This window comes from Molossus molossus, unplaced genomic scaffold (assembly GCF_014108415.1).
Source record: "Molossus molossus isolate mMolMol1 unplaced genomic scaffold, mMolMol1.p scaffold_m16_p_1, whole genome shotgun sequence".
NCBI classification, from domain to species: domain Eukaryota; kingdom Metazoa; phylum Chordata; class Mammalia; order Chiroptera; family Molossidae; genus Molossus; species Molossus molossus.
This window is the reverse complement of record NW_023425344.1, coordinates 54,716,994-55,005,351: the sequence shown is the minus strand read 5'-3', so window position 1 is coordinate 55,005,351 and position 288,358 is coordinate 54,716,994. Positions and strand designations below refer to the sequence as shown.

Here is a 288,358-nt window from a genome sequence, read left to right as displayed (position 1 = left end):
TAACAGAAAGTAACCTCACAGAATGATTTGATCATAGGTTTCTAACTGGGCAAGTCATGGTGGGTAGTCAGCCTCAGGCATATAACTTCTTTAGTAAAAGGTTTATCTTTGCCTTAGGCAAACCCTATTGTTCTTGTGCATCTAGGTTAACACACCTTTGAAATGCCTCTTTTTCAGAACCCTGGGAAACATAACCACCCTCTCAAGAGAGCACAGATTGTAACTGTCCTGTAATCCAATCCCCTACCTTGTTTTCTTGCACCTTCATATAGTCTTCCTTGTGTTCCCTTCTTAATTCCAGATTTATACAAGAAACTACAAAACTGTCATTCTCTGGTGCACCTGAGATTTTGCTTTCTGGCAATTGTTGTCAGTTTGGCTCACATAAACTCTTATAAAAATTATTTACAGGTCTGGATGTTTCTTCAACAAGACATAGTAGATCAATCAGAGAAAGCAGAAATCTCACTTGATGTTTCAACAGAGAGGATTTAACATAAGAAATTGGTTAAATAACTGTTAGAAAACTGAAAAAAGGAAAAAAGGGGACATGAGGATTTCATAGAGATTGTAATTGCAGGAAGCATTGACATCCCCACTCTGTCACAGGGCCTTGAACATAATGGGCACAAAAATTAATCCACGGATTAATTAGTTCACGGATGACTTATATCTATACTAAGCATTCTGCTGCTACCCAGGCACCCTTCTAGTTAACAAACTGTAAATTGATTCATTTTCTAAAGGAATCCTGAATAAAATTTCTTTGATAATGGAAGTGTACTCCTCCATCGTGAAAAATCACCCTGAATTTCTCTGTTTTCTAGGGTTTAAATTTTAGTATAATGGCTTTACATTCAATTGAACTATTGTTGTGCACAAAGCACTGTTTTAAATTTCTTTATAGATTAGGTAATTTTATTTTCACAACCCTAAGAGAAAATGTTTTCCTTAATTTCCATTTTGCAGTTAAGAACACTTACACAGAGAATGATTAAGCAACATTTCCAAGGTCATGCAACTGGCACGTGGCAGTATGGCCTGAGAGCTCACAGTCTTTCTACTGTGTCACACTACCTTATGGGGCCACCAAGTTCACTTACATAGCATGTTTTATCTTACTTATATAATTGTTACCAAGGAGACTGCTGCACTAAAGGACAATTATACTGCTGGCAAAATATACCAGATACTCCTGGAGAAATGTTCTATGCGTCTGTGTTTCAGAACATACTGTTATTCTCTAAGGTTATTCTTATATATCCAAGAAGGAAGGGGAGGAAGAACAAATGGATCAATTGGGCACCTTCCATGTAAGCAAGTCTGTGTTAGGCATTTTTTTCATATTCTATAAGTTAGATATTAATAGACCTATTTTCAGATAAGAAAATTGGAGGCTCAGAGACATTAAGTAACAAGGCCAAATCATTGAACTAATAAATAATGGAGCTAATATTTGAGTCTACAGATCTTGAACACTGTTCTAGCCACTGTTAATACTTTGAGTTTCTTTCAAGAATTAGTTAAACCTTTGACAATTCTTATACTTCAGATAATAAAGATCTTAGGGAATAAGCAAAGGAGGAATACTTTGTTTATACTCAACTTCTAATTTTGTTTCCTATTTATGACATGAGTCATGCCTACCACCCATAGCTATAGTCTGAGCCCCAGCTCTCCTCCTTGATATGCTTATTCTAATTGGACTCCACAGAGGTCATTCATTCTTTTGCAGTACCTATTAACTTAGGTCTCATTTACAACATTGCCCTATTAGAATTGAGGAGGTTATTAACTTGGACTTCCAAATCAGATTTTTTGCAGCTCTGCCCAAGGCAACCTTATTTTCCCAGTAGAACAATCATGTATTTTCAGTGAGTGGTCATAAATATTGAAGAGTTAGTTCCTAGCTAATTTAAAAGACTAAAGGATGGAACATCCTTCAGATTTCAGTCTGATCTAATTTTGGTTGAGTAAGCTGTTTTCAAAGGTCACATCTGAAAACAATGTCATAAAGAGCTCTAAGGGGAGTATTTATAGGTTTGGCTTTGTGTATGTGTGTGTGTGCACGTACTTGTATTTGTATATTTGTAAAAGAAATGATAAAGGATGAAGGCATTAAAATAACCAGAGAGAATAACATGCCCAATTATTTTTCATAGTTCTATGGTAACTGCAGATATTCCCACTAATCACCTGAACCTCTGCAAGCTTCTGAGAGTTTTTGAATGATCAGAGAAGGAATATAGCTCTCTTCACTTGGTTTTATGGTCAGTTATGTTTCTGATTGTCATAAGCTCTGCAAATTAGAGATTATACAAGTTTTATAGATTTAGTAATGTTATTAACAATGTATTTTCAAATCTAGATGATCTCATCTTAAAATTATTTTGAATTAAATGAGGTTTATTAAACCATAAGTGAAATAGTATTATCTAACTTATATTTTGATATTCTAACTCTTATGTATTTGCCATATTGTTGGGGGGGAGTTGGTGTTATTAAAGCCAATTTAAGCATTTCTCTCATTTAGCTCCCCCCTCCCCCATTCTACTGCTACCTGCTTGGTGCAAACACATCTCTCTCTGTTTTCATTGTAAACAGGCTTCTTGCTAACACAAGCAGTTCTTTTGCTGGAATTAGGAAAAGGCGTCCTCTCTGGGTGGACAAATGAGAAAAAGTTGCTTTCCCTTCACTTCCTCTGTCAACTAAGTCCCTTTCTGCAAAACCTGTGTAGGTGTATGCATTTGATTATAAATTGTGAAATATTCTTTAATCCTTAATACTTATGCCTGATTTAGTAAATGACCTCATGGTCTCCTGGCCTTCAACCCTTTGCCACCTCAACATATTTCATAGATGCTTTGTTATTCGTCATCTTCAAATAGCTCTGCCATCCACATCCTCCTGCAGTGCCTTCAGTGTCTCCTGACTGCTGCAGGGAAGGGCCAGCATTCAGCTGAGGACGTGTTTGTTGATCACGTCCACGCTATGGAATGAAGAAAGTCCTGGTGGACTTTTCTGGGAATTCAAATATAAGGGGATTTTAGTTCTCAAGTATAAGATTCACTCTGGTACTACTTTCTAAAAAAGTTTAAAAATCTCAAATGATTTGATAGATTTTTTTGTACCTGATGGCAACCACTGCAGCTTGTTGATCAGAACATATAAAATGCTGTTATTACCTCTCTTGCTCTTTGTGTATTTCATTCCACTTCCTGCCTCAGGCCGAGCTTGACAGAATTGATGAGGCCAGGGCATGGTGGGGGACTCCAGTGTCCTCAGCTCTGTGGGCTACTGACCTACTGAAGGCCTGGTGAGTCCTCAGGCAGGGAGTTGGCCCCTTCCCTCCTTCTAGGTCCTAGAATCTAGGACATAAGGCACATGGCATCACCACAGTTTCCTGGCAGCATCTAGAAAAATCTGATTAGAAACCCATTTGAGGCAGGTATTTTTCCACTGCATTTCAAGTCCATCTCTTTAGTCACAGCAGAGATTTGACTAGAAGAGGCGCAGGGAGAACAAGAGGTTCACTCCCCAGTTTAGAATGCAGAAGCACACAGTCCTGAGGAAGATAGAATCTGCCTTGGAGCTATTCCAGTTTGTTCTCTTATGACTATAGATCTTCAGGGCGATTTTAAACTTTGCTTTTACTTACCTTGCATTTCTTTCATGAATGTTGGGAAGGGAGTGAAATACGTAAAGTCTTGTTATTACTCCTTAGCTAAAACAGTGCCTAGTGGCTCAGTGAGGCTTCCTGAGATAATGTAATGATGCACGTTTAGTTTTATTTACTTATTTATTTGTTTATTTTATTTTTAATTAATTTATTTTTTATTAATTAATTTTTGTTACAGATGTTTCTCCTTCTCCCTCCCTCCCTGCCCTGTCCCCAGTTTGTTGTCCATGCCCACTGTTCATGCATACATGCATATAAGTTCAGTGGTTTATCTCTCCCCCACAACCCCCTCTTCTAGGGATTGTCAGTCTGTACCCCATTTCCACGTCTCTGGGACTACCCCATTCCTCAGACTGTTATGTTCATTATATTCCACAAATAAGTGAGATCATATGATACTTGTCTTTCTCTGTTTGGCTTGTTTCACTTAGGATGATACTTTCCAGGTCCCTCCATGTTGTCTCAAAGGATAAGAGATCTTTCTTTCTTACAGCTGCACAGTACTCCATTGTGTATATGTACCACAGCTTTCTTATCCATTCGTCTACTTATGGACACTTGAGCTGTTTCCAGATCTTAGCTATTGTAAATAGTGCTGCTACAATCATAGGGGTACACATATTCTTTCTGATTGGTGTTTCAGGCTAGTTAGGGTATATTTCTAGAAGTGGGATCACTGGGTCAAATGGAAGTTCAATTTTTAATTTTTTGAGGTAACACCATATTGTTTTCCATAGCGGCTGCACCAGTCTGCATTCCCACCAGCAGTGTACTAGAGTCCCCTTTTCTCCACACCCTCGCCAACACTTGTTGTTTGATGATTTGTTGATGGCGGCCATTCTGACAGGTGTGAGGTGATACCTCATAGTTGTTTTAATTTGCATCTCTCTGATAATGGGTGATGTTGAGCATTTCTTTATATGTCTCTTGGCCATTTGTATGTCCTGTTTGGAGAGGTGTCTATTCTGCCCATTTCTTAATTGGGTTCTTTTTCTTTTGTTGAGTTGTATGAGTACTCTATATATTTTGGAAATTAACCCCTTATCATCAATTCTGTCAAGCTCTGCCTGAGGCAGGAAGTGGAATGAAATACACAAAGAGCAAGAGAGGTAATAACAGCATTTTATATGTTCTGATCAACAAGCTGCAGTGGTTGCTATCAGGTATAAAAAAATCTATCAAATCATTTGAGATTTTTAAACTTTCTTAGAAAGTAGTACCAGAGTGAATCTTATACTTGAGAACTAAAATCCCCTTATATTTGAATTCCCAGAAAAGTCCACCAGGACTTTCTTCATTCCATAGCGTGGATGTGATCAACAAACACGTCCTCATCTGAATGCTGGCCCTTCCCTGCAGCAGTCAGGAGACACTGAAGGCACTGCAGGAGGATGTGGATGGCAGAGCTATTTGAAGATGACGAATAACAAAGCATCTATGAAATATGTTGAGGTGGCAAAGGGTTGAAGGCCAGGAGACCATGAGGTCATTTACTAAATCAGGCATAAGTATTAAGGATTAAAGAATATTTCACAATTTATAATCAAATGCATATACCTACACAGGTTTTACAGAAAGGGACTTAGTTGACAGAGGAAGTGAAGAAAAAGCAACTTTTTCTCGTTTGTCCACCCAGAGAGGACACCTTTTCCTAATTAAATTTAGTAGATTTTTGATGGAGTCTTTGGGGTTTTTTACATATAGTATCATGTCATCTGCGAATCATGACAGTTTTACTTCCTTTTTTCCAATTTGGATCCCTTTCATTTTTTCTTCCTGTCTGCTGTGGCTAAAACTTCCAGTACTATGTTAAATAAGAGTGACGAAAGTGGGCATTCTTGCCTTGTTCCTGTTCTTAAGGGAAATGCTTTTAGTTTTTGCCCATTGAATATGATGTTGGCTGTAGGTCTTTCATATATGGCCTTTATTATGTCTAGATATGATCCCTCTATTTCCACATTGCTGAGCGTTTTTATCACAAATGGATGCTGAATTTTGTCGAAGGCTTTTTCGGCATCTATTGATATGATCATGTGGTTTTTATTTTTCATTTTATTTATGTGGTGTATCATGTTTATTGATTTGCAAATATTGTACCAGCCTTGCATCCCTGGGATGAATCCCACTTGGTCATCATGGATAATTTTTTTGGTGTATTGCTGGAGGCGATTTGCTACTATTTTGTTCAGGATTTTGGTGTCTATGTTCATCAGGGATATTGGCCTGTAGTTTTCTTTCTTTGTTGTGTCTTTTTCTGGTTTTGGAATTCGAATTATGCTGGCTTCATAAAACGAGTTTGGAAGTCTTCCTTTTTCTTAATTTTTTTGAAATAGTTTGAGGAGAATGGGTATTAGTACTTCTTTGAATGTCCGGTAAAACTCCCCTGTGAAGCCATCCGGGCCTGGGCTTTTGTTTGCTGGGAGAGCCTTGATTACATCTTCAGTTTCTTCTGTTGATATTGGTCTGTTCAAGTTTTCTATCTCTTCCTGGTCCAGGTTTGGGAGACTATGTGTTTCTAGAAATTTGTCCATTTCACTTAGATTGTTGAATTTGTTGCCATATAATTGTTCATAGTCATTGTTAATGATCTTTTGTATTTCTGTGGTGTCAGTTGTTACTTCTCCTCTTTAATTTCTGATTTTGTGTATTTGCGTTCTCTCTCTTTGTTTCTTTCTGAGTCTAGCTAAGGTCCCATCAATCTTGTTTATCTTTTCAAAAAACCAGCTCTTTGTTTCATTTGTCCTTTGAATTGTTTTTTTGGACTCTATGTTGTTTATTTCTGCTCTGATCTTTACTATTTCCTTCCTTTTACTCACTCTGGGGTTTTCTTTTTGTTTGCTCTCTAGTTCTTTAAGTTGTGAGGTTAGATAGTCTATTAGAGATTTTTCTTGTTTTTTGAGGTAGGCCTGTAGTGCTATGAACTTCCTTCTCAGAACTGCTTTCGCTGCATCCCATAGATTTTGTGTTGTTGTGTCTTCATTTTCATTGATTTCCATGAAGTTTTTGATTTCTTCTTTGATCTCCTCAGTGACCCATTTATTGTTTAATGACATGCTATTTAGCTTCCATGTGTTCAAATGTCTTTGTATGTTCTTGTTGCAGTTGATTTCTAGTTTCATGCCATTGTGATTTGAGAAGATGCTTGATATGATTTCAGTCTTCTTGACCTTGTAGAGACTTAGTTTGTGCCCTAACATGTGGTCTATCTTTGAGAATGTCCCATGTGCACTTGAGAAGAATGTGAATTCTGTAGTTTGGGTTGTAATTCTCTGTAGATATTTATTAAATCCATTTGGTCTAGTGCTTCATTTAGAGTCTCTGTTTCCTTGCTAATTTTTTTTCTAGAGGATCTATCCAGTGATGTGAGCAGGGTGTTGAAGTCCCCTGCTATGATTGTATTGCTATCGATTTCTTCTTTGAAGTCCTCTAGAAGATTTTTAATATATTTTGGTGCTCCTATATTGGGTGCATATATGTTTATTAAGGTTATATCTTCCTGTTGGATAGATCCTTTCATTATTATGTAGTGGCCTTCCTTGTCTCTAATTATGGCCTTCATTCTGAAATCTATTTTATCAGATATGAGTATTGCTACCCCAGCTTTTTTTTCTTTTCCGTTTGATTGGAAGATTTTTTTCCATCCCTTCACTTTCTTTCTTTTTTCTTTTTCTTTTTTTTTAACCTCACCCGAGGACATTTTTCCATTTTTTGTTCAGGTAGAGTGGGAGGGAGAGAGAGGAACAGAGAGAGAGAGAGAAACATTGATGTGAAGGGACACATCGAGTGGCTGCTACCCGCACGACTGACCAGAGCCGGGACAAACTGCAACCAAGGTACATGCCCTTAGCGGGAACCGAACCCAGGTCTCTCAGGACCGCAGGCTTGCGCTCTAACTGCTGAGCCAAACCGGCCAGGGCCCATCCCTTCACTTTCAATCTATGTGAGTCTTTTGTTGTGAGGTGGGTCTCTTGTTAACAACATATAGATGAGTCATGCTTTCTTATCCAATCAGCTACTCTGTGTCTTTTTATGGGAGCATTCAGTCCATTTACATTTAAGGTGATTATTGATATGTACTTATTTATTGCCATTTTTGATTAGTGTAGTTCTATTTTTTTTCCTATTTCGTCTACTAATTACAGCAGTCCTTTTAACATTTCTTGCAGTGCTGATTTGGTCCTAATGTATTCCCTTAGCCTTTTTTTTTTTTTTGGTCTGGGAAGCTCTTTATTTGACATTCCATTTTGAATGATAGCTTTGTTGGGTAGACTAGTCTTGGATTCAGATCCTTGTTTTTCATGACCTTGATTACTTCATGCCATTCCCTTCTGGCCTGTAGTGTTTCTTGTGAGAAGTCAGCTGAGAGCTTTATGGGGTTTCCTTTGTAGGTAACCTGTTGCTTATCTCTTGCTGCCTTTAGGATTCTCTCTTTGTCTTTAATTTTTGGCAGTTTGATTACTATGTGTCTTGGTGTGGGCCTGTTTGGGTTCTTCTTCCTTGGGGCCCTCTGTGCTTCTTGAACTTGAATGCCTTCTTCCTTCACTAAATTAGGGAAGTTTTCTGTCACTATTTCTTTGGATGTATTCTCCAACCCTTCCTCATTTTCTTCTTCGGAGACTCCTATGATGCGAATATTATTACATTTCCAGTTGTCCCACAGTTCTCTTAAGCTGTCTTCCTGTTTTTTAATTGTTTTTTCTTTTTGGTTTTCTGATTGGTTGATTTTTTTCTACCCTGTCTTCTAATTCACTGATCCAGTCCTCAGCTTCCTCTACTCTGCTTTTTAGACCTTCCAATGTGTTTTTCATTTCTGATATGTCATTTTTAATTTCCAAGTGGTTGATTTTCCACATTTCTATGTCTTTACTCATGGTGCTCATGTCCTTACACATGCTGTTGAGCTTCCTCAAGATCATGGCTCTGAATTCTAGTTCTGTTAACTTGCTTAACTGCACCTTATTTATCTCATCTTCGGTAGAGGTCTCTTGTTCTTTCATTTGGCTTTTGTTTCTGTTTTTCAGCATTTTGGCTGTCACAGTGGGCTTTGGAGTCTGCCAAATTTTCCCTGTGGGTGTTGGTGTTCTGCTGTTTGTGACTCCCTCTCCTGGGTTTGGATGAGGCAGGGAGGACCCACTTTAACCACCACTGTCAAGTCTTAACTTTCCTCTAGCTTTTTTTTTTTTTTTGCCTGGAGGCTATTAGTAGAGGTCACCTGAAGAACCTTGGTTTCTGAGTTGCCTGAAAAACTTCATCAGGTGCTCAGTGTAAGAGGATTTCCCGAAGGTGGGGCAGATGCTGGTTGTTAATGGGCCTCAATTAGCATTTCAATGGCTACCAGGTGGGGTTGAATCTCTGAGGGAGGGGCTGCTGCCTCTGCCCAGGGCCCTGGGAAGGAGTAAAATGACCACAGTCCTGCCTGGTTGCACTCTGCAAAAGCTCTGAGCCCCCTTCAAATCCCGAGTGTCCCCACGCAGTTTCAGTCCAGTCTGCCTTCCCTCTGCCGGACCCAAGGTGAGTGGCTGCTGCCAATTTAGCCTCTGACCAGACTCTGTGTCATGGAGCCGCCTGGGACTTTTAACCCGAGGGCGCTGCTCCCAGCTAAGGGCGGCTGAGTCTGTGGGGGCGTAGCACTCAGCCAAGTTTGCAGGACTCAGCCGCGGTCGTGGACGCAGCTGAGGTGGCAGCAGCTTCCAGCCGAGTCCCCTGGTCCCAGCCGTGTTCGCTGGGCTGGCGCTGGTCCTAGCCCAGGCCGCTGTGGACCGTGGGCTCCAGGCCCCCTCTCACGTCCTCGCAAGCCTACCAGAATTGAGTCAGTGTCCCTGGTTATGTGGTCCTCCAGGCTGCCTTTCGGTTGCCCCTTCCTGATGATTTGTCTTTATTTTTGTTGTAAATTCAGTTTGGTCCTGGGAGATGGTCTGTGTAGCTCCATTCACTCCGCCGCCATTTTTTTTTCTCCCACGTTTAGTTTTAAATCTTGCCTTTTAGTTATTCCTGGGTGCATTACAGCATCATGTGGTCATCCTACCAAATTTAGTGAGCTGACTGATCAGAGTTCTCAAATGTGACACTGTACACAGAACAATGTTCACTTGATTAGGTATTTTCATTTTTTCCCCTCTTCTCACTTTTTTTTTTTTTTAAGTGATTTTTTCTCTATTGATTTTAGAAAGAGAGGAAGGGAAAGTGAGAGAGAGATAGAAACATCAATGAGAAAGAACATTGATTGACCAGGAATCGAACCAGTGACCTCTTGTTGCATTGGTCGACTCTCAGCCAGTGAGCCACACCAGCTGGGCTTGCCTCCTTTGTTTTTCCTTCCCTCCCCCTACCTTTTCTTTTAAGGATTAGCTTCTTTTACAGGAGGGTTGACATCTTACAGGAGTAAAACTTGAATTGTTGGTCATTAATGTTGGTTAAATTCTTTCAAGTATCATCACAACAGTATCTAGCACATAGTTGGCTCTCAATAAACACTGTTGTATAAATTAATCACTTCAGGCCCTGGCTGGTTTGGCTCAGTGGTTAGAGCATTGGCTGGTGGACCAGAGAGTCCCGGGTTTGGTTCTTGCTAAGGGCACGTACGTCGGTTTCAGTTTGTCCCTGGCCCCAGTTGGGGTTGTAAAGGTGGTGGCCGGTCAATGTGACTCTCCCACATCGATGTTTCGCTCTCTCTCTTCCTCCTGTTCTATCTGAAGATAAATGCAAAAATGTCTTTGGGTGAAAATTAAAAAAAAAAAATTAATCACTTCAGGAATGAATCCTGGCACCCAAGTGTAAGAGAAATACCTACATTTATTAAGTCTGCCTTCCATGCCCGCCTATCTTTTGGAGGCTATAACACTACGATTGCATTTATCAGCAAAGATTGAGAAGGTTCCATTTGAATTGGGAAAGCCAAGACTTCATATCTGAGGCTATGATCAGATGTGAAAGACCCAGAACAACTGTTTGCTTTCAGATATGCCCTAAAAAAAGATTGTACATTAGACACAGGTCAGGAAAGCTGTGTTCTCGTCCTGGTTCTGTGACCACTGCTTATGCTCCGGGACCCTATTTGTAAAATGAGAAAACTAGCATCAGCCATCTGTCCTGATTTCCATTGAAGAATCATTGACTTTGTAAGCTTCAGTAAAGAACAAGAAGAGACAGGCTTTTAAAAAATTTTTCTTTATGAAAAATATGTAGCTTTCTGTCAACAAAAAGGAAGTTACTAACACACTGTGACCAGGATTGTTCTTCCCCTTGACATATATGTCTTTCCAGGAACCTGCAATAGAAGAATGTGGTTTCTATCCTTGTACTGTTTGCTAATTATATTGAAAAACTGAGGTGGAGAGAAGAGCAGAAATCCTGTTTCCTGAAACAGGTCTTAAGGGGAAAGAGGAAATTAATTTGTTCTGCTGTTTTGTTGTCAGGAAAACATTTACTTAATCCTTTCATCACACAGTCCCATCACTCTTACTTTTTGTAGCTTCGTAGTTCTGCTTCAAAAACTCAGATGGGATTTCCAGATGGCTGCCTTCTCTAAGGTATGAAGCCTCTTCCCATTAGCAATCTTTACCTCGTTCCCTCCCACATACAATATGTTTCCTACATACTTGGCCTTTAAATTTTTTTTTTAAGTTTTAAAAATAGTAGATGATGGTTTTTATTTGTTCTTTAATTAATACTTGACACTTATGAGAGGTGTTTTATTTCTATATCCCAAGTGCCACCACCTTCTCAGTAGAAAGCTACTTCTAGAGGTTGATATTCGCCAGTTAGTGCTAGGGCAGTGGTGACAAACCCACCGTACTTGTCCTTAATTTTGATCTGGTTAAGGCTCCACAGCAACCCTTGGTCCCTCAGTTTTTGTATAACTTGAGTTAGAGGGAGGAGAGACAACTGTGGTTCTGCTCCAGGCCAGAAAATGGACATATTTTATTCCATTTACTGATGCTGCCCACAGCTCTGAAATCAGCACATTCCATCTTTCCTTAAAGGATTCAATGAAGGAATTTGCTAAATATGTGGGTGATGTTTATCATAGTCCTTCAAAGGACACCTGCCACGGCAGTGAAGGTAGAAAAATGGAGCTATGTAAACCTGGCCTTGCACTGTGCGTTTGTTTCCTGGCAAGGTTTATGCTCTCAGACCTTGATTTTATTTTTATTTTTCCAATTTTTATTAATTTATTTTTGTTACAGATGTTTCTCCTTCCCCTCCCCCCAGGCCCCCTCTTCTCATCCCGCCCCCCCACTCCCCCAGCATTGTTGTCTATGTCCACTGGTTATGCATGCACGCGTATAAGTTCTTCGGTATCTCATTCATTCCCCCTCCCCCGTACTCTGAGGTTTGTCAGTCTGAACCATATACTTCTTTCTACGTCTCTGGGTCTATTTCGTGCATCAGCCCACCTTGTTTAAAACCCACTGGCTCTTCAGTGGACTCACAGTCCACCACCATCCCACTCATAGCCACCCTAACCAGCAGCAGAACTTCCACCATTTTCAACCTGACAACCATCACCTTTGGCCATGGCATCATTACCATCCCCTCTTCACCTGATAGCACATTAATTCAATTTTTTTCAGAGCTCTATGACCAACATTTTATTATGAAAGTCTAAAATAACATCTATCATGTGCTTTTGATGTGTCCATACTGCTTGACATGTTGATTCATTTAATCTTCACAACAACTTTATGAACTAAGTAATATTATTAACTGCGTTTTTTCAGATGTGGATACTGAGGCTCGTGGAGTTATGTAACCCACCCAAAGTCGGACAACTAGTGGCAGAGCCTGGGTTCTGACCTGGGCTTCATTCACTGGGAATGCTTGTGTTTGAAGTTGAAATGAGTTTGTCACACACAGACGTGCAAAAGCACTGCTTGGGACAGTAACTAGTAAACTTGTAAAATGTACTTCCCTTTGAATTAGTCAAGTTAGGGTAAACTAAGTATCGGAACAAATGAGCCCTGGACTGTCAGTGGCTAAACACTGCAGAAGTTTGAGTCTCGCTCACACAAAGTGCAGTGCAGACTCCCTGGTGCTCCAGGGCCTCGTCCCACCCTCCTGTGACTCAGGAATCCCAGCCCTCTATAGGGTTGCTGATGCAAAGGGAGGGAGACTATGGAAAAATTACCTACTTTTAAGTACCTCAGATGGAGAGGGACACATTTCACATCTTTTCACAGGCATTTGGAGGACGAGGCACAGAGCCCCATGCTGACTGGGAAGTGTGGGGAGGGAGAACAGTGGCATCCTGACAGCGCTCCCATCTCTGTTGTATTGCTGGAAAAACACCGTCCATTCAAGCAAATAACTCCATCATAAATTACTATATCCATAATTGGAATGCTGGAAGATGCTGGACAGTCCTGCTTCAGGAATTAAAGTCTCTTATTGACTTGTGACAATTTTTCTTTCATCTGAAAATCCTATGGACTTGATAAACTCTCATGGGATCTCATAGTACCCCCAAGGCGAGGGCTGTTGCACTCCTAAGCTACAATCTGTATAACTGACAATAGAGGAAGGAAAAAAAGCATGACATCTTCACAATCTTTATATCTTTCTCCATGTCATGTCACTTGCTACTTCTTAATATTTGTAGATATGGAGGAATTACTAGATATAGAGGAAGTCTCACCTCTTAGCACTCAAATGAGAAGGGTTATAATGGGGTCTCATCACTGTCACTTATATTTGGTGTACAAGAGGGAGACATGTCATTTAGCGTATTGGGAAAAGAAACCACTTCGTCCAACAGTCCTGATATGCTGGTCTTCATAATTACACTTTAAAAAATAACTCCAGAAAAGAAGTTTCATGAGCAGAGGGCTGAAAAACTAGAAATAGAGATATTTCATTATTATTTGGTATTATTTTGAATAGAGAATAAAAAATACTGTGCTGTAAACCTCTCTAATATCTGTATCACAGAGTTCTAAGTCTTCACTGCCTTAGTGGGAACCGAACCCGGGTCTCTCCAGACCGCAGGCCAATGCTCTAACCGCTGAGCCAAACTGGCCAGCGCTAAGTCTTCATTGCCTTAAATGAGAGACTGGCAAAGAGAAAGGAGCTGACTCATGTCTTTGGGTAAATAAAAGGCACTGGAACTTCTCGGGGTGTATTCTCAGATGTGTGGAAGGTAGAGCTACTGAGCTTACACTCGAGCTGTCTCAGGGCCCGGCTGCCGGGATCACTGAACTGGCCCTCTAAGAAATTTGCCTTTGATGTCCTACACCTCAGTCATAGGTACTCTGCTAAGTGAAGAAGGCATGTGCCTCCAAGCTTTGCCCTAGAGCTAGAGACACATCTCTTGCTTTAAAATCAACAACTTGGAATACTGGCCTCCCTCAAAAAATGATTTAGCATGATCCCAGACTGAATGTGCCCTGTCTGCTAAATAGAAAGGCCCCAAGTCCACTGCTTGTAGATTTTTTCGCTATAGTTGCGCCCTCCCTAAGTTTCTTTCCCAGAGACAGAAATTTTGAAAATGCACAGTTCCTCATTATCCCAGTTCCTTGTGATGTTTCCCATGTGGTTACCTGGATAGATCACAAGACCGCTTTCCCTACTGTGAAAGCATCTCACGGTACAAGCTGTTTCTAGGAAGAGATGTTCTATGTGTGTGGTCCTGCAGTCTAACCAGCTTGCTGTCTTCATCTTAAGGCTGTTCTTTGTAGGTATCACACTGCATGTGCCTTTTCCAGTTACTCCATACTAGCTGTGTTTTCCCTTTCACCACCAATCCTTCTTCCAGAACCGCACAAGAGTCCTCAGTCCTGTCTTGTTTACTCCTAACCTACCAAGTCAGGTTTATTCTTGAGAGACATGCTCCGACTACATCACACTCCTTTTCACAGTGCTGGTCACACAAGAATGCACACACATACACACACACACATTTATTTATACTATGTAAACATTATAGACATTATATTGCTACAACATTTCACCAGTCTTTGTTGTGTGTCAGTCTTAGGTTGTTTCTGCACATATGGTAGAACCACTTGCAAGCTTTAACACTGTGAAAGGAGCCAGGGAGAACAGGGCCATGCCATGTAGCTGGAGGAAGTGCCTGTAAATGGGAAACAGATTAATGTTACTACCTAGAGATACATGGCCCAAACTTGAAAGTAAGGCCCAAAAACTGGGGCAGAGCAAACAATCTTCCTTAATGTCCAATGAAGTTGAAAGAGAAATTTTTCCCCCCTCCAGATTTATTGCTGTATATGGACAAATAAAATAGTAAGATAGTTAATATGTAGAATGTGATGAATTGATATTAAACTCTTAGATTGTGGAAAATTGGTTGTCAGGTCTGAGAATAAAATCTGAGAATCTAATGTATAACAATACACTATAGTTGATTATACTTGGTTGTATGACAGAAATAATTTTAATTCAGTTTTAGAATAAAAGCATGGAAAAAATTTGTGATGGAAATTTGGGGTATCTAAGGAGCTGAGGTGAAAAAAAAACCCGTTAAGATTGAGAAATAAAACAATAAACTAGTAAAGCCTGATTTAAAAGTTTAGCTGCATCAAACTTGTTTAAGTAATAAGACTGGATACTTAATAGATTTTTATTTTTACTCTGGTTGCCGTTTCTGATATTCAGAATTTGCCTAAACTGAAGCCCAAGGATCAAATCAAAAGAAAGCCTCTCAGTATAAACTTCTAAGTGGGCATAAGGAGAAGTATGCTTGTCTCTCACACATGACCAGGGCCAGCCAGGGGCAGACAGAGCCATGGCCATGTGCACAGTCATCTTATGAACCAGCAACTCTATGGTGTGATTGGGGCCACTGATTGTCCTGGGTCTCGACAAGTTATAAAGCCAAGTAGTTAAACAGTAGCTGATTGGTTTGTGAGAAAGTCCCATTCAGAGGAATTCTTTAGTGACCACTTTGCCACTGTGTATGCAGATATATCATAAGTACTGTCAAATACGTTTATTTCATCATAATCATTATTATTTTATGGTAGGCCTTATCTCTGGATCTGGTTTTGCATTCCTGTTGGTTCAGGGGTAGCTCTAAGCTTCAAAAATTACTCTGGAAGAGAAGAAAAATGCTCCTTTTGCCTTTGTCATTTTATTTCCCTAACCTGGGTTCTTTTAATTTACCAACTAGGGATTCTTTTTCTGTAATAGGAAGATTAGTTAACTGACTCAGTCATATTTTCCCATAAATGGCAACATGAGCTGTCCTGAGATATATTTTTAGATATCAGATCCGTCTTAAAATGTGAGTTTTACACTGTGGGAAAGAATGACATGACCCTGCTAATATTTGAACTCTGCTTACTGTCACCATAGTTACCATTTGATACTATCTCACATACTTGGAATCCAAGGAGCAAATCTAAATAACATCCTCTACAGAAGACAGGAATCAAAATATAAAACATGTCTTTTATATGAACAAATATGAACCATGTATGGCCCGCAGGACAAAAATGCCTGCAGACAAAAAGGAACAGAAAAATGTTTTGCCAGAAAATTCAAAATTTGGATTGGTCTTTATAGTTTATTGTTTAGAAAATGTAAGTTGCAGAGCTGCTTAGCAAAAGTAAAAATATGATGATAAATGCAGTGGTCTAACTGTTTCATGGAGTGGGCCATATGGAGCATGTTTTACCTTTATCATGTTACATTTTAAAAATCTTCTATAACATGTAGTCCAATAATTTGTTATCTGAATGACTGTCTGCACAGACATTCTATTTTCTTAACATTCTTTATTTAAAAAATCAACCTGAAAATGGAATAAATTATTAAAAGTTGTAAACTTGATCTTAAAATATACTAATTCTAAAACATCTAAAACATGATTACCATTTCATAAGCAATTATCTAGTCCCTACCTTTTGTGAGCATGAGTCTATGGCATCAATGGCAAGATTCTTACTCTTGCAAAACTACTTTTCAGTCATTAAATTTTAGAAAAAGGAAAAAAATCATTTTAGTACACCTCCAACAAGTAACTACTTACAAAGAAGCAGTCAACTTTGTACCCACACAATTGTTAGTGTTAAATAATTCCTGGCAATCATCACCTAACATTCTTATATTACAGAGCAGACCTTACAGACATAGTGATAATCATAACAACTTGCATAGTTGAGCAGTTTTTTTAGGTTCTTCTTTGAACCTAATGAGCAGGCAAGAAGACTCTTGGAGAGTATGATTTCTGCTGTCTTGAAAAGATAAGCTTTTATTTTTTCCTTTTTTTTTTTTAATCCTCACCTGAGGACATTTTTCCATTTTTTGTTCAGATAGAGTGAGAGGAAGAGAGAGGAAGAGAAAGAAACATCGATGTGAAAGGGACACATCGAGTGGCTGCCGCCCACATGACCAACCAGGGCCAGGGACAAACTGCAACTGAGGTATGTGCCCTTAGCGGAAACCAAACCCGGGTCTCTCTGGATCGCAGGCCGATGCTCTAACTGCTGAGCCAAACTGGCCAGGGCAAAAGATAGGCTTTTAAATTCTCCTATGTTTCAGGGGTTATGGAAATTATAGTTGGCAAACAGGTTGAGTAGACTGACCTCATTCTACATCATTTGTTGAATGTGGCACTAGCACACATTCATGTTTGAGGGTCTGTGGTTCATTGTGGAGTTTAGATGAGTGAGGGCCTTGACTTCTCTCTAAGGGAGAAGTTCAGTCAGTCCTAGAACACATGTTGGAGGCTGAGGCAGGATTTCCTCCACTGAGTTTAATGGCTCTCATTCAGGAAGCAGTGATGCTGGACAGTTCCTTCCTAAACCACCAATGAGTGGCCAAGAGCAGGCCCAGAATTCAGGGGTCAGAATAATACAAAAGATCATATGCATGTATGCATGACCAATGGACATAGACAACAAAGCTGGGGATGGGGTGGGGGAAATGGGGAGTTGGGTGTCAATGGGGGAAAAGGAGAAACATCAGTAACAAAAACAAAGTAATAAAACAAACAAAAACAAAAAAGATGTTATTGTGGTCTTGAATAATAACTTTCTCCTCTCATGCATCATCATTTCAAGTTGAAATAATATGTTTTTCATTTCTATCTGATTCTAATTTATTTTTGGAATGCTGTTCAATAATATAAAATTTGAATTTTGGTACTAGAACTTTTGAAACAGTGCCAGTGGTTTCTGGAGCGATCAGGCATTGATTTCTCAATCTGTGCTCAGGTTTCCCTAATACAGAGGGCACTCAACACACTCAACACATGTATACTTCCGACCTCCAAGGCCTGTGATCCCACCATTCCTTTGGGTTTGATATAGTTGCTCTAGGACCATTGTGTGTGTGTGTGTAGAAATATAAATTTTAATAAGCATATCAAGTGTTTCCCATGCAGGCAGTAACTGAGAAACAATGACATCTAAAGAAAGAGTTTCTATTTTGCATTTTTGTATTCTGTCAAGGAGATTGTTCCAGTTACTATTGCTGAACAACAAACTACCCCAAAATGTAGTAGTATAAACAGCCTTTTTATTATGCTCATGGATCCTATAGTTCAGAAATTCAAACAGGGCATAGTAGGGGCAATTTTCTCTGTTCCATGATGTTGGGGCCTTAGTTAGTAAGATTTGAAGGCTGACAGCAACTCTACTGCTTTGGGCTAGAATCACTTGGAGGCTTCATTGCTTATATGCCTGATGGTTGATAAAGGTTGCTGGCTAAGACCTCAACTGGACTGTTGACTATAATACATTTATATGGCCTCTCCATATATCTTTTTGCATGGAATAATTTTGGCTTCCTCACAGAATGGCATTTAAGTTCCAAGAGGAATGTTTCATGAGAGCAAGAAGGGAGTATGTATTGTTTTAATAACCCAACTTGGAAGTCACACAATATCACTTCTATCACACTCTATCAGTTTGAGGGAATTACAAAGATCTATCCAGGTTGGTGAACTGTCAAGGTCACATTATGCATAAAGGATGTGGGATGGAAGCATTGTGGCTCTCTTTAGAAATAAAATCTGCCATAGAGACCAATCATTTAATTGAAAACAGTCAAAAATAATACAGATAACTAGAAGCCCAATATAGTTGAAAACAGTATAATAGAACACTTTTCTTGTGGAAGAGGGCATGGAGGGAAAAAATGGTGATGGAAAAAACTTAAAAGATAAGTTAAAAAAAGCATTATAATTAAGTGAAAATCTCCTCATCCAGATGAATTACATCCCACAGTACTAAGAAAACTCATGAATCACACCACTGAAATATTTCACCAATCTTGAAGAAATATGAAAAATCATAGACATTGGCACAATGGGAAATTGGTATATATCATTCTGTGTACAGGAGGAAAAAAATGGACTCTGTAAATGGCAGGCCAGATACAATTTTAGAATCTAGTAAATTAAGGGCTAGATTTTCAAAATCCAGGCCAAGGATGATATATAAATATGTTACAGGAGTGCTACCACTTTCTTATCTTGTATATCTGTGGAAGACATTACTAAATAATCAGTCATGGCATTCTTGACTACTATGTATAGATAGGATCTAGAATCATTGTCAAAGCTGTGCTCCAGGCACCAACTACCAATTAATTGTTTTTTGGCACATGAGTTAAAACCTACTTCTTACTTAGAAACAAAAATTGGAGTTTCTGAATCCCAGTATTATTTTAATAAAAGAAATCATGTAATACAGATGGCCAATAGGCATATGAAAAGATGCTCAAATCACAAATTATCAGAGAAATGCAAATTAAAGCCACAATGAGATGCCACCTCCCATCTGTCAGAATGGCTGTCATCTATAAATCAACAAACAATGAGTGTTGGTGAAGATGTGGAGAAAAGGGAATCCTCGTGCACTATTGGTGGAAATGCAAATTGGTGCATACATTATGGAAAATAGTATGAATATTCCTCAAAAAAATTAAAAATGGAACTGCTTTTTGACCCAGCAATTTTACTTCTGGGTATATAGCCAAAGAAACCCAAATCACTAATTCAAAAAGATATTTGCACCTCTATGTTCATTGCAGTGTTATTTAAAATAGCCAAGATATGGAACCAACTCAAGTGCTCATCAATAGATGAGTGGATAAAAATGTTGTCGTACATATATAAAATAAAATATTACTTGGCCATAAAAAAGAATGAAATCTTACCATGTACAACAGCATGGAAAGGCCTAGAGGGTATTATACTAAGTGAAATAAGTCAGACAGAGAAAGACAAATACCATGTTATTTTACTTATATGCAGTATCTAAAGAACAAAATAAACAAACAAACAAACAAAACAGAAATAGGCTTATCTATAGATACAGAGAACAAACTGATGGTTGCCAGAGGGAGAGGAGTTGAGGGACTGGGTAAAAAAGGTGAAGCAATTAAGAAGTACAAATTGGTAGTTACCAAATAGTCACAGGGTTGTAAGTATAGCATATACTTACATATAGCATATACATATAAGGAATATAGTCAATACTATTATAATAACTATGTATGGTGCCAGGTTGGTACTTGAAATAATGGGGGATCACTTTGTAAATTTTGTAATTGTCTAACCACTATGCTGCACACCTGAAACCAATATAAAATAATATTAAATGTCAACTGGAATTGAAAATATAAAGGTAAAAAAATTCATGTGATACTAATTTTACTTTCATTCTCTGTGAAAATTAATAGTCTGATAGAGCAAGATACTATAATAGGCATAGTATTCTTTGGCCTGTGTCAAGGAATTTGACACATTCTTGCTCATGGGAAAATGGGAAACTACTGGTTGAATGCAACAACTATGGAAGAGACCAGTCTCTGGTGTAACCCCTCACAAAGGGTAATGACTTCAACTTGGTTGGTACGTTCTGGTATGTCCAACATTTTGTAAAATCAAAGACTTGAAATTTTTAAAGATTATATGAGGTTGGAGGAGAGTAGATAGATTACACGACAGAATAAGAATTCAAATATATCTTGATTTGCTGTATTCAACAAGATGCAATTCAACAGGTTATGTAATCTTACAACAGACTACCTCCCCCCAAAGTTCAGAACATATAAATTTGACTTTGCAGCAACACATGTAAAGAATACTTCTGTATTATTATTAAGAGCAAATCAATCATGTGCTGTGATCTCCAAAAAAATTTGCTCTGAGTTTAGCATTTGTAGAAGTTCTTCCTAGAACAATGACTACTACAGTCCTGTTATAAAAGTCCCTGCTCCAATAACAACAAAGACAGCTTATTCAGGATGGAGACTCTGATTTCAAGGGATATAGAAAAAGCAGATCACTACCCAGGGCAATCTGGAGAAGAGAAAACTAAATGTATTTCATATAAATTTAAATTATGATAGGTACAAAGCGCTGTGCCAAAAAACTTTCCTTGTATAGCCTAAATGAACTCTTACACTGATCCTGTAAGCTAGGTATTATTATGACCATGTTATAGACAAGGAAATGGAATCACAGTGTTTAAATAATTTTCCAAAGATGCATAGCTATAAAATGGAAGAGCCAGGATTCTAACAGAGGACTGTTTCACTCAGAGCCCCTATAACATCTGTGATAGTGGTTCACAAAAGTCTAGTGTGCGTAGGTATCATACAGGCATTTGTATAAAAATGCAGATTTTCAGGCTCAGATATTCTGAGTCAGCAGGTCTTAGGATTTTCTTTAAAGTACTTCAGCAGAGACTTTGTGATATGAACATGTGTGTCCATGTCAGTTTGAATCTCTACTCTTGTTGTGGTTAGTTGCCTTGGTTAGAAATATACACTTCAAGGGAAGAGAGGTTAGCTAGCATTTAATCAAAAGGCCACAACCCAGAGACATTCCAATATAGTTATCTTCAAATAACACCGGGAATTTTGATAATTTGACTAATTAGAACTGGGCCAATTTCTTGATGAAATAGTTTTCATTATATGTGGATTTTCTGGAAATATTGTAGAGACCCTTGCTGCTCTTGCCCACAAAGGGTATAAACATGCAGCAGGCCCAGTAGGCTGCATCCTCAGACATGATACCCAGAGCTTGATTCCTCAGTGGCCTGTTTCATCTGCTGATTTGGAGACTTCTTGATGTCCTGACTCTGATTAGATAGCTGAAGCCTGCTGTCAGAATCCTGCTCGCTCTGCCTCCAGCGAACTGTCCATGGAAGGTTCGATCAGCACACCTAGAGGGAATGAGAGCTGGAACTCCATTGGATTTTGCCAAACTGATGGTACAATTGTTGCATGTTTGCTGAGAAGTGCTGGTGTGTGTCCTAGGATTCAGACTGAGATTTACTTTCAGAGGGGTTTTGGGGAGGAAACCTATAACTTTCACCTGTGACTAACTGTTGGAGGTGCCCAAAGTTTACCAAAATCCCCTGAAAATTGTGCCTAACCAAGCTGGATTTGGTCAGAATCTGAAATATTAGAAGCACCTTAGGTGATTCTGATTTGAGACACACTGAATTAACTTCCCTCTCCTTCCCTGTTGAAAGGAAGGGCAGTGGGATGCGGAAGTGTTTCCAGCATGGGATGAGTGGCCAGATTTTCCTCAGGGAAAAAAAAAAAAAAGAAGTCCTTTATAATTTTAAGATTTAATCAATTTAGAGAAGAGATTTAATAAAATGTATCTATTCTGGCTAATATAAAGTAATAAAGCTTTGTGATCCTTAGCATCTGCTTAAAACCCTACAGCCAAGTGTAGTTTTCCGTTAGTGCTTCAAAGTGAACCACTGCAAAGATCTCTCATTTATGATCCAGTGATCTTTGCAAAGTCACAGTAATTTTAAAAGTAAACACAATTAAGTGAGTCATATGTTCTTAAAAAAAATTACTTTCCTATCTTAAAGTGGTATTGGGAAGCTAGATACATCTGGTAGAAAATAATAGGTTTCATTAATATGCTGTGCTTATAATTCCATTGCTGTTGTTTATACCTGAAATGATGTTAAATGTGACATTTCAAGACTAGTCGAGAAAAAAATCATGGCCTAATCTTATTTTTGCAAAATTTCTCATGATATAAAAGCATAGAAAAAAATTTTTTTAGGATAAATCTTGTAGGAATAGATACATATCAATTCTTGAAATATTTAAGTCTGTTCCTTTATACTCAGATAATAAATGCAGTGAAATAAAATGTACTTTACACACAATGGGAAATATATAAATGTTTATTTTCAAAATTCTTGATTGACATAGAAGAAATATAAAATGTGGCCAAAAGCTGAATAGGCACATAACAATGGGCATTACAAAACTAGTGTACAAACTTTTGAAAACAATATAGAAGCTTCTGAATCTTAAAAAATTAATGACAGTGAAAAGATTTTAGTGTAGAAGACAAATCATTAGGGGAAAATACTCCAGATGGAAAAATGATAGTTGCTGAAAGCCAGGGAGACCATTTTCTGACTAAGAGAGAAATGGATTCATTAAGTTGATAGTGGGGATTTTTAAAAAATTTAAAGTGGCACCCATTGTGTTTCACAAGATCACAAGAGGTTCCACCGAATCTACTAAGACCATTAGCAGACTATCTCAAGCACTTGTACCTCAGCACTGTTCCATAGCAAATGAGGTCATGCCTATCCTTACCTGAGACTGAGCAACATTTTATGGTGGCTGCTGAGTCGTCAAATGTGGATAAATTATAACGTGTATAAGTTTAGAAGATAGAATGATGATACACTTGAGTTATTTGGATAGTGCAGTTCAAGACTGAATTGAGTTCTGTCATGAAAGATGAGCCTGAGCACCCTCTGAATTTCTCAAACACAGACGGTGGTGACTGCATTTTGTTTTGTGATTGTTCCTTCTATGTGGCTTTCTTTAACAATGCTTATTGCTCCTAGAAATAATGTGCATTGAGAAAGACCCCTTTTCAGAAAATAGTAAAGGTTGATGATTTGAGATAATAGACTACTCACTTGGCTGACTTTAAAATTTGTTGTGGTTGTTGTTAATCCTCACCTGAGGATATTTTTTTTCCATTGATTTTTAGAAAGAATGGAAGGGAGAGAGGAGAGAAAGAGAGAGACACATTGATTGGTTGCTTTCTGCCTGTACCCCAACCAGGCCGGGGATCGAACCTGAAACCCAGGTACATGTTCCTTGACCTGGAATCAAACCCGAGACCCTTTGGTGCACAAGCCAATGCTCTAAGCACCGAGCCAAGTTTGCCAGGGCTTGGTTGATATTTTAATATTGATTATATGTCTGATGTTAAATAAAATATTACATGATGAATAAAAGCATGCTGGTTATTTGGTGACATGAAAACCAAACAATTTAACTGAATTTTTCATTACATAATCAGTTGCTTGGGTTTTTTTCCTTCTAAAATGGCAAGTTATATTAAAGAACTTCCTGTTTTGTATTTGTGGTTCCCTAGAGAGTAAAGCATTAAGAACAAGAATAGTTTAACAATGTAAAGAGACCAGGAAATGAAGGGGTGATGTGGGTGTATTATGTCAAGAAAATGGCAGAAATGCTGGTTATCGTTCTTGGCGTATAGGAAACAAAATACACTGCTTAATCACACTATTGCATAAAATATTTCTCTTTTTAAACAAGTCACTGTAATAATGAGAATAGCACTCACTTTCAGTTTTTTTCTGTGTCAAATTATTTCCAAAAATAGTATTTATAGAGACTATGTATGCTCCCTACTCTGCTACGGTAGCCTGATAATTCAGATGGCCCTGCTGTTTCAGAGTATTGTGGACTGAGATAACTCAGAAATCACTTAGCTGTTGAACTTGTAGGGACTTTGGAGGTGATCTTGTCCAATCCCTTTCCACAGATGATGAAACTGAAGACAAAAGAGGCTGAGTGACTTGGCTTGTGTTTTTTATTGCAGACCCTGAGCTACAGCCTGATCTTGTCTGTTCCAATTCAATGATATTTTAAAATTAAACTTGCATTTAGACATTGTTGTATATTCACATAAAGTTGTAAGAAATAATACAGAGGTCCCTTTACCCAGTTTCCTCTAATGGTAACATCTTGCCAAACTATAGCACAATATCACAACCGGATATTGGCATTGATACCATCAAGATACTGAATAGTTTAATCATCACAAGGATCCCTCATGCTTCTCTGTTATGCTACACCCACTCTCTTCCTGCCCAACCCACTCTTTAACCATTGACAACTACCATAATCTGTTTTCCATTTCTGAAATTTTGTTATTTTAAGAATTTTGTGTAAATGAATCACACAGTATGATTTTTTTTTTGAGATTGGGTTTTTGTTTTTTAACTCAGCATAATGCACTGGGAATTTATCTAGATTATTGCATGCATTCGTTTGTTTCTTTTTATTGCTGAGCAGTAGGGATGTACCACATCAATGCTTTTCTTCACAGACAATTTCTCTTCCAATCTTGGGAAGTCAAAGCCATTTCCACTATTAAGGTTAAGGAACATAACCATGAAGAAACAGTCAGATTTCGGCAATCCTCCTTGGTGTTGGAAGAGACAGGAAAGGTACTTGTCAAGGCAGCGGAGATCCATGCAGTATACGGGGTGTTTTTTGGTGCCTCAGCTTCCTTTGTTTTGTGCTGAGACTGAGAAGGGGGGCTTCCATGCTTCAGAAAACGTTTTCTGAGAGCTGTGATTCGAAGGGGGTTCTACTAAACACCACGTCCACGTGAGGCAGCTTCCTCGGGCCAACATCTCAGCTATTAAACAGGGCAAAACAATTGCAGATCTCATCTCCGTGTCACAGAAGGGATTTTGCAGGTGCCAACTGTCATTACTGAAAATGGAATGTGGCCAGAAGACACGATTTAGCACCTGTCCACACTCTACATGTGCTGTGGGTTTTAATGACCTGATCGTTGAGATTTGGCTCCTGCATTAAGCCCTAAAGATAGATTCATTAGAAAAGCAAAATGCTTGTAGGTGAAGAATGTGTTTCAATTCTTGAACTAAATTTTAGTTCAAGTCACTGTGGACTACGTGGTATATTTGTGGGTACACTCAGTGGTAAAAAAAAACCCCAAAAAACTACTGGAATTTCAGAACTGTCAACCAGGAGATGGGAAATCACAAAGCCACACCCTGCCTCCCTCAGTGTGGTTATGTGTAGACTCTAGTAGGAGGGGGAAGAAATAGCTTGGAGAATATTAGAATTAAAGTATGGGGTGAGGGCAGAACAGTCACTTGATGAATTATTAGATAAAAAGATAAAGACTTTGGAAACACAAACAAACAAAGAGGGAGGGAATATGATATATCTTCCACAGCTTGGCACACGATTTTGAAGAAATGTTCCTTAACGTTAAGTGAGGTACGCGTGCAGGTGAACCCTGGAGTGCTCGAGAGTGAGAGGGTGGGGATGGCAGGGGAGGGGGTTTGGCAGGAGCCTGAGGGCCTCATCAGACTCATTTGGATAGATCTCAGGCACTGGAAGGGACTAGAAGAAACTAGAAGGAAAGTACTGATTCATTTGGGTTTTTATTTTCACATCAGTAGTTTTAATTTGAAGTTGCCTGTCTGAGACTCAGTAATTTAATGTCTTTTTAACGCTGATAGATTTTCCTGCCAGTGCTGTGAAATCCGTGTGCAGGAGTAATCAGACTGGTATTAAAATGAACAGTCTGGAGTCATTTCTGTCGCTCCTGAGGAAAATACATGATTGTTCTGCAGAAAGCCAGGCTGCTGTCCCTCTGCCTGCTCTCCTTTCATCTGGCCGTCCCTGCGGTGCCGGCTGGCTTTGAATTTTGTCCACAAACACTTAGACATGATTTTTCTATGAAACTTGTTCCTTAATCTAGTGTCCCTCACCCCACAAAGCCTGTTCTCACATAGGCAGCTCCAGTCTTTCTGAAGTACCAAGTCGCAGCTTCAGAAATCATCACATTAGAGCGCTGATTCGTGGGGGGCATCAGGTGTGAGGTTTCAGGTGATATTATTACAAATTCCTGGCACTTTTCACATGGTATGGTAAATATGACTGTTGGATTCGACTCCTCTCTGAGGGTCATACCCAAATCACTTTACCCTCCACCCCGATAAGTCCAGGGGCCACGTCAGGCTCCCAGCTGGCTACTGTGGAATTGCTGCTGAATGTCAACACAATTCCTGTCTTCAGGCTTCAGATTTAGCAAAAAAAAAGACTGTTGGTTTGTTAAAGCACCCTAGAGAATTGATGTTATCCAGAGGGGCATTCTGTGGTGAAGTGGAGGGGGGCATAACTCTTCAGGTAAAGGAGACGAGGCAGGGGAGAAGTGAAGTGAAAGGCTTCCCTGGCATTGCAGGCGCACAGTGGGGTGGGTGCCAGTTTCCCAAAGAGGTTGGTACTTACCCAGGCTCCCTGGTAGGGACATAACTCACAGGTAAAGGCAGTTTTGAATTGATGGATACTACCTCCTTGAAAGTGGATCCTCTTCCCCTTTAGCACTGATTTTTCACTTTTTTGTTTGCTCTCAGTGTCTTTTTATAGGGGAGAGGATCTCAGTGTCTTTTTATAGGGGAGAGGAGCATAAAAGAAGCAGCATGGAATATAGCTTAAGAACATGAGCTTTAATAAACCAGACTGCTTGAGTTTTAAACCAAGCTTTGTCACTTACCTGGGCAAATTACTTAACTTTTCAATGCCTTAGTTTGCCCTCATCTAGTAGGAATAATAATACCTATTACACTTGGTTCCTATAAACTCAAATAAATTAAAAAATATATTCCAATAATTTATTACCACATAATAACTCCAAACAGTGTGCTAAAACTACTATTATTTTACTATTACTATTCATGGTTGTAGTAGTTGATTAAGTTCAGCTGGGCCTTTCTTATTTAGGGTCTATCATGTACTTGCTTGGGTGGCTGGGGCTGGTGTCATCTTGGCATCAGCTAGGGCTGTTGATCGAAATACCTCCATCTGAACTCTCCATGTGGCTTGGGCTTTCTTACAGCATGAAGACAAGTGTTCCAATAGAACTATGTGGAATGTGTACCACCTTTTATGAACTTGCCTTAATAATCATAGGTTTACTTTCTTCATATGCTATTGGATGAAGGAGTTGTAAGGTCCATTGTGGTTCAAGGGGAAAGGTCACAGATCCTATCACTTTCTAGGAGACATGTCAACATCATTCTGTGAGAAGAGCATACGGGATAGATGGGGTAGGTTGTGGGAACGCCAATGTGCCACAGAGTGTAGGACAGTGTCTGGTTCATGGTGAATGCTCAATAAGTATTAGTTATCATTTATTGGGTTCTAAGCCCACTGATCTCCAACATGGGACACCTAACCACTTCTTAATCCAGCCTTGTTTCTGCAGTAAGTTTGGGCAAAGTTGCTTTTAGCCTGTGGTTTTAATGATGCTACTATATACCTGTGTCTAAGTCTCTGTGAAAAGGACGTCCTGGGTCTGAGGATATTGTTTCCTTTGGAAGTAAAACTTCAGGTGAAGGATAAGGAAGAAAAATTCAAACCAGCCTGGAAAATGTGCCTGGGTAATTTGGTCATAGAATGGTCACAGTGATGTTGGAATCCAAGTACACTTCACTCCTGCACAATTCATTCTTAGACTCTGCAAGTGATCAACATATTCAGTCTCTAGGAGGAACTGACCCACCCTCGTGTTCACTGAGGTTTTGTATAAAATTGAGTAAATTTTTTGTTGGCATTGGGCAGGGTCCCTCTGAGGTTGAATGCCCCCGAGGCCAATCATTTCATGGATATCTTGGGTAGTGTTTGTTTGACTTTGGGATGACCCTCATTTGAACTTAAATTTAAAAGGCAAGTGGATTAGATAACTTAGTCATGGGAACACCAGTCAAAGCCAGAGATTTAGGGCTTCTGTTGTAAGTAAGTGAAACATAGGAGAAGGCTTCTTGTGTGCCATCTGCTTCTTTGTAAATGAAATAGCAACAGCAGCAAGTCTTGGGCCGTGGGCAGTATAGATTGGAACAGTTTTCTCCAGATATGTCTGGGTCCTCTATGATTCCCTTTATGCTTTCCTAATATAGTATCTCCCAACTTACAAAAAGTAAACAGTAGTCTTGTTCCTCTTCTTTAGAGAGTAAATAATCAAAATGACTCTGAAACAAAGTGAAAACTTTACAGTGGCCCTAAAAATATTCAAATGTGGAAATCACTCAAGGGAGGCTTTCAACTGCCTCTGCACATACCATTCAGCTATGTGTACACTTACCTAGGGTTTTTGTCACGTATTATGTATGATTCTTCTAAAGCTTTTAATGGAGATTTTGCAACTAGAGTAAGCTCCCAGATAAGTTTTATGGTAACTCCGTAGTTCATTGTTGTTACGTCTCTGAGGATAGATTATATTGCATTGATATTAATATTTTAGTACAAACTATCTCATTGGCTTGTTGCGTCTGCTGATCGTATGGAAAGACATCCTAGGAAGAACTGTCTTTCTCCAGACTGGCTGAGGGAGAAATGAGAGAATCAGAGGAGGTCATGGGTATGTGAATCACTCTAATCAACTCAGGTTCATCCAGCAGAGGCCAACAAAGGATGAAGGGGAAATAAGGAACAGGAATTAAAAAATATAACAGAGCCCATTGCCATCTGAAGACTAATAATATATTATTGTCCTAGCTGAAATCTCAGGCTAAATTCTTAACCCAAACCAAAGCAAATATTAATTATGTAAAATTTTTATTAAAACTGTGTCTTGGTTGGGATTCATCCAAAAGCAATACTGAGATAAGGACTTGAGCGCAAGTAGTTTATTTGAGAGGCTGTGAACACAGGTGAGAGACTAAGGAAAAACCGATCAAGAGTGTGTTAATGAGCTGTGAGCATCTAGATCTCAGTCCTGCTGGGGACCCTTTGAAGAGCCATGTATAGATCTCAGAAGTATCCCACAAAGGCATAGGGGATCTGGGACTTAAATCTTTGGTTCCAGTCCCTGTTGGCTGAGGTTTGCCCCTGAGGATATTAATTTCCAAAATTTTCCCTTCTTTTCCTCCCTCCCTCCCTCCCTCCCTCCCTCCCTCCTTTCCTTCCTTCCTTCCTTCCTTCCTTCCTTCCTTCCTTCCTTCCTTCCTTCCTTCCTCTCCTCCTTCTTTCCCTTACCTTCCTCTCTTCCTCCCTTTCTTCTTTTCTTTCTTGCTGTCTTTCCATCCATCCATCCATCCATCCATCCATCCATCCATCCATCCATCCATCCATCATCCATCCATACCCCTACTCTCAGCTTCTTTTAATTATTTTTATTAATTTGTTTTTGTTACAGATGTTTCTCCTTTTTCCACCATTGACACCTTCCTCCCCATCCCCTCCACCCCTTCCCCAGCTTTATTGTCTATGTCCCTTGGTTATGCATACGTGCATATAAGTTCTGTGCTTTATCTCTCCCCCTCCAACACCCCTCTTCTAGGGTTTGTCAGTCTATACCCTACCTCTATGTCTCTGGGTCAGTTTTGTTCATCAGTTTGTTTAGTTCATTAGATTCCACAAATAAGTGATATCATGTGATATTTGTCTTTCTCTGCTTGGCTTATTTTGCTTAGCATAATACTCTCCAGGTCCCTCCATGCCATCTCAAAGGATAAGAGATATTCCTTTCTTACTCCATTGTGTACCACAGCTTTTTTTTCCACTCATCTCTGATGGACACTTGGGCTGTTTCCAGATCTTACCTATTGTAAATAGTGCTGCTATGAATATAGGGGTACATATATTTTTTCTGATTGGTCTTTCAGGCTTCTTAGGTTATATTCCTAGAAAGTGGGATCACTGGGTCAAATGGAAGTTCAATTTTTAACTTTCTGAGGTAACACCATAGTGTTTTCCATAGTGGCTGTACCAGTCTGTATTCCCACCAGCAGGGACTAGAGTCCCACACCCTTGCCAACAATTGTTGTTTGATGATTTGTTGATGGTGGCCATTCTGACAGGTGTGAAGTGATACCTCATAGTTGTTTTAATTTGCATCTCTCTGATGATTAGTGACATTGAGCATTTTTTCTTATGTCTATTGGCCATTTGTATGTCCTATTTGGAGAGGTGTCTATTTAGGTCCTCTGCACATTTTTTGATTGGGTTCTTTGTCTTTCTTTTGTTAAGTTGTATGAATACTCTGTATATTTTGTTTTTGTTTTTTTTTGAAAAATTTTAATACATTTATTTACCTAAATATATATTTTCTGTGCTTATTCTGTATATAAGAGGGCAAATGAATGTAAGATTAGCCCAAATACAGCTGTAGGGCTTTGGAAAACCTGCTTTGTATGCAAGCCTGTTTTTTTAATTTAATTTAATTTAATATAATAACTTAATTTATTTTATTTTTGTTACAGATGTTTCTTCTTTTTTCCCCCTTTGACACCCTCCTCCCCACCTGCCCACCTTGTCCCTGGCTTTGTTGTCCATGTCCATTGGTTATGCGTATATGCATATAAGTTCTGTGGTTTATCTCTTTCCTTCCACCCCATTCCCTCCTCTGAGGGTTGTCAGTCTGTACCCTACTTCCATGTCTCTGGGTCTACTCTACTCCTCAGACTGTTATGTTCATTATATTTCACAAATAAGTGAGATCATGTGGTATCTGTCTTTTTTCTGCTTGTCTTGTTTCTCTTAGGATAATACTTTCTAGGTCCCTCCATGTCGTCTCAAAGGATAAGAGATCTTTATTTCTTACAGCTGCATAATACTCCATTGTGTATGTACCACTGCTTTTTTATCCGTTCATCTACTGATGGACACTTGGGCTATTTCCAGATCTTAGCTATTGTAAATTGTGCTGCTATGAACATGGGGGTACATATATTCTTTCTGATTGGTGTTTCAGGCTTCTTAGGGTATATTCCTAGAAGTGGGATCACTGGGTCAAATGGAAGTTCAATTTTTAATTTTTTGAGGTAACACCATATTGTTGTCCATAGTGGCTGCACCAGTCTGCATTCCCACCAGCAGTGCACTAGAGTCCCCTTTTCTCCACACCCTCGCCAACACTTGTTGTTTGATGATTTGTTGATGGCGGCCATTCTGACAGGTGTGAGGTGATACCTCATAGTTGTTTTAATTTGCATCTCTCTGATAATGGGTGATGTTGAGCATTTCTTCATATGTTTCTTAGTCATTTGTATGTCCTGTTTGGAGAGGTGTCTATTCTGCCCATTTCTTAATTGGGTTCTTTGTCTTCCTTTTGTTGAGTTGTATGAGTACTCTATATATTTTGGAAATTAACCCCTTATCTGATGTATCATTGGCAATGATGCTCTCCCGTACAGTGGGTTGCCTTTCCATTTTGATGGATGTTTCTTTTGCTGTGCAGAAGCTTTTTAGTTTGATGTAGTCCCATATGTTCATTTTTTCCTTTGTTTCTCTTGCCTTAGGTGTGGTATCAGTGAAAATTCTGCTGCATATGATGTCTGAAATTTTGTTGCCTACATTTTTTTCTAGGATTTTTATGAATTCACAAGTTACATTTAAGTCTGTTATTCTTTCCAATATGGATTCCTTTTATTTTTATTTTATTTTTTTATGTCTGATTGCTGTGGCTAAGGCTTCCAGTACTGTTGAATAAGAATGGTGAAAGTGGACATTCCTGTGTTGTTCATGTTCTTAAGGAAAATGCTTTTAGTTTTTGCACATTGAGTATAATCTTGGCTGTAGGTTTTTCATGTATGGCTTTTATTATGTTGAGATATGATCCCACTATTTCCACATTGCTGATCATTTTTATCAGAAATGGGTGCTGTACAATCTTGAAAACGAAGAACAAAGTTGGAGGGATCACAATACCAGATTTCAGGTTATACTACAAAGCCACTATAATCAAAACAGCCTGGTACTGGCACAAGAACAGGTATATAGACCAGTGGAACAGAATAGAGAACCCAGAAATGGACCCAAGGCAATATGCTCAATTAATATTTGACAAAGGTGGCAAAAGCATACAGTGGAGTAAGGACAGCCTCTTTAATAAATGGTGCCGGGAAAATTGGACAGCTACTTGCAGAAAAATGAAACTACACCATCAACTTATACCCTACACCAGAATAAACTCAAAATGGATAAAAGACTTAAATGTAACTCATGAATCCATAAAAATCCTAGAAGAGACTGTGGGTAACAAAATTTCAGACATCATACGCAGCAGAATTTTTACTGACACATCACCTAAGGCAATAGAAACAAAGGAGAAAATGCACACATGGGACTACATCAAACCCAAAAGCTTCTGCACAGCGAAAGATACAATCATCAAAAAGGAAAGGCTACCCACTGTATTGGAGAGCATAATTGCCAATGATATATCAGATAAGGGGTTAATTTCCAATACATATAGAGTGCTCATACAACTCCACAAAAGGAAGACAAAGAATCCAATTAAAAAATGGGCAGAGGAACTAAATAGACACCTCTCCAAACAGGACATACAAATGACTAAGAAACACATGAAGAAATGCTCATCATCACTAATCATCAGAGAGATGCAAATCAAAACAACAATGAGGTATCACCTCACACCTGTCAGAATGGCCGCCATCAACAAATCATCAAACAATAAGTGTTGGCGAGGGTGCGGAGAAAAGGGGACTCTAGTGCACTGCTGGTGGGAATGCAGACTGGTGCAGCCACTATGGAAAACAATATGGTGTTACCTCAAAAAATTAAAAATTGAACTTCCGTTTGACCCAGTGATCCCACTTCTAGGAATATACCCTAAGAAGCCTGAAACACCAATCAGAAAGAATATATGTACCCCCATCTTTGTAGCAGCACTATTTATAATTGCTAAGATTTGGAAACAGCCCAAGTGTCCATCAATAGACGAATGGATCAAAAAGCTGTGGTACATATACACAATGGAGTTCTACGCAGCGGTAAGAAAGAAAGATCTCTTATCCTTTGAGACTACATGGAGGGACCTTGAAAGTATCATCCTAAGTGAAACAAGCCAAACAGAGAAAGACAAGTTTCATATGATCTCACTTATTTGTAGAATATAATGAACATAACAGTTTGAGGAATGGGGTAGTCCCAGAGACGCGGAAGCGGGGTACAGACTGACAGTCCCCTAAGGAGTGGGGTTGTGGGGGAGGGATGAACCACAGAACTTATATGCATGTATGCATGAACAGTGGACATGGACAACAATCTGAGGGAGGGGCAGGGAGGGAGGAAGAGGGGGAATCAGTGGGGGAAAAAGGAGAAACATCTGTAACAAAAATTAATCAATAAAAAAAAAAAGGGAAAAAAAAAGAAAGAAAGAAATGGGTGCTGTATTTTGTCAAATGCTTTTTTAGCATCTATTGATATAATCATACAATTTTTATCTTCCATTTTATTTATGTGGTGTATCACATTTATTTATTTGTGAATATTGTACCATCTTTGCATTACTGGGATGAATCCCACTTTGTCATGATGAATCTTTTTTTTTTGATGTATTGCTGGATCTGATTTGCTAATATTTTGTTAAGGATTTTGGCATGTGTGTTCTTCAGGAATATTGGCCTGTAGTTTTCTTTCTTCATAGTGTCTTTATCCGGTTTTTGAATGAGGATAATGCTGGCCTCATAACATGAGTTTGGAAGTGTTTGTCTTCTTGGATTTTTTATAATCGTTTGAGCGGAATGGGTATTAGATCTTCTTTGAATGTTTGTAAAACTCTCCCACGAAGCCATCTGGGCCTGGGCTTTTGTTCGCTGGGAGTTTCTTAATTACATCTTCAATTTCCTTTGTTTTTATTGGTCTGTTCAAGTTTTCTCTTTCTTCTTGGTTCAGTTTTGGGAGACTGTGTGTTTTCTGAAATTTGTCCATATCTCCTAGATTGTCCAACTTGTTGGCATGTAATTGTTCATAATATGTTTTGATGATCCTTTGTATTTTTGTGGTGTCAGTTGTTATTTCTCCTCTTTTGTTTCTGATTTTGTTTATTTGGTTTCTCTTTTTTTTGTTACTTGTTGAGTCTGGCTAAAGGTCCATTGATCTTGTTTATCTTTTCAAAGAACCAGCTTTTTGTTTCATTGGTCTTTTGAATTGTTTTTTTGGTCTCTATGTCATTTATTTCTGGTCTGACCTTTACTATTTTATTCCTCCTACTAGCTCTGGGTTTTTCTTTTTGTTTACATTCTAGTTCTTTAAGTTGTAGGGTTTGAAAGTCAATTAGGAATGTTTCTTGTTTCTTGAGGTAGGCCTGTATTGCTATGAACTTCCCTCTCAGGACTGCTTTTGCTGCATCCCATAGATTTTGTGTTGTTGTGTGTTCATTTTCATTGGTTTCCAGGAAGTTTTTAATTTTTTCCTTCATCTTGTCAGTAACCCATTCATTGTTTAATAACATGCTATTTAGCCTCCAAGTGTTTGAATGGTTTTGCTTTTATTGTAATTTAGTTCTAGTTTCATGTCACTGTAATCTGAGAAGATGCTTGATATAATTTCAATCTTCTTGAATTTGTAGAGACTTGCTTTGCGTCCTAACATGTGGTCTATCTTTGAGAATGTCCCATGTGCACTTGAGAAGAATGTATATTGTGCAGCTTTGGGGTGAAATATTTTATAAATATCATGGAAGTTCAACTGATGTAGTTTGTCTTCTAAGGACTCTATGTCCTTGTTAATTTTTTGTCTAGAAGATTTATCCAGTAGTGTCAGTGGCATGTTAAAGTCACCTACTGTGATTGTATTGCTATTGATCTCTCCCTTTAAGTTTTAAAATATATTTTGGTGCTCTTGTATTCGGTGCGGATATGTTTACCAGGGTTATATCCTCTTGTTGGATTGATCCTTTTAATATTATGTAGTGACCTTCTCTGTCTGTTATTATGGCCCTCATTTTGAAGTTTTATCTTGACAGATATGAGTATTGCTACAGCACGTTTTTTTTTTATTATTTCTATTTGCTTGGATAATTTTTTTCATCCTTTTATCCTGTGTGAGTCTTTTGTTGTAAGGTGGGTCTCTTGTAGACAGCATATATATGGGTCATGTTTTCTTAATCAATCAGCTACCCTATGTTTTTTGATTGAAGCATTTAAGCCATTTACATTTAAAGTTATTATTGATAGATAGTTATTAGTTGCATTTTAATTCTCTCTCTCTCTCTCTCTCTTTCTCTCTCTCTCTCTTGCTGTGTTTCTTCTTCTTCTTCTTCTTCTTCTTCTTCTTCTTCTTCTTCTTCTTCTTCTTCTTCTTCTTCTTCTTCTTCTTCTTCTTCTTCTTCTTCTTCTTCTAACAGTCCCTTCAGCATCTCTTGCAGTGCTGGTTTGGTGGTGGTAAATTTCTTTAGCTTTTTTTTGTTTTTAAATCCGTGAAGCTCTTTATTTATCCTTCTATTTTGAATGATAGCCTTGCTGGATAGAGTAGTCTTGGATTCAGACCCTTGCCTTGCATTACTTTGTATACTTCATGCCACTCCCTTCTGGCCTGCAGTGGTTCTATTGAGAAATCAGCTGACAGTCTAATGGGTAGCTGCTTGTAGGTAACTTTCTGTCTCTCTCTTGCTTTCTTTAAGATTCTTTCTTTGCCTTTAATGTTTGTCATTTATATTATGATGTGTCCAGCTGTGGGTCTTTAGGGGTTCATTTTGCTTGGAACTCTTTGTGTTTCCTGGACTTGTGTGACTTTTTTCTTTACCAGTTTAGGGAAGTTTTCTGTCATAATTTCTTCAAACAGGTTCTCTATTCCTTTCTCTGATTCTTCTTCTTCTTGTATCCCTATAATGCAAATGTTGTTAAATTTTGTATTGCTCCACAGCTCCCTTAAACTCTCCTCCTGCTTTTTAAACTTTTTTTTTTTTTATTTGCTGCTGTATTTCGGGTGTTTTTCTCTACCTTGTCTTTTAAGTTGCTAATTTGGTCTTCAGCTTCTTCTAATCTACTATTAAACTCTTTTAAGGTAATTTTCATATCAGCTATGCCATTCTTTATTTCCTCTTTTTTTTTTTTATCCTCACCTGAGGACATTTTTTTTTTCTTTTATCTTCAGATAGAGCAGGAGGGAGAGAGGGAGGAAGAGAGAGAGAAACATCAACATGAGAGAGACACATCGAGTGGCTGCCACCCACACGACCCCAACCAGGGACAAGGACAAACTGCAACCAAGGTATGTGCCCTTAGCAGGAAACGAACCCAGGAGTCTCTGGTCCGCAGGCCGACGCTCTAACTGCAGCGCCAAACCAGCCAAGGCTCCTCTTGATGTTTATGCTTAGCTTCTACCTTTTTTTTTTAAGCTGAAATATTTCCCAGTGAGCTCTTCATAATTCTTATTAACTTGCTTGTAGTTCTCACAAATTGTTTGAGAATCCTAAAATCATTTGAATTCTTTATCTGACAGGTTGCTTTCTTCTATTTCCTATAGTTCCTTTTCTAGTGATTCCTCTTTTCCTTTCCTTTCAGTGTTGTTTCTTGTCTCCCCATTTTAGTCGTCTGGTAGGTCTAGACCTGGTGAGGGAAGTTTGGATATGTAGGCAGCTCACTGTATATCAAATAACGCTACTGTGCCTCCCAGACTGTTTTGTTGCGTGTCACCTCTTGCCTGCTGTGGATCCTAAAGGATTGACTACTGGGGGCTGGTGTTGGTGTGTCCTGGTAGATGCTGTTGCTGGATTGTGTGGGCCCCTCTGAAGCTGTGTTTCCCTCTGGTCACTGGTGCCACCTGTAGCTGTATTGCTCAGGCCCTGCTGGAGCCGCACTTCCTGCCCATACCTTGGGCGGCTGGGTCACACAGGCCTGTCTGGTGCCCTGGCTCTGCACCGCTCTTATGGGCTGCTGGGTCGCACAGGTCCTCTGGATCCCCGTTTCTGCACTATTCTTGTGGGTTGCTGGGTCACACAGGCCCCTATGGATCCCTGGCTCGCCAATGCTCTTGTGGGCAGCTGTGTTGCACAGGCCCTGATGGAGCCCCAGGTCCCACTGCTGGTGGCTGGGGAGTGCTGCTGCCCAGTGGGGCTCAGCTCCTGCTCAGCCTTTGCTGTAGTTTTTGGGGATGGTTCTCTGCTGCTGGTCTGTGCTTCTGTTGCCTGGGAATAAGTGTCTGCTCCCCAGCCTCTGTTGCTGGGGGTATATCTCGACTCTGATCAGGCTACTGTGGGGGATGGTGCTGAGCTCCCGGCCATTTGCGTTTTCCCAAACCAGCACCTTAACAGCTCTGCTATTGCACTGGTCTGTGTTGACACAGGGTGTCCAGTGGTCCAGAAGATCTGCTTACCATGGTAGCCGGCTGCTCCCCACCCACAGCTCCACGTCTCTGCACTGCACGAGTTTGGTCATCCACCTTCATGTCCACTCACATACTAGTTCGGCTTCTTCTTCTTTTCTTTTTTCTTTTGATACGTGCCCCTAGCGGGAACCGAACCCGGGACTCTCTGGTCCGCAGGCTGAGGCTCCAACTGCTGAGCCAAACTGGCCAAGGCTCTCAGCTTCTTTTTAAACTGACACAACTTTAGTGATAATATGGAAACCATGTTTAGTTGAACTTTGATCAAATATATCTAAGTGATGGATGGATGGATGGATGGATGGATGGATAGATAGATAGATAAATAGATAGATAGATAGATACTATCTGTATATACATACATACATGTCAATGGATCTGTATTTAGGAAAGCATAGATGATCTGTCTACATTTAATCTTACAAAATGGTATTATTTTATTTATCTGAAAGAACAGAAGAAGATGTTATTACTTTCTAGTCCCTGGACAAAAGCTCCAGTTTGTTAAGAAAGATAACTGGCCCTGGTCGGTGTGGTTCAGTTGGTTTGGCATCATCCCCTGTACCCAGAGGTTGCCAGTTCGATTGCTAGTTCAATTTCCAGTCAAGGGCACATGCCCAGATTGTGAGCTTCATCCCCATAGAGGGTGTGTAGGAGGCAGCCGATTGATGTGCTCTCACATTGATGTTTCTCTCTTTCTCTCTCTCTCCTTTGTAAAAATCAATAAAAACTCTTAAATAATAATAATAAAAATATTAAAAAAGATAACTGGCCCTGGCCAGTTTGGCTCAGCAGTTAGAGTATTAACCATAAGCCAGAGTTGCAGGTTCGACTCGGGTCAAGGAAACATTCCTCGATTGTGGTTCAGTGCTGGCCCTGGTGAGGGTCAACGAGTTGATGCGTCTCTCTCACATTGATGTTTCTCTCTCTCTTTCTCTCTCTCCCCAACTCTGTCTGAAAACAAATGGAAAAATAACGTTGGGTGAGGATTTAAACAAAATATACATAAAAAGAAAACTGGCTATTCATTCCTGTATTTCATGAATTTTACTTTTGAAAGACCCAATGTGCTATGTCTTTGCAAACTTTCAGAATCTAAAATTCCTAGAAAAGAACAAAGCAGGATGCATTATGGGACTGAGAGAGTGCTTTGAATCTGGAGAAATTTGGTTCTCTCAAATAAGACTAGAGAACTAGGGAGAGAGACCAGGCAGCATTATATCCTGGGTATTTTTATTTTTTAACATACTATAGTAATTCAGAGTATCAGTGAATCAAACAGTGGGATTAGAGGATAATTCTAATTCAGAAGAGTAAAGTTGCATATAATGAAGGCCTGTCCTACACAAGAAATGAAGGAAGGGGCTTTGCTTACTGAGCTGTTTTTCAGGTGTACATCTAAGAACTAGCATTCAGGAGGACAGGTATTCTGGCAAACATGACTCTTTCCTCATTCAATTTTGAATACAGAAAGAGAAAAACAAGGGCAACAATATAGACTATGGAAAGGTGAGTGAAGAAAAACATTCTCAAGTGTCATTGAAAGTGTACAGTTCTGAGAATGGGGAGAGTATGTATCTAAAGATATTTAAAAATAAGAAAGCAAAAGTTTTTTTTTTTTTTTTTAAATAATGTGAATTTTTAATATCATTCCAGAAGACTCAAACTCTATGAAATAGAAACAGAAACTCATAAGGAAATATAAGACTGAGCTAGAAAAAAAATATGTGTGTGAAAAAAATAATATAAGCCTCCCTTTACAAAGGGAAAAATATGAAATCAGAAATATGTGTCTTCTTTTAAAAAGAGAATTAACTTTAAGAAAGGCTAAAAGAAAAAATTTTCAAACCTAACAATACGAAGTTTATTTAGAAACTGGGCTGTCAATTCCTTGCTCTGTTTTATAAGGACACTGAGTTTATAAATGAGCAAACTATAAAGGAGCCTTGTTAGCTAACTTGTTAGCTAGAGGTAATGTTCTCTACTAAGACTCAGTATGATTAGTCTCTCCTTTTTATCATTAGGTACAAAATCCTCTATTATGTTTTCTTGTCACTTAAGCCCTAGCAGTGTGGCTTAGTTGGATGGAGTGTCATCCTGTGCATCAAGGGTTGCAGGTTCGATTCCCGGTCAGGAGATATGTCCAGGTTGCAGGTTTGATCCTCTGGTCGGCGTGTGTATGGGTGGCAGCCTATTGATATTTCTAGTTCACATCAATGTTTCTCTCTCTCCCTCTCCCTTCCTCTCTCTCTAAAACCAATACAAAAATAAAATAATAAATCAAAGAGGGTGCCCTTGTCAAATTATTTTATTAGAATGCTTAAGTTTATCAGTCTGAAATTTAAACATTACCATTTTTATTAGTACAGGGGTGGGCAAAAGGAGGTGTACAGTTGTGAGTATGTAAAACACAAAGTTTATTCTTGTATTGTTATTTATTAATAATTGTATTGTTCTCCATATGAACAACTGTAAACCTACGTTTGCCCATCCCTGTATTAAAATTGGTAAGATAAGTTTTAGATACTTGTAAAAAGATGTGGAACTTGGTTAGTATAGGAGATAATAACAGTTCATTCATGATGACTGTAATCCATTTCACATGTAAGAAACTTATACTGAACTTACTGGATTTTCAACCTTTCTCCTTTGTGCTTCTTTTGGGGTTTGTGTTCCTCAATATAGTTATACAGTGTAACTTCTGGAGACAACAGACCACTCTTTTAAACCACAATGGTTTAAAAACAAAAGTGCTTCTGGAGAAGTCTAAATCAAAAGTATAATGATAAGATGCTAGAAGTTAACAAAAATCTCAGAATGCAAGAGCAGTAGAAAGCAGAATTGATATTACAGAAACCTGATTCAAACCATTAGAGATTTTTCTCAGGCTCACTGGGAAAAAGGTAAATCAAACAAATAAACATAAAAGTGAGGATTATTGGCATAAAAATAGAGAATCAATGATTTACTTTCAGAATCATATGTGTTTCTTGGGGGCAGAAACAAAAATAACTAGAACAAAAAACATGATCAAAGAACTATTGGGAAATTGAGTGAGAATGGGAGAGAGAGACAGAGAAGTGAGAGGAGAGAGAGAGAGAGAGAGAGAGAGAGAGAGAGAGAGAGAGAGAGAGAGATCTAGCTCTCCACATTCCAGGCTAAATCAACACTGCAAGCCCAGCATAGGGCCAGCTCCAGAGAGCTGAATTTTCTTTCTTATCCCCACCTGAGGATATGTTAGAGAGAGAGGAAGGGAGAGAGAGAAACATTGATGTGTGAGGGAAACATTGATCGGTTGCCTTCTGTATGCGCCTGACCAGAAATCAAACCCATGATCTTTTTTGGTGTATAGGAAGATGCTCCAAGCAACTAAAACACCCAGCCAGAGCAAGAGCTGATTTAAAAAATTATCAGAAATTCTGTGCACTTGTCATTATTAAAAATGAAAACTTATAAACTTGCAATTCAGTAACTTTTATTTTAAAAGGCCATAAATACTCAAAATGTCACTCCCTAATTATTTTACTACATTTTACTATCATATGTGCTCTTGAGGTTACTCACAGCTTTGCATCTCTATGGAGGAAACACAATACTGAGGTGAGCTGCTGCATACCTTCCCAACTCTGTGCTCCATGATGTCATAGTGATCATTTGAAATTAGCCATGGCAGGAGTATTTACACCACTGAAATCAACAAATGCTATAATCAGGGCTTGGTTTGTTTTGTCGATTGTCTGGATTGCAGAAAGTAGATGGAGAAAACGTGAATCATGGAGATTAAATGTAAAAGTGTGCTATGTCTATAGCCATTATATTGAGAATAGCACAATAAATTGAAGAAATACTCTTCTAGAATTTAAAGATTACATACTGAGAAAAGACGTCAGTCAGGTCATTGACAGACAGTGAAGTTCTAATATAAGTCTTTCTTTTGTTTTGTTAATCCTAACTTGAGGATATTTTTCCATTGAGTTTTAGATAGAGTGTGTGTGTGTGTGTGTGTGTGTGTGTGTGTGTGTGTGTTGTGTGTGTGTATGGGGGGGGTGAGAGAGAGAGAAACCTTGATGTGAGAGAGACACATCAATTGGCTGCCTCCTGAATGACCATGACTGAGGCCAGGGATCAAACTGCAACCCAGGTATGTGCCCTTCACCAGAATCCTACCTGAGATCCTTCAGTCTTAGGGCCAATGCTCTAAATGTTGAGTCAAACTGGCCAGGGCAAGTTTGTCTGATTTTGCTTTCTTTTTGTAAATGTAAAAGAAACTATCAACCAATTTTCATGTTGGAACCACACTCATTTTTTGGTTGTCATCATAGTATGTCTGTGTAATAAGAGTTCAGTAAAAATCAAGGATATTATTCAGTGAAGATTAATTATCTATATTGGATTTAGGATAAAGAAAATAATATATTTTATTATATTTATAATTTCTGTGCTACACATCCATTTATCAGTAAAATTTATAATAAACATACATAGGTATAAATACATTCTTTTTTGGGAAGCTTTTTAAAACCACTATGTACAACTGCCACGTTCTCTCAATTTTCATGGATCACATGGCAAGGAAAAAAATCCTCAAGCTAAAAGGAATGCAAAACATAACACTAATAAAGGAAACAAAAATGATGCTTTTTCTCAGATGATTTTCTTTGGAGACACCAAATCTAAGAGATGATAAAGGCAGCAACAGAGTTTTGAGAGAAAATACTGTGTTCCAAGAAGAAACATCCAGTCAGGGTGCTGTTGCCTATTAGGCCACAGAATGACATTCTATGATATTCAGGGACGTCAAAACGATTTCACCAGCGTCTTCCTCATCAAAAACTTTCTTGACTACATCCTCTGTCTGGCCAAGAAAGAAATCAAAATGAGGTCAAGAATTAAAAAAACCTGCCTGGCCTGTGTGGCTCAGTGGTTGAGTGTCGACCCATGCCCCTAGAGGTCACTGGTTTGATTCCTGGTCAGTGCATATGCCCAGGTTGTGGGCCGATCCCCAGAGGGGGCATGCAGGAAGTAGCTGATTGATGTTCTCTCTCTTCTTCGATATTTCTTTCTCCCTCACCTTTCCTTTCTCTCTAAAATTAATAAAGAAAAACATTTAACAAAATGAAAAAAATCTTAAAGAAGCAGTACCAAAACAAGCTAACTACAGAAAAGATAATTGCTATAAATTTGGCTACAAGCCAAATGCAACTAAAATATTTGAAAAATTCTTGAATTAGAGTATATAATAAAGTAACTTTTATTTTCTTTTATAACAATTAAAGAGAAAGGAATAGAATAATGATCATAATTAGTTAGTGGCTATACTGATTTCCTGACTCAAGACGTTTAAGCTATAGAAAGAACCAGAGTATCTAAACTATGTAATATTAATTTTTTGTTTGTTTGTTTTTTTAATCTTCACCCGAGGATATTTTTCCATTTTTTGTACAGATAGAGTGGGAGGGAGAGAGAGGAAGGGAGAGAGAGAGAGGAACGTCGACGTGAAGGGACACATCGAGTGGCTGCCACCCGCACGACCAACCAGGGCCGGGGACAAACTGCAACCGAGGTACGTGCCCTTAGCGGGAACCGAACCCGGGTCTCTCCGGACCGCAGGTCGACGCTCCAACCGCTGAGCCAAACCGGCCAGGGCTAAAATAATTTTTGAATGTTTTAAAAAAGAATATACTTATTTCATCAGTTTCCTGAGAAATATCAATTTGTTTATCTTGTGCTGTTTGCATTTTTTTTGTCTTGGGTTGTTGGTAAATTAAGATAGTACTCCTGCATTTTGTGACACTTTGTTAAATCACTTCATTCCCTTCGATTTAGCACCGTGTTGTACTCCTATCCTCTTCTGTTTCCAAATATATCTATTTTATAGATTATGTTCATTAGCTTTTAGTAATCTTATTTAGTTATTCTTTTAAAACGTTTTATTAAGACATGTTTATAGAGTAGCTTTAGGTTCACAACAACATTGAGCAGAAGGTACAGAGATTTCCCTACACATTCATAGCCTCCCCTAAATCCCTCACCAGTTGGGTAGATTTATTACAGTTGATGAACCAACATTGACACATCATCATCACCCAAAGTCCATGATTTACATTATGATTTTCTCTTGGTGTTGTACGTTCTATGGGTTTGGACAAATGTACAATGACATGTACCCATCATTGTGGTATCATACAGAGTAGTTTTACTGCCCTAAACATCCTCTGTGTCCCACTTATTTGACTCCACCCTCTCAACTCCTGGTAACCACTGATCTTTTTACTCTCTCCATAGTTTTACTTTTCCAGAATCTCATATAGTTGGAATTATAAAATATGTAGCCTTTCAGATTGGCTTATTTCACTTACTAATATACATTTAATATTCCTCCATGTTTTTTCATGGCTTGATAGCTAATTTCCTTTTTGTCTGGCTATACCGGAGTATAGTTATACATTTACCTGCTGAAGAAAACCTTGGATGCTTCCAAATTATGACAATTATGTATAAAGCTGCTATAAAAATCCATGTGCAGGTTTTTGTGTGGACATGTTTTCAAGTCCTTTGGGTAAATATCAAGGAGTAATATTGCTGCATTGTGTGGTAAAGTATGTTAATTTTTGTAGGAAATCACTAAACTGTCTTCCAAAGTGGCTCTAGCATTTTGCATTTCAACTAGCAATGAATGAATGTTCCTGTTGCTCTACATCATTGCTAGCATTTGGTGTCATAAGGGTTCCAGATTTTGGCCATTATAATAGGTATAGAGTGATATGTCATTGTTATTTTTATTGTTTTTTTTGTTGTTGTTTTGTTTTTGTTTTGAGAGAGAGAGAGAAACATCGATATGAGAGAGAAACATCGATCAGCTGCCTCCTGCATGTCCCTACTGGGGATCGAGCCCACAACCTGGGCATGTGCTCTGACCGGAATCCAAGTGGAACCTCTCAGTCTATGGGACAATGCTCAATCTATGGAACCACACCGGCAGGACTCATTGTTATTTCAATTTGCATTTCTTTGATGACATATGATGTGGAACATCTTTTCATATGCTTATTTGCCATCTGTGCATCTCTGGTGAGGTTTCTGTTAAAGTCTGTAGCCCATTATTTAAAAAAAATTGGGTTATTTGTTTTCTTATTGTTGGGTTTTAAGAGTTCTTTGTACATAGAATAGTTATACTTATTTTTTCTCTTGTTCCCTCTTCATCATGTTATCTATAAGGTATAATATTATTATTTCTCAAATTTTATTTTTTCTCAATGCCTAAAACCCTGGCAACACCTAATAGACTCATCATCCCCCAGATGTAATTTCAAGATCTTTTTTCCATGAAGTGTCAGGTAGCATGTTACATAGGATGAAGAGATGAGGCAGAGAACCAAATATCACAACTAACTTTGCTGATATCCTTCATTCTGCCAATCAGTGGCTATAAATGCAGGAAGAGACCCTAGACCCCAGGTTGTCCTCCTCTTGCTTTACAGATGAGGAAATGGAGAGAGTTTTAAGGGGAACTGTTGTTTAATCACAGTCCAAAGAATCTAAGGCTCTGGACTCTCAATTTACTGGTTAAAAATTATGCCTTGGCTTTTTCTTATAAATGAGAACTATAAATGATGAAGCATTGGGTGGAAAAAAGGAAGAAGATAGTAAGGTTTGAAGGGGCCTCCTGATGAGGCCTCTGTGTGCTCCCATCTAAACAGTAGTCAAATTACCTCAGGTGTGTCTCTCCATCTTGTTCATTATTCTTCCATTAAACCTACCATCCTCTACTCTATTTTACTGTCAAGGCTTTTCTTTTATATAAGTGACTTTCTTGGTATGTGATTTTTAAAAATTCTTTGTAAGAGAGCTCTTTGTTTCTCCTGACAATTTCCATCACCCATTGCTCAGTCAAAGCTTCCTTATGTTCCTCTTATTCTTTTTAATTTTTATGAATTTGTTTTTGTTATAGATGTTTCTCTCCCCCCCCAGACACCCTCCTCCCCATCCCACCCTGCTAGCCCCCCAGAATTGTTGTCTATGTCCATTGGTTATGCATAAATGCATATAATTTCTTTGGTTTACCTCATCCATCCCCCCTGCCCCCTCCTCTGAGGTCTGTCAGAACCATACTCCTTTCTATGTCTCTGGGTCTATTTTGTTCCTCAGCTTATTTTGTTCATTATATTCTACAAATAAGTGAGATCATGTGGTATTTCGCTTAGCATGTGCTCTCCAGGTCCCTCCATGTCGTTTCAAAAGATAAGAGATCTTTCTTTCTTACAGCTGCATAGTATTCCATTGTGAATATGTACCACAGTTTTTTTATGTGCTCGTCTACTGATGGACACCTGGGCTGTTTCCAGATCTTAGCAACTGTAAATAGTGCTGCTATGAACATAGGGGTACATGTATTCTTTCTGATTGGTGTTTCAAGCTTCTTAGGATATATTCCTACAAGTGGGATCACTAGGTCAAATGGCAGATCAATTTTTAATTTTTTGAGGAAACACCTTATTGTTTTCCATAGTGGCTGCATCAGTCTGCATTCCCAGAAGCAGTGTACTAGAGTCCCCCTTTCTCCACACCCTCACCAGCACTTGTTTGATGATTTGTTGATGGCAGCCATTCTAGCAGTTGTCAGGTGATACCTCATAGTTGCTTTAATTTGCATCTTTCTGATGATTAGTGATGTTGAGCATTTTTTCATATGTCTCTTGTCCATTTATATGTCCTTTTTTGAGAGGTATCTATTTGGGTCCTCTGCCCATTTTTTAATTGGGTTCTTTGTCTTTCTTTTGTTGAGTTGTATGAGCACTCTATATATTTTGGAAATTAAACCCTTATCTGATATATCATTGGCAATTATGCTCTCCCATATAGTGGGTTCCCTTTCTCTTCCGATGGTTGTTTCTTTTACCGTGCAGAAGCTTTTTAGTTTGATAAGTCCCATGTGTTCATTTTTTTCTTTGTTTCTCTTGCCTTAGGCATTGTATCATTGAAAATTCTGCTGTGTATGATGTCCGAAATTTGGTTGCCTACATTTTCTTCTAGGGTTTTATGAATTCATGAGTCACATTTAAGTCTTTTATTTATTTTGAGTTTATTCTTGTGCATGATGTAAGTTGGTGGTCTAGTTTCATTTTTTTTGCATGTAGTTGTCAAATTTTCCCAACACCATTTATTAAAGAGGCTGTCTTTACTCCATTATATGCTTTTGCCACCTTTGTCAAATATTAATTGAGCATATTGTCTTGGGTCAATTTCTGGATTCTCTGTTCTGTTCCACTGATCTATATGCCTGTTCTTGTGCCAGAACCAAGCTGTTTTGATTACAATGGCTTTGTAGTATAACCTGATATCCGGTATTGTGATCTCTCCTACTTTGTCCTTCTATTTCAAGATTGCTGTGGCTATTCAGGGTCTTTTTTGGTTCCACTTAAACTTTTGAAGTATTTGTTCTAGTTCTGTGAAATATGTCATTGGTATTTTTATGGAGATTGCACTGAATCTATAGATTGCTTTGGGTAGTATGGACCTTTTAATGATGTTAATTATTCCAATTCATGAACAAGGTATGTGCTTTCACTTTTTATATCTTTCTTTAGCTTTTTTCAATGTCCTGTAGTTTTTTTTTTGCAAATAGGTCCTTTACTTCTTTGGTTAAGTTTATTTCTAGATATCTTAATTTTTTTTGCTACAATGGTAAATGGGATTTTTTTTAGTTTCTCTTTCTATGAGTTCATTATTTGTGTATAAAAATGCTGTTGATCTTAATGTTAATTTTATGTCCTGCTACCTTGCCAAATTTGTTTATTAAATCAAGTAGATTTTTGATGGAGTATTTGGGTTTTCTATATACAATAGCATGTCATGTGCAAATAATGACAGTTTCGCTTCCTACTTTCCAGTTTGGATCCCTTTTATTTTTTCTTTATGTCTAATTGCTGTGGCTAAGACTTCCAGTACTATGTTAAATAAGAGTGGTGAAGTGAGGATCCCTGTCTTATTCCTGTTCTTAAGGGAAATTCTTTCAGTTTTTGCCCATTGAGTGTGATATTGGCTGTAGGTCTTTCATATATGGCCTTTATTATGTTGAGATATGACCCACCTATTTCCACATTGCTGAGCGTTTTTATCAGAAATAGGCGCCGGATTTTGTTGAATGCTTTTTGAGAGTCTATTGATGTGATCAAAAGTTTGAAAAATTTTTTATCCTCACCTGAGGACATTTTTCTCATTTTTGTTTAGATAGAGTGGAAGGGAGAGAGAGGAAGACAGAGATAGAGAGAAAGAGAACCATCAACATAAAAAGGATATACTGACTGGCTGCCTCCCCCACAACCCGAACACAGGGCTGGGGATGAATCACATATGAGGTACATGCCCTTGACTGAAATTGAACCTGCAACTCATTGGTCCCTGGGCCAACCCTCTAACCACTGAGCAAAACAAGCCAGGGCTGATCATATGGTTTTTATCTTTCAATTTATTTATGTGTTGTATCACATTTATTGATTTTTGAATATTGTACCAGTCTTGCATCCCTGGGATGAATCCCACTTGGTCATGGTGAATAATTTTTTTAATGTATTGCTGGATCTGATTTGCTAATATTTTGTTAAGGATTTAGGCATCTATGTTCACAGGGATATTGGCCTGTAGTTTTCTTTCTTTGTAGTGTCTTTATTTGGTTTCAGATTTGTAATTATGCTGGCCTCATAAAACGAATTTGGAAGACTTCCTTCTTGCATTTTTTGCAATAGTTTGAAGAGAATGGGTGTTAGTTCTTCTTTGAATGTTTGGTTAAACTCCCCCGTGAAGCCGTTGGTGCCTGGGCTTTTGTTTGCTGGGAGAGTCTTGATTACATCTTCAATTTCCTTAGTTGTTAATTGGTCTGTTAAAGTTTTGGGAGTCTATGTGTTTCTAGAAATTTGTCCATTTTGCTTAGATTGTCCAATGTGTTGGCATGTAATTGTTCATAGAATTTGTTAGTGATCCTTTGTATTTCTGTGGTGTCAGTTATTTCTGTTTCATTTCTGATTTTGTGTATTTGTAACCTCTCTCTTTGTTTCTTGGTTAGTCTAGCTAAGGGTTTATCAATCTTGTTTATCTCTTCAAAGAACCAGTTCTTTGTTTAATTGATTTTTTGAATTGTTTGTTGGTCTCTAAGTTGCTTATTTCTGCTCTGATCTTTATTATTATTTTTCTTTCTACTTGCTCTGGGGTTTTCTTTCTGTTTGCTCTCTAGTTCTTTAAGTTGTGAGGTTAGATAGCCAATTAGAAATGTTTCTTGTTTCTTGAGGTTGACCTGTAGTGCTATGAACTTCCCCCTCAGGACTGCTTTCACTGTGTCTCATAAATATTGTGTTGTTGTGTGTTCATTTTCATTGGTTTTCAGGACATTTTTAATTTCTTCCTTGATCTCCATGGTAACCCATTCATTGTTCAATAACATGCTATTTAGAGTCCATGTCTTTGCATATTTTTGTTGTAATTGATATCTAGTTTCATGCCATTATGATCTGAGAAGATGCTTGATATGATTTCAATCTTCTTCAACTTGTAGAGACTCAGTTTGTGTCCTACCATGTGGTCTATCTTTGAGAATGTCCCATATGTACTTGAGAAGAAATGTGAATTCTGCAGTTTTGGGGTGTAATTCTCTGTAGATATCTATTAAATCCATTTGGTCTAGTGCTTCATTTAGAGTCTCTGTTTCCTTGTTAATTTTTGTCTAGAGAATGTATCCAGTGATGTCAGCAGGGTGTTGAAGTCCCCTGTTGTAATTGTATTGCTGTCAATTTCTCCTTTGAAGTCCTCCAGAAGGATTTTAATACATTTTTGTGCTCCTATATTGGGTGCATATATGTTTACCATGGTTATATCTTCCTGTTGGATAGATCCTTTCAATATTATGTAGTGGCCTTCTTTGTCTCTAGTTATGGCCTTTATTTTGAAATCTATTTTATCAGATATGAGTATTGCTACCCCAGCTTTTTTTTCCTTTCCGTTTGCTTGAAAGATTTTTTTCCATCCCTTCACTTTCAACCTATGTGAGTCTTTTGTTGTGAGGTGGGTCTCTTGTAAACAGCATATAAATGAATCATGCTTTCTTATTCAATAAGCTACTCTGTGTCTTTTGATTGGGGTGTTCAATCCATTTACATTGAAGGTTATTATTAGTATGTACTTACTTATTGCTACTTTTGTTCAGTGTGGTTCCATTTTTCTTCGTATTTCTTCTGCTAATTACAGCAGTCCTTTTAACATTTCTTGCAATGTTGGTTTGGTGTTTTTTTTTTTTTTCTTGTCTGGGAAGCTCTTTATTTGGCCTTCTAATTTGAATGATAGCGTTGCTAGATAGTGTAGTCTTGGATTCAGATCCTTGTTTTTCATGACCTTGATTCCTTCATGCCATTCTCTTCTGGCCTGTAGTGTTTTTGTTGAGAAATCAGCTGATAGCCTTATGGAGGTTCCCTTGTAGTAACCGGTTGCTTATCTCTTGCTGCCTTTAGGATTCTCTCTTTGTCTTTAAATTTTTGACATTTTAATTACTATGTGTCTTGGTGTGGGCCTGTTTGGGTTCTTACTTGGGGCTCTCTGTGCTTCTTGAACTTGAATGCCTTTTTTCTTCACCAGATTAGGGAAGTTTTCTGTTGCTATTTCTTCAAATATATTCTCTAACCCTTGCTCATTTTCTTTTTCTTCTGGCACTTTTATAATGCAAATGTTGTTATGTTTTCAGTTATCCCACAGTTCTCTTAAGCTGTCTTCCTGTTTTTTAATTGTGTTTTTCTTTTTGGTTTTCTGATTGGGTGATTTTTTCTACCCTGTCTTCTGATTTAATGATCCAGTTCTCAGCTTCCTCTACTCTGTTGGTTATTCCTTCCAGTGTTTTCTTTATTTCTGTTATGTCATTTTTCATTACCAATTTGTTGGTTTTCAATGTTTCTATATCTTTACTCATGGTGCTGAGCTCTTTACTCATGCTGTTGAGCTTCCTCATTATCATTTCTCTGAACTCTACCTCTGATAACTTGCTTAACTGCATTTCATTTATCTTGTCTTCAATAGAGTTCTCTTGTTCTGTCATTTGGGACCTGTTTCTTTGTTTTATCATTTTGTGTATCTCAGTGGGTTTTGGAGCCTGCCCAATTTTTCCTGTGGGTATTGATGTTCTGCTGTTTGTGGCTTCCTCTACTGCATTTGGATGTGTGTGGGAGGACTCATGTTAAACACCACTGTCAAGTCTTACTTCCCTGGGTAGATTTGCCAGTAAGGAAAGGTTGTTATCCTCTAGCTTTTTGCCTGGAGGCTATTAATCTCAGTTACTTGATAAGCCTTGGGTTGTAGCCCTCAGCTGAATGAAAAAATCCCTCAGGTGTTCCAGTTAAGAGGATTTCCAGAGGGTGGGGCAGAAGCTGGTCATTAATAAGGCTCAATTTGCATTTCTCTGGCTTAGCTGGGTGGTGTTAAATTTCTGAGGGAGGGGTTGTTGCTTCTCCCTGGGGCTGTGGGAAGGGGCTCTTTGAGTAATATGCCTACTGTCCTGTGAGGGAGTGTTTCAGCACAAAACTCCCTGTCCCCTCCCAGCTCTCCAGGCTCCTGAGTCTCCACACAATTCCAGTCTAGTCTATCCTTCCTCTTCCAGAGCCCAAGGTGAGTGGCTGTAGCTAATTTAGTGCTCGGTCCCAGCCCTCTGCTCTGTGGAGCCAGCTTCGGGTTTTAACCCCAAGAGAGCTGCTCATAGCTAAAACAGCTGCTGTCTGTGGGCTCCCAGCCCACCCTCTTGCACCTCCACAGATTCTCCCAGGCTCGATTCAGTGTCCTTTTTTCCTTTCCCTGGTTATATGGGTCCTCTCCAGTGGCTTTTCTGTTGCTTTTTCCTGATGATTTGTCTGTCTTTATTAGTTGTAATTCCAGTTTGGTCCTGGGAGGTGGTCTGTGTAGCTTAAACTCACTCTGCTGCCATTTTGGAATCTTCTGCCTTATGTTCCTCTTAATGGGCTTACCTCCAGAGGGCATCAGCTGGATGCATCTTTAAATGTATGGCACATGCTTTTTATTTCACTTTCTTATTTTGCTTTTTCAATGTTTATTTTAATCCAAGATTATTGGAGGCTCTTCAGACTTAATATCCAATGCTTCCTAGTGTAGGTTTGAATTTTTTCTAGTGTATAGTTTGGTAGTGTGACATATATTCTCATTGTTGTGCAACATATCTCTAGAACATTTTCATTTTGCAAAACTGAAACTCTAAACCCATTAAACAACAACTCCTTCTTTCCCCCTTAGATTTGATTTTGCCTTATGGATAACAACAAATAACCAGGAATTCTCTGGACTGCTATCAAAGAAGGAAAGAGCTGCCGAATCCTAGGACTTAATTTTGTGTTCATATGAGGATGTTAGGGTGGTTATATTAAAATTAAGGGTGGGAAACTCATCCAGAAGAAACTTTCATCTCTTTGAGTATAATAGTCATCTATCTATCTATCTATCTATCTATCTATCTATCTATCTATCTATCTATCTATTATCTATCTATCTATCTATCTATCTATCATCTATCTATCATCTATCAAGTTGAATGATACTTGGTCTCTGAAACATCAATATTTAAAAAAAGATCCTCTCCCAAAGATATTTTTCCATTTATATTCAGATAGAGTGGGAGGGAGGGAGAGAGAAAGAGAGAGGAACATCGATGTGAGAGAGACACAATGACTGGTTGCCTCACGCACAACCCTGACCAGGGCTGGGAACCAAATCACAACCAAGGTATGTGCCCTTGACTGGAATTGAACCATGACTCTTTGGTCCATGAGCTGATGCTCCAACCACTTAGCTAAACTGGCCAGGGCAGGAACATTAATATTTTAAATACAAAAACCATAGCCATGAGTCATGTGCAGCATATAGGACCCTTTTTCTATTGCAATTCTGAAATGCATTTGTAGTTATGACACACACTTCTGATGTTCTAACTTTATGCAATTTCTATCTATGGGACAGCCCTAAATCTTTCCATTCCCTGAGGAAGTCTGCCATCTGTTCATCTAACTTGGAGTAGTTATAGGGAGCAGCTGCTGTTTCTATCTGAATCTGAATGTGTATGTGCTAGTCATTAAGAAAAAAAATTATGCTCATTTATGTTTTGAGTCATAACTATGCCATTAGTTGGTGCCAACAAAACTGTCAATGCCAAGAGAGCAAGATCTGAATTCTGTTCTTAGTGATACTCTCCCGGTATATTCATATAATTCCTGGTATAGTCAATTCATATAATACCCATTTTCTTTGTCGTCATCAAAAATAAAAAATGTTTTTTTAAAAATTACTGTTCCCTTATTGAGAATTAAGAAACAGCTTTTTTTTTTTTTATCCTCACCTGAGGACATTTTTCCATTTTATTTTGTTCAGGTAGAGTGGGAGGGAGAGAGAGGAACAGAGAGAGAGAGAGAAACATCAATGCGAAAGGAACACATCGAGTGGCTGCCACCCGCACAACCGACCAGGGCCAGGGACAAACTGCAACCGAGGTACGCGCCCTTAGCGGAAACCGAACCTGGGTCTCTCAGGACCGCAGGCCGATGCTCTAACCGCTGAGCCAAACCGGCCAGGGCAAGAAACAGCTTTTTGATCTACCTTATTGTTTCTGAGAGAGCAGTTCATGTTCAGCACTGGGAGCAAATATTTTTATTTTTAAATTAATTAATTAATTTTTGTTACAGACGTTTCTCCTTTTCTCCCTCAGACACCCTCCTCCCTATCTTGCCCTCCCCACCAGAAAGTATGAGATCAAAGTTCTTCATGAGACTCTAAAAAACAATCTGAGGGCTGGGGAAGGCTTTGGAAATAGTTGGTCCTGTTTTCCTCAATCTTTGAATTTGCATGTGAGCTTGCTAATTTTTACAGTATCTTTATATAGCCTATTATTTACTTAATATATAGAGTTGAAATTGATTCACTTTTAACATTTATATTTATGCTATGTAAAAATATCTAAATTATAGGTATGCCTTATATATTAATCTTGTTATAAATTTTAAAATATAGAATTTATAAATATGTTTTTTCTCCATATCAAACTATTGAGTGAAAAAGTTGCATATGTGAATATTACCCAAATGCCTGATTTTTGTGTGCAATTGGGGTAGGAGGTGGGGCAAAGGAGGAAGAGGAAAAGGTCATAAAATGAAGGACTTCTGTAGCATTTTAGAACAGGTTATTTTGCAACTGACAGGGGCACATAGGAGAGGATGTTTTCTGTTACTTTTACTTGAGGGTTAATCACTTTAAAACAACCATTGCCACTCACCTCCCTGAGAGTGTTGTAGTGCCCCAAGGGTGAGAAAGATTTTTAATAAAGCACTCCCATGAGTCATACAAATGGTTATTGAGCATCTATTATGTCTGTGGTACCAGTGGGCACTAGGGCCATGGAGAAGGAGAAGTCATAGTTATTATCTTTAAGAAGCTCACAATCTATTTGAAATAGGAAAACAAATTAATGCATTTATCTATATACATACATGGAAACATTGTATAGCAAGTTAAATTAAGAAATAAAAATAATCATATACCTGCTGATTAATTATATATCACCTTTTGATAGCTTTTCTATGCTGGTGATTTTCTCCCCCACAGAGATCATTATCTTAACTTTTCATTGCAGTTTTACTGAAAACCTGAAAAATTGTGATGATAGAGAAGGGTGAATATAGAAGGAGACCATCATTTGTTAATTAATGACATAGCCTTCACTTTGAATAAATAGCTTTGCATCTAGTTCAGATTGCTACCAATGGATAGCCACCATAATTATTATTTAATACTTTGAAGATAACATATATATTCAAGAGACTGCTTCATAAACAATAGGCTCCCATAAACAATAAAGACCTGGTCTGCTTCAGAAAATTGCAATTGATTGTCATAAATGGCTCAGGAAGAGAAAATAAAAGATGAGAGCTATTGGTGGGTAGGCTGGCTAAACTTGGGTAGCACTGATGGAGCAGATAGTAGGTCACAGTGGACACAGAAAGCTAAGATTGAGACTGGAGAAACTAATGCAAAAACTCAGGCTGAAAATATCAGCAGTAGATTTTCTCCTCCTTATACATAAGGTCAAATATCCCTATGAGCCTGTTTGACTTCTCAGCAATACCTTTAATAACTTTCTCAAAAATGGCATTTGTAGCTGATCTTTGTTACTACCTTCATAACTGTAAAAAACAAGACTTTTTCATAAAAGTAACATAAATAATGTCAAGCTCAATCTATTGATAGCATGTGCATCAATTAGCTATTGCTGCAAAATAATCCCCAAACTCAGTGGCTAGCAATGGGAATCATTTAATATTATAGCTCTTACATATACAGATATGCTCTGGGTTGGGTGGGAGGCTAGGCTTGGCTGAGGTGGCATCTTTTTTTCTTTTTTCTATTCTGTGTATATGGCAATATGCTTGCTACCATCAAATTCTTGTAATGATGCCCATATATACTCTTTTATGGTGCTTGGGGCTGCCTCTATCACATTTCAAAGATGTATTACTGACAAAAAGAAAAGAAAAAAACCCAAGAAGGTAGATTTTTTTCTCCAGTGATATAGTGTCTAAAAATCCAATCTGGATAGGTGAGGGCATTCTCTCTCGGCCTTCAGCATGACTGTCAATACCATATTGATTTTCTTTCTGGCTCATGTTCCTACACAGAAATCTGAAAGATTTATTTTACCTGAATAGCTAAAATATTTCCAATATATCCTCCAATTATTAATATCAGAACACTATTTGATATCAGCAATGACAATAACATAAGCCCTACCTCCTTGCCCAGTCCAGTGTGAGGTCACCAAGGAAATGTATTACTTCTGCATAGAGCATCATTTTATGAGAGGATCATTTTATGAGGGTGATCTGGGAAGGCAGTAAAATGCAGTGATTAGGAACATAAATTAAGTATCTGAGTATGTCATATCCTTTATCTCTTTTAATCCTCAGAATTAAATCCTCTGTGAGGTGCATACCCATTTTACAGATGCAGACTTTAGGGCTTAGAGAGACTGGGTAACTGGCTCAAGGTGATATAATTAGCAAGTTGTAGAAGCTAATCTCAAGCACAGATATAATTCCGAAGTCTGTATTATTAACCACTTTTTAAAAAGAGCAATAATATTATACTCTGGAGTTCCTGATTTAGAATGAAATAAACCATAGATATAATTTTTGATGTCAAAAGAAAAAATACAACAACAAAGACATCTAAAATAATTGAAGATATCTTTTATTGAGTGTTACAAAATGTATGTAAATATTGTACATATAAGTCTCCAACACATTATTAATTATACATGTTTTACATAATAATGTAACTCTTCAATATAGTTGACCTGTCACTAACACACTATCTACAATTAGTGTCACTTAAACATTCAGGTCACAGTGATTTTGCTTGCCTTAGATAAAATTTCAGTCTTTTTGAAAATGATTTGAATGGTCCAGTTCTCTTTTTAAAACAGGAGGAATGCTGAACTGATAACTTTTACTTTTTTCTTTGTAAATTTCTCATAGCAAGTGGAGGCATTCTAAATTATTTGGTTGACCTTAATTTGCATGCCAAATTGAGATCATTCTTTTTTAAAACAGGCGTTGCCGCATCTAAAGATTTGAAGCCTAGCTAAATGTTTTAAAGATAAGAGTCTAACAGAAGAGACTTTCCTCTAGTAATTCCTGCACACCCACCCTCCTCCTGTCTTTTTTTCTTTGTTTTCCAACCTCCCTCTTACTTAGTCCCTCCCCTGCGCCATCTCCTCCATTATGGAAGTTACAAAGTTCATTCTGGAGTGTAGGTGTGGAAGTTATTTGAAGGCCGATTTTATAGCTGCACACTCGCTCTTAGACTTCCTTTGCTTTCCTGAGTAAACTCAGCGAAACTCTTGTTGCCTGAAACACAACCAGGGGATGAACAGGCCGAGGTAGTGAAATGTTTCGATTTACAGGTAGCAGGGAAATATTAGTACCCCAAATATGCCTAATGTGGGGTGAATTAACTGCCACAACTGAGAACCAGATAAATTTCCTAAATGCAAATAGGGAGAAGATTTAAAAAATATTTTTTATTTCCTGACACATTGGTCCTGTTTTGTATCTCTCGCTGACCACTATTCCTCAGTGTCTTTTGCATACTCTCTCCTGACTCTGCTTCTAAATATGGGAGTGCTTAGGATTCAGTCCTGGGCTATCTTTTCAGTTCACTTTACACTTAAAAAAAAAAATCTTATCCTCTAACAAGGTTTTCCATATAATTTATATTCCAAAAATTTTAACTTGTTTTCTATCTCTAGCTTGGATCTTTCTTCTAAACTTTGGATCCATAGTACCGCTATAACCTGATGGCCCCACCCCGTATTTTAGGCATCTCGAACTCAGCATGAAACCTGTGTGTTCCATCATCAGCCCCCTCTGGTCCATGCTGTCTTAACAAATGTCAACTCCATCTACTTGGTTGCTCATGTCAGAAGCCCAGGAGTCATTATTATTATTTTTAAATTTTTTCTCTTTTAAAACAGTAAAGTTTATTCCAGCTCTAACGTGGTTTCTCTGGCATGCTTCAGAACCCATTACCAAGACATTCTGTTGTACTTGTCTGTCTGATTTAGGGATCTGTGCAATTTCTGGCACCAGCATATCATCTAAGTTTGGGCTAGATAAGAGTGATAAAAATGGGTGGAATAACTTTAGAAATAGTTAAAGCAAGAGACCATGTGTTTCTAACACAAATGCTTTCACTATTATTTAATGTTTGGGTGATAAGTTAGAATCATTAGCATTTAATTTTAAATATTATTTAAAATGTAAAATTTTGTTAATATTTGGATGATGAATTCTTGTTAAAAATGTAATTGTCAGAAAGAATATACATTGAGAAGGGCTGTTATTGTGACATTGATAAAGACCGATAATTGTAGCTTACCAGTCTGTCTCAGGCCAAATGGTTAAGTTCCTTATTTGTAGTTTTAATGCTGTGGTCTGTGCTGTTTTCTTTAGTTCTCCAGTCTCTCAGCCTGAATGTCTGGCCATTGCTTACACTACAGCCAAAGTGATCATTTTATAAACACAAATCAAACTATGTCTTTTTCCTTTTTAAAACCCTTTAATGGATTCCCACTGAATTTATGATAAAATCTACTGTTGGTGGGAATACAGACTGGTGCAGCCACTATGGAAAACAGTATGGAGTTTCCTCACAAAATTAAAAATGAAACTGTCTTTTGATCCAGTGATCCCAATTCTTGGAATATATCCTAAGAAGCCTGAAACACCAATCAGAAAGAATATATGCACCCCTATGTTCACAGCAGCACTATTTACAATAGCCAAGATCTGGAAACAGCCCAAGTGCCCATCACTAGATAAGTGGATAATAAACCTGTGGTACATTTACACAATGGAACATTATGCAGCTACAAAAAAAAAGAAATCTTACCTTTTTCGACAGCATGGTTGGAACTGGAAATTATTATGCTAAGTGAAATAAGCCAGTTCAGTTGGTGAAAGACAAATGCCATATGATCTTACTTATATGTGGAATCTAATGAGCAAAAATAAACTGATGAACAAAATAGAAACAGAGGCATAGAGATATACAACAGATTGACAGATGTCAGAGGGGAGGAGGAGGGAGAGCTGGATGAAACGAAGTGAAGGATTAGCCCAAGAACATATGCATAATCCATAGACACAGACAACAGTGTGGTGATAGCCACAGGGAAAGTGGGAGGGCAGGAAGGGTGGGGTGGGCAAAGGTGGGGGTAGGGGGAACTGAGACATCTGTAATAGTGTAAACAATTAAAATAAAGTTTTAAAAAAATCCAATATTCTTAATGTGTTCTACACAAATACACATTACACATACACAGGTGGAACCCTGCATGCTCTCCTTCCCCCCTTTTATGAGCACCCTCCCTGTCACTCTTGACACTGCAGCCAGTTTTCTTCAATTCACCAGGGCCTTGCCCATTTCTTGGGGGTGTGGGAGGGGCACGCTGTTCTCTCTGTGGATGCTCTTCTCCTATTTTCTGCTGAGCTAATTGCCTCCTGCTATTCCTTCAGGTCTAGGCCTAAATGTCACTTTCTCAGAGAATAGTTTCAAAACTTCTTGATCTATGTTGCCATTCTCTGTTACATTCTCAACAACACTTTTCCTTATAATGATTATCAAAATTTTAAATTTTAAATTTATTTATGTGATAACTGCCCCCCCATCCAGCCACTGGCTCTGGGTGGCAAAAGCAGTGTCCACTTTGTTATCATTAGCATACATCTAACTTGTAGTAGGTTGGCAAAAATATTTTTTATAATAGAGGTAATATAACTTCTATTACAAATTTAAAAATATACTTTTTTTTCTGGAAAATTTAACTTTTTGGGGCCAGAGGCCTCATATAAAAGACATTATTAGGTGGTACAACAGATAATGTAGTCAATTAAGATTTATAAGACCTTCCTTCCTTCCTTCCTTCCTTCCTTCCTTCCTTCCTTCCTTCCTTCCTTCCTTCCTTCCTCTCTTTTTTTCTTGCTCTATTTTTCTTTCTTTCACTGAAAAAAAAGAAAAAAAGATTTATAAGAGATATAAAAATATTCATTAAGTTGATATTTTAAATTTAATATTGGCTTTTTCAATCATAAAATATACTTGTGTAACTAGTACCTTGAATAGGCAAGACTCTTGGGATATGTTCAAAAGCATATTTATTTTTTATTTCTCACTGTTTAAAATATAGTCAGTGGAAGAAGTGTTTCCCTGCCATGGTTTACCTTTACGTAATAACAATAAAAAATGTGCAATCATAACCTCAGGTTTATTTATTTATTTATTTGAGAGAGAAAGGAAGGGAGAAACATCGATTTGTTGTTCCACTTATTTATGCATTCATTGGTTGATTCTTGTATGTGCCCTGACTGGGGATTAAACCCGAAATTGGGTGGATCTGGACAAACCTCTAACCAACTGAACTACCTGGCCAGGGCAATCACGGCCTCAGTTTTAATTCAGAAATTAAGATATCCAGTCCCATGTAATTATCTAAATTCTGAACTTGATTTAAAGTTGAAGTGTTTCCACTCCCCTGGCTGATAGTTTTCTTTAGGCAGGAAGGTAGGGAAGAGGAAGTGTCCCCTTGTTTTCTCCTTTCCCAAGTTGGACTTCCAGCCCTCCTTCTTTATCTTGCTAATCGTGGTTTCTTATCCTAACCTGGCCAGGGAAGGCATGATAGAGGGAGAAAAATGAGAAGGACAGAAAAGTTTTTCCCCCATGGATATTGTCATTAGATGGCTGTGCATTCTTTGTCCTTGGTAGCTGTTGAATAGTCTCCTCTCTCTCTTCCCCTTTGGAGGCCCGGTCTTTGAATTCTTGAATGCATGTTCTGTAAGGTGGGCACTGTATATATATGTGGGGGTGTGGAGAGGTAGAGGGAGGGAGGGAGGAAAGGAGGGGGTGGGGGACAGGGAAAGAGAGAGAGAAAGAGAGAGAGAGAGTAAATTCGGGGAAGAGCTGTGTTAGTCTTGAGTCTGAAACTCAGGCAGGGTTTCTATGTTGCAGTATTGAGGATAATTTTTTTCTTCTTTGGGAAATCTCAGTCTTTGCTCTTAAGGCCTTTAACCGATTGGATGAGACCCATCCACATTATGGAAAGTAATCTGCTTCTACCGACGTGAATGTTAATCATATCTAAAAAATGCCTTCACAGCAACATCTAGACTAGTGCTTGACAAAATAGTGGGCACCATAGCCAAGCCAGGTTGACACATAAAATTAACCATAACATAGATTATTTTGGGTAAGTCCATATTACCTACAGGTACTGTCTTGAGCAATGTTTATAAAGGGCTTCATCTTGGCTTTCTCTCATCTGCCATTTTAAATGTAAAAGAAACAGTCATACAAACTTTTCTTAACAATTTTTGTGTGCTTATTTTAGTAATTTGCTGTATTTTCTTTCTTTTTTTTTCAAGTATCACACTGTTTATTGATAGATACAAGTATATAAAATCAGGGCATGAACATGACTTGATAAATTAAGTAGACTTAATTTTAATACTATAATAAGAGGGACCAATTCAAATTCTCACCATTTTTTTCACACCCACAAAAATCACTTCAAGGGCATTAACGATCTCTCAAAACTGATCAGTTTTGTGCAAGTAAACCATGTTTCTTTTAAAAAGACTTGTGCACTTGCCCAGGCTCAAGGGTATTAAAATCTAGCACATAAAGCCCATGACTAGAGGTAGAAATACAGGCAATATACTATGACGGCAACAACCATCAATTACAGTTAAGAATTTTTCTGTAACAACCAAATGGATAATCAAATATTGCAACAACTCAAGTATTACTGAGCTAAGTGCATTTCTACAGTATTCAGTGTGGCTATTTAGTTTTCTAACTTAAAACAGCCTATAATAACTGGCAGAAAAGAAGATCCTTGCAATAGACTGCCTTCTGCTTGAGAACTTATGATGAAAGTATTGCATGCTGCTAATATACTATCTAAACATTAAAGATACTCCTAAAATATTTGATGGTAGACTATGAGTAAGACATTACACTACAAAAAAACCTTATGCAGAAGGAAAACCTAGCCTTAATTATATAATAGTATTATCCACTATACTTACCATTAACCTCAGATCTTATCCATCCTATAGCTGAAAGTTTATACCCTTTTATAAATCTCTATTTCTTTCACCCTCAGCCTATGGCAACTAATTTTCTACTCCCTGTTTTAAGGAGTTTGACTTAAAAAAAATTCCACATATAAGTGATACCATTTGGTATTTTTCTTTCTCTGTCTGACATATTTCACTTTGTCTAATGCCCTCAAGATCCATCCATATTATTGCAAATGGCAAGATTTCCTTCTTTCTAAGAGCTGAATAATATTCCATTATATACATATATGCTATATATATGCACACAGTACATAATACTCCATTGTACACACACATGTCGCATAGTCTTTATTTATAGATCCATTGATGGACACTTAGGTTGTTTCTATATCTTTTATATATTTTTCATCCTCACCTGAGGACATTTTCCCATTGATTTTTAGATAGAGTGGGAGAGAAGGAGGAAGAGAGAGGGAGAGAAAGAGAGAATCATTGATTAGTTTCCTCCCACATGACCCTGACCAGGGTCAGGGATTGAACCTGCAACTGAGGTATGTGCCCTTGACCGGGAATCAAACCAGAGACTCTGTGGTCTGTGGGCCAACACTAAGTGCTGACCCAAACCGCCCAGGGCTGTTTTCATATCTTGGCTACTGTGAATAATGCTGCAGTGAATATGGGAGTGCACATATCTCTTCGATACTCTGTTTTTATTTCTTTTTGAGTGAGATTGCTGAATCATATAATGGATGTATTTTTCAGTTTTTTAAGGAAACTCCGTACTGTTTTCCATAGTGGAGACACCAATTTATATTTGCACTAACAGTACAAAGGATTGCTTTTTGTCCATATTCTTACCAACACTTGTTATCTCTTGTATTTTGGTGATAGTCATTCTGATAGGTGTGAGATGAGATCTGATCGTGGTTTCAATTTGCATTTCCGTAATGATTAGTGATGTTGAGCACCTTTTTATGTACCTGTTGACCATTTTTATGTCTTCTTTGAAAAAATGTCTCTTCAGATCCTCTAATTACCTTTTGAAAACTCTTTATTGTTGAGAGTATTTTTTTCCTCCAATTGCTCCCCTCTTCCCGGTTTCTGTCTCACCCCAGGCCTTTGACACCCTTTGGTCTGTGTCCATGGTTAATGCACATATGCATGTAACTTTTTTGGTTAATCTCTTTCTGCCCCCATTTCCCCCTTTCTTCTGAGGTTTACCATTGGATTGTTTGTTTTTCCCTATTGAGCTGTATGTGTTCTTTATATATTTTGGATTTTAAGCCCATATCAGATATATGATTTGTAAATATTTTCTCCCATTTTATAGGTTGCCTTTTCATTTCATTGATTATTTCCTTTGCTGTGCAGAAATTTTTAGTTTGATGTAGTCCCACTTGTTTATTTTTGCTTTGGTTTTCCTTTGTTAAATCATTAAAAGACTAATGTTAAGGAGCTGACCCCCATGTCTTCTTCTAGGAGTCTTACAGTTTCAAGCCTTATGTTCAGGTCTTTAATCCATTTGGAGTTTATTTTTGTGTGTGGTGTAAGATAGCCCAGTTTTATTCCTTTGCATATGAATATCCAGTTTTCCCAATATGATTATTGAAGAGACTATACTTTTCTTATTGTATATTCTAGACTCCTTTGTTGTAAATTAATTGACCATATATGCATGGATTTATTTCTGGGATCTCTATTCTGTTTAATTGAGCTATGTGTTTGTTTTTATTCCAATATCACGTTGTTTTGATTACTATAGCTTTGTAATATCGTTTGAAATCAGGAAGTGTGATGCCTCCAGGATTGCTCTTCTTTCTCAAGATTGCTGTGACTATTCAGGGTCTTTTGTGATTCCATACAAATTTTAGGATTGTTTATCCTAAATTGTATTGAATCTGTGGATAGCATGGACATTTTAACAATATTTATTCTTTCATTTATTTATGGTTTTTTCAATTTCTTGCATTTATGTCATAGTTTTCAGTGCACAGGTGTTTCACCTCCTTGGTTAAATTTATTCCTAAGTATTTTATTTTTTTTTTGATGTAGTTGTAAGTGGAATTGTTTTCTTAATTTAGTTTTCTCTTTTTTTTAATTTACTTAATTTATTTTTTTTAATCCTCACCCGAGGGCATTTTTTTCCATTTTTGTTCAGATAAAGTGGGAGGGAGAGAGAGAGAGAGACAGAGACATCAACGTGAAAGGGATACATAGAGTGGTCACCACCTGCACGACCCAACCAGGGCCGGGGACAAACTGTAACCAAAGTACGTGCCCTTAGGGGGAACCAAACCCGGTCTCTCTGGACTGCAGGCTGACTCTCTAATCGCTGAGCCAAACTGGCCAGGGCTTAATTTAGTTTTCTGATAGCTGGTTATTATTTACATATCTCAAAATCCAATCAAAGGTTGGAGTCATCTGGATGGGGGTTATAGACACTAAGGTAACTTAGGAATTACTAATAATATGAGCAAGTCTAAGAGATGTAGGTTATGTGGCTGTCTTCTTTAAATTTTGGTGCCATTGATACAGTGACCAAAATGTAATATGCTTTCTATCAGTGTAATAGATAAGGATTTAATTCTATACAAGACTGATGTTTTCTGGTCATTAAGAGACTTTGGCAAACTAAGAAGATAATGCTTATTTCCCCCAGTTATTTGGAATGAAACATTTGCTTCCTTATAGAGTATGCTGGATATTCTCTGTTTACTCCTTAAGGTTTACTCTTCTCTTTTCTCCCCTCCGCTCCCCTCCGCTCCCCTCCGCTCCCCTCCCCTCCCCTCCCCTCCCCTCCTCTCCCCTCCCCTCCCCTCCCCTCCTCATCTCTTCACCTTCCCATGTGCCCCAGGAAGTTGACACATCAACTGGGGCAATCAGGCTCTCTTGCTTCCAGAAATCCAGGGGGTGCCAGAAGAAATAGAGGCAAAGTATTTATTTCCATGTCCCCCTCCCTGCCAAGCTTTAGGTTGGTAGTGGCAGAGTTCCTCTACCAAGGCCATAGCTCCTTTTAGGTGACTGTTCAATAACTACAGGTCTTCCTGCATTCTGATAACCACTCCATCTCTTCAGATCTAAGTGTGGTATTCAATCTCTTGTTGCTAGACTGTGGTTTTTCACCATTCTTGGTGGTTTCTACCACATTTTTGTCATAGTGTCTTAACTAAACTCTTCTCTACTTCCCTGTTTGAATATGCTATCTGTATCATGCCAGTGCCCTAATGGATTACAGGAATGGTACCATGAGGGACCACAGAAATAAAACTTTACAATGAGTTCTGACTTATATGATGAATATATCAATGATCTCTCTCTTTCTCTCTTTTGCTGTGGGAAATAAGACATTGATAATCCATAGTACGTGGTGCTGTCATGATTACTTAAAGTATCACTTATCCAATTTTCCCAACACCACTTAGTAAATAACCCAATCTTTTTTTTTTACTGATTAAAAAAGTATCATTTACTGTAAATTAAATTCTTACATATACTGAGGTCTTTTCCTGGGCTATCTATTTTGTTTCATTTATTTGGATAAGTGTCACATAATCACTTTACTTTATTGACTATCTATGTGAGTCAAGGACATAACACTGATTCATAATAATAATAGCCTTCACTTCAATAATGCTTACTCTGTACTAAGCACTATTGTAAGTCCTTTATATATATACACACTAATTTCATGTTCATAACATCTCTGTGAATAAAAGCTGTTATTATCTGTGTTTTGCAGATGAAAAATAGGGCACAAAGAAGTTAAGTGACTGGAACCAGTTCCCACAGCCAGAAAGCAGAGAATCTGAGATTTGAACCTAGGAAGTTTAGATTCAGAGTCAATGCTACTAATTCTGTGCTACACCACCTCTAACCCTGAGGTGGTGAGGACATTTATTTCGGGAACTAGAAAGATGTAGATCAGGTGCACTGATGATCTAAATTAGTCAAATAGAACTTAGATAACCTAGAAAAACTAATAGTTACTATATATCCTAGACTGTCTCTTTCAATTAGCTGTTTTCAAGTAAATTTCTAGTTACTGTCGGACTTTATCTGCATCAGGCTGGCAAGTCAAGTCCAAAACATTTTATACCTGCCTATATTCCCTGCTGTTCATATGGTTGAGTTAGCCAAATAAATTCAGTTTTTATTTTCTGCTGCTGATTTCCTACAGATTGTGCCTGGCATCTATATATTTATAAAGATTCTATAGTGTTATTAGATTCTCACTATATAATTATAACAGGTCACAGATTGTATTGATGAATGCCATAGTGAGATATCATAAACACAGTCCATTTTGACTGGGTAAAGTTCTCTTCAATTTTCTGGTCTATAAAACAGGGGTTAAGAACAACTGAGTCATAGTGTTGAGGTGAATATTATAATAAGATCATGTATGTGAGAGCAATTAATAGTGCATGGCATATGTTAGGCATTCACATAATGTTGGTAGGATCTGAATCATTATAGGCTATGGTTGTATATGGCTAAAATAAAGAAAGAAAGGAGATGGGAGTGGTACACACACACACACACACACACACGGAACATTTTCCTTAGTCCATGCACTATGCTCGGTCATTTATGTGAGTATAGCTTGATATTATGGAATTAATAAGTATTTTTATAAGATAGCTCTCCTCTGTGGTATAAAGCCTAAAATTAAGGTCCAATATTACATGCTGCCTGGTAAAATCATGTAATATATCTGGTAAAATCAAGGGGGCTGAGTAAAGGCTCTTAAATGTCCTAACAACAAGCTTCTCTCTAACTCTACTCCTGCAGATAAGGTCCCCAAGCTAAAAAACCCTTCTTTATCATCAAATGGACAAGGTACAGTTCCCACTTACTGCTCAGTAGCAGGTTTCCATTCTTTGCCAGCCCACAGAATTTTTTGTACAAGCCAATCACATCCTTCTAGGGGACTTAGGGAGGTCCTCACCCTCTTGATAACACAATTCCTACCTGCCATGGGCCCTGGTTGTTCATCTGTTTCTTAGTACAACCCCTGTGTGGCTGTGAGGTGTGTGTTGTCCTCTTTGCCTCCAGGCAGTGAGTACCCGTGACTAATAACTGCTGTAATCTTATCTGCGCAGTGTCAGGCGTTGTCGGCCATCCCCATAGCCCTCTTTCACCAAACAGGTGAATAGGAGGTGAGCGAATACTCTAGAATAAACTGAGTGAATTCCCACTAAATGTCCTAAGATTGCTGCTTCTCAATTTTAATATGGAAACGAATTACCTGGAGGTCTCGTTCAAGCGTCCATTCTGATTTAGTATATCTGGAGTAGGTCTTGAGTGGGCCTGATATGTTGGATTTCTAACAAGCTTTCTGCTGATGCAGCTGCTTCTCAGACCACACATAGACTAACAAGGCCCTAAGGCACACAGAATTCAGGCTAGGGAGACCTGGAACATTTACTGTATTACTCATCAATGACCTTTTAATCATCTAGAAATCTGGTATATCCAAGCATGACTGACTGATAGTACCTTCCTGGAACTGGGACATTCAATCTATGGGATTGGAAAACCGCCAGGATCTGTATAAGAAGCTAAGATGGAACAAACCACTCATATCAGAAGAAATAAAACCCTTAGAAGTCACAAGACCAGGAGACCCACCTGTAGCTTGGAGAAAAGGTACTTACCAATCTCTGCCTTTCTCTAGCCATTCTGTGATCAAAGAATATTGCTATTTGAAGAAGGAAATATTGGTTTCCATAAATCTTATCATTGGACTTCTTAGGCTTAAAGAACTGTGCTTATTTCTATTAGTTTTTTTTTAGTTAGGTTCATTGGGAAAATATCTGACTCAAGGGAAGGGGGAAAAGAGAGGATTTGTTGCAGAGTGCTTTAATAACAAGCAAAGCAGATAGTTCTCATTGAGAAGGACAAATGGAAAAGGAGAAAAGAAGGAGAAGGGCTGTATGAAATCAAATTATGGTTTCTCCAGGAAGCCTGACCTTTGTGCAAATCCCAAAGCAGAAGCCCTAAAGGAGTCCTCTGTTCCCAGGAGAGTGCATATTAGATTGGTCTAATGCTTAGCAGACTGGCCTTGATGTTAAATTCACTTGTCCTTCTCATGTGATTCTTGTCAGCCTGGCCTCCATTTGTTAAACTTGCTTTCATTATGTGCATAATGGCTCATTATTTTTTATAAAGGAAACAATTATGCAAATGAATGAAATTCGTTATTTGCTGAGGAGCTGTGGGCTAATTGTACACTGGTACAAAAACACCATTGCCAACTAAGATAAACTTAATGCCTAAGAACAAAGATAAAAGGCCAGAAGAACTCACCTAAAGGTTTTTATCCTTCAATTTTTATAAATAAATTTATTAATTTATTTTACTTATGAATAAGATCAATATATGATTTTAAAAACAAATGTCTAATTCTAAAAGAGCTCTTTTAATAAGTTCAAAATAAGTATTGTGTTGCTGTTTAAATTCAATATTTTTTCAAAACTTATTTTTGTTGTTGAATGTATTACAGATGTCCCCCCCCCCCCCCCGCATTGATCCCTTCTACACCACTCCCACCCCACCTCATGCCTTCACTGAACTATTGTCTGTGTCCATTGGTTATGCATATATGCATATAAATTCTTTGGTTAATCTCTTCCCACCCTCCCCTTCCCTCTTCCCTCTGAGATTCATCAGTATGTTCCCTCCTTGCATGTCTCTAGCTCTGTTTTGTTCATCAGTTTATTTTGTTCATTAGAGTCCACATGTGAGATCATGTCATACTCATTTTTCTCTGACTGGCTTATTTTGCTTAGCATAATACTCTCCAGGTCCCTCCCTTCTGTTTCAAAGGGTAAGAGATCCTTATTTCTTTTTTTACAGCTGCACAGTATTCCATTGTGTAAATGTACCACAACAATTTTATCCATTTATCTACCAAAGTGCACTTGAGCTGTTTCCAGATCTTAGCTATTGTGAATAGTGCTGCTATGAACATAGGAGTGCATATATTTTTTTTCTGATTGGTGTTTCAGGCTTCTTAGAATATATTCCTAGAAGTGAGATCACTGGGTCAAGTGACAGTTCCATTTTAAATTTTGTGAGGAGCCCTGGCCAGTTGGCTCAGCAGTTGAGTGTCGGCCTGCAGACCAGAGAGTCCTGAGTTCGGTTCCCGCTAGGGGCACGTACCACAAAAAAAAAAAAAAAAGATTTAAATTTTGTGAGGAAACTCCATACTGTTTTTCATAGTGGTTGTATCAGTCTGGATTCCCACCAACTACATTAAACTGAAAAACTTCTGCACAGCAAAAGAAACAAGCATTAAAATGAAAAGGGAACTCATCATATGGGAGAACATATTTCCCAATGATACATCATAAGGGGTTAATTTCCAAAATATATAGAGTACTATTACAACTTAATAAAGGAAAACAAACAATCCAATTAAAAAATGGGCAGGGGACCTGAATAGACACTTCTCCAAAGAGGACATACAAATGGCCAAGAGACATATGAAAAAATTTTCAATGTTGCTAATCATCAGATAGATGCAGATTAAAATGACAATGAGGTTTACCTCATACCTGCCAGAATGGCTACCATCAACAAATCAACAAACAACAAGTCCTGGAGAAGACGTGGAGAGGACGTGGAGAGGACGTGGAGAGGACATGGAGAAAAGGGAATCCTAGTTTACCTAAAAGGTTTTGATCAGACTAACAAATCTTCCTTGTTAAGGTTGGAGGCTTCTCTCAGTTGTCCAAGATCAAGGTTCTCCAAGTAACATCTCCTTTTTAGTTTGGTCTTCAGTTGTCAAATAGAAAGAATTTTTTTTTTTAGATTTTTTTAATGAATGAATTTATTTTTGTTACAGATGTTTCTCCTTTTCCCCCATTGACACCCTCCTCCCGATCCCACCCCCAGCATTGTTGTCTATGTCCATTGGTTATGCATATAAGTTCTTTGGTTTATCTCTTTATTCCCCACTGCCCACCTTCTCTGAAGTTCGTCAGTCTGAACCCCACTTCTATGTCTCTGGGTCTATATTTTTTTTATCCTCACCTGAAGACATTTTTGCATTTATCTTCAGATGGAGCAGAGGGAGAGAGAGGAGAAGAGAGAGAGAGAAATGTCGATGTGAGAAAGGCACATCAACTGGTTGCCACCCACATGACCCCAATGGGGGCTGGGAACAAACTGCAACTGAGGTACAAGCCCTTAGTGGGAACTGAACCTGGGACTTTCTGGTCCATGGGCCCACACTCTAACCACTGAGCAAAACTGGCCAGGGCTCTGGGTCTATTTTGTTCATCAGCTAATTTTGTCTATTATATTCCACGAATAAGTGAGATCATGTGATATTTGCCTTTCTCTGATTGGCTTATTTCACTTAGCGTAATGCTCTCCACGTCCCTCCATGTTGTCTCAAAGGGTAAGAGATTGTTCTTTCTTACACCTGCATAGTACTCCATTGTGTATATATACCACAGCTTTTTTATCCACTCATCTACTGATGGACACTTGGGCTGTTTCCATCTCTTAGCAATTGTAAATAGTGCTGCTATGAATATATGGGTACTTATATTCTTTCTTATTGGTGTTTCAGACTTCTTAGGATATATTCCAAGAAGTGGGATCACTGGGTGAAATGGCAGTTCAATTTTTAATTTTTTGAGGAAACACCACATTGTTTTCCATAGTGGCTGTAGTAGTCTGCATTCTCACAGGCAGTGTACTGGAATCCTCTTTTCTCTACACCCTCTCCAGCGCTTGTTGTTTGATGAATTGTTGATGGCTGCCATTCTGGCAGGTGTGAGGTGATACCTCATTGTTGTTTTAATTTGCATCTCTCTGATGATTAGTGATGTTGAGCATTTTTTCATATGTTTCTTGGCCCCTTGTATGTCCTATTTGGAGAGGTATCTATTTAGGTCCTCTGCTCATTTTTCAATTGGATTCTTAGTCTTCCTTTTGTTGAGTAATCTATATATTTTGGAAATTAACTCCTTATCTGGTGTGTTATTGGCAATTATGCTCCCCCAAGTAATGGGTTCCCTTTCCATTCTGATGGCTGTTTCTTTTGCTGTGCATAAGCTTTTTGGTTTGATGTAGTCTCATTTATTAATTTATTTTTTATTTTTTAAAAATCTTTATTGTTGAATGACCCCCTCCTCCCCATTACTGCCCCCCTCCCACCTTTTCTCACACTATTGTCTGGGTCCATTGGTTATGCATATGAGTTCTTTGGTTTATTTCTTCCCACCCCCAACCCCTTTCCCTTTGAGGTTTGTTAGTCTAGCAATGAATTTGTACTTCTTAATCCCTTCACCTTTTCGACCCATTCCCCCAACCCCCTCCCCTCTGGCAACCAACAAAATTTTCTCTGTATTATGAGAATGTTTCTGTTCTGCTTGTTCATTTTGTTTGTAGATTCCATTGTTGATAGATACGTATTCATTGCCATTTTGTTTGTTCATATATTTTATCTTTTTCTTCAAAAAGACCCTTCATCATTTCATATAATAATGGTTTGGTGGTGATGAACTCCTTTAACTTTTTCTTGTCTGGGAAACTCTTTATATGACCATTGATTCTAAATGCCAGCGTTGCAGGATAGAGTAATCTTGGTTGTAGGTTCTTGCTTTTCATCACTCTGAATATTTCTTGCCACTCCCTTCTGGCCTGCAAAGTTTCTTTTGAGAAATCAGCTGACAGCCTTATGAGAACTCCCTTGTAGGTAACTAGCTGCATTTCTCTTGCTGCTTTTAAGATCCTCTCTTTGTCTTGAAATTTTCGCCTTTTGATGATGATATGTCTTGGTGTGGGTCTCTTGGGGTTCATCTTGTTTGGGACTCTCTGTGCTTCCTGGACTTGTATGTCCGTTTCCTTCACCAAATTAGGGAAGTTTTCTGCCATTATTGTTTCAAACAGGTTTTCGATTTCTTGTTCTCGCTCTTCTCCTTCTGGCACCCCCAAGATGCGAATGTTAGCATGCTAGAAGTTGTCCCAGAGGCTCCTTACACTATCCTCATTTTTTTGGATTCTTTTTTCTTTTTGCTGTTCTGGTTGGGCGTTTTTTGCTTCCTTATATTCCAAATCAATGGTTTGCTTCTTGAATTTACGTACCCTAGTATTGCATCTGTGCAAATTATTCTTTATTTTAGTTAATGCCTCCTGCATTTCTGACTGTGTATCCATAATTTCTGATTGGTCCTTTTTTATGCTTTTGAGGCCCTCACTAAGTTCACTGAGGTTCTCACTGAGTTCATTGAGCATCCTTATAAGCAGTATTTTGAACTCAGCATCTGTTAGGTTGCTTGACTCCATTTCGCTTAGCTCTTTTCTTGGGGCTTTGTTCTGTTCTTTCATTTGGGACCTGTTTCTTTGTCTCCTCATTTTGGCTGCCTCCCTGTGTTTGTTTCTGTGTATTACTTAATGAGCGGTATGGGGCTAGCTGAGACCAGATGCTGCTTGTTTGAAAGAATTTAGGAAAAACCTGAAGCAGGATCCAAGACAGGCCAATTCTATGGTTAAGCAACTGGCAACAGCTTGGGTGGGCCTGAAAGGTGGGTGGGGCGGGGCCTCAGGGAGTCACCAGGGCGGGGCTACCAGTGTGAGCCAGGTTGCTAGAGTCCCAGATATGGCGACTGTCTGCCGCCCCAGGGAAGGGCTCACCAAAGGAACAAAGGCCTCAGTTCATGTCTGTCCCGGAGAAAGCCCCCTCTCCAGCCCTCGCTCCAGTGCCAAAGAGTTCAGTTCTTCCCTGTATGTCTCTGATGCCTCTCGAGCTGCCTTCTCTCCAAGCTTAGAGGGAGTGAGTCCGATAAGTCCTTGGGTGGGTCCTTTAAGGAGCTGCTTGGGGCTCCAGCCGTGTCAGCCTCCATGAGCCTCAGTTCCCACTGGTTTTACAGCCAGAAGTTATGGGGACTTCTCTTCCTGGCACTGGAAACCTGAGCTGGGTGCCTGGTGTGGTACAGGGACCCCTCAGTCCTCAGGGAGAACCTTTCCAGCTGAGGTATCCTCCTGATTTTTATCTGCCACACATGTGGGTGTGGGACCAGCCCGTTGTGCCTCCGCCCCTCCTACCAGTCTGGATGTGGCTGCTACTTTAATTCCGTAGTTGTAGGACTTCCATTCAGCTTGATTTCAGGTGGTTTTGAATGATGGTTGTTCTGTAGTTTAGTTGTAACTTTGATGTGGTTTCGGGAGGACGTGATACTGCATTACCTACGCCGCCATCTTGCCCAGAAGTCCCTCATTTATTAATTTTAAATGGAAAGAATTCATGTGTTCAGATGTAGTATTCGCTCCTCTGGTTTTTCTTTTGAAACATCTCATTCATTTATTCAGCCTGTTTTAATTTCATCTAGTTAAAATCTTTGCCAACATGCCCTGAATGATTTGGCCTCATTTTTATTTAACCAATATCACCTCTTCCTGAATCAGCTTATCACAGGTGGCTTTTTTTGAGCCTTAAATAGTCTAACCTTCTTTGATCTTTTACCTACAAGGCATTCACAACCCCCCAGTGTACCCCTAACTCTGATTTATTAGATCAGATCAGGAAGAGATGTCATATGCTTCCATGCAACCCTATATTTCTCCCTTAGGGCATTTAAAACATTTAAAATTAATTGCTGTTGTAAAATGACCTAAGCTAACTTGGTAATTTATAATTATTACATCTCCAGAACTCACAACCAGCAGTGTATTCACTGAAGGCAAGTCTCAAAATGGATTCTGCACTACAAGTATCATCAAGCAGACACAAAAGCTCTCACACAGCCTATTCTGTAAGCTCAGTGAAATCCTAGCTCTCTTTTTATACATCCAGATGAGCTTATAATTAAAGGGTTCATTTGAGGCAAACGTGAAAATATTCTAGCAGAAAGATTCAGCTAAATTTTTAATCAGTATCAAATACTATCTAAATGGTAGGATATGGTACCAGAAAAAATACCAAAGCCTTGAGCATCATTTTAAAAGATACAGGGCTGAGTGTAGTGGGTGGAGGTATAAGACAGTATGGGGGTATAAACGATGATAGAAAAAAAATAGATACAAGGCTCTTAGCTTTACTAGATTCCTATATTTATTTAGGAAAGGGTGGCTGTGATTATCCAATGCTTTTAGACATTCCATATAGTTGCAAGATCATTTACTTCATCGAAAAAAATAATAATAATTTTCAACATTTATTAAACTAAGTGACAAACTTCCTCCTGTTGATTAGATAATAAAATAACTAAAGTCTTGTGGTAGCTGTTCCTAGAATGTGGATTTTGATTAGAGTCTTTCAAATGCAAAGTAACCATCCTGGAGTGTGTATTTCTGATAGGGCAATTCAGGTATTAACCAACTTACTCCTGCTATCGGTAGGGAGATCTCATCTTTATCGGTTGTTGGTGGGAATGGGGTTCTTGGGGTGCTTCTGGAATAATAATTTCTGGAGGCTCCTGTGGGAGGATGAGGTATTATAGAAAGCTACACTTCTGTGGTATTACACCCCTGAGTTTCCAAGGTCCCATTTCCCTCAGTCACGCCACAGAAAAAGTGTAGCTGTGGCTTCAACAGAGCTAGGATCAAAGCCAGTGTCCAGAGTTTTTGCTCCATGTTGGAACAGTGTCCAGTCCAGCATCAAGTTAGCTTAGTTTGTGTTCCCTGATGTAGTCCATTAGTCCATTGTGTGTGGGGTCCACAGGGCCACACGACTATGGAGGGAACATAGGCTGGAGTAAAGCCAAAGGAACCACAGAGCAAAGAGCCAAGAGAGAAAGAATTCCTTTGTTTGGAAGATTATGTATTCCAAATTTTCACGGGCTTGTAGTGGCCCTGCCCGCTCTGACCAATGATTTCTGTTGCCAGGATTTACTGACATGCAGCTTCCCTGTGTCATCCGACTTTACTGCACATGTGTCTATCTCCTCTTTGTTGGACCCCTTCCCCCAGTGAACTGTGGGGAACAGGCCTGTGGTTCCCTAGGGAGTGTGAAATTGTAGGTTCCTGGTGAAGCTGTCCCAATGATATGGCTATAATGTCTGGCCTTCCCTTTTCTATTAATAACTAGCTACTTACAACAGTATTAGTCTTAGACTATAGATTAAAGTGCCCACCTCTATATCACAAATTATTGTGAAGAAATTTAAAGTAAATTGCAAATGATACAGCAATGGTTAAATTTACAGGTTAATGTATGGTTTACTTAGTAAAATGTAGGTTTCATGGAGTGGGAGGTGATTTATTCATATTATATACCCAGAGTCTATACAATTCCAGACCTAGAGTAAGTGACCTAGAAATGTGTTTTTTTTTTTTTTTAAATATGTTTTTATTGATTATTTTATTTTTAATTTTTAGAGAGAGAGGAAGGGAGAAAGAGAAAGAAACATCGATATAAGAGAGAAACATTAATCAACCGCCACCTGCACACCCCCTACTGGGGATCGAGCCCACCACCCAGGCATGTGCCCTGACTGGAAATCAAACTGGGATCTCTCAGTCCATGGGACAATGCTCAATCCACTGAGCCACAGAGGCTGGGCGAAATGTTCTTATAATAAATAGAGAGATCATCTGCCAACCTCCCTTGCTTCATTCCCAATTTTGTCTTTTTGTTTCTCATTTTCTTCTATCACTCTCATTTTTAGTTCTTTTTTGTTCTTTCTTTCTCTAGTCATCATTTCCCCCTCCCTTTCTCTTCTTATTTATTTGAGAAAGTCAAGTGGCTGAATTCTGGCTGAATATTCTGCTATTAAAGAACTGGAGTGTTTGAAGACTTGCTTTATGTTGATTTAGTTGCCTTGAGGCTTTATACTTTCTTTGTTCCCTAATCTGTAAAAAGTAGTCTACTTTAGAGTGCAGTTGTGGGAATTTGTGGAGTGTTCCCAGCATGCTTCATTCTTCCCACCCCACCTGCTTCTTGATTAGCCTTAGACCCCATTTCACTCTTCCTATTTATTGGAGAAAGTCAAGTGGCTTTTCCAGAATTCTGGCTGAATGTTCTGCTATTAAAGAACTGGAGTGTTTGAAGATTTGCTTTATGTTGATTTAGTTGCCTTGAAGTGTTATACTTTCTTTGATCCCTAATCTGTAAACAGTAGTCTACTTTAGAGTGCAGTTGTGAGAATTTGTGGTGTTCCCAGCATGCCTCATTCTTCCCACCCCATCTGCTTCTTGTTTAGCCTTAGACCCCATTTCACTAATTACTTGATTACTTAATTTCTTTAGCCATAAAGTCATTCATGTCTTTTTCCAACTGGTCTTGGAAATGTTCTGGGTGTGTTTAAGCGTGTGTGAGATGGGTGGGGCAGGGAATGGCAAACTAAGGAGAAATGCTTTGCTTTCCTCATCTTTCTCTTCTAGCTGGGTTATCTAAGACAAGCCAGTAAATCATTTGCAGCATTTGTTTTCTTATCTGTAGGGTTGGGTTATGATGTCAACCTCACATAGATGTCATGATGATAAAATGAGATTAGTGTAAGTGAGGACAGTCAGTCCAAGATATATGCTCAACAAATATTTATGGAATTGAATGATCTTTTCTAACTAATTGTAACACAAGGGTTCATTTAGGAAGTTGACCTTTCTGAGCTAAGGGTATAGGATTTATCACAGGAATTAGACCCTATACAGGTATGGGAGGCTGGGGAATTGAAAGTCTGAAGGATGAGCTGGAGAATCATAGAAGGTACCAACCAATTTGAAAGACAAGCTGCCAAAGTGAGAGCAAAAGGGAAGCCGATGGAGAGGTCTCTGGGAAACTATTGCCTGTCTGGATCCACAGCCACATATCTGTTGATGAACCTGGGATCTCTGTTAAATAGCAGGGTGAGCAGTCAGGACGAAGAGCTTGACTTTTAATGAAAGAGAGAAACAACAGTATGGAACCCACTGTCACCTGCAAATATGTCTGTCACTTAAATCTAAGCTTGATGACCTTCAGAGAATAATGGCTGCTGCTCCATTTCCACCTTCCAAATTCCATGCAAATTCCAATTTTGATGAATTTTAATTCTGCATAATATAAGGCTTAAGAATTCTGGAAAATGTAGTTTTAGCTTTACCAAGTTGACCTGGAAAAACCACCATACCAATATTTCCCATTTTATAGCTAACTCCTTTTAGCTTTAAGTTATTATTTTCCCCCCAAGGAATGCCAAAGATTACTCTTTAACCATGCTCTTAAATTTATGGAGTTATACAAATTAATATCTAAAGGGGTCAGGCCTCCTACTTCACACTTGAAATACATTGTTACAAAAGAGAAGGATTTTAATGTCATCATGCATTAGTTTCCTTACAAACTGGCAAGGGGGAGATTTTATTGATTATAATTTGGATTTAAATTTAAATATTCACTAGTAATTAAAATATCCAGAGATTTTACAGTATATTCATTGGTTTTTTATGTGTCTCCTCCCACTAGAATTTAAGTTTCATTGTCTACCTTGCACCTCTGCTTGGAGCCCCTGTGACACTGGCTCACAACTTTGTTGTGAGAAGGCTGGACTCTTTCAGACCTGTGCTTCTATACTGCCAGTGCACCCAGAACATGCGTAATAAGTGTCATCTCCAATTTGTTGAGGAGAGATATGTGTTAAGATTCTTTAGTACTTAAGGTTAGGTTTCTTAAATTTTTTCTTAATACAATGTACACCCTACCCCCTTACTCAAGGCTGCTGATATAACCGTGAGACCGCTCGCTTGAGGAGTTCACTGTAGTTTAAAGCACGACTCATCTTCCTTGTTAGGCATCAGGGAATGGAAAGAAGGATGAAATGCTGGCACTGTCTCAAGGGATTTAAAATCTAGAGAGTTGGGGGAAGGGGGAAGAAAAATGATGAGATAACCTTATGAACAAGGTACACTGGTGGAAAACATGGTCATTGGGGCGGAGGGGGCAGAAATCCGGGGAGCAAACTGGAGAAGGTGCCTTCATTTGTCAGCCCTATTAAGATTTCATTAAGAGAATAAAGTGGGTAGGGTGTTTATTCCCAGCGGAGGAAACTCAAGGAGATCTGAACATGTAATAAATCTTTTAACAGCTCTGGTGAGTGAACTAAGTTTAGTTATTTTAACAAATTGAAATCTGATAGGAATGGGTATTGGGGAAGATAGAGAGTGAGGAAAATAGAATGAGATTGTGATTACAAAAGATAAATTGTTAAGGAGATGCAGTTTATTTTTGGCAATTCCATTTATTCTCTGGAGCCTCTCTAACCCCCCACATGGGATATTGCAGTGAACTTATTGTTTCTATGGTCACTGCCCCTACTCTAATGCCATGTCTTGGCTAACCATGACTCTTTCTCCCTTTAAACCTTACTTGTCTTCATCTGGCTTTGTGCTTTGTTGTTTATTAGACTATAATGCTTTTTTTTTGCCCAGACACTCACTATTATCATTCAAATACCTTACATTGCAGCATTCCTTAAAATTTGCTAAGGGCTTTTAAATATATCATGTCAACTTATTAGAATGGATTAATATGTTAATAAGTTAGTACCTCTAGATAACACAATGTATGTTAACAAGGGGCTACTGGGAACAATACCACACTCCTTAATATACATTAGATCTGCATAGTTCTTTATCCTTTGTAAAATGTTTTCACATCTGATTTTGAAGAATAGTAGGAATTAGGCACTAGAGTAGACTGGAGGAGATGATAACTTAAGGCAGAGGACCTCTAGGGCCAGGGTCACCACACTGTACAACCTGAGGGGTCCCATTGACAATGTAGAGCCTAGAAGTGTACCCGTGTCACTGTGCAGGGCACCATCTATGAGCAGCCAGATGCAGTGACTCTGTTTGTGGTCTTCAGTTCATCCCTCTGGCTCCTATGACCATGCCCAAGAAGATGGCTTACGTCTGCTAGCCAGAAGGATGATGGTGGGGTGGGGGGGCTGGGAGGGGAGCTGGGTAGAGAGAATCCTAACTGAATAGTTCCCAGGATAGAATAACTAAAGCCACAATACACCCTTCTTCCCCCAGCCCAGGGGCAGTCATAATATATGCTTGGCATGGAATGGTAAAATCTTGATGGAGTTAAAAACAACAACAACTATACTTGGCCGATAAATTTTTCTCTCAGTGCTCAGAGTAAACCTGCTTGGAGTTATGATTAGTATAATGCACAACATGATTTTTTTCCCTTTTAGTATACAACCCCCTCTCCTAGGCAGCTGCCATGTATAGCCAGCTCAGCGAGTAGACTGACGTTGCCAAGGACCTGCAGACAGGCTGCTATGATTTTCAGTTTTCCTGAGGAATTCAGAAGGTACTCAGTTTTCGAAATAGTTTGTTTCAGTGCTGTGCACTGGGTGTAGAGCCCCTTCTTATTAGTCTTTTGCATCAAAGTGATATTTTGGAGGCTCCTGGTTCTTCTGCTCTCATTGTGACATTTCTGCTTCAGAGATCCAGGAGGTCTGAATGGGTTCCTGAGACTATCCCAGTAGTTTATCAGGAAGTCCTCAGAAAGAGTGGCAATTTAACGGGGGGGGGGGGGGGGGGGGGGGGGGGGACGGACAATGTGCACTTGTTTATGTATATATTTACATATTTGTTATGCAAAATTAATTACAGGCTTCAGAAAATACTGTTTCATTCCTAACAAACCAAAATATTCTAAAAGTATTGCTTGTGTCCAATGACACGTAGTAGGTGAGCTGTCCTTGTTAACATTCAGTTCATCTTCATTACTGTTTTTGTTGGGTGTGAATTTTAAAAAGTTCTCAATCACTTTTCTAGACATAGAGAGATTTTTGTCTCAGACTGCAGGGACCAATAATAAATGGCAGAAGCAAGATTGCTTTACACATTTAGGCATTCCTTCCTTCCCCATTTCTCTTGGCTCAGGTAAGGGATGCAGAGGAATGTGACCTTTTCTTATTCTTGACTGGAAGGGTAGAGATCCACAGAGATAATATGATAGGTGTGAGCAGCCATGTCTGGCTTAAAACAAATGAATGTACAAGGAGCAGATGCTCTCCACAAATATGTGGAAGCTGTCCAGAATGCCACTTTATTTGAGGGAGGTTTTAAAGGTAGAAGTGAGTAGGATCTGTGGGTTGCAGGAGCCTAACCTGCAATCCCAGCTGCCATACACTAGGCAGGTATGGTGGCTCTGTCCTCCTCTATTTGTCCACAACCACTTTCTTTGATCTGTACTCTTATATTCAGTTTCTGCCAAAACTTAATGAGTAGTTTTGACTTAATCTTACAGATTTTAAAATATGTAGATGCTACCTTAGCCTCGAATTTATGTCCAACATCTTAATTAATGTCATTCTTTGACATCATTTTAGGTAGTTTACAGAAGTGAGCTTATATGACAGGCATGTGCATTCATTTGTGCTCTCACACCAATAATGTTTACTTTATAATTGTCACACTCACAGGTCCTCTGTCCCTCTCACACTGAAACTGAAGGTGAGGCCATTACAAATTTTGTACATAGAAATTCTGGCAAGTTGAATATTTTCCCCCAGCCCTTCTCTACCATTTTGTTTTATTTGGTGTTATTGTTTATGTTTGTTATTTTTACATTTTGATTGTTGCATGATATTTTGATTTTATCAAAATGATGCAAAGGCTTAATAGCATTTATCAAAGTAAAAGTATAATGATAACAATAGTCACATAAATACTATAACTCACAGTGTATGAAAAGAACTTCTCAATATAGAATGTGAATATAATGAACATATACTGAATTTTTATCAGCTGGAACTAGAAAATCATGGAAATGATTTTACATAAGAAAAAAAGTATTATTAGAAAGCATAATAATAAATATATGAAATTTGAATATTACTGGACTGACAACTTAATTTTCCCTAATATGTAGTATATTGTCTGTTGAAAAATATTGTCTAAGAGAAGCATGAAATCATTACGGCTTTTAAATATTTTAAAAATAAAGTATAATAGGAATACTTTCAACTGCATGTAAGAAATTAACACTAAAATAACAGTGACTTGAAATGAGTATAGTTTAAGGAGCCTCTGAGACAATATCAAGTGTACCATCATTCATATCATGGGGGAGCTGAAAGGAGAAGGAAGGGAGTGAGGAATTAAAAACCTATTTTGAAAAAATAATGATGGAAACTTCCCTAACCTGGCAAAGGGAATAGGCATTCAAGTCCAGGAAGTGCAGATAGTCCCAAACAAGATGAACCCAAAGAGACCCACACCAAGACACATCATAATTGAAATGCAAAAATTTAAAGGCAGCCCTGGCTAGTTTTGCTCAGTGGTTAGAGAGTCAGCCCATGGACTGGAGAGTCCCAGGCTTGGTTCCCACTAAGGGCATATACCTCGGTTGCAATTTGTTCCTGGCCCCAGTTGGGGTTATGAGGGTGGCAACCAGGCGAAGTCTCTCTCTCATGTTGATGTTTTGCTCCCCCCCACTCTATCTGAAGATAAGTGCAAAGTGTCCTCGAGTAAGCATTAAAAAATAAAGTTTACCTGTGGGGTGCTGAAGCACGAGAGTGGTCTGTGTGACCCAGCAGGACATTACGTAGTCATAGAGCCAGATCCCCAGAGGGACTGTGTGATCCAGTTACCCGCAAGACCTGCAGGTTGCAGGGACACCAGAAAGGCCTGTGTGACCCAGCTGCACACAAGATAGGCTTAGAGGATATGAAAAAAGAGGCAGAGTTAATAGAAGTCACACAGATGATCTTCGAGGACCAAACGGGAATTACAACTAAAATAAAGACAAATCCTCAGAAAAAAGCAACAGAAGAGCAGCAGGACAAGACCATATAACCAGGGACACTGGCAGAACACCAGGGCTACATTCCAAGGCACTGGGTAACGGAGACTACTAGCTCAAGGAGAAAGCTAGAGGATAACTGAACATTTCCTGGGCTTGCAAATCTACCCAGGAAAGTAAGACTTGACAGTGGTTTTTAACATGGGCCCACCCAGGCTCATCTGAACCCAGTAGAGGGAGCCACAAACAGCAGAACACCAACACCCAAAGGGAAAATTTGGCAGGTTCCAAAGCCCACTGTAATAGCCAAAATGGTGAAACACAGAAACAAAAGCCAAATGAAAGAACAAGAGACCTCTACCAAAGATGAGATAAATGTGGAGCAGTTAAGCAAGTTAACAGAAATAGAGTTCAGAGCCATGATCTTGAGGAAACTCAACAGCATGTGTAAGGACATGAGCACCATGAGTAAAGACATAGAAATGTTGAAAATTAACCAGTTGGAAATTAAAAACCACCAAGTAGAAATTAAGAATGACATATCAGAAATAAAGAACACATTGGAAGAACTAAACAGCAGAGTAGAGGAAGCTGAGGAACGGATCAGTGAATTAGAAGACAGGGTAGAAAAAATCAACTCATCAAAAAACCAAAAGGAAAAAATGATTAAAAAACAGGAAGATAGCCTAAGAGAACTGTGGGACAACTGAAAATGTAATAACATTTGCATCATAGGAGTCCCCGAAGAGGAAGAAAATGGGCAATGATTGGAGAACATATTTGAAAAAATAATGAGAGAAAACTTTCCTAATTTCCTGAACAAAGAAGGCATTGAAGTTCAAGAAGCACAGAGAGCCCCAAGTAAGAACCCAAACACACCCACACCAAGACACATAGTAATTAAAATGCCAAAAATTAAAGGCAAAGAGAGAATCCTAAAGGCAATGAAGCATAAGCAACAGATGACCTACAAAGGAAACCCCATGAGGCTCTCAGTTGACTTCTCAACAGAAAAACTACATGCCAGAAGAAAGTGGCATGAAGTAATCAAGGTCAAGAAAAACAAGGATCTGAATCCAAGACTACTCTATCCAGCAAGGCTATCATTTAAAATAGAAGGTCAAGCCCTGGCAGGTTTGGCTCAGCGGTTAGAGCCTCGACCTGCGGTCCAGAGAGACCCGGGTTCGGTTCCCGCTACGGGCACGTACCTTGGTTGCAGTTTGTCCCCGGCCCTGGTTGGTCATGCGGGTGGCAACCACTCGATGTGTCCCTTTCACATCGATGTTTCTCTCTCTCTCTCTCCCACTGTATCTGAACAAAAAATGAAAAATGTCCTTGGGTGAGGATAAAAAAAAATAATAAAATAAAATAGAAGGTCAAATAAAGAGCTTTCCAGACAAAAAAAGGCTAAGGGAATATATTAACACCAAACCAGCACTGCAAGATATGCAAAAAGGACAGCTGTAATTAGAAGAAATAGGAAGAAAAATAGAATCACACCAAACAAAAATGGTGGTAAATAAGTACAGATCAATGATCACCTTAAATGTGAATGGTTTGAATGCTCTGATAAAGAGACACAGAGTGCTGACTGGATAAGAAAGTATGACTCACATATATGTTGTTTACAAGTGACCCACCTCACAACAAAAGACTCACATAGGTTGAAAGTGAAGGGATGGAAAAAAATCTTTCAAGCAAATGGAGAGCAAAAAAAAAAAGCTGGAGTAGCAATACTCATATCTGACAGAGTAGATTTCAAAATGAAGGCCATAACTAGAGACAAAGAAGGCCATTACATAATATTGAAAGGATCTATCCAACAGGAAGATATAACCTTGGTAAACATATATGCACCCAATATTGGAACACCAGAATATATTAGAAATCTTTTGGAGAACTTCAAAGGAGAAATCAACAGCCATACAATCATAGTAGAGAACTTCCACACCCCACTGACATCACTGGGTAGATGTTCTAGACAAAAAATTAACAAGGAAACACAGACTCTAAATGAAGCACTAGATCAAATGGATTTAATAGATATCTACAGAGAATTATACCCCAAAACAGCAGAATTCACATTCTTCTCAAGTGCACATGGGACATTCTCAAAGATAGACCATATGTTAGGACAAAAACTAAGTCTCTACACGTTCAAGAAGATTGAAATCATATCAAACATCATCTCAGATCACAATGGCATGCAACTAGAAGTCAATTGCAACAAGGACATGCAAAGACATTTGAAAACATTGAGGCTAAATAGCATATTATTGAACAATGAATGGGTTACCATGGAGATCAAGGAAAAAATTAAAAACGTCCTGGAAACCAATAAAAATGAGCACACAACAACATAAAATCTATGGGATGCAGCAAAAGCAGTTCTGAGAGGGAAGTTCATAGCACTACAGGCCTACCTCAAGAAGCAAGAAAAATATCTAATATATCTAACTTTGCAACTTAAAGAACTAGAAAGGAAACAAAAAGAAAATCCCAAAACAAGTAGAAGGAAGGAAATAGTAAAAATCAGAGCAGAATTAAATGACATGGAGACCAGAAAAACAATTCAAAGAGCGGTTCTTAGAAAAGATAAACAAGAGTGATGGACCCTTAGCTAGACACCAAGAAACAAAAAGAGAACCCAAATACACAAAATCAGAAATGAAAGAGGAGAAATACTAACTGACACCACAGAAATACAATAGATTGTTAAATGTTATGAACAATTATACAACAACAAATTCGACAATCTAAGCGAAATGGAATAATTTCTAGAAACACATCGTCTCCCAAAACTGAACTGGAAACAGATAGAAAACTTAAGCAGACCTATAACAACAAAAGAAATTGAAGATGTAATCAAGACTCTCCCAGCAAACAAAAGCCCAGGCCCAGATGGCTTCATGGGGAAATTTACCGAACATTCAAAGAAGAACTAATACCTATTCTCCTCAAACTATTTAAAAAAATTCAAGAAGAAGGAAGACTTTCAAACTCATTTTATGAGGCCAGCATAATTCTAATTCCAAAACCTAAAAAAGACACTACAAAGAAAGAAAACTACAGACCAATATCCCTGATGAACATAGATGCCAAAATCCTGAACAAAATACTAGCAAATTGGATTCAGCAATACATCAAAAAAATTATTCACCATGACCAAGTGGGATTCATCCCAGGGATGCAAGGCTGGTACAATATTCACAAATTAATAAATGTGATACACCACATAATCTAAATGAAAGATAAAAATCATATGATCATATCAATAGACACTGACAAAGCATTTGACAAAATCCAGCACCTATTTCTTTTTTGATAAAAACGCTCAGCAACCTGGGAATAGAGGGATCATATCTCGACATAATAAAGGCCATATATGAAAGACCTACATCCAACATCATACTCAATGGGCAAAAACTAAAAGCATTTCCCTTAAGAACAGGAACAAGGCATGGATGCCTACTTCTGCCACTCTTATTTAACATAGTACTGAAAGTCTTAGCCACAGCAATCAGACAGGAAGAAAAAATTAAAGGGATCCAAATTGGAAAGGAGGAAGTGAAACGGTCATTATTCGCAGATGACATGATGCTATATGTAGAAAACCCTAAAGACTCCATCAAAAATCTACTAGACTTAATAAATAAATTTGGCAATGTAGCAGGATACAAAATTAACATGAAGAAATCGATGGCATTCTTATACACCAATGATGAACTCACAGAAAGAGAAACTAAAAAAACAATTCCATTTACCATTGCAGCAAAAAATTAAGATACCTAGGAATAAACGTAACCAAAGAAATAAAGGACTTATTTGCAGAAAACTACAGGTCATTGAAAAAAGAAATAGAGGAAGATATAAAAAAGTGGAAGCACATACCTTGTTCATGAATTGGAAGAGTCAGCATCATTAAAATGTCCATACTCCCCAAAGCAATCTATAGATTCAATGTAATCCCCTTCAAAATACCAACGGCATACTTCACAGAATTAGAACAAATACTTCAAAAGTTCATATGGAACCAAAAAAGACCTCAAATAGCCACAGCAATCTTGAAAACGAAGAACAAAGTTGGAGGGATCACATTACCAGATTTCAGGTGATACTATAAAGCCACTGTAATCAAAACAGCTTGGTATTGGCACAAGAACAGGCATATAGATCAGTGGATCAGAACAGAGAACCCAGAAATGGACCTGAGGCAATATGCTCAATTAATATTTGACAAAGGTGGCAAGAGCATACAGTGGAGTAAAGACAGCCTTTTTAATAAATGGTGTTGGGAAAATAGGACAGCTCCATGCAAAAAAATGAAACTAGACCATCAACTTACACCATACACAGGAATAAACTCAAAATGGACAAAAGACTGAAATGTGACTCATGAATCCATAAAAAATCCTAGAAGAAAATGTAGGCAAACAAAATTTCAGACATTATATGCAGCAGAATTTTCACTGATACATCACCTAATGCAACAGAAACAAAGGAGAAAATGAACACTTGGGACTACATCAAACTCAAAAGCTTCTGCACAGCAAAAGATACAATCATCAAAATGGAAAGGCTATCCACTGTATAGGAGAGCATAATTGCCAATGATATATCAGATAAGGGGTCAATTTCCAATATATATTAAGTTCTCATACAACTCAACAAAAGGAAGACATAGAACCCAATTTATAAATGGGCAGAGGAACTAAATAGACACCTCTCCAAACAGGACATACAAATGGCTAGGAGACATATGAAGAAATGATCAACATCACTAATCATCAGAGAAACGAAATTAAATCAACAATGAGGTATCACCTCACACCTGTCAGAATGGCTGCCATCAACAAATCATTAAACAACAGTTTTGGTGAGGGTGTGGAGAAAAGGGGACTCTAGTACACTGCTGGTGGGAATGCAGACTGGTGCAGCCACTATGGACAACAATATGGTGTTACCTCAAAAAATTAAAAATTGAACTTCCATTTGACCCAGTGATCCCACTTCTAGGAATATACCCTAAGAAGCCTGAAACACTAATCAGAAAGAATATATGTACCCCCATGTTCATTGCAACACTATTTACAATAGCTACAATCTGGAAACAGCCCAAGTGCCCATCAGTAGACAAATGGATAAAAAAGCAGTGGTACATATACACAATGGAGTACTATGCAGCTGTAAGAAAGAAAGATCTCTTATCCTTTGAGATGACATGGAGGGACCTGGAAAATATTATCCTAAGTGAAACAAGCCAAGCAGAGTAAGACAAATATCACATGATCTCACTTATTTGTGAAATATAACGAACTTAACAGTCTGAGGAATGGGGTAGTCCTAGAGACGTGGAAGTGGTGTACAGACTGACAATCCCCTGAAGAGGGGCTGTTGGGGAGAGATAAACCATAGAACTTATATGAATGTATGTATGAACAATGTACATGGACAACAAAAGTGGTGACAGGGTTTGGAGGGAGGGGTATGGGGAAATCAGTGGGTGAAAAAGGGGAAACATCTGTATAAAAATTAATTTTAAGAAAAAGAAAGGAAAAAATAGTTTAGTGGCAAAGAGAGAATCTTAAAAGCAGCAACAGAAAAGCAGTTAGTTACCTGCAAGGTAGCTCCCATAAGACTGTCCTTTGATTTCTTAACAGACACTGTGCAGGCTAGAAGGAACTGGCATATAATCCTAAACGTAATGAAAAGCAAGGATCTACAACCAAAGTTGCTGTACCCAGCAAAGCTATCATTTAGAATAGAAGAACAAATGAAGAGCTTCCCAAACAAGAAAAAGCTAAAGAAGGTTATTACTACCAAACCAGTATTATACAAAATGTTAAATGGACTTTTTTAAGAAGAAGAAGAAGAAAAAAAGATTAAAAAAAATAAAATGGCAACAAATATATATCTATCAACAATTATTTTAAATGCACATGGATTAAATGCTCTAATCACGACATAGGGTGACTGAAAACAAGACCCTTATATATGCTGACTATAAGAGAGTCACTTCAGATCTAGATACACACAGACTAAAAGTAGAGAGATGGAAAAAGATACTTCATGAAAATGGAAATGATAAAAAAAAAAGCTGGGGTAGCAATACTTATACCAGACAAAACAGACTTTAAAACAAAAGCTATACATAATAAGAAACAAAGAAGGACTCACAAATTCCATTTCTGAGTATTTATCTAAAGAAACCCCCAACACTAAGTGGAAAATATATATATATATATATTCACCTATATTTTCATTACAGCATTGTTTACGATAGCCAAGATATGAAAGTAACCTAAATGTCCATCAGTAGATGGATGAATAAAGAAGAAGTGGTACAGATATACAATAGAATATGACTCATCCATAAAAATAAATGAAAACTCCTCCTGGCCAATTTGGCTCAGTGGTTGAGCATCGGCCTGTGGACCAGAGAATCCCGGGTTCAGTTCCCGCTAGGGGCACTTCCACAAAAAAAGAAAGAAATCTTGCCATCTGCAACAATATGAATGGACATATGACATAGAAGGCATTGTGCTGAATGAAATAAGTCAAACAGAGAAATACAAATGCCATAGGATTTCACCTATATGTGGAATCTAAAAAGTAAAATAAACAAGCAGAACAGAAACAGACTCATCGATACAGTGAACATTTTGATGGTTGCTGATAAGATGGGGGTTTTGGGAGGGGTGAAAAAAGGTAAAGGCATTAAGAAGTACAAATTGGTAGTTATAGAATAGTCATGTGGATGTAGAGCACAGCATAGGGAATATAATCAATAATGTTGTAATAACTATGTATAGTGTTGAATGGGTGCTGGATTTATCACAATAATTACTTTGTAGTATATATAAATGTCTAATTACTGAGTTGTACACCTGAAAGAATATAATATTGTATGTCAACTGTGACTGAAAAAAAATTATTTTAAAATAAAGTAACAGTGACTTGAATAGGGAGAGATTAAGTACTCTTTCTCAAAGAAGTCTTGGGTTGATATAGTAGGCCCATGCTGTCATCTAAGTCCCAGGCTCTTACCTCTCCATTCTACCATTTTGCTCTTACAGTTATTTCATGGTCAAAGATGGTGGCTAGAGTTCCAGATATCACAATCCCGCTCTCTCCAGCAGGAAGAAGTAAGGATTGGTACACTTATTCCCTTTCAAGGATATTTCCCAAGAGTCCTTCCCAAACACATCTATTTATATCTCAACTTGGTCTCATGACCATCCTAACTGCAAGGGAGGTGGGTAGGTAGTTCTCCATCTGAGCAACATAGTGTCCATCTATAATTTGAGGTTCTGATACTAAGGGAAGAGGAGAATGGACATTGATTGTATAGCAGTTTCTTCCACAAATGACCTCTGAAGCAAACTAATCAATTTTCCCAGAATAAGCCCCAAATTATGCTTCCTAGTACAATACTAAAACATTTTGTTGCTAAAGGAAATTAATAGATTAAAATGGAAGACAAATCATTTAAAGTTGCACAACGGATGACAAAAATGAGTACTTATCACACAGATAATAAAAAACTTGTAAAATTATTCACAGAGTTAATGATAAACATGATGTTTGAGGATTATCGGTAAAATTTCTTCATGAGATGGCTCTGTTGTGTATTGCTCAATATCAATGAAATAAAATGTGAAGGACCAATTACTATTATAAGTACATAATAACAGTAAATATTTTGCTTTGCAGTTCTATAAAACCACAATTTCAGAGTTTCAAATAGCTGCTGACATTTGTCTCATTATATCTGAGGGGTAATGGCTTCACAATTTTTTGTTCTATTTCTTCCTGAAAACCCATGATATAGGAGATTTTGTTCATTTAGTTAATAATAACATTGTAAGTCATGATGTAGATAGGAAAACATACATTGAAAATTAGTTCTAAAGGAGGACCAGCAAGTAAAAGAGATTTCATATTTGCAGCAAGTAAAAGTGATTTCATTGAAATGTGAAATTACTCACTGTTTTATTCACATGGAATGGTTGGTGGTAAAGTAGGCCACAGGCTTTAATTTCAGAGAGAATAGTGAAAGTTATAAATACAAATAGTGGTTACTTAGTGCATTACGTTCAGCGTATTATGAAAAATATTAGGCAGCAAGTGCAATCTGCTGATGGTAGGTAGAACACAGATAGCCTGTGGCACGCAAATGTTAAACATCTTAACAGTGGTGAACTAAGATAGTATGTAGTCAACACCTTGACTTTGGCCTTCTGAAACCCTAAGCAGGGAATCCAGTTGAGACTACCTGGTCTTCTGATCTGTACAACTGTGAGGTAATACCTGTCTGTTGTTTTAAGCTGTTGTCTGTGGTAACCTTTTTTTCTTTTTTTTTTTTAAACTCATCTTTATTGTTGAATGTATTACAGATGTCCCCCCTTTTTTCCCCATTAACCCTCTCCTCCCCAATCCCACCCCCCTCTAGCCTTCTCCACACTATTGTTGGTGTCCATTGTTTATGCATATATGCATAGAAGTTTTTTGGTTTATCTCATCCCATCCTCTCTCCCTCCTTCCCTTTGAGGTTCATCAGTCTAACAACCAATTTGTACTTCTTAATTCCTTCATCTTTTTCACACAACCACCCAGACCCCCCCATCTGGCAAGCAACTAAAAGTTCTCAGTATCTATGAGTCTGTTTCTGCTCTGCTTGCTTATTTTGTTTGTAGATTCAATTGTTGATAGATATGTATTAATTGCCATTTTATTGTTTATATTTTTGTTCTTCTCCTTCAAGAAGACCCTTCAACATTTCATATAATATTAGTTTGGAGGTGATGAACTCCTTTAGCTTTTTCTTGCCTGGGAAACTCTTGATATGTCCATCGATTCTAAATGATAGCTTTGAGGGATAGAGTAATTTTGGTTGTAGATTACTGCTTTTCATCACCTTGAATATCTCTTGCCATTCCTTTCTGGTCTGCAAAGTTTCTTTTGGGAAATCAGCTGACAGTCTTATGGGAGCTCCTTAGAAGGTTACAGACTGCTTTTCTCTTGCTGCTTTTAAGATTCTCTCTTTGTATTTAATCTTTGGCATTTTGATGATGATGTGTCTTGGTGTGGTCCTCTTTGGGTTCATCTTGTTTGGGACTCTCTGTTTTCCCTGGTCTTATATGTCTGTGTCCTTCACCAAGTTTGGGAAGTTTTTTGTCATTATTGTTTCAGATAGGTTTTCAGTTTCTCATTTTTTCTCTTTTTCTTCTGGCACCCCTATGATGTGAATATTAGCATGCCTAAAGTTGTCCCAGAGGCTTCTTACACTATCTTCATTTTTTTTTTAATTCTTTTTTCTTTTTGCTGTTATAATGGGATGTTTTTTGCTTCTTTATATTCCAAATCGATGGTTTGCTTCTTGGCTTTATGTACTCTACTATTGATTCTCTGTAAATTATTCTTTATTTCAGTTAGTGCATCCTTCATTTCTGACTGGTTCTTTTTTATGTTGTTGATGCTCTCACTAAGTTCCTTGAATGTCTCACCAAATTTCTTGAGCAACCTTATAACCTGTTTTCAGAACTTTGCATATGATTGCTTATCTCCATTTTGTTTAATTCTTTTCCTGGAGTTTTGTTCTTTTCTTTCATTTGGGACATGTTTTTTTGTCCCCTCATTTTGGCTGCTTCCTTGTGATTGTTTCTATGTATTAGATAGAGTTGGTATGTCTCCTAGGCTTCATAGGGTGGCCTATTGTTGTAGGTGTCCTATAGGGTCCAGTGGCACAGTCTCCCTGATTGCCCCAGCTGGTCCCTCGAGGTGCACCCCAAGTGTGGACTGTACACCCTTCTATTGTAATTGATTCTTGATTACTGTTGGCACGTCAATGGGAGGGATTTACTCAGGCAAGGACTGGCTGTGCCCACTGACCTCTGGCCTCTGACTACCTTGGAGGATCAGCTGTGTAGGGGCCCACCACACAGAGCAAGATTTACTTCATCAGGGCTCTGGTATCCACTGATTCCACTCATTGAGTATGTCACTTCTGGAGGTGGTTGGGTGGTGGTGTTTCAATGTGGTCTGAAGTAGTCCGCTGGGTGTGCTGGCTCTGGGGCAAGGTCAACCACCGCCTGTGTTCTATCCGGGGCCACCCAGCATAAGATACAAAGTGATCTGCTGATGGCTGCTTCCTGTGCTGGGCTTGGAGGTGCCCGGGAAAAGCCAAGTTGTGAACCAAGGCTGGCTGCTTCTAGTGCCAGGCCTCGGGCCACTTAATGAGAAGTATGGGGTTCACTGAGACCAGATGCTGCTTGTTTGAGAGATTTTAGGAAACTCTGAAGCAGGATCCAAGACAGGCTAATCCTATTGTAAAGCCTTTGGAAACAGCTTGGGTGGGCCCGAAAGTTGGGTGAGGCAGGGCTTCAGGGAATCACCAGGGCGGGGCAAACAGTATGAGCCAGGTTGCTGGAGTCCCAGCTATGGTGGCCATCTGCTGTCCCGGGGAAGGGCTCACCAAAGAAACATCAGCCTATGCCAGTACCTCTGCTCAGGAGAAAGCTGCCTCTCTATTCCTCATCCCGAGGCCAAACAGCTCAGTTCTTCCCCGTATATGTCTGGTGCCCCTCATGCTGCCTCCCCTGCAAGCTTATAAGGAGCACATCTGAGTAAATCCTTGCACTGGCTTTTTAAGAGGAACTGCCTGGGGCTCTAGCAGCTGCAGCCTCCCTCTGTCTGAGTTCCTGCTGGGTTTTCCAGCCCAAAGTTATGGTGGACTTCTCTTTCTGGCACTGAAACCCTAAGCTTGGCAACTGGTGTGGGACGGGGACCCCTCACTCCTCAGAGAGGACCTTCCCAGCTGAGGTGTCCTCCTGATTTTTATCTGTCACACATGGGTGAGGAACCAGCCTGTCTGCGCCTCCGCCCCTCCAACCAGTCTTGAGGTGGCTGCTCCTGCTTCTTTAGTTTTATAGTTGTAAGACTTCCATTCAGCTCGATGTCAGGCCATTCTGAATGATGGTTGTGTTGTAGGTTAGCTGTAATTTTGATGTGGTTGTGGAGGAGGCGAAACCGCGTTTACCTACACTACCATCCTGACTGGAAGTTGTGGTAACTTTTTTAACGCAACAACAGAAATTCAATACAGTATGTTCCAAAAAATGGGTAATAAGCCCTAAGAAGAAGTGTAATGGCCTGAGTTAGTGGCAGAGTTTTGCATCTTTCCTGTTACCAGGAAGGAACACAATTACCGATAGGTATCTTCAGTTTCTGAAGGCAGCATATTTATTGCACATTTGGGAATATTGACTCAATTCATTTCCTGGGTGACAATTACATTGACAGCTTTGTGTGTTTCCCAACCTGTGACAGAAAGTTTGTGCCAAATTATATCCCTTTAGAAATATATGAATTAACAGTTTTATCACAGAATTTCTGGCATTAGATACCTAGGCTTTTATTTCCTCTTTATATTTTTTTCCATCACCATTTATCTTCTCTATACCCTCTTCCACCTCCACCTATACCCCCCCTTGGCTTTTAAAGCTGGAGATTTATTTTCTGTTGTATAAATGTATTACACAAAATAGTGCATTAGTTTTATTTAGAATTTTAAAAATTGCTAGCAAGGTTGAAAATATTCTTACATGTTCATTTGTAAAATGTCTGTAGGCACGACTATTGTTGGACCTGGTCTTTATATGTCGTCCAGACCAACGGCCATTTCTTTTTCACTTTTCCTACTTCTTTTACATGCTGTACAGCAGAAGACTTTGAAGTATGCTAGTCTTGCTTTCCAAAAATAAGACTATTCTGTTCTCCAATCTCCCACATTCCTAGAAGGGTCAATTAATGCTGGTGGAGAATTGGGTTGGAAATATGCTAAATATAAATAGGTTTTTTATTAAAACACTATAAACATCTTTCACGACTTCTCTTTGTTTGTTTAAGCTTTTCAAGCTCGTGACTTCAATTTTTCCAAGGCTGGGCTATTTTTTCTGGATGAAGGGCTACATACTTTAGGACGAAATGTGCAGACATAGCTCTCAGCATCCAGGCCCTGCATTGGAATCCCCTTCAGACTGACAAAAACTTCAGCTTTTATCTGACTTCATTAGGCTAGTTCAACAAACTTTAGGATATTTGGAAGCTTTCTCAAAAGTTAGAAATACTTTAATGCCTTCCAAACTGCTACTGACATTTTAAAACTTGATTATGCAAAGAACTTTGTCTCTGTAACATGGAATTACCTACTGCCAAAAATAACTCAGTTGAGACCTGGAATCTTTTTCTAGCTCTGAGAGAATTGATGTTAGTAGGATTAGTTAACAGACCAGAATCCTCATTTTGAGCAAAGACATCATATGTGATTAATGGAATATTTGGAAATAGGCACCACCTGACTTAAGATGGCTTAACTTGAAGAAGTCCAGTCTTAAGTGCTATCATAAGTAGCACTTTGACCATAATGAAGAAACTTGTATTTATGATTAACTAAAAACTGAATCAATGTGCTCTTAGAATAAAGTCAATGCAAATAATTAGTGATAAGACAATGTAGTGTGTTGATTTGAGAGGTGAAAAAAACTTGACATGTATTCAGGATTGGTGAGGGGCTTGCTCCTTTCTGGCAAAGGCACATTGATTGTCACTTGTTATGAACAGAGCTTGAGAAACAATCAAATGCAGGTGATACATGCTATAAAGAATGGTTTAATCCTTCAGAAGGAGAACTAGCTAGAAAATTCTCAGATTTCAGGGGAAGCTAAAACGGCTGATGTATAGACATGAACAGATATTCGGACAAACTGACTGAAGTCTTCAAAGATGAAGGCGACTGTTCAAAATAGACATTTCATATTTTTGAAAAGGGAGCTGGAGATCAATAAGAGCAGTCACCTTCCTCCCTTAGAGTTGACTATTCATACTCATTAACTGATCAATGAAAAATTTTGTCCCCAGTGAGTCAAATATTGAACATTTCCAGTGCCTCTAGAATAGTGAAAACTGTGGATTCTAACTACAAAAAAATCTAGCAGGAAGAGAAGGCATTTTGCAGTCCACATTTCACTGGTTTTATATATTTTAGGAACCAATTAGCCTATGACCAACTCACCCCCTCCAGATACTTTCAAATGTAGATTTATATTACATGTTTGGTTTTACATATTAAGTATATGTTTTTCAGTATGAATCCAAAGCTTGGGGTTTTTCGTTTCCATGATTACTTAACATTTTAATGATATGATATGGATTTTCAGGAACAGAACTCCAATTCAAGAGTCAACTGAGACGCTTTTAGCTATCTTCCAGAAACTTTATTGTAAATCATGTGTCAACAATATCTGCATTTCTAATTCCAGTTTGTCATTTCTTCTGAGGTATAGAGAAAGGAAAAGAAGGAATGGGATTAACAGTTACTAAGTACTATGCATAAAGGATCTTCTTTAGTTTTTAGAAATGCCATTGTTAAGTAAGTATTGTCACCTACATTTTTTTAGATATCTGAGGTATAGAGAGATTAAGTAATGTGCCCAGAGTCATAAAGTTAGTAATTAGCAGAACTGAGACTGAACTGCAGGTTTATTTTCATATGCTGCTTTGCCAATAAGCTATCCTACAAGAAGATAAAGATATGGCGTGAAATTATTAACTTGACAGTAACCATTGTGATTTTTACTTCCTCTTACTCCAAAATATGCCTAACTCGGTGCTGGGCACACAGGAGATGACCAACAGGGGAGGGTGGGGAAATGGATAAGGCATGAAAATGTGAACTGTATCACCCAGTCTCCAGAGCCATCCCACCCTACCTCCCAGTCTCAGTTCCTGGATTTGCCACTGGCCAAATACGTACCCTCAGGCAATTCAGTCTTCTCATTTGGTAAAAGGGGAATAATAAGCCCTATCTTTTGGGGTGGTTGTGAGGAGTAATAGAATTGATGCTAGGAAATCACTTAGAATAATGTCTGGTATATAATGAGTTCTGAGTGAATATTAGTTTTTATTGTGGTTAATCAGACACATTCCACCACATTGTAGCTGTGTAAACTTGGGTAAGCCTCAGTTTCCTCATCTGTAAAATATGGGAAAATAATTTATCTTGTGTGGTTATTTTATTTAGCAAGCATGGTCTGTGTTAGATACTGTTCTGTGCATTCTACAGGTATTAACTTGCTTAACTTTCATAGCAGCCTAATGAGGCAGGTACCATTTTGATCCCCATTTGATAGACAAAAAAACTAAGTAGCTGAGAGGTTAAATATTATTTTCAAGGTAATACAACTAGTCATTACCTGAAGTGAATTCAAATATGCTAGCTCCAAAATTGGAGTTTGTAATGACTACCCCATGCTATGGAAGTGGTGAAATAATGTTTGCAAAGTGTCTATCCAGTTCCTGACACCTAGAAGGAGCTTAGTGATGTCAGCTCCTCTGTCATCTTCTCAATAAATACCTTTTGAATTCTCGTGGAATGCAAAATGATGTGAATTTGTCAACTGGTCTACATGCTTCTCTAAATATCCAAATGTGTGTAATAGAGCATCCCTGTGCTCTTTGGGGTCACCCAGAAATATGTGACCTCTGATTAGACCCATCTTGGATCATCTTTTCTGTTGACACATTGGAGTTCAGGAAGCAAGACATTAGCATGCCCTCCTGTGAGCAGCGATATTCTGCAGAGCAGCTGTCAGTGATGACAGTTTGGAGCAGAACAGCTGGAAGGCAGAGCTGGTGTTTCTAATGAATGGCAACAAGTAATGGAGACAAGGCAGTGGAAGGGATCACTCTGACAGCTGTGTGCACCACCACGCTGCTGTTCAGGGTTCCTTCATGAGAAGGCTGTAGAATGTTAGGTGGGACAACTCTGTTTTGTAGGACTGTCCCGAGAAAATCAACCCCAGGTTATCATACGTTGAAGGATTTCTAACATTCTTCACTCCTAGATACTAAATGTTCGTAACTCTATCAGTCATAGTGACAACTAAAAATCAAACTCAAACCATGCTGCCCTGCGGTAAGAGATGGTACTATCACTCCTGTTGAAAACTGCTCCCTGTCAGGCCTTGGGTTTATGTGGGATTATGAGAAGGCTGCGTCTTATATTGCCTTGCTGCTCAAAATCGGGGCAGCCAGTAAGTAACCTCTAGCCTCAGCACCATATGGACAATGATCACAAAAGAACACTCTTGGGCTTCACCTTAGACCTATAAATCCAAATCTTTATTAAAAAAAAAAAGATTTTTTATTGATTTTTAGAGAGAAAGGATAGGAGAGGGAGAGAGAAAAAAATTGATGTGAGATTGGCTGCCTCCTGCACCCTCTCCTACTGGGAATGGGGCCCCATAACCAGGGCATGTGCCCTTATTAGGAATCAAACCACCAGCCTTTCAGTGCATGGGATGGTGTCCAACCAACTGAGCCACACCAGCCAGGGCAGAACCTGCATATATTTTTTTAAATTCTTACCCGAGGATATTTTTCTATTTATCTTTAAATGTGGAGGAAGAGAGAGAGAAACATCAACATGAGAGGGACACATCGACTGGTTGCCTCCCGCAAGACCCCAACCAGGGCCAGGGATGAACTGCAACTGAGGTATGTGCCCTTGTCTGGAAGCGAACCCAAGACTCATTGATCTGAAGGCTGGTGCTCTACCGCTGAGCCAAACCACCCAGGGCAGAATCTGTATTTTAATAAGATCCCCAGTGGTTTACATGCACATTAATGTTTGAGAAGAACTGCTATACTAGATAGAATATAGGCTTGGAGTAAAAAGTTCCACAGTTGAAATAGAAACTCTTAGTAGCTATGTGACCATGCAAAGGTCACTTAGCCTTTCTGATGCTCAGTTTCCTGGTCTCTAAAAGATCTTAATACGATCCTCATAGTGTAGACACATAACAGGCATTCAATAAATGTTATTTCCCTTCTCCCTTCCATCAGAGGACACAGTCAGGAAAACCAATTTGGTTCTATGTTAATCATTAAGAAATTGTGGCAAGATGAAGAAAAGATTATTTTTTTCTCTTTCCCCCTCCCCTCTCTCCTCATTCTTTTGTTTTCTTTCTGCAACTGGAGACAATATTTGTCAGGTTCTAGCTGGGACATCGCTGGGGCATGATAAACACTAGAAGAGAGGGCTGATCTGAGTGTGATCAGGGTTGGGAGAGGCCAATCCTCCTAGTTCCAAAGGGTCAGTTAGGAGGAAAAAATTAAATTTCCAAGATAAAATCTCTGACCAATGGAAAATGATGGAGCTTCAAAGGAAGAGCTCAGGGGACTAGTTCAAGTCCAGGAGCTTGATGAGGTAGACAGTGGGAAAATGACATGCAGGGAAACATTTGGAGTAAGGGAGATGAATACAAACTTGTCCAAACAATTTTAGATCCTCTCAAAACGTCCTTTTCTGTCCTCCCAGTGTACCCTGTGCATTCCTCCACCTGGTACCCATCACTTTGTATAGAAGCACAGCTTTTTTTAGTATTGAAAGAATTTTGAGGATGAATATTATCTTGGGGATTGTGTTTTGTTTCATTTGTTTATATATCTAGAATGCATAATGAACACTGTTTTTTGAATGCTGAGTGAGTGAATGTAAGTTTTGCTTTCAATACTAAAATTCCATCACAGTCTACTTCTTAAGAGGAGAATTCATGGGGCCTTTAATAGAGCAAACACTGAGGCTCTTCCTGAGCAAATGAATCCATGTTGGTCTCAAATCTCACAAGCCTCCATCAATCAGGCAGCAGCCTGGGTTTCCCACTGCCCCTCTCTTCTTACAGCTAGTGTCCTAAACATAGAGAAGGAGTCAAGGAAAAGGAAGAAAGTTGGCAGAATCTCTAGCCCACTAGTTCTCCTTTGCTTATGATTTTGACTGTGGTTAGACTGAGAACCTGTTACTTTGCAGGGAACCAGCTGCCTCAGTTTTCAGGTTCTCAGGGAGGGTAGGAAAGAATGATTGTGCCTTTCTTTATTGGGGAGCCACATGTCGGTGCCCTGGATAACTCAGGAGATCAGCCCCCAAGAAGCTAGCTCAGGGATTTACCTGAATTCATGGGAACATTAAAACTGGTCCGTGGGAGACAGACATAAATCCAGCCTCTCCGCTCTAGAGGTTATGCTGGGAACTCTTGGAAGGGGACAGGCAAAGGCCTCAAGGTCATGCCCCCTTGAGTAGGGCTGCTTAGTGAGTTTGGCTGCTTTCCAGAAATGGCTATTCAGGAGGAGAGGCCATAACCCCTCCAACAGCCCATGGGCCTAAGGTCCTGAGAGTAATTACCCTTGGGGGTTACTTATCCTGTTTCATTTTATTGCATTTGAGCTGAAGAGCTTGCTCTCATGGCTCAGCAAACCATCTGCAGCCTCGAGTCTCCTCAAAAAGGGAGAGGAGGGAGATCGGGAGGAATGGTCTGTGTAACTGCTATGTTGAAAGTAAATAAATTAAAGAAAACTAAGCTCTTACTCTGCCTCACTTGTCCTAGTAGGTCTTTTATCAAGTTCTGGCTTTCTGAAGAAAGTATCATTCTCCTGAGGAGACCCCAAGCAGATATGGGGGAGCTGGGAGGACCTGATGGGTGGATAGAGGTGTGGAATGACCCAGGGTTCTGCATGCAGCATGCTACGTGCTGAGAATGATTTGAACCCCTTCTCTATTTTCTCCCTCCTACCTTTTTCCCTATTTGTTGGGAATGGATGAGGTGGGCTTGAGGGATGGGAATGGAGAGAGGAGAGAGCAATGAAAGTCGGGAGGGGAAAGTATTTGGTACATAATATGCAATGTGAGTCCCTCCCTCTTTTAAAATTTTGAAATAGTGGAGTATCCAGTTCAGTAGCTCTCTTTCTCTTTTTTAATCCCTATTTTTTACATTTCTACAGCAGGTTAAGTTATGGGACACATAAAGAGCCATGACCAGATGAGATGTTGACTCAGGACAAAAGAAACATGTAATGGCTAGTAGAAGGAGAAAGTTATAAATACCAACATGGTCACATGACTAATTTTAGAAAGAAAGTCTTTTGTAACTGCTTATTCTCATTCTTGCTTTTATGTGCATATAGGAGTGTGTGTGTGTGTGTGTGTGTGAGTTCTTTTTCTCTCTTTTCTCTTCCCCCCTCAATTCCAATGTAAAGTGGTTAACCTTATAATTTTGCATTTAAATCATAGAATATCAAAGGAAGATTACATCTGAACCAGGAGAGGATATTCCCAGAGCAGCATATGGGACACTTCTTTTTTAGGGGGCAGGGAAGTGAACCCTCAGTTGTGTAAGAGACAGTTGCATCATATCAGGGAGAACATGATGTCCTTATTATCCTTTCTGGGAAGTTCTCATCTCAGGTAGGACTGTGCTCATTTGCCTATTTTTAGTTCAGCATCTCTGCCACACTTTTCTAAGATCTCCTTTGCAATGCAGAGGAGGAGCCAGGAACCACATTTCTTACATTCCCCTTTCGTGTGTGGTTCTGGCTAGAGCTTGTCTGCAAGAGCTTCTCCTGTGAGATATGGAAAAGGCAGAGCCATTTTCCAGAAACTGCTGCCCTCAGGTGCGGAGGCCACTGCGACTTCCCGGTGAGCTGAGGACCACCTGCCTCACTGCTGAGAAGGTGGCAGCTTCCCAGAGAACAAAGAATTCCGGCAGGTGCCAGCTAGTGGCTTCCCTCACCTTTTCTTTTTCTGCTCTTGCAAAGTTTCTGTGAGACTCTAATTTTTATATAAAATCCTTGACTTTGGAGTAAACCTTTAATACCTAACCAGGAACCCATGGAGGAATGAGTTTGTCTGTTTTTCGTGATGAAACACCCTTACAGAGCTGAACGTCCTGGCACAGGGGCTGGGTTGGGCATGTGTCTCTCACACCACACGATAACACCTGGCTTCTGACTGACTCTAACTTTTCAACACTCTTCCCAGCAGTGTTTGTTGCAGTGGATTTTGTCTAGGTGCCAAGGGAGAAGTGGCTAGTGGGAGAACAAGACAGTGGTCTGGACAGTCTCACCACAGCTGCTGTGTGGATCTGATGACAAGGGAAGGGTCATCCTGGAGGCCACTTCTTTTGAGTTGGGGGATGTCATGTGGGTAACTTTGGCTGGAAGTGCCAGACTCTAGATAGAGGCAGCTCAGAGTCTGCCAGGCCAGGTGCCCCAAGAGCACCCTCCCCTCCTTCTGGCCACTCTAGAAGCATTTCTTCAAGTGGAACCTTGCTTCTGGTGGGTTCCCAGCCATGGCCTCAGGTTGTCCCACACGGGGTTCAGACACGGATGGGCCTGTTTGATGGCTGGCGAGTGTGTGTGTCAGGAACTTCCGGCGTAAAGTGAGGGCTTTGTGGAAGTGGTCAAGACCATGGACTCTGGTGGCCAACCATCGGCATTTGAATTCTGCCCCATCACTTACTAGCTGTGTAACCTTGGGCAAGTTTTTAGACATTTTTGGCCCTTAGTTTTCTCATCTGTATAGTGGGGATATTAATAACATCTGCCTCATAGGGAGGATAATTCATGTAAAGTTCTTAGAACAGTGTCTGGCTCATAGTAAGTGCCATGGGAGGGTAAGCTATCATTATTGTTATGACCGAGGACAGACAGGTTGGCACAATGATGGAGTCTTCGGGGAGGAGGTCAAGCGATTCCAAGGGCAGCATCCTTACACCAGGCTGCTGTGGACTCACACCTAACTCCTGTAGAAAGCAGGGAGGACACAAGTGGAAACTAAGACAAAAGTGTTCACTAAAACTCTGGGAGACAGAGGGGCCCTGTGTTGGTGCCCTAACAGAATGGGTGGGGGCAGTCTGCCCATCTTGGCAGAGAACACAGCCTAGCAGGAGTCAGCAGACATGTGCTTGGGAGATGATTGGGCTTGCTGTGGGCTCAATGCCAGACACCTTCAAGACTGCCCAAAATAGCTTAGGAGGACTTTGCAAAAGGTAGAAGGTCCCTTTTTAGCAAGAGGTTTGAGAGTCTTAAGAACTGGTTGTACTTACATCAGATACCAATTCCTAGGGTAGAAAAAGACCAAGGCCTCTGGTGATAGAAGAACCTAGTTTGAATCCCAACTCTGACTCCTACTAAACTGTAAATGTGTGGAGAGCAGGAGCCATCTGATTCACTGTGGAGCACATAGGATTCATTACAGGCATGAATGAGTTTAATATACTGGAACCTCAGTTTCCTCATCTGTAATATGGAAAAAGGGTAATGGCCACTACAGCTAATGCAAAGTTACTTTAGACCATGCCACAGTCATCTAAAGTCCATAATAAATATTAATGAGAAGCCTTCTTTTTAAAAAAATAGTACATATTCAATGTCTTGCTTAAAATAGAAACACAATACATTTTGTTAACTCAGATTGATTAATGCCATGTTAGTGTAGTAAATGCAGTCCATTCTACTTTTGCCAAAGGCTAGATCCTTTAAGAGAAGAGATCATACCTCTCACAGATTCCCCCCCCCCCCCATTTAATCAGTGCTTTTTAAGTGTCATTTATGACTCAGTGTTTTCTGATAACAGTCAAAATATAGCTAGCAATTGGTTATTACTGTTTCATTTCAGGAGAGTAAAAGATTGTAGATAGGTTACTAAATAATCAAAACAGATTATGATCTGACTTGATAAAGCTGTAATACTGGGAAAAATGTTGATTTGGACCCAAGAACTCACATTATATAAACACTACATATTATTATTAAGTCTTTCCTTTCTGTGTGCATTTAAAGTGCTTTCTGACTATTTCTGTTCAGGCATGCTTCAAATAATGGAGTCTTACTTGTTTTCATGCCCATATAAGTCTTCAAGAAATACCAAATAATCATTGGGAAAGGACCTGTTCCTTGCTTTCTTCCCATTCCCTGTCTCGACTCTTTGCATGCTGTGCTCCTGGAAGCCAGGTACCTAAATGTATTAAATGTGGCCTGAAGTTTACATGCATTGTGACACCAATGAGGTCTAGTTTGCATGTGGATCCATTCCTCTCCTAGGTTTCAAAATGCACAGGCTTTGGTGTTGTTCTTTTCTTCAGAACCAGAATGGTCTTTGGTTAGCTTTTGGGTGTTGAAATCATGTTTTATATAATTGATATTCTTTGCCATATAACTGTCCAATAAAGATGGGTATGTCAAATGTAATGTCTTGGAAGAGAATGAACCAAGTACTATAGAATGTACTACTAATGCCAATATGCTTTTATGTGATTTGATTATGCATCACCATCTGTTCATTGAATCAAATTATTTTTTAATATTTATTTTATAAGGGATGGTATATTGTTATATAGTTTATAGTTTCTTCACTTCTGATATCCTTCAATTCTTTTTCAAGATCAGAGAGACCTCCCTGCTCTGCAGAAAATATTATTTATTAATGTGGGACAAATTTTCTATAGGAACAAGCCAGGGCTACTTAATATAAGCAATATTGGGCATATCAACTTAATGGCTTGAGTAATAAAACATATCAAAACATGAATCATCACTGTCAGACACAAGCTTTTAACACCTTTAATTGATATAATTGGTATACAATAAGTCTTACAACAAATGTAGATACAATTACATCAAATATCAAAAAAGTTGCAGGTCTTTCCATCTTTAAATGATGTGGCTAACTCACCCCAAGAAAGCAATCTGGCATTGGTCTCTTGGTTAGCACTATTACCAATACCAACTAGCACTTTAAAATCAAAGTTGAAATGGTACATTCATTTGCCAAGAAGAGGTTAAAGGCAAAGAAGGTGAATCAACGTGCAAATTAGCATCTGGCCCAGTTGCAAAATTCATTTCCCAAATGCAAGGAATTGAACTATGCAACCTTGTAAGCAAGATGGAGGGCAAACAGATGATATCAAACCAAAATCAACTCCACAAAGAATCCAGAAGACCCCAGGATGGTAAAAGCCAGAGGTCTATTACTGTTAGTGCTCAGGTATCCATACTGTCCTACCCTAACCTTCTGGATCCTAACTCAATAGTCTGTGAGACCTATGCCTCAAGCCATCTTTCATTTGCAGATGGAAACTAACCTTTGTAGTTCCAGGCATGGTTAACCCTCAGTCAGTCAGCTGTACTGGGGGTAGCCTGGAGCTGGAATAGCCATCTGATGTGGCTACAACACAGCTGTCATTTTATAGATTTAAGTAAAAACAACACACCAGTATAACAACAAACAAGAAACTGAGATCACTTATATATCTATGTAATACTTAAAATACTTAAAATGTCTATAAATATTCTTTTGCAGAAACTGAAAACACTGTAGACATGATTTCATTAGTCCTCACAACGTATTTGTGAGGTAGCATGGGTGAGGTCACTGTGAAAACATCACCCCCATTTAAGAAATGAAGACACAGACATCCAAACAGAGCAGGGGACTTCACTGGGGCCATGGGAAATGAAAACAAAGTTGAATTTTATCATTTCATCATTTGCAAGCTATAGTTTAGAAGAGGCTGTTCACCTCCCCCCTGCTCTGTCATTCCTCTAATGCTTTGAATAGTCCTGTCCCTGGATGGCATGTGGCTGTTTAAATTCACTGGAGCTATTTCCCTTGGGTAGAGCTGGACAGACTCTCCCTGAGGTAAAGGTCATCAATTATCTATATATATTGTGTGTGTGTAGCAAGTTGAATTCAGTTGCTAAAATCCTTTGGCCAACTCAAAAATAGAAAAGAAAATGCATTTGGCAAAATAAAGTTCATCCCATTGGTATTTTATACTAACATAACAAAGAGTGTGAGAGTTTGATAGAAAGCTGTCGCCTTGGAGGAAGGTGTATATCTGCCTGCTGATTGAGACCTGCTTTGGGTTCAGATCTCTCCCTTTTCCATAAGGACTTGAAAATTCATAAGAACAACAAACCATCAGCTGCTCTTGCACAGTTGCAGCCTTTGGTAAGGAAACATGCTGGCTGAGTCCGTGGCTTATGTAGGTCAGAATTCCTTGGCAAGAGGCTGGTTCCTCTGATCCAGTGATTATGACGGAAGCAATGTCCAGAGGTGCACCTCTACAAGGTGTTTCACGGACACTTTGTCAAAATGCTTTTGACTGAGGGAGAAGAAAAATATGGGATATTCTGTTTTTATTGAATCATCCTTTGCCGAACTTAGAGCCTATGCAGGGAGTGAGGGTAGGGAAGAGGGACAATTATTCAGGCCAAGTGTTGCTGGCGAGGGCACCATTTGTCGTTCCTGGCCATCTTTCTGAGCATGTCCACGTAAACAATTTTTTTTGTTGGTTTTAAACAATCAGAGATATCAGCATTCCACTCCTCATTGCCCACTCCTTTTGTGAAATTCCTCTGGAGGTTGCTCATGTTCCTGTGGTGCCTATGTGTTTAGGAATAAATTCTTGCAGAGTGTGCGATGGCAGGCTTGTGGACATGGCCTGGACCCTGGTGTCTTTGGCACCACAGGGGTTTAGGACAGCACAGCAATGGTGGTTTGCATGCCAGCACTTTGCTGGTCACAAGGAGTGACAGGATGAGCTGCGGGTCAAGTTTCTGGAAACTAACAGAGTTGTGGCAGCAGGTCCAAGTTTAGAAATAAAAACTGACCAGTGCCAAGTTCTTTATGACACTGTTAGACAACAGAACACCGTTTGGAAGGGGATCTGATGTATATTTTCTCCTCCATGAAATCAGGACATCAGACACTGGTTACTAATATCAGGTGTTGTAGGAGGACAGAGTTATACCATGACACAGAGCCATCTTGAACACACAAATTTAAGGCACCTGGCGTGCTCAAAACAATCCATCAGCTAGCAAATTAAACACTTTTGAGATTAAAAAACGAATACATTTTATTTAATTAAAAATCTGGGAGTGTCCTGTTCTGTCATGATGGGCATTGAAATACATTAGGGATTCTCCAGCTGAGCACTATTGACACTTTGGGCCAGATAATTCTTTTTGTGGGCTCTTCTGTGCAATGTAGAATGTTTAGGGAAGCCATGGTCTCTACTCACTAGTAGAAGCCCCAAGATGTGACAGTCAAAAATGTCACCAGATGTCTTTGTATGTCCCTCCCACCCCTGAGTGGGGTGCAAAACTGCCTGGTGGATGAGAACCACTGGAATCAGTGGATACCTGCAAAAATGATCAGTTATTTCTCAAAATCTGTTGTGCGTGATTTAAAGACTCTCCACCCAGGGGTTTTGATTTATTAGAGGGCAGAATTAATAAGGTATGTGGGTGGGAAAAATAAATGGATTAACCACCATGTCTGTTTGCTATGGAAATGCCTCGCTGAGCAATTGTAGATAGTTTAAAATTTTTTTTTAGAAAACAGTTTACGGCCATTATCCAACAGACAGTTGGCAGTGAACCAGTTGTTTTGTGGGCATAAAGCAAGGAATCTATGGGCTCCTCCAACCAGTGGATGCCTCTGACAGTTAATGAGACTGATTCCCACTTTACCTAGTGAGGTACTCAGTGCATGTCAGCTCCTCCCTCCTCCATTCCCCTCATTGTACACTCCCTCTACATGCCTCCCGCTTTCTCATCTCTAACTAAGTTCATCTTCTAGCCTTCTCCCGAGGAACCGCAACTCCACTGAAAGCTCGTGGGCTGGGATCCCAGCTGGTGTTGACTAGGGCAGGCATCCTTAGCAGAGACAGGTGGCCTGGCGGGGAGAACAGGTAGAAGGTATGCTGAGATATGAGGCAACCTGCAACTGTGCCCCTCTGCCTGCTGGCCTCCTCAGGGGCACTTTCCAGTTCCTCTTTCATTAACTAGGCAGCTAAGAGGCTGGGATACAGCTTGTAGAGCCCAGCAAGGGTCCTGTCAGACACAGCCAGATAAATAGATATTAAAAAGGAATCTGAGAAATCCCTGCTTCCTCACCTGCAGGGTGAGATCCTCCCAGAACTCATTTCCTCCCCACTGATTGAGATTTAATGTAATTTTCTAAATAAAAGTCTAAGATATACCACAAACAAAAAGTTTCCCTAAAAGTAACCCCTATCAAAACAACTGGATTCCTCTTCCTCTGTCCTCACAGTGGGTCCTGTGGTGGGTACAGAAGCCTCCATCATGGTGGTCTGGCACAGCGCTCAAGGTTGGCCCATTTTAGCTGCAAGTCAGTCTCCACATACCTTTAAATAATGGTTCTTTTTGTACCAGAAAGGGGAAGTTATAGCAGCCAAAGGAGAGGGAGGAAAATGAAGCAACCAAACCAATAAAACAGGGCTTAAGATTGTCGCTCAATGCACATCAGGTACTTGTTATTAATTCTACTGGATAAGCACTTATAAATAAAGAGCAGTTATCCCTCATCCCAGGCCATGTTCCTTTGTTAGGAGTCGTCATACAGAGGATTGTTGTAGTTTCCCCAGGACCCGTAGTCATGATCATCCAGAAGTCTTCCATAGGAGGAATGCCTGGTGGGAAGGAGAAGACACTTGTGGTTACTTGGGAAAGTTGCCCATCGTTGGACAGCCTAATGCCCTGCAGCCTGAACTGGGGAGAATCACAGGGCCCACAAGAGGGAAGCCGTGATTCGTCACTATGACCACCCCTTGGCAACAGACTTATCAACAATGGAGGCCCCAGTCCACAAACACCCTGTAAGTTGCAGTTGATCAGAAGGGAGCCCAGATAGCACCTTCTGTTGGGATCCTGTTTTTCTCCTTGACCTTCAGTGCTGGAGAAGGAGAGGGCCATTTCCATGATTATTTAAAAGGAAGTAATGGGAGCCTGGCCGGTGTGGCTCAGTGGTTGAGTATCAACCCATGCACCAAGAGGTCACAGGTTTGATTCCAGGTCAGGGCACGTGCCCAGGTTGTGGGCCCGATCCCCAGTGGGGGATGTGCAGGAGGCGACCAGTCAATGTTCTCTCTTATCAATGTTCCTATCGCTCTCTCCCTCTCAAAAAAAAAAAAAAAAAAAAAAAAAGAAGTAATGGGAAACAGGGAAGGTTGCATTCCTGGCATTTTGACTTAGGTCCTGGACTTAAATTTTCCCTGAAATAAGAATGTTCCCACCCCTTCTGATATTCATATAGCCTTTTACAGTCTACAAATGCATCTATGTTTTGTTTTAATTGATCCTCAGAATAAAGCCATGGGGTAGATATTGCTTATCCTTATTTCTCCAATGAGGAAAATGGGGCTCAGAGATGTTAATTGATATGCCCAGTCAACCAACTGAGCTATGAGTCAAACCTCTACCTCCTGGATCTAAGTCCAGTGCTCTGAGCTCAGCTTCCCAGAGTCTGATTAGCATCTAGTTCAATGGCAGTATGGGTTTCACAAGCTTTGGTGGGTCATTCTGGGAACTTGTCCCACAATATAATATTATTTCTATGAGAAACTGAAGTCAGCCAAAGTCATTACAAAGGTTTGCAAAGTTCTTGTTACTTTTCTGAGCACATCAGCAACCACTCCAGTTTCTCTTGCTCCCTCTGCTCCAACATGCTGGTCTCCTTGCTCTTCCCACTCATGACTGGCATACTTTTGCCTCAGGGCCTTTGCACTTACTGGTTCCCTCAGCTTGGAGCAGTTGTCCTCCAGATCTCCACATGGCTCATTACCTCATCTTCTTCAAGTCTTTGTACAAAAGTCACCTTCTCAGTAAGGCCTTCCTTAAGAACTCCATTTAAACTTGCAGCTCCCACCCCACCCCAGCCCACCACCCAGGCACTCCCTGCTTTATTTTTCTCATAATTCTCATCACCTTCTAACATACTATATCATTTACTTACCTATTTTGTTATTGCCTTTCTCCTCTAACTGTACTGTAACTAGGGATTACAGTGATACCTCGGTTCTCGAACGCCTCGGTTTTCGACCAAATGGAGATTCGAGAAACTTTTGTCTCGGAATCCGAACAAATATTTGGAACTCGAACTTCCGAGATGAGCCGAATGGCGTTCATTCGGCCCAGCGTGCCTTGCTTGCGTCATCAGTGTGAGTGCAGAGAGAGAGAGTCACGCTTTGTGGAGTCACGCTTTCCTATTGGTTTCATTGCTTCGGTTCTCGAACAATTCGGTTCTCGACCGTCCTCCTGGAACGAATTATGTTCGAGAACCGAGGTATCACTGTATTTGCCTGTTTTCTTTGTTCTTAGCTCTATCCCCTTAAGAATATCTGGCACATAGGGCACATAGTAAGTCTTCAGTAAATGTTGGTGGAAGAAACAGTGATTAGAAAAACATGCATCCTGAAAGGCCAGTCTGTTCACAAATTGGGAGCTTCCTGGAAAGGACTATGGCCATTTGAAGACAGAAAGTAAAGACAGGATAGGGACAACATCACAAAATGAGCATGCGCTGTCTCTGAGGCTCATGCTAACGTGTGAATAATGACAGCTTGCCACTGAAAATCAGCTGTGCTATATATAGTACAGATAGACATGCCCAGTCCCCCTAATGTTTGCCTTAACTAGATAGAAAAATTAAACAAAATGAAAATATAACCTGAGAAGCACAGAAAGAATTTACTATACTTATATTTGTTGCTAAAATAATTGTTATTACTCTGTGAAGCTTAGTTCCAGGTATTTGACAAGAGATGATCTGTTGGAAAAAAACAGACTTTTGATGTGCTGGTTTCAAACTCTTAGCCTTCAAAATCCTGATTTCTGTCCTGAAGGCTGGCTCAGCTGACTGTCTATACATCTGGAAACTTGAAGCTGTTCCACAATACGTTTTATTTTATTTATGGGTCCACATTCATTGCTGTGGGTGTGAGGACGAAAAAGATCACAAATAACACACCACTGATCTTCTGAGTGACTGAATGGAGAGGCCAGTTTTGGTAAATGAGGTCACTAGCTATCCATCAGCAACATTCCTCCCACATTTAAAACCTCCAATTGTAATCAAACCCTTTAACAGGAGGGTTGAGAAAGTGGAAGCTGTAGAATGGACAAGTGAAAACCTGGGGATTATAAGACTGGAAGTGAGCCTAAATTTCAGCATGACATAGTGTTGCAAGTCTGGCCAACATCTACCCAATAAACATGTTCCTTTATTGACAGGGCATTCCTGTCTCACCTTTGTATGGCAAATTAACTTCTCACACCATTTTTATTTCTATCATATAATTTTATTCCCTTAAGATGTCAGTAGGGTCAATAGATGTATGTTCTTGAATGTGTTTTTAACCCCCTGTTTCTCCATCTATAAAATGGAGAAACTTAAAAAAAATTGTGTTAGGGTTGTTGGGAGGATTAAATGAGGTAATGCATATAAAAGGCCTGGCACATAGTAAATACACAATAAATGTTGGCCAATATTGCTTTATAATTTTATTATAATGAAACTTACAAGCACAAGGCAAATCTGTAAATAGTAAAAAAAAAAAAAAAAAAAAAAAAAAGACACAGAGTGAAAAGTGAGTCTCCCTCCAACCAGGAACTCCTGCAACTATGCCCCAAGCCAAGTTATAAAACCAGCTTCTTATATTATTGTTATTTGAATTATTAAAAATTATTGTCATGCTGGAGTGAAGTTAGAGGCTTAAAAATCTACTGGTCATCAGGTTTTACTGATAATGGTTATTTTAGGTAAGACTATTTGATCAGAGCTGTACCTGAATCCGCTTTATTAGAAGAAGCATCTACTGTACAAGCAGTAGTAAAATAAAGAAAAAAGATGGGTCTTTCATTTTTCTTAGCCTTCTCATTTCATTGAACAGCGAGTTGAGCAAAATACTGATAACAGGATAGCAAAGCAAGAGATGTAGATAAACTATATTTGGGAATGTACTGAACTCACAGGGCTTGTTTAATATATTAATGAGGAAAAACAAGAAGAATTGAGTGTGCTGTGATTCATGCCAGGTTTGTTTAAATCCTACCATATTTAGAAAGCGTATATGTGTGCGTGTAAGTGTATATGTGATAAGGGGAGAATAATTAATGATCACTTTAAACTCTCTCTCTAGGTCGCAACTTCTTAAATCATGGCATGCTTTAGATAAAAATGGGGGAGGTTTTCAGACTGGCATTTGTAGAGTCCCATTGTAGGAAGGTGGGGCTCAAGGAATCTAGATGACTCTGTCCACGTGATTCAATGATAGAGCTGGTAGTAAAACCTAGGCCTCCCTGTTCTATAGCACAGCGCTGCCTCGTCTAATGGCATCTTGGGTCAAAGCAGTTTTGTTTACTCAATCTCTTAGTGAAGACTGGCACCCATTCAGCATCGCTCTGTTTCTACTGGCTGTGCCTTGGCTCCCTTTAAATGGCAAACCTCTTGGGGGCAGACGTTTCTTCTCATTTTCTGAACATCTAATAGGCTGCTCTTGATGCAGTCGTTCTTTTATAAATATTTGATGATAGCTGCATACATTTAGTAGCACATAAACAGTATATATGGAGTTTGCTTGGTCATTGCCAGCAGGGAGTTACGACCGCTGGCAATTCATTGTGCAATAAGGCCATGGCAAAGTGAAACATCTTATTAAAGAACACAAAGGGTCAAAGCCACCATTTTGACCTTAAATATAGGAAGAGGAAACGGCTAAATTTCTCCCATGTGATGATGTGGCTTTAAAGTACTGGGCACAATGCTCCCAGTCCCTGCTAATCAGTGCTGTGCTTACTGTCAATGTTTTTTGCTTTGCATGGCTTAGTTAGCTAAGAGCAGAGCCCGAGGAGTCAAAACAGGGAATGATTTATGTTCAGTCCTTGCCTCATTGCTTCCTTCTCAAGGGGTGTGGCTCTAACAGGAAGCAGTCCTCCCCATTTGCCCCCTCCCAGCTGCTGAATCCTTGTTGGTGACAACTGGTACATGTGATGGTGACACTGTAGTTTAAGGCCTTCTCCACAACTACAAAATGGTATCTTTTTTTTTAATCCTCACCCGAGGATGTTTTTCCATTTATCTTCAGATAGAATGTGTGTGTGTGTGGAGGGGGGCGCGCAGAGAAGAAGAGAGAGAGAGAGAAACATTGACATGAGAGGGTCACATTGATTGGTTGCCTGACCAGGGTTGGGGACAAATGGCAACCAAGGTACGTGCCACAGCTGAACCCATGACTCATGAGTCTGCAGCCCAATGCTCTACCATTGAGCTAAACCAGCCAGGACCAAAATGGTATCTTTTATTTTTTTAATCTTCACCCGAGGACATTTTTTTCCATTTTTTGTTCAGATAGAGTGGGAGGGAGAGAGAAGAAGAGAGAAACATTGACATGAAAGGGACACATTGAGTGGCTGCCACCCGCACCACCAATCAGGGCCAGGGACAAACTGTAACCAAGGTATGTGCCTTTAGTGGGAACCAAACCCGGGTCTCTCTGGACCACAGGTCGATGCTCTAACCACTGAGCAAAACTGGCCAGGGCCCAAAATGGTATCTTTTAAGATAACTGTAGCATCAGTACGTAATGGAACTCAATTGTCTTTGAAAATGAATGAGGTTTTACTTTCCGTGTGTTAAAACAAACGTATTTTAGAAAACACTCTCTTCTTTATAAGGGTCAACACCAGTTCCCCATCAAGGGTCCAACTTGATTACTTTTCCTCTCTTCTTTAGTCAAGTGAGTCATGTCTTTCATTCATTAGTGTTTGTTATGTGCTGAAAAGGAGGGATATAAAGATGAAGAAGATATGGCTTAGTGTTGTGAAAACACAGCTGAACGTGTATTTCATTAGTCATTAATAATTCAGCCATAGACTCTTATCATCCATTAGCAAAGCTAGATTGGCAGCTGCACTCTCTCCTTCTTCTGTGTCCATTGGTGGCTTTCTTTCTCTGATTGTCATTTTCCTGCATGGCTCCTTTCATTGACCTATTCATTGAAAACTTACCATCTATTAGGCTCTATTCTGGGGCCTGGGGGATACTTCAGTGAATTAACAGACCACAATCTCTGTCCTAAGGGAGCTTACATTCTAGCGGGGGCAGACGCAATAAATAAGACATAAAAAATAATATGGCAGATGGTAATAAATGCAATGCAGGAAAATAAAGTAGAGAAGAGGAAGTGAAGAACTCCAAAGGGGAAGTGGGGATTATAATTTTGAAGATGGTGATCAGGGAAAGTCTCACTAAGATGACATTTGAGCAGACACATGAAGAAGATGTGGTTGAGCCACATGGATGCCTGAGATCTAACCTACAGACAGCAAGAATAGCAAGTGCAAAGGCTCTAGGGCAGATAACACATCTGTGTGGCAGCTATTGAACTATAATTTAAAAACTCAAACTGCTTATATTGGAATGATTTTAGATTTACAGGAAAATTGCAAAGATAAATTCCCATATACCCTTTACCCAACTTCTCTTGAGGTTAACATAGTACATAACCATGGCACATTTGTCAAAACTAAGAAATGTGAGCTACAATTTTGAAGCCAAGAAAACTGTGACCATTAAGGGTGATTTTATTTGACCACAGTTATCATAGCAAGTTAGTGGCAGAATGAATATAACAGTTCAGGAATTCTATTAGTTTCATTATCTTATTACCAAAATCCTAATGATGGGAACATTTCTAAATATAATTTTCAAAATACTCTTTACATAGTCTAGGTTTTTTTGTAAAAAGCAGTTACTTGCAAACTAATTTTTAAATAACCATATTTACTTTGAAGGGACAGATAAAAAGTTTATTTATTTTTTTAATCCTCACCCGAGGACATTTTTCTATTTATCTTCAGGTAGGGTAAGGGGGAGGGAGAGAAAGGGAGAGAGATAGAGAAACCTTGACATGAGAGAGACATATCAACTGGTTGCCTTCTGCATGACCCTGACCAGGGCCAGCCATGAACTGCAACCGAGGTACATGCCCTTGACCAGAATCAAACCCAAGACTCTTTGGTCTGCATGCTGACACTTTAACCACTGAGCCAAACCAGCCAGGACAGGACCGATGACATTTTATGTTTAATTTTAAAAAATCATCTGCTAGATATCATACTGGCAGACACTCATTACAAAAGGGCCTGCACATTGGAACACCTGTCTATCTGTAAACAAGTTCAGAGTCACGAGGTAACTGGTGCGAGTGTGTGGTTGAACAGATTCCCATGACTTCCCCTTCACTAAACCTAGTTTGTCCTGATTTGGAGAACATAAATACTGCTTCCCTTAAACTTTCCTATCCAGAATCATTCACTCAAGGAATAATGTTTATAAAGCAACTATTATATGCCAGGTACTCCCGGGGACTTTATATCCTTCTGGTGGAGGAGACTGGCAGAGAACACGACTCCAGTACAGAGAAGTGAGTGGTACAAAGGAGGTAACGTGGTAGAGAAAGGGTGGGGACGAGATTTCCGGAGCAGGTCCCTTTTGAGCTAGACAAGTTGTAATCAGCCAGATATAAAAGAGTGGCCCAAATACCTCCAGCAGAAGGCTCAGCATGTTGTAAGTAACAGAGGTATGGAAGAGCAGGGCCATCTATCTGGGAAACTCTAGAGCTAAGTGTGTGCTTGGAGTGTTAGGAGATGAAGGAAGAGTAGACTCACTTGAAGTCTAGTCATCAGACCAGCAGCCTGGCACCACCTGAGAGCTGGTGAGAAATTCCGATGCATGGGCCCCACACCGACCTACTGAAGTAGACCCCATGGGGCTGAGACCCAGGAAACTGTGTTTTTAATAAACTCTCTCATTGATTCCTATGCACATTAAAGGTTGAGGTAGAGAATCAAGTTGCCTAGACCTTCAGAATGCCAAAGCTGATTTGAAAAAGGCAACCTGTAGATCACAAAGTCTAGAAGATCTTAGCATTTATGACTGGCTGGGCCTACTATTGAAACCTAATAACAACCAGAAAGAATCCAGTTGTATAAAATATAATCACCAGAAGACTTAAAGCAAAACAGGTGACTTCTAACATAATGCTTTCAGAGCCAGGCCCTGTTGTGTCTATAACTCAACATCACATTTATTTTTGTGAAGGGAACGGCCCCTTCTTGTCTAGGTTAACCCGCACACCTAATTATAGCAGCATCCACGTTGCTGGTGATAGCAGATATGGTCTCCTATGCAGGGGATTATCTCGTGGCTGAATGGTTTTGAGCCAATTTAAACAAAACCAAACCGACTTACTTCATTCTTCAATCATCACTAATTAAAGACACTCTTCTGCAAGAGGTAGGCAAGGCCTTTGCTTTCTTTTAAAGTTGCAAACATGCCCTGGAATAAAGACTGCTCAGAGATGGTTTCTATTTATGAACATAAGATACAGCTGCAACTTTGCAGGCATTTCGGAAAAGCTCAGTTGAAACTGCTGAAAAGGAACATCAGAAACAGAGCCGCTGTGCCATCTTCCCCCTGCTCCTAGGACTCCTCTCTCCTCTGATTCCCTGGTGCCCACTCAAAGGGCTGTTGGCAGTTACCATTTTACTAAGCACCTGAAGAGTCAGCATTGTTTTAACAATAATTACAACAACAGTAGTTAGCCCTTCCATGGCTCTCATCTCACACCTGGCACTGTACTTTATCTGTATCATGATTTCATCATTTTAACAATCCCCATTGAGGTATTTGTACAGTCCCATTTTACAAAGGAAGAAACCGCACACAGACTGATGAATAAACCTGTTCCGGGGTGTATGTTCTTAACCACCATGTTGTCTGGCTCTATCTCCACTTACTACTTCATCTTCAAAACAAGCTTGAAAGAGAGGTTTTATTAGCTCTATTTTTGCAGATGAAAATATTAAAGGTCAGGGAGATTATAATTTGTCTACATGGGAAGTAGAACCTGACCACAAAGCCCATGTTTCTCCCTCCAAATATACCACACTGCTGCTGGCTAAAACAGGGGTGGGGGTGGGGGAGGGTTCAACAGATAATAGAGAAGAGCCCTGGAAGGTTCAGGGAGGTTCATTTCTAAAAGCTGCATCCCAAAGTGGCTTAGGTCTCAGACTTATGTAGCTCTCTAGCAGGGGACACTGTGACAAAACTAGGGATCATGATCCCCCAAGAATAGGAGTATGAGAACAGATGGTTAATGAGTTTACTGATGCCTTTAGAGCAGCAGTTCTCAACCTGTGGGTCACAACCCCTTTGGGGGTCGAACGACCCTTTCACAAGGGTCCCCTAAGACCATCGGAAAACACATATTTCTGATGGTGATTCATAACAGTAGCAAAATTACAGTTATGAAGTAGCAATGAAAATACTTTTATGGTTGGAGGTCACCACAACATGAGGAACTGCATTAAAGGGTCGTGGCATTAGGAAGGGTGAGAACCACTGCTTTAGAGGGAAGCAGAACTTGGGAAACAATGAAACTACCACAATACTATTAGCAGAGATTGCAGGGTGCTCCCTTTTCCCAGTTGTGAGGCTGCTCTCTCAAGTGGACTCTTCTTTTGCATTTGCAGGGACATAGCCCATGTTTCAGGCCAGAAGCTAATGGTTCCCTCATGGGTTGTGATTTCAGTTATTTGCTACTCCAGCCAAGTGAGCTAAACAACCACAGACAACAGACTTCTTGCCATGTAATTGTTCTCAGAAATGTGGGATGAGAGAAATGAAATAAATTTCCAGCCAAAGGAAAACCTAGCCTTAGGTAGACACACGCACACACACACGTGTGCATGCATACGCACACATTTGTCAGTTGAGCCAAATATATTTTTGATGAATGATTAGCAGGGCTTTCCAAGAATCTGGCAACACAACACTTGAAGGGGTTTTAGTGCAGCCTTAAGATTCATGATTATTATTAACCTCCTTATGTTATTTTGTCCAAATGGGGTTTTCCTTAGGGGGTTTCTAAATAGAGATATGATCACTTTATTCATCCTTAAGTTTGTAGTGCCAAAGATGAAAGCATCCTTATACCACTGGGGGCCTTTCTACATGTCAGAGGGAGAACCTGTTTAGGGGAGAGAACCATGACTAATTCGACTTAATTGCTCACCGCACATATCTAGTGTTGGGAATGCCTTGAGAAAATATATTTTAAATTTAAAAAATAAAATGTTATACAATTTTAATTAGCACTCATTAGAACATATTTAAATGGCCTGCTAACAAAATTTTTCAAACACAGTAAATCCTGTGATGTCAGGACTGTGTCTCATCACTGATGTGATCTCTCTGTCCCCATGCTCAGCAGGATGCCTGGCACATGACTAACACTCAGAATCATCATCAAACAACTACCCTATTATTGGGGTCCCTTCCAGTTGACCACCTTGATGACAACGATGATGACGGCAGGGCTATGTACTTGGGAATCAGTATTCAGTAATCCTCCCAGCAATGCTATCAAGGAGGTATTTTACAGTTGAGGGAAGTGAGGGTGAGTGAAACTCTATAACATGCTTGGTTCACACTAGAACCTGCTCTAAAACATGGTAGAGCTGGGATTCAACTCGAGGTCTCCTTGCTCTGGAATCTGAATTATTAATCACTGTTCCAGACTGCCTGTCTGTATTCGGTGGGAGCTTTGAGATGGTCAACTTGGATTCTTGACTGATGTCAAGAAGAAGAGTTCTTAGGCTATTTCAGCATCATTTTTGGTAGGTGTGTGGCAAGAGGGAAGACTTTCTATTTTAAGCCACACTCTAGTGGAGGTCATATTCTTGGTGACAGAGCCCTGCGGACACTCACCAGTGGTGACTCCAGAATGACTCTAAATTAATCCACAGGTGCCTTTAGTGAGCACTCCCCCAATACAAAGAGAAGCTTTGTTATAAAGTGGGCCTGAGGTTCCTGGACTAGTTCGTAAAAGCCAACTTCACTCATAATTAAAATACAGTGTATCTGTAGCAATAAACTAGTAATTAAACCAGATGAAAAAGAGTACCATTCAATAAGATATAATTCATAAAATTAAGTATGCTGCTCCAGGAAATATAGACTTAATGAAAAGAAAGTTGTTTTTCTTTTTTTAAATGTGAAGGAGACTTTAAAGACACTTTTATAAAGGCTTTTAAACACAGGTAATGCTGGCCCTTTAATTCAAATTTCTCTTTCAAACCTGGCTTTCCTGTTCTTTGTACCTTAGATACAGGTGCTATTACAGGGCACTTTTATACTTGACACCATCACTAGATTGATTTGGTACACATTTAGAACAAAAAGTGGAGGGAGATAAAAGGGAAGGAGGAGGGGGAAGTTTCCTAGTGGGTGTTGGTCTGGACAAGGTGACTAGAGGTGATGAGAGAGGGCCAGGAGAGAGTGCAACAGAGGTGATGTTTGCATAGGGATAAGAAATTAAGTACGTGAGTGCCACATGGGGAACCAGGGCAGGAGGGAAGGACTGGTTGTACACACATCTTGAGGAAGAAGCACAGTTGTGGAGAAGTCAGTCAGGAGTGTACGTGTGTGCACACAACAGTGCCCGAGTAACTGAATTCTATTTGTTCACTTATTCAATTTTTTTTGAGCATCTTCTTTGTGCCCAGCACTTGCTTAAAATAATGCTGGGTCCTCATGGAGCTTACATTGTTGTTGGGAAAAGAGACAAAGAAATAAATATATAAAAAGCAAATGAAATTATAAACAGTGATTAACAGCAGAATAAAAATAAGAGAATTAATAGCAGGAAACAAAGTGGAAGAGAAGTGTCCTGAAGGATGGGATCTGAAAGCCACGCATGAGGAACAGTTAGAGGAAAAGGATTTCAGGGAGAGAGACCAAGAGCCTGGAGGGAAGAAGGAACCTGGCACATTGCGAGCATTGGACAGAAAGCCGGTGTAACTGCAGTTCAGTGGTCAAAAAGGAGAGACAGGTGATGAGTGAGAAGAGGTGGGCAGGGATGGGGCCCTGAATGAGCTCCATGGCCAATGTGATGGGTTAGGATTTAATTCTAAGTGCCTGAGGAAGCCCCTCGTGACTTTTAAGGAAGGCAGTGACAGGGTCACAGGAGCTTCTGTGAAGATGGCTCTGGCTGTTTCTAAGGAGTGGCTGTGTTCACCATGGTGGCATGTGTTCTTCTGTCCCTTTTTACGGGCACTGCACAGACTGGCAAGTAAGACTGTCACTTGCCATTTGGCATTTTACAGCTGGAAGGACATTTGTTGTGAGTAATGGGTTTCGAGACTTTGGGACTTCACAGAGCAGTAGACAATACAAGTGGGGCTCAGAGTTTTGCAACTTTCTATTTGGCTAAAAAGAGTAAAAAACTCAGCTACCATCTGTGATCATTTCATAACAAAAGATATTTTAAAACCAAAAACATAAGGACATAATCTCAGGGGCGGGGGAAAGAATTTTATAGAAAATGCTACACTTTCCTTATATGGTCAGCATTTTGCTTTAGGACCCGTGAAAAAGTCCTTACAGACTGGGTACACATCCACACACCAGTGTTCAGAACTTCAGTATTTAGGAACCACTGACCCCACCCCTGTGCCCCATTTCTAGATGAGACAACTGGAGGGTCAGGCGTCAGGTGGCTCCTCCCTCAGGGTGAGGAGGTGAGTTAAGGGCAGAGAGGTGAGGCCTCTATCCTCTGACGCTGGTTCCTTCTCGTCCCGTTACATCATCATGCTGGGTATTTAGCTAATTTCTTCTGCTTTGCCAAAGTTCAGATACTGGACCATCTATTCCTGTCCACTGTGGAGTACGCTGGATATTTTCCCTTCCCTGCCAACACATCTGAGAGCTAAGATACTTAATAAAAAACAATCATTCAGCAAAACAACTCTCTGCCTGGAGCCCAACAACATGGAATCCTTTTCTCCATGAAGAAGAGCAAGGTGCCTCTCACCTGATCTTCAGATACGCTGCGACTCCAAACACCAGCAACACCACGGCGATGACGGTCACTGTGATGGCGGCGATGCTGCCTGCGAAGGAGGAAAGCCACGGGAAAGAAGATGAGGAAGGGCATTCACTTCAGATCCTTTTGAGTAGAGTCAGAGCTGGAACACAACCCAGGGTCTTATTCTATGATACAAATGCTTTTCATGCTAGGTGAGGTTTTGGTAAATGGCCAGTATTTATTAAGACCTTTTGGCTGGCTGGGAGATCAGAGAAGAGTCCACAGTAATATTTGACTGTCTTCAGAGTGACACCAATCTGTTGCTGCTGCTGCTGTTATTTACAGGGGTGGGGGATTAAAAATTGCCTAAAACCCCATTTTCTTCTTTTATAGGCTCTGGCTCCTCTTTCTATCACTTGCAAAAGATTGGGAGACTTAGGATGTTTTATTGAAGGGTTACTACAAAGTAATGAGGATGGTTTTTAAATAAACCAGAATCGCACAGCTATATCAGTAGTGTCCACTTCAAAAGAGTCATCTTGGTAGGAGGCACTAATTTTAATGTTGCCCTCAAATCTAAGCATTTAAAAAAAATTCCTCTCTGGCAAATGTGTCCCGTTTTCATCCTTGAAAGGTGAATTTGATTTTATAGAGAATAAAGTCAAGTTTGGTATAAAAACAGGGCCAAGTCTGGAAGGAACAGTACTTTTTGTTTGTAGAATTAACCTGATGCAATTACAAGTAACATAAATGTTTTATTTTGTAGTTTGAAATCTGGTTTCAAAGGCAACTATTAATGAGCAGTTAAAAAAAAAACAAAAAACAACAAAAAACAAAACCCAAACCTTTGAGCATGTAGCCTTGGAAGAATAACCACATTGCTTCCAAAGATTACTGCTTTGAAGCACAACACTCTTTTTGTGTGAGCTTTGGACTATTAACGTACATACTTCAGTTTCATTTCACCTTAGACATGCCAAGAATCAATTGAGCTCTTGTCCCCTATAGTTAAAGTGAGTTTTTGGCTCTCATGCTGGTGTTAGGGACCCCATTTACTCTTTCAGGCCACTGGGAAATTATTTACCACTTCAACAAATGAATAGGGCCCTGAGACACATTGCAAAGAGCATCAGAGTTCTGGGGTCTGAATATGTGAATTCAAGTGTGGTCCCTCCAGGATTAGCTGTGTGATCACAAGCGATTTAACCCTGTCCACTGGTACACCACTCACTTGCAGCAACCGAGAAAGAGCCGCTCTGCTCTCACTCACAGTTTTCAGAGGATTGAATGAGATGCCATGGGCATCAAGCTAAAGTCCTCTCCAAATGCATCATGCTGGACTGGTGCCATCTTCCCTGGACTAGGTCTCAAAGGTGATGGGTCTGCCCCACATCTTTGGAGATTTATTATTTGTAGATTATTTTGCCATTTCTCCTTTTATTTTCCCATCTTTTGTGTATTGTTCTTATTAGCCCTTCCCTCAAAGGAATTAGAGTAGAGCTAAGAAGCATATCAGTCTACTAATCAACTTTTTAGTAACTCCCCAAAAGTTTTGGGCGAAAGAAGGCTATGTCAGACATCCATACCTCTGCTGGTTGTAATTTCTAAAAGACAGCCAAGGAGGTTCATTGCGAATGTAGAGACTAAGGCCAGAGCTCAGTGTGTCCACGCAGATGGACTGTATCACACCCTTTCAGAGCTTCCACACTTTGGACACTCACATGCCCATCTCTTTGCTCCTGGAATCCTTTACAGCCTGATGAGTCATCAATCCACTTCTCTTCCCTTTCTTGCTATTGGAAAGGTAGAATTATAGCACCAAGTGCTCAAATGTGCAGACCTGAACAGTAGAGAAAGTTCAAGGCCAGAGCGCCTATGAAAAGTTTGCACTCCTACTTTCAAAGGCAGTACTTAGCATCTTGGCCTCCAAACTGTGCTGAAATTGAACAATTCCAAGTTCGCAGAAGCCTATTGACAGCTCTTTTAGGAGCTTGTGAGAGGAGGTATTACTGCAAGGTAAGGTGTTGGGAGTATTTCAGGTTTCAAAAGGATACAGTGATTGCAATTAGGAGTAATTAGAAAAACGGACTTTTTAATTTAATTCCCCCCTTTTAAAAAAATGGGATACAGTTGATTTCTCTATAACACTTCTTTCTTGCCCTAGGGACAGTTTAATGGAGGGAATTGTAGGTTTGACCTTTTTTCAAAGTTTCTTCTCTAACTCTGAACAGTTGGATCTCCTCCAATTCTGTGATTTATTGAATTTATTTATATACCACCTGTTTCTAAAGATAAATCAGGCAGTTCCCCAATTCAAGTGCTGTTCTTTCTTTTAAAAAATAGCAAGTGATAGATAGAGTGACTTGCTTCTCCTCGATGTGACTGGTGGCTTGAAGACAGTGTAACCCCAGTCTTCAAATGGGGTTCTTTAAGGCCACCTTTCCTTGTTCATAAATAGCCCACGTGACCAGAGCTGAAATTAGCAGGTGATTTTTCACTTGATGGGTCCTTGAGGGCAACTAAGCAATGGGGCACGTCTGAGGGTTGGTATCACCTAAAATGAGGCTGAAACATTATCAGGTAAAATAGATTGTACTTTGGACCCGCCTGGGTAGCAGGGTCCTCTGGAACTAGAAGACCTGAATCAGTCCCTTGCCAAAGAGGTCTTGTATCCTGAACTCCCTGTCTTTTCCACAGCAGCTGCTACTTTCAGAAGCAGCTGGGAACCTCCCCCTGGGAAGTTCCACACCTTAGGGCATTACAGATTGAACATATGAAGGGGTGGCTGAGTCAACATTAGCACAATTTAAGTGGTAACAGAAAAGGCTTAATTTCCTTCTTTTAAAAACAAATGTCATTTCCTATTGAGTTCTGTTTAAGCTTAACTGGAATTCCCCTTTTCCTCCTCTTTCTTTTTTCAAGGTGGGGCAGGGGAAGAGAACATGAGGAAGGAATAGCTGGGCAGGGGCAGTGGTGCCCTATAAAGGAAGGTGTGGACACTTGGTGGGCAGGACAGTGGGAGAGGGGGTGGGATGGTGCCTGACGTTACAGTTCTTCCTCATTGGGATTTGAAGTTACAGACTAGGTGTGACTCACACTGTAAATAAAGCCCAGGAGCCAGAAGAATTAAGAGAGAATTGAAGTTAACTTACCTGTATATGTCATAAGCCAAGATACAAGAATATTCCACTGCACTAGCACATTTCACCAGGCCAACATGTTCTGCCTGACCAGAGGGCTGCTGCAGATCCATGAGCAGGAGCTATCTTTAATTTTGGGTCTTTCTGAAGGCTGGGTGCCATTTTACCACTTTCATAACAACCCAGAACAAAAATCCAGAATAGGCTGATGAATAACCTATTCTACATTTGCAGATGGTTACTTTGGGCTGGCATTGTGCCAAGAACTTTACAGCCATCATCTCATTTCATTCTCTTTATGAGCTGAATACAATTATTTCCATTTTATGGATGAGAAAGTGAAGACTTGATTCAGGTTTTATAATCTGGTAAATGATTAAGCTAACGTTTGAACCAGGACTATTTCATTCCAGGGTTTGCCTTTTTTTTTTTTTTTTTTTTTTATCCTCACCCGAGGACATTTTTCCATTTTTTGTTCAGATAGAGTGGGAGGGAGAGAGAGAAACAGAGAGAGAGAGAGAAACATCGATGTGAAAGGAACACATCGAGTGGCTGCCACCCTCATGACCAACCAGGACCGGGGACAAACTGCAACCGAGGTACGTGCCCTTAGCGGAAACCGAACCCGGGTCTCTCAGGACCGCAGGCCGACGCTCTAACCACTGAGCCAAACCGGCCAGGGCGGGTTTGCCTTTTTAATCAATGGTGTACTAGTTGCTTCCCTGGCCCCTTTCTCAGCTTGGCCAACTCCCACTCTTCCTTCTTGACAATCAAATATCAACCCCTCTGAGGAGTGTTCCTGGCAGCCCCAAGGAAACTGCAGTGTTGTTGTGTGTTAGCTCTTCCAGTCTGCTTCTTTCAAACACTGGTGAGCTTCCCCAGGCAGATTCTAATCATATTCATCTTGCAGCTCTTTCCCCTTCTTACCACCCTCTTAGCCCTACCTACAGTCTCTAGCTCATAGTGAGTACTTAATTCATTCATTTAATGTCGGATGGATAAAAAAAAAGAGAAAATATAACTGCAACTTTTGCGATTAGTTATTTAAGGAATAACTATCTGAATACAGTCAGGTAATGCCCTTGAAGTAGCCAGGGCAAACTCTCAGAAGACCATGCTTCTGGTCGGACCTGCTCAGACTTCTTGAAGACGGAGGCTGCCCTGGAGATCATCACTTGACCTGCTTTGACTCTGTTCTGTGCCCTGTGCAGTCCTGGAAAAAACTGTGGCATCATTTTAAGGGGTCTTTCTCCCTACATTTGTATCTCTTGCCACAGACACCCCCCACTCTCTGCCATACTAACAGGAAGTCTTCCGCACTCAGAAGGGGTTCACTCTTCTGTCCAAACTTTCTCTCCCTAAGGTGCCCTCCTGTCTTCCTGGGTTTAGCGATATTCCCAATTCTTCAAATGTTCCTCTAGGGACTCTTCTCATTGAGACATTTTATTTTTCCCTCATTTTAAACACTCAAAAAATGTTTTATCTGACCTCTTTGTCAGGATACTTGTCAATCATGTTCAAAATGACAATATTAGGTTGTGATGGGGGTGAACCCGAACAACCTCCGAGAGAAAGAGCTTTCCTAGGCTCTTTTAGGCTATTCACTAATTTACTTTTAACAGTAGGGTGTATTTTATTTTTAAAATCTGTGAACTAGTTAGTGGTCAGTATTTTAATAATCTGATATATTAAATATTAAATTTCAAATGTTAACATTTAGCAAAATTTTGCTTCACAAATTCACTCTTTTAGTAAAAGGCCGAGTGACAGGAAATATGTACAACTTAAACTCCATATTCAGACAAATTCCCTGTTCCCTTCCTCAAAATAAAAGCTTTAAAAAGTGCAGCATAAAAGTTTTAGATGTAAAGGCTCTGCACAGCTCTGTATCACATGGTTGATGTCTTGCTTTAGTAAGAGCAATGAGAATATCCTACACTTCATTTAATGGAGCATAAGAAACTTTTTGAGGAAGGACTTAGCTCTCCTCAAAGAAAAAGAACTTTTTGGCTCATTTAGTTAATGAATTCCTTTCCAAGATTGCTTTTAAAAGGCTTATCTGAAAAAGCTATCTAGAATGTGTCTACTGCAAATATGTCTAATCTTATTCTGCATGAGTGTTGGGGGATATGAAGAAGAGCACTTCATGTGTGGAAGAAATATATATTTCCAAAATAGTAACTTATCTGTTATGATAAAGCTAAATATACCTTCCCCAATCCACTGTTTTTATATAAATGCTGCCAACAGATGATCTATGAAAACAATTTTAAAGAGTTAAGTTTATAGTATTTTTTAAATTAATCTAATGAACAGTTCTAAGTCATTATATTCTCCTATTCCTAAACTCTGGGAATTTGTATCTGCTCTTGACATGTTGAATTCACTGGGTACTAATGATGTGTGATTCAGGGTGTTCTGATATCCTAATCTGTCATAAAAACAAAAGCCATAGCCAGAGGACTTTATAAACAATTAACCATACTTGTTATTATCTTAGAAACCAAACCGAATGCTGTCTAACATTATGTGAGCTGTCATAGTAGCCATGGCAGGCTTCCAGATGGCCTGGAAAATCAGATCCTGAAGTTCTTGGTAGCCTATAGTTGGCTTCGAATGCCTTTTCTAAGGACATGCCAAAAAATAATGGATATTCACCCCTTAAATTAAACCAAACTATATGTTATTGGAAGAAACATTTTAGTTGAAGTGAACTTTGTTCTTTTGAAGGCCAGTAAAATAGTAGTCCAAAGATTATTGTCCAGGAGGCTAAGATATCCTTAAAACTTGGTCTAATGATCTCTTTACAAGAGCTTTCATTACATATAGAGAAGAAAGTAATATGCATGTGGTTTATCAGATTAGTTTCAGAACAAACAAAAGAGCACATTAGAGAAAAAAATGACTTAAAAATAGTTGTACTTATATTCCACAATTTGCTCAAATACTGGTTTTCCTATAAACTTTCTACAGGATTTTTTAAAAATAAAATTTTCACCTTGTGTCTTAGTAACTATGATTTAGGGAATTTCAGAGAAATAGCTCTGTGTGTTTTTATAGCTTAATTTGTATTAAAGGGATAGTAGGTTGTCACGTGCAGTCCGTGTGATATTCAAACATGACACTTAGTGAGTTTTCTGATGTGGACCATTCCTTTGATGCTGGAGGTAATGCATCTGCTGACAGATGGGATTGTAGATTTGGATTGCTGTTCCCTGCATCTTCCAGTTTTTCTTTGTTATCTTCCCAACTAATGTGGGATCTTGTGACTCTGGGATTAGATGCCAAATGTTCCTTTGAAGCTTAAAATGTCTGGTTTTACTGGTGGATTTCCCCTTAATTCTGTCTCAGTATATTCATTATTCACATAATAGGCAACTCTAAAAACTTCTTGACTTTGATAGGTGCATGTGATGAGTACAACTATTACACCTACTGCATCTGCACCTGGAATGAGTCCTGGATGAGGTGCACCGGCCTGAAACAAACGCCTGCCTTCCTGCAGGCACAGGGCCACCAAAAGAGTCCAAGACTCGATATTCTTCATTTTCTGCTGAGCCCACATAGATAATTTCCCACTCCAAGACTTCAGACAGGTCCTCAATGCCTGATCTCAAACTGGAATGGGCTGTAGAAAGGAGAAGGGTTACCCCACACTGCTACTTTGCTATATTGTGGGGGGTAGGAAGGACATAAACAGTGGGAATGGGGGTGAGAGGGTAGGAGGTGCTTGTGGCCCCACAGTGAAGCCCCGCCCACGGGCACTGGGAGAGTGCAGACCCAACCTGCAGGTCCTAGCCCTTTAAAAAGTTGTTATTCCTCTGAGAGAACTGGGGGCAGAAGACTGATGGCGGGAAGTTTCCAGGGGTGATGAAAAGGTAAGTGTCTTGCTCTGATCTGTACATGAGCCCTGAAGCACACTCTCCTTGGGAAGTCAACAGTCAGCTTATTTAGAATGCCCTGTCAGTACTTTGAGCAAGTCCCTGGGTCTGTGCGTGTCTGATCTATTTTGAGAAGCATCTTTACAACCCTCTTGACTGTTTTTCAATATGCTTGCTCTTTTTTTCCTTTTCCTGGTCCAGGGAGTAGGTGAGAAATGGAGAATAGAAGCAGGTGGCCATTTTAGAGTGTGTGGCGGCTCCCCAGTCAAGGTCACCCAGAGGAAAGGAACCTTTTGTCCCAGAGGAATTCTTTCTCTTTAACAGCGAGTGTCTGTGTATGTGCTGGAGGAGGCACAGAGACTGCTGAGGAAAGGGGCGGAAGCTGCCCTGGCCACGGTGCCCCACTGTCTCTATTTCACTAGGAAAAGGCTCCTTCTTCACTGCAATAGTCTCATACCGCAACTCCTTTCTCCAAATAGCAATGACGATAGAAGTAACAGACAATGACAAAAATGGTAGCCACGCACACTTTCCCATTACTCTGCGCCAGGGGCTGTTCTATGAGCTTCAGTTATTTCAAGTCAAGTAATTCTTGATAAAGTAGGTATTCTTCTTATGTCCATTTTACAAATGAGAAAACTGAGGCACAGAGACACCAAGGGCCTGGAACCACATGGTTCGCAATTAGAAGGACCAGGACACGGGCAGGCTCCAGAGTCCATGCTGGTACCCACGAGGCTCTCCTGCCCCACCGGGCACTAGCAATTGCTCTGTGTCGACTTGTGGGTAAAACCTGCCACTCTGGTACATCCTCTGTCTGCTTTTTGTTGGCTTCCAGTAATCAGGCCAAACCTGGGGCTGGGTGATGGTTTGGGTCCTCTTGCATGTGCTAGTGAAGGTGGGTTGAAGCTCAATACTTTAGCTTAATTGGGGGGAGGACTATTTAGAAGCAGGTAACAGTCACACAGCAGTGGCCTAAGATGGTCCATGTCATTGATTTCTAGCTTGTATTGTGGTCCAAATTGCTGCCAAATGCTGTGTATTGCAGTGTTGTAAATAACCCAGGGTATACTTTTTTTTTTTTTTTTGCTTTGGATTATGTATGCATGCATGTGTATGCATGTTGTGAAATGGGGAGAAAAAGTGAAAAAAAAAATCTTCCGTTTTGGATACATCCACCTAACTGGATCCTACTTTCACCATTATTGAAGGTTGCTTTGACTTCTGGCCTTGAATTCTGCTTAAATTTCACTCCTGCTTTCCTTCCACTCTACCCCACACCAGGGGAAGCTAAGCTTACCTCTCTGTAACCCCACATCAATGCCACAGCTTCTCCTGAATGAGCTCCAATGGCTCCCCTGGAGCTAGGACAGTGCAGGGTGCAGGGGGGCAACAGGCCAGGGTGTTGAGGTTTTACTACCCAGCTGCAGAGACCAGCGTCAGCCGCTGGGAACCATAAAGGGGAGTGGATGCATGGATGAACAGATAGGCAGACAGGTAAGGTGGGAGGTGGGTGGTACCCAACTCTGTATTTTTGCCTCCAACTAGGGTGTGTGTGTGTGTGTTTGTGTATAAAAGCTGGAACAGTCTTGGAAAGAGGTGGGGATGAAGCTGTTCCCTGAAGGATAGGCAGGACTTGAACAGAGAGCAATGAAGGTTTGAGGTGGCAACCAGCTAGATGGGGCACAGTTTCCAAGACTGAAGGGTTAGCAATAAACTTGGAGACAGAGCACCTCAGCTGGTGACCTTATCTAAAAATAAAATTATCCCTGTCCTCTCCACTTCATAGGACTGTGGGGTAGATCCAGTGAAATGAAGTGCTTTGTAAATTCGCATAAATGAAGGGGATTGTTGGGATCTATGAACAGCCCAGCCCCTTCACTGTAACGATAAGGAGCTGTGATACTGAGGGATTCACTGAGTGACTCACCCAAGGTCACACAATTTACAGAGAGGACAAAACTAAGGCCCCAGGCTACTTAAGAGGGTATAATGAAAATTAATAGGGACCATGAAATGGTTGGGTACTTAGGACCAAATCATGGAGAATTCTGAAAGCCAAAGGTGGTATTTGGGCTTAACATTCTGGGGACCAGGAACCCTAGAAGTGTTTGGGCAGAGGGATGATTTGCAAGAACCTTCTTAAGTCCAGTTTCCTCTTGAAAATCATTCCAATCACATCTGCTTATTTGGAGCACTTTTTTTCCTAGATGTTTGCCCTTTTACTTTGTATGGCAGAATTTAGTTAACTTACTCTAGTATATAACTAATACCGACATGTGTGGCTGTGAGTAATTATGCATGTGCATACAAAATGATAAAGATGTATGAGGTATACTATATACATCTAATGGTTTTATGTAGCATGTTCTGCCTGCCCTCTAGACTAAAAGTCAAGGCCTAAAGACAAAGATACCAAGTATACTTCTTTGTCTTGGCACAAAGTAAGAAATCCATAAAATAACTGATTTCTGCTGAAAGTACAGCTACTTTTTTAAATTGAGCTTTTTTTCAGTCAAGATACAAAAATAAAACTCCTTTATAAGGCATACAGCTTGCATGCAAATATGCTACAGAGTGTTTCTAATTAAGACAACCTAAGTTGGTCTCAGTAAATTGGAACTTCTCCCCATTGCCCATCCCCCCAAATCTTTAAACATTGAAGTATTGCTTAGTCATTTCACACAGAGTGGCAGAGGTAAACTCTATCAAAATGAGTCAAATGTTATTATAACTGGAATTTTTTACCTCATGTTTATGCTCTTACTTAAAAACTAGTTAGTGGGCAGACTTGGTCAATGAGCAGATTTGGGATTGAAACTTTGGGGCAGGATCCCCAATATCTATATTTTTCCACTTCCTGTAATCAGGAGACCTGGTTTGAGGGCTGGCTTTACTTTTGTCTGAAAGCATCTGACCTACGTAGATAGCACACAGTTAATAGTGTATACAAAAATACAAACCTCTGTGGAGACAATAATAGATTTGCCCTTGCCCAACCACGTGGGTGTTTCCACTCCCTGCATTTCTCTCTCATGTGGGAACATCGGCTGGGCTTGAAGGACGCAGGGAGCTCAGGTTTGCAATTAATGCATAGTTCCTGGTTATCATGGTTTTAGAGTTTCTTCACATCGTGTACAAGTACAATCTTTCCCAATACAAATGAGGCTTCTTTCCCACAGGGAATTTATTGTAACTACCTGTTTAAGTCTCCAGATCCCAGCTCTCCTTTGACATCTGTAATGTGTGAACTAGACTGGATTTCTAAGAATAGCAAAGGGGACACCTCTTCCCTTTTCCCCCAGCATTAGGACAAGCCCATGACTACACAGCCGTCCCAGATCAATGTCAGGGAGCATTCCTCTCATTCAATTGGTCTAAAGTCATGGCCCAGACCAAAGCAAGCCTGCAGGGAATGAGCATTTCTCCTGAAATATATGTGGCCATCCATCTGAATTCTATTAAAAGACTCTCCTCAAAGACTGCTCCAAATTCAGTCTTGGCTTAACAACAGTTCTCAGGGGACATTTGTAGTATTTTGCCAAGAATAGTAATGGAAACATTAAGAAAAACAATCCTGGTCATAAAAGTCATAGAAACCATCATTACTGTGGCTACCCTGTGCCAAGCATTGAGCTAGGCAGAGCTGTTTGGGTATCTCCATTTTGGAGTTGAGGAAATAAAGCAGTTTTAAAAAATCTGCTCACCTGGTTAGCAGGCAGAGACAGGATTCAACCATGGAGGCTGGATTCCCCAAACCTGTGTTTCCCCACTTTCTGTGATTAGCAGACCTGGCATGGAGACTGGCTTAGTACACATATGAACTAGAGAGTCTTGGGCAAGTCACTTTATACCTTCCGGCTTCCAGGGCCTCCTTTGGGTCCCTATCTCTACCTGTAAATGGGGATCCATTCAATCATTCACACAGCTGATGTTTCCTGTAAGCTGAACTTGATGGTACACTTGCTTCCTGTAGAGTGCTTTTATAATTTAGCATATTTAAAATGCTTTGTCCCCTGTGAATGCAATACAAAGGTCCCGATTAACCTCAGGGCACCTCTTACCCACAAAACTCTGGATCCAGGCAAGAACCTTGAATCCAGAGGAAATTTGAGCCAACTTGGGTATTAGAAATGAGTGAGGATCTCAAGTTCAAATTTTGTTTTCAGCACAGTATCAGGACCAATGGAATAATGCAATTTTATTGTTGAAAGAAAATTCTAAGATGGTTCATTGAATCCAACCTCTTCATTTTACAGATGATAAAATGAAGTCTATAGAAATGAAGAAATTTGGTTGAGATCAGAATCCATTAGTGCCAGAGTTGGGATTAGAACTCAGACCTTTTGATACCTGGTTTGCATCCTTTCAAATTCTCTACCCCTTGGTTTCATCTCGAGTAAAAGCCTTAAAGCACTTGTAGCTGAGGCAACAAACAAGGACAAGATACCAGCCTCAACTTCAGGGCAGTGCTTCTAAAATTCCAGCATCTCCATATCACTCTCATGGATTTTGCCCTGTCCACACCACCTATACTATTATTTTCTTAATGTCTGTCTTTAAACCAAGTCATTGTTTTTCTTTAGATACTTGCTACACATAGCCTCACCCTAAGCAATGACAGCTATGCAATCATGATTCAATGTGTTGTTTTATTCTTTTATCAAATTCACATTAAATAAAAAATAGTTTTTATTGGAATAAACAAGGTTCATTCTCTTGCATACTACCCATGGAGGGATTTCAACCATATTTCTGAGAATATTGCTCCCAGGGAAACCAGATTCACAAAGAGGCTGGGGTGGTGAGAAGCAGGAGTGGGGTAGATCAGCTGCCCCCAGAGCACCTGGGAGAGGCCAGGAAAACAGGGCAGGAGCTGGGACCAGCAGCACCAGTGGCGACACCTGCCACTGCTCCAGGGAACGTGGCAGTTTCATGAATACTGCTTCTTGGTGGAGGAAATATGACTCAGCCACTCCCAGGAGCTGCAGTGCAGACATGAACAAGGACTTCACTTCCAGGTGCACGATGTTAAAAGTCTGTCCCTTAACACGCACCATGTCAGTTTCTGCCCTTCGCATCTCTCTCTTGTAGGACAAATTCGCAGTGCCTGGCATTATAAGCCTATTATAACTATTTTAAAGCTACTTTACTTAATAAATATAATTCAGCCTGTGCTGGATTATAACTTCTATTGGGCTAAGAGAAGCACACCTTGACAAGCGTGGGAATCTCAAGTCTGTATCAGCCTCATTCCAGATCTCCTGGGGATGGAGAGGAGGGCTGGGTTGAATAGAAAACCCCCTCTTTGTTTTTCCTGGATAAGGAGAACTCTCCTGCTCTTCTAAAAATTCTTATCTATGGCGTGAGTGGGTCAGCTGTCAAGTTAGGTCATCTAAATTCTTCAATTGGAGGACATAGATATTTCTTTTGTTTTTAAATCCTCACCTGACTATATTTTTCCATTTATAATCAGGTAGAGTGGGAAGGAGAGAGAGAGAAACATCAATGTGAGAGATACACATCAACTGGTTGCCTCCCACACAACCCAACAAGTCCGGGATGAACAGCAACGGAGGTACGTGTCCTTGACCGAACCTGAGACTCACTGGTTTGAGGGCCGACACTCTAACCGCTGAGCCACACCAGCCAGAGCAGAGACATAGATATTACTATTCAGGAGTCAAGTCAGAAAGAAGGAAAAAGATCCCTACATCTCTCTGCTATCTGAGTATCCTTGATTCAATTAGTACTGACATTATATTTTAAATTTCCTGGGGTATTTTCAATTCAGAACAAGTGGCTGCATGGCAATGGACTGGAGAGAGTGTGTGTAGGCTGAGGAGCTGGCCTTTTGTAGCCTCTGGCTTTCAGCATTAAGGGAAGATTGGGGATCTCAACTCTGAAGTCATCTCTTTGTGACTGACACTTTGAGGGGCAACTGTGACAGGAAGCGTGCCGCTGTCTTGCTTAAGAGCAGCCATTCATCTTCATGAACACTGAAAGAGGGTTTGGCTTTTGCTGTTACTTCCTCCTCTGGCTCTTCAGAGTTTCAAAGATGAAAATGAGGCATGGCCATGGATCGAACAATACTGAGGGGAAAAGCTGGCATATGTCCTTTGTGAGACTTGTCTAGTTTGCAGGTGGAGGCTCAGAGTTCTTCAGTGTTCACCAGTCTTAGCAAGTAAGACCTTCCACACTGGAATTTTTCTTGCTTCCAAGGACATAAGTGAGAAGGAAGGGGGTACTTGTCAGAGCTCGAGACAGAGTCCTAATGCTGTTTGCTAAGCAGTATGCAAATTTATCATTTTAATTATGGAATACATGCATGGAGCAAAGAGTCACAGTTTCAGATCACCTGTCCCAACACCTTGGCCAAGGCCAGTGGCATCAGTATAATTACTGCAGCCCAAGGATGCAGGAGTTTGCAGGAGCCATCAGTCCATTTAGCTTTGCCTACATGTAATTAATCACCAAGGCCAGGCAGGAACCTGCTTTTGGATACTGTATTTTACCAAGTTTTAATCTTCTCTAGATTCAGGCCCCATGGTTTTAGAGTAAAAACCCTGGAAAGAAAATAATTTCCAAATACCAGATCAGGGAAGAAGGCAACCTCTAGCTCTTAACTGGCACTCCCAGGGGCCAGTGGGGCCTCAGCAAAGTCCTGTAGCTCAGCCTTTGTCTCCTCCCTCCCTTGAGACTTCTTTTCCCCCAGAGAAAAATCTCTAGTCATTTGCACTCTTACACCCTTTGCTTTGTATTTCCCAAGTTTCGTGAAAGTATTACTATTCCACATGTGAACATAGTTATTTTTCTCTTTCATAACTTTTTGGATTATCCTTTTGTGTATTGTGTTCTAGGCATGTGCTTAAATGGATCTTTATTATTGAATACTTAGAGTAATAATCCCTTTGGTAGTCTTAAAGTGTTTTACAAAGATTCTTTTTCTTTTCAAGTTAAGAAAATCAGAGTCTAGAAGAGCCAAATGTTGTTGGTTTCCACAATGAGAAGTAAGGGCCCAACTTTAATAACAACAGCTAGCATTTATTTAGTACTATGTGAGACACTTCATGTACTTGACTCATTTGACCCTCATAAGAATCCTGAACAAGCACAGTACTACTACTAACCACATATTATGGATGAGGACAATGGGACACCCAGTGTTGAACAAAATGGCCCAAGTCTCCCATCTAGCAAATGGCTTCGGTGTGGTCTGAACCAGGCAGTCCAATGCCCAAGTGTGTACTATTAGCAACATTCTTGCTTTCCTAGAGCCTGGCTTTGAAATGACCCCATAATTTCTCCAAACAGAAATAAGAAAAAGTGTTTTTGATGACCCACTTCCATGGACTTATTGAGATGATATAATTTTAATCTAAATTCATCTTCGCTTTTGAACCTGCAGTCCACCCCTGAAGGCCATGAGTCTAATGATAAAAGCAAGATACTGTTAAATAAAATCTTCTCTTATTGGCCAATATTTTTCTTTCCTGAGAACCGAGAAACAAGTTGTGCTGAGGAAATAGCAATATGGTGGTATCCATTACGTGTCCTCTGAATATAGCGTTCCTGACTGGGGTGGGATTTTTAGATCCTTTTTTGATGGAGATGATGGGCTGGTGCTGATCCATTCTTACTCTCCTGTTATTCTTTTGTAACTGAAAAGACATGCTCTTGAGTCAGAAGATTTCAGTAAGGATTCAGTCTGAATATGGAATCAGGCATTTTCCAATTAGTTTTCTCAATGAGCCAACAAGCCATAGATTCATTAATGATAGCAGCTGTGCTTATAGGTGAACTCTCGCTTTCTCGGTGAAGCATTCCCAAAGCCATTTTAGTCATATATAACTGGTGAGAGCATTTGAAGCAGGAAAAAAATTATTCCACAAAGACAGAAACTCTCCAAATGTAATGAAAGGTGACATTGAAACAATGAAACCACATCATATTTATGTTGTAAATATGTGGTAGGGAGTTGTATTCTAGTAGATGACAGAAATGGTAATGAGCTGATTTTATTACCTTGACATATATTTTTCAAAGGATATTTTGGAACTATTTCAAAACCAGATTAATATTTAAGTAGTAAAAGTAAATCAAAGGAGAAATAAAAGAAGTGGAGAAAAAAATTCAGAATAATTTTTATCTAAAATAAAATCTGACCCTTGGAGCTACTTATGGGAGTTTACTTGGCATTGGCAAGCTATGGGGTGTAGTCAAGTTTAAAGACTTGAGCACAAAAGAAAAAAAAAAAAACTGAGTGAGAGTTTACAATTTTTAACTTGCCAGCCCTTAAGTCCCTGGAGATCAAAGGTAAGAGTCAGCGTAGTGGGAAAAAAGAAGTATGGTGGAACTGGGGTGGGCAGAGCCCTGAACAGCAGCAGAACCCTTTCCATAGCCTGTAATGAGGATGGAGTACGAGAGGAGTGTCTTTGTGTACACAGGCATTTTTATGGACCCAATGTTCGCGTCCTCCCAAATTCATGTGTTAAAATTCTAACCCCCAATGTGAAAGTATGAGGAGATGGGGCCTTTGGGAGGTGATTAGATTATGAGGGTGGAGCCCCAGTGAGTGGGATTAATGCCCTTAGAGAAAAGACCTCAGAGAACTCATTTCCCCTCTCACCACGTGAGGACACAGAGAGAATATGGCTCACCAGGAAGTGAGCCCTCAACAAACACTGAACCTGCCAGTGCCTTCACCTTAGACTCCCCAGCCTCCAGAACTGTGAGAAACAAATTTCTGTTGTTTAAGTCACCCCATCTATGATATTTTTGTTTTTACTGTGTGAACAGGTGAAGACAACAGGTAAAGATCTTTAATTTTTCTTAATTCTCAATTCAGAGGTCAGGATTTATGAAGCTAAGAAAGCATGTGAATTTATAGTCTAAAGCTTGATACTTAGTGATTCAAAGTCATTCATTTACAAATTCATCAAACATTTATTGAGCACCTATGCTGAGTCAGACACTGTTAGTTACTGGGAATCTATTTGTAAGCCCAAACAGACAAGGTCCTACTTCAGATACTTGGAAAGGCAGTGTAAACCATGAACAACACTGTCACACAGGCACGTGAATAATCACACACTGGAAGGAAGAGATACACTTGACTTGTGATGGTTTGTAACTGGGAAACCAGAGCTGGACTGGGGGCCCCAGCAGAGACTTCCTGAACAGACGATGTTTGGGCTGAGACCCAAGCAATGAGTTGGAATGAACCAGGTTAAGTGACGTGATGTGGGCTCTACGTAGAAGCATCTGAATGAGGAAATGCCCTGTGTCAAGAGGGAGCTCAGCAGGTTCATGGAACTGAGAGACAGTCGGCATGTGGGGTACAGGGATAAGATGAGTCAGGGATGGCAGGCAGAGGTTTGACCCTGTGGGCTTGTGGATTTCATCCTAGGAGCAGCGGGATGCCCCATAGGGGCTGGGATGCTGGTGGTAGTGAGGTTGTGCATGACCCAATCAGAGGTGGGTTTAATTGTTGTTCTGGCTGCTACATGAAGAAAAGGCAAGATGTGAAATGAGTACAGGGGAGAAATGATGGACTAGTTAGGAAACTATATGGTGGGATTATGGGATTATGGGAATTTTGACATGAGGGTAAAGGTGAAGAGAAGTAAATGAATCAAGAGCTACTAAGAGTTCAAAATCAATAGTACTCAGTGATGGAGAGGACCCAGGGAGTGAAGGACAGTGAACTGAAAAGATAATGGCACCCTTTACTGTAAGATGCTGGGCCTGAGCACATGCAATGATAAAATATTTGTAAAACTGAGCCTAACATAGATATAATACACTTTAGGATTATTGCTTCCTGATATATTCTGGACATTACAAAAGAATCTAATCAGTAAATGTTTATCAACATTATATTTTTTTGGTTAATCCTTACCAGAACATATTTTTTCCATTGGTTTTTAGATAGAGCGAAAGGGAGTGAGGAAGAGAGGGAAGAGAGAGAGAGAGAGAGAGAGAGAGAGAGAGAGAGAGAGAGAGAGAAACATTGATGTGAAAGAGACACATCGCACATCTACTACTTGCCTCCTGCATGACCCAGATCGGGGCTGGGGATAGAACCTGCAATTTAGGTACATGCCCTTGACCAGAAATCAAGCCCACGGCCTTTTGGTCCATGGGCTGATGCTCTAATCACTGAATCAAACTGGCCAGGGCTTTATTAACATTCTTTTACATGGTCTTCTCACCTATGATTTAAAAAAAAATTAAATGGTCATTTTCACTTTTAACATACTTTTTAAATGTCATCTAAATATGATGGTCATTAATTTACTATAATACACATTTTTTACTCCTAAGATTTTTCTATGTCTACTTTAAAAGTTATTTTCAGCCTGCCCAGTGTGGCTCAGTGGTTGAGATTCGACCCATGCATCAACAGGTTGTCAGTTCGATTCCTGGTCAGGTCACATGCCCAGGTTGTGGGCCCAATCCCAGTGGGGGGCATGTGGGAGGCGGCCAGTCGATGTTCTTGTTCATTGATGTTTCCATCTCTCTCTCCCTCTCTCTTCGTCTCTCTCTAAAAATCAATTAAGAAAAAAAATTTAAAAAAATTATTTTCACCTTTTTCAAGAGTTAATTTTTTTCCAATTTGTATTAATTTTAAGAGTTAATCTGGAATAAAGAGATGTCATGTGGAGCTGAAAATCCCTTGCAGGTACGGACACAGAGATGTCTAGATGTCTGTGCTTGCTTAATGCCCTTTATTTAAGGGTACTGATTAGAACAGTTCATGCTGAATAAATACTGGGGTTCAGACTAGCAATTTAAAGTTCAAAGGCCTTCACCAATTTTCACAAGTATGTGTCCTCCTTTTTGTAATGCTAAGTACAGGCTAGCACAGCACCAACGGACAAGTGGATTTTACAGACGAAAGAGAATATTCACTTTGCAACAAGTGGCATGACTCTGATTTTAAAGCTTGCATATGTAAGAATTGATGATGTTTTGAATATAACCTGTGCAACACCAGTTAACCCCTGAAGCATTTGCTGAGCACCTAACTGTGCACAGCACCTAACTGTGCACAGCACCTTTCTGTTTAGTTAAGGAGCCAGAAACAGTCCGTAGTCATAGTTTCCACCCTGGAAGAGCTCTGATTTAATAACACAAGATGACCCAAATTTAACACATCACAGTACTCTCTCTTCTTTTAAAAGCAAAACAAAAACTGAAAAGTGAAAATCAAAACTCGTTTTTCTGGACAGTCGCATGGAATGACTGCTACTACCACCTGCTTCTCCTCCCATAGTGCGGCCCCTCCCGAGACCCAGCTGGCAGCACTCGGCACGGGACACCATCCCCTGTCCCTCATCTCCACCGAAGTTCTGGCGGCCACTGGTCCTCCCCCTGCTTTTCACGTCTACAAATTCAGGTAGGATGGGTGTAGTGAAAGGAACACTTGACTCAAGGTCAGTCAGGAGAACTGAATTTGAGTTCTGGCCCAGTCACTCAAGTGTGAATTTGAGTAAAGTCACTTAATCTTCCTGGGCTTATTTCTTCACCTGTAGAACAGATAGCTGCCAGCTCACCTCAGTCACTAGTTCCATCCTTAGAACATGTATATGCTCAGTAAACCTCATGTGAATATGAATCTCATTTCTTTTACACAGGATAATTGAAATAAATAATATGCATGGTAAAATAAGCCAAAAGGACCCTGAAAGATTACCTCTCTTGTACTTAGTGTATAGCTAAGAGCTCTTAAAGTCAGAGTAGTTAAGTGACATGGTCTGTCAGTGACAATGGCAAGCCACGGACCAAGTATAAATTGGTCTACACGTTTCCAAACCTGAACTCCCTGAAACTTACCACACACATTTCTGCCAGTTGAATCCTCTTACAATATAATTCTCAGCATTTCCTTCTCCTGGTCAAAAGCTTTTGGTGACTATTGGTGGCCAGGTAACTATTCAGGGTCCTCTAACACTTATCCTGAAATCTTCCTTCCTGCTTTTCTGCAGTGTTCCCCTCCACACAAGTCTGGGATCCACCAAGCTAGGTTATTTGCCATGTGGTGTACAATTTAACATTGTAAACTCCATGAGGAAGTGACTGTTTTATTCATTGCTGAATCTACCTAGCCAGGTGCCTGACTCATTGTAAAAGCTCAATAAAAGTTTTTGAAGATGGTAGGCATCCTTCATTATGATAACGTAACAACAACACGAAGAAGAAGAGCAATAGCAAGATAGTAACAATAATGATAAATCATAAAACAGTAAATCATAGTAAAATAATAATCATAGGTATCGACTGAGCCATTGCTCAATAGCTACTATACTGCAAATGTATTATTTCAATTAAACCTGACAATAACACCGTCATGTGGATACTGTTCTTTTCCCATCTTACTGATGAAAAGGCTGAGGCTCAGAAAGATTAAATATCTTTCCTGGAACTGGTTGTTGACTCTCATTCATCTATTAACCAAATGTTATTGGTGCTCAGTTCTAGGGGTTGGATGTAACATACATCTTCCTCTTTGTAAACAAGGTCCTTGCTTTCATGGAGTCTCATGGCAGAAAACAGACACCTACCCACCAAATAAATGAGATAAAATCAGAGAGCAGTAAGTGATCCAAAGGCAAATGAAGCAGGGTAAAGGGATCGACAGTGATGGGATTACTATTTCAGACAAGAGTGCATGTAAAGGCTCCCTTTCACCAGTCAAGACTTCGGTTAGCTGTCATCTCTGACAAGGAGTAGGCCCTGAAAGACCTGGTGGGAGAATGTTTTAGGCACAGGAAATGGTAAGTACAAAGCTCCTGAGGCAAAAGCATCCTTGGTCTGTTCAAGACACAGTAAGATCGCCAGTGTGTCTGCAGGTAAAAGAGAAAGGGAGTGAGAGGAAGGAGGTTGTGTGGGTTCAGGTCACGCTGAACACGGCGGGCATGACAGACTTGGGCTTTGCCCTGACCCAGTGGAAGGAGTCGGAGTGTTAGAGCTGAGGACAGATCTCTCCTGGGTTTGAAAGAGGATCTCTCTGGCACGGGTGGGGTGAATAGTGAGACCAGTTGTGAGAATATTGAAGTTGCACGTGTGAGCGATGACAGAGAGGTGAGGGGAGATTGGGTTCTGATGGACTGGATGCGGAATATGTGAAAAAGAAAGGAATCTAGAATTAGTCCAAGGTTTTTGGGTGAGGAATTGAAAGAAGAGAGAGAAAGGCTTAGGGAGGAGCAGACCAAGGGGCGAGGAAAACAGAAATTCATCTTATACATATTAAGTGTGTAGTGCCTATGAGCCTCCACGTGGGGAGTCTGAGTTAGACAGCTGGATATGCATGTCTCTAGTTTAGTGAAACAAAACAGGCATGGAATTTTACATGTCAGGGTTATCAGCATATGGATGGCATGTTAAGTCATGGGACAGGATGAGATCATCTCTGGGGTGAGTGTGGAGAGGAGAGGGTGTGAGTATAGAGAGGTCAGGGGGAGAGGAGGGCAGTACTGGTCCTGGGCTGCACCAGTGCAGGAAGATGAGGGTGAAGTAAGGAAACAGAGGCTAAGGGAGCAGTCATGGGGTGGGTGAAGAGAATGTGTCCTGGGGGTCAAGGGGAGACAGTGATTTAACGATGAGGGCAGTGACCGTCTGCGTCAGACACTGCTGATAGTTCAGGTCAAGCCAGGCCTAAGAATTAACCTCAGACTTGGAAAAGGAGAAGGCACTGGATATCTTGACAAGGGCAGTTTTGGTGCTTACAACTGAGGTGTGTGCAGCATTAACTACTATTGCTACTGGTTCCCTACCTTGGCACTCAAATGTCCCAATTGACTCCTTAGGCCTAAATTCCCTTCATCTCCTACAACTCAGCACCAGCATGAAATCTTCCCTAATTCCTCTGGTCAAATTTAACTCCATTAGCATTAACCTTCTTTTAGAATTACTCATTAGTGATGACGAATGGATGAATTCTTGGATTAATAGAAATATGCTGTGTGAACCTGCACAGAATAAGACAACATGCGAAATAACTGTGATGTTATTACTGCCACTATTAAGGCAGCACAAAGATCTCTAGGCAAAACCATCCTCAAATAGTAACCTGTGAGCACAGTCTCAAGGTGCCACTTGGCATGTGGGGCTGAGAGGGGGCAGTGCAGCAGTGATGGGTGTTGAAAGAAGACTTGATTGTGGTTTAAGGATCTGGGCTCTGGGCCCAGCTCTTCCACAGTTGTGGTGTGACCTTGGGTGAGGTGCTCCAAACTACTGAGACATAATTTCTTCACCCTTGAAATGAGCAGATTGTATCACATCTGCCCAAAGATCCCTCCACTTACCTCGGTTCATTCTCATTCATATTATGAGTGACGTGGGCCCTTTCTCTCTACTTAAACTATGAAATATCAAAGGACATGTCTTATACTCCTTATGCTTCTGTGCATCAATCACAGGGTCCTGGGAGATGCACAATACACATTTTTTGATTTAATAGATCATAGGGGATAAATCCTCTGTTCTTTGAAACAGAGTCTGGCCCGTGTTCAGCAATCTCCCTTTAACCTGCCACATTTATCTTTTTTCCAGTCATTCAATCGTTCCTTCATTCATTTACTCTGGAGCTCCTACTGGCTGCATCTTCCCTAGATCTATAAAGGATCATGACCCAGCTCTGACACTAATTTTTTGCCTCTTGACCCTGCTGGCTTAGAGTTAAGGGAATCAAGATACATGATCTAAAACACAAGCCAGAATATTAGAACAGGAGTATTTCAGATACTCTAGCCCATGAAAGTAGGGCACTTGTGGAAAGTAGTAACATTGATCAAATTATAGAGATTCTTTTTCTTTTTTTTCTTTTTCTTTATTGATTTTAGAGAGAGAGACAGGGAGAGGGAGAGAGAGATAGAAACATGAAAGAGAGAGAACATCAGTTGGCCGCCTCCTACATGCCCCCCACTGGGGATCGGGCCCACAACCTGGGCATGTGCCCTGACCTGAAATTGGACCAGTGACCTCTTGGTGCATGGGTTGACGCTCAACCACTGAGCCACCCAGCCAGGCAGATTATGGACATCTTGCATGCTAGGTTCCGAATCTGGATCCACCGTGCCTAGAGTGCACTGGAGTGAGTAGACAACAGCGAAAGGAAGCTCAGTTAGAAAACTGAAGAAGCAGTGCACAGAGGTGGGGTTGAGGGCAGAACCAGGAAAGAGAAAAGAGATGGGACCACTGCCTGCAAGCCTGTCCTTTGGCAGCATCTTTGTTAGGGACAGTCCTTCGGATACTGAGTCAAGTCAACACCCACTCTGCTCCAGGTCCATGGACTATGCTAGAGATGTTCTCTCATGTTGGGAGCATGGAAAACATCAAGCACAAGGGGATATGGGGGTTGAGACAGAGACAGAAACTGCACATCTAAATGCAGTGTGACAAGTGCTGGCTGGAAGTATGAAAGGTGCTGATGGGATGGGGACTGCACAGAGGAATCCACATTTGGATCTGTTGTGCCAGATTTCTCCCTTTTGCCTCTCCAGATCCACTCCCACACTTCCCCACTTTGCTCTCTGACCAGGCCTCCAGGAGGCTGACCTGTATGGACCACATCAATGGGTTTCCCTGTCCTTGGATTCGGGCTGTATATCAAAGGGAAGGGGGAGAGTGAGGGCAGAGCACTGATTCCCTTAACTCTCAGGAGGTTAACCTTGGGTTAGTTGTGTCTCTCAACCAAGAGTCACTGCTCCTCTGAAGGCTGTCTATTCTACAAGACTTTCTCCTCTGGGTTCTGGTTACACTTCTGTCTTCCTAGGTCTGATTCATACAGCTCTGCCATTATGGTCTCCCGTGGTTCCCCTGTACCCCAACCAAACCTTTGTAATTAATTCCTTTATGCCAGTTGGATTACACCTCACTTTCTTGTTGGGATTTTCACTGATATACTGGGTCTTTGAAATAAGTATTCGCAATTATTTGGGACTTTATTCCCTAGTAGACTGTGAGCTCTTCCATAAGGAGTTATGTCCTGTTAATCTTAGCTCTATCTTTCCCCACCTCCACAGTCTAACAGTTCTATTCATAGTGATTACTTATCATTTGTTCAGAGATGTTAATTTCTTCTTACAGCCATTCCTTTGACCCCAGGTGGTCTGTACAGAATATTCCCCTCTCACTCCATGTTTCCCCTTCACCTTCTGGCTGTTCTCACCTCACTGTTTCGCAACCAAGATTCCAAATGTTCCCACTAAATCCTTTTCCTGTTTACTGCCCTAAAGTTTACAGTTTCCATGCCAATGCCAGATTCATGAGACCTCAGAAAAGACCCTAAATCTCTCTCCAGCATAATTTCTAAGATTGCAAAATCAAGATAAAAATAATACTAACTTCACAGCGTTGCTGGGAAAATAAAAGCAAATATTACATCCTGTAAAATTAATCATGTTTCTCATGAAATATATAAATGACTATAAAAAATAAACAAGTTCTCTACACCTCCACCTTACTTTTTTTTGACTATGTTTTATAATACTTTGTTAGTACACTGAGCAAAATTACAACAGCTGACATCTCCAGAGCACTTACTCCCCATTAGGAACTGTTCTAAGCACTTTCTATATCATCTCATTTAATCTCCACAAGAACCGTATGCCGTAGAACCTCTTTTATTCCCATTTTATAGATGAGGATGGATAAGGGCACCAAGAGATGAAGTAGCTTGCCCGAGGTCAAGAGCCAGAATTGAAACCTGGGAAGCTTGACCAAAAGCCATACTATTAATCCTTTTACTCTTTAGTCTCTTTCATTTACATTCCCTGTGACATATGTAAAGACAAATCATGAAACTGCAATTGGCCACAATTAATGAGATATCATGTGGAAATTACTCAGTGACTATGAAGTTTGCACTCTTGTGGAAATTCTTGGGAATTATACTTCAGCTCAGGTGTTACACTCCAAAACTCAAAGTTGATCAATTGTGTTTGGTTAACTGAACTGCTTTCTTAATATCACAATGCTAGTAGTGTTCTCGATTGAGACTCACCTGAACTTAGTGCGTGCTCCATGGTCATCTTCGGGGAGGCGGTGATATCTACCAGAATACATTTGTCTGGCACAGTTGTTTGGGGCGTTGTCTCCATAGGCACCAGCTCCGACGTGGCGTGGGGAGTGGGCGTGTGGCCAGAACTGTGTTCCTGTGCTGGGGACTCTGGTGTGGTTGGGACTCCTGTGGTCTTGATACTGGTCTCAGTGGAGCTGTGGTTGGCGTTGTCAGAGACAGAAGAAACCTCTGGTAGTGAGGTTGATAGGGTTGGGGGTGGTGAGGTTGATAGGGTCGGGGCTGGTGAGGTTGATAGGGTCGGGGGTGGTGAGGTTGATAGGGTTGGGGGTGGTAAGGTTGATAAGGTTGGAAGTGATGAGGCTGGAGCCTGAGGGGAGGGGAGTGCAGGAGACTCAGGGGGGGACTTCGACCCTGTGGCTGGCACACTTGCCTCTGGAATGCCTGAGCTGTGTTTGGTGGGTATGGATGTTAAGTGGACCCCACTGCTTGTTGATAAGTTGTCTGTGTTTGTGCCTTCCCAAGTCAAGGTGGTTTCCTGTTCTGTGGACTCTGTTAAAACATTCTTGGGGGGTAGAGATGTCTGCACTGAAGAGGCTGTAACTGAGCTGCTGGGCATGCCACTGGTGGGAGAGGCAAGAGGGCTTTGTGGGGAGCTTGTCCAGAAGGTCGCTGGTGAGATACTCTTTTCCGGAAAAGAAACAGACAAGAGGGCTGATGTAGGCATGCTCTGTACCCTCAGTCCTGTGGAAGAGCCAGTACAAAATCAGTTAATGGGTGGAAACCTGAGAGGCAAGGCTGTTTTGCAGCATTTTCACAGGTCTTTCTCATTTTGCATTGTGCAGCCTCAATTGTGAAGGTGACTTTGACATATTTTATTCCCACTCATTGCTCTCCCCTTCCTTTGCATCTATCAGTAGAAACCAGACTGGAGGCTCAGTAAGAGCAGTTAGTGGGTCAAAGCAAGTCTAGCTAATTCATGGAACAAGCTACTCTTGTCTCCTGCTTGCTTCAAACGGAGCCCTTAAAAATTGAGACTCTCTGGGGGACTGACTCTGTGGGAATTGGTCTGGACTGCTGAGGGCCCAGCTCCACAAGCCTGTTGGGATGCCTAGGGTGTGTGTTGGGTTGGGGAAGGCATGGTTGGTGAATGGAAATTTGGAGGAGCTTACTGATTGGCTGTTTCCTGTCCAGGGTTGTGAGCTCTGTGTTTACACAGAGGGATGCAAGGGCTATGGGCTTACTGGCTGGGATGAATAAATGTGTGAGCACATTCCCTGCAAAGGAGGAAAGATAGGAGGTTCCGGAATAAAAGCTGAGAAGAGGATCTGAGGTTTAGATATACTCTCTGAAACTGGAACTCAGTACTTCTGAATTTTAGCCTGAAGTCTTTAGGATCATGTCTTTTGGCAAGATAGTCTTCATACTTTGTAAAATTTAGAATTGGTTTTCTTCCTTCCTCCTTCCCCCCACTTACTTGTAATTTAATCAATTCATTCATTGTTTCATTCATTCACGTATTTAAGAAATGGCTTATACGTGCTAGCACTCTGCTAGCATCTGGGTTTATGATTTAATTTTTACATAGAACATCATTTAATTGCCTCCCATGCCCCTTACCATTCCTCAACAAGCTTTGCTACAGCCATTTTCATCTCAGTGGATGGTACCCCCTTTCACTCTGTTGCTCAGTTAAAAATTGAGACATCACCCCTCACACCCCACATCAAATCCATCAGCAAGTCATGATGACTCTACCTTGAAAATATATCCTAATTCAACCACTTTTCATCACTTGCCCCATTATCTCAACATCATCTGAGCCACCAGTCACTCGTCTAGACAATTGCCATAGTTTCCTAGTTGGTTTTGTGGCTTCCAAGTCTCCTCCCTTTCAATCTACTTTTCACATAGCAGCCAGTATGGTCTTTCAAACTGGTAAATAGGATCATGTTCTTGAACTGATTAAACTCCTTCAAAGGTATTCTATTGTAATCAGAACAGAATTCCAAAGTTATCTCCTATGTTGTCCCATGTTAAAATATACATAGTATAACATTTACCATTTTAACCATTTTTAAGTGTATAGTTCAGTGGCATAAGTACATTCATATTATTGTTCAACCATCATCACCATCCATTTCTAGAACCTCTTCATCTTCCCAAACATATCTGTACCCATTAAACAAAAACTCTCCATTCTTCCTTCTCCACAGCCCCTGGAAATCACTGTTCTACTTTCTGTCTCTATGACTTTAACTGCTCTAAGAACCCCATGGAAATAGAATCATACAGTATTTTTCCTTTAGTGACTAACTTATTTCACTTAGCCTAAAGTCTTCAAGATTCATCCATGTTATAGCATGTGTCAGAATTGCTTTCCTTTTTAAGTTGAATAATATTCCATTATATGTATAGACCACATTTTGTCCATTAATTCATCATTGGGCTTTGATGGGTTGCTTCCACCTTTGGGCTGTTATAAACAATGCTGTTATGAATCCGAGTGTACAAACATCTGTTTGAGACCATGCTTTCAATTCTTTTGGGTATATACGCACTCAGAAGTGGAAGTGGTGGATCGTATGGTAATTCTATGTTTAATTCCTTTTTAAAAATTACCATACTCTTTGTTCATTTTTCTTTTTCATAAAATAGTTTATTCCTGAAATTAAAAATTATTTATTTACTTATCTTTTATTTCTTCTACCAGAGTGTAAGCTCTATAGGGCACAGAGGCCTGGTCTTATTCACTGCTGTTTCCCCCCAAGCCTCTGTCATACTAAATATTCAATTAAGTACTTGTGGAAGGAGAAGAAGGAAGGAAGGAAGGAAGGAGGGAAGGAAGGAAGGAAGGAAAGGAGGGAGGGAGGTAGGAAAAATAAATTAATTTAAGAACTTCATTTAAAAAACACTCCAGAATCTCTTTAGTCTCTTATACATACTACTTATTATGGCCATATCCATCATAGCTGACTCAGAGATGGCTGCCTCCCTAGCGTTATATGAGACCAAGAACCTTGCTTAAAAAGTTACTCTCACTCTATGTCATTCTACCATAACATATCCCTTTGCCTGCAGTCTTGTTAGGTTTTTGACAGTTTAACCCCCCATGCTCCGAGGAGATTTCCTTGGGGGTAGCATGTAGGACATGGTCAACCGTGATCAACATTCATAAGAAGTAAAACATGGGCAGGATTCCAGCATAAAAGAAGAGAAAAAAGATGTATGAGGGGCATGCAGCCACTTGGGATAAAACTGCTTCCTTCTTCATTCTGCCACACAATGGAATCAGTAGCAGATGGAAAGTTCTGCTTCAGAATCTATCTTGAAAACATAGTCTGCTCATTATTTAACTAAGTTTAACATTTGGATTGTTATAAAGGTAACTGGTTTTATTTTATTTAAAAAGAGTTGGTCAGTGCCCTCGCCAGTTTGGCTCAATGGTTAGAGCGTCGGTCTGTGGTCCAGGGAGACCCAGGTTTGGTTCCCGCTAAGGGCACGTACCTCGGTTGCAGTTTGTCCTTGGCCCTGGTTGAGTCGTGCAGGAGGCAGCCACTCGATATGGCCCTTTCACATTGATGTTTCTCTCTCTCTCTCCCTCCCACTCTATCTGAACAAAATATGGAAAAATGTCCTTGGTTGAGGATAATATGGACAAAACAACAGTTGGGACAGATATTTTTAAAGTAATAAGGTCACATACATCTTTATATGTGGCCTTTAGAGCCTACTGGCTCTGCATAGGTCTTATGGCTTATTAAAGATTCTGAGGTCAGAAAAACAAAAATGACAATGTTTACTATTGTTCACAGTATCATATAATAGATGGGCAGATGGAGGCAGAGAGAGCTTCAGTCAGGTGGCTGAGTCAGAGTCTTTGGAAGTGTGAGGTAAATGAGAAATGAGTCATATATAAAGGAGCATTCACTCATTCATTCATTCTTCATTCAAGCTTTTATTGAGTAGCTTCTATGTCCATGGCCTTTCCCTCAGAGAGTTCACTATCTAGCAGGACAGAAAGGACACCGTTTCCTATAATATGATATGATAAATGCCTTGCGGAGGTGAAAGCAAGTTGCAATGGAAGCCCTGAGGAAAGATGAATGCATTCTATGTGGGATCATGGAATGTAAAAATCTACGAATGTCATTTAGAAAAGTCACAGAAGAGAAGACATTTGAGTTGGTCTGAAAGGATGAGAACACACAATATGCCACTTATGATATATGATGTTTAGAGTGACACTTGCATTGTCATTTCCAGTGGAGCTAAAAGCTGTACCATGGACATCATTATAGTGCTAAAAATGACATGCTTCAGGAATTGCTTTTATTGCAGGAGGCACTTATTTTCTTGTTTAATTATAATATATTTTTTCATTCTTTTTTTGTTAATCCTCACCCGAGGATATTTTTTCCATTGATTTTTAAAGAGAGTGGAAGGGAGGGAGGGAGGGGAAGAGAGAAGAGGGGAGAAACATTGGTATGAGAGAGACATATCCATCGGTTGCCTTCTGCATGTACCCTGAGTGTGGTCCCAGATCAAACCTGCAACCCAGGTACATGCCCTTGACTGGGAATTGAACAAGTTACCCTTTGGTGTGTGGGACAACACTGTAATCACTAAGTCGCCCTGGCCAGTGCTAATATACTTTAACAAAATGTTTTTATTTATTGATTAGAGAGAGAGAGAGAGAGAGAGAGAGAGAAACATCTATTTGTTGTTCTTCTTACTTATGCATTTGTTGGTTGATTCTTTTATGTGCCCTGACTGGGAATCAAACCCACAATCTTGGTGTATTAAGATGATGCTCTAACCAACTGAGCTACTTGACCAGGGCCTGACTAATACACTTTTATAACTCCTACCCTCCAAAGAAGACTGGAGGTGGTCATTCATTTCCCACGGCTACCTACTGAGTACTTAAAGTACTTTACAGTCTAGTTCAGACAATTCCTACTCCTAACAAAACAACCATGCATGAGATCATGTAACAATACTGGTTCTCTTCACTTGAACAATTAACATTAAACCTTAATGTTTAATTAAACATTGAAAACATAAAAGCCTCTGCTTCTCCTTTTTGATGGCACATTCCATATTGCTCTGACTGCATAAGAGTGGTCTTCTTTCAGAATGAAAATATCCAAGGCTCAGGCACCATGACTAGTCTAGAGAATTCTTGCTGTTCACTCAGGCCGCCAGAACAAAATACCATCGACTGGGTGGCTTTAGTAACATACATTTACTTCTCACAGTTTGGAGGCTAGACGTCCAAGCAATGTGGGCCAATTCAGTTTCTGGTGAGAGTTCTCTTCCTCCCTTGTAAGTGGTTGCCTCCTGGCTGTGTTCTGGAGTGGCCTTTCCTTGTGTGTGCCAGGGGAGGGAGGGAGGAAAGGAAAGAGGGAAAGAGAGAGTGTGTAAGCTCTCTGGTGTCTTCTTTTAATTTTTCAAAAAATTTTTATTGATTTTTTTGGAGAGAGAAAGGGAGAGGGAGAGAGAAATAGAAACATGAATGAGAGAAGCATCAACATCCAGTGGCTGCCTCCTCCTACTGGGGATCGAGCCCACAACTCAGGCATGTGTCCTGACCAGGAATCGAACCAGTGACCTCTTGGTGCATGGGTTGACGCTCAGCCACTGAGCCACACCAGCCAGGCTCTGGTGTCTTCTCATAAGGATACTAATCTCCTCATGAGGGACCCACCCTTGTGACCACACCTAACCCTAATTCCCCAAAGCCCCATCTCCAAATGCTATCGCAGTGGGGATTAGGGCTTCAACATTAAAAATCACTGAGAAAATATAATTTCTGCCTTCTCACATGCAGGGCTTGTGTTTCTACAGGAATACCAAACTGAATACGTCAAACAGCCAAGAATGTATATATTTCTTCAGGATTTAGAAGAAAAAAAAATAGACCTAAAGAGGGCCTAAGTGATGAGTGAGTACAGCCTCTCACCGGATGAGTGAGGGAACAGACATGGAGAGGGGAGACGATGTGATGAAACTCATGCATCTAAGAGGAAGAAGTGGGCAGTGTTGTTTGGAAAAAACTGTGTAGGGACAAAGTCAGAACTAGAACTCCCACCTCCTGACCCCCACCACCACGCTGTGCCCTGCCTGAGTAAAGGATGGTAGAAAATACTGTAGCAATTCTCATCACAGAGTAAGCAAGGGGGAGCCCACGTGAGACTGGGCACTGAAGAAGTTAGAATAATGTAGCACCCCATCCGCCTCCCCACCCAAAATAGAGTCACTTTCCCATGAAGAAAAGAATTGGTTCTAATATTTCCTTGGGAAAATGGTAGAAGAAATCGAACCCATTAATCTCTAAATTAGAGGTGAATGAGCACTGTTCCAAAACAGAGAGACTGCCACATACCGTGTGCTCTGCCGGGGCGGCGACAGACCCACGCGCCGGAAGCAGACTGACTCAGGGAGGGAAATCTCTTCGACGTGGCCCAAATGGGAGGTCAAAAGGTATGGTGGCCAACTAGAGCTGAAATTCCTCTCTGTTTACAAATAACTGTTTTCCTGAAGTTGGATCAGTTTTCGTGTTGCAAGAATAGCTGACAGATTGTTGTTCAGAAGAAAAGCAGATTTGTAGTTGTATAGAAAACTATTCATTTCCATGTATGTTGTCCTTCATGGGGGAGACCAATATCACAGTTTACATCTGTTTGGTGTAGGAAAGAACTGTATCTGGCTTGATCCCTGCTCTCTTGCCTGGCTAGGAGGAAGGATTTGGGGCCTCATGGCTGAGACAGATAGGTGAGTTCTCCCAGTGCTGAGAGGAGTTACAGGACATTCTCAGGGAGCGAGTCTGCATTGTGCAAACGTGTTTTTGGCTCAACTGGTTGTCAGGAATATGAGTCTGTAACACTGACAGCAGGTGGACAGTAAGTGTCCTGCACTGTCACCTTTTACTGAGTTTCATGAACAGCAACCTGGGCCAGCCCCAGAGTCCCAGGCAGCCTGATTACCTGTGTTGCTCTCATCTGTTCTCTCTCTCCCCAGCCCCCACCCCCAACATGTCCTTTCCTGTCCTTGGCTTGTCCAGTACCTGAGAAAACATGTGACGAAGCTTTGGCAAATTCAGTGAAACGCGATCAAAACGCAGTCAAGGCCTCTCTTGTTGCTGCCAAGTCAGCCCGAGTGTAGCCTATGGTCTCAGTGGATCGTGCCAGGCCAGCCTGGCAGAGGCCCTGCGGCTGCTGAAGGTCTGTGCGCTAAGTAATTACTAACAGTTACCACACAGCCAACCGTTAGCTTCCTGAAAGGCCAGCTGGACCATGTCCCCCTGTGGGGGTTGAGGGGAGGAAAAGACGCTGCACTTGTTTCTCCCGGTATTCGGTATAAAACTGCAAATCCTCAGTGAGTCCCGGAGGGCTCTCTGTGATCCAGCCCGGCTCTGCCTCTCCAGCCTTGCTCCCCACCAGGTCCTCGAACACACCAGGCTCTTTACTTTATTCCTTCTACCTAAACAACTCCCCCTCTTCTCTCTGCCTGAGTTATTCCTATTTATCCTTCCAGTGTTAGCTTAAGGGCCTTTGCTGATTCAGTCCACCTTCCCCTCCCCAACTACTTATGTGCTCAAAGCATGTTGTATAACTTCATAGCACTGACATTGGCATGTAACTATGTAATTGCTTATGAGAAGCTTTGTTTAATGCCTGCCTCCCCCGATAGACTCTACGATTCATGTGGAATAGGGACTGTAGGGATTTGCTCACCCTGTATCCTCATTGACTGGCCCATGGTAGGAGTTTAAATGTGTGTGTGTATGTGAGCTAAGTGCTCTATGCAGGACACTGTGCTAAACACTTTACATGCATCATCTCTTTTAATCATAATAACCATTATTATCTTGGTTTCCCAGATGTTGAAATAGTCTCAGGAAAGTTAGGTAACTTCCCCAAGGTCATACAGCTACTGTATGACACAGCTGAAGATTGAACCTGAAACGGTCTGGCTCTAGGCTAACCTTTTAACCACTCTACTGTATTGTACTAGAAAATGCAAGGGTGTTTTTGATATCTGGGCCCCATGCTTCTAAGACAATCACCAGTCTTCTCGATCTCCCCTAATAAATTCTCTAGTTGTGGACCGCTAGAGTGATCTTTAAAAAAGTCATCTGACCATATTGAACCATTCTACCTCTCTTTAATCCTACAACACGATTTTCCTATGGATAAATCCTGAGCTCCCTGGCAGAGTACAGAACACCTTTCATGACCCTACCCCCTCACGAGCCCTGCAATCTGATCTGAGTTACCGTGTGTTCCTGACTATCTATATTTTAATATGCCGATTGCCTGCCTCCCTGCCTTTGCACCTGCTGTTCTTTTCACCCTAACTCCTGTCTCACCACTCCAGTTATGAGAACTCTCGAGCCTTAACTCCTCTGTGAACATTCTCCAACCTGACAGAGAACTCTGTGCAGTCACTGCACTCCATACAAACTTTAATTGTAGCGCACACTATACTGAGCCATAATTTCCCTCCATGCTTGTCTCCCATCTGGCTGGGAGCCCTAGTAATAGGGACTGTGTGTTATTTTCTTTGTGTCTTAATGCCTGGCACAGAAAAGGTAAAGCATGGATTTTTCTACCCTTTGAAAACAGGAATGTTCTCTGGCTCATCTGCTGGGCCATGATAACAGAAGTGCACTGTCCCTTTGTAAATTCCATAAAAACCACCAGCTAATGTGAAATTTTGGATGAGTCTCTAAACAAACTTCTGCTATGTTTGCGTGCTCATTTCTGCTTGGGAGAGCTCAGGGAATTCCTCTCTCTGTGCATGACATAGACCAGAGGCACCAGCTCTTGAAATGCAGGCTATCAATCAGTTGGTTCAAACAGGGGCTGGACTTACCATCCCTGCATTGAATAGACTAAACTTCAGCAAGCATTCTACAAGAGAGAAAGAGAGAGATAGAGTAAAAATACTCTTAACATTATATATATATATATATATATATATATATATTTATTTATTATTTATTTTTATTTTTTTATCCTCACCTGAGGAATTTTTCCATTTTTTTGTTCAGATAGAGTGGGAGGAAGAGAGAGAGAGAGAGAAACATCAACGTGAAAGGGACACATCGGGTGGCTGCCACCCACATGACCCAACCAGGGCTGGGGACAAACTGTAACCGAGGTACATGCCCTTAGTGGGAACCAAATCCAGTTCTCTCTGGACCACAGGCTAACGCTCTAACCGCTGAGCCAAACCGGCCAGGGCTATTATTATCATTTTTAATAGGAAAGCTAGGTCTTAGTATTTTTTTAGGTTGAGTGAAGACACTGTTTGGACCCCCACACTCACATTCCCCATGTTGCCTCAGGTTCTGTTGGGGCTGCTTAGGGCCCCAACACTCCAGAAGTTTTATCTAACATCTGCAAAGCCATTACTGATCAGTCTGGTCCAACCATATGGTATTTGAAAGCTATCATATGTCTAGACAGAATGTGTATGCCCCAAAGCCATCAAACTGTGTTTAAGAAGATACTTGTTTGAAGTAGAAAAGCCATATTCTCCTGAGTATTTTGTTTATGGAAACGAGATACAATTCTAGTCCAAAAAGAGGAAAAGTGCTCTGTGTTCCAGCTGTGCATCAGAACCTGCAGACCTGCTGTGTGGCTCAGTTTCTTCATCCATAAAACCAAGTTAATGGTGTCACCAGGCTCTTGTGGGTGCTGCAAATGCTAATGAGAGAATAACATTTGTGAAGAATGTTGCACTTTCTGGGAAAAAATATATCATTGTCTTTGTTTTACTCAGAATCAACATCTGTCTTTGTCAGTCAAATGTGCCTCTCCACCCAGCTCGTTATCTTTAGCTTGGCGGACGTGAGCTACCCAGCCTCAGGAGGAGGCTGTACTGAGCAAGGACGCCAACAGGTGCCTGATATTCTGAAGGTGCCATATTAGGGGTTCTCGAGGTGAGCAGTGGAGAGAAAGAGAGACCATGTAGGGACGCTAGTACCTTCTCTTCAGCTGCTTTGCAGTTGAAGGTGAGTATGGGCGAGTGCATTAAGTAGTGGAATGGGATAAGAAGGCCTCACACCTCCTTCAGTAGCAGGGCATTTCTGAATAACAAAGTCAGGTTCTCAGGTTCCTTTTCATGGGTCCTGTTCCAAAATGTGTGGGGCCCAGGGCAAGACTACACACACTAGCTCACACAGAGCATGTCTAAATACGGAACTACTATAAATTAAGATGTGTCTGTGCTCCATCCAGAGCCCTGCGGTCCACTCCCAGAGATCCCTGTAGTGACCTCAAGACAACAGGACCAGAGATCTCCTGGGGCAGTGTAGGCCAAAGCTGGGCCTGGGCCCACTGGAACCCAGGATGGAGACTGACCTGGACACGTTTCCCTGGCAGCTGTGGTGGGCAGACTCCCCTTCTCAGGCCTCATGTTTCTGGCAGGAATTTCAGTCCTTCCTAAGCAAGGAGGGAATGCAGGTAGCGCATTGGGTGACGTGGTGACCAACTTTAAACAAAGGTAGTCACTCCTCTGGGGACCCAGAGCTGAAGCTGTGATTCTCCCCTCCCTATACTCATGTGCCCACTGGCTACACCCTCTGGCCTGGGAGCCCAATTCAGTTCCAGGGGCCTCTCCTTTTTGTTCAGTCAGTTACTGATGTTTCAAAAGATTTCCCAGGGACTGAAAAGAAAAAAAAAAAGGCTGTGTGCTTGGGTGTTTGTAAAATGCAGTGGCCTCTTGCTTGGTTGATTCCACCTCCTACAGGTCCAAATCACACAATCGAGTCATTTCTCATCCTCTGCAGCCCCTGGAAACTATGAGAACTTATGAGAGCCCATAATATCAGCCTCTTTTGGTTCTGAACCACTTACTTCAGAGGATCTTTCTATAGACTCAGAACTGCCCAAATGGCCGAGGCAGCGCTGGTGCAGTTGTAGCGTGGCCTTCTTGGCCTAAATGCACCTGCCTGTTTCCTCCCCTGCTGTGTCTCCAGCTCAGCTAAGGGCCCCATCCATGACTAAAGGTGGTCAGCTCCACGGCGATCTGCCTCTAGAGCGATACTTCTTAGGAGCACCCCAGGCTGACGCATCCTGGCATTCTTACCGGAGAGTTAGTAGGCCATTTGACTAATCACAGGATAATGTCCATGAATCTTGATATGACATGCATGAGATTCAGGCTAAGGACGCAGAGGAAATAGCGCCCAACAACAACCAGGGACCTGGACCTTGTCATCATTAGAAAGCCAGCCTGCCTTTATCAGTGCAATGAGGTACAAGCAAGAACACACTCACCAGAATGACACCCTGCAGTTATTTAAAAATGTGAAGCAGCACTCAGCAGTTTACATTTAAAAAAATTGATTAGACTTTTGTTTGTTTAGGTCTAATTCAACCGACATGTACTGAGTACCAGCTATGACCAAGGCGCGTAGGCATCTAAGTGGTATGGAGAAAGGCACACGGAAAGAGAAAGAAACGTATTTTCTAGTTCCTATAGGCTTTCATTGGCAGCTGCAATTCGGCTTTATTTTTCCCCTCATATATGGTGATGCTTAATGCCTTCTGTACTTGACCTTTCTGAATAATGACCTCTGACATCAGCACAGTCATGTTTCCTCCTCTACCAGCTTTTCTCCACACAGATTGGCTGTTGCGTCAAGTACGGTCTGAATGCTGTTTCTGTCCACCGCCCCCCACCAGAGACCCCAGTTCATATGTTGAAATCTAAACCCTCGTGTGATGATATTTGAAGATGGGGTCTTTGAGGGGTGATTAGGTCATGAAAACAGAGCCCTTGTGAATGGGATTGGTGCCCTTATAAAAGACACCACCGAGCTCCCTAGCAAACTTCTTCCAGGTGAGGACACAGAGAGAGGTGCTGGCCTTCAACAGATTGAGACCATGCTGATGCCTTGATCTTGGACTTCCCCGCCTCCAGAACTGTGAGAAATAAATGTCTGTTGTTTATAAGCCACCCAGTCTATGATGTTCTGTTATAGCACCCAAACTCACTAAGACAGAAGGAGATAAATGAATGGGTGAAGGGGACCAGCAGGATATTAACGAACACACTAAAATAAGGTACTCATTAATTATAATTTCTGCCCTTTAGCTCTTTTTGTCCTCTATATACATCTAAATGAGAATGGGTTTTGTTATCTGCTTAAGTGATCTAGGCTGGAAGGGCTGAGGCAGAAGTTGGAACTCTGAAGTCTCTATTTGGTTTTAGTGGGTGCTGAGGCCATCATTTCTTAGACAAGCTGCTTCTCTTCGAGACAATTTCCCTGGTTATCAACTGTTTTTTACTCACAAGGAATCCTCAGTGCTGCGCTTGGTCTCTCTGCTAGGGGGTGGTGGGGGCATCATTTTCAGAACTAGGACTGGTGGAGGATGGAGGCTGTGGCTGGAACCATACTGTACAGCAAGACCCAGCTCATCACCAGGGACTCCAGGAGAGAACTGTGTGCTTTATTTTCTCATGGGATGTGGTCCAAGTCCTAACATGTTGTCCAAGATGGGCAGATCATCCTAGGGACAGAAGGAACCACTTCGTGTGCAAGCTTGTGGCTCACACAAAGGTTTGGACATATGCTAAATGGAGACACATCTTATTTCCAGTTTACATGTTGTTAAGGTAAGCGATTGATTTCATAGGAGTGAATCCCCTCTGCAGAAATGATCCTCATAATGAACTAAATCAGTTGAAATCAATATGAGGAACCATGCTTCATGTAAAAGATGTTATGGGTAATGAATGTGAATCAAACACTTGACATGATGAGGGAAATGAGCAGTTTGGAGAAATTCCATAGTGAATCCTCATTTAAAGTGATTAATTACCTCCTCAACTTCACCTGTCTAGGAAGCTTTCTGATTTTTAATTTGCTTAAAAACCAGACTCTCTTATGCACTTGTTTCCTAACACATTCACTACTCCAGAAAGAAGCTGCTTGCTCTCCTTACTCAAGGAATTTGTATCTCAGCTTAAAATAAAATAAATCACTACTTGGTCTTTAGGGTTCCATTTGTTAACCAACCTCCAACTGCTGCTCCTCTCAGTATCTCTTAAATACCTGCAGAATGACCACCTCCGCTAAGGAAAGTGTCAGCAACACTACTGGGGAGGTGCCACGGGCGCTGTTGTTGGAGTACAGCACATTCTGATGAAAGTCTTCGGGCCCCGTTAGAATGCTGCCCCACAGCTACTGCTGGCAGATGCTATCAAACACATTGATCTGGGAGGACAGAATTTGGTGACGTGCGCCAACTTGGGTGAATTACGGAAGCTGTATAAAAATTGGCTCTGCTTATAGCTCAACTTGAAGAATAATTTAGAATAGCTTTATAAGTGTTGCTACTTAGAAATAAATTATTCAAAAAGTAACTCTGCCCATGTTCTGCCTCATGGACCACTTTAAAATATTCCATGTTCTCTCTGGCAATGTTGGAAGTATACAGTGACACCTTAAATGCACACGTACTTAATTTGAGGCAAAGACAGCTCTACCTCATGGCTTTATTTTAAATGTGATTCCCAGGTGTATATATCCAGCCTTGTGTCATCTGTGTTCCAGTCTTCTGTCTCCACATGCCTTTTGGGCTTTGCACTCAAAGTCAGTAAGTCTAGCAACTGGTGTATCTTTCTCCATCAAGCCAGCTCCTCTGGGCTTCCCTTGTTTCTGTCATCACCCTTCTCCTTATCCAAGTTCTTTATATTTTATTTAAAAAAAAATTTGATGCAAAAGAATGAAACTAGACCACTCTTTTACACTATGCACAAATTTAACTCACAATGGAATAAAGATTTGAATATAAGAACTGAAACTACAGAATTTCTAGAAGAAAACGTAGGCAATAAACTTCTTGGCATTGGTCTTAGCAATGTCTTTGTGGACCTGACTCCAAATGCAAGGGAAAACATCATTAAAATGAAAAGGTAACCTACCAAATGGGAGAAGATTTTTGCAAATCATACATCCAATAAAGGGTTAATATCCAAAATATATAAAGAATTTGTACAATTCAAAGACAACAAAAATAACTCAATTACACCGTGAGCAGAGGATCTGAATAGATATTTTTCCAAAGAAGACATACAGATGGCCAACAAGTACATAAAAACATGTTTACCATCACTAATTATAAAGGAAATGAAAATAAAAACCATAATGAGATATCACCTCATACCTGTTAAATGGCTATTATAAAAATGACAAGAAATAATAAGTGTTAGAGAAGATGTGGAAAAGAGGGTACCCTCATACACTGTTGGCGGGACTGTAAATTGATGCAGCCACTATGGAAAACAGTATGGAGATTCCTCAAAAAATGAAAAATAGAACTATTTTATGATCCAGCTATTCCACATATGGGTATTTATCTGAAGAAAACTAAAACTCTTATTTGGAAAGATACATGCACTTCTATGTTTACTGCAGCATTATTTGCAACACCCAAGATATGGGAACAAATTAAGTGTCTATGAACAAATGAATGGATAAAGAAGATGTTGTGTATGCTATACACAATGGAACACTACTCAGTTATAAAAAGAAATCGGATCTTGCCATTTACAACAACACGAATGGAACTTGAGGGTATAATGTTAAGTGAAATAAGTCAGAAAGAGAAATAAAAATACCATATGATTTTATTCTTATGTGAGATCTAAAACAAAACGAGAACAAATAGATCATAGATGCAGAGAACAGATAGGTGGTTACTAGAGAGAAAGGGGGTTGTGAGTGGGCAAAAGTGGGGAAGGGGGTCAATTGTCTGGTGAAGGATAGTAACTAGACTTTTGGAGGTAATCATTTTGTGGTATATACAGACACTGAATTATGTTGTGCACCTGAAACTTACATAGTAATAAAAATAAATAAAAATTGCATATATTTAAGGTGTAGAATATGATGATTTGATATATATATATGTAGTGAAATAATTACTACAGTCAAACTAATTAACATAGCATCTCCTCCCATATTTACCATTTGTTTTTGTGATGAGAGTTCCTGAAATCTATGTTTACTCTTAGCAAACTTTGAGCACACAATATAGTATTATAAACTATACATATCATGCTGTACATTAGACCTCTAGAACTTATTCATTCTATAAAACTACAGTTTTATACCCTTTGGCCAACATCTCATTTCCTCCATCCCACCCCTGGTAACCACCATTCTACTCTCTGCTTCTAAGTATTCTACTTTTTTTAGATTCCACACGTAACTGAGATCATGCAGTTTTTTCCTTTCTGTTGCCTGGCTTATTTTACTTAGCACAGTGTTCTCCAGGTTCATCCATGTTGTTGCAAATGACAGGATTCCTCCCTCCTTCCCTCCCTCCCATCTGAAATAAATGTACATATAAAATTTCTGATCTGGCTGGTTTTCTCAGTGGCTAGAGCATCAGCTCGCAGACCAGAGAGTCCTGGGTTCGGTTCCCATTAAGGGCACATACCTTGGTTGTGGTTTGTCCCCCAACCCGGTAGGGGTTGTGTGGGTGGCAACCACTCGATGTGTCTCTTTCACATCGATATTTTTCTCTCTCTCTCTTCCTCCCTCCCACTCTATCTGAAGATAAATGCAAAAATGTCCTCAGGTGAAGATAAAAAAAAAAGTAATAATAAAATTTATTTACCAATTCATCCAAAGTCACACAGCTTACAAGAAGGTTTGAGCCCAGATGTATGACTATTCCAGTAGGCCTTCGGGTTTTTTTGTAAGGAGGATCTTATCCCTGTCGATATGGAGGCTACCAATGGAGTACATTGTTTGTAGTAAAATATTAAGCTACACATGAACACACAAAGCCATAGATACACACAGATGCACACACACACACACACACACCTTTCTAAATGATCTATCAGAGAGGAAGAACTTTAGCTTGCCCAGTCAAACATAGAAGTTCCTCACAGAGCTACCCAAAGGAAATGGGTGGGTTATTCTTCAGGCCGTAGGACAGGCGCCCACATGTACTTTGGCAGGAGCTATGTGACAGCCAGACTACTGACAGGCCTTCTCTGTAGCGCAGAGCTGCTTTTAGCATGCCAAATTCACATCTTAGCTCAGAGCACTTATCAGTTGTTAGGTGTCTGCGGACTGAAGCAGAAGCACTCGGCTTGGTGTGGCGATGGGGCTGTAATTGCATTCACAGGTCTTCATCCAGAAAATCCACCTTTCATTAAGTCTTTATCAAATAACAATAGATGGAAAAGCCAAAATTATTCTTTGCAAGATCAGAAGTAGCATTTCTATTTGCTGTGTAATTGAATCAAGAGCATTTCAGCTTTGGCTTCTCTCTCTGAAATCTGCCCTTTCATTCACGATCTGAGTAAGCAACAGCAGGAGATACAAGAAAACTTTCTAAACCATACAGGGAAAATAATGCTCCTTTCTATGTATAATGTTAATTTTGGCGATAATTAAGATTTATTTTTGGTAATAAAAATAATTAATATTAATTAATTTAATTACTTGGTAATAACTTTGATTTCTGTTTTACTGTTACAAAGCCACAGTCAGTCTAGGTAAACACCACCAAGAAAAAAAGGAAGAAAGAAAAATTCTTTTTTAAAAAATGTGGTCAAGCCCTGGCCAGTTTGGCTCAGCTGTTAGAGCCCTGGTCAGGTTGAGTGGGAGGCAACAAACCGATGTGTCTCTTTCACATCGATGTTTCTCTCTCGCTCACTCCTTTTCCCACTTCCACTCTATCTAAAAAATCAATGGAAAAATATCCTCCAGCGAGGATTAACAATAAATACATAAGAATACAAAATTTTTAAAAAGTGGTCAACTCTCCAGGAAATAGCGACTCTGAATCTCCAGCCTTCCAAATGAGCCTGATTCAGACACTGTATCACCATATTCATTAGGTCCCAATCTAAACTGAGCAATTCCAAAACAATTCCCCGCTGTGCTCCCTTGATGCTGCCAGTGGTACTAGTTAGGTTTAATGTATTGGAAGACAGTTTGATTTCTTTTTCACTTTTGTTCTCTATTCCCTGTCAAAATCAATGCTCGTGTGTCCTTCACTTCTAAAGAATTATTTAGAGCCCACTATGTACTAGGTGCCCTGCTAAGTCTTGGTATAAATTAATAAACAAGGCCACTGTCCTCACAGAGCTTAATATTCAGCGGAGTGAGCCAATGATTAAGCATGAGGTAAGAATGCTGCATAGCTAGTGATGGTACAGGGTACTGTTCAAACACATCAAAAGGCCCAAGGCCCGTGGGGTTCAGGGTGTTCCAGTAGACTTTCTGAAGGAAGTGACCGCTCAGACTGGATGTAGAGGATGAGTCGAAGTTAGCTTGGGAAGAAAGGGACGGTGAGAAGAAGGGAAAACAGAACAGCATTTTAAACGAAAGGAGCTGCATGTATACTATCCCAGAAAAGAGAGAGCATGAAGTCATATGTCTGAAACCTAGGATGCAAATGACCCGGGACCAGATCAGGTAGGGCCTTACAAAACATGTATGAGCTTTGGACTTTATCCCTATGATTTTGAGCAGAAGGGTGATGTGATCAGTTTTGGGCCTTGGGAAGATGACACTGGTGAGTGTATTGACCCGATCAGAAGCTGGCAAGTCTGGAGCCTGGAAAACTGCTCGAGGCTGTTTTAGAGAAGAGAAGCCATGGTCCTGGGTGAAGGGAGTGGCCATGGACATGAGAGAAGTGAGTGGTTTTAGGACCTCTCCTAGACCGGGCTCCTTTCATGTCTCAGCACCTGTCATGGGGCCTGTGCACAGTGGAGACTTGAGGGTCTGCAGAGCATACATAGAATTGTGGAGCCAAACTGCGCTGTTCAAACCCTGGCTTGTTCCTCATTAGCTCTGTGACCAGGGGAAGTTATTTTCTCTCTTGGTGCCTTAGTTTTCCCAAATGTAAAATAGGGATAATAACAGTATACATCCCACAGTAAACACACAGTAAATGCATAGCTAATATCTGTAAGCACTTAGCACAGTGCCAGGCATATAAGAAGCACTTGGTAAATACTAATTATTATCATTAAATGTGTTTGGTGTTGCTATTTTCTTTATTCACAGCCTCATCACACCTTACTCCATCAGCCCCATGATGGCATCTTAAACAGCCTTCCCATCTTATTATTTCCTTTTCTACTTCTACTCTGCACATGACTTCTATATTAACCTTCAGACATCTTTCATCATATCACTCTCCTTTTCTGGGTCTCACATGCCTCCCAATTAAGTCCAAAACCCTTAATTTAATAACTAAAACTCTTCCATAACCTGGTCTTATTTCCTCTTCTCTAAACTTATTTCTCATTATACTTAATGCCCTTTTGGTTTACAAGAACTTAAATTTGCAAGGAATTTCATGTACTATCTGCTTTGGCTTGTGCTGATGCATTTAGTCACATTTCTGAGAACTGTTTTGGATGGTGTTACATCCCAAGTAGCCGAATGCCAGGAAGAGCCCCTATGAGGTCATCTTCCCCGTGGTGAGGTATTCCCAGTATTTCTGGTTTGCAGGTCTATAACAGTGATAATCTTATGCACCATTTGCTTTGCTTTTATTGATTTATTTTGTCTTTTGTGGGCTAAAGAAAGAAAAGGACAGCAAAGTTTAAATGTATGTTATTCAATAGCTATAAATGAGCTGAACAAAGGCATTTAGCTTTATCACAGAGTAATTAATGAAGGGAAATGGCCTTGGAGGCCATGCTTTGACAACTAATATCATTTACTGAAGTGACAGTGTCTGTTGGAAAAGGGGGTTTAGTGGTGTTTTGGTATAAGAGGTTTAATTTCAGGGTTCAAGAAACCTCAACGTCTCTTGAAATTAATAGTAATTGTGTTTTAGACTTATAGAAATTTGCCTTGTGAAGGTTTTCAGGAAGAAAACCTTGAAAGATTGGGGAAGACTGTTGTCTTCCAAAGGCCTACTATGCTCAATGCTGGGCATGGGCTTATTTTTCTCCTGCACACACCGTATCAATTCCTGCTTCTTGCTCTTGCCGCTCTTTTGCCCTGTTCTATCATTTTACCAAAGCCTGACTCTATTGGTAGGGCCTCTACCCTGTGAAGGTTTTTATAATAATCTTTATAATAACTACAACCCACATGAACATTTCCCTTCTCTAAACTTCTATCGCCTGTTCCTTATTTTTTTATTTATATATTTTTTGACTATAAAAATAAGGTACAATTAATGCACATATTTGAAGTATACAAAACTGATACAATTTGACATATGTACACTCCTATGAAACCATCACCACAATCAAGGCAATGAACATATCCATCATTCCCCAATGTTTCCTTGTACCCCTTTGTCATCCCACTCCTCCTTACACCCAGCCCTCTTCCCAGACTACCACTGATCTGTCACCAAAAAAATAAAAAAAGTCATACATTTCTCTTCATTTGTTATAAAATTATTTTTTGCCTTAAACACTCAATTATCTTATAAAGGTATGTAAAATAACGAATAAATATTTCATGTTTATACTCATATATATTCCATTTCCCTTCTCCTGGTGTATCAGTTATGTATTAATGCATAACAATTTACCCCAGAACTGAAATAGTTTAAAATGTATTATTTCCGTTTCTGTGGGTCAGGAGCTAGGGTGTAGCTTAGCTAGGTCCTCTGTCTCCAGATCTCTGCAAAGCTGCCAACAAGGTGTCCAGAGCTTCATGCAGCTCAAGGGGAAGGATCTGCTTCTAAGTTCATTTATATAGTGATGAGAAGGATTCAGATCCTGGTGAGCTTTTGCACTGAAGACTGCAGTTTCTTCATAGCTGTCGGCTAGAGGCCACCCTCAGCTCTTTGCCACACGGGCTTTTCTGCAGTGCAGCACACAGCATGGTAGATTGCTTCATCTGAATGAGCAAGGAGCAAGAAACAGAGTGCAAGTGCAAGCAAGGTAGAAGGCACAGTCTGTTATAACCTCATCTTGGATGTGATATCCAGCACTTTTGCTGTATTCCATTCATTAGAAGCAAGTCTCTAGGTCCCTCCCACACACAGGAAAGTGGATTACATCAGGAAATTGGAATCACTGGGAGCTATTTTAGTAGCTTACTACTACATACTATTTTTTGGGGGTGGGGTGGGGTGGGTACATGTATTATAAAGCACAACATACTGTTTTCAGTTTTGCTTAAAAGAGACAATTCCTGGAGCTTTGCATTCCTTTGTGTAGATCCTGATTTCTATTTGGCATCATTTTTTTTTTTGTCTGCCTGAAGGATTTCTTACGCTGCTTCTCTGCTGACAGCATATTCTTTCAGCTTTTGTGTGCCTGAAGAAATCTTTACTTTACCTTTGTTTTTGCAAGTAATTTTTGCTGCTTACAGAATTCTAGACTGACAGTAGAATTTCAGTACTTTAATTTCAGTCTAGAATTTCAGTACTTTAATGCCTTTGCTTCACTTTCTTCTGATTTACATTGTTTCCAGTGAGAAGTCTGCTGTAATTTTTATCTTTATCCTTTATTAATTGTGCCTTTTTTTTTTTTTTTCTGGCTACTTAAAAAATTTTCTCTTTTTTATTGGGCTTAAACATTTGATTAAAATGTGACTTGCTGTAATTTTCTTTGTTTCTTTTGTTTGGAGTTTTTTTTTTTCTTTTCTTTTTTTTTTTTTAACTTGTTAAATTTCTAAGGTTATAGTTTTCATAAAATTTGGGGAAATTTCAGTCATTAGGTCTTCAAGTATTTTTTCCTTCGAGGGCATGAATATCAGGCCAGTTGAATTTGTGTCAAAACTGATTGCTGCTTTGTTCATTTAATTTTTAAGTCTTTTTTTTCTCACTGTCTCATTTTGGAAAATTTTTATTGCTTTGTTTGCAAACATATTAATTTTTCTATTAGTCCCATTCTGTGTCTGGTTCTATTAGTCCCAGTCTGTGTATTTTTCATTCTAGAAATTGTAATTTTCTTCATAGATTTGATTTGGCTCTTTAAACAACATCCCACATCTCTCATTTCCTCTATCTCCTTGAACATATGGAGTATATTTATTATAATTAATGAGTTTTTACCTCGTTATGCGTTGTATTTTATTGCTTCTTTATATGCCTGATAATTTTTGATTAGGTGACATTGTAATTTTTATGTTGCTGGGTGTTAATTTTTCTTTGTTATAATTTTAACTAATTTTTTTAAAACTTTGTCCTGGGATATGGTTAAATTACTTGGAAACATTTTGATCCTTTCATAGGTTGCATTTAATTTTTGTTAAGTGGGACCACCTTTAAAATATTTGGCACATAAATTCCAGTTGGAGGACCTCTGGTGCTGTCAACTTGCCACTAAGTATTTGACAAAGATAACAGCTAATGCTACCAGATTGGGTGATATTGTGAAGAGGAGCTAGCTCCTAGAAGCCTTAGACTAGTGTTAATTTGTTTCCTATACTTAGGCAATATCCTTCTGAGTACTCAACCCGATGCCCCATGCATTACTATGTTTCTCTCCTCTGGCTACTGCGGACACACATTATTTCCACTCCTGAATAAGGGTCAGCAATTTTTCTGTCAAGTCCTATTTGGTGATTTTTCTCCCCCTCAACTTCAGGAAGTTTCCACACAACTAATCAGTTCTCATCTTAGGACTTGAAAGGAGCCTTCTTCAGGTTCTTAGTCTCTCTCTCTCTCTCTCTCTCCCTCTCTCCCCCTCTCTCTCTCTCTCGTTCTGGTTCTTTGCCTTGGGAATTCTAGCTGTTTTGTTCCACCCTAAAATTCTCAATTGTGCCTCCTTAACTCAGGGAGACTGCATTGCTCTGCCTAATTTCCTTTGCTCTGCACCCCATCCTGGAACCTCTGTCCGGGTATCAAACTGAGAAAATTGTAGGGCTCACCTTGTTTGTTTTCCATCTCTTAGAAATTATTACCTATTGTCCAATATCAGAAAGCCATCGATTCATGTGGTGTTGTTTTTTTTTTTTCCCCCCCCCCCTTTTTCTTTTACATTGCATTGTTTTTTAAGGTAGATAGTTAAATCTGGTCTGTTACTCCATCATGTTCAGAAATGGAAATCTGTTTCATATGCTTTAGTAACTTATAACACAGTTTACTCTCCCCACCCCCTAAATTTTCATGTAACCATTATGCCCATGAAAAAGTTCTCCCAGAGGGCAGAGCCCATATTATCTGACTCCTTTTACCCTTAGCAGAGTGCTGTGTACATCTTGAAAAGGATATGTTCCTCTTTACATGGTCTCTTGGAAGGGTTGGCAGTGAAGTGTCTTCCCTGTGCTTCCATAACAGTGCATCCTTTTAGTCCTTCTCTTAACTCTGTCTTCTCCATATTTAGTTCTTCTTCCCATTCTATAAATATAGGAGCTCCTCTTCACAGTATCACCCAATCTGATGGCTTTAGCTATATCTTTGTCAAAAACTTAGTGGCAAATTGACAGCACCAGAGGGCCTCAAATTGGAATTTATGTGCCAAATATTTTAAAGGTGAACAGAGGTGAAAAACTGCCATCTGGCAACATTAGTCTGGTTATCCTAATTACTGTGCTTGATTGACACCCATTATTTTGGCTATCTCCCTACCTCCTGGTTCTAAGCTCCCACTCTCTGCTTTGATTTTCATTGTCTTCTCATTTCAGCTGGTTGTGACTTTCGAAGACTTTCCTTGGATGGTCCTAAGTCCCTGTCTCTTGGATTACAGACTAAGTCTGAGGTCCATTTGCTATTTCTGGTACTATTTCTACATATCTAAATTTCATCTCTGGCTAGATCTGTGTTGGGCTGAGGCCAATAAAATTCTGGAGGAGCTCACCAATCTCTATTTATATCGTAGTTACAAAATTCTTCCTCCTTCCAGCTGGAAAAACTGGTTTTATAGATGAAGATATCAATAAAGGTGAAAGGCACTCCCTTCAGGACCCATAATGGCTTGGCTCCCAGGCCTTGTTTGCTTGCTTAAGTTAAAAACCCTATCAATGGATGTGCTATTGATTTCCATGTGGATACTCTGCTCTCAACTCAAGCCCCATATATTCATCTTCTCATTTTTTTCTGCCAATTGGATCCTTCCCCTGTTGACCCTGTTTTCAGAAGTGGTGGCTTCAGTCTCCTGGTTAGATAAACTTGAAGCTCAGGAGTTTCTTTAGCACCTTGGTTTCTTACTTTCTTCACCTGGTCTGCTTTCTAGTCCCAACTATTTTATATTTATGATGTCTCTTGTATGTTAATGAATTCTGACACTCCAGTGGTTCTCTTATTCATTTTTCTCTCTACCTTCCCATTATTACTCCCTACTGCAAGGTCTCATGCCTGATTCCCTCGCCTCTGACATCACCAATCCACCCCACACAGTATTTCCAGGTAAAACTCCTTCAGGGATGGCCTGTGTATGTGAATTCCCTCTTCCAAAATTTCAGTAGTTCCCCACTGTCAACAAAACTAAGTCCAAGCCAGTCCGCCAACACTGAAGGCCCTTTCTTCAGTGATTTTGGCTTCTACTACCTTTGTAATCTTAGCCGTCTTGCCTCACCTCACACCTGTCATCTGCAGCCAAACTGAACTTCTAGCTTCCCCTGGAATTCTCTCAGGCCCATTTATGCCTGTTTACATCTGTGAATCTGATCTTTAAGATCCAGCATGCATGCCAACCCCTTCATGTCATTTTCTCAGTTTCCAGCCAGAAGTAATAGCCATGTGCTCAAGCTCAGAACAGTGCCTAGCAGACAAGAATTATACAGTTGATGAATGAATGACTCTTTCTCTTTTATACTTTCATAACATGTGGTACTTATTCAATAGCACTTTTATCATCCTACCTTGGTGTACCAGTTAGTCAATGTATTCAACAAGAAGTCACTGAGCACCCATGCTACAGAGTTAACTGGAAGGTGGTCTAGTCATCTCTCCCATGGCACTGTGAAAGGCCCACTGCATACATGGCTGTTTCTCACAGTGAGGTTTTCAAGGGAACAGATCACATCTTACTCCTCCTGGCTTCCCTCACAGAACCTAGCATAGGGCCTTACATGACACACAGTAAATGCTGAATTGAATAGAAATGGATTCTTTTATAAATTAATGAAATAAATGCAGTTCAAACAAGAGTCAGGATCCTGACAATCTGTTTATGTCTCAAATAATTGAAAGGAGGACAGAGATCTTTTAATATCCCTGGAGAAAGTAAGTGCTTACTTACTTCTTTGTATCTGGCTTTAATCCCTTTCAAAGCAGAACAGAACTGTTCTTATCGATCAACCAGAAGAGAACAAAAACAACACAAAATTTGTCAAATTCAGTTTCTTCTAAAGGTAATCAACCTAACTGAGCAGTAGACTTTAAAACTGCATAATTTTATTTCCTGACCTTGACATAATCTGGCTTAAATAACACCTCAAATATTTTATTTTTTTACAAAATGAATATTTGGTGTAGCTATTAGTTCACATTTAAAAGGAGTCTCTACAAATAATTTTACTTCATGATCTTCTTATATGCTACTTAAAATGGGTTTTGATTTACACACATCTTTCCTTAATATAATTACTGTCTATAAATAGGACTCCTAGAACTTTTATTCTCTCATTTATAACTATGAATAATAGATACAAAAGTGTTATGAAAATTCTGTGTCACATCAAAGAAATGGGCCCCTGTAGTCACACCCAAACACTGTGGTCCTCTCTTCTAACTGCAGCTGACTGGGGCAGACCCTTGACCCACTGACCCAAAAGCTGGCCCAATCAGATGCCTTCATCTAGGACATTGTACTTGGGACTGAGACACCAGGTTGTCTGTCAGAATTAATGTTTAAATTGGAAGGACATCTTCCTGTGTGTGTAAGAAAAGAAGAGGAAGCCAATTTGCAGACGAAAGGGAATGAAGCAATCGTGAAAGAGAAGCAAACACTATTGAGAAGTTAGTATATGTCAGGTACTATCTCATTTAACTCTCTTAAAGTGCAACCAAACCCACATGGTTACCATGAAGAGGCAAAGAGAGAATGGAAGAGGCAGAACAGGGATGTGAATCCAGCAGTCGGAGTCCAGAGCCCAGCTTGTTAGTGACATTACTGTTGTGACTCAGAGAGCAGAGTGCTGGTTTCCTTATCAAGAGATTTCCTCCTCTAACCTGAGGCTTGTCTGAACTCTCTGCCTTTGGATATTATAAGGAAGACCAATATCTTTCATTAAATTCTCCCCCTTTGTTTAAAAAATGTCAGGGGTTTCAATGACCTGCAGCCCAGAAGTCACATACAACAGCCCTTCCCCTTCATTTGCACCCCATGTCAGACCTAGCTTTATCTTTCAAGTTCACGTGCATGTCCTCTATTCTCATTTCCACAACCTCCTCTGCTGTTTGTGCTAGCTGCTACACACAGGCACACACACACAGCATGTCTTTGCGACTGCTTCTATACTGTCCACGCAAATCAGTTACTTTTTTTTTGTGGAAACAGAGAGAGAAAAATACAAAGGGTTTGGAAGAAGATGTCTGGGACTTCTTAAATTGATGGGCCTGGTTAAATTATGAGGAAATATTTTGTTGTGAGTTGCTGTTCATAACATTTGCAATTAATGCTTTTAGTGTAATTAGTTTGAACATTAGCTGGAGAAGGGTAAATAAATCTGTATTTTGCTTTTCTAACTGCAAAGGAAAACATTCAAAACAACTGGGAAAGGTAGAACCTAGCCAAATCAATTTTTTTACCAGAAAAGTTTTTGGCAAACTTCCATTGTCATCTGGACACATGTAAATCTTTAAATAGATTATGCATGGCAGGCCTGATGCATCGTAAAAATGCCATCTCTTAGCATTACTGTTATTAAAGGAAGAAGGCACAAGAATGAATACTTTTATTAGTATATAATTTGAGTTTAGTCCTTTTGATTCTTGGCTTCTTGTTGAATGAAATGAGGCAATTGTATGTTGTTTGGGCTCTGCATTTAGATGGCTAGGGTTAAATCGTGCTCACTAACTAGGTGTTACGCAACCTTTGGCAAGTTACTTTCCCACTTTTCTTCCTATGAACCTCAGTTTCTTCATCTGTAAAATGGGATTGTGGTGAGGATAAAAGGGACACTCCATTGTTGGGAAAGTAGTTTGCCTTAGGCCCAAGCATCTGTACACTTCTTTGCTGAGTGTGCCAGACTGCAAGGCCCAATGATCCCCTGACACTGAGACATTTCTATAGCTAGTCATGCAGCTACTTAAATAGGTCAAAGAGATGGAGTGACTACCATCTGACTACTAACTCCCCAGGGGGAGCCTGGGTTGCTCACTACTTGCCGTAAAAGGTGCTGAGCCCTTGGTCCTGGATTCCTCAGCTGCAGCACAAGTGCCTACACAGACGTCATCTGGTCCCATCGTGTCCTGTGGGATTCAGTGGCAGGGGCCAGCCCTCCCATGTGATGCTCTCGCCTCTGGCTGTGCTGTAAATAAAACTCATTTTTGCTCTTATCTAATGAGTCTCATTGGTTACTTTCAGCAACTATGGAGTTTTGGCAAGCCAGTCTTCTTGCTGCTTACTCGTGTCTTTTGGGTGTTTTTTGGTCTCATTACCTCCTGCCATCCTGTAGGACAGGAGTTGGCAAACTTTTTTCTGTAGGGAACCAGATAGTATTTTAGGTTTTAGGCATATTTGTCTTTGTGTGTTTTTTTTTCTCTAACAACCTTTGAAAAATATAAAAACCATTCTAATTCACAAGTTAAACAAAAATAGGTTGAGGGCTGGATAGGACCCCATTCTTGTGTGGCTGGGATTCTTCCAGATAGCCACATAAAGCACTTAGAATGCTATGTCCTAGATTAGTGAGCATAAAAAAAGTATCCTCGCCTGGCCGGTGTGGCTCAGTGAGTTTAGCATCATCCCACGGACTGAGAGGTCCCGGTTTGACTCCGAGTCAGGGCACATGCCCAGGTTTCGGGCTCCATCCCTGGTAGGGAGCATGCAGGAGGCAGCTGATCGATGTTTCTCCCTCACATTGATGTTTCTATCTCTCTCTGCCTTCCTCTCTATCTAAAAACTCAATAAAAACATATTTTTTAAAAAACATTAGTTCTTCTCATACTTCATGATTTTCATTTTGCTATTATCTAAACCTAAGGAACCCTGTTAGTACTAAGAATAATGCTCCCAAATAATGAAGAACTTTCTTGAACATATATAATGTGTAGTGACTACTTCTTTCTGCTCCTTCAGTGAGCTCTGCTTGTTAGTGACAGGACAGCTCTTTATATCAGGCTTCCCAGTGTGGTGCCAAGAAGAGGCTGCAGGTGAGTGTGTGGACATGAAGCTCCTAAGTCTTCAGGGCAGCTAGGCAACTGGTCCTGGATACTGCACAGTGTCAAATCTGGTGCGCTGTGCAAATATTATTTCCTACAGGTGCCAAGGCATGGCAAACGTTGCTAAATCCTGCTTCAAGTCATTAAATTATTATTTTGTAAAGTGCAGCTTTGGTGTGCAATCTAAGGAGGTTTTACATTTTCAGGCCACCATTTTCTAATTTTTCTTTTTTATCCTCACCCAAGGACATTTTTTCTTTTTCTTTTTTCAGATAGAGTGGGAAGGAGAGAGAGAGAGAGAAAAACATCAATGTGAAAGGGACACATCGAGTGGCTGCCACCCGCATGACCCAACCAAGGCCAAGGACAAACTGTAACCGAGATACGTACCCTTAGCGGGAACCGAACCTGGGTCTCTCTGGACCGCAGGCCGACGCTCTAACCGCTGAGCCAAACCGGCCAGGGCTAAGCCACCATTTTTAACTAGAGTGTGGGACGCCTGGAATTCAGAAGGGCTCGAAGGTCTCTCTACTGATCCCAGGTGACTGTGGAACAGTTTCTCCAACAGGGCAGGAGACAATAATGTCATACTGACTGGTTAGCTTTTAATGGTCCAGACAGTCTTTGAAGAAAAAGATGGAAAAAAAAAAAGCAACCAGGAAGACATCAACGACACAGGGAATACAGACGCGAAGTAGGTCTTGGAGGATTGCTGAACTGGAAGGTGAAGGGTTAAAGGGCAAAGGAAAACCGGGGCCAAGAGAGCCCAAAGAGAACTGCAATTCAGCATCCACAAATGTCCAGGCACACATTTCTAGTTAAAAAGACAAATTCTCCAGGGCCAAACCTGAAAAAGTGAAGTGAGGCAAGTTCGTGGAAGAGCCATGGGCACTGCATTCAGCTCCTCCTCCTCCGTCTCTGTATCCTCAGGAAGGTGGTGCAGGCAGCCTGCTCTGCAGGGCATGACTCAGGAGGATCAGCCCTTCACCCCTGCCCTGCTTGGACACAGGGACACTCATGTTGTCCATACCCCTGTTCATCCTTGCACCACCCCAGCCAGGCGCCCAGTACCAGTGACCTCGAGGAGCTCTGTGTGAATAAAGAAGTACCTGTCACATACAATCATTATGCTTGTGGCTGTGCTCTGGTCCTGGAAGGGATGGACACCATCCAGCAAATGGGGCTGTGGGAAGACTGTTGGACTTCTCAGAAACTTTGAGGACTTTCTCCTGGAAAGAAGCGTCTAGACCAGCCTGGGAGAAAATTAGGATCAGGAGTAAGGTTATGCAAAGGCTAAGCCAGATCCTCATTAACCTGACTAATGGATAAAAGCGATGGAATGGGCAAGAGCAGAATCCAGCACCTTAGAGCTTGCCTTGCTTCGTTCTCAGCTAAGCAAACCCAGCTCAGAAACATGACCTGAAATGCAGGGAGGACCAGACGTATCATTACTTGTGTAGCACGAAGAGAGCGGCAGATACTGCCAATAAACTGCAGTAGGCCACTGATTGTGAGACGCGTCCAGTTGCAGAGGGTAGAAGGAAAGAACTAAAAGTGGTGTCTGAGCACTGGTGAGATGTCGTAAGCAACTTGCCCCAGATGCTCAGAACTCAGGCCTCGATTTCTTTCTGTTCTCCATTCTCTGTGTAGCTTCATTTCACAGATGAGAAACCTGGAGTCCAGAGGGTGGGTGACTTACTCAAGGTCCCTGAGCTTCTGAGGAGCTGAGGCAGGAAAGGAGACCTGTGACTCCTACCAGGCGGCTCCCATGAATATATGTGGCCTCTCACTTCAAGGTATTGATCTCTATCTCTGGAAAACAGAACTTAATTTGTCTGCAGAACATTTGCTCCTGATTAGGTTTTGCTTGTGATACTATAAAAATTGAATGGCTGCCTTGAACACATGCAGACAGGTTGGGAGCAGCCTGGGTAGACGTTTGCCAGAGGGGAAGATGGTGCCCCTGGGTTTAAAGTGTGCTCAGGAAAATCTGTCAAGTAGGTAATCCACATGCCTGGCAACCAAAGAGCTTCTTATGGCAGGTAGACTTGGTGTTTTACTCAATCTAGACTTACGGGGAAGTGAGGGAGAGGCAAGGACAATTTTATTTCCTGTAGACCTAGCCCCCTCCGCCCCAAAGCAAGTGTGCTGATTCCTCCACAACTCCTGTGCCGCCACGTAACGGTGGAAGCCTGCTGGCCTGCCACTAATGCGTTGTCAGGTGCACCCTCCAGCACCAGGTGGCCCAGAAACCCCTCTGTCTTGAGAAGATGGACAAGGCCTCACAAGAGGACAGCTCCCCCTGCAGTGCCCACCCTGGCCAGGCTGGCATCAAGGCACTAAGTGGGCTTGGAGGGGAATGGCCTGGAATGGCTCATCTATCTGATGCTCTGGGAACCCCAGACACTGTGTAATTCTTGTCACCATGATCACTTCTAAGTTTAGCCTGGGGAGGCATTCCCTGATTCCTTGTGCTGGGATAATCATCCTTTAATTCAGAGCACTCCAGCGCTTGGATTGCAGGTGAGTGGACACTGGTCCTCTGGCTGTGAACTGCCTTGTTTTCTGAGGATGCCGATGACTTGATCTATAAAATAAGGTTTCATCCACATTCGTTTGGTCCCTGTTAGCAGCTTGAGAGCTCAGCCCACAGATCTTAAGATGACAGTGTGGTGCACCATGATCTCAAACTGTGGGAAACAAAACCCACTGCTCCTGGGCTACTCTCTTGTTGCCCAAGGCCTGATAGCAAGGTGCTGAGGAGCGCCTGGCAGAGAGGAGCGGCCCATGCTGAGACAGGAACAAAGGCATTGCCTTCTCACGAGGTGTCTGGTTCCATCACGCCACCATCTCGTGTTTTGGCGTGTGTGTGTGTGTGTGTGTGTGCTCCCTGCCTTGTGAAGAAAGCAAACACTCTCAGAGCTGTGTGTTTAGACCAGTTGCTTGAGAAAACAGAACCTTCCTCTTGAGACTGACTGTTTTCATGAACAAGATGGGCACTTCAGATCTTGTAATGAAATGTGGGACCATCTGCCCTCTCTTTCTTCCTCTGGCTATGGAGGGCCACTGTGGGAGACACATGTGCCAGCCCTGGGTAAAGTGGGTGTGGCAACTGCATTCAGATTTGGTGCTTGTATGTCAGCAACATGGATGATATAACATTCTGGGTGCTGTGCTATGCTCCCTGCATTTAAGTGCCTCCTTGTATGTTAAGTCTGAGTTGAGGTCTGTGCTTTCCTTCAAAATGCTTGCAAACACACTCGAAGCAACCTAACAGAGCCAGGAAGGGGCCCCGGACCTCCCAACACCACCACAAGGGGCTGTGAGCTTGGCTCCTTCTGGGCACTCCTGAAAGTGAGACAGACAGTAGGAGGGTGGTGGTGGCTCTTCCTCCCCCTCCCTCTCTCCCTGGTCTCTAGAGAATCCCTGCACACACCCACCGGGGCGATCTTGCTGATATCTACCGGCAAGGAGAAACTGGCAGCCCAAACACGGCTTACTGAGTGCCTGTATTCAGTCTAGTCTGGTTCTCTGTCTGGAAGGTTATTTCTATTTTTGAACATGCACAACTCTGGCAAGCCAGCTCATAATCTACTATTGTCTTTCACTGCATTTCTTTTTTTCTTCTTTTACAAAGAAATATTTTTACAACTGTGTTTTTCACCCTTGGGTTGTACATGTACATTAGAACCATGTGGTGATGTTATAAAATTAAGCAACATCCAAGCTCTACCCTCAGAGTTTCAGGCTCATAGGTTCTGGCATGAGGCAGTGACATTGGAATGACATAGTCAATCATGTGATTGGAAACATTCTGAATGCAACACCGTATTTCTTAAATATCAGAAAACACCACCACTCTCAGAATAAACAGAAAACAAAGATCTTACCAGTTGTCTGTGTCTCTAGGATACAAGTTTGATACCTTCCCAAACTTAAACTTGGTTTAATTCTGTTCAGTGAAACCACATCATGTATTTTGCCACCTTTGAGTAAAGGGGAGATAGAAATAAAAAAATCAAAAAAAAAAAATTCCTTCTTTTGTTCTGAAAAAAAATGAAGGAGAAATTAGCAAAACACAGCCTTTTCTCTCTGCTGTCAGCAGAACCCCGTCAAAGGGACGGAGGCTGGTATCACAATTAATTACTGTTTCAGTTCATTTAAATGCCAGTATTGTTTTTCCTTCTCCTATGCACACTGACAAATAATTAGGATAAGACATGTAAAAATTTTAAATCTCACTTGAGGTTGACATGGGATGGAATTCAGGAAGCACAAAAGCCCTATTTCAGAATACAGCACCCACATACGGGGTGAGGCATAAAACCAGAATAAATCAACTTTCCTTTTTCCTGACCTGTACAAACTTAATTATCTAGACCTGATGTTTTAGTAATCTGATTTCCAAATGATTCACTGTTCTTTTCCTTAATTTTTTCTTGAGACAAATGCCCTAATTTTATTTGTAGCATTTGAGGGAAAGTAAAGTTCAATGTCTAATTTTTCTGATATGTTTAGAGCTATTTTCCTGTGCTTTCTAGGAGACAAAATAGAGAAACAGAAATGGGATCAGATTCTATAAATAAATTATGGTTGGCTTGTCCTTAAATATTATAAACAGCTGAAAGGAAATGAAGTCATAGATATACATTAATTTTATTTGGGAAGCTGGCTAAGAGATGGCGTTAAAATTAAAGAGTTTTGCAAGAAGGAAAATGACAGGAAGTGGGAAACCCAACCCTGCAAATACTTCAAAAATAATGAAACACCTATATTTCCTTGCCAGCCTCTTCCAAGACATCAGAATCCTATGTTTGCTGCTTTACCCACTGTGCTGGTGGGATGCTTAAGTCACTACCAAAGCACTGGGGTATCACTTGACAATCTGTCAGCGTGTTGCTTAATAATGGTTACACTTTGCCCAATATTCTAGCAACTCTTTCACCTTCTCCATATATTAAGATACCCCCCAAGGAAAAACCACAAGTTAAATAACAGCAGAACAGGAGGACCTTACAGGTAGACATGCATTTGGTTGGATTTTATGACCTTCTTTCATGTCCTTTCAGAATTTATTTAAGAAGCTGGGAGAGTCAAAATGTGTTAGCTTGTGAAATTGTTTTTGGAATTGAAACTAAAAAAATAAAAGGCACAGATTTGAATTGAAGTTTTCACCAATTCAGCCCATGTGCCAATGTCAACCTCTGTCATCTGTCCCCCACAAACTGTCCCCTCAAAAGCTTTCCGTGATACAGTCTGTCTTGTTGCAGATGGAGCTCTAAGGTGCCCCACAGCCAAAGCCAGCTGGAGAAATAGGGCTATTGTGAAGATAATTTTAGGTCAGAATACAGGCCAAAACCCAAAACTGGTTCTGCCTGAAATTGCCTGGCTGTCCTCATTTTATCATTTGGCTTTACATGGAGAGATACTACGCTGGGACTTACACAGCTGACGACCTTGACATTCTACAACACCATGAGGAATGCAAAGTGGAGATGGAGCTTGTCAATTTTTTGCAAAGCCCTGTACCCCTGGATATACTAATGCGAACACATGTGATGGATGGGAAATACAGCCCTCATGTAGTTCATCTTCTTCACCTAACCTGGCAGATTTATGGGACTTGTGTTTGCACTCTTTGTAAGGTTCTCACATCTGCCTAAGGATATTTTGACTGGAAAAATAAGATTCTTGCTGTGAGAAAGAACTTCCTGGTGAGTTGTAGGTACCAAACCATCTGCAAAAGTACCTGCCAGATCCTCAGAGCTTGCTGTATCCAGACCTACCAGCCAATCAACTGGGGAAGAAAATGGCTCATATAACATTAACCTGGCCATGTCAGTGGCCAAGATCCAGATGCTGGATATGAAGTCACAGGTGGAGTCTGCTCTCAGACTATAGCAGGCCAAGATTACAGATGCAACCAAATCATCTGGATACGAGTCAAGCAAGGCTGGTGGCAAAGGCACTACTCCGATTGAAATCAGATGGCATTAGCATGACTAGTGATGATAAAGACTCTCCTTACCCAAACTCTAGTCAGGCTCCTCTGGACTAGGCCTTGACTTTGAGGTCCCTTTCCCCCTCCCCTTTGTGTCTCTGGCCTTCCCAGCCCAGTGTTAGCAAAAATTCTGCCAAGTCAGTTTAGTGAGAATCCCCTCACCTTTGATATCTGATCACCTTCGATACCTGACCAAGGTCCTCATCCCCCACCTTTTTTTTTTGTTTAATCCTCACCTGAAGATATTTTTTTCCCCATTTATCTTCAGAGAAAGTGAGAAGGAGAGAGGGAGGGCGGGAGAGAGAGAGAGAGAGAAAAAAAAAACATTGATGTGAGAGAGGCACATCAACTGGTTGCCTCCTGCATGACCCCCACCAGGGCCAGGGACCGAACCGCAACTGAGGTACATGCCCTGGCTGGAATCGAACCTGCGACTCTTTGATCATCAGGCTGATGCTCTAACTGCTGAGCCAAACTGGCCAGGGCTTCATCCCCCACCTTTGATGTGGACATCTTTGGCCTGTTTTCAGTAAGATTCCCGTTAAGTTGGTTTAGCAAGAATCCCCCTACTCTTGATGTCTCCTCTTCATGATTTTGCTTCCATTGACCCCGTCACTCTGCTCCTTGGCTATAAATCCCCACAAGTCCTTGCTGGATTCAGAGTTGAGCCCAGGCTCTCCTTTTTTAGATGGTCTTGACACCTATTGCGAGAGTCTCGAGTAAAGCCTTCCTCCCATTGTGACAAGTAGGCTTTTCTTTGACAGTGATGCTGTACTGCAGGGGGAGCCAAAGGTCAGGCCTTTTGGTGACAAGAGATGTCACTGTCTGCTCAGCAGGGAGCTTCCGTTTTCCTTTTTGTAACTACTTAGTTTAAATAAACTCTGCTATTTTACTTGCTTCTCCCACTAGTTCAACAAAAAGCCGACACTGACTATTTTAGTGTTGAGGTTTTGGCTTTAAATAAACTTTTTATTTTGGAATAATTCTAGATTTACAGAAAACATTGGCTATTTTAGCAATGAGGCTTTACCTTTAAATAAACTATTTTGGAATAATTATAGATTTACAGAAAAATTGCAGAGATAGTCTCTCATCTAGTTCCCCCATTAATGTCTTCTGTCAAAACCAAGAAATTGCACTTGTTACACTACTATTAATTAAACTTTTCAATTTAATTGTAATTATTACTAATTAGCCTTTACTTGGATTTCATCAGTTTTTCCATTAATATCCTCTGTCTGTTCCAGGATTTAGTTCAGGTACCACATTGCATTCCATCCTTATGTTTCCCTGATCTCCTCTGATCTGTGACAGTCCCTCCATCCTTGTTTTCGTCATCTTGATAGTCTTGAGGATACTGGTCAGGTGTCCAAGAGAGTGTCCCCTAATCTGGGTCTATCTGATGTCTTCTCATGAGACTGGGGTTATGGACTTTTGGAAAGAATACCACAGAAATGAGGTATCCTTTTTCTCTCATGATCATATTTGGGGAATTATTTTGTGTTCTGAGTGTTGTAAGTATGGCAGCTTTTGCTTGCTAACCTCAGAGCAGGATCCTTCAGATTCCATAGCTATCCGAAGGAAACCACACTCCAAGGTATCAGTGAGGGGTTTTATTGAAGACTTCATGGTGGGAGTGGGAGATGGTGAGGAGGAGAAAGTTACATGGCATGCAACAGCACCAGTTAACGAAAATCCCCTCTCGTATCAGTGTTCCTCCCACTTCCACAGGAAGGTCAGCCCATGTAGCCACCGCTTGCCCAGAAGCCTCTGAGCCCACCAACTCCAGTCCATCTGTACCCTAGGCCCCCAACTCTTTCCTTAATGTATCTCTGCACCCACCATCTGGTTCAGCAAAGGCCCTTTTAAAGACCTATTTGCACAAAAGTCACCTAGGGATAATAAATAAGAAATAATTTTTTCCAATCACAAATAATTTTTTTCTTTTATATTAAAGAAGCTTTATTAAAATATTTTCTACCCACAATCTGTCAGGTGAGAAATGACTTCAACACAATGTCCACCCGTGCAAGACAAACTTCAGAGTTAAGGCAAATTGTCTTGGCCCAAGTACCTGGACATCAGGATGGGTGAGTAGAGGCTTGTTTTGCCTAAAGATTCAATATTGGCTTTCTTCGAAGTCATGTTTACAAGGCAAACACAAATTCACGCACCACTCGCTCCTCACTGTGCCCTAAATGGTCTGTATGCAGCACTACCCCTGAACTTCCCAGAGAAGTCGAAATTAACCTAGAGACCTCAGGAGGACAGGTCATTCATTCATTCACTCACTCAACAAAAAATTATTCTGTGTGTTTTGTTGCTAAATAAGCTAGTTCCTACCTATGATAGTTTTTTATTATTTGTGTTTGAATTAAACAGATATTTTCTAAGCTCCTACTAAGTGTCTGAAACTAGACTAGATCCTAGGAATAGGATAAATAAAATAGATATAGTCCCTACCCTCATAGAATCTATACTGTAAAGCAGTGATTTTCAACCATTTTCATCTCATGGTACACTAAACCAGTTACTAAAAGTCTGCAGCACACCAAAAATATATTTTTTGCCAATCTGACAAAAAAAAGTGTGTATAACTTTGATTCATTCACACTGGACAGCTATTGTGTTGATGGTTGTCATTTTTTAAATTTGACAGTCTAAAGGAAAAAAGGTCAGTGCCCCTGACTACATAGTCAGATATTGCATGTTTTAAAAATTCTTGCGGCATACCGGTGTGCTGGGGCATACCAATTGAAAATCACCGATCTAAGGAGATAGATATTAAACATATAATCTTAAAAATAAGGTATCATTTCAAGCATTATGACAAGAATTATAATGAAAACATCAAGGAAGGATGCGATGAGACTTACTGAGGGTATATATAGTTTGAGGATGTTTTTTCCTCTTCTTTTTTTTTTTTTTGCAGGTGTTAATAGGAGCTGATTTACTCTTTGAGGGGAGGGTTAGGGAATGCTTATCAGAGGGACTGACATTTATAGGAGATCTGAAGGATGAGTGAGAGTTAGCTGCACTGACTGTGAACAGCCCAGGATAGAAGGAGGACCTGCCAGAATGTTCTAGAAACTGCAGAGGACTGTGTGGGCTTAGAGACCTGTATGACATCAGCACTCACGGAGGGCATGGGTTTAATGGTAGAGAGACCTGGGTTCAATTTTGGGTGCAACTAGCTCTGTGGATTCGGACAAATTATTGGACCTCCTAAGCCTCTGTTTCTTCATTCGGAAATAGAGACCAGTAGTACCAACCTTCCAGGGCTGCTGTACATTCGGAGAAGAAAATGTCTGTGAGATGCCTAATACATGGCTGGCACCTTACTGACTTAATGCTAGTTACCCTTTCCCTTGTCTGCTAAATGGCAGAGTTGGAATTCAAAAGCAGGGTCATGGCCCCAAACCCAAGTTTTTTTGCAGCTGTGGAATGAAAACTTGTCTGAGCTGTTTTTCTACCACTGTGGTGATGGAATCAGACTAGCTGAACTTGAGTGATTTTTTTCCCTTTGTACCGGCAAAGCACTCTCTATTATTTCATATATCTATGCCCAGTTGTAAATCTCTTAGAAATGAAGATCAAAATACATAAATCATGTATCTTCCAGTGCATTATAATGTGCCTTCAGCACAGAGATCATATAAACATCTCTGCCAGCTACTTAATGTCATAGAACTGCTTAGGAAAAAGGTGTATCATTGGCAAAAGATGATAGGCTAATTATTGGGTTTCGGTTCCTATGGAATTTGCAAAGAGCCAATAAGACAGGGAGCAACAATAGCCCTTTCTTGTCTTAAATCTCTCTCGTAGTCTCTAGGCTTTGAAGTAGGCTATGTAGTGTTCTGGAAAGAGAAAATAAACAACATACAAATCCACCTTTTTTTTTTTTTTGGTAAAAACTTGTGGGCTGCATTTAGAACCGGGAAGGATTTCAGTCTCAGTAGTTTTCCTCCAGAAGTCTGGAGGACTTCCATTCTCAAAGCTGGTCAGAGATATATCTGTCCTTCAAATATAGACTCCAGGAAATGCACTGTTATCTTACTGTAGAATTTCTTTTGCACACAACTCGCTCTCCAACGCATGAGTCTATGAAAATGATCTCACCTGACAACATATTTCCCAGCCTGTGAACCCTTTCTCTACCCCCAGTGTCCTAAGACATTGTAGGGACAGCTGTGGTAAAATGAACAGGTGCAAAATTGGGATTATCATTGCATTCTGGCTCTGCCCCTTTCTCTGTGGTTGTGACACGTGCCCTCACTCCTAGGAGTCTTGATTTTCTCCATCTACATTATGGGGGTGCTAGCTGACTGCCAATAGCTTGTAAGGCTTGTGGGTCATTTTGTACCTGAAAGTCCTGTGGAAAGCACAAGGCGCTATTCAAAAGTTCTTATTAGAATTTAACGAGCAGGAGCCTGAAAAAAATGTATGCACAGGGTAGTATTTTCCATTTATAAATTGAAATTCATATTTGCCATTAGTCAGATTAGTTTTAGATCAGTTTTTTTGGAAGGCTTAGAGTTTGAAGACCTTAACTAACAAAGGTGTTTTCTAAAATGCGGAGCTGTGTGCATTACAATTTAGCTTCTGTGGCACTCTGCATAGCACACTACAATGGAAAGACTGGATCAGGAAGTAAAAGCATCCCTGACCGACTCGCAGGGCTCTCACTGACCACCTCTATGACACATCCCTGAGCCATTCTGCTCCCACCCCATTTCCTTATCCACAACTCGAAAGTACAAGCTTTGCTTTTGCTCTTTGCAAGAGAAGCCTGTAGGTTGAAAACCATGGACCAAAGAAACTTGAGCCGGTATTACTGTTGGTATAAGGACACCTTCAAGCACCAGACCATCCCGAGGAGGCTTATGAATTTTCAAAGAAAAAGTAACTCACTTAAGGGTCAAATTCATTGCAGAATGAATGTTAGATGTTCTTAATCTTAACCTTATTGGGGACCCAGAGTTCAAGTATTGATACAATTTATGGATCTTCTCTCAAGGGAAAAAAGTACATAAGTATGTACACGCAATACTGAATACAGTTTTGGGTGTTTTGTGGACTTCCTGGTGCTCATTTATGGATCATCTACATTATTTGTTGACCTCAGGTGAATCATATTTTAGATCATAAAGAGCTGATACTAAAGCTCTTCTGATTTAATATTCTTATTTAACAGATGACAAGTGCAGACATGGAGTTTATTAGTGACTTTACTGTAAATGTTAAATATAGTTTTAAATATGTTTCTCTCCCATTTTTGAAAAGTGACAAACTACATTATATAGAGAAAGCTTAATTATTTGGAATATTTTATTTACCAGAACATTACATTCATCATCCCTGTTAAGTAAAGACAAGCTCATGCATATCATATCCATTTTCCTTACCATAAATTGAATTTCTACCTTGAAAGGATGCTGTGTAGCAGGGAAGCAGAGACTGAATTAACCCAATGTCCCATTTAAAGCCAAACTGCTAATGCTTTTAGAAAGATGTGTTATTCACCAGGGCTTAAGCCTAAATTTTTAGATGAATTTTTATCTAACCCTTAATCAGGTTTCCTGAGTTTACACGGCTCCTAGCTAATTGCCTATGTTCTGCCAAACTCCTCATCATAAAGAAAAATTAAGCGTTGCTTAACTCTGTTGCTAAGAAAACTATATTTTCATAAAAATAAAATCAAGAAAATGTGTACACATTATAATTGTCACATTTAGGAGTCCAGGTGATGAAGGCCCACATTCCTATCACAGATGGGGACTTGGTACCTGTCACTTATTCACTGTCATCACAACTGGTGGAAATTGCTGTCCTGCAGGTGCAGTAGGGTTTGTTTGTGTTTTCTGAACACTGTGCTAGAAGAGGCCATCAGTGTCAGAAGTGAAAATAAAATGAGCAGGTAGAACCACTGAGTCTGCAACAAGGTCTGAGCGACACAGTGCTTGCTGCGTAATGTCAAACAGCGGCATGTTTTGTTGGGCATTATGAGTCAAACACAGGGCAAATATGGGTTGTTAAAAACCTTGCAGTAAGTGCTCTGCAAAGAACATAGGTGCCCTTTCAAATCCAAGCTGCTACTGTCAGTAAGATTTGACTAGAATAAGCATAGCTTAAAAAAGAAGGTGGCCCAGCCAGAGTGGCTTAGTTGATTCAGCACCAACCTATGTACCAGGAGGTCGCTGGTTCGATTCCCAGTCAGGACACATGCCTGGGTTGTGGGTTTGATCTCCAGTAGGGGGCGTGCAAGAGGCAGCCAATCGATGTTTCTCTCTCATCAATGTTTCCATCTCCCTCTTCCTCTCCCTTCCTCTCTCTGGATTCAATAAAAACATATTTTTTAAAAATTAAAAATAAATAAAATAAAAAGAAAGGAGGTGAATGATGTCACTTAATGAGTTATCAACTGGTACATGACAAGGAACTGTCTCTCTAATTCAGGTTTTATGTGCCTTCCTAGAAACTCAACCCCAATTAAGTTAAGAAGAAGTTGGGTCACTTCCCTAGAATTTCTGTCCCTTCACACACCATCCTAGAAAGCTTTTTTTTTTTCCTGAGTGGTTCTTGTTTAAATAGTGAATGATCGCTTTCCACTAATTTTGAGAAGAATTATTGTGAGTATTAAGCCTTAGAGCTTCAGAGGCTATATTCCAGATGTTTGTCTAGTTTCTGCCTCGGTGCCATGTGAAGTCTCGAGTGGCAGCCATGCCACCTCTGGGGAGGAGGACTTGATGTGTGGCCGCCAGCCACCACAGGGGTGGCAGCCTCCAAGCTGGCCACCTTGACTTGCCAAGACAGACAGGCTGCTTCACCAAACATGACCCACTTTCTTCCTCTTCCTGTCCGTCCCTTCAGGGTTCGAGCCCCAGCTGGCTCATCTGCTTTCCTCAGTCAGATGCCTCTGGAGAGGCCAGGATGTTCTCAGGTGTCAGTGGCGGTTGGGGTCACTTTTCAAACTTTAATGTTTCTTGTCACTTCTTTCATTCTGGAAGATTATCATAAAGTACAATCTTCCGTGGAAAAGTTTGGTCATTGCAAACATGTGCTCCAAGCCAGATATATGAGCTGGTTGACCTGCTCACCCTTATATAACCTCAGATTTCCTGATTAACTCCTTTAATCTTCATTGTTTTTTTTTTTTTTTAAATTCAAAGCTTCTAAAGCTTTTTACTCCTAGTCTCCTGGGCACCGATGTTGGGTCCCAGGCTGTCTTACCACATTGCTTTGGCAAAACAATGACTCTCCCTGGGATTTTAAAACATAATGAGGCTGTTCTCTTGCTTTGTAACTTTTTATCTCAGCATGAACTCAGTTCTCATCAAGAGCTTTGTTTTTAGTATCAGAACTTAAAAAATTTTTTTTATTCCTTTAAGAATAACCCAGATCAATAAAGGCTTTAGACAGTAGACCTCTCACTTTTCTTCAGATATTCCTCTTGCTTTTATAGACAAAACTAGCTAAGCAATTAAATCTCCTAATAAGTGAAATTATATTTCTTCCAGGGGAAAGAATTTCAAATGTTGACTTTTACTCTAACTTGTAAGGAAAGCTATGATTCCAAAGAAAGCATTAAATAAGTAGCTACAGAACCAAATTAATATTCATGTTCTACTTAATAAACATCCTAGTTACTAATCAGAAGACATGGATGTATATGAGTATAGCCATTAAATGTATATAATATCTTGCTTTTTTTGATGGGAAGAAAAAAATGAATTTTAAATATTCCAGAAAATGTATGAATCCACTGAATATTCATTTCCCAGAAAAATATATTCTTCCCAGTACCACTGGTCTCCCCCTTTTTACATTTTTCTAATTATTTTAGTGAGGAAGGAAGCAGATAAGAAAGAAGGGAAATACATCCCACCCACAAATATACATATAGGGGTAGGCAAAAGTAGGCTTACAGTTGTAATACAAATATATAATATAATAATTAATAAATAATACAAGAATAACTGTTTCATGTACTCACAACTATAAACCTACTTTTGCCAATCTCTGTGTATAACATCACATACACACACGCACACACACACACACACACACACAAAGGCAAACATAAATTCACTGTTCTCAAATGTCATAATTTCTACATTTTTCAATGAAAGATTCCTGTGTCCTCCTATGTCCCACACCCAGTAATTGCTGTACACCTAAAACTTATGTTATTAATCAATGTCACCCCAATCAATTAAATTTCAAAAACTGAAAAGAAGATATCCTCCCTGTGCACAGAGGAAAGACATTATATCCACTTTGCAATGAGCTTATACCAAAAAAGAACAGAGGCTATTTTTACCTTCTGCCATTTTTTGCTTTTTTTGATTCTATTTTTGACTCTACCTCATGTACAATGTTGGAAAAAAATAGATAGTATTAAGCATAGCAAAGAAGTGAAACAGTGCCCTTAAAATTTGCACATGCCTCCCAAGCAGTACACATGCTACTAGCCATGTCCAAATCAGAACGTCCTGACGCACCTAGAGACCTTGCAGTCAGCAGCCCGGCTGACCAATCAGAACTGCTGGTGCTTAGCATGACCCATTCTGTGCGGGGCTCTGAGGAAGGCCATTAAAAATCTCCTTAATTTAGACTGTTAGTTTTCAATGATTCTGATAAGTTTAGAAATATGTGAAGGCATTTCCTCCCTCCTCCTTTTCCTCCTTTCTTCCTTTCCCCCCTTCTTTTATCTTGCTTATCACAATGCCTGTAGGGTACTACTGTTATTTAGTGTCCAGGGACCAGGACACTTTTTTGGTATAGCTCTCTCCATGTGTTATGTCCCCTTCAAATGTCCACAGCACTCTGGTTAAGAAAACACCTGATTTAAACAGTTTCAACCAGCCTTCTACCATCAAGACTGTTAATAAATAAATAGGTAAATAACTAAATAAAAAAAAATTATTGTGGTGTTAGCAGAGGCTATCTTGAATGTAAATGTAACTTATAATTGATTACATTATTAACTTTCTTTTATCAGTGGAGAGGAGGGTGTTTCATGAGCATGGCTTGGATGTGAACAAAATATAGCTGGTTTGGGTTGTGTTCCCACAAAAAATATATGTTGACCCTAAAATCTAGTGCCTGTGAATGTAGCCTTATATAGAAATCTGGTCTTGGCAGATGCAATCAAGTTAAAGTGAGGTCATACTGACTTTGGGTGGGTCCTAAGCCCACATGACTGGATGACCAGTGTCCTTGTAAGAAGGGAATCTGGACAAAGACAGACTTGGAGGAGGAAGGCCACTTGAAGATGGAGGTAGAGATTCCAGTTGATACTTCCAAGACAAGGAATGCCTGGGGCTACCAGAAGTTGAAAGAAGCTAGGAAACATCCTCCCTCCTGACTTTGGCTTTCCAGGGAACATGGACTTACTGAAACCTTGATTTAAGATTTCTAGCTTCTAGAACGGTGAGAGCATAAATTTCTGGTATGTTAAGCCATCCTAATTTGTGGTAATTTTTTACAACAACCTTAGTAAACTAAGACAATAGTTGGTCTATATTTATCCCAAGATTGGCAGATTGGGTGTAGTTCAAGGGGAGCAAGTGGTTCACAGCAGTTTGAGGGGGAGTCATGTTTGGGGACAGGACACTTACTGGCAGCCTCTGCTGCTGGGTGACTGAAAGGACAGGAGAAGGTTTTTCCATCCAATACAGGAGGGCACACCTCTTTTTAAGTTCTCTCTACCTGTGGATCCTTTAAAAGACAATCTTTACAGGACTCACTTATCTAGAGTGAACTATTATTTCATAAAGATGTGCAGGTAAGGGTGGTGGCCCAAATATAGCAAGCTTGTTTGGAAAGAGATTATCGTTCCTTTTCAGATTTCACGTGCTGATGTGTGATCACATGAAGGAGGCTTCAGGGATCTCCTTGCCTTCCTGTGCTTCTCTGGGGGCCTTTGGGAGTCCAGTGCATTCATGGTGCTTGTCACATTGCAACTCCTTGTCCCGGCTGTGTCCCAGCTCCCAGGCCACTTTCCACAATCAAAACATATTTGCCCTTTGGCCACTCAGCCAAGGCTCCATGCTCTCTATCTGCCACTGCATGGCAATACGGAAGAAACTTTCAGCTCCTCTAAGTTAATGTTATTTTCCTCAGAGACCATGAATCTGAAATCCTAACTTTCAAGGGGAAGAGTGTGGTGCACAATGCTGAAGGGGTATTGGAGACGTTGAGGTCAGGACTTATATTCCTAGGTACATGAGATTTTTAGTCCAAGTTCAGCCACTCATGAGATGGGAGAAGTCAGGGTCCACATCTTTGAGCCTCAGTTACCTAAGTCCAATTCAACAGGTATGGAGTACCCGGTGAATGTACTCGTACATGGGAAGGAGGGATGAAACTAAGACAGGATTCTTGCCCTCCAATGGCTGGAAGTCTTCTGGGGCTAACACATGCAAACAACATCAGGGGAAATTTGAGTTTGCAGGATGGAGAGTTTTGGTGGCAGAGAATGGAGGAATAGGATGCTCTAGGATGAGGACTGGCATGAGCAAAGGCCTGAAGGTATGTGGCAAATGTTCTGTCTTGGGGAAGACTTCCCAAACCTAAATGATCCATATGTTTCTTCAGCTTTTCACATCATCATTACCTGCACCTTCTTTCTTTTTTTCGGTGTCTAATTCAGATCTTAAGCCACTTGCTAAGGAATGGGGAGTTCTGGAAGATTCTTTTTACAAAATTTTTATAATAGAAAAAATTAATCACCTACAAAATGGGAACAAATAGTATAATGAACCCTTATGTTCCCTCTGCTCAGTTTCAAGAATTAACTCTCAATATTATTTTCTCTAATAATCCCACCTGTTGTCTCACTCCCACATTATTTTTAAGCAAATCATAGGCATCATAGCATTTTATATCTAAATATAACTGTATGAATTTATAAAAGATAAAGACTTTGGTTGAAAACACAAGAGCTACATCATTATTATGCTGAAAATAATAATAACATCATCAAATATCTAGTCAATGATTGAACTCACAATTATTTCATAAATGCCATCATTTATGTTTACAGTTTAGTTTTGATTCATGATCATGAAGATCCACAATTGTTATGTCCCCCACACCCCCAATCTTGCTCTCTTTTTCTTGGCAGTTTATTTGTCAAAGAAACCCTGTTGTTTGTCCTGTAGTCTGGAGTTTGCTGACTTTATTCCTGTGGTGTTATTTAACATCTTCCTTGGTCTTCTGTGTTTCCTATAACTTGATTGTTGGATGTGAAGGCTTGATCAGATGTAGTTTCCTTTCAATGTGGCAACACTATTTTATAGGAGATGGTGTGTTCTTCTGTCATGGGATATATATAGAATCTGGTTGTTTCACACTTCATGATATTGACAGCTACTGATGGTCAATGCCAAGATCTACCACCTCATGAGGTCATTCAATATGGTGATATTCTATTTCTACTGTGCCATCTTCATTTAATCACTGGAATTCTTATATAGAGACTGTTGATCATTCATCATTTAATATTTGGTCACCCAGTGGTATACTTCATAAAGGCAAAATAAGATCAACCAATTAATAATAATTAATTCTTTCCATTTATCTATTATTTTTCAAAATAATGTGTTGGTTTATTAGCATCTTCCAATGAAGATCAATGCAGTTTTGTGCTATTATTGTTTTGTTTCTGGTATCAGTATGAACTCATGAGTTTAAACTATATGATTGAATAGTGCAATTATCCTTCTTGATGCTCAAATTGTTCCATTTTTGGTCATGGGAGCCTCATAAAGCAATTTTAAGTTTTTGTTGTTGTTGTTTGTTTTGCAACAGAAGCCTAGTAGTCTTTGATAACATTCTTGCTGTCTTGTATAACAATATATTTCAGGTTCATCATAAACATGTCGTAATCCAGATATGGAATTAACAACTTCACTTAGGAACCTTCATTCCTTTCAGTGGAAATGGAACTTACCAACCACAATCCAAGCACCCTGAGGGCTCTGAGGTAGATCAGTGTCTGCTTCTCCTTTTCTGCAAGGGAGCAGACAATCTGGCCTCACCCAATGAGTCCCAAAAGCAGCAAGAAACTGTGAGAAGGAAAATGGTGACCAGTGACTAGGAGTTACTGTGACGGTCTAGGAAGGGATGATAAGGTTCTCAAGAAGACGGTATCTGTGGAATGGGGAAGAGGATCAGAGTTGGGAGAACTTCTAGAGACTAAATTTACACAAAAAAATTTATCAACTGATATGACAGTTCAAGGTAGTAAGGGCTGAGGTGGGTAGAAGATACCAGACCTGGGTTCAAAGCTTAGCTCTCTCACACCAATGTGTGATCTACATCTTATTACTTAACTTCTGAGACTCAGAGATCTGAACTACTAAGTGGGAATAGTATTGTCTATCTCATAGGGCTGTTGGGAGAATTAGATGAAGTTGCAGATGAAATTAATATACTATAACGTGACATTAATATACTATAACGTGACAATTTTTAGTATAACTAAAAATTTAATATGTTGAATCCCACCCCCCCCCCAACATGTCTAGTTTTATCTGTAATACGCAGGGGTTGGTCCAGATCACAGAGCCTCTTCCAGTACTTTCTGTTCCAGCCCTCTCTCCAGTCACACGCACACTGCTCTGCGATAATGCCATGGCATATTAATAATGAATCCTCCAGCATTTGTCTGCACCACATCTTATTGATTATTTTATTGAAAAGATGATATGACAAATTTAATGTTGCCAAAAGAAAAACAAATAATTTATTCTTCTGAGGGTTGTTTTTCTTATTTGATATCTAAGTTGACAAACTACATTTTAGAAAAGCTTAGAATAATGTTTTCATTTAAAATTGCTCCCATAAGTGACAATTGAAGACATTAAAACTAACAAAGAAGCTTAAATACTGATCAGTTAGCTCAGAGCCTCTTAAAATATCATGGAAGATGTTTGTCCTGATCAATGATTTATGTAGCACTCTGGTTATAGAAAATATAATATTACTTTAAGTCAATTTATTCCCAGAACCTTCCTTGCCCATTATGTCAGTGATATTCTGTAAACCTTTCTGAGATTATATGCTTTTCTAAGGTCATATTTTTGAAGGCTCAGTCAGAAGGTTTTTGAATCAAGATTTTAAAGACAGGTATAGCCATGTAGCAGTTATATGGCCACATTAACTGTTGATAAAGAGGGTTTAAAATATTGATAATATCTTTATTTTTTAATCATGAAGGCAATACAAACAATTTAAAAATTCAAGTAAAACAAAAGAGCATAAAAAGTTAAATGAACCCAAAGAAAACCACTGTATCCATCTTAGTCATTTTATCACATAAACATACGGTTTTAAATATTTTATTACTATGTACAATTTATTCTGTAGCTTACTTCTTCAATATATTGTGAAATATTAGGTTACAAAATTAGTTCAATATATTGTAAACATTTGTACCTGTCAGTACATAAATAAACCACCTCATTCTTTTAAGCAGTTGCTTAGTGTTGCCCGGTTGAAAAAACGTTGAACTTGTATTCTAGTTTATCTGATTAGCACTATACAGTTAGACATTTACATTGTTTCCAATTATTAAAAGTTCTTAACCAGAACAAACAAATAAGACTCTAAATTAGGTTTGGACAGATAATAGATATACAGGGGTCGACAAAGGTAGGTTAACAGTTGTTCATGTGGTTATGATTATTACCACAGCTTTATTAATTCAAAAGCATGTCACAGTGGCACAGTGCACTTAGGTATAATCTCATAAGTGTTCAAATTGCCAGCCTTCATTAGTCGCACATACTTGTAGTCTACTTGCTACATTCAAGCACACTCTGGCACAGAGTTCTTTATTGTCTTTAATGAACCTACTTTTTCCCACCCCTGTAGTCTTGTCAATTTCTGTGTATGTTTATAGTTTCCATAGTAAAATTAAAAAAAAAAAAATCGGTGCTTGAGTGCAGCTTTTACAAACTGTAATAAAACAAGAGACAGCTGTCACTTGGTGACATCTAATTTTGTTTTTAATAAAAAATTGGCTGTAACTTTCTGAATCTCAAAAACCACACCTCCCCTTTCTCTGATAACAACCCCCCCCACCGCCACCTCCAAATAAAACTCTATTCTCAGTAATGTAGTAATATTTTCTCCTTCAGCAGCCACACTTGCCTTTGAGATTTGGGGTATCCTCAGCCTTCTCTTTTCAATGGGTGTTCCTTTTCCTTCTGGTGAGAACTTAGGCCCTACTTTTCATTTTAATCAGGGAACATGGCATCTCCCCTGGAGGAGAGGTGGGGGAATGGTCACCCATCCTCCAATGTCACACCCACAACACCAGACACAGTCCCCTGCTGGTCCTGCCCACAAGGTCAGGGTTACTCTCCTTTGTTTACAGTCCGTGCTGTGCTGCTGCATTTCAAGATGGCCGTGTGCCTTCCCACTTCAAGAATGAGCACGTGGACCTCAATGAACAAGCAAGGCCCATGCTTTTAATATAAAGTATCATCTTTTTCCTGTTTTTGTTTGTTTATAGATTGCTCTTCAAGTTGATATAATCTGAAATTTTACCAGTATCCCTAAGGCTTCAAGACAAATATGTTGTTATTTTTTAAACTCATATCTTTTTTGCACCTGCTAGGTAATTAAATATTCCTATCAAAGCCAGAGAGTACCACGAGCATTTGTGGGATGATGAGGCTGGGTGATTTTAACGGCAGCCATGCCAAGGGGTGTCAGCCCTGCAGGGTTGATAACAGTGGTCAGGAGGATACAGGTTTGATTTTAGTCAGGACTTTACTTCTACTTTTTGCTTGGACTAATGCACAATTGCTGTCTCAGAATCACCAATGAGAGCAAAACGCAGAGTCTGTAGGGCCAAGAATACTCCCATTCTATTCTTCAGTATCTTAGTGACTGACTGACTCTCTCAGCACTCAGCGTCTGACTTCACTTAACTTTCCCAGACATGACTGGGAAATTGCTGGTGCTGCTTCCCTCAGACTCAAATCACTGTCATCATCAGGCTATTTTCAGTTATTCAGAAAATGCTCAAAAATGTTCTAATAGAGGAGGGCTCTTTATCTTCACTGGCTGTGCTCAAAGGTGACATTTTCTTAATTGGCCAGAGAGTTTCAGAAGTTTCAGCTCTTTTGCAATGCTATCTGCGGCAAAAGAAAAAAGGCATACATTCAAAAAAGAAGTGTTTTTTTTTTTTTTTGTATGTGCACAGCTCCAAAAAGAGCTGATTTTAAAGTTTAGCTTTTGTAACCCTCAATGAAAACTAAATACCTGGCTCATTTTTTCTAAAAAGCTATTTGGAAACACTAGACATAAGCATCTGATAGTAAGCAAGTTTGCCAATGTGTCATTTTTGGGCGATCTAAGGAAAATTTTGGATTAAGTTTCCATTTTTCCAGCCCACAAAAATGCATTTTAATCATTTAGTTTGGCAAACATTTTGGGGTACCCCTTAAGTGCCCCACAGTATTTAACACTGGGAATACCACAGCAAACAAGAGACAACATCCCAGGAAGCAGGGAGAGGTGAAGGGATGGATAAAGATTCACATTAGAGGAAAAGTAAAGGTAAGAGGCAGATAGGAGACAAGGGGAATGTGGTATTTGCAGATGAAACAGAATGCAATTTTTAAATGTCAGTCAGGTAAGTCCCACTGAGAAGGTGACATTTGATCAAAGGTTTAAGGGAGGTGAGGGGATTAGCCATGTGCATATCTGGAGAATGTATGTTCCAGACAGAGGAACGAGTCACTGCATGCTACAAGGGAGCTGGGGTGGCTGGTATAGGGTGGGTAAAGGACAGGTAGACGGCCAAGGCCTAGAATGGATGGGGCAGCAGCTGAAGCAGGTCTTGACAGTCATTTTAAGGGCTTGGAATTTTACCCTGAGTGCAATGGACAGTTATTGCAGAACTTTGAACAGAGCAGTGACATCATCTGATGCATTTCCAGTGGGTCAACTGTTGCTATGCAGAGGACAGACCTTAGGAGGAGAGGAAAAGCTGGTAGATCTGCAAGGAGGCCACTGCATCACTCCTCGAGAGAGATGAGGGTGGCTCACACCAGAGTAAGAGCAATGGTGGTGGCAAAAATGTTTGAATTTTGTATATATTTAAAAAGCAGAACAAACATTTTCTTGAATGATTGGATAAGGGGTATTCAGAAAAAGAGGCTCAAAGATGACTCATGATTAGCCTGAGTAACTAGAAAGTTGGAGTTGCCATTAATCAAGATGGGGAAGGCTTCAGGTAGAGCGTCTCGGGGGAGGGAATTCCAGGAGTTCATATTTGGACATGTTGAGTTTGAGATGGTGATGAGAATATGTAACTCTTGATTTTCTTCTGACCAAATCAAAATTAGTTATTCTCAAAGAATGTAAGTTCCCCAAGGGTCTAGTTTTGTCTATTTTGTTCATTGCTGTATCTCCAGAGCCTTGCGCAGTGTTAGCACATGTAGGTTCTCAATGAAAAATTAATTTAACTAATATTTGCTAAGCCCTCATTATGTGTCTTGCTCTGTTCCACATGTTGAGGGAAATGCAAGGACAAAAATAGCTAAAATTCTGCTCTCATGCACCCTAAAATCTAGAAGTGAGGGGCAGACAAGCAAATAAGGTAAGGTGAAATAAACCTTCTATCTGTTGGTACACTTCCTTAATAACATTTGTTGAATATTTACTCACACAGTGCTCCATGTATATTATAACCCTACAGGGAATGAAACTAAGATCCCAGAGTTGGCATTTCATGTCTTCTTCCAAAGCCCCTCTACTGCACCACGCTGCTTCTCATATGAAGTAACATAAATCCTATCTTTACCTGATAAATATCAGGGCTGTTTTTCTCTTTCTGTAGGCATTTAAAGAAGAATATGCTCAAAATAGGACTCTTTTTGAAGTGCAGTTCTAGGAAGGCTGCCTGCAAGTGAGTACCCCAGGCCACTCCACCCTCCCTAATGGATCCAACATGCAGAGAATTCCTCTTGATCTCGGGGCATTTGCTCATTCTTTGCCACCTTTCACACTGCCAAGGGTGCTTTAATTACTGTCCATTAAGTGTCACCACATTGTTTAATCTAAAAGGTTCTGTTTGTAACTTTTCCCAAAACTAAAAAGGTGTACTAAAATAGGTTTTATATTCATAAATAGTTGAGGAGGAATCTCTTATCCTGCCCCCCAAAAATAAAACTTGATGCATTTTTTTTCATTCCCAGCAGCACCATCAGGGGGGTGGTTGGGTCTTTAGTAGCCCTAAATAATTTCAAGCTATCACTGCCTCCTATTCTGCGATTCTCGTCATCTCTTACAAGAGACCACGCCCAGCTTCTCCCACGTATCCTATGCAGAACTTCTCAAAGAGAAGTGGCCCCTTCCTACTGTCCATTTCTTACCCAGTTTCTACATGTAATTTAATATCACACATCCTTCTCCACTGACATCTTCTAAAATGTAAATGATGAATGATCATTTAGCCTCAAAAATTGATAATCATTTCTCCTGCTTAGACCTGCCTGAACAGTTCCTCAAAAGGGAGAGTTCCAGGGATCTCTCCTCTTGAATGCCATCTCCATCAACAATTGTCATTTTTAAGACAAAACATCCAGGGCTCCCCATTGGCTGGACGATGTCCGTATCCATCTTGATCTTGCTTCTCCCTCTGCAGATCCATCAACAGCAAGAGCTGCCATGTCTGGCAGAGTGTGTGGCCCACAAATATCTTGCCTCTTTTCCCAGGCTGAGAGGTGTTCAGTCCACCAGATTTATTTAGGACCTTCTGTTGAATAAATGGGCAGCGGGACCCCCTCATGTTGTAAATGTGATAGGTACTGAAGTCCTCTCATATATGACACGTGGCGTTAACTCTTTTTAGAATGACTGGAGTCTTAGACGTTTCCCTAAACACATAGAGACTGTACATTGTAGCTTTTGAATAGTGAATAAGGAGAGCACCATTTTATTCTCATAATAATTGTTATTGTTCCTCCTAAAGGATCCAAATCACAGTAGAAAGCAAGAATCAGCCCTGGCTGGTTTGGCTCAGCGGTTGGAGCGTCAGCCTGCGGACCAGAGAGTCCGGGGTTCAGTTCCCACTAGGGGCACGTACCAAAAGAAAAAAAAAAAAAGAAAAAAGCAAGAATAATATAGTATAAAGTGTCTAACAATCAAATAAAAGTTCAATGCTATCTATTTGTGGGATCACAATAGTTTTTCCAACAGAAACTAAAAATGTTTCATAAGGAGCAGACGGCACCAGTCACAGACAATCATGGGTACAGCAGGGTGTGAATCAAGTCTATTAGTAATGAGTCTATGCTTCTGGACTACACAAAGCAGACAAGAATATAAGCATTTAAAAGATAACATGTATTTTAATAATCTCATCTACAAAAATATATGTTCTTCCCTGGCCAGTTTGGCTCAGCGGTTATAGCGTTGGTCTGCGGACCAAAGAGACCTGGGTTCGGTTCCCGCTAAGGGCACGTACCTCAGTTGCAGTTTGTCCCCGGCTCTGGTTGGTCGTGCGGGTGGCAGCCACTCAATGTGTCCCTTTCACGTTGATGTTTCTCTCTCTCTCTCTCTCTCTCTCCCTTCCTCTCTTTCCCTCCCACTCTGTCTGAACAAAAAATGGAAAGGTGTCCTCAGGTGAGGGTTAAAAAAAACATATACACAAACACACAAACATATATGTGTGTGTGTGTGTGTGTGTATATATATATATATATATATATATATTCCAACCAATGGGAAGTTGGAATGATAGCTGGAATTTTATAACCATGGCCAAAAATCCAACAAATAAATAAATAAAACCTTCTCTCCTTTAATTCTTTTCATGTTCACTGCCTGAACTAAAGTTCCCATGTCCTTATTTCCTCACGAAAGGAAAAGAAAATCAGGTGTCAGAATTTGGACTGTAACTGGAAGATATTATCATCAAAGTTGCCTTCTACCATTCATCTTATTTGGTATTGAATAAACATGTTTTCCAAATATCACACCTGGTTCACCTCCCACAGTTTTTTCTCTCTTAACAGATACCTACTCACAGATTTTGCCTTGGGTATGAAAGGTATACATTTCCACCAGAGTCCAATAGCATAAATGACTTTCTTTTTATCTCCTTTGAAATTTGGTCTAATATGCTGCTTCAGGCTCTATATAGCCACAGATTTCAAGTGATACCAGTGGACATGTCCTGCAGGAATATGTAAACCTTATCTCATTAGTATTTTTGAGATGAGTTAAGATCCTGGCACAGAAGAGATCATTGAAATCCAAAGCTCTTCTATAATTTTCTTTTGTAATCGGCTGCCAGCTGGATTCTAGAAGTCTTCTAGTTCCAGCTTCTATGCAGGAGCCAATTGCCACCCTTTAAAATACACTGTTTTGTGAGTAGGAAGGGTTACAGAGGGTCTGGTAACGTAGCCTCAGGGAGGCCACAGAAATCCCACCAATTCATCAGAAACACACAACAATGCACTATTACTGGATATGCAGTCTGATTCCAAATATCTCATTGGAGAGCTGCCTCTGAATCCTAATCCTTGTAGTTGCTCTTCGAGAGAGAGCTGCTCTGAAATCTCTGCATCTTCCGGTGAACAGATTGTTACTGTTGCAATGCTGCAGGGCAACTACAGCTGGGCGAGGTAGGGTTCAAAATAAAGCTAACCTAAATAGCAAGCCCATTGCATAGATGAACCACAGACGAAAAACCAAAGGTAGGGTTTCTCTATGAACCACAGGATGCCCAGTTAAATTTGAATTTAAGGTAATGTCCCAAGTATTGTGTGGGAGGGATATACTTAGAATTCACTGTTCATTTGAAAATTCAAATTGTATTGGGCAACCTGTGTTTTTATTTGCTAAATCTGACAACACTAGCCAAAGGAAAATTAAAACAGCTTATTTTCCATCAACATTATACCATCCTGCACCAGTGAAAAACATTATATAATTGAAATAAATTATGTAATTGTCTATTTTGTTTGAATGATTTCTATTGATTTTAAAATGGCAAAAGTCTCAAGTTTATAAATGACATTAGAAGAGATCAAAGAAATAGGCTATGCTGTTGTACAGGATTATGATGAACATTTAAAGATCCACAGACCAGAAAGTCTGACATTATGTCAATCCTTGTCATTTAAATAATTTAATCTGTGACTAATGCCGTGTACTACATACACAAATCAGTCTTATTTTATAGTCATCCTGCTTGCACATTAACTGGATGATAACCTATTAGCTCTGCATTCCCAATAAAAAACAGTCATTGCATAAGGCACACATACTCAGCCCACCTCTTTTTAGAATTGCCTCCGTCTCCTAAATCAAAGATTGCTTTTTCCAAGCAACTGCTTCATTCAATCTCTTATTAGCAAAGCAAATATTTGGTTCCTAAACTAACATATCCAATTTCAGTGACAGATACTTCCAAAAGAAAGCAAATTGTGGTAAATGCTATGGTAGGATTCCTTCCATTTGGGTGTTAAGACAATCAATCACTCTTGAAAAATATGTTTTAAACATCTCGCCATTTAAATGTCTCTCCATTGGGTGCTATCCTCCCCCCAACATCCTCCACCCTGGAAAACCTATTGCTTAAAAAGTCTGCTCAAACCATGAAAATACTTGGCCATTATTTTTCTTATTAAAACACAAACATAATTTGATCAGGTCCAAATGCTCAAGTTAAATTAGTTATCATGTCAATATAATTCTGGGTACTGAAGAGAGCCAGTCTGGATCATTAAGACATCATGAACTGTCTTTTCCTAGGCTGTTTGATCTGAATTATCCAAAATCTGTGTCTCTGAGAACCTGACCTTAAGGTTTAGCTGACTTGGGTTTTTGAAACATACCAGTTTCCAAAAGACTTTGTGGAAAAATAAAGTCATTGGTCAAACTTTATTCTGTTTGTTACTGAGCATTTTTGGGCCTGTTGTGCTAAATCTGAGCTGGCATGTTATTCACCTTTTCAAATTAGGCATTTAGTAGGTTGAGCTGAATCTTTTCTTACTTTGCATACTAGGGTTTGCTAGAACAGCTGGCACTGCATGGGAATATTAGTTGAAATCTTTGATTTACATTGTCCGAGAGCAAACATAGAAGCTTGGCTTTTGGAGAGCATGACCTAATTGGTGCCCAATATAGCAAACTTTATTAATAAGAATAATAGCAACAACAATAGCTAACATTTATTGAGCACCTACTGTGTCCCAGGTATTGTAGGTATCTTCAGCATTTAACACTTTCAACAACCTTATGAGGTTTAATCCCCCAATTTAGTAGATAAGAAAACTCAAACTCACCCCTGGCTGGTTTGGCTCAGCGGTTAGAGCATTGGCCTGGGGTCTGGAGAGACTGGGGTTCGGTTCCCGCTAACGGCACGTACCTCGGTTGCAGTTTGTCCCTGGCCCTGGTTGGGTCGTGTGGGTGGCAACCACTCAATGTGTCCCTTTCACGTTGATGTTTCTCTCTTTCTCTCTCCAACGCTATCTGAACAAAATATCAAAAAATGTCTTTGGGTGAGGATAAAAACAAACAAACTAACAAACAAACAAGAAAGAAAACTCAAACTCAGAGAGGTTAAGTTACTTGCCCTAAATTATACAATTAGTAAGCTGTAAAACTTAGCTTTGTGTCTAGGCAATCTAGCTGCAGGATCTCTGTGCTTCCCACTTTGCAACTCTGCCTCAGTACATGTATCAGATAACAAGGAAGAGCGTCCACCTTCTCAATTGAGGGAAGTGTCACTTCTTGAACTGTGGCTCAGACTTCAGGGGAACAGAAGGTAACCAGGATAAGGAACAGAAACAACCCTTCACTCCACTCCCAACCAATGCAGGCAATCTTGCAGTTCCCGTAAATATGTGTGCATATTTTAACATGTCTGTGATAAGACTTATGATAAGGCTTCAATATGCTTATGATGGTAAGAACAAAGCCCTAAGTGAGTAGGATGGGGGGGGGGGTCTTTGTTCAAGGACAAGGACATTCTAGATGTTAGTCACTTGGAGAAGAGTTATGACAGGCCCAGAACACAAACAGGATCTCTAGCTGAATGGCAGACTGGAATCTAGCTCCTGGCCTTGATCACCAAGGGGCCAGTAAGCAGGTCCATCTAGTGAGCTGGGATGCAGTCGTTTCCCTGGAGGAGGGACTAGGGGCAGACAGGGCAGAACCCAGAGCAGGAAAAGCTGGATCATCAGGAATTGTGCCTCCATTTATGCTTCTTTCCCCTTTGTCCTTCTTGAGTGTTTGGAAAGGTCTTTTGAAAGTTCCAGTATATCTCAGATGTCTCAGTGAGGGACTTTTTTTTTTTTAAATAAACTGGGGCATAGAACATGGGAGGGTGGCAGTGATGGTGGTGGTAATGAAGGAAGATAATCCAGAAGGGAGAGGGAGAGGGATGAAGATGGAAGCTTCCAGTGGCCAGTCATCCTCCCTCACTCTGGGTTCTGCTGCAAAACCTTGCAGGTTGGCTTGTGTTTTAGTTTGGAGGCAGGACTTCTGTATGCCTTGCACGCACATCAGAGGTGTTGGGGAACAGCTTGCACAATAGCCATCCTAATTTTCTACCACAATTAACTTGGAGAGAACTAAAAACAGTCCATGGTTTCTCTCTTCCTTCTTTTAAAAATGCAGTGGGTAAATCAGAGCTCTACTTTTGCTGGAAGGACAATGCACACATATTTGCAAGTGTCCATTATGCAAGTTGGAGGAAATGTTATGTATATATTGATTTATTAAGCTAAAAAAAGCCCCACAAAACAATTCTCTGCCAAACCCCATTCCTGGCTCAAGATAGTATCACCTTAGGAGTTTTGAAGCCTCTAAAGCTGGAGTGGGTGGAGTCGGGTGGGGGAAGAAAACAGAAAAGAAGCAACTGCCCAGTGAAACAAATTAGAGCTTTGCCAAGGGAGCTGGGGTGAGCCACTGAAGCAGGCAGGCCACTGTCATTTCAAGAACCCTCAAACCTATTCCATTTACCAGGACATCTATTTCTTCTTTTAAAAGCACTTTTTTAGTTTCTGTAAACACGTTACTTTGGGATGCAAAGAACCTCAGTAGATGTTTATGTCAAGAAGCTCCAACACCACACTGACCCCTGAAGAGATTCCTTCAGAGGTGCAAACTCAGAGAGAAGAATGAGGCGTCATCATTCTCCTGGGGAGATGTACACAGAAGCATAACTATGTCTTCCAGGGTCAGAAGAGCTCCAGGACTGGGAGGCTGCCATCTGCTTGGTTCTGCTCTCCACACAGTGTGCGGGGATGGAGACGAGCCTGCTCCCTGGTCCCTGAGCCACCAGCCTCCTCACTCTGGCAATGAACAGGGCATTTTATTCCTTTTCTGGAAATAGCGGGGCTGAACTCTAAAACAAGCTAAAAAACAAATCTTGAGCTTGTTAGGGGGGGAAATGTCACGATACACTGCCTAGTAGTATTAATCCCGGTTTTGTCAACTGCCAGCGCTGTTTTATATGTGTGTGTGGATATGTACGTATATATCTTAAAAAGTCACGCCACTAAATAAAATTAGCAAACAAACCTACCTACTAGCTCTACAGTCTCACTCTAGGTTTTCTGAGTCTCCCTCGAGCCTCACAAAAGGATTTGTAGTGAGGAGAAAGTAAAGGCAGCTTTTATGTCCCTTCCTAAACATCTCTTGCTTGGAGGATTACGGGAATTGCCAAGCAGGGCAATCGTAGTGCTAGATGCCCGGGTTACACCTGCCGGCATCCGGGTGCACCGGGCCAGCCTGGAGCTGCGCAGCCAAAGTCGCAGGAGACTGTTAGGGAATCGTCTGAGGACGCGTCTTCAAACTGTGCAAGCTCCAGGTGCAGACACCAGAGAGAAATGGGAATTTTCTCAGATGTTCAGCAAGTAGAGGAAAAATGCACGCTACAGCCTCAAGTTGGGAAACTTTTCCTCAAAATTGCATTATCCTTTGGGAGCTGCCAGGAAACCCCTAGCTTCTTTTCAAGGGATTGTAGCAACTTATGTACACAGTTACAGCAACCCAAGCATTTCAGGAGGAAAACCGTACACGGACTGCCAGCAGGAGTCAAATAGGCGTATGTATGTGACTTTGGAACGTTCTTGTCTAAACATACCGGTGTACGCGCACCCAAGCTACTGTTTGCACCGTACCTTGTCCATACTCAGTAGTCCCTGTTGGGCTGCATTTCCTGCAAAAAACGGGTATCCCAACTCCGGACTCAAAGCGTTGTTCTGAATCTCTCCCCAACCCCCACCAAACCGAGCTAGCTGAGTCCTCCTGCTCCTCTCTCTCCAAGCTCCTGCTGTGTGCAAGACCTGCGAGGTGCTAGCAGGGAAGCCGTCTGAGGCGATGTGTGTGCGTCGGGGAGTGTGGGTGAAAAGGCGGGTGCTAGTTTTAGCAAAGTTAACAGTTTTCTGCTATGGCACGCATTTTTGGAGGCTCCGGACCACTGGGTTAAACTGCAAACCCCAGCGGCGATCGTGAGCTTGAACTGGGCCAGGGCAGCTTCCATGGGACTTGAATGCCCCATCATCGTCCCTAGAAACGGACGCCTGAGACCAGAGACCGCCAAGTCTCAGCTAACGCAAACCAATGTCTCCGGGTGCGCAGCCACTGCTTAAAGCCTTCCAGGTAGGACTCCCCCCCACTCCGCGGACCCCTTTCCAGACCCTCCGCCCTTTTCTCCATTGTTCATCCCTCCCCAGGTTGAACCGCACCAAGAAGTGTGGTGCCCGACTCTGCCAGGGTGTGCTTGCAAGACCGGAGAAGCCCCGAATAGCAGTCAGTGTCGCCCACCCGAGGCTCAAACGCGTCGCGCAGCCACCTGTTCTACAAACTCAGCCCGGAGTTTGTTCCGACGCGGGCTGCGGCAGGATGGACCCTGTCATCCCCGCGATCCGGCATGGTTCAGGATCTCCAGAAGCTCTCATCAACCCAAACCCAAGTGCCTACGTCGCTCTGCACAACCCCGGAGGTTCGCACCACTTGGGCCACCTGCGCGCGGGTACTTACTTCCCAGTCTCCCAGCTTCAGCCCTTTCCGCACCCTGCCCCTTCGGGAGGACAGCGCCCGAAAGTACCTGCCGTGAAGATGCAGAGCGCGAAGAGAGTCTTGCCGATCATGGTGTCCTGGTGCTTGCTGCCGAGTCCGACGCGGGTAGCGGGAGAGTTTGTCGGAACTGATCGAGTGGACCGGGAGAGGACCGCTCCTCCTCTGCCCAACGGGCTGCGGTGGAAGCCAGGAGGCCCGTGAGGATCCGAGTCGGGCCAGGAAACCAGGGGAACACAGCGCTACTCCGTTAGCTGCAAATCCTCCCGCGTCCAGCGCGCTTCTGCTCCATCCCAGCTGCTGGAGCCCGGGGCCCGCCTCCGCCCCGCGCCAGCCTCTGCCAAACCCCTCCCACCTGGGCCCCCAGGCGACGACAAGGCCACCCCCTGGCCTTCCCTCTCCCAGCTCAGCGGTCCTGGGAGCCAGCCCAGGGCGGCCTCTGCTGGACAGTCAGGGTGCGAGACCCACGTTTTGACTAGGTTCAGCAAATGTTTGCAATGTCTAGAGCAGTGTTGGGGACTAGGGATGCAAAAAAATGTGAGCAGATCTCTGCCCTCAGGAATTTATCTTAGTATTTATTTATTTATTTATTTATTCATTTATTTATTTATTTGCAAGAACTTATAGTCTTTAAACAGGTGACATATACCATCTTAGACATCACTTTGAAGAGTCAAACCCACCATTATAAGAGATTACACACATTTCTTTCCTAGAACGAGAAACTTTCCCATCATTTCTTCAAGCATCCCTGCCTATATATTTAACCCCCCACACACATTCAACCCCACTGCATGCCCTGGTGCCTGAGCCAGGATGTTTGTTGTTTTATTTGGTTTCCTACTAGAAGAAATAGTACTAATGTCAGATAACACTGATCATGGGATTACTGAGCAAGACATCAGACTAGGTGTTGTATCTCACTCCATGTAACAACCCTATGACAAAATAATAATTATTATTCCATTTTTCACATGAGAAAACCAAGGCACAGAGAAGTAATGTGCTCAATGTTGCATAACTGGTAAGGGCTGGACCCATAATCGAACAGTTTGTATGCACTAGGGCAGTAATAGCAAAAGCTGACATTTCCGGAGAAATTGCTGAATGCTGGACAGTTGTGCTGCACAGGTTTGACCAAGTCAGGTTCTCACAACAATCCTTTGAGATGAGCACTCTTACAGCTTCATTTTCAAGGGGAGGAAATGGGAGCACAGAGAGGTTTAAGTACTTGTCCAAGGTCATACAACTAGCTAATGGTACAGATAAGATGCCTGCCAAGGCTCCCTGGCTCATCCCCTGTATTCTACTCCTTCAAAGCCCCAGAGTTCTGTGTGTTCACACAGATCAAAGTTGACCTTTCAATTAATCCTCCACTACCTTAGACTTGCTTATTTCTCATACCTCTATCACACCAGGTGTCAGATTATTGCCTAATATCTATGTGACTATGAGCCTGATGGTCCCCTAGTCACTAGAACTGGGAAACTGCAGGAATTAATGGGCCTTCCAAAATAATTGATTTGTTCAGGACCATTAGTAGCACTGGAGAACAGCTTTGTTTTTCTGTGACTTCTTCGCATATACCAGAGCCTCAGGTTTTATCTTTTCACTTTTTTGGGCCTCTTTATCTTTCACTTTATCTGTGACAAGGTCAATTCTTCTGCCTGATGACCATTACTACTTGTAGAACTTGTCATGCTTCTCCAACCAGAAAGAAAAACTGGGCTCATAGTTTTTCTTTTGTTTTGGTAACTTTATTAATTCCTTTTGGAATGAGAAGTAAATGATATTAGTATAACCAGTGCCCATCACTCTTCCCTCCTTCCTGGCCAGAGAAACTGCAAATTCAATTTGTTAAACATGTTCTCCGAATGCTTTTAACCAGAGGTCTTTCTGGTTTCTGGTATAATCAACCTGATTATGAAGAATTTCTGCATCTACGTTGTGGTTGTCATGGAGGCAGGGACCACACACAGATGGATTTTTCAGGGCCTTTCTGTATGGAACTGGTGCCTTATTGTATGTATGTACGTACGTATGTATGTATGTACGTACGTATGTATCTATGTATTTAATCTTTAGTGTTGAAAGTATTACAGGTGTAACCCATTGACCCTTTCTTCCCCACCCCCACTTCTTTTTTTTTTTTTTTTTATCCTCACCCGAGGATATTTTTCCTTTTTTTTTTTTTTGTACAGATAGAGTGGGAGGGAGAGAGAGAGGAAGGGAGAGAGAGAGAGAAACATCGACGTGAAGGGACACATCGAGTGGCTGCCACCCGCACGACCAACCAGGGCCGGGGACAAACTGCAACCGAAGTACGTGCCCTTAGCGGGAACCGAACCCAGGTCTCTCTGGACCGCAGGCCGACGCTCTAACCGCTGAGCTAAACCGGCCAGGGCTCCCACCCCCACTTCTGCCTTCTGCACACTATTGTCTGTGTCCTTTGGTTATGCATATATGCATATAAGTTCTTTGATTTTTCTCTTCCACCACCCTCTTTCACTTCCCTCTGAGATTTGTCACTCTTTTCCCTACTTCCATGTCTCTGGATCTATTTTGATTGTCAGCTTATTTTGTTCATTATGTTCCATGAATAAGTGAGATCATGTAGTATTTTTCTCTCTCTGACTGACTTATTTTGCTTAGCATAATACTTTCCAGATCCCTCCATGTTGTCACAAAGGGTAAGAGATCTTTATTTTTTACAGCTGCATAGTATTCCATTGTGTAAATGTACCATAGCTTTTTTATCCCCTTATCTATTGATGGGCACTTGGGCTGTTTCCAGATCTTAGCTATTGTATATAGTGCTGCTATAAACATAGGGGTGCATATATTCTTTCTGATTGGTATTTCAGGCTTCTTAGGATAGATTCCTAGAAATGGGATCACTGGGTCAAATGTCAGTTCCATTTCCAATATTTTCGGGAAACACCACATTGTTTTCCATAATGACAGCACCAGTCTGCATTCCCACCAGCAGTGTACTAGAGTACCATTTTTTTCCGCATCCTCGCCAGCACTTGTTGTTTGATGATTTGTTGATGACAGCCATTCAGGCAGGTGTGCAATGATACCTCATGGTCATTTTAATTTGTATCTCTCTGATGAAAAGTGAAATGAGTGCTTTTTCTTTTGTCTTTTGGCCATTTGTATATCTGTTCTGGAGAAGTGTCTGTTTAGGTCCTCTGCCCATTTTTAAATTGGGTTCTTTGTCTTCCTTTTGTTGAGTTGTATGTGTAACTTTATATATTTTGGATATTAACCTCCTTTCTGATGTATCATTGGCAAACATGTTTTACTAAAGAGTGAGTTCTCTTTTCATTTTCATGCTGGTTTCTTTTGCCCTGCAGAAACTTTTTAGTTTTATGTAGTCCCAATTATTAATTTTTTTCATTGTTTCTCTTGACTTAGGCAATGTATCAGTGAAAATTCTGTTATGTGTGATGTCTGAGATTTTGCTACACACATTTTCTTCTAGGATTTTTATGGTTTCATGAGTTACATTTAAGTCTTTTATCCATTTTGAGTTTATTCTTGTATACAGTATAAGTTGATGGTCTAGTTTCATTTTTTTTTTTTTTTGCATGTAGCTGTCCAATTTTCTCAACACCATTTATTGAAGAGACTATCTTTTCTCCATTGTATGCTCTTGCCTCCTTTGTCGAATATTAATTGAACATAATGTTTTGGGTCGATCTCTGGGCTCTCTAATGTGTTCCATTAATTTATATGCCTGTTCTTGTGCCAGTACAGGCTGTTTTGATTTCAATGACTTTGTAGTATAACAATATCCAGTATTGTGATCCCTCCAACTTTGTTCTTCTTTGTCAAGATTGCTGTGGCTATTCAGGGTCTTTTTTGGTTCCATATAAACTTTTGGAGTATTTGTTCTAGAACTGTGAAATATTCCATTGGTACTTTACTAGGGATTGCATTGAATCTGTAGATTGCTTTGTATAGTATGGACATTTTAATGATGTTGATTCTTCCAGTCCCTGAACATGGTATATGTTTCCACTTTTAAATATCTTCCTCTATTTCTTTTTTCAATGTCCTATAGTTTTCTGAGAACAGGTCTTTTACTTCCTTGGTTAAATTTATTCCTAGGTATCTTAAATTTTTGTTGCAATGGTAAATGAGATTTTTTTAAGTTTCCCTTTATGAGTGTTCAATATTGGTGTATATGAATGTCATTGATTTCTGGACATTAATTTTGTATCCTGCTACTTTGCTGAATTTATTTATTAAATCTAATGTTTTTTTTTTTTTTTTTTTTTTTTATGGAGTCTTTAGGGTTTTCTATGTATAATATTATGTCATTTACAAATAATGACAGTTTCATTTCCTCCTTTCCAATTTGGATGCCTTTCATTTTTTTCATCTTGTCTGATCACTGTGACTAAGACTTCCAGTACTATGTTTAATAGTAGTGGTAAAAGTGGACATCCCTATCTTATTCCTGTTCTTAAGGAAAATGCTTTTAGTTTTTGTCCATTGAATATGATGTTGGCTGTAGGTTTTTTTTTTTTTTTCCTTTTCATGGCCTTTATTATGTTTAGATGATACCTCTATTCCTGCTTTGCTGAGAGTTTTTATCAGAAATGGGATGGGTGCTGGATTTTGTTAAATGATTTTTCAGCATCTATTGATATGATCATATGATTTTTATCTTTTGTTTTGTTTATGTGGTATATCACATTAATTGATTTACAAATATTATACCAGCCTTGCATCCTTGGGATAATCCCACTTGATCATGGTGAATGATTTTTTAAATATATTGCTGGATCTGATTTGCTAATATTTTGTTGAGGATTTAGGTGTCAATGTCATCAGGGATATTGTCTTGTAATTTTCTTTCTTTGTAGTGTCTTTATCTGGTTTTGGAATTGGGATTATGCTAGCCTCAGTAAAAGAGCTTGGAAGTATTCCTTCCTCTTGAATTTTTTGGAATAGTTTGGGGAGAATAGGTGTTAGTTCTTCTTTGAATGTTTGGTAAAACTATCCTGTGAAGCTGTCCAGACCAGGGCTTTTGTTTGCTGGGAGTTTATTGATTACTACTTAGGAACTGGTACCTTTAAATAGGGCCATTTAGGTAGGTGACTCTATCACAGAAATAAAAAATGTTTCAAAATCATTTCACAGAAAAAAAATGATTCAACTAAAATTCAACAAAACTTTAATGAAGTCCCTCTAGAGTACAAAGCATGTGTGATTCTGTTTTTGATATCTAAGATGATTTTTTGGTACCCAAAGGATGGTGATACCCACATACTAATCAATTACAATGTCCAAGGTTTTTTGTTTTTTGTTTTTGGTACATGCCCCTAGCGAGAACTGAACCTGGGACTCTCTGGTCTGCAGGCCAATGCTCCAACCGCTGAACCAAACCGGCCAGGGCACAAGGTTGTTAATTGTATGCAGAATAGAATTGAAATAATTTCTTTAACAAAATTATGTATTTGTATTAATGATTAAAACTTTTAATTTATCAATTTAGTGAAAACACATTTTATCACCTACTCGGTACCAGACACTATGCTAGACTGTGGGAATGTAATAGGTTGTAATAGTCAGGGTAGGCTTGATTATCTTGCTATAATAAACTACCCCAAAGTCTCAGAGGCTTAAGCAATAATGATTTATTTTTTCTTATCAAAGTCTGCTGTGGATCCTGGTTACTCCCCAGGGTAGTTTGTTCTCCATGTCAGGACTCAGGGTTGTACCTCCAGATTAAAACCTGCTTCCACACTCACTGAGAAAGGGAAAGAGAGAAGTAGGAAGTCACTGCATCATTGAAACCTTCCACCTGGAAGTTTCTGCTCATATTTCATTGGCTAAAGCAAGTTAGTGGCTATGCTCAACTTGAAGAAATCAAGGAAGCACAATCTGCTTGTGTGCTCAGATAGAGAGGAGATTTGGATAGCAGAGGAGAGTTGTGATGTGTGCCACAATGGTTAATTGTTCCTGCCATTAGGAAACTTATATTCTAGTAATGGAGAGTCAAACATTGAATAGACAATCACAAAAATATATGCAATAATTTTATGTTAAATGATATAAATAATAGTACCCATCAACATTTATTGAGTTTCTTCTATTATTCCAAGCATTTTATGTAACCTGTTTAAACTTTATATTATAGAAAGTTATCCCAATTTTACAAAAAAAAATCAATAAACAAACAAATAAAACCACACACAAAAACCTGATAGATACTTGAAGAGAGTTTAAGTATGAAGGAAACCAAAAGCTGCTATGAGATACTATAGCAGGGTGACTTGTACTCCTTGATGGGGTCAAGGATGAAATTTGCATGTAACCCTTTAATCACCCCTTACAGCAAAAGCCAGTGTCTTTATAGAATTCTTTTGGTTCTTTAATAATGCTCCTCTGGGAAAATTTCTAAAATAAATCTGACTTTTACTGACTTACACTTTTTCTTTTTATTACTGTTAAAATGAATTTCTAGCGTTGTAGACTTTTAACACCTTACGGAAAATTACCCTTGGTTGACTTAGTTTTTGACATCCTGTATTTATCATAATTTATAAATAAAGTCATATAATATATGTTAGATAATATAGAAGCATTAGCTTTGGACTCTGGGATTCGTTGTGGCCTTGGAGAGACAATACCATGGCTGACAGAGCTGGGTGAGGCAGTATGTGCAGTGGTTAGGCTGAGTTCTCATGGTTAGCCCATGACCCTTGAAGACTGGATTCTAATCTGCCCTCTGCTATCTACTAACTGAGAGACTCAAATTACTTGACACCTCTATGCCTCAGTTTTCTCCTGGCATTATTGGGAAGATTAAATGGATTACACATGTGAAAACTTGGCATGTTCTAACTGCCAATAAATGTTAGCTATTATTAGAAGAAAAACTTTGGGGTACATTTAAACTCTTTTTTGGGGGGATGTAAAATACAAGGAGAAAACATTAGTGCCTGCTGTGGCTACTTCACACGCACAGTCTGTGACTTGGGCTCTGCCCTTAGTAATTCCACTCCTGCTACAACTGAGCTGCAGGGGAGAGCTCTAAATCATCTCTGACAGCTCCTTCCCAGTCTCACACTCTTCTACCAGAGCAGGAACGCAGCAGCCTCCAGACCCTGCTGTATTTTGCCTTGGCTTCATTTCTCTTCCCAAGCCAAGCTGCAAAAATGTCTCCATGGGTTTTGGTACACTTCCTCACATCACTTTGCTCTTCTCTTTTTAACTTGATTCTCTCTTTTTAAAAATACTAATGGCTAAAAAGACTAAAAACTGTTACGCAATATGTGCAAAAGGGTAAATTTGGAACTTTGCCAAGAAATATTTACTTGAAGGGCAGTTTTAATAGAACATAATGAAACATGATTGTTTTCCTTATTTAAATAAAGTTGCTTGGAGCTCTTTGAGGACACTAAACCACAGGTCATTAATTTTTATTTTAATTGAAGAGAAAGTCCTTAAAATATCTCAGGAAGAAATAAACAGTCTTCTTGGAGGTAATGCACAGAATGAAATCCATAATTCAAACAAATCTAAACTTTATTGAGTTGATACTATACACCTGTGTTGTCCAGGGAACTAACATACAAGTATATAACTTAAGCATTTCCCAAAGTCTTATTTAAAAAAGAAAGAAAAAAAGAGAGAAAGTACAGGTAAATTTAATTAAATTAATTACTCAAAGCATATTTAACAATATGCTTTATTTAACCCAATATATTTAAAATATCTATCATTTCACATATAATGAAAATAAATATATTAATTAGGTATTTTACATTCTTTTTTTCATTCTGAGTCTTTGATATCCAGTGTGTGTTTTATACTTACAAGACATCTCAATTCAGACTCGGCACATTTTGAATACTTAATAACCAGATGTAACTCGTAGCTGTCATAATGGGCAATACAGCTATAGAGCATTGGCCCAGTCCATGGCCTTGCTTCATGGATATGTTCTGTAAAAGTACAGAGCAGTGCTGGTGGGCTTTCTTCACTGACACTGGAGTGCTTGGAAGCCTAACACTTGCTGATTGCATGGCTTCTAACCCTCATTAACCTCTCTTTCTCAGTTTCCCCTCTATGAAATGAAGATGATGATTATACTGATCTCTTGCTTAAAAGGATTATTATAAGGATTGAATGCATGGAAAGCATTTAGAACAGACCCTAGACAGAACCTCAATAAATGCTTATTGCTATAATTTGGTAGGGAACAATTATGCTGCCGATGAAAAATGATTATGAATAGTAAAATCTACCCATTGTCATTGTGGTATTAGAGAATCCTTACTACTCAGAGGCAGTGACAATATCACTTTTCTCTAGAAGTCTATGTAGGCATAGTTTAGAGCAGTATCTCTCAAACGTTTTGGTCTTAGGATGCCTTTATGCTCCTAAAATTGATCAAGAACTCCCCAAACTATTTGTTTATGTGGAGGGGCATTTTGAGGGCCCTTCCAGATAATAGTAGCTCTTCTTCTGTTATATTGCACCAAAACTCAACAAGCAGCAGTTTCGTAAAAGTTAGCAGCAATGTGGAATGTGAAGCATCTCAATAAAATTTTGGTATTATTTTTACATTAAAATCCTTTGGTGTATCTTGTACTTTTGAATGCATCTTTTACCTATGTATGATTTTTTTATCTCATGCATTGGTCATATAGAAAATATTAATTCACCGAGTTATACAGATCTTCCAATATCAAACAATATATATTTGTTAATGTTTCCACCAGTATTTAAATGCTTTGAAGCTGTAAAGTTAATGGTGGAGGATAAAAGCTTGTCAAAATTCTGATTTTCACTTCAAGGGTTGAATGTTATCATTGGCACCAAAACTGTTCATTTTTTTACTTGAAGTGACAGGCTAACTTTATGGAGAAAATATCATACAAATACCCAAGTCTAAATACCCACAGTTTGTCTGCTAGTCATTTTTCAGGTAAAAATGTGTTCCATGGAAACAATGATTAGTTCCCATTGCAACGGAAGTTATCCCATAAGTGCATTTCTTTGAGTCACCTCATTTTGGTATGCAACCAACAAACTTTATGCATACATCCCATTTATTTACATAGATATAAAAATATGTATTCAAGATCAGGATTTCATAAGACCTTCTTAAGTGAAACTTGCTCCCACCCCTTTAAATGGAACATACATAGTGGTGAAGAATATAATTACTACTAATATAATTTGATGCTACTGCCTTCATTTTTGTTCAGGTACCAGAAGTTTTACCACAATTGCTTTTGCACCATCAATGCAAAAGTCAACATGCCAATGTAAACAAACAAACAAACAAACAACTTATTATTATTATTATTATTATTATTATGGAAATAGTTTTGACTTTGCAGACCTGAAAGGAACTTGGAGACACCTAGAAGTCTGTGGCCCACATGTTGGGGACTATTGGTTTATTGAAACATCTTAGGAGATTGCTAAGATCAACTGTTTTATCTGTATAGAGTAGACTTTTGTCAGGGAAGACACTTTCCCCTTCTCTGTGCAGATGGTCCCAGTGGCGGCTGCATCTTCCCGTGCAGCCTGCCTTGGTTGCCACAGTGATTGATCTGGGGTGGACATCAGATTTTGTTTGCCCTACTTAATGCATTTTCCCAGGATTTTTACACTTGAACCCAGATAATTTCACTAATAATTGCTCTCTGGAGATAAAGTTACAGGGTTCTGCTACGCTAGTGGACCACTCCAGCATGTGGAAGAAACTAGTCAGAAATAGGACATAGAAAGCTGACTCTCAGAGGGAAGAAGAAGTGGGAGAAATGTGGCCTGGTGGCATTCTAGTCTCTAGTCACATTTGCTCTGAGGTGCAACCACACCCATGCTCCTATCAGTACTCTGAGCATTTTGATACATTTCCCCATTTGGTCAAGCTAGTTCAAATTGGGTTTCTGTCACATGCAACACAAAGAAAGTGACTAATGCAGAGGGTAGCAAAAGCTAATTTCCAAAGTCATTCAGCGTTCAGTGATAGTGACTGAGAACAGGTCTCATTCAGGAAAATTTCATTCTCAGATCTGAGCAAAAAAAAAAATCGCAATAAAACCACACCACTGCAAAGTTACCACACTAACATATGGTACAGCAATTCAGGATATTCAGCTTCTATTTCTGGAACAACAACAACAACATAACGCTATGGAACTGAAAATGGTTAAGTCCATGAATGCAAATGAAGTTCACCATTGACACTATGGCTTAATAATACATGACAAATTCCAATAATTGCCATAAATAAGGTAAAAGTACATTAAATAGCCTTGGTTTTAAGCACATCTTCACAATATTTGTAAATTTATTCAACTAAGCATTTTTCCCCCTGCTGTACACATATTTTTGCCACCATTAGTTGTGACATATCTTAGTAGATTCACTTCAGGTTGTACTGAATTCGTGCTTTTTCATCTTTGAAAATATTCTTGAGGGTAGTTTTACTCAAACCATTCATAGAACCTAATGTTTCAGTCATTTCAAACTCAGTATTGAATCCTCAGTAGTATTGGTAACATCTGTTGAGGTAAACCATAGAAATCATTTAAAGTTGATTATTGATGTTTTTAAGTTGATTATCAAAGATGCTCCTAATGTCCTCAATTCTTTGACCAACAGAAAGTCTAATCATCCAAATAAGTTTATTTCTCTGGACACTGTTTCTTGGCTGCTATAATTAAATGCAGTTTAACTAACTCACAATTAGTAAACAGTTTTTCTTGCTAGGCTAACAAATGAGCCACTTAGAAAGTTTCTTCAATTGTAGCTTCATTTTGATTTTTAACTTTTGTGGAAAAATTCTGCTCTAATGAGATATTTGTTTTACATTTTCTAATTTTTCTAACTGTTTTGGGAATACTGTGCATTGGCTATAGTGTGACAATTATTTAGTCTGGTAATATTGACCTATATTGTATTCTTACAGAAATAGTTTGCAGTTTAATTAGATAATGAAATAATCCACATTCCATTGTGCCTTAAAAGTGTAATGCTCCTGCCCAGTGGTGTGGCTCAGTGCATTGAGTGACGTCCCATGGGCTGAGAGGTTCTGGTTCTATTCCTGATCAGCACACAAGCCCAAGTTGCAGGCTTGATCCCCAGTAGGGGGGCATGCAGGAGGCAGCTGATTGAAGTTTCTCTCTCACATCAATGTTTCTATCTCTCCTTTCCTCTTTCTAAAAAAACAAAACAAAACAATAAAAACATATTAAAATAAAAAAACATGTGATGCTCAGAGTCTACTGTTCATTTTCTTTTTTATTTGTTTTGACATGGAGGGGCACACAATAGTAAAGAATAATGAAGTAAAATGTGGTGGTATGCTGCTATGTGTGACACTCACAATGCTGCCAATCTATGACTCCAGTATCACTGTGGTCTGTAGTGCACTGAGCAGCAGGGAGAAGCCATGAGTGCCATACACACTGTCTATCACACTAGTCAACACGGATCCGTCTGTTTAGCATGAAAGTAGCCATAAGCAACATGTAAACAAATAAATGTAGCTGTGTTCCTATAAAACTTGACTTATATACACTAAAATTTGAATTTTATACAATTTTCAAGTGTTATGAAATCTTCTTTTAATTCTTTCCAAACACTCTGAGCTCACAGGCCCCTGCGAGCCACAGTTTGCCCACCTCTGCTCTGGAGAAAATTTGCATTCATTTCTGCTAGACATTCTGGATTGGTCCAAACCTCCAACTTCACATCATTAGCCTGGGGTTTCCTGAATTATGTAATGTCTATTCAAACTCCATATCCATTTGAGCTCACGGCTATGGTTCTGATGTCTGAGGGAAACTATTTTCTCTATTATTATTATTATTATTATCATTTTACCCTATATGGAGCTCAGCTGAGTCCCTGATAGATAAATTATCTTTTGTGTCTCCCTTTACCATTAGACATTTTTTTTTTCTAGCCTGCCTTTTTATTTAAGTTATAATCACTCTTCAATGGCCCTCACTTTATGTAAGACATGTAATCCTATTACTCCAATTTATGCAAGCCAAGTCCTTATGGCTTATTCCCCATTTGGCCATTAAACTGAGGGCATCTACAACTCAGAGAACTGCTGGCCACCCTAATTACAGCTTGGTTCTCTCTTTTTGGGGGAAAGGGGAGCTGGAGATTTCCTTTGTTTTCTTGTAAGTCCAATATATGTTTATAAAAAGTTTATAGTAGTTTATCCAGCATTTTAAAGATATTTTGCACCAGGAAGCAGTATTTTAGAATAACTGGCTCTATATTTTTTACAGATGTCTTTGTATTGTATTAGTTTCTTTCCCCTCCCCACACACCACCCCTTTTGTGTTTTCTTCCCTTTACTTTGTCCAACTCGATTTCTATTTTAAGCCTTCCATCTCATTATGTCGGTACACGACTTTAGCCCTAGTCATTACAATTTTCCCCCAACTTTCTGGATTTTTTTTTCCCACCATAGTTCCAGAATCTTATGTAATGCTGAAGTTTGCAGTGGGGGTGAGAGCATCTGCTTATTGAGTCATCTGTTTGGAAATCCAGTTACTTTTGAGAATCAATCATTTTCCTCCACATAACTCTTCAAATCCAGGGGCTGTCATTCATGTGGGGGTGTAGGAATGGCGGCTTAGCTTTTCACAAAGGTAAGCATTTCATTACTGAAGTCTTTCCATTTCCCTAGCGGCTTTGCCTAGGAAGTCCCTTCTGTATTTAGACCTCAGAACTCTCTGTTCTCATGATTCAACCTATTCCCTACAATCCTGGGTTTTATTTTTCTGGTCTTAGAGAAATCATTTTCCTTTCATGATTCTGGCCTAGATACTTTGTACCCTAATCGTCTCCCGGCTTTGGGATTAGTTCCTTGGTATTGCAGGCCTGGGAGATTACTAAACTCCTTCTGATTGTTGCTTCCCTCCCTGCCTCCTCTCTGTTAAGCTGGCAATGAAAACTGGATCAAGTATTTGTTTGAATGAGGGCAGGGGGAGAAAGAAGTATAGTAATGATAATAATTTTTAAAAGAGAAATAGTTTAAAGTGCTCAGGGCCAGATGCTTGAATTATCTGTCTTGCTATCATATATCCTTCTGGATTCTGTCAATGTAACTTTTTTTTTTAAGGGGGGGAGGGTATTGTTTTGAGCATAAAAATATTATACTATTTATTAAAGTTACAAATGCAAAAATTTATATATTCAGCCTACAAATTTTATTTTATCTATTAGTCAAATGTCATATAGCTTCCTACACAAAGCACATTGACATTTGAAGGTATTTTAAACTACAATTATAGATTTAATATTTTAAATTCCCTTTTAGGTGTTTCTGTTGTCAGGCTTAATGAACAAAACCTCTCTAAATTCTTTTTTTTTGGTACGTGCCCCTAGCGGGGCAGGACTAGCAGAGAGCCCAGGACTCTCTCGTCCATAGGCCAACGCTCCAACCACTGAACCAAACTGGCCAGGCCTCTCTAAATTCTTTTTGTTGTTGCTGTTGTTGAAATTATTACATATGTCCCCCCCTTATTTACCCCATTGACCCCCTCCTCCCCACTCCCATCCCCCTGCTGCTTTCCCTAAACTAATGTCTGTGTATATATGCATATAAGCTCTTTGGTTTATCTCTTTCTGTCCACCCCCACTCCCATCCCTCTGAGGTTTGTCAGTCTCTTCCCTGCTTTCATGACTCTGGATCTATTTTGATCAACAGCTTATTTTGTTTATGATAAACCATAAATAAGTGAGATCATGTGATACATGTCCTTTTCTGACTGGTTTATGTCACTCAACTTAATACTCTCCAGGTCCCTCCATGTTGTCTCAAAGGGTAAGAAGTCTCTCTTTCCTACAGCTGCATAGTATTCCATTGTGTAAATGTACCACAGATTATTTATTCACTCATCTACTAATGTACCTTTCTAAATTCTTGAATAATTCTTTTAAATCAAGTAAATTAAATTTGCAAATAGTGACACTCAAGTTCTTTGAAATATTTTGGCAACATATAAACTAAGAAATTTTCTACTTAAAATCACCAACCTAAGTGATATATAATGAACTAAACAAACTGTTGACCCAGTGATCCCACTTCTAGGAATATACCCTAAGAAACCTGAAACACCAATCAGAAAGAATATATGCACCCCTATGTTCATAGCAGTACTATTTATAATAGCTAAGATCTGGAAACAACCCAAGTGTCCATCAGTAGATGAGTGGATAAAAAAACTTGGTACATGTACATAATAGAATACTATGCAGCTGTAAGAAAGAAAGGTCTCTTATCCTTTGAAATGACATGGAAGGACCTGGAGAGTATAATGCTAAACAAAACAAGCCAAGTAGAGAAAGACAAATATCACCTGATCTCACTTATTTGTGGAATATAATGAACTAAACAAACTGTTGAACAAAATTAACCCAGAGACATAGAGGTGGGGTACAGACTGACAAGCCTCAGAGGAGGGGGGTTTCTGGGGGAAGAGATAAACCACAGAACTTACATGCATGTATGTATGACCAATGAACATAGACAAGAAAGCTGGGGATGGAGGGGGGAGGAGGGTGTCAATAGGGGAAAAATGAGAAACATCTGTAACAAAAACAAATTAATAAATAAAAAAATAGAATAATAGGTCAAATTATTTGAAATAGTTGAAGTGCATAAAATACAAAATATATAGATTCCCAAACCACAATGATATTGTTATCATGACATTGTTGGTTTATTATAGATATACTCCTCCAAAATATTTTTAAAATTAATTCTAAATCGTCCTAAGTTCAGAATATGTTCATCCATTACAGAAACATTTATAAAATCCTAAGACATTTTAGGGATACCTTATCACATATGTAATGGCTAAAGTTATTAGCCAACATGATGATTGAATTCTTGTTTGTAACACAAGTTATCAGAAGGACTTTATAATGTAAAGTGTTTAATCTCGTCACCCATGTAGTTAGCTTACTTCCCTGCTCTGCTCATGGAAATCTTTATTACCATGTAGGCGGCTTGACTGCATTCGGCATCTCCTTGGCTCTTAACATAGTTGTAAATCCTTTGAACTTGACAGAACTTTCTTCATATGCTTCTGTTTGGTAGAACCGTCCAATTCTTAAAGCTGTAAAAATTACATTCATTTGAATCCTGGAAATTACGTGTCTTTGGGTGACTATTTGATCACAAAATTTAGTCTTTTTATTGTCAGATTCTTGGATTTCAAGCCACACAAGTTGATTCTAGCTAACGTATGCTAAAGGTGAGTTTATTTGAAGGATATGAGTAGTTCAAAATGGAAGGAAAAGTTAACCATCAGGCCTCAAGAACCAGGGGTCCTCTTAAGCAGCAGGAACTAAAAAATTGTTTCTTTATTAAGCCCCTTCAGGAGGATCAAAGAGGATTATATCCATTAATTTTTAGTTGTTAAGATTATCAACACAAGATTAAAAATCTCAGGTGGACAAGTCTGATTGGTCTGATTTTTGTCACGTGCTGTCCCAAAGGCAAACAGATGCTGCCTGACAAGTAGAAATATGAAACGAGTGGACTGAGGAAGATAGAAATCTTCTGGGGATGGGATGTGTGTGGATAGCTCTGATTCTTTTCAAGCTAATAAAAATACACCCTTTTGAGTAACCACTGGAACACCAGCGGTATTATAAAACCTAATCTCAATATTTAACCAATTTTGACGTTGTTGCCATCCTAAACAGGACTCATACTAGAAAGCAAACTTGCAGTAGTGTAGCTTTTCTATTAAATTTTTCTCCCATATCTCTTAATCCTTAGATTAATAACAAGTTACTTTTCTGGAAGGAAAATAAAGCCACATAAATGATTAGGTCAACCCAATTGCCTTTGACTGAAGAGCACAACTAATGTACTCCCTGAAGTAGAGAGGCTGTGACAGGTTGCCAGTGGTGACATGAATAACTGCTTCTTCACTGTACCAGCAGCCACTGGATGGAGGTATAGTGGCTGTTCAGGAGAGGGGAATCAGTCATTGTACTAGCTACCTTAAAGAATCAGCATTACCTACTTTTGACGGTCAGCATCAAACATTCGACATATTAAACCCACGTGACCTCACAAGACTATTATCTTTTGAAAATGTGATTCTATTGGCATTTGTATTAAAACAAGAATCCATTTCTTAATAGTCCTTTCAAGCAGAGACCGTGATCTATAATAATTTTGACTATTAATTTCAATATTTTTTCCTGTTTATTTCATTTGACAGTGGGTAATTACTTGCTGTTATTTAAATAATATTTTATGCTTATAAATCATCGAAAAAGATCAACTTGTAATTCTTGTTTTTAGATGTGACACGAGTTTACTAAAAGCAATTAGAAGTCCTTGTATTGTTTCTTCTCTTTTGTGCTAATACAAACACATTGAACTATGTAGTTTTAAGCCCAGTGTTATTCTATTTTAGATTATTTATACTTTAAAATATTATCACGAAGCTATTTCTGGGTATGCAGTCATGCTATCTTAGGTTATGACACTGATAATTGAGTAAGGGTAGACTTGGGGATTAGAAGAAAATGAAATGTTGGCAACCAAGGCAACATTGAAAACACTTAGGTCATTTTTGTACAATTTTGACACACCATTAAGTAAAGCTATTATAATAACACAATAAAGTCCCAATAGCTTCAAGAAAACTGAAGAGAGCTTTGTGGATTTTACTCTTAATAATTCAAATTAACAGTATGAAGAAGGCCTTATTTGAGCCATGATTTTACATGCAAAATTAAGCAAAAGGTTGTATAATTAACTAACAATGTGCAGACCAGAGAATTTGAGTTCCTATCTTTTTGGTAGTTAGGGTTGTTTTAACTTTAATTATCTGGATTAATTAATTATATGTTTATGCTAGTCATATGTTAGTTGTCAACTAAAAATTTGGACTCTCTTTCACGTGTGGCATTGTCACTGGGAGGAGAGTGCCCAGACAAGACAAATGGAGTGCGGCCAGAAGTGATCTATGCCTCTCCCAGGCTGGGACTTTTAAGAAGTAGATGAAAGTTCTCTACTGTCCTCTTCTCCTCTCTTCCTAAGACAGAGGGAACCTGGGCTCTAAATTCACCACGGAGGCAATGCCCTCTTACCAAATAGGAATACCTGCATTAAATTACATTATAAGCAAGCAACCAACTTCTACTGTATTAAAGCAATATAATTTTGTCATTTTATTTATTTTTAATTAAAAAAATATTTTTTGTATGTGCCCCTAGCAGGAACTGAAACTGGGACTCTCTGGTCCGCAGGATGATGCTCCAACCGCTGAGCCAAACTGGCCAGGGCAATTTTGTCATTTTAAAAAGAGAATAATAATAGCCACTTTACCAGATTATTTTGAGGATTAAAGAGGTAATAGCTATAAATGGACCAAGCACACAACAGGCATTCAATAAGTGTCATTAGAATCACATGAAAGAAGTTTACCTTTTAAAGTGCTTAGAACTATGCCTGGCTTATATTAAACTTTACACAAAGGTAAGCTGTCCATCAAAGTGGAGGGGCTAAACGAGATCTGTGAGGCTCCCAAGTTCAACCCAGTTTTATTGTACTGGAAAATATTCTTTTATTTAAATCTATGCCCGGCTGGTGTGGCTCTGTGTTTGAGCATCCACCCATGCACCAAGAGATCGCTGGTTCAATTCCCGGTCAGGGCACATGCCCAGGTTGTGGGCCCAATCCCCAGTGGGGCCATGCAGGAAATGGCCAGTGGATGTTCTCTCTCATCAATGTTTCTATCTCTCCCTCTCCCATCCTCTCTCTCTAAAAATCAATAAAGAAAAAAAATTAAATCTAACTATACCTTTTACTTCCTGTTTTTATTTAGAAATTTTAGTAATAAAATGTCAATACTGTTCAATAATGTGCATTTTTATAGAAAAATAATAATACCAACTTATTACCCCTGTACTCACATTAATAATTATTAAAATCATATGGGATTTTATATAATTGCATATTACTTCACTTCACACTATGCTATATTATAGCAAGTCCCCTTCTATTTAAACTAATGAGATTGGAAGAATATCTAATATTATTAGATATTAATAATTCTAATTAATGGCTCATTTGAAAAGTAGTTTTTGGCATATGTCATTAGGATGGCAACATAAGTTGTTTTTAACTTCAGTCCCTCTTAAAAGAAGAACAACTAGCAACCATTTTTAGACAAAAACCATTGTAGAAAATCCCACAACATGGATATGGGGACACACATTGTTGGGTCTGCATTTAGAGGTAGAAACCCAAGACCCAAGGTGTATACATGTTACTTTTGGCCAAATGTTGCAAGCTTTCATTAGTTTACTAAGTGTAAATGCTCTGCTCTTTCAGAAAAAACTCCTGCGTCTTATATGTACTTTCCTTATCATCATTATTCATGCAACTATATTTTCAAATGGTATCACTCCACTAAGGATTATTTGAACTTTCAATGACCACTCCAGAGAGCATTTGACAACAGCAAAATTGTTTATTGAGAGGCCCCTTAGAAAAGAAAGGGAATAGATTTCTTAGGCCCAATGAGCAGTATTTTCATTTTTATGCGGAGACTTCCTAATCAAATTCTTTTTATTGGTAAACAAAATACAATCTTTAATAAGTTGGCCCTGAGGTAGATTATGGAAGTATAACCCTAAAACCTACAAATTACACACAGAATTGAATCATCAGAAGGCTGAGTATACATTCCCTCTCAGATGTCCACTCTCAGGTCACAAAGGCAGTTATCTCTAAAACCCTTGCTGAAGGCCCTCAGAGGCTCCACATACTCTGTTCTTATTGTGAACACTCTTCCTTTCCCTAAACATAAACTTCATAGCGAAAAAACTAGATTCTGATGTAGACAAAAAATGTTTAGTGATGTAGAACAACATTAATCAAAACATGTTGACAAGAAAAAAGCAAGTTATAGGGATTCATACTTAGATATTACATTTACTCTCATAAAGTAGTACTTGCTTGATGTTGAATAATTTTTAAATAAATTCCAAACTCTATTAGCATAAATGGTAATTGAGAAAGCCACCTTTCAATTGTGACAGTATATATAAATTTAATTACAATTTTATTTTTATTGTGGTGAGATAACTTGAGCTCTACCCTCAACAAAATTTTAAGTGCACAATACAGTATTGTTAAGTATTCCAAATCAAATGCTAATTTAAAAATTGTTCCATCAAAAGATTCCTTGGCCAAATCTAATGATCAGTTTGACCAACTCTACAACAATAAATTAAACTCATTTCCCTAATAAGTTCTCATGCTCTTCCAGGTGCCTTCCTATATAGGACATGACTTTTCTAAGGAGGGAAAAACACTCTCTCCTGATAAAGACTATGCAAACTTATCCAAACCCCTCACAAAATGACAATTGAAAAGATTTCTAAGTTTAACTAGATAATGTAGTCATTGGGTGCCCCCCACCCCCTGAATTATGATGCCTATTCATGAACTAAGTCTTCAGTAAGATACTCTCTCTTCTTAGATCCCAAACGTGAATAGATCTGGAACCTGAAGAAGGCTCTTCAGCAACCTCCTTCCCAGGGATCTATCTGTATTAGTTTCTTATGGTTCTTATGGCTGCTGTAGCAAGTATCATAACCAGGTGGCTTAAAACAACAGTAATTTATTGTCTCACAGTTCTGAAGGCTAGAAGTCTGAAATCAAGGTGTTGACAAGGTCATGTTCCCTCTGAAGCCGGTGAGGGAGAATCTTTTTTTACCTCTTCTTGGCCTCTCATGTTTACCAGCAATCCTTTGTATTCCTTGTCTTATCAATGCAGTCCTCCAGTCTCTGTCTCCATTGTCAAATGGCCATGTTCTCATTGGTCATTTTGGATAAAGGACCTGCTCTACTCCAGTATGACCTCCTTTTAACTAATCACGTCTAGGACAACCTTATTTCAAAATAAGGTTACATTCTGAACTATGAGGCTTAAGACTTCAACATGTCTTTTGTGGGTGGGAAAAAATTTAACCCATAACAGCCTTTCTAACTACGAATAGCCCTTTTGTTTATTTGTAAATGAATGATATGTATAAACCCTGTGATTTAAACTCAACATGATGGAAGACATCAAAATCATAACTTATGATAGCCTCAATCTTGACCTGGTTGCAAAGGCCCTCTTATTTGTAGCAGTAGCTAGCACTGAAAATTTTGTTGTTGGTTCTGCTGAGCTAGTCCTAGGTTCTTTGTTCTGTTCCTCATACAGTGTAGACATTACTACTATCTGAGAATACACAATAATTTTTGGTCAGCCAATTTACCTCCTATGAGATTTGTTACTTTCACCCTCTCACATTATTATTCACTGTTGTAACATCATGAACACTGCTACTTTTTTGCATCTATCAGAAGAAGGGAATTGCACAATTGTATGACCTCAGTGAGGGAACTTTATATACCTCACTCAGATTTATTAGATTCTCCCATGGAGAACCCTGATGTAATATTATTTGCTGATGGCTTAATCCTACCTTAAAACCAAATCTGGAGGTTATGAAGCATGATATGCTGTCATTAATTTAAGATCTCCTTTAGATGGTCCTCAATCTGAAATAAAATCAGATCAGATGGCAGAATTTATCGGACTTGGAGCTTGTAAACTATCCAAACACTAGAGAGTAAACATTTATACAAATAACAGGTAAGTTTGGGGAATAATACATGACTTTGGGATATTTTGGAAACAAAGGGAATTCCTCACTTTTGCTAGAAACCTAATAAAAAATAAATAACAATTAGGGAATTTTAAATTCACTCCTACTCCCCAGAGAGGTGGCTACTATAAATGTTGAAGTCCAGCATTGATAGACCTGGAGATTATTATGCTAAGCAAAACAAGCCAGTCAGAGAAAGACAAATACCATATGATCTTACTTATATACAGAATTGAATGAACAAAATAAACTGATGAACAAAATAGAACCAGAAGCATGGAAACATGGAACAGACTGACAGATCTGTTCCATGGGTGTGGAGGAGGGACTAAATAAAAGAAGAAAAAGAGATTAGCCAAAAAACATATATGCATAGTCCATGGACATAGACAACACAGTGGTGAAGGCCAGGGGTGGGTAGACAGAGGCTGAGTGGAGGTGGACAAAGGGGGAAAAATGGGGACATTTGTAACAGTGTCAACAATTTAAAAAAATAAAGAGATAATAGAGAAACGGAAGGAAATCCCCTAAAAAATTTTTATTAAAAGCAAGCAGTCTTAACCAAGGTTATGATCTTCATTAAGCCCCAAAAGATAAATCTTTGGAGGAATTCAAAAAGACCATTATAAAATATCAACATTAATCTCCTGATTTGGAAAAACAAGAAGAGAAAATACATGGTTGTATGCCTCACTCAGATTATCTCTGGCACTCTCAAGGTAGCAAGTTGGTAACATCAGACGATTTCAAATGGACACTAGTTACATTTATCCATGGAATTACTTAATATGATACAGGCAATGGTTACTAGAATCTTAAATGAACATTTCTATGAAACTTTAAAAAGATAGCTGAAGGTCCTGGCCAGTTTGGTTCAGTGGTACAGCATTGGCCCGTGGACCAATGAGTCACAGGTTTGATTCTGGCCAAGGGCATATACCTCTGTTTTGGTTTGTTCCTGGCCCTGGTCAGAGTCATGTGAGAGGCAACCAATCCTCTCACATTGATGTCTCTCCCCCCCCCTCACCCCCCACACTCTATCTAAAGATAAATGGAAAGTATCCTTGGGTGAGGATTAGGAAAAAAAAGATGGTTGAAATTCATGTGTTACCTATTACAAATATAGTCTTGGGAAAACTCTAAAGGTGTGACACAACCAGAAATTGAACCCAAAGCTCCCTTGAACACCTTTAGATGGATTTTGTCCAGCTTTCATCCTCCCTAGGATTTGGATATGTTATAGTTTTAATGTTTATATTCAAGACAATTCGAAGCATTTCTTGGTGAAAAAGTTATAGCCCTTATAGTTGCTAAAAAGATGCTAGATTTTGTGTTTCCCATCTGGGGTATACTAGCTTGTATATTAAGTGACCAGTATATATATTTCATAGGAGTTATTATAAAATAACCCAGTAAGGTTACTGAGAAACTACACTGCGTTTATCATCCACAGTCTTCTGAAATGGTTGAAAGAACCAATATCATTTGTAAATTCAAATTAACTAAGCTTTCATAAATCCTTCAATTTCTATGGCCAAAAGTATTCCTAACAGCCCGTATGGCCTTACTCTCCCTTGGGGTCACGTTGGTGATCACTCCATGGATTGATAAATGGGAGGCCCATATATGTAAGAATTTCACCTCTCATACTGGACTTCATCCTGCTATGAACAGACACGGTAAAATATTATAAGTGGCTTAGAAACTACACTCAGTCCCATCACCAAAAGGTTAAAGCCACCTTCCCAAAATTTCTTTCTAAAGAGCCTCTTCATGATTTCAACCAGGTGATTTTGTCTATTGGAAGAGACATTAGAGGAAAACTGCTCTTGAACCTCATTGTACAGAACCACATCAAGTATTGATAACAACAAATATAGCAGTGAAACTTCAGCAAGTCAAGCCTTGGGTTCCACATTTTACAACTAAAGAAGTAATCATAATTCCATACAATTAAAAGCCTATTCCAAAAGGCAACCTGAAACTGAAGATTCTGAGATTGTCTAGAAGCTGCTGATCTTCAGACATAGATCAGTAACCTAAGATCTTCAGAATAAGCCAATGATCTCAGAAAGTGGACAGATTCATCCAAGAAGTAGACCAGAATCCCCAAATAATGCCTATTTTGCTTTCCACTTCTCCCTTATAATCATTCTCATTTTCTATAGGTCCTTAATTTTCATCTACCTACAACAGCTCCTTTTCTCTTTTCTTTCCTCTTTGTGATAACTGTTACATCAAAACACAGTCATTTTAATGTCACTATTAGGTTATCTCAAAAAGTAGTCACTGACTTCAGTCTTACTGGCTGCTGGACATTCCATCCATCACTGGATCCTCCTGATTAAACCTCTGGTAAATTGTGGTTTCATCCAATGAGATCATAGGGAATTTTAACCAATGACATTTCCACTTGCATCCTAAACATGGAAAAGTAATCTTAAACAAATCAATCTATAACTTTGTAGTCTCCCTCTCTTCTAGAAAGAGGACACGTTATTGCAATCTGCTGATAAAAACAAAGGTGATTCTAAATTTGGACCCAATAGCCTTCACAAGGTGGCCATCAAATACTTGCCACCTTTAAGAGGCTAACAGAGATTCGAATATATAACACAACTAATGTAGAATCTTGATTTCAACGTCCTGCCATGAACCAATTCTCTTTTCCCTGGCTCTCCAAGTGCCTCTACTTTAAACTACTTTCTTTGTGTCCAGAATATCTGGTCCTGTTTGCCTCAGACTAGCACTTCATGCACTTTAGAAATAGGACCTGGAGACTTGTTTGTGCACAGAACCTAATTCCATAAATTACCAAGTCTGGAAATTCTGACTCAGACACAAGCTTCAAAACAATGCCGCCCTTGATTACTCAAGTAGTCTACCTGGGGGGTTACTGACTCATTGTTTATGCAAACAATCAGAGCAGTGTTTCCATCTGCAGGAATCCAAAAAAATGGGAATGATTGTAAAAATCTTATCACTAACTTTGGCAGAATTTATTAATAATATCACCTCTGATTTAGATGAAATACAGATCAGTCTCAACTCATTGGCATAAGTAGTGATAGACAACCACATTGTTCTTGATTGCTTGTTGGCTAGTCATTGTGGCTTCTACTTGTGTCAATGGTAAAACATAGCAGAACAGGTTATACATAACCATAATGAAAAAAGCTAGTTGTCTTCCTAGGGTTGATCCTCATGGTCTATAGAATTTGTTCTTGGCCTGTGTTGGGTGATTGGAATTCCTGGTTTCATGTATTTCATTGTTTTAGTCATAATGGTCATTATGTTGGACCATTGCATTCTACCCAGAATGGCCACTCTCTTGTCAAATAATCACCGTGATGATATAAGAAAAAGATCAAGACAGTCTTGCTATGCAGTCAGTTATGAAGGAGGCTGAACAAACCCTGAGCAATGAGCAGTGGTTGGATCTCTAGCTTTTCATGCACAGGTTAACATCTCACAAGTAAGATACTGACCAATATGGGAGATGAGAAACTGAATATACAGACAGTGGCCAGACCATATCATATGACTCACAACCTTCTGCAAACAGCCTTGGACACTAAACCACAACCTCTCCAGCAATTGTCCCACAATGGGCAGTCATTACGAGCTTCCCTGTTTTTTTGCTTCTGCTCTGACTCAGCACAAACAAGAGAAAGCCAAATATGCTCCCTAAACCAACTACATTTGATGTCCTGCTTTTATTTTAGTTTTCCCTCCTCTAGCAGGTCATAACTGAAGCGTTCCCCTTCTTCCCCACTACAAGCTTTCTCACCTCTCTGTCCATATTTGAATCTCTGTTAAGTGCAAGTGGTGGTGGCTGGCTTCCTTGCTATAGTTAACGCTGAATACATAGATAGCCTCGTTTGGTCTGATTTCAGCAGTCTTCACTATTTCTACAGTTACTAGTAAATGACTTACTTTTGTTTTTGGGTATCTGTAACAATGGGCATAAAAGTAGTGAAATGATAAAGTCAGCCTCAGACATGAAAGTTTGCTATGAGGATAGTGAGGGAAGGTCTTTTGTTAAAATGAAGGACAAATGTTTTCTGAAATTTTGGTTAGAAATCTTCTGGGAAATATGAAGGGGAAGAAAACAAGCAATTCATCTGGCTTTGCAAAATGACATGATGGGCTGGATGATGCCCTTATTTTTTTACAATAAGAAGAGAAAGAAAAAATGTTTAGTGCTTTGTGTCTGAGAGCAGTCTTCTTACCCAGGTTCTAAAGCACTTTGCAAAAACCATCTAGTGTCAAGTATTATAAATTCTTTTCCAAAAATGAGAAGTGGGAGCACTGTTGATTTTTTTTCAGAAGGGCAAGACTACAAATTTTGTCCTTTCCCATGAAATATTCTAATAATTATTTCAGTACCATATTTCCCCATAAACTAGTCTGTATGGCAGGCTTTTACATATTGTATGTGCTATAGAAACTCTGCACAATAAAGAAAAGCCCAACAAACAGCTTTTGACTTCTAAATTTAGTTTGTTTCTCCTACTGTGTTCAGCAGGCTGGTGCTAAGGTTACATATTTATGTGGAGTGATTTTTATGGCTTGAAGTAATTTTCACACCTCAGATCTACTTTGTAGACAATACTTTCTATCATCTTGAATTTACTCTCCTGGCATTGATTCTATAAATAAAGAAAAGGAAAACCTTGCCTTAATCTTCATTTTACTGCTTCAGCATGGAAGAGTGCTTTAATATTATAACTATGGCCTATAAATCAAATTCTTGGAAGGTTTACTGCTTTAGACTCCATTGGTATGCAAACCATGATTTAGTTGTTTGAAATAAAAGCTGTTATATGTTATTTTAAAATCACAATTTACTACTAATATAATAATTCTTAATTTTCTAGAATGCCTCTACTGTTATCTGAAAATTTCCAAAAAAAGGATACTGTTAAAAATAATAGCAAGTGTATGCCTGGTGGGTTTTTTGTTGTTGTCTGTTTGTTTATTTTTGCAGAGAGGTGGGTAGTGAAATAAAATACAAACAAGGCTTTATAATTCCAAGGAGGTCAGTGGAGAATTTCCTTTGCAGCCCTGGTTTCTTCCCTGCCAGTGTTGGAATAGGAAACTAGGCTTTGGACACTACTGTCATGCCAAACATTATAGCCTAGTTAAATCTGATTGAAAAAAATTTTGCCCCTGGTTTCTGCTTGCTATAGGTGTTGCTGTGGTCTGCCTCTCAGAGATGACATAAAACTAATTACCTAAGTGACATGGTACTGTTGAGATGAAGCTTGTCAGCCTGGTTATCAGCTCTTTCCTACAATCTTTGCAAAGACCTATATTCTTTCATCAGGATTTCATTTCCCCTTGTGTTTTGCCTTCTCTCGATAAGTGCAGCATTGCCATCCCAGTTTCATTATTTATATTTTCAAGAGCAGAACATGACATATAAATATTTGAGTTCCTTTGCTATTATAGGTCTTTGAACATGAAGTATAAGATTTGATCTCCTGCTTTTGAAACTTTCCTCACACCGTCAAAAACACTTTTCTCACACTGTCTTCTTGCCTAATAAAATAGAACTGTTTTTAATGCAGCTACTTTTACCCATTCAGTTAACAAATATTTATTGACCACTTCCTATATGTTATATGCTATAGAAAATTAAGAATCACTATAATAGTAATAAATTATGATTTAAAAATACTGTATAGCAACTTGTATTTTATAAGCCTGATTCATTTTTTCCATATGCACACTGACATATAGTAAGTGGGACGTATATAGTTATGCATACATCCCAGATGGCAGCTGGAATCCCTTTTCCTTGGAAATTTAAGAAAAATTATTCAGATACTTACTACACATCCCAGAGAAGCCCATCACCTTTGGTAAGATTTTGTCATTGTTATTTTAGATTCCATAGGCTTACATTCTTATAGTCACCTCACTCCAATTTTCTGATGACTCCAATGACGATTTTTCTTGTGTCCTGTCTTCCATGGCTATTCTATTTTCTATGCCCTGAACAGATCCAGATGTGGAGTTTAGGCCTTTCACTGACCACAGCTAATCACACTCCGGAGGTCACAGGCATGAGGAGACTACGAACCTATTTTGTTAAATAGAAGATTCTCTGCAGAGAATTTTTGCCACTGCTCTAGAAACAAAAGTGTCTACAGTTGAATTTGTTTTCTAAAAGCATTGTAGTTTTTTCTCCCCTTAGATGTATAAACAATGTATTGAGACAGGAATCACTATGGAGACCGAGTCAGAGCTGAGCTGCTTGATCAGAGGAGATATCAAAGAAAGGCAAGAAAGTGTCACACAGTTGAGATAGGACTGGTTTTAAAACATGAGAATAAATTTACCAGTCAAAACACTGGGGGAAAGTACCAAAAAATTATTTCTTCTAGGCTACTATATAAATATTGGTATAGTAAGAGGAGACTACTACTTATAAAAGTATAATAATTTTTCTCACTCCTCATATTTAAAAATATGATATCCTTTCTGAACTCACCCTCTTATTATTTAACCTTTTCAAATTCTTACTATCATTGAATCTAATACTTTTTATTTCAGTCTCTGCTCCTTTTCTGCTTCTACTAGTCTTAGGACACTTTTCTGTCTTCACCGGCCTTTCTGTGCTCTGCTGTTTCATCTATGTTCTCTTTAACAGGCTCGACTCCGTCACCATCTTCACCACGATTTTACAGTTTGCCAATTCTTAACTCTGGATAATCCCACATTTTTCCTGTTACTGCTGCACCTTTCTTATTATCCCCAGAGACAATTGTAAAATGAGAACTGAATCCAAAACAATTTCCCATTTCTATGCTAAAAAAGAACTGGGTATACTTTCCTTTCCCTGTGGTGTAAAATTCTGAGAATGAGCACAAATAACTTTACCTCTTGTTTTAGAAAATATTCACTTCCAAGAAATAAGACCGATAGGTTGTTTAAGATCTGCTTCAAGACCTTTGCTTCTCTATGCATGTCATCCCAAAGTTACTGTGTCATTACTGCATAAACCCAACCTACCTAAAAATAGCCCAGCAGTTCTAAATCCTATAAACATCCTTCTCTGACTTCCTTTTCCAAGATGTTACTGATACTCTATCAAGGTGCTCTTCTGTCTTAATGGAGTCTAATAAACTTAGCTTGATAAAGACATTTTCCTGGTTGCCTTTAGTTTTGGTTGCCACTTGGGAATAAACAAGATTGGCTTCTTGGTCATAAGAAATTCCCTAGGAATTTCTGGGGATTACCAAGGAAGGAGACAAAGATATGCTCCTGATGTGTGAGATGAGTGTTGAGGCATTTAATTGCAGCATACATGGTATGACAATATTTTGTGTTCCCAGCAGGTGAAATAGGTCATTTCAGTTGCAGTCACTCACTGAGGCCTCTTGCTTTTCCTGATGCAATGATGGTCAAATGTACCTCTTTGTACTGTTGTTGCTGCCTAGTTTAGTCCTTACTGTTCTCCAGCTCTGTTATTGCAGTAGCCACAGAACTAATTTCTGTCTCTAAAGTTTTGCCTTTGTGATCCAATGTCCACAGTGTCAAAGGAGTTATCTTCCCAAGGCATAGGAAGGAGCCTGTGTTCATCTTTACTGTCCATTATAACGTAATAATATCTAACTTTCTCAGTGTTAGTCAAGACCTTTTGTGATCAGACCACAGCTCATTTCCAACCTCAGCACACATTGCATCTCTGCTTGTATTGCCTCTTTCCACGCACCGTTTCCTTGAAATACTCTTGACCACTCTCTTTGCCTCCCCCTAAAGATGCCCTTACATGCAGACCTCTGTTCTCCTCGTGCCTCATCAAATTCAGTTTTTTTTTCTAGTTTTCCCTAATACCAATAATACATGAACTATGTGCTTCTGTGGATTTTGCCCCTCTTGTATAACATTTCTTTAATTCCACTTATTTAATGCCATGTATTTACACTGATGACTGTCTCCCCTCTGAGGCTGTAAGTTCTTTGAGGGCAGATTTTGTCTGAGTCATCTTAAGCATAGTCTACATTGTGTCAATGGCAAAATAGGTGCCATTTTAAAAATGAGTTGAATTGAATGGGCAGACATAGTGCATGACCGGCATTGACATAGAGATTTGGAAGGGACAGACAGATAGGAACAAGTGAAGGTGTCAAAGCGCCAGGTCATCTGGAGTGGAGTGAGTATGTTTGTGCATTTACCCTGGTGGGGCAGGGAGAAACAGAGATGGTCATGAGAAGCTTCCTTCATCCCAGCTGCCCAGCTCTTCCTCCACTGGCCTCTTTCTCCTTGTGCTCTGCGAACTGACTGCACAATCTTGGTCTGCGGCTCAGCAGGTCTCACAAATGTTCGATATAGGAAAGAAGAGATACAGTGCTCAACTCGGGGGTGGGGACAGGCCTAAGGTAAAAGGACATAAAACAGCTCACTTTGCTGTCTTGTCACTGCTTTCCTCCCCCAGAAAGAGTCTCCACAGGAGTCTAAATACCTGTGAAAGAAAATTTAATCATTTTTTGCCCCCAACATCTAATGAAACTGATTTATTTTGTTTGGGTAGCTTTTTGGCCACCCCATTTTTTGGCATTACGACCTCTCTGCAGCCCAGGCAATCTCTGCTGTCCTGTTCTTTCCTGCTCCCTGAACCTGGGGACACTTGGCTGGCCCTGACATTTGGGTTCCCTGAGAGCAACACTGTCAAAGTCATCAGTGGAGCTTGGGGAATCTGCCAGGCTCTCTAGCCCTTTCTGTTGGACAGCGTGGCAATCACGACTTTGTCACCTCAGCTGATGACTGGTACCTGCTAATGGAATTGTTGGGATTGTGGAAATGTGATTGTTACTCAAACACAAGTTAGGTCCTTCGGCTAGGTTGTCAGATTTTATTATAAAAATATGATCTATGCAGTTCCTGACATGGTGGTGGGAACGGAGTACTGAGGGACTGCAGGGTTGTTGCTGTATTATCACCTTTCTCTTATTCTAAAGCTTACTATCAAGCTAATAACACATTTTTTACCTGGAAAAAATGATACTGTTTCCATAACATTACACGTACATATTAATGGCAAGTTGTACCCTGATTTCAGAAGCATTTAAGTGATAGGAAAACATTTAACAATGAAGGCAATATAAATACTTCATAGGGGCCCTGGCTGAGAAGCTTAATTGGTTGGAATGTTGTCCTGATATGCCAAGGTTGCAGGTTTGATCCCTGGTCAGGGTACATACAGGAGTTAATCAATTAATGCATAATAAATAGAACAACACATCGATCTCTCTCTCACTCTCAAATTAATCAATAAAAAAGATCTACAAAAAAAAGACTTCATAGGTATGTAATGATTAGTTTAGCCAGGCAGGACTCATGGAATGTGATGAAAGCAATGTAATTTACCCTCTGTGCAGTGCATTCAGACCTAATTTAAAGTTTTTAGGAATGGTCCATTCCCATCCACTTAAATGAAACTTAAACGAAGGCCCATGAATTTTCTGGTTACCCTTTTGTCCCAAAATTCAGTCTAAGTTCAGGACTTAGTGTGCCCAAACCAAGTGAGGAGATTGAAGAATAAGGTGGTCCCATTAACTAGAATCTCTTGCCTGAAGTCCATTTAGCACAAGAGAAGGCAATTATTTCATTTGAGTGCTACGACTCCTTCCTTTACCCCTAAGGAGCTAGCGGGACCCTTCTAGATTCTTTCTGCAGAGGTATCCTTGGACCTTCAGATAGTTTTCATAGACAAGATCTAAGAAAATGTCACATTAATTTTCTTGTGCATGAGCCACATCTAACCTGTAGGAAATATTTGCGCTGTTTTCACCCTAACAAACCCTGGGAACACAGGCCCATCCCAGTGCAGCCATGACACCTTCATTTCTCTCTCAGAGCAGTAAACAGCTGCAGTCTCATGTCTCTTATGTTCTCAGCTGTCATTCAGATAGCTGTCCACATAGCTCGCTCAGAGTGGTTCCTGACTCGAGGTCAGGAGAAAGGTCGCTTTAACTCCTCCCCCATAAGATGGGAGCTCACAGCACAATATCCCACACAGCACAGCCTTCCAATATCCCACACTTTTCTCAACCTCTTTTCATAAGCTACAGCTAAGGGTCATAAAACTCATTTTCAGAATTGCCTCTTCAGCCTTAATGATGGTACACTGTGGTAGTGGTACATGGTATTTATAGTTTTGGGGACGTCAGCTGAAATTAAGATTAAAAAAATTCTATTTTAACAAGTAATTCCATGTTTCTCAGATCTCATAGGCTATACATTCAAATTGGTATCAGACTACATTTTCCTGTGTATAGAGGTCACCTTGGATACTATAATATTGTCATTTATAATACGAAGTATATTTTTGGCTTTCATCCTTGTTCCTACGTAACAAGCCATAAAGGTATCTTTGCCCCGTTACTGAGGGGACCTGGAATTCGCCTAAGGATGGGAAATGATTACCAGGAGGACAGACATGTGATTAAAGGTCTGTAACTTTCAGTCGCACCCTCCTGACAAGAAGTTGAAACAATTGCCAGAGGCCAATTAGTTATATCAATCACACTTACGTAATAAAATCCCTATAAAAACCCAAAAAAGACAGGGGTTGCAGAGTTTGGGGGGTGGTGAACCCAGAGATTTGGGAGAGCTTGGAGAGGACATACAGCCCCATGCCCTTCCCCACACCTTGCCCTGCACATCTTTTCCACCTGGATGCTCCCGAGTTCTATCTCTTTATAACAAACTGGTAATCTAGTAAGTAATATGTTGTCTGAGTTCTGTGAGCTGATCTAGCAAATTAACTAAATCCAAGAAGGGGGTCGTTGGAACCTCTGATCTACAGCCTGTTGGTCAGAGGCCCATGTGACCACCTGGGCTTGCAAGTGGCATCTGATGGGAAAGGCAGTCTTGTGGGACTGAGCAGGTGACGTGTGGAATCTGATACCGTCTCTGGACACACTGAATTGAGTTGAATTGTAGAACACCCTGCTAATGTCAGAGATTTGCTTGGTGGTATGTGGAAAAAACCCCCGCACATTGGAATTGAGTGTCAGGATCTTGGATTCAAAAGCTAGAAACCCAGCTCACATTGGCTTGTCAATAATACGGGATATATTAATTTAAAGGACCATATAGTCTAGAAGCAGGAGTAGTGGGACCCAGGTACTGAGATGAAGTGCTAAGAACTTGTTCTCTATTTCCTTTTTCGCTCTCTATCTTGTATTAAAGAATAAAATCGTTTTAAAAGTAAAATAATCACTTTTAGGCAAATATAAAATGAACCTATGTCAAAGATTTTATGAGAGAATCATAAAGATATTAAAACTGGCCCAAAAATCATTTGAGAAGTTTGGCATTTATAGGCAACTCAATAAAAGCATGCTAAAATAAGATTGCTGGATGAATACATAAACTGGTGACTGTCCAAGAGAACAATGAACTGGACTCTTTGGGAGGATCTGTTCCTTTGGACAGACGTCGTTTGCATCTCAACCAGACAAAGATGTACGAGTTAACATGGGACTTCACTGCTTTTGGGTCTTTACTCAATAGTGAAGAGTGAGTCAACCTAAGTTCATTTTCCTAGATAGTTCTTGGGATGTCTTCATCCCTGAAAAGATGTGTTAACTAACTCTTTGCCTTATCTACAAATTTTGCCTAATTGTTCGAAACTCTTAGCTCTACTTCCCTCTACATTCGCTTTTTTTCTGAGGAAAGCGTTTACCATCGCCAACTTCTGGTGGCTTTATGTTTCCATCTTTCTCATTATTTGTAATCCTAGTAAAAAAGAATGTCTCTTTTCCAAATATTCCAATAAAGTCCTGTATTTTCATTTCATGGCCTGACTTTGGCTATGGGCCAGTCCATACTACATTCAAAATAACCAAAAGGATGGAATATATCAATTGGGAACTGCAGCAAGTGGCAAAACTCTTTTCAAGCAAAAATACATCCAAGGGTCTCTCCGATGGGCAACTCTAGGAGGAGAGCCCTGAATGGGTCTAGGTCCTGGATTCTGTCTTATTCTTGTCCTTCCAGCACTGTGTCCTCATCTCCTTGCACCACTTGTCCTTTAACCAGTGGGCCCCCCATAATTCTGTGGATCTGCTTAACTGGTAGGCTTCTTAGAATTTTGTGTATCTTATAAAATTTTGTCCTTTTGGTCCTGGGAGTCATTTTTGTTGCATTTATTTACCTGTTTTTGTCTAACTTTGATGGCTGCTTTGAGCTTTCTGTTCTCCTTTCCCTTGTTTAGTTAAGCATGGTTTTTGGTGGGTTTGTCCTTCCTTTGCCCTGCTCATATCTAATGCTAACACCTCTGCACTGGCTCTGGCAAAGTAAAGAAGTGTCCACTCTCATTTTGTGACAGAGTTTGTTAAAAGTGTCACCCAACACTATGTTTTTTAGAATTTTTTTTAGTGAACCCAGTCTTTCAGTTTTTAATAATTTATTATTAATTAATTCATTACCTTTCCATTCAACTTAGACAAGGAGTTAGGAGACAAATAAGAATGATAAACACTATTACGCCTTCAAAATGACCACTTTTCTCTCAACTGAGGCTTTGTTTTCTCTCGGGATCCTGGAGTCTGGCTGCTTCTTCCTGAGGGATATGTTCTCCCAGGAATCACCTGGGTGCTCCTGCCAAGGCTGCCACAGAAGTCTGCCGAACATGCCCACACTTGTCCACATATTCTTTGGCCTGGAGCTGGGAGTCCAGTTTCCAGTAACAGGGTCATCCAGTATCACTACAAGAAAAGAAGCTTACATATTTAGATCTCTATCATTTGGCAGACGTCACAACCAAGGTTGAAAGAGGTAAATAATTTGGCCAACACCATCCAGCTCCTAGGTGACATGTCTTAGGCAAATCTCAGACCACCTGACATCTTGACAAGTACTCTTTCCACTTCAGATTTCTTTCCACTTCAGTCCTTACCAGACCGCGATACACTGAACTTATATAGAGAGAATATTATGTTTAGAGATGACTTCCTGGTTTAGAATCAAATACCACTATATACCTCATACATTAAAAATAATTCCATAGAATTTAATTCAGAACTATCCTATGTACGTGGAATATCTGCCAGTCCTGGATGATAATGCCATCAGTTGAAAAAAATTCCGTAAGAGAAGAAAATATTTGTTCTCTTTCCCCTGTCCCCTCTCTATTCCAATTACATCACAGGTTTTCCCAGTAGTTCCTTGAGCTCTGAGGTAAAGCTTGGGAGATTCGGAATAATTACTTCCTTTATTAGCCCACATGAGTGGAAGCCCTTGGTAAATTATGGGGGATCTTTTAATAAAAGGGACAACTCTTGGCTTTTCAAAAAGGAGTCAAAAAGTCCTGAAGATAAGCTGCAAACACTCACATGTTCCAGTAGCAATAGCTGTGGGAGATGTCTGGCTGGATGATTTGAAGGCATCCCCACAGGGTGTTAAGCACCCCAGTGTGATGTGGGAATGTGAATTAGCATCCCTGAACCCCAAGTAGGTACAGAGGTGGCTGACAAGGAAAGACTTCAGCAGTGAAGTTGGCAAGACAGAGAATGAGTGGACCGAGAAGTGAGGGTCAATGGGCTGAGGGTCTAGGCAGCTGTGTTGAGAGAAAAGTGACTGCGTCCCAAGACCAGTGAGGATGAAGTAGGCCTCAGTGGAGGTTGGCAGAGACTGACAAAGATCCTCCTTGACCAAACTTTTGTCAGGCTCCTCTGAGCCATGTTTTTGACTTGGCCTTGACCTTGGTCCTGTACTGTTTTTTTATATTTTATTTTTCAATTTAAAAAAATTTTTAAACTTATCTTTATTGTTGAATGTATTATAGATCTTCCTCATTTTCCCCCAATTGACCCTCCTCCCCATTCCCTGTATTGTTTTTGGCTTTCCCAGCCAAGTCATGCCCCCACCTGAGATACCTGACCAAGTTCCTCATCTCCTACCTTCGATGTGTAAGTCCTTGGCCTGTCTTTAGTAATAATCCTGTTAGGTTCCTGTAACAAGAATCCCCCTGCCCTTGATATTTGCTCTTAGTAATTTTCATCCACAGAGCCCCTAACCCTGTTCTTGGCTATAAATCCCCACATGTCCTTGCTGAGTTCAGAGTTGAGTTCAATCTCTCTTCCCTATTGCAGACCCCTGTTGTAATAGTGGTGAATAAAGTCTTTCTTAACATTTAGCCAGTGTCAGGATAAGTTTTTCTTTAATAGGACAGAGGAGAGTGCACAGACCAAATGTACCCTACGTACCCACCAACTGCTGCTGGGATGCTACATGAACTGCCCTAAATCCAGATGCCACCTAGGATTAGGGAGGGAGAAACCCTGGGCTGAAGAGAAATAAACCAAAGAGCCTGAGTAGTAAACCACAAGAATTCAATTATCTTGAAATAGTACCATTAAGTATTTCTGTTTGTAAGGAAAGTTGGGGCTGGTAAGCCAAGTTCAAGTATAGAAAATTAAGAAAGTTGTACTTTAAAAAAAATCTCAGCTGCTTTACTTTATTTGAGTACCATATATTTCTGAAAACTATCACCTCTAGGATAATTTGATTTTTTTTTTTGACCCCAGAAAAATAAGTATACCTTTGGTAGAGACTGATCCTTGCTTATTAACAGTTATTTGCATTCTCACATTAATTGTCTCTACTTCAAGGGGAATCCAGATGGCTGCTCAAACTTAGTTATTTCTGGGAGTCGTTCATGGGAAGCATTTGCCATTTAATAAAAATAAATGAGGCCTTTATAATCTCAGGTATTCTTCCCCACCACATAATTTGCATTCACTTATTCAGAACCTTATTTTTTATTCTGCAAAATATCCTGTCCCAATGAATACCCATGTTTATGAGCTCTCCAACTAACAACCAAAGAAGTCTGTCATACTTGGTCTAGCTCTCTGCAAAATTCAGCGAGCTGGTGCCCATCAGACAGTAAATGTCAGGGTGACAAATTGCCAGATCCAGGGAGGCTTCTCCTCCCAGCAGTGAGCACTTTTCAGATCATTTTGCTTGTAAGTCCCTCTCCCTCTTGTTTCTCATAGAAGAGGGAGAGGGGGAAAAGATAGCAATGTACTTTGTTCAGTCAGATGTAATTATAAGTCAACAACTTCCCCAATGCAAAAAGAATGTTATTATCTTTGCAGCTCTGGGTTAGGCAGATTTCTGGAAGGCCAGTAACACATCAAGGAATCATGCCTGACTTGAGAGGTGTACATTTTTTTCCTTTTTCTCTTAAAGTACAGAGGTATTATTTAAAAAAAACTTAAGCCAAGAAATTATGTGCAGTAAACATATATATTACTCTCTTTTGCAAATTGTGGGATGCTAGCTCTCTGATATTCTAACCCATTTTCTGGGACATCCTGTGTGCAGCATGTCAGTGTATAAGTAGAATTACAAGAACTCTTTCTTGAGAAAGAGGCACCTTGTACTTGACTATGAAGGAAAACATGAGAATTTAAAAATAATCTGTGGAATCGATCTATTTGGAACAATGTGTTATCAACCATTCTTTCTCTCACTCTGTTCTCTCGCATACAGTCACTTAATCAAGGAAAACTCAGGCCAGGGATATACCTTCAACTCGAGATGAAAACGCATTGACAGCTACCTTTGTACTGATGTGAGATTGAACTAAATAGCTCTAAAACTCCTTCCAAATTTAAGACTCAGGTAATTTAAGCTCCTAAATTTTATTTGACATTATTTATTTGAATATTTCAAGTAATAATATTTTGAGGTGTATGTGTCATCCAAGTTCAAAGTCACTATTTCACTGAGGCTTTCTTCAATGAAATGGACTCCATTTACAATGTTTTATCTACCATGGAGCCTGGAGATGGTATTGAAACTTTATCAATTGTCAAACTGTCATAAATCCGTCTTAACCAATACTTACCACCATTCAAGCAAAATTCTCCCGTCTTAATCTTTTCATCTTCTTTGGTATCATTCAAGTCTACTCACTTCTGGTCTTTCTTTGTAGCCTCAGTCTTTCTATGTTATCTCCTCAACTGATCATCATGGGTGACTTTAGGGTCATGGCTTTTAATAATCTACCAGCCTGGCTTCAAAGTTTTCTGATATTCTTTACTTCAATAATTATTATCCAGACTGAAGAAATCTACATTCTTTGGCATACCTGTGATCTTATCATTTTGTACAATTGTTCCACTTCTGGAATTCTGAATTCCATTTTACTCTTACCTCCAAACGCACACTATATCTTTAATACTCCTGAGAATAACACAGACACTCCATTTGATGTCACACCAGAAAACTATAAGGGGATAGAGGCAATCGTAAAAAACTATCCAGAAGGGCATAAAGCAGCACTTGTGCTTAGAGTCCTGGGTTTGACCCTATGACAGAATGGATGGCTGTTAGTTTTACAAGTACATTCAATGAGAGTCTACGATGTAACAACTTTTTATAATTGAAAGCCAGCTGGAAAATATCAAATTCAGGTCAGCACTACTATACCTCACATGCTTCAAAACACTGACAGCATACTGTAGGCCATGCAGAGAAAACTTGGAATTAAGGTTGGGGAGATTACACTGACAAGGTTTTCACTAAAAGTAAGAATAATTACACACATGTATTTTCTTAGTTGGGTAGTGTTTGTAACTCAAGATTAGCAAATAAAAGCACTTGTTTTTTGTTTATGCCTGAGCAGGTGTTTTTAAAAATACGAATAGTTTATGAGGTAAGAAATACCCCTAATTTACATTTATGTATGTATATATGTGTGTATGTATGTATGTATTAAAATCTAGTTAACATCCAATTACATTTAGATTCTCTTGTTGAAAGTGTACACAATTCTTCCTTCTATCTTTCTAACTCATTTATAGCAGACATACTTTATCAGAGCTAATTTAACTTTGATAGTGGCCATGAGAGTGTGTATTTTTATAATCTGTATGGCATTTTGTGTTTCTCTTCTTAGGCTGAGGCCAAATAGTTAACATACTGACTTCTGTGCTATGATCCTATCTTGGTAGGAAGGGCTGCTTCCCTGCATGTCCTATGTTCTAAAGTTTCATTTGCCCCTGAGACTGTGATATTCTTTCTTCCACCCTTTTCTGCAATGGAAGGCAGGAACTGTCCATGCTTGAATACATTCTTTTTAGCAAACCTGTGAGGTTGGCAGTATTGACCTGAGGTCTATTAGTCTTCATTCCTTCTCCTGTTGGTGCTTCTTCTCCTGTATTCCCCCAGCCATCCTCTCCCCTCACCACACACTCTGCATCCTTATTCTCTGCCTTGAAGTGCAGAGCCATTTCCAGCAGAGGAGACAGTAAAAATGAAGGTTATTGTTATGGGCTGAATTTTGTCCCCCTACTCCCAAATTCATATGTTGAAACCCTAATCTCAAGCGCCTCAGAATGTGACTGTATTTGGGGATAAAGTATTTAAAGAGGTGATTGAGTTAAAATGAGGCAGTTAGGGTGAGTTCTAATCCAATATAATGGGTATCTTTACAAGAAGTAAGTTGGACATACAGAAAAACACTAAGGGTATGAATGCACAGAGAAAAGAAGAAGAGCCATCTGCAAGCCAAGGAGAAAACCACCTTGCTGACACCTTGATCTTAGACTTCTAGTCTCCAGAACTGTGAGAAAATAAAATTCTGTTGTTTAATTCATCCTGCCTGTGGTACTTTGTTATAGCAGCCCTAGCAAAGTAATAGAGTGATGGCGTAGGAAATATCTGGCATCTTCTGTGGTTGGAGAGTGGCAGCTGAGGAGGTGGGAGATGAAGGTAGGAGCCAGGTCATATATGACCTTGTTAAACATTTCTAACTATATATTAAGAGAAATGGGAAGCCACCTTCAGTGTAAGTAGGGAATAGATTGTATCAGACTTATGCTTTGAAATAACCACTCAGACTTTAGTGGATTGAATGGAGGGAGTGAAAGTGAATATGGGGAGGGGAGGGGGTTGTCCATGGAGATAGTGAAAAGTGGATGAAATTGAGATGTGTTAAGGAGATAGGTCATGTATTAGTTGTCTCTTGCATCATAACAAATTAACGCCCCCCCCCAACTTAGTGAATTAAAGTAACAAACATTTATTGTCTCATAGTTTTTGTGGGTCTGAAATTTATGAGCAGTGTAGTTGGGTGACTAGTTCACAGTCTTTAATGAGATTGCAATGAGAATATGACTGGGCCTGTGGTTACCTGAAACCTTGACTGAGGCTGGAGGAACTACTTCTAAGACTTGTGTGGTCTCTGTCAAGAGGCCTCAGCTCCCTGCCAACTACTAGCTAAGGGCTCCAGTTCCATGTCTCTTGGACCAGTTCATAGGATCAACTTGATGATTTTCATGGCATGCCAACTGATGTCCTCTGAACCAGAGATCTTAAAGACATCATTACTAGAGAGTAATGAGGCTTTAATGACCTGGTCACACACTGTCACTTCCACTGTTTTCTGTTTATTAGAAATGAGTCACCAAGTCCAGTCTGCATTTAAGGCAGCATAATTGGGTTTTATCTTTCAGAGGGAGCAGTGTAAAGAATTTGTGGGCACATTTTAAAATCACCACAAATAGGAGGATGCTGTTGCTATAGTACAGGCTAGAAACTATGAGGCTTGAGATAATACAGTGGCAGCAAGGTAAAAGTAAAGAGAATAAGATACATTAGGAACTAGAATTACTGGAACTCAGTGAGCATGATATTGTATATAAGAAAAATGGAGGGAAATGAGGATATATTTGTGTTTCTGGTTTGGTTGAATTCTGGTGTCAATGGAAATAATTACTACAGAAAGAAGAGGAGGTCTGACAGTGGAGTGTGGGGGAAGGACAATGTGGTTTCCTGAAGGGGCATGCTGAATTTTGCAGGGCCTGTGGAACATCACAGTGATGTCCAGCTGGCATTTGTTTGTCAGTCTAGTCTGAAATTTATTTATATTTGGAAAGTTACTGCTATTCAAAGAGTAGTAGCACTTTGGATCAGTTTTGCTCACCAGGCATTGCTTGGGGAGGAGGAAGAGCCATAGGTATAAGATTGAAACCCAGAAGGATATCAGTGTTTAGGAATGACCAGCAAAATTGGAGTCTAGGAAAGTGATTGAGAACAGCCATTGCAGAACCAGGAAAGTGTATAATCATGACCAAAAAGAGTAAAAAAGAAAGTTTCAGCATGAAGAGAGTGGTCCTCTTTTAAAAAGGTTCAATTATTAAAATTCCGGAATCCAATAGTAATTTAAAGAGGTGTTTTTCTATACATAGGGCTTTTCCCATGTTCCAAAAACTCATATTGTGGAGATGACTTGGTTTTCCTCTTTCATTCTTGACTCAAATCCCGATACAACTTGACCTTAGCACGGTCCTTTCTCCCTCATTCATCAAAGTTGCATGAATCCCCTTCCTCACCCCCTGAAAGTCTACTGATTTAGGCTTTAGTTCTGCTTTAGGAATTCAAACAGCTGGTATCTTTACCTATGCCAATTCACTAACAGTACTCTGACAACAGCTATTTCTTTAAAACATTATAAAATCTTCCCTTGGATGTGATAACTATATGCACAATTCTTGGTTGGTTTATGATCTGTTTCTTAAGAAATTATATCTTAGAATTGGAAAAACTTTCAGGCATCAGTTTCCTTCTAGATTCATAAATCAGATAATATTCTTGCCAAAATGATCATTCAGGTTGTTAAAGACTTTCATGAGCTCATTGCACTCACACAGCCTTTCCATTGTTGGTTAGATCTCACAGTAAATTTTGAACATGGCCTTGACACAAGTATGCCTTTGTGGCAAATAAAAATGGTTACTCCTTGTGGGAATGTGCAAGACTTAGCAAACTGAAAGCACCCATTTGAGGAAATGCTATCACAATGCTCCTTCTGGGCTGTTCATACTGTGGGTGCAGGGCTTGCTGCACCATTGGCTACATGGTGCAAAGATAACGGTGAGCTGAGTGAGACCTTGTGGCCCCACCTGTCTTTGAACCCATACCCATTTGTAGAGCACAGACCACAGAGCTGTGAGCTCTGACTTTGTATTTAAATCAACCTCCCTGTGACTTTAACTCACTGATTCTAGTTCTGTGAACTTGAGAAGATGGGCTAGATTCCATTGCCTTTTTAAATATGGCATATTGAAGGAAACTATCATATTGTTACCTATGTCTTCTCTTCAGGAAAAATCATTCTTAGATGAAAGGACGTGGTTTTGAGATCATGGTTCTGTTTTTTGTCCAATAGAGTCTAGTTAGTCATCTCCCTGACCCGAAGAAAACAATCTGTGTGTGTTCTGGTTAGTGAAGAAGACTTTTCCTTTAACAGGACACTCACTGCATTTCTACAAATGTAGCTAAGGGAAGATTCTCTCTCTTTTTTTAACTGCTAGCTGCATTACCCAATTATCAAATAAAATACTTGAGCTTCATGAAAATTTTATTTTGTACAATTTAATTACTTGAAAATAGATTTAGGACTTTTCCTTTATCCCTATTTTTTAGCACCTTCTTTGCTTATATGAAGGGTTTATTACTTAATGGATATTAGTATCTTTCTCCTCAAATAGTGGACCACCCATTCTTGTGCGTGGTTTTGATGTTTTTATGGTAAAAACACCAATATTGATAACACATTCTTTTAATTTCCTTAGCATATTTTAGACCAGTGGTTCTCAACCTTCCTAATGCTGTGACCCTTTAATACAGTTCCTCATGCTGTGGTGACCCCCAACCATAAAATTATTTTTGTTGCTACTTCATAACTGTAGTTTTACTGCTGTTATGTCTTAGGTGACCCCTGCGAAAGCGTCATTCGACCCCTAAAGGAGTTGTAACCCACAGGTTGAGAACCACTGTTTTAGACTAAAGCCTCAGTTAATTGTGATAGTATTGGCACAGATGTGAAGCATTCTTGTGCTTTTTTTTTTTTTTCCTTTTTCTGAATCTTTTGCTCAGGTAGTTGTGCTAGTACATTGACTAGAATCTCCAACTACATTTTGGCTGGTACCAGCTGTGACATCACTGTTAGCTATAGAGAACTTTTCGGTGGATATGAAGCACCTACCATATCTTTGATGATTCCAAATGCATTAGAGTGTGGAGCAAAGGAAGCAAGGCAGCACCCACAAAGTCAGAAGAAATAATGATGCCTCTACACTGTCATTGTGGAGGGTTATCTCATAGTGGCCATTCTTACTCATTTGGTGACACTCCCTGTTTAGCCACTAAGTAGAAAAAGTCAAAGACATCTAATTAAAGAATTTCATTTTATCCCAGGAGACTTTGTCTCATTGTGAGCTAGTTGAACAATATGTTCATTAGCATAAAATGTTTGGCTGCTTCCATAAAAATCGATGCCTTTGATATTAAAAAGATTCAACTGTGAGGCTAATGTGTGTGTAGATTTTACACAAATACAAAGCAAAACAGATTAGTGGCCTTGCACCTGAAGTCCATTGGAAAACATCTAGTCCTCCAGTGTACTTGTGCTTGATCTAATTGATAATATTAATTTGTTTTTATCTTATTTTATAAGGTCCAATCTTGCTAGCAACCTGAAGAAAACACAGGGTAGCCAAGTATATAAGGCTGAGTGGATTTCACTTTTCCTTATTGGGGTCTAGTTCACTTTGCTCTGTTTTAGACTGACATCTGGTGGACATGATGATAAATCCATTGCCCTTGCAGTGGAGCCTTCTATCAAAGCAAAGGCGTGGCCATTTTGTGCTAAGCTCTTGCCAGTAAATACTCCACAGAATTATTTATTTTCATTTTCTGTTGTGCATAATTCAGAATGGTGGTCTGAATTTGAACCATCTCATCAAAGTTTTTAAAAATACTTAAAGTATTTTGACCCAGAACTACCATTAAAGAAAGTGTATTTGAGAGAAACACACAGAGACTGATTTATGTATAGACATGTTCCTCAAAGTATAATTTATAATGGCAAATTTGGAACTAAAACATTCAAAAATACGAATTGTTAACATTAGACTGTTCCATTTGATTGTGCACTTTATAAGAACATTTAATGGTGTGAGAAATTATTTATGACAAAGTGAACAGAACCTATTAAAAAACAAGTAAAACATCATGATTCTGGTTTTGGCTTTCTGTATGTTTTCTCCTTTCAAAGGCATGAACATGTAATATTTTTGGAACCACAAAGAAAAAAATTATTGTAAATAATGTATATGTATGGTTACGGGTGGACATAGTAAAGTATCAGCACCAACTCTTTTCAAACTAACACGTTCTTTAAGGTATCTCTCCTGAACCTTTGTCAAGTAAATATGCTTCTATAGAAAATGGGTGCAAAAGGTCATGACCAACTGCTTCACTGTTGAGATCAGGAATAATCCAGGAGGCTCCAGCATGCAACTGCCTTTTCAACTTTTGAATGGGTTTTGTGGCTGAGACAAAAAGCGTGTTATTTCTTGTATGACTCTAAAGACTCATTAATTTCTTCCAGGGCTTATGTTTTGTTTCAATGAGTTTTTGGTGGGATGTGGAAGAAGATGCAATTCAAATCATTGTGCAGTGTGTGCAATAACCAGAGCTCTATTATATAACTGGACACAGTGCATCTCTTAAAGCATTTTAAGATGTAGCTTTAAGATTTTTTTTGTAAATAAAAAGGCATAGACTAATTTGCTTGCTTCACTGGGTGATTAGTCCAAAAAGAGAAGGATAAAGGGATCTCACAGGTTTTCTTAAATGGATCTAGGAGCAACCACCCTTGGTCCTGGAAGCAGCTGTGTGGCTAGCCAAACCTACCTAGGTTCCTCTCATGGGCCTTTACATCTCACATTTGTTTATTTAATACATTTAGACATGATTTCCACATACATGGTTAACATGTCACTTTGCCTACCCTAAGGGCACCAGATGGTAAATCCAAAAAAGAGAAGAATTCTTTTTAGAGCTCCCTGCTGGTTCAATTAACACTCCTCAGTTCTCTTAATGCAATGGTTAACCATTTGGTCAACAAAACTTTGATGGTTGTTAGAGGAGTAGTTTATAAGTTTCACACTTAGAGGTATTAACACCATTGCTGTTAGATTGACAGGACTTCAACTAATCCTCCAGCTCTAGTGGGAAATATATTTCCTTATGGATCTTTCACTGCATTAATTCTGCTAAATTCCTGGCTGGGGCATAGCCAATGTTGCTGCTTAATCATATTCAAAGAAATAGAAATGAAATCTGACTGGTGTACATTCACCTGTGTGTGCTTCTTAAATATATATGCAAAGATAAATTGATCATGCAATTAACTATTATCTTTTCAGAATTTTAAAATGCAAAGCAGACTATGGTTAAATGACTATTAACAATTTTTAGTTATTGAGTAGTTCTTATGATGGTCATGTTTGAGGAATTCAATAAATATACAATGGCTGTGTTATATATTGGTGCTGTTTTCCTTTATCTAAGTAAAACATTCTCAAAATAACATTCACTGGGAGATATGATTCACTTTACACATTGCGTTTTGGGAATATAGCGCAAGGTCACGTTCTGTTATCATAAAGATCTTTAAGACATGGTAGATGGAGCATACCAGGGCCAGAGTTACGGAAAACCAAGGACAGAAGAGTTTGCTTTTCAAAGTAAGACCTTTCATAAGTCTCATGTGTTTTGACTTCAAATGAAATTTTAACCCTTAAGAAATTGCTCCCTCTATTCTTTCTGCTTAAGGTACTTGGCTGCTTGCTGAGGTTTATCATTCATCAAATTTTTAGGAAGAAATCTCTCTTTTAAGATCAAGAAAACTATGCAGAGAAAATGATCTTTTCCTTAAGTGTATTGAGCCTAAATTGTTAGCAAAAATTTCAGGTCTTAGTAGTCTATGATTTAGAAGTAAAAACAAGCTGCATTTAAATGAGTCTATTCCAATGCTCTGTAAATTCAAGGATAAACTGAGAAAAAAATAAAAGAATATAGACTCATAAGGTAGATATGTTAACATAATAATAATTCCAACGTATCGAGTCCCTACTACAGCTTTATTTTCTCAATGCACAGTTGTCCATGTATATTAATACACCTAGTGCCAACTTCTCTTGTCACTCTAGTAAACAGTGCTGTCCAACAGAACTTGCTGTAATGATGGAGAAATTCTGTATCTGAGCTGTCCAGTATTATAGCCACTAGTCACACATGGCTACAGGGGGCTTGACATGTGGCTACTACAAATGAGGAACTAAATTTTAATTTTATTTAATTTCAATTGATTTCAACTTAAATGGCCACCTGGGGCTAGTGGTTACCATGGCTGATGATATGACTTTATTCCATTAACTACTTTTGTTATCTTCATAGTGCTTAGCATAAACTGTAACAATTATCTTTTTAGTTTATTTGTTTCTTTATTAATGGTCTATCTTCTTATTAGTAGACTATAAGCTCCCTAAGGATACATGATTTTCTTTTTCTAAACTATGTTTTTATTACTAGAGCAGAGTGTCCTCAAATTATTACTAGGTCCTCAAATTATTTATTAAAAATATACAAAGATGTTATTATTATGCATGTTGTACAGATGATCAGTAGCAAAGAAGGAACATAACTTGCTAAAGGTGACAGGAACTTAAAGCCTGGATTATCTGACTCAAGCTCAGAATCCTTCCCCTTTACCAGTTGGCCATAACTGTATTCATGGCTTTACTTCAGAGTCCTGATAGCCAAGTCTCAACGATGGAAACTGTTTTGGCTGGATTAACACCAAAAGCTGAGTAGTCTCTGATCTGCTTTGGTCGCTGTCATTCTATTCAGAAATCTTTCAGGGCTTTGGGTTAAGGCAACTGTTCCAGAAGTTTGAATGCACATATGTTACTATTGAGGAATAATATTTTAACCTAGAATTTCCCAGACTGTTCATACCACTTAAGAATTGTAGTGCTCACCCAGCCAGTGTGGTTCAGTGGATTGAGCATCCTCCCATGGACTGAGAGGTCTGGTTGGATCCTAGGTCAGGGCACAAGCCCAGGTTTCAGGCTGGATCCCCAGTAGGGGGAGTGCAGGAGGCAGCCAATGGATGTTTCTCTCTCACATGGATGTTTCTATCTGTGTCCCTTCCTCTCTCTCTAAAAAAAAATCAATAAAAAATATTAAAAAGAATTATAGTGCACTTTGAGATATTATGAGATGCTCTGCTGGAAGGGGTAGGGTGGGGAAGGACGTTTCTGGAAACAGATTTTTCGTCAAATGTACTTACAGTATATGTGTAAGGAATACATAAAATACATTTTCTTGGCTGTTCTTATTATTTTGAGATAATCTACTTAAGAAAAAAGTGAGTCAAAATTCCTAAGAAACTACATATAGAAACCCAGAGGTTGGCCCACATTAAAGATTTACAAATGAATCTTCAGAGTAAAGTAAAAACCATTTATTTACCATTGTTTGTCTGTATTGTCTGTAAACTTGCAACATGTTTGTGATATTATCTTTTGTTTTTGTTAAACATTTATACTACACAAGTATATATTTGTGCCTGAAAGAAAGTTTAAATACAGAGCATTCAAATTAATTTAAGTAAACAAATCAAATACTTCTAAGAAGAAATAATCAATTGTAGCCTCTGTTTTCTTAAAAAATTGAGAAGTGTGCTGTACAAGGTGAAATAAAGACTCTTTCAATGGCCGAATGCAAGCTGCTGGAACACTGGGAAGCCTCAGTTTTATGTTCTTCTCTGTGCTGCAATACACCTGCGCAAAACAGCATGTTCACAGAATGTTGTAATAGTAAATAGAGGAATAGGTCTCATACATGATCAGATACTGCAATAGCATTTCTAATATTAAGCAATATATAACTGACACAAAATACTCTCTGCATTTAAAGAATTAACAAAAATATAAAATTAACAATGTTTCAACTTGATATCTGTGGTCTTTTTTTGTTAAGAGAATCAACATCATTTAATACATTTAGCATATTTAATATAAGTTAATAAATAAGTTTAACATAAATATTAAATTAACTTTTTAATTTAATAGATTTGACTTTCTATTCTGTTATATAGTACAAATGCACATAAACTCATTTTACTCATTTCTTGAGGATTCAGATAATGAATATCCTCAACCAATTTTGACAACCTTTTTTTAATCGTAGTGTGCATTATATCTTACTAGCTCCTTTTGGTGTTTTGTCAATATATTAACAGTATTTAAATGTTTCATAGGGAACTTTGCTTTAGCTCTTTAATGCCCAGTGATCCAACAAGCCACATTAGTATTTTGGCTAGCTTTCTCTAATCAGGGAACATGACTGCCAACCAAGGTGAGTCTGTTTGGACTGAGAACCAGAGAAAATTAACTAGCAAGTACTGATTAGAGGGGACAGGCCTCGGTGATATTTCCCAGTGGGAGCCTGGAGTGCTAAGAGGGTAGCATATGGGCACCTGTGGGAGGGATACAGCGGGAAGTTTGTTCTGGCCTGTGGCCTAATCCCTCTTAAGAGGCAGCAGGGACCAGATCCAGGTCCTTGGGTTCTGAAGTGGAATGTAGTGCACAAGGTCATCAGGAGTGTCTTTATAGTTAGAGGCTGACTGTCAGTCCAAGTTCTTTTTATTTTTATTAATTAATATATTTTTATTATAGATGTTTCTCCTTTTTCCCCCCAGATACCCACCTCCCAACTCCTTGTAGTGTGTGATGGGTCAAGCAAGAGAAAACATGTTTGATAAGTTCAAAGGTAAGAGCAAACCCCCAAATTGGAGAGAGCCAAAAGAAGGAGACAATTCAATGTAAAGAGATCAAGGTTAAAAATAAAGTTGGTTAAGTGCATGGACTTGGAGTGTTTTATTTTCACTTAAAATGAAAATGTAGAAGGTGGCAGTATTGGGAATTGAACCACCTCAATTTCTTCCCCCTCTTATCATATCACTATAGGGTTTAAGTAGTTTCTCCTTTCCTTACCAAAGGAACCTCTTTGAAGCATACTTTCCATTTGTATATAAAGCTGATAATAAATAGTAGCCTTTATCTCATGGGAAAACTGTTAAGAATTAAGTGATTATAATGCCATAAACTATTTAGAACAGCAATTTTCAATGGTGTGCCATGTCACACTGGTATGCCACAGAAGTTTTCAAACATGCAATACCTGACTATTTTCCTTTTTCCTTAGAGTGTCAAACAAAAAATGACAACAGCCAACAAAACAATAGCCTCCTGGTGCAAATACCCTGTCTTGAACCATAAGTATATAAGTCATATAATATGGTTGAATCTTATTGTTCATGTCACATAATAAGGTGTGTTTTCTTGGTTAATTCTTGGTACCAAAAATATTTATATACAAGTATAAGCATTTGCTTTTTTAAAAATTCACATGGGAATGAAAAGGGTAAGCAATTACTATTATTATTATTTTTCTGTAATTTGATCAAAATTATACCTATTTTTTTTTGTCAGATGGGCAAAAATATATTTTTTGATGCACCATAGAATTTTAGTAATCAGTTTATGTGTGCTACGAGATTGAAAAGATTGAAACTTGCTAATTTAAACCAACCTCTGTTAAGGTCCGTGCTCCATCAGTATGGCTGTTATTATTAGCGCAAGGTAGACCCTGGGCTGTGGTCAAGAACAGAGGTGGATGAAGGTAAGTTACTACAGTGGTAACACATGTGCTTTGGAAACAGATAGGCCTTGGGCAAGTTACTGGGCCCTCTTTTCATTAGTAAAACAGAAACACTAATGACCTTATTGGTTTGCTGTGAAGGTGAAGTTAAATAACATATCTGAAAACTTTGTTGCTTGTTAAAGGGTTAATCTTCATAAATGCAGGGCCGGTGGCCTTATTTCGTTGGTCATCTGCCATAGGGTGAATGGGCTTATAAGTAAAAGATTAGATCAACATTTAGAACTTTGGCAAAGGACAACTTTCATGTTGATCCATGGCTTGGAAAACCGGATTTTCAAAGTTCTTCATGTTAATACGCCAGTACTATGCAAATGTATAAGATATAAAATACTAATGATCGCTAAGGATACAATAACCTCTCATTACTGGACCTGCATTTCCTATTGCCTCACCCTAATGCAGTCTTCACATTCATTTGAGCTGCATAAAAACAATACCAACCCCGTATTATCAAGGTTAGAACTTAGGAAAACCTTTAAGAAGTGCCAGTAGTTTCTTTTAACTTTCATAAAAAGGCTGAATTTTATAAAAAGTAACTGGTGAAGACATACAGTCTCTCCTTTTCGGTGAGTGGCATTTTTCACTTCCATTTATTTTAGGCAGTTCATGACTTATAAGAGAGAGAGAGAAACATTCATGTGAGAGACGCACATGGAGTGATCGCCACCCACACGACCCCAACCGGGGCCGGAGACAAACTGCAATGTGACCTTAGCGGGAACCGAACCCACGACTCTATGGTCCACAGGCTGACACTCTAACCACTGAGCCAAACCTGCCAGGAAAGATTTTATTGTTTTTAAAAATTAAAAAATTAGCTTAAATAAAATACATTCTCCCCCACCTCAATTTAAACAATGGAAATTGAAGAACTTTTGTTAGCTTTGTAATGTGTCATCTTGACTAGGCTGAACTACATATTCCAGAATTTGCTTTTCTTTTGCTTCTGCTTAGAGTGGGCCACAAAAGAGATTCTTGTGTGAGGTGCAGGGGGCAGAAGAAAGCAGCAGCCGTTTGGTAGCTCACACTCGGTGTTGCTGATCTGCTGATTCACATTCTTGGTGGAATGTGTATATATATATACACACACACATATATATATATAATATAATTATAACGTATATAATTTTTTTCTAGTGGTCTGCTTCTCTGATTGAGCCCTGATTCCTTGACCTATTGTATGTCTTTCTCCAGATATACCCACTGTTACTAATGTTGTGCCATGATCTAGATTTTTTTTTTATGTGCTTGTACCTAACCATCACAGAGCACACCAACAGGTTTCTCTCTGTGCCAGGTGCTTTCATATGATTTAGGAAAAAAAAAAATTGGAGACTCAGATTGCCTGTGCCTTCTCTTTTGACGAGTCATTTCATTGGTATCAAGATGTGCTTACATTTCTCAGTTTTGTGTGCTCAGCTAACAGTGGCTGTTCCCCTTTTTGTTAATAGTCTAAGCTTTTCTGTTAGTAACTTTGTTCAAGTTTCTCCTCCATTGTTTGAGAATTATTTATGAAGTTTCTTTTGCAATCACTGAATAGCATAGGTCATGTGGATTCAGAATGAGTGCTCAAAAAACTCATCCATCTAGCTGTTTGCCTTCTGTTTTGCTTAGTGATCTATAGTACCCCTGCTCACCTTCAGGTTTTACATTCCCTGTTCTACTTCTTAGGTTGAGGGTGAGCATTCATAATTTTAGACCAGGAAAAAACAATCATTTATATGTTTCTTGCTTTCTTTGTTTTATATTGTTTCCAGTTTTGTGTGCCTCAGTGGAGGTACATGGTTTGGGTGCAAAATAAAATCAAACTACTGAAAATCTAAATTCAGTGTTGGAGGTATTGGAGGAAATTGTACTGGGGATTATAATTAGAAATTATTTTCTAGTTTATAATATAATTAGAAAAGTAGGCATAAATATGTAAAAATCTAATTCATAATAAAAGAGTTAAGTTATAGCTCAAAAAATGGATGAATTGTCACAAATTAGTTTTCTTTCTTCTTCTTTTTTTTTAATCCTCACCCAAGGACATTTTTTGATATTTTGTTCAGATAGAGTGGGAGGGAGAAAGAGAGAGAGAAACAACGATGTGAAAGGGACTCATTGAGTGGTTGCCACCCACATGACCCAACCAGGGCTGGGGACAAACTGCAACCGAGGTACATGCCCTTAGCGGGAACCGAACCCGGGTCTCTCCGGACCGTAAGCCAATGCTCTAACCGCTGAGCCAACCCGGCCAGGGCCACAAATTAGTTTTCTAATGAATTACCACATTAATGTAGATGATTTAGAGAAGTTGCCTTCACTGGTGTTGGGATGGCGGTAAAAGATGGGGTAGTTGAGAAGCTTCTTTCAAATTCTTCAGCTGCCAGTCCATCTTCGCAACCTAACTGCGAACAACTGGCTGAAAGAAAAGTACATAAAGTCTTTTTTAAATTTGTTTATTTTTTGATTGGCTATTGGGGTGACATTGGTTAATAAAGTCATACTTGTTTCAAGTGTACAATAAAACATCATGTGCGTATTGCATGTTGTGCCCATTGCCCCAACTCAAGTCTCTTTCCATCTTCACCACCACCCCCTTTACCCATGTCAACCTGCTCCATAAGCAAAATCAAATTTATTCTTTTGAATAATGTCTCAACATTGCTTCATATCTCTCATAGCCTCCTCCCACATCCTGGTTTTTTTCCCAAGTGTTCAAACCCCTGTCTCCAGAGCACAGATGTCAAAACCACTTTTACTTATATTTAGTCATTAAAGCTTGCTTTCTTCTGATGCTATTTTCTTCTTCATAATTATTTTTAAATTTACTACTCATGCTTAAAATAAGCATATGTTCCCAATTTTGATTTAATTATTGCTGGACATAATTAAATGTGGTCGTGACAATATTTTTGTAAGTTCCTGGATATTTTTATGTATAGTCAGGATTGAGAACCACTGTACTAAGGAAGCATGCTTTGAGAAAAGTTGACCTGACTGTAATTGGTTGTTTACATCCCTCTTGTTATTCTTCCAATTAGATTGTAAGCTTGTCAAGTCTTGCTCACCTTTGTGATTAATGTACGTACTTCAGGGAAGGGAGATGCTTGATTAACCCAGGCCGGCCTACGATTCCATAATACCAAAATCTCAAAACTCTGTAAATGGAAAAATGTTACTTAGCTTATTTGGGAACAAGACCTGACTTTGGCTAAGATAAGGCTATTTATAGTTTATTTGTATAACTTTGTATGGCTGTTTGTTTCACTAACGAATGTCAGTGTGTTTGATTATGGGGTATTGGACCAGACTCTTCTGAAGGTGTTACACATTTTAATACACACACACACACACACACACACACACAGGACTTCCCTCTCACATTCTGAATTCTGAAACACATTTGACCCCAAATAGGCTTCAGAGAGATAATGTAGAGCAGTATTTATTGATGTTGCATCTGGGGATTTACGAAAGCTGAGGTCTTGGGAGATAGGGTAGAATTTAGAATTTACACCACTGGTTCTCAAAACTGACAGAATCACCCATGGAGCTTTTAAAACCTAGCAGTGCCCTTGTACTACCTCCAGAGATTCTGATTTAATTGATCTGGGGTTGGGCCTGGGCATTAGATCTGTTAAAAACTTTTCAGGTTATCCTATTGTATAGTCAGAATGAGAGCCAGTGGCCTGCAGTAATGATTCTGTGAACCCTGAAGCCTAAGAAGGGCTCCTGGTGGCTAACTGTGTTCAGATTTTTAAAAAATTAAAGAAAGAAAAGAGCCTAGCAACCCTTTCTGCACAGAGTCCTCTCATGCAAACTACTCTTTGTGGAGAAGCCTCTGTGCTAACATGTCTTTCTGCACACTGAACTTCCTGCCTACACTGTTTCTGCCACCTGAGCCAACCTTATAAAGGACATCCTGAAGTCCTATTACAACCAGTACAACTGAGGCTTTCTCCATCTAATCAAACAGCACAGATCTCACTAATCAGAGCTGCTCTATTCTGACTGATCAGGGGCCAGGAGCAGAGGCACAGCCTTCTGTCTATATAAGCCAGCTCCTTTCTGGCTCTCATCCACCACCCAAGACTGAGGAGTGCGTTTCCGGAGGACCAGGAGGACCATTGCAGAGCTGATCTGCCTAGCTGAAGGGGGTCTAGCCCTGGGGGCAGCCTCCCAGCTGCACTGTTTACACAGCAGCTGCGCTGTAGCTCTGTTGAGTTGTATCACAGTGGGCTGTTTACCTTTCCTTCTTAACCACACTGCACCCCAAATTGGGCATTTCCGTTAGTGTTTGAATTGGTGCCAATTGGCTGACCATTTTCAGATGGGAGCTTGCATGCCCCTTTGTTTAATTTAAGGTACTTTGTCAAAGGCCATGTGGTTCTTTGGCGAGATGCCTCCATCACTTCGCACTGCTGATGTGAGCCCTTGTCATCCATGAGAAGTTTGTGGAAACCCACAGTTTTCTCTGTCTAGAAAAAAATTGAGAACCATTGACTGAGGTATCAGGAGAGGAAAAGGGAGTTCGAGGTACCCAGGCTAGCTTGGGTCAAGGCTGGAAATCATATGGGACATAAGGAAAATAGAAAATAGTTTGAATTGAGTGAAGGGTAAGGCTGGACAGGCATTTTATATGCTTCTTTTATTGTCATTAGAATACTTTTCTCTGTTTCTTTAGACAATGTAAACTGGCTTTTTCTCTATTTATTGTTAAAAACAATTTTTTTCCAGTTCTTCTGCTTTCTGGCAATAAATAAACTCCAATTTTCCAAACTGCTTTAGGAACAATTTCTGTTTCCATGGTGGTCTCACTGTAAGCATCTCTGGTACCAGATGTGAGATTTTGATGAACAGACGAGAGTGAATTGCCCACTAGTGAGGGTGCGGGAGGTGCCTTGTGAAAAAAGTGTGTCGCATGCCAAGGAACACAAGCAGTTATCATACATAAAGGTTTATGTGTCATATTGGCTGCTTTCCACCTTTGAGAATTTGTGCTACATGAGTGGAGTGTCATTCCTGTGAGCTATATTGGACACCCACCCTGTTTTAATTTATAATGGCATGTCAGAGCCATAAATTATAAGCTTTAAAAACTAACCTCAATAATGACAAATGAATTGGGTCATGCAATGTGCATTAACATGTTCAGCCTGTATATGTCTCCTGATGATGTGCGATAAAACGAAACGAAACAAAACAAAAAAACCCACAACATTTTTACGTTCCTTTTTGTAGTCTTAACTAATGAATAAATGCTCATAAAATCTAACAAAAGTTTTTGGCTCAGATTAAATGTTCAGAAATATTTATTGTTGTCATTGTTTCCGGTATCATTGTTGCCTTTCTGGGGTGTTGGGGAGATTGGGGTGGTCTGGGGTAATGCTCAGTGCCTTGGAGACTTGACAAAGTGCACTTCAAAAATGGAGCAACCTCCTCCCCACAGCTGTTACATGTCTTTGCTCAAGTTACCCTGTCATTTCCATCAGTCTTTGAATTGGGACCAACTACATGATCAGGCCCAACTTTAGTAGGTATGTTTGTGCATTTAAACTTGAGTAGTTTGGTCTTGGTTATTTGAGAATAATTAATCTGTAAGATGCATCCTGGCAAAAAGGAAAAGGTCACAGATCAGGAGTTCAAAGAACACAGGGAATCTTGTTTGGGTTCTGCTACAGGCTAGTGCTGAAGGACCATGAGCAGGTTGCTTCATTAGCTCTGGGCCACTTTGTTATGGGTAAATGGAAAAATCAAACTAGATGGATGCTATTCTAACCATCTCTAAAAGTATTTTATTATGAGTTTTAGAAAAACAAGATTAAGTTTAAATGGCAGAATTTGATGGACTACTGCCTGACGGCCTACACCGGGGTTGACAAGTAATTGCATGAAGAGCAAATTTGAATTGCGTTTATGAGATCTAGGAGCCAAGAATTATTTCTTACTGCTTTAAGTGATTGTATTTTAAATGTTTATATAAGTATCTATATAATATTCTTAATTTTGCCTCTTGGTCACAAAACCTAAAACATAGGGTGGGCAAAAGTAGGTTTACAGCTGTAATAGAAATAAATAATACAAGAATGAACTCTCTGTTGCATGTACTCACAACTGTAAACCTACTTTTGCTCATTCCTGTATTTATTAACTGGCCCATGACAGTAAAAGTTTGGCAACCCCTGCAATACTCACATCCTACATAGGAAGTTCAAATAGAAATCCTTATGAGGACCTTTAGTTACCAAACAGAGGTTCTGCTCTACCCTTCTCTTCAAGATAGATAACTAGTTTATATTTTCCCATGAGTTAATTGTTCCCTTTGTTTTTTATTAGTGTTTTAAATAGCATTAAATTGTTATTTTATTGTAAGAATGACAGTCATTTTTATAAATAGTTATCAACAATTCTAAGACATAACAATTTTGTTTGACTTTTTAGATTGCAAAGACCTCAGCCCTTTCTATTCCTTTTTGGCCATCTGAGAACATACTCTTCTTTCTTTCTTTCTTCCTTCCTTTCTTTCTTTCTTTCTTTCTATCATTCTTTCTTTCTTTCTTTCTTTCTTCCTTCCTTCCGTCCTTTCTTTCTTTCTTCCTTTCTTTCTTTCTTTCTTTCTAATTTATATAGCACAACTCACTTCTTCTGGGAAAAACCAGCACAATTAGTTCTTCCCTGGGATTTTCTGTTCTGAAGATATAAGGGTACGAGTGCTATTGCTGTGGGTGGCCCTGTGTCCGGCCTCATGGAGAGGCCATTCTGTGGGTGTGAAAAATGAAGCTGACATAGAGGCAGACCAGAAAGAGTGAGAAACAATGAGGGAGAAATGAGCTGGTGGCATCGGGGCTCTGCTTATCATGCTACTTCCCTTTCTGGGTATGTGAGCCCCAATTTCCCCCTTTTGTCCAGATGAGCTCAAGTTGGTTTTCTGTCCCTTGCAGCCAGAGTTATTCTTGATTAGGAAGACCATTCATTTTTCTCAGGATGTGAACCTTGGAACCTCAGAATGTGTGAATTTATTTTGAAATAGGGTCTTTGCAGATGTAATAAGTGAAGGATCTCCTGATGAAATCATCCTGGATTTAGGGAGGGCCCCAAATCCAATGACGGATGTCTTTATAAGATCTCCCCCTAGAGGATGCAGATAGGCACAAGTAGAGAAGAAGGCTACGTAAAGATGGAGGCAGAGATTGGAGTTATGCTGCCACAAGCCATGAAACACCAAAAGCTATCAGAAGATGGAAGAAGCAAGGAAGGATCCGCAGTTAGCCCCTTTGGAGGCAGGCTGACACCTGGTCTCCTGCACTGTGAGAGAATAAATACATTTCTGTTGCTTTAAGCTGCTCAGTTTGTAGTCCCCCAAACTGTATGATGATAGTCATCAGAAATTAATACATTTTTATAGTGTCTGATCAAAGAGAACAAAGGCATCTCTTACTTTCTGAGCACCGGCCCTTCACCTGTTGTTACAAGCAGTCATCACACTGTACTATAAGGACGAGCTCACATCTCCCTCTTTTTTAATGGAATGTATCTCCTCAAGAGTGAAAAGCCTAGGATGTCCTTTAGATATGCTCCCTCTTCTAGTGAAGTGCTTAGTTCATTGGCGGTCCCTGATAAAAAGTTGTTTTATGAATGAATAAATATGTCCAACTCTGTGCCCATAAGCACTGAGGAGGAAGAATTCACATGACACATCTCCAGGAGTTTAAAAGCTTGGATGGAGAGAAAAAACAAACTGGGAGCAGATACCCGGCAGCAGTGCTAATGAAAACCAGTCTAAGTGTGAATGAAGAAGAGGCCAAGGGCATACTTAATTCATTAAGCTCTCTGCACCTGTCCCTAACTCTGGCCTCCATAACACAGTATCTGCTCTGGAATCAGACTGGATGGCTCCATCCACCTGGCTCTGCTACTTGTAAAGCTATGTGACTCTCCCAGCCTGAGTTTCCTCACTGGGATCTATGTGGGTTTTCAGGGGATTTATGTGGGTCAAGTAAGATAACATATGCCACCTGCTTATGAGTGCCAAGCAACTAATAAGTGCTCAGAAACGATTTGCTGGTGATTGATTATTTTTATTTTCTTTTTTTAATTAAAAATTTTTTAACAATATGAACATGAAAATGACTTCACAGGTCAGGACATAAAATTTTTTTTCCCACTGGTTTTTAGAGAAAGAGGGAGAGAGAAACATCAATGCAAGCACACAACATCAAATCAAACTGGCAACCCCTTGGTGCAAGGGCTGATGCCCAACCAACTGAGGCATACCACTCAGGGATTTGCTGGTGATTTTTATTGTTATTCCAGTCTTTTGTCTTCAGGCACTGATGCTCATTTTTATTTTTTTATTTTTTATCCTCACCCGAGGACATTTTTCCATTTTTTGTACAGATAGAGTGGGAGGGAGAGAGAGGAAGGAGAGAGAGAGAGAAACATCGACATGAAGGAACACATCGAGTAGCTGCCACCCGCACGACCAACCAGGGCCGGGGACAAACTGCAACCGAAGTACGTGCCCTTAGCGGGAACCGAACCCGGGTCTCTCCGGACCGCAGGCCGACGCTCTAACCGCTGAGCCAAACTGGCCAGGGCACTGATGCTCATTTTTACATAATACTCTGCTGTCATCTTGAACATGACTCTTCTAAAACTTCCTTACCAAGCAGGCTGCTCTCTCTTTTCCCCAGAATATAACTTTCCCCAGTTAGCATCACCAACAACCTTAAAGCCATGCTTACCTTCTCGCTCACATGACCACATCAGCATATTCTGTGTAAAGTCTTTCCCACTTATGCCTTCATTTTAGTTCCTGCTATTAACATCCGAATGCAAATTAGAGTCACCAGGAACTCACACAGGACTCAGAGTGTCTGCACACTTTAAGGTAGATATAAATCATGGTGGAAATCATGTGTGTAGGCAAATATTGGTTGACAAATCTGTGTGTACTGTATATATGAACAGTGCTATTTCTTATGTAACATGTTCCTTGAAATCTTCAACATTTATTATAAGATCTTAATTTTATTTTATCCTAAAACAAAGCCTATTTTAATTTAAAATTCAAGTGTGATTTATAAGGTTTCAATATATGGGAAACATATCTTATGTTTTGTTTGTCTCCTATAGAGCCAGAAGCTTGCTGGTATTATTCTAGGGAGTTACACAGGCCTGAACTCTAGGCAGTCACTCTCCATTGTCTCTTGACCTGCAGCCTCACCTGCAAAACATAACAAACCTGCCAGCTCAACCTTCAAATACATGTCAAATGGAATCACTTCTCACCCTCTCCACAGCCACATTCACAATCTCTTGCCTAGACAAGTCAAAACAGCTTTTTTTGTTGTTAATCCTCACCCGAGAAACTTTTTCCATTGACTTTTTTTTTTTTTTTTTTTAGTGAGGGAAGGGGGAGAGAGAGAGTGAGAAACATGGATGTGAGAGAGACACATCAACTGGTTGCCTCCCACACTCCCACATGACCCTGACTGGGGTCAGGGATCGAACCTGCAGCCCAGGTGCATGCCCTTGACTGGAATCAAACCCAAGACCCTTTGATCCACAGGTCGATGTTCTAACTGCTGAGCCAAACTGGCCAGGGCTCAATATATCTCTTAAGGGCAGCCCTCCCGACTCTTGTCTCCTTTAATCCTATTCTTCACATAACATCCAGAAAGATCTTTTGAAAACATAACTTTAAACTCCTATTAGGAAGACATTTCTACTTTGAACTGCTTAGAGTGGCCCACAAGGCCCATGTCTGTGCTTCCTGACATCATGTCTAAGCATCCCCCCTCCTGCACTGCACTCTGCTCCAGCCATTTTGTCTTTTCTTACCCCACAAGCATTCAAGCTCATTTCTGTTGTATTAGTCACATTTCTGCAGCATTAATACTGTGTAATCCCCCAACCTCACCTCCAAAAATCTCAAATGAGAATATTTTTCTTGCTCATGGCTTTGTGGGTTGGTTGGGCTGTAGGTCAGGTTCAGATGTGCCCAATGGGACTCTCGTTCCGGGAGTGGCAACCACCAGGGCATGGTTTTTTTTGAAGATAGAAGGCAGAAATGCTAGAGACGAGGCCAAACCACATGAGAACATCCTAAACTTCTGGACACATGTTATTTTATTACATCCACTTCTATACCACTGGGCCAAAAGCAAAACTCACACCTGAGCCTAAAGTTGGTGAGAGTAAACTCTGTCCAGAATGGAGCCACAACAAGAATGGGGAGGGAAGAATTGTATCAAGTAGTACTTTCTACCTGTTGGCCTCAGGGACTTTGTTGTTGGTACTACTCCTTCCGGGGCTGCATTTCCACCAGACTTCATCCATAAACTTATTTAAATGCTACTTCACCAGAGAGACCTTCCTTGATCTCCTCTGAGATAGAGTCCCAGAAACGCAGTCATTCGCTAACTCTTATCCTGCTTTATTTTTCATCTTAACACTCATCTCCCCTGGGATGATGTACTGTATTTATGTACATCTTGTGTCTTCAGTGCACCTGCTAGTCTCTGTGAGGGCATGTGCCCTGCTGATCTGCATCTGTATATCTCTAGCATGTGGAGCAGTGCAGGACCTCGAGTCAGTGCTTAATAAATGTTGGTTGGACTAAGCAAATGAAACAATACTAACGATTGCTTTTTTCCTTCTTGGAAGAAAGATTAATTGAATGAGTAAAATTGCAATCAGAACTTGTCATGCCAGGGAAATTATATAGTTTTTTTTTTCTTTATGTTTGAAATTCTGTTTGTGTGTGTGTGCATCTGAATGTGCATTTATTTTCGACTTTTATTAGAAAGTGACTTTAATGCATTCTAAATTCCCATACGAATTTAGATGACTTTGTTTTTGATATGCTTAATTAATAAAACATTTATAATTTTGTAAGTCCTAAAGATGTTTTACAACCTTTATCCTCAAAATCAGCCTTTAATTTTGATTTCCCTATTTTCTTCACGTGCAATTTATATTTTACTAAATGTAGAGAAATATATGTTTGACATTTAATTTTTTTCTTTTCCTCCTCATTTAATTAATGCCTCGGCATGTAGACTTGCCATCTCAATGTCTCTCACACAGTTTCCTTCTTTAATGCGTATATTTCTGTCTCTGAGTTTCAAACCTCTCTCCTTTCCTGGACAACAAGACCTTAACTGGTTTTGCTGATTCCTAGCTGCTGTACACATCATATGCTAGTACTCTCATCCTAAAGATGTGACTCTCATCTTTAAAAACATTCATTTCCTTCTAGTGGCAGAATATATTAAGAGAAAAAAATCAACGTAGAAAGTTAGGTTTACTGCTGCCTTACATTATGTCATGCCTCTTTCCCAAAAACAGCTTTAGAAAATTATTTGTTTTGGATTAAAACAAAAATCAGTGATCAACTCTTTAAACACATCTATTTTTTATCTGAAATTCAAATTTAACTATGTGCCCTGTATTTTTATTGATCAAATCTGACAATTCTCCCTTGAAGGCAAAAGCAGAAAACCCTTAAAGAATTCTTATAAAACAAAATAAAAAACAAACAGACAAACTAAAGAATCCATATAAATCTATCATAAAATCCCAACCCCAAAGAGCTCATGACTGTTCGATTTCTGAATTATCCATAATGGCCTTGATGGTCTGCCCATTGAATTATTTGCATAGCAAATCTTTGTTGATGTACTTCTGAGTAACACACTGTGCAGATGGTGGTGGCACTGTTAGCATGTACAATCAATTCAGATGTTATAATGGCTCCTAGGAATTCCAAGGATAAGTACAATAAAATAAGTAAAATAAATAAAAATGTCCTTATGTTATCACACCGTGTCTTTCATATCAAATCCTTACAGAACCTTATGAATGAAACATTCACATGAATCATTCTTATTTGGTACATGGCAGAGGGCTCAAGGAGTCAGAAGGGGCACATAGATGTCTGACTTAATCTGTCTGCTGAGAGGCTTCCAAGCACATTGCTTCATGGACCGTGGAAAGAGCCCCATGGTTACTTGGTTTCAAAGCATAAAGTGAGTGTGTGTTCTGAAGGGAATGGGCAACAATGACAATAATAATACCAAAGCTTTATATTTATGTTGCTGACAAACATGATCTCATTGGATCCTCATAAAATGCTTGTGAGGTAGGTATTACTTTCTTTTTACAGAGGAGGGAATTGAATTCAAAGTTGGAGAAACGTGGTTTAAAAGTCACTGGAATAAAAACTTATGTGATTTTGTAAGGCGATGCAATTAAGTGACGAACACTAATTTCCTCGAAGCTGATGTAACCTTTCCCCTTATATAATGCTAGTGACGTAGGTTCAGTGCCTACATGGCAGATGTCCAAATTCTTAATTTGCCAATGAGGAGTGATTGAGGAAATTATCCTGACCTAATTTCTAGCATGTGGGGGGCATTCACATACAGCTAGTATTTTTTGATGCTCTGCTACTTACCTAATAGTGCCAGTACCCATTTTTTTGTTTGACTTGTTAGCATTTTTGTGTTCTGGATGTTACCAGGTACTGGATAAAAAATTATCAGAAAAGTAAAAAAAGTAGGTAGTACTCCTCACTATTTCATTAAATACTTACTGCTTTAGTCAATATGATCTGTTTAGCTAGCTTCCTAGGAATAATGGACCAAATATCTTTTGTTTTCCCTGTTAATCTCTGTAGCACCCAGGTTTCAGGAAGCACATTTTGGATCCTTCAATGCTTCATCCCCTGGCCCTATTCTCCATTCTCACCATCCCTTACAATTATTCCAGAGTCCTGAGGGCCTATTTGGTTTAAAAGAGAGCAGTTCAATTCTCAGGCCAAGCAGAAAGAGAAAATTGTCTAGTTTTGTCAGTCCACAAGCACCAATGTTTTGGTTCTAGTGCCATGGTGCTTACATTGTTGAACACTGGTGCTCAGGGGCCCCATGGGCAGGCGTCCACTCTGTGGTGAAGCTCCTGTTGACTCCCGTGTACGTTCAGCCTGTGCTCTTGCCCATGCTTTGGAGAAACTGAAGTTATCTAGTTGATAGCCTGAACAAGAGAAGAGGCCACACCACCAGGAGAACTAACTGACTGACTGGTTGTGAGGAGCAGTATCATTTCAGTATAGCATGGACCTGGATTCAAATCCTGACTCTTCCACTTACCTGTGTCTGTGAGAACTTAGGCAAGTAACTTACTTTTATACCCTGCAGTGAATCATTCTTTCCTTGTGATGGTCCCAGCCTGCCACCCTGACACTGTTGGTATAAGCTCTTTTTGTTGTTTCGCATTCCCCCAGATCCTGAGTGCCCCTCATACCTCTTCTCTCTTTAAATCCTGGCTCACTGACATGCTGTCAGAGTCATGTGGGCTTCTTACTAAGTCTTCCCTTTCTGTCTTCATAAAGATTCTTTGTAATTAAATCCTGAGAACTGAGTTCTAAAATTTCCTTTTTGACACTATGCTGTAGATCAGTGGTTTTCAGCCTTCCTAGTGCCTCGACCCTTTAATACAGTTCCTCATCTTGTGGTGACCCCCCAACCATAACATTATTTTTGTTGCTATTTCATAACTGTAATTTTGCTACTGTTATGTTGTATGTGACCCTTAAACACAATTGGACCCTGTGAAAGGGTTGTTCAACCCCCAAAGGGGTCATGACCCACAGGTGAAAACCACTGCTCTAGATGATCTAGTTTTGTTCTTTTCTTATTTTTTTATTTTTATTTTGTTTTTATCCTCACCCGAGGACATTTTTCCATTTTTTGTTCAGATAGAGCGGGAGGGAGAGAGAGAAAGAGAGAGAGAGAAAAACATCGACGTGAAGGGACACATCGAGTGGCTGCCACCCGCACGACCAACCAGGGCCGGGGACAAACTGCAACCGAGGTACGTGCCCTTAGTGGGAACCGAACCCGGGTCTCTCTGGACTGCAGGCCGATGCTCCAACCGCTGCGCCAAACCGGCCAGGGCTGTTCTTTTCTTTATATATACTTTTGACCTTGTCAATATTTGCTTTCAGGATCCCCAGCAAGCTGTAGTCCTGCCTTCACATTTTCCACTCTCTGGATGACTCTAGACACTAGCAGACACCAGCAGCTTGCACACTTCTTCTTCACCACAAGTGAGATGACTGGGTCAGGTTAGGATGGTGTTGGGTAGGGAATGAGGATTCTGAGAGTAGTGGGCAAGAGGGGCAAGAGATATGACTTCAGGAAATACCCAAAGTGAGCTTATGATATGGTATAGCTGTGCACATATGTATGTGCTAATGAGTGTGTACATGCATGTTCTCCCAAGTATGTGATGACCATATGTTCCAGTGTAGGTTTATGTAGATTCTTTCCAACTGATCCAGGACTTGGCTGACAGGCTGAATCTCTACATTGGCCTATGTGCTCTCAGATGTTAACATATGTACATGATGTCAACAATGGCCTCTTAGACATGACATATTGTGCAATGCACAGCCTGAACATATGTACTGGAAGGGCTGGCTGGCTTTTCAACACATCCAAGTAGAGGTCTTAATGAGTATACTAGGTTGATAGTTAGAGGATCATCCATGTGAAATGAAAACTTACCTAATAACTGTCTGCCGTGATGACAGATCATATGGTACATTAGATCTGGCAGCCTGTGAAAAGCGTATGTGGGGCTCTTTTTCTCCGCTTGGTTATCTGTGTAGTATGCATTTTCCCAATTGTGTTTAGGCATTTTGAGAACTGGACAGTCCCAGAGATATTTATCCAGGTACCAGAGGAATAGCCTGCATTTCTTAATTTAACTCACAGCAATCAGAAAAGGCCTATCATTCCTAACAAAAAGTGTGGTTAATGATCTGGCATCACAGGGATTTGCGCAGCCTCCTTGGCTAGGATAACTAAGTCTTGGATATCACTGCTGAGTACATTTTCCTCTGGACTTCTTGGAGAAGCCATGCATCTCAGGTGCAGTCAGCTGCCTTCTGAAATGACTGTCACCCTACAACAGTAAAATGGCTAATGTCATACTGCTCTCCCATATGCTACTCAAGTCAGTGTGACTTTAATTATTTCCCTGGGGATGAGCTCAAGGGCTCATAGAGTCTTAGAAATCTTGGAATAACACTGTGACTTAATATGCAGCCAGACAGGGTGTGATGGATCCCCAGTAGGGCTTAGCAGCTGTGTCCCATCCACTAGAAGCTATGATGTACACAGATGTTGCTATGGTGACCTCCAAAACTCAGAGGGTGTGGGAATGTAGGGATCCCTAGGGGAACATGGCAATTCCTCTCACCAGACCCCTATAATCTGGCATTCATAGGCTTTCAAATACAAGTTGTACCAATTAACAGCCCTAAAAATCTGGTCCCCTGGTATACACATTCAACAACCATGTGAACTTTAATGGAGGACTTTTATTGTGTGAGTGCTCATATGTGTGAATATTTTGGAAATGTGTTGGGAATTGTACAGTATTTGTATTAATGTCTCACAAAGCGGAATACAACCCATGCATCCCATCTCATCTACATTTTCTGGAATCGTAACAGTTTCTTTGGTATCCAGTTAATTACCAGAAGTTTTTTCTCTTACACTGCTGTTACTTCCTTGCAATCATCTCAACTTTAGAGTCAAAAATTAAATAATAATTCAATTGTTTTTTAAACAACAATATTTAATACCCCCTTTGTATATAGAATTATGCTTTGTGGTTGGACCTCATTTATGAAAAAATTATATGGAAGGAGAGGACTTCATTTCAATGGAAGTTGTAGTATCTAGTGTTTCCTTGTGTAGTTTCATCATTTAAAATCTCTACCTTAAAAAATTAAAAGATCTGATTTAATAATGTGGATATGAAGAAACAATGTAAGTGAATTTATAAAGTCTGCAAATAAAGAAAATCCTGAAGGTTTTTCTGGTTGACAATAAATTGGATATAGATAATTAATAAAAATACATTCATTCATTCAACATACATTTATTGAATGCATACTCTGGGCAGTGTACAGGTCCTGGGCATGCAATGATGAATTAAATAATTAGAGTCTCTGTTTTCATGAGCTTATAGTCTAGTGGAGGAGGGAGGTAACAAATGCATAAACTAACATGAATATATAATTACAACTTGAAAAATACATGCCCCAAATTAAACAGAACAATGTAATAAAAGATAGCTAAAAGGCTATTTAAATGTACATGAAATATTGAATGCAATTACATGTGAGATTAAGAATATGGAATACTCTGAGACTTCTTTCTGGGGTGGAGAAGACAAGGAATTTGGTACATCATATATGACTGGTTAAAATTATGGTCATTTGTGTTCAAGGCCTGAGGATTTAATAATTGAATGAGACAGGAAGATAAAGAAGGGGAGGCATCAATCTTTGGTTTCTTCTAAGACTTACTTTCTCACCCTGAGCATGAAAGAAGACTGTAGGAGTGAGGGTGATAGACCTAAAGATGAGGTTGCCCTTATAAAAACTGCTGGAGAATGAATGTTAGTGTTTTTGTAAGACTGATTCCTAGGGGAAAAGTTAAGAGAAGGGAAACTGACATTTATCAAATATCTACCATGTCCCAGGCACTTAAAAAAATTTTTTTCTTTATTGATTTTAGAGAGAGAGGGAGAAAGAGATAGAAACATTGATTGGCCACCTCCTGCATACCCCTCACTGGGGATTTGTCCCACAACCTGGGCATGTGCCCTGACCAAGGAATTGAACCAGTGACCTCTTGGTGCATTGGTCGATGCTCAACCACTGAGCCACACTGGCTGGGTATGTCCCAGACATTTTACACATCATATTTATATGTAGGTATTGTTTTATTCCAGATATTAAGAAATCGAAGCACAAGTGATTAAATAATTTGCTCAAATTCCTACAGCTAGTAAACAAAGAATATAGAATTCAACTCCTGTTCTGCCTGATGCCATCACTTTCTAGCTTACATTATTTTCACCACCTCTATGCTCTTTAAGCCACAGATAAGCAAAATCCTCACTTATAATTTAAACACAAACTTTGTTTGTCTCTTTCCCATAAAACATTTTATTTACACTTTTGTATTTCTTTGTAGAAGAACAGTAGATACTGTAACAGTCTATAACTATTTCAAAATGTCCTTAGAAAATCCTTAGGAAATAGAGTGTAGAGAAAGCCCATGTTCATAGATTAGACTGTTAGTATTGTAAATATACCAATTTTCCCAAAATTAATCTAAAAATTTTATGTAATTCCAGCACAATGTTAGTAGGATCTATTGGGAGAAAGCTGACTAATTTTAAAATTTACATATGTGAATAAAGGTCTACAAATAACTAAGAAAAGTTAAAGAGCAGAAGATCCATCCTTTGAGTGGTGGTTTATAACTAGTGTTGAATAAATAGAGCCCAGAAATAGATCTATGTTTATATGGATATTTATTATGTATCGGGAATAACATCATAAATCAGTACAAATTATCTAACTTCAAGAAGAGGAATAAAGTTGGTTTCCTCATACAACATTAAAAAATTGATTCAAGATTGAATTATGAAAGGTAAAATTGCAAAACTCTTGTTGATCTCATGGTAGGTTAAGCATTATTAAATGAGAAATTAGAAGTTCAAACAATAAAGGCTAAAAAAAGGAAAAAGAAAGAAAAGCCAGTGACTGTGACTAAATGTAGCAAAATTAAATATTTTTGTACAATGAAGAGACCTCATAGAAAAGTAACATCTGGGTAACAGACTGGAAGGATATATTTCAATACCAACAGGAGATGAACATTTAATATGTATAAGAAACTATGCAAGTCAACAAAAAGAAAAAGACTTTAAAGAAAATGGCAGGAGATATGAGGAGACAATTCATAAAGGCAGAAACGGAATGGCTGATAAATATATAAAGAAGAGCTCCCTTTACTATTATAAATGCATATTAAGTAACAAAAAATAGCACATTTCTTTCCTAATTCTGTCAGGAATTAGAAAGTTACATGTATTAAGTGTTGGGAAGATGTGGAGAAAATATAACCTTCTTGCACGGCAGTGGGAGTGAATGCTTGCAGGGATTCTGGAAAGCGATCTGTGCGCTTAGTAAAACTATCTCTGGGTATACCCCCCAATATTCCTCACGCAGATCTATAATTCCACTGCTAGCTATGTAGAAAACAAAAATGTGTGCCTCTGTTCACTAAAAGATTTGCACAAGAATATGGAGTGGGGCAAAAGTAAGTTTACAGTCATGAGTACACAAAACAGCTCCTTCTTGTATTATTGTTTATTAATTGTACTATTTTCATGTGAACAACTGTAAATTTGCTTTTATCTCACCTGTATTCATATAGACACTATACATAATAACCAAAACAATATATATGTCTGATTACAATATGAATAAATAAAGATCAAATAAATTATGATGCAGTTTCCATTTGAAGCCCTTGAGGATCTACCAAAGCTTTGGAACTGAGGCCATTCTCTTCTTGGGTAACCCCCAGTCAATGAGTGACCAGGGTGGGGAGTCTGGGACCTTGCCATTTCTGCCAGTGGGTTTGGAATGGCCCATTGGGTTGGCAGAAATCTCTCAGATCTGCCTTGTAGTCTGAGGCTCTCCCTGCCCAATCTTGCTTTCTCCTCCCTTTGTTCTTCCAGGTGGTAGGTTGACCTATGGTTGAAAGGCTTTTCTTGTCCAGCCTTGCTTTTCCTTCCCTCTTTTTCTTTTGTGATGATTAGTCTGTTAGGTAGGGGATAGGGAGGATGTCCTTGCTTTTTCCCCAACCTTCATTACTATGAGAAGTAAATTTCTGTTGCCTCTCAGCCAGCCATTTTATGGTATCTTTGCTATTGCAGCCCAACATACCAAGACATTTTTCCAGGGCCTTCTGCTCCTCCCCCACCTTTCCAATAAACCTCTTGCATTTCTGAATATGCCTCAGTGTTTGCAGAACCTAAACTGGCCTTCCTGTCTAGCTATTAAATGTTATGTTCACTGGATTTCATGTCTTTCTCCAGGGGACAGTGCTTTATCAGCACTATTACCCCCCCAAAAACAAGAACAGATTCGAATGCTTTTTCCTTAGGTTCCATCTTGACACTTTATTTTTGCAACATTATCCATCTTTATTTTAATATATTCTCATAACAAGTGACAAGTCTCAAAATGCTAAGCTTTTTTACTTAAAATTTTAGGTGGTTGTTTCTGCCTGTTCCCACTCTCATGTTGTTAATATCATCAGTGACGTTGGCAGTCACTCTGGGAAGCAGAAGAGGGAGGTGGCGTTGTGGCCGGGGCAATTGTGCAGTCCTGAGTTGTGATCCCAGCCTTATCACCTGCTCATGGGGAGGCCTTGAAAGAGTTACTTTACATCTGTGAGCCTCGGTTTCTATCTTCTGTAAAGTGAGGGTAATATAATTTATAATATATAAACTGTTGTTGATTAAAAAGCAATATTTATGCATGTATATTTACCTATGACAGTGATTGGCATATTACTATTACCATCACTCTAGGAAGGTTTCAGTATAATGCTGACGTCATCTAGGATGAACTGCTTTTGGTGACATTAAATTATAGCCTGTGTCATAGTCTAATTTTGTACTGGAAGTTTTTGGAATTTTATGTATTTCATTTCCATCTCATTTTTGGACTTGTTGACAAATAAACTTTATATAACAGGAGAAAATGAAAAAAATAAGTCTTGTTTTCATTCTTTGTGCTATATTCTTATTATCATTTATTTTTCTAAATTTAACCTAAAAAAACCCAGAAAATTCCTTTACACAGAGAACAGGGAAGGAATGGGGTCAGAAAAGACACAGAGGAGGTGTCAAAAATTGCTGCTAATATTCCATTTCTCAAGTTGAATGAACACTAGGTACATGGTGTTTATTTTATTGTTGTTCTTTATTTATTATGCATGTTATAAATATTGTCTTATAAATATTTGCTATTTAATTTTAAAATTAAGAAAATAATCTAACCTAAGTTTAATTTTAGACTTTTGTAACTAGAAGTTACAGAATTTAGAGAATGTGGCTTGGACAGAATAATATTATTTATATGAGGCATTTGAGAGGCCCAGTTATCTGCCTTTTCTTCACCTTCTGCCTTCTATTTAGCTGCTAGGACCTGCCCTGATTTCATAAATAAGCTAAAATTGAGTTAGATAGTGATGCCATTACCTCCTTTCCAGCAGTCTTATCGCCGTCCACGGCAGTATGACTGCTTATGAAATATTCATGCAAGGCCCAAACTGAATAGGCATGGCTCCAGAGTCTGAGAAGCTGTGCAGTTGCTTTTGATTTAGGAACAAGAAACAAGAAAACTCAAAGTGCATTCTCTCCTGCAGGCTTTTTCTGAATGCCCCTGTCTGTGTGCCGTGTGTAAACAGCCTACACTCTCAGATACTTCAGCAGAGCTGAGAGTGTATTATGGCTTCAGAGTTTGTGTCCCCTCAAATGCATAGGCTGAAGCCCTAACCCCCAGTGTAATATTGTTGGGAGGTGCGGCTTTTTGGAAGGTAATCAGGGTTCGATGAGATCATGATGGTGGGCCCTCAAAGTGGGATTAATGCCCCTATAAGAAGAGACATGAGAGCGAGCGCTTGTTGAGATCTTTTTCTCTCTTTCCCTCTCCCCCTGTCTCTGACATAACAGGAAGAGGGAACTCACCAGAAATGAAATCAGCCAATCTTTATGAAACGTTGACCCTACTAGGCTCTCTCCTTTGTCTACTTTAGGTTAAGCTTTCCCATTAGTAAAATCCTCTCAATCAATTGGCCAACCTAATTATGACCTCAGAAGTCCAAATGTTCTTTGATAATAAAGAGGTAACAGGGAGTTCTGGGCAATGGCTCATATCTTCAGAAATGCAGCTATAGGAATTAAAGGCAGTTAAAGATGAAAAGAAATCCCTACCCTGTCTCCTTAATAGTCATAGTCCCAGGATCAGCAGTCTGCTCCGTAAGCAGAAATGAGATAAAATAAGATGAGAAATGAGTTCAAGTGAACAACATAATCAAAAGATAAGATACAAAGCAGGGGACTGGGGAAATTTCATTATATTGTCACCCTAGTGGTTGTGACTCCAGTTAGGGGCCAATTAGAAATCAAGAGACATCATCCCTAGATCTGGAGAAAATGTAATAGCATGATCACTCTGCAAACCAAATCAAATTATAATTTGCAATTCCTGCCTAGCAGAGGAGAAGATGTGAGAGCGAATAGAAATCTTCTCTTCTAGTATGATCCAAGAATCAGAATCAATCACCTGCATGCTTGACCCCTGGGCCTCACCTGAGACCTACTGAAACAGGGCCTGGGGGTATGCATTTTAAACAAACTCCATTGTAGGTCCATAGGCACAATGAAGTTTGAAGATTAGTGGCTTAGAAAATAACTAAGAATATATTTTCTTTTATCCACACTGTCCTAACTTGTGTTTTGACTAATGAGAAATGAAGAAACACTGTACAGACGTTTCTTTTTTTTTTTTTCCCCTAGACACCCTCCTCCCCATCCTGCCTTCCCCTGCCACCACCCCAGCATTTTTGTCTATGTCCATTGGTTATGCTTACATGCATATAAGTTCTTTGGTTTACCTCATCCATCATCCCCACCCCCTCCACTGGGGTTTGTCAGTCTAAACCATATTTCTTTCTGTGCCTCTGGGTCCATTTTGTTCATCAGCTTATTTGGTTATTATATTCCACAAATAGGTGAGATCATGTGATACTTGTCTTTCTCTGCTGGCTTATTTTGCTTAGCATAATACTCTCCAGGTCCCTCCATGTCCTCCCAAAGGATAAGAGATTTTACTTTCTTAACAGCTACATAGTATTCCATTGTGTATATGTACCACAGCTTTTTTATGTGCTCATCTATTGATGGACACTTGGGCTGTTTCTAGATCTTAGCGATTGAAATAGTACTGCTATGAACATAGGGGTACATATATTCTTTCTGATTGGTGTTTCAGGCTTTTTAGAATATAGTCCTAGACGTGGGATCACTGTGTTAAATGGCAGTTCAATTTTTAATTTTTTGAGGAAACACCATAGTGTTTTCCATAGTGGCTGCACCGGTCTACATTCCCACCAGCAGTGTGCTAGAGTCCCCTTTTCTCCACACCCTCGCCAACGCTTGTTGTTTGATAATTTGTTGGTGGTGGCCATTCTGGCATGTGTGAGGTGATACCTCATAGTTTAAATTTACACCTCTCTCATGATTAGTGACATTGAGCATTTTTTCATGTCTCTTGGCCTTTTGTATGTCCTTTTTGGAGAGGTGTCTATTTAGGTTCTCTGCCCATTTTTTAATTGGGTTCTTTGTCTTCCTTTTGTTGAGCTGTATGAGCACTCTATATATTTTGGAAATTAACCCCTTATCTGATGTATCGTTGGCAATTATGCTCTCCCATATAGTGGGTTCCCTTTCCATTTTGATGGTTGTTTCTTTTGATGTGCAAAAGCTTTTGAGTTTGATGTAGTTCCATGTATTAATTTTTTCCTTTGTTTCTTTTGCCTTAGGCATTGTATCAGTGAACATTCTGCTGTGTATGATGTCTGAAATTTTGTTGCCTACATATTTTTTCTAGGATTTTTATGGATTTATGAGTCACATTTAAGTCTTTTATCCATTTTGAGTTTATTCTTGTGTATGGTGTAAGTTGGTGGTCTAGTTTCATTTTTTTGCATGTAGCTGTCCAATTTTCCCCAAACCATTTATTAAAGAGGCTGTCTTTACTTCATTGTATGCTCTTGCCACCAAGAATTAACCAACCTATAACAAGAGAAAAGAGGACTGGGGGAAGAAGAGGACACTTTGGGGGGAGAGTTGTTTGTGTGCTGTGAGTCCTACCTTCCTCTAAAGGAGGGATAGGTGGACTTTCCCTTTCATTTACACTAAAAATGACGTGTTCTCAGGAGATCATTGAGAGTTTATTGAGATCATTGTAGTTGCCTGCCGTTTGAGAGATGCACAGTCACTGTGGCAAACCTGTCTGAAGATACAAAAGGAAGAAGTCTAGGTGCAGAAGGATGAGCTGATGAAGTAATATCCTGGGATTGGCCTGCATCCCCAGGGTTCTGTGAAAGGATACCTATGTGCTTCCCTTTTGCCAGATGTGGACTGTATACAGTGTATTCTGCACACAGTGGGGATGCTGGACTGGAGCTGTCTTAGTTCCAGAGGGCCTCTTGAATGGACAAACAGGCGTAAACAAAGAGAAGCTGAGGTACCATCAAGTTCCTAGGATATAGGCAACAAGGTAGAATAGGGATGTACTCCAAAGAGTCAAGGAAACTTTGGGAGACCACCCAGTGATGGAAGGTTCATGAACAATAAGTAAATGTGACCACCTAAGGAAAAGCCAGCTCTGTCTGCCAGGCTCTGAAAGTTCTTTTTTTTTTTATCCTCACCCGAGAACATTTTCCCATTTTTTTGTTCAGGTAGAGTGGGAGGGAGAGAGAGGAACAGAGAGAGAGAGAGAAACATCGACGTGAAAGGGACACATCGAGTGGCTGCCACCCGCACGACCGACCAGGGCCGGGGACAAACTGCAACTGAGGTACATGCCCTTAGCGGGAACCGAACCCGGGTCTCTCCAGACCGCAGGCCGACACTCTAACCGCTGAGCCAAACCGGCCAGGGCGGAAAGTTCTAAGAACTTTTATGACAGTGCAAGTCAAGTGAGAATTTTTCTGCTTCCTTCTCTTTCCTTCCTCTAATTGTCCCATGGCCTCATCTTCAACCTCAGAGGCATCAGAGGCAGCAGCTGGCTAACTAGAGAGAATGTGTAAGAGAGAGAGAGGGAGAAGTTAACCACCCTCCTCTCCCCGATTTCAGCCTTGCAGCCAGACCTGGCATAGAAGGGTGAAGTCTTACCTTTGAATAAGGATCAGACATCCTGATTTTGAATTAAGACTTTGCAACTTTAAGTAATCAAATTTAAAAATATTTAAGGGTATTTAAAGGTATATAAAAAGCATTTTCTGAGTTTTTATCCAGGAACAAGGAAAAAACAACAATGGCAGCAACAAAATAAGGACTATGGGATCAAAAATAAAGTTGCTTTGTAATTGCATTCCATGAGATGTTCTTGATCAATGTATCAGGTATTTTTAGTTAGCATAGCTCTAGAAATTGTGCACCTTAACATGTAAGTTGAGCAACTTTTTATACTTTGTTATTATTATTATTTTGCTTGATTACTTAGACTAAAAACCTGGAACTAAGGGAGATTTAAGCTTTCTAGAGCCTGGTCTTAGGGTCCTCTTTAAGGAAAATGTTATAAAATCACAAGTATGAAATTTCTAGAGCTGCTCCCAAATGCTTGGAAGTGTCCTTTTAGGTTAGTGGCCTTGAAGAGTTTCTTTAGCTTCATGTGTATTGAATTGCCTCTAGAAGTCAGTTTTGCTCTCTCTCATCCCATCATCCAAACCATTAGCAAGTCTCATTAGCTCTACTCCAAAAACATATTCCAAATCCTATTATGTCACAACATCTCACTAACACTAGGCCAACCCACCATCATTTCTCATTTGGGCCATGTGGTTACCTTTTACTTTTCTCCAGGAGTCCACCTTTGCATATTCAATAGTCAAAGTGATCTTGTAAAAATATAAATTATGTTCTCACATTACTTCCCTTATCCAATGAATTTCTGTCAAGCTTTGAAGGAAACCCAAAGCCCTTAGCAAGTGTCATGCGATTCTCCATTATCTGGCCCATGGCTATATTCTGACCTCATCTCCTGTCATCCTCCCTGTTACTTATTCTGCTCCTGTCACACTGGTATTCTGGTTGTTCCTCAAGCATACGAAGACCTTCCCATTCCAGGGACTTTGCATTTGCTATTTCCTCTGCCGGATTTATCTTTCTCTTAGACTGCCCCATAGTTTTCATTTCAGATTTCACCTTTTCAGAGAGGCCTACCCTGAGCATCCTGACTACTGATTCTAATGTTGATCTCCATCAGAAACACCACTACAGACATACCTAGGATGATGTTCAACAAAATATTTGGGCACCCTGTACCCCAGTCAAGTTGACATATGAAGTTAACCATCAGAAAAATTAAGGGGGAGACTATCTGAAGAACATTTTAAAGATGGTTTTGAAAGAGCAGACTTGCTTAAAGAAAAATGATAGGTGATTACCTCTGCCCTAAATACCTTTCAGGAAGTCTTTCCCTCTTCTGGTTTTATAAACAACCTCCATGGGAAGTATTCTTAACCTTTACCATGGAAAACATGGCCACTCTCTCTTCTGTGCCTTTTTTAAGCCTTTTCTTTATATTGCCAGGTACACCATTTTACTATTACATGTTTTCATGGCTCTGTGAGGTTTTTTTTGCAGCCTTTTTGTATATTTAATACAGTGCATGGCACATAGCAAGTACTTAATGTATGCCATAGAAGTGATTGCCAATAAGTCAGGAACAGAAATTACAGGTAATTATGTATATCTCTGGTAGAGTTGGAGATGCAGTCCTGGGTATAGGGTTCAGAATGAGTCATCCCAAGATGTGCCTCTGTGGTATGCAAACTATTTTGAACTAAGGCAACCAAAATGCTGCAGGTTCAATGGAAACTTCTGCTCCCCACTAACAACCTAAAATAATTTCAATGTGAGGCTTTGCTCATAATTAAAAATGATCAGCCTTGGTCGGTTTGGCTCAGCGATTAGAGTGTCGGCCTGAGGTCCAGAGAGACCCGGATTAGGTTCCCGCTAAGGGCAGGTACCTCAGTTGCAGTTTGTCCCCAGGTTGTGCAGGTGGCAGTCACTCGATGTGTCCCTTTCACTTTGATGTTCTCTCTCTCTCTCCCTCCCACTCTATCTGAACAAAAAATGAAAAAAATGTCCTCGGGTGAGGATAAAAAAAAAATGATCAGAGATAACCTTTCTGATCTATCTATAAGGCAGGGAAAACTACTTATTACTGAACATCTGTTTTTTGTTTGTTTGTTTGTTTGTTTTGTTTTTTTGCCCTGCAGTGACCTTCCTCACCTCTGAAACCCCAAGGAACCTTACCTCATCCTTAGCTCAATATGCCATTTTTACCTCATTTTAACTTTCTGTCCTTGAACCTCTCATGTATGTGGGAACTCTGACTCATTTTTGTAGGTTTTCCCTATGTATGTATGCAAGTTTGATTATTTTTTCTTGTTAACCTGTCTCATGTAGACTTAATAATTAGACCAACTGAAAAAAACTTTGAAGGTTTTTACATCCACCTGGGTCTGCTTTTAAGAATTCAGAGTATATATCTGGTTTCAAATTTGGGCTTGGCCCTTTGTTAACTAGTTGAACAAATTAATCTCTCTGTGTCTCACTTTTCTCACCTTCAAAATAGAGAATAATAATAGTATCTGCCTTTATAGGGTTATATGAGTTAATACATGAGTAAGTTAAATACATAAGTAGATACATGAAAAGCAATGTGTGGCTGGCACGGAGTACACGTTTAATAAATTTCAGCAACTATTATTATTCTTGTTATTGTCATATTATTTTGTTTAATGTATTTTATAAAATCCTTTCATTTGTTTTTGTTCTTTAATTACATAGTACATTCTGAGAGCGGAGTCTTATTTTATATAGTATACCCAGAGCCTTACAATGTATTTGACACATAGTGGGTGTTTTCCCCAATTGCTGAATGAATTAATTGAATGGATGTAAGTGTGAAGAAAGCACCCTGGGAAGAAGGCAGAGGATTCTCCTAGTCTGTTTATGTTGCAGATGCGTATTTTACCAGTAAGGTTTGGGTGGAGGAACCAGAGCTGTGCCCAGGGTGCGTAACATACTGAGGATATAGACCATGTTTTGGAAAGAATTTTCAGCAGTAGGACTGAGGGCTTTTCTTATTCCATGTCTATTGGCCTTTAATTTGAAGTTTAACTGACCTTTATACACAAAATTCTAGTAATGAATTCAACTTATCTCTGAACAGAAGTTGATTAAAGTAACATTGCACATCAGAAAAATAGGAAAATTAATGCAGTAATTAACCTTAGTTAGCATGTTATGTGACCCTGGCTCAAGGAACAGATAGCAAAACAAGGAAAAATGCCTGAACTGAGAAAAGGGTTTATGATCAATGGGAAAAGGGGAAGATACTTAAAAGCCATTCTAAAAGGGTAGCAACAACAACAACACAAATGCTTTATGGGACTAGTACACAAGGATTGTCCTCATAGAAAGAATGTGGGTTCAGATTTGAGCTAATGACAACCAGGACATTGCAAGGGTAATTTGTTAAAGAAACAATACAGCAGTTCTTTTTTTTAAATTTTATTTTCTTCTTTCTCTTTTCTTTCTCTCTCTCTGACTCTCTACCTGTCCCTGCCTCAACATTTTATTTAGCTTTCATTATTGGAAACTCTTTGGAGTATTTCCCTCATATGTGATTTCCATTTCCCTGTCCCCCACACCTCAAGAGAGACTCCCTGGGGTTAAGGTAATTAAGAAAATAGCCAGAGATCCAGGTACTTCAGATATGACTCACATGACTGCCATGCCATCATCAGTAGCTGTGGAGACTGTATCCCAGGCCGCTGTGTGCGCCTCCAGGTCAGACCCCTGCTCTTTCTTCATGTTTGATCCTCTCTACCTCACCTCTGTTATCTTCTGTGAAACCATTAGCACCAGTCCTGAGCTTGTTTGAACCATATGGGCAGAATCTTTGACCTGGAAGAACTTTCCATTCTAACCTACTCTCCGCTATTAGACAGTATTGGAACTAGGAGAATCCAATGGATATCTTTCACTCATTCCTATAAATATGCAGCAGTATAGATTGAGTGTCTGTGATCCATATGACGTGGTTTGCACTGTGCAAAATGCTAGGCCCTCATGTGGCCTATAATGGGGTCAAGGAAGAAAGTCGTGGAAACAAATGTAACCAATATATTGACTTGGCTGCTGAGCTAGAACTCTCTTCAGGATACACTAGGGGCACAAAGGAGAGAGAAACACATTCTACCAGGAATTGGAAAGCCAAGAAAAGCTTCACAGTTGAGGTGACATCCCAAAAGGTAGGAGATATTCGCCGGGTAGATAAGATAGCACAGACATTTGGATCAGGAATAGTTGTTCAGCTATAGGGCCACAAAACTACAAATAGTTTAAGTAGTTTAGTACCACTGTAGTGGGGGAGTGTGGGGCTACCATCAGAGACCTACGCTGAAGGAATGGGAAGGGGCCGGCTCTTCAGAGCCTTTGTACGCTGGCTAAGGAGTCTGGATTGACCTCAGGCAGTGAAGAAATATTGAAGGGTATTCAGCAGGGTGGCAACATGTTTACTCATTTATTCATTTAGTGTTTGATAAGATACATGTGTTTTAAACATGTTGCATGCCAGACACTCTTCCAGGCATTAGGGACATATGAATAAACATAAAAATATCTGCCCTGTGGAGTTTACTTTCTATTGGCAGGAGACAATATATATTATCGTTAATAAATTATATAGTATGTTAACAGGCCAGATGTGCTTTGGAAAAATATAGCTCAGGCAAAGGGGGATAAGTAGGACTAGGGTATAGAAAGAGTTGCAGTTTGAAATAGGGTTCTTAAAGATTTGAAGGAACTAAAGGAGTAAATGACACAGATTGTAGGGAAGAAGGGAAAAGATGTCACCGGAAGAAGGAATCTTTGGTCCAAAGGCCCTAGGGTGGGAGCAGGCCTGGCTTGTGTGAAGAATCTTGAAGAAGCCTGAGAAGCTGGAGTCAAGGAAACCAGGGGGTGTGGAGATTAAGATGAGGATAGGAAAGTAATGTAAAGGAGGTCATGGGCTGTGCAGAAACTTATAGACTTTGGTTTATATCTGTAGTGAGATGAGCAGCCAGGGAGTGGGGGAGGTGGGGCAGAGAGAGAGGGGGAGAGGGAGAGGGAGAGAATGAGAATGAGCAAAGGAACATCATGATCTGACTTAAAATTCAAAGGAACAGCTAGGCAGACTGTAGGGTCAAAAGCAGAAGTAGAAAGACCAATAAAGAAGCCATTGCAATAATCTAGGCAAGCAATGATAGTGGCTTGGACCAGAATTGTAACAATGGTAGTGACGGGAGGTGGTAGATTCTGGATATATCTAAATTTTCATTGTAAAATGATCAGTTGTTGCAGTATAGAGGATAAAACTTTACATAGGGTTAGCATTTATTTAGTGATTACCACATGCCAGATACTAGTCCAAACACTTTCTATGTATTCACTCATTCATTTCCCACAACAATCCTGAAAGAGGAGTGATTACTATCTTCCACTTTACATATAAGGTTGCTGAAGCAGAGAAATCCTTTTGGAGCCTGGAAAATCAGTTAGAAGACTATTCCAGGCACAAGATGATAAGGGTCTGAGTTAATTTAACAGCATTGGAAATGAAGCAGGAAGTCAGACTATGAAGTCGATGGGGAGAGAAGATAATATTTTTCCATCCTTAGTTATTTTATTTCCTTCTTTCTGAGCAGGGTGTTGCATAAGTGGCCATTAAGTTGGTGCAGGTGGCTTGAATCTCTTCTCTGAGCAGAAGTGCCTTGGGAAACATTTTCTCTGTAAAGCCATGAGAGACACTTATTGTTTATAGAGCTATCATTTTGATTCATGGGCAAAGATATTTTTGATGATAATAAAGGAGATAGTTGAAAATAAATGCAATGTAAATAGAGCCTTAGACTCACAAATAATGGAATTATAAAAATTGAGAGGATTGAGGGAAAGTTTTTATAATAAATGTTCTAATTTCTTTACCATGCTCTCTTTTGCATAATTTCTTTCTTTCCCTGAGATAATAGACAATGAAAATTTGCAAGTCTGGATTAATTCAAAATGGGTTTTATTAATAGAATTGTCAGCACTAAAGTGGCAGAAAAATTTAGTGTGCTAGATGATGTATTTAATTCAGTAGCAAAATACCTTGATTCTAGTTCTAATGCTGAGACTTGCATGATGAAACTTATTTTTGACTTGTTTGTAAAACAAAGACAACAAAAGACAGCAATAGAAATAGATGCTTCTAAGGGTTTTTGAGGGTGAAGAAGATGCTAAATACATGAAAGGTATACAATAAATAAATAAAATATCAAATTGTGAACATTTGAAGGGAGAAAGTTTTAAAAATTACTCACTCTAGGGGATTTTTTCTGTTGAATTTATTATTTTAACAGTTTGCCCAAAGAAAGAGATACAGCAGTTAGAAGTTGGTAAGATGCATAAACGTCATTTGTCATCACAACTGGGAGTCTCAATATCAGTTTTCAATCTGGACCACATTTCAAGTTTCACCCTATCTTCTTAGAACATCTACTATGTTTAAAAAGAATTCTTCCTTTAGATTTCTTTGATCATTCACTCTGGGAATATTTACTCTGCTTAAATGCAATCTTATGTTGATACTACTGTGTTAATTCTTCATTTTGTGCTCTCAGGCATACATTTAAAAATAGACTCCAGATCACTTAAAGATGGTGATTTGGGCTGTGTCAAAATTTAACCTATGTAAATCACATTTAAATGATTTGATAATTGACATTAGCTGCCACTTGTTGATAGGCTAAGAATAAAGAAATTGTTAAATTATATCACTTATGAGACCAATACGCCATGATTTGTAATAAATATATTTTAGTATTTATTGCTTTATTTTAATGGGAGCAGGTGAGCATATAAATATTATGGACCATACACCAAAAACAAAACAAAATAATACAAAACCAACAACAAAAACAAAAATAGTTTTAAATTAAGTTGAAATTTGAACACAGTCTAGAATATGGGGATTCTTTTTTTTTTATTAATTAATTAATTAATTTTTGTTACAGATGTTTTTCCTTTTCCCCACTCTGATTCTCCACCGCCCTACGCTGTCGCCAGCTTTGATGTCCATGTCCATTGTTCATGCACAAATGCATATAAGTTCTGTGGTTTATCTCTCCCCCACTACCCCACGCAGTCAGTCTGTATCCCACTTCCACGTATCTGGGACTACACCATTCCTCAGACTGTTATGTTCATTATATTTCACAAATAAGTGAGATCATATGATATTTGTCTTTCTCTGTTTGGCTTGTTTCACGTAGGATAATACTTTTCAGGTCCCTCCATGTATTCTCAAAGAATAAGAGATCTTTCTTTCTTACAGCTGCATAGTACTCCATTGTGTATATATACCACTACCTTTTTATCTATTCGTCTACTGATGGACATTTGGGCTGTTTCCAGATCTTAGTGCTGTTACAAACACGGGGGTACATATATTCTTTCTGATAGGTGTTTCAGGCTTCTTAGGGTATATTCCTAGAAGTGGGATCACTGGGTCAAATGAAAATTCAATTTTTAATTTTTTTGAGGTAACATCATATTGTTTTCCATAGTGGCTGCACCACTCTACATCCCCACCAGCCGTGTACTAGAGTCCCCTTTTCTCCACACCCTCGCCAACACTTTTTTGATGCTTTGTTGATGGCGGCTATTCTGACAGGTGTAAGGTGATACCTCATTGTTGTTTTAATTTGCATCTCTCTGATGATTAGTGATGTTTAGCATTTCTTCATATGTCTCTTGGCCATTGGTATGTCCTGTTTGGAAAGGTGTCTATTCAACTCCTCTGCCCATTTTTCAATTGGTTTCTTTGTCTTCCTTTTGTTGAGGTGTATGAGCACTCTATAAATATTGGAAATTAACCCATTATCTGATGTTTCATTGGCAATTATGCTCTTCCATAGAGTGAGTTGCCTTTCCATTTTGGTGGTTGTTTCTTTTGCTGTGCAGAAGCTTTTGAGTTTGATATAGTCCCATGTGTTCATTTTCTCATTTATTTCTCTTGCCTTAGGTGATGTATCAGTGAAAATTCTGCTGTGTATGATGTCCAAAATATTGTTGCCTACATTTTCTTCTAGGATTTTTATGAATTCATGAGTCACATTTAAGTCTTTTATCCATTTTGAGTTTATTCTTGTGTATGGTATAAGTTGATGGTCTAGTTTCATTTTTTTGCATGTAGCTGTCCATGTTTCCCAACACCATTTATTAAAGAGGCTGTCTTTACTCCACTGTATGCTCTTGCCTCTTTTGTCAAATATTAATTGAGCATAATGTCTTGGGTTCATTTCTAAGTTCTTTATTCTGTTCCATTAATCTATCTGCCTGTTCTTGTGCCAGTACCAGGCTGTTTTGATTTCAATGATTTTGTAGTATAACCTGAAATCTGGTAATGTGATGCCTCCAACTTTGTTCTTCTTTTTCAAGATTGCTGTGGCTATTCGGGGCCTTTTTGGTTCCATATAAACTTTTGAAGTATTTGTTCTAGTTCTGTGAAGTATGTCATTGGTATTTTGATGGGGATTGCATTGAATCTATAGATTGCATTGGGTAGTATGGACATTTTAATGATGTTAATTCTTCCGATCTATAAACAAGGTATGTGCTTCCACTTTTTTATATCTCCCTCTGTTTCTTTTTTCAATGACCAGTAGTTTTCTGTGAATAGGTCCTTTATTTCTTTGGTTAGGTTTATTCCTAGGTATCTTAATTTTTTTGCTGTGATGGTAAATGGGATTATTTTTTTTTTTAGTTTCTCTTTCTGTGACTTCATCATTGGTATATAAGAATACTGTCGATTTCTTGACGTTAATTTTGTATCCTGCTACTTTGCCAAATTCATTTATTAAGTCTAGTAAATTTTTGATGGAGCCTTTGGGGTTTTCTACGTATAATATCATGTCATCTGAGAATAATGACAGTTTCACTTCCTCCTTTCCAATTTGGATTCTTTATAGTTTTTCTTCTTGTCTGATTGCTGTGGCTAAGACTTCCCCTACTTTGTTAAATAAGAGTGGCGAAAGTGGGCATCCTTGTCTTGTTCCTGTTCTTGAGGGAATTGCTTTTAGTTTTTTCCCACTGAATATGCTGTTGGCTGTAGGTCTTTCATATATGGCCTTTATTATGTCTAGATATGATCCCTCTATTCCCAGAATGCTGAATGTTTTTATCAGAAATGGATGCTGAATTTTGTCGAAAGCTTTTTCATCATCTATTGATATGATCATATGATTTTTATCTTTCATTTTGTTTATGTGGTATATCACATTTATTGATTTGCAAATATTGTACCAGCCTTGCATCCCTGGGATGAATCCCACTTGGTCATAGTGAACAATATTTTTGATGTATTGCTGGATCCGATTTGGTAGTATTTTGTTCAGGATTTTGGCATTACGTTCATCAGGGTTATTGGCCTGTAGTTTTCTTTTTTTGTAGTATCTTTTTCTGGTTTTGGAATTAGAATTATGCTGGCCCCATAAAATGAGTTTGTAAATCTTTCTTCGTCTTGAATTTTTTGAAATAGTTTGAGGAGAATGGGTATTAGTTCTTCTTTGAATGTTCGGAAAAATTGCCCCATGAAGCCATCCGGGCCTGGGTTTGTTTTTGCTGGGAGAGTCTTGAGTACATCTTCAATTTCCTTAGTTGTTTTTGGTCTGTTCCAGTTTTCTATCTCTTTCCGGTTCAGTTTTGGAAGACTATGTGTTTCTAGAAATTTGTTCATTTTGCTTAGATTGTCAAATTTGTTGCTGTATAATTGTTATAATATTTTTTAACGATCCTTTGTATTTCTGTGGTGTCACTTGTTATTTCTCCTCTTTTATTTCTGATTTTGTGTATTTGGGTTCTCTCTCTTTGTTTCTTGGTCAGTCTAGCTAATAATGGTCCATCAATCTTGTTTATCTTTTCAAAGAATCAGCTCTATGTTCCATTGATCCTTTGAATTTTTTTTTTTTGGTCTCCATGTCATTTATTTCTGCTCTGATCTTTACTATTTCCTTCCTTCTACTTGCTTTGGGGTCTTCTTTTTGTTTGCTTTCCAATGTGTTATGTTGTGAGATTAGATAGTCTATTAGAAATTTTTCTTGTTTCTTGAAGTAGGCCTGTAGGGCTATGAACTTCCCTCTCAGAACTACTTTTGCTGCATCCCATAGATTTTGTGTTGTTGTGTGTTCATTTTCATTGGTTTCTAGGAAGTTTTTGTTTCTTCCTTGATCTTCATGGTAACTCATTCATTGTTTAATAACGTGCTATTTAGCCTCCATGTTTTCAAATGTCTTTGCATGTTCTTGTTGCAATTGATTTCTAGTTTCATGACATTGTGATCTGAGAAGCTGCTTGATATTTCAATCTTCTTGAACTTGTATAGACTTAGTTTGTGCCCTAACATGTGGTCTATCATTGAGAATGTCCCATGTGCACTTGAGAAGAATGTGAATTCTGCAGTTTTGGGGTGTAATTCTCTATAGATATCTATTAAATCCATTTAATCTAACGCTTCATTTAGAGTCTGTGTTTTCTTGTTAATTTTTTGTTTAGATGATATATCCAGTGATGTCAGCGGGGTGTGGAAGTCCCCTGCTATGATTGTATTGCTGTTGATTTTTGCTTTGAAGTCCTCCAGAAGATTTTTAATATATGTTGGTGCTCCTATATTGCGTGCATGTATTTTTACCAAGGTTATATCTTTCTGTTGGATGGATCCTCTCAATATTATATAGTGGCCATGGCCTTCATTTTGAAATCTACTTGATCAGATATGAGTATTGCTACCCAAGCTTTTTTTTCCTTTCTGATTGCTTGAAAGATTTTTTTCCATCCCTTCATTTTTAACCTATGTGAATCTTTTGTTGTGAGGTGGGTGTCTTGTAAGCAACATATATGTGAGTCATGCTTTCTTATTCAGTCAGCTACTCTGTGTCTTCCTATTGGAGCATTCAAAATATTCACATTTAAGGTGAAAATTAATAAGTATTTATTTATTGCCATTTTTGTTTAGTGTGTTTATATCTTCCTATTTCTTCTAGTAATGACAGCAGCAATCCTTTTAGCATATCTTGCAGTACTGGTTTGGTGTTAATATATTCCCTTGGCCTTTTTTTTTTTTTTTTTTGTCTGGGAAGCTCTTTATTTGACCTTCTATTTTGAATTATAGCATTGCTGGATAGAGTAGTCTTGGATTCAGATCCTTGTTTTTCATGACCTTGATTACTTCATGCCACTTTCTTCTGGCCTGTGGTGTTCCTGTTGAGAAATCAGCTGAGAACCTTATGGGGTTTCCTTTGTAAGTGATCTGTTGCTTATCTCCTGCTGCCTTTAGGATTCTCTCTTTGTCTTTTTTTAATTTTGGCATTTTAATTACTATGTGTCTTGGTGTGGGCCTGTTTGGGTTCTTCTTACTTGGGGCTCTCTGTGCTTCTGGAACATGAATGCCTTCTTCCTTCACCAAGTTAGGAAAGTTTTTTGTCACTATTTCTTTAAATATATTCTCTAACCCTTGCTCATTTTCTTCCTTCTCAGGGACTCCTATGATGCAAATATTATTACGTTTTAGAATATGGGGAATTCTTATCCATTTTTATGTTAATTTTCCTTTTAAATTACTTTTGAAATGTCTAGTTTTGTGGCAGATTAAGCAGAAATGGTTTCTTAGTGACCATCTGGTCATTTTAAAACTGTGTTGAAGGAAGAAATCTTGACATTGTTATATTAACATTTCATGGCAGGGAGAGGTTTTTTTTTTTTTTGTTTTGTTTTGTTTTTTTTTAGGTCATCTAGGCTTAGAATCTCAGAATAGCCAGGTTAAGATTAGAATAAAATTATTTTCTGTGCCAGGGAACCCATTATTTCCCAGGGGAATCAATTCTGCCATTAAAATTTTAAACAGATCTTTCTTATATTGAATCCAAATTTATCTACCTCTAACTCTTAGGTTCTTGTTACAACCGCTGGGAGGAGCAGTATGAATATAATTTATTTTTCACGTGACAGTTCTTCAAATATTGGAAGAAATCTATCATGCAAGCCACCTTTTCTACCTCTCTCCTTGCCTCTGTCCTCTCTGCTTAAGGTAAAAACAACCCAGAAAGAATTTTTATTTATGAAACAGTGGCAAGAACTCTCACCAGTCTTCTTAAGTTTACAATTTATCATTTATGAGATATACGTTCTTACCTTTGGGGATCACTGTAAATATATTTCCTTATCTTCAGTTTTTTAGAACTGATTTCACAGAGATTACTAATAGTTCTTTGCCCTCAGGATCTTGAAATATAATTCATATGAATCAAAGCACTATGAATTCATCTAAGGATTTGAAAATTCTCTTAAAATCTCTAAAGTTCATCTTGGGTTATTTCTTTTTAAATTTCATTTTATTGTGGTAAGAATACAATATGATATCTACCCTTAACAAAATTTCAAGTGTATAATATATTATTGTTGACTGTAGGTACAATGTTGTACAGACGATTTATAGATCTTATTCATTTTGCTTAACTGAAACTTTATGCTTATTCAATAGTAATTCCTCATTTCTCTCTTCACCCTGCCCCTGGCAATCACCATTCCACTCTCTGATTCTATGCATTTGATTACTTTAGATGCTTCATATAAATGGAGTCATGCAGTATTTGTTTTTCTGTGACTGGCCTATTTCACTTAACATAATGTACTCAAGGTTCACCCATGTTGTTTCATATTGCGGTAACCCACACTTGTCAGAATGGCTATTATCAAAAGAACAAAAAACAATTGTTAGCAAGGCTGTAGAGAAGTTGGCACCATTGCATACTGTTGATGGGAATATAAAATGATACAGCTACTATGGAACACAGCAGGGAGCTTCCTCAAAAATTAAAAATTGAACTATCATATGATCCAGCAATCCCACTTCTGGGTATTTATCCCCTCAAAATGAATCAGCATATCAAAGAGATATCAGCACTCCTATCTATGTTCATTATATCACTGTTCAAAAAAGCCAAGATATAGAAACCACCTAAATGTCCATTGACAGATGAATGGATAAAGAAATGAGGTATGTCCATCCCACTTTCAGAATATATCCTAAGAAGCCTAAAACACCAATCAGAAGCAATATATGTACCCCTATGTTCATAGCAGCACTATTTACAATTGCTAAGATCTGGAAACAGCCCAAATGCCCATCAGTAGACTAATGGATAAAAAAGCCGAGGTACATATACACAATGAAATGCTATGCAGCTGTAAGAAAGAAAAATCTCTTATCTTTTGAGATAACATGGAGGGACCTGGAAAGTATTATGCTAAATAAAATAAGGCAATCAGAGAAAGACAAGTATCACATGATCTCACTTATTTGTGGAATATAATGAACAAAATAAGATGAGGGAAAAAATAGACCCAGGGACATAAAAGTAGGGTTCAGACCGACAAACTTCAGAGGAGGGAAGGGAGGAATGAGATAAACCAAAGAAAGTATGCATATAAGCATAACCAATGGACATAGACAACAGTGCTGGGGGGAGGGGATAGGAATGGGAGGAGGGTGTCAATAGGGGGAAAAGGAGAAACATCTGTAATAAAAATAAATTAATTAAAAAAACTGAAAAATATTTGTGGAATATAATGAACATAACAGTCTGAGGAATGGGGTAGTCCCAGAGATGTGGATGTGGGATACAGACTGACAATCCCCAGAAGAGGGGGTGGTGGGGGAGAGATAAACCACAGAACTTATATGCATGTATGCATGAACAATGGACATGGACAACAAAGCTGGGGACAGGGCAGGGAGGGAGAGGGAGGGGGAGTCAGTGGGGGGAAAAGGAGAAACATCTGTAACAAAAATTAATTAATAAAAAAAATCATAAAAAAATAAATAAATAAAATTAAAAGAAGGTGCTATGGAGGGACCCGGGTTCGGTTCCCGCTAAGGGCAGGTACCTCGGTTGCAGTTTGTCCCCGGCCCTGGTTGGTTGTGCGGGTGGCAACCACTCGATGTGTCCCTTTCACGTCGATGTTTCTCTCTCTCTCTCTTCCTCTCTCTCCCTCCCGCTCTATCTGAACAAAAAATGGAAAAATGTCCTCGGGTGAGGATGATAAAAAAAAAAAGAAAAGAAAAGAAAAAAAAATTCTGTGTTCATCTTGAATTTTATATATCATCAGGTGTCTATTTTAATGGCGTATAAAACTCAAGCCCTTTTGTAATCCTTGCCAGAAAAAATTAAATCACAGTAAAAGTAAAACTTTTTAAAAATGTGTGTGTGTCCTGGCTGGTGTGTCTCAGTTGGTTGGGTATTGTCCCATGCACGGAAAGGTTGCTGCTTCGATTCCCAGTTAGGGCACATGCCCGGGTTTTACACTCGATCTTCATTAAGGGGCATGTAGGAGGCAGCTGATTGATATTTTGCTGTCACATTGATGATTTTCTCTCTTCCCCTCTCCCTTCCTTTCTCTCTAAAAACCAATAAAAAAATAGTGTGCGTGTGTGTGCGCGTGCACATGTATGATGCACATATGTTGCACTATTGGCACAGAGCAGTTGGCCATGGTCCTCTGATGTTTTCATTATGAACATGATTAGGGCAACTTTTCTGTGAGTCCTAAGGCATTTTTATACACCTCAGCCTTTTCAGATGCTGTTTTGACAGGTATGTAACAGTCACTTATATCTGCTCTTGACTGTGACTTCCCCTCCAGCTTTTATATAATTTTTAACTGAAATTGTTGGTAATTATGCAATTGGAATCATGTTTTTTTAAGAACTTTTGACTCTCTGGAAACTTTTACCCTTTCCAGCTTCTCAGGCTGTATGAATATGCCTGTTTTTCTCTAATATGCCTTTGAAAGCCTGTCTCTTTTCAGTTGAATCTACATAGCTGACTCTAGTCTTCGCCTATGTGGCCATAACTAATTCTACGGTCGTATAGTCATGTTTCTCCTATGTTTTATTTTGCTTTTAACTTTACAACCAATTGCACCTTGTGAGTTAAAATAAATACAAAGCAGCAATTCTTCCATCTCTTACCTCATATTTTGAAGTGATAAAATTTTTCAGGAAGTCAAGTGAGGAACTTGTTAGCTATACTGCTGTTCCCAAATAAGACTTCCAACAGGTGGATAAAGGATTGACCTCACTCACCACTGCTATTTGAGCTGCTTAAAGTCATAGTCAATGATTTACTACTAGGTCATTGGGTTTGAAGAGTGTGCTCAAGATTCAGGGTTCAGAACTTGAGCAT

The 288,358-nt window shown here is 39.5% G+C and overlaps 1 protein-coding gene and 1 pseudogene across 1 annotated transcript; both read right to left on the bottom strand.

Annotated features, from left to right (window-relative positions):
• Window positions 1–102,636: 102,636 nt before the first annotated feature.
• Window positions 102,637–201,315, bottom strand: PARM1 (prostate androgen-regulated mucin-like protein 1). Its single transcript, XM_036245738.1, has 4 exons — window positions 201,085–201,315; window positions 142,743–143,501; window positions 118,720–118,798; window positions 102,637–106,476 (listed from the first exon to the last, which is right to left on the bottom strand). The coding sequence occupies exons 1-4, from the start codon at window positions 201,125–201,127 to the stop codon at window positions 106,392–106,394; spliced, it is 966 nt and encodes a 321-aa protein (XP_036101631.1). The 5' UTR covers window positions 201,128–201,315; the 3' UTR covers window positions 102,637–106,391.
• LOC118636752 lies at window positions 124,944–125,974 on the bottom strand (annotated as a pseudogene).
• Window positions 201,316–288,358: the final 87,043 nt, after the last annotated feature.

Excerpts from the sequence above, each read along its gene's own strand:
- PARM1 (XM_036245738.1), bottom strand. The coding sequence starts at position 201,127 with ATGATCGGCAAGACTCTCTTCGCGCTCTGCATCTTCACGGCAG. Across the intron at positions 143,502-201,084 it reads GCTCTGCATCTTCACGGCAG|GACTGAGGGTACAGAGCATG; the intron begins GTACTTTCGGGC and ends GCTCTTCCACAG. Across the intron at positions 106,477-118,719 it reads GCAGCGTATCTGAAGATCAG|GCATTCCTCCTATGGAAGAC; the intron begins GTGAGAGGCACC and ends CCTTCCCACCAG.